This window comes from Lingula anatina, chromosome 7 (genome assembly GCF_051362555.1).
Source record: "Lingula anatina isolate TDL-2025a chromosome 7, LinAna3.0, whole genome shotgun sequence".
Classification (NCBI taxonomy): Eukaryota; Metazoa; Brachiopoda; class Lingulata; order Lingulida; family Lingulidae; genus Lingula; species Lingula anatina.
The window spans coordinates 3,169,484-3,451,398 of NC_141773.1; the positions used below are offsets into that span (position 1 = coordinate 3,169,484).

At 36.7% G+C, this 281,915-nt stretch overlaps 23 protein-coding genes and 2 non-coding genes across 32 annotated transcripts in view; 8 read left to right on the forward strand and 17 right to left on the reverse strand.

The window, feature by feature from the left end:
* LOC106160461 (uncharacterized) overlaps positions 1-757 on the reverse strand; it is a 1,389-nt gene extending 632 nt beyond the window's left edge. Inside the window, exons 1-2 of the mRNA XM_087018233.1 lie at positions 538-757; positions 111-254 (exon numbers count right to left, since the gene is read on the reverse strand). Coding sequence (XP_086874359.1) covers positions 111-254; positions 538-694 — 301 coding nt within the window. The 5' untranslated portion in view covers positions 695-757. The remainder of the gene's footprint in view (positions 1-110; positions 255-537) is intronic.
* Positions 758-13,916: 13,159 nt separating this feature from the next.
* Positions 13,917-21,832, reverse strand: LOC106160463 (monocarboxylate transporter 13-like). Its single transcript, XM_013537084.3, has 7 exons — positions 20,684-21,832; positions 16,623-16,934; positions 16,335-16,512; positions 15,973-16,090; positions 15,212-15,437; positions 14,797-14,940; positions 13,917-14,432 (listed from the first exon to the last, which is right to left on the reverse strand). Exons 1-7 carry the CDS (start codon positions 20,835-20,837, stop codon positions 14,272-14,274), a joined length of 1,293 nt encoding a protein of 430 aa, XP_013392538.3. The 5' UTR covers positions 20,838-21,832; the 3' UTR covers positions 13,917-14,271.
* Positions 21,833-22,392: 560 nt separating this feature from the next.
* LOC106160464 (monocarboxylate transporter 13-like) lies at positions 22,393-28,535 on the reverse strand. The gene is made up of 7 exons (XM_087016849.1): positions 28,089-28,535; positions 27,367-27,678; positions 25,723-25,900; positions 25,232-25,349; positions 24,359-24,584; positions 23,718-23,861; positions 22,393-23,305 (listed from the first exon to the last, which is right to left on the reverse strand). Exons 1-7 carry the CDS (start codon positions 28,240-28,242, stop codon positions 23,145-23,147), a joined length of 1,293 nt encoding a protein of 430 aa, XP_086872975.1. The 5' UTR covers positions 28,243-28,535; the 3' UTR covers positions 22,393-23,144.
* A 508-nt stretch (positions 28,536-29,043) lies between these two features.
* On the reverse strand, positions 29,044-34,553 carry LOC106160467 (monocarboxylate transporter 13). Of its 2 annotated transcripts, XM_087016850.1 has the most exons (7): positions 33,203-34,553; positions 32,432-32,743; positions 32,072-32,249; positions 31,484-31,601; positions 30,989-31,214; positions 30,613-30,750; positions 29,044-30,217 (listed from the first exon to the last, which is right to left on the reverse strand). In XM_087016850.1, the coding sequence occupies exons 1-7, from the start codon at positions 33,354-33,356 to the stop codon at positions 30,054-30,056; spliced, it is 1,290 nt and encodes a 429-aa protein (XP_086872976.1). In that variant the 5' UTR covers positions 33,357-34,553; the 3' UTR covers positions 29,044-30,053. The 2 variants fall into 2 exon arrangements, with proteins under 2 accessions (XP_086872976.1, XP_086872977.1); XM_087016851.1 differs by lacking the exon at positions 32,432-32,743 and having other exon boundaries at positions 33,203-34,552.
* A 1,328-nt stretch (positions 34,554-35,881) lies between these two features.
* Positions 35,882-41,120, reverse strand: LOC106177454 (monocarboxylate transporter 13). 3 transcript variants are annotated; one of them, XM_087016852.1, is made up of 7 exons: positions 40,166-41,120; positions 39,053-39,364; positions 38,675-38,852; positions 38,100-38,217; positions 37,631-37,856; positions 36,974-37,111; positions 35,882-36,628 (listed from the first exon to the last, which is right to left on the reverse strand). In XM_087016852.1, exons 1-7 carry the CDS (start codon positions 40,317-40,319, stop codon positions 36,477-36,479), a joined length of 1,278 nt encoding a protein of 425 aa, XP_086872978.1. In that variant the 5' UTR covers positions 40,320-41,120; the 3' UTR covers positions 35,882-36,476. The 3 variants fall into 3 exon arrangements, with proteins under 3 accessions (XP_086872978.1, XP_013415672.2, XP_086872980.1); XM_013560218.2 differs by having other exon boundaries at positions 40,328-41,118; XM_087016854.1 differs by having other exon boundaries at positions 39,053-39,124; positions 40,166-41,118.
* Positions 41,121-41,647: 527 nt separating this feature from the next.
* Positions 41,648-49,284, reverse strand: LOC147760619 (monocarboxylate transporter 13-like). Its single transcript, XM_087018534.1, has 7 exons — positions 48,585-49,284; positions 47,495-47,806; positions 47,115-47,292; positions 46,524-46,641; positions 46,020-46,245; positions 45,583-45,720; positions 41,648-45,201 (listed from the first exon to the last, which is right to left on the reverse strand). The coding sequence occupies exons 1-7, from the start codon at positions 48,736-48,738 to the stop codon at positions 45,038-45,040; spliced, it is 1,290 nt and encodes a 429-aa protein (XP_086874660.1). The 5' UTR covers positions 48,739-49,284; the 3' UTR covers positions 41,648-45,037.
* An 11,032-nt stretch (positions 49,285-60,316) lies between these two features.
* LOC106177455 (omega-amidase NIT2) lies at positions 60,317-65,579 on the forward strand. Of its 2 annotated transcripts, XM_013560219.3 has the most exons (9): positions 60,317-60,398; positions 60,686-60,804; positions 61,290-61,410; positions 61,960-62,048; positions 62,678-62,771; positions 62,992-63,066; positions 63,443-63,620; positions 64,314-64,369; positions 64,837-65,579. In XM_013560219.3, exons 1-9 carry the CDS (start codon positions 60,389-60,391, stop codon positions 64,920-64,922), a joined length of 828 nt encoding a protein of 275 aa, XP_013415673.2. In that variant the 5' UTR covers positions 60,317-60,388; the 3' UTR covers positions 64,923-65,579. The 2 variants fall into 2 exon arrangements, with proteins under 2 accessions (XP_013415673.2, XP_086872981.1); XM_087016855.1 differs by lacking the exon at positions 60,686-60,804 and having other exon boundaries at positions 60,330-60,398.
* A 410-nt stretch (positions 65,580-65,989) lies between these two features.
* LOC106177433 (uncharacterized) lies at positions 65,990-70,372 on the reverse strand. Of its 2 annotated transcripts, none has more exons than XM_087016848.1 (7): positions 70,212-70,372; positions 69,655-69,854; positions 68,474-69,100; positions 68,115-68,200; positions 67,402-67,553; positions 67,073-67,266; positions 65,990-66,766 (listed from the first exon to the last, which is right to left on the reverse strand). In XM_087016848.1, exons 1-7 carry the CDS (start codon positions 70,325-70,327, stop codon positions 66,591-66,593), a joined length of 1,551 nt encoding a protein of 516 aa, XP_086872974.1. In that variant the 5' UTR covers positions 70,328-70,372; the 3' UTR covers positions 65,990-66,590. The 2 variants fall into 2 exon arrangements, with proteins under 2 accessions (XP_086872974.1, XP_013415652.2); XM_013560198.3 differs by having other exon boundaries at positions 68,474-69,103.
* A 181-nt stretch (positions 70,373-70,553) lies between these two features.
* Positions 70,554-80,854, forward strand: LOC106177439 (activating signal cointegrator 1 complex subunit 2). The gene is made up of 18 exons (XM_013560204.2): positions 70,554-70,723; positions 71,166-71,324; positions 71,586-71,644; positions 72,129-72,237; positions 72,649-72,846; positions 73,171-73,385; positions 73,646-73,720; positions 74,105-74,212; positions 74,598-74,669; positions 75,081-75,155; positions 75,563-75,630; positions 75,917-76,020; positions 77,937-78,050; positions 78,528-78,631; positions 78,762-78,878; positions 79,036-79,254; positions 79,600-79,669; positions 79,896-80,854. The coding sequence occupies exons 1-18, from the start codon at positions 70,646-70,648 to the stop codon at positions 80,160-80,162; spliced, it is 2,211 nt and encodes a 736-aa protein (XP_013415658.2). The 5' UTR covers positions 70,554-70,645; the 3' UTR covers positions 80,163-80,854.
* Positions 80,855-81,574: 720 nt separating this feature from the next.
* LOC106177430 (uncharacterized) lies at positions 81,575-88,703 on the forward strand. The gene is made up of 4 exons (XM_013560194.2): positions 81,575-81,685; positions 82,602-82,925; positions 85,921-86,076; positions 86,254-88,703. Exons 1-4 carry the CDS (start codon positions 81,670-81,672, stop codon positions 88,254-88,256), a joined length of 2,499 nt encoding a protein of 832 aa, XP_013415648.2. The 5' UTR covers positions 81,575-81,669; the 3' UTR covers positions 88,257-88,703.
* A 2,552-nt stretch (positions 88,704-91,255) lies between these two features.
* On the forward strand, positions 91,256-118,743 carry LOC106177438 (amyloid-beta precursor-like protein). 2 transcript variants are annotated; one of them, XM_087016640.1, is made up of 10 exons: positions 91,256-91,447; positions 95,913-96,080; positions 105,881-106,013; positions 111,241-111,462; positions 113,151-113,473; positions 113,770-113,928; positions 114,263-114,491; positions 114,959-115,072; positions 115,481-115,698; positions 115,988-118,743. In XM_087016640.1, exons 1-10 carry the CDS (start codon positions 91,373-91,375, stop codon positions 116,243-116,245), a joined length of 1,899 nt encoding a protein of 632 aa, XP_086872766.1. In that variant the 5' UTR covers positions 91,256-91,372; the 3' UTR covers positions 116,246-118,743. The 2 variants fall into 2 exon arrangements, with proteins under 2 accessions (XP_086872766.1, XP_086872768.1); XM_087016642.1 differs by lacking the exon at positions 111,241-111,462.
* A 596-nt stretch (positions 118,744-119,339) lies between these two features.
* On the reverse strand, positions 119,340-142,453 carry LOC147760620 (uncharacterized). Its single transcript, XM_087016639.1, has 55 exons — positions 142,387-142,453; positions 142,095-142,177; positions 141,827-141,848; positions 141,121-141,171; positions 140,838-140,876; positions 140,538-140,603; positions 140,212-140,250; positions 139,973-140,014; positions 139,723-139,773; positions 139,528-139,566; positions 139,368-139,409; positions 139,134-139,205; positions 138,819-138,869; positions 138,669-138,701; positions 138,449-138,499; positions 138,267-138,305; positions 137,895-137,936; positions 137,654-137,704; positions 137,321-137,374; positions 136,899-136,922; positions 136,377-136,418; positions 136,186-136,227; positions 136,019-136,060; positions 135,832-135,873; positions 135,455-135,613; positions 131,458-131,526; positions 131,139-131,222; positions 130,793-130,867; positions 130,366-130,440; positions 129,998-130,072; positions 129,745-129,813; positions 129,354-129,428; positions 129,102-129,176; positions 128,763-128,837; positions 128,455-128,526; positions 128,207-128,275; positions 127,902-127,979; positions 127,611-127,682; positions 127,303-127,377; positions 127,024-127,098; positions 126,747-126,821; positions 126,461-126,535; positions 126,237-126,311; positions 125,928-125,996; positions 125,626-125,700; positions 125,326-125,400; positions 125,017-125,091; positions 124,538-124,591; positions 124,191-124,289; positions 123,782-123,886; positions 123,518-123,613; positions 122,966-123,049; positions 122,612-122,707; positions 122,166-122,194; positions 119,340-121,922 (listed from the first exon to the last, which is right to left on the reverse strand). The coding sequence occupies exons 4-55, from the start codon at positions 141,160-141,162 to the stop codon at positions 121,865-121,867; spliced, it is 3,357 nt and encodes a 1,118-aa protein (XP_086872765.1). The 5' UTR covers positions 141,163-141,171; positions 141,827-141,848; positions 142,095-142,177; positions 142,387-142,453; the 3' UTR covers positions 119,340-121,864.
* Positions 142,454-149,710: 7,257 nt separating this feature from the next.
* LOC106177446 (WSCD family member AAEL009094) lies at positions 149,711-153,066 on the forward strand. Its single transcript, XM_013560210.2, has 4 exons — positions 149,711-150,037; positions 151,044-151,189; positions 151,714-151,938; positions 152,297-153,066. Exons 1-4 carry the CDS (start codon positions 149,769-149,771, stop codon positions 152,683-152,685), a joined length of 1,029 nt encoding a protein of 342 aa, XP_013415664.2. The 5' UTR covers positions 149,711-149,768; the 3' UTR covers positions 152,686-153,066.
* Positions 153,067-156,168: 3,102 nt separating this feature from the next.
* On the forward strand, positions 156,169-158,268 carry LOC106177442 (myohemerythrin). Its single transcript, XM_013560208.2, has 4 exons — positions 156,169-156,327; positions 156,701-156,829; positions 157,526-157,653; positions 157,877-158,268. The coding sequence occupies exons 1-4, from the start codon at positions 156,274-156,276 to the stop codon at positions 157,926-157,928; spliced, it is 363 nt and encodes a 120-aa protein (XP_013415662.1). The 5' UTR covers positions 156,169-156,273; the 3' UTR covers positions 157,929-158,268.
* A 150-nt stretch (positions 158,269-158,418) lies between these two features.
* Positions 158,419-161,480, reverse strand: LOC106177435 (uncharacterized). The gene is made up of 4 exons (XM_013560200.2): positions 161,219-161,480; positions 160,523-160,704; positions 159,844-160,001; positions 158,419-158,859 (listed from the first exon to the last, which is right to left on the reverse strand). The coding sequence occupies exons 1-4, from the start codon at positions 161,293-161,295 to the stop codon at positions 158,647-158,649; spliced, it is 630 nt and encodes a 209-aa protein (XP_013415654.2). The 5' UTR covers positions 161,296-161,480; the 3' UTR covers positions 158,419-158,646.
* Positions 161,481-164,959: 3,479 nt separating this feature from the next.
* On the forward strand, positions 164,960-165,031 carry Trnam-cau (transfer RNA methionine (anticodon CAU)). The gene has a single exon. It is a non-coding gene; the product is annotated as a tRNA-Met (tRNA).
* Positions 165,032-165,091: 60 nt separating this feature from the next.
* Positions 165,092-168,987, reverse strand: LOC106177445 (uncharacterized). Its single transcript, XM_087018484.1, has 5 exons — positions 168,813-168,987; positions 167,623-167,880; positions 166,904-167,085; positions 166,249-166,406; positions 165,092-165,304 (listed from the first exon to the last, which is right to left on the reverse strand). Exons 1-5 carry the CDS (start codon positions 168,818-168,820, stop codon positions 165,092-165,094), a joined length of 819 nt encoding a protein of 272 aa, XP_086874610.1. The 5' UTR covers positions 168,821-168,987.
* An 8,735-nt stretch (positions 168,988-177,722) lies between these two features.
* Positions 177,723-181,793, reverse strand: LOC106177432 (uncharacterized). Of its 2 annotated transcripts, none has more exons than XM_087018198.1 (4): positions 181,063-181,793; positions 179,738-179,849; positions 179,264-179,324; positions 177,723-178,753 (listed from the first exon to the last, which is right to left on the reverse strand). In XM_087018198.1, the coding sequence occupies exons 1-4, from the start codon at positions 181,541-181,543 to the stop codon at positions 178,298-178,300; spliced, it is 1,110 nt and encodes a 369-aa protein (XP_086874324.1). In that variant the 5' UTR covers positions 181,544-181,793; the 3' UTR covers positions 177,723-178,297. The 2 variants fall into 2 exon arrangements, with proteins under 2 accessions (XP_086874324.1, XP_086874325.1); XM_087018199.1 differs by having other exon boundaries at positions 177,724-178,719; positions 179,263-179,324.
* Positions 181,794-183,345: 1,552 nt separating this feature from the next.
* Positions 183,346-183,417, forward strand: Trnam-cau (transfer RNA methionine (anticodon CAU)). The gene has a single exon. It is a non-coding gene; the product is annotated as a tRNA-Met (tRNA).
* A 1,620-nt stretch (positions 183,418-185,037) lies between these two features.
* LOC147760621 (uncharacterized) lies at positions 185,038-190,858 on the reverse strand. The gene has a single exon (XM_087017077.1). It carries the CDS (start codon positions 190,856-190,858, stop codon positions 185,684-185,686), a length of 5,175 nt encoding a protein of 1,724 aa, XP_086873203.1. The 3' UTR covers positions 185,038-185,683.
* Positions 190,859-192,159: 1,301 nt separating this feature from the next.
* On the reverse strand, positions 192,160-200,347 carry LOC147760622 (uncharacterized). The gene is made up of 4 exons (XM_087018415.1): positions 199,446-200,347; positions 194,585-194,693; positions 194,173-194,215; positions 192,160-193,834 (listed from the first exon to the last, which is right to left on the reverse strand). The coding sequence occupies exons 1-4, from the start codon at positions 199,957-199,959 to the stop codon at positions 193,490-193,492; spliced, it is 1,011 nt and encodes a 336-aa protein (XP_086874541.1). The 5' UTR covers positions 199,960-200,347; the 3' UTR covers positions 192,160-193,489.
* A 2,082-nt stretch (positions 200,348-202,429) lies between these two features.
* LOC147760623 (uncharacterized) lies at positions 202,430-204,645 on the reverse strand. Its single transcript, XM_087018020.1, has 2 exons — positions 204,572-204,645; positions 202,430-204,259 (listed from the first exon to the last, which is right to left on the reverse strand). Exon 2 carries the CDS (start codon positions 204,254-204,256, stop codon positions 203,678-203,680), a length of 579 nt encoding a protein of 192 aa, XP_086874146.1. The 5' UTR covers positions 204,257-204,259; positions 204,572-204,645; the 3' UTR covers positions 202,430-203,677.
* A 9,462-nt stretch (positions 204,646-214,107) lies between these two features.
* On the reverse strand, positions 214,108-218,580 carry LOC147760624 (uncharacterized). Its single transcript, XM_087016551.1, has 4 exons — positions 217,826-218,580; positions 216,349-216,457; positions 215,660-215,720; positions 214,108-215,315 (listed from the first exon to the last, which is right to left on the reverse strand). Exons 1-4 carry the CDS (start codon positions 218,085-218,087, stop codon positions 214,719-214,721), a joined length of 1,029 nt encoding a protein of 342 aa, XP_086872677.1. The 5' UTR covers positions 218,088-218,580; the 3' UTR covers positions 214,108-214,718.
* Positions 218,581-221,820: 3,240 nt separating this feature from the next.
* LOC147760625 (uncharacterized) lies at positions 221,821-235,130 on the reverse strand. The gene is made up of 4 exons (XM_087018542.1): positions 234,654-235,130; positions 225,703-225,793; positions 222,806-222,848; positions 221,821-222,462 (listed from the first exon to the last, which is right to left on the reverse strand). The coding sequence occupies exons 1-4, from the start codon at positions 235,096-235,098 to the stop codon at positions 222,313-222,315; spliced, it is 729 nt and encodes a 242-aa protein (XP_086874668.1). The 5' UTR covers positions 235,099-235,130; the 3' UTR covers positions 221,821-222,312.
* On the reverse strand, positions 226,307-231,088 carry LOC147760626 (uncharacterized). Its single transcript, XM_087018149.1, has one exon. It carries the CDS (start codon positions 231,061-231,063, stop codon positions 227,068-227,070), a length of 3,996 nt encoding a protein of 1,331 aa, XP_086874275.1. The 5' UTR covers positions 231,064-231,088; the 3' UTR covers positions 226,307-227,067.
* Positions 235,131-281,915: the final 46,785 nt, after the last annotated feature.

The following is a 281,915-nucleotide window of genomic DNA, read 5'->3' on the forward strand; positions in this document are numbered from 1 at the left end:
ATGCACCTGTAGCCATTTTTTAAAAATACAGGGTGTCAAAATGCCAAGATGTTTTCAATAATAATTGAGCTAAGAGTCCATGAGGATTATTTTGTAAGACCTTAATCTACCTGCTATATATGGCCCTGCAGTTCCTCCGACACCTCCGCTGAAACGCATTGTCATGAATAATGTGTTAACATTTTCTCCGTCCATGATTTCATTGTTGGCGGCATAGTGGCCGGCATTGTATAGGCCAAGAAAAAATCCCGAGGCTAAAAAGGTATTTCAAGCCTTGGTTAGAATAATTGCCACTTAAATTTAACCAAAAATCATGCATAGCAACGGCAGCCATATAATGTACATTAGCAACTGGATTCTGACTACAGTATTGTTAAATCACATGCATGTCAACATTTTTTTTTTTTGCTGGATCCATGTAACATTAAGCCGACAATTACGTTAAAAAATTTAGTACCTTAAAGATACATATGCTGTTGTATTACATAGAGGAAAAACAATCAAAAGGCCGTAATTCAAATTTGAAACCGCACTCACCAGCGCAATATACATATATAGCAGTCAAAGATGTAGAATACGCAGCAATAATATTATTCACAGTGAGCAACGAAGCTTCCGCCAGGTTCGCCACCATAATATTTCCCTTCACATAGTCACCAACCAGAGATGCAAACGTCTGTCCAGTCATACCCATGATTCCGAACACTGCTATCACGTGCACTGCATCGTCTTCGTTATAACCGACGTCGGTCAGATATCTTGGCTAAAACAGGAAACTATGCAGTACATAGAAAAGGAGAGGTATTTTAAGATAAAGCTAAATTAAATAAATGCAATTCAAACACTGGGTGGACAAATGTTTTTGAATTCACATTTCAAAATAACGTGATGTATTAAGTGTACAAACCAATTGTGTATATTTCAAATAAACATTCTGTTTTATTTTAGACGCTCTGTTTTAAGAGGCGTGCTCGTTAGAAACCCACTGTTTTTGTGCACCTCATAATCAACAGTTATACTGGAACTAAAACTAAATTTACAAGCTTCAAACAGCTTGATAAGTATTACTTGGGAAGCATTGTATTATATCCTACCCTCTTAAAGACGAAATAAATTCTTCGGACCTTCTAACAATAGGAATGTGGTTTTATTATTTGCCTTTGGTCACCACTTTACAAACATTTCATCTCAGCTGATGTTTTAACATTTAACCGTTTTTGAGTGTTAATTTTTCAGAATTTGTGACACTTGTGTTATAGTGCTGGAAACATTAAATAGTTGGCGGTAACTTTTTCATTAAAAATCAGTTTTTGTGCATCGCTGTTCCCCTTTAACATTGCATGGACACACTATCAAATCTACTTAGATATGACAAATATATCAAGTTATATTGTTCACTTTGAATACTTACTAATATAACCATTGGTAAGAAGAAAGCAAACCCTTCACTGCACATTGCCACTGCCCATATCCCATGGACAAAAACTGTAGAACGCAAAGACCATGGCGATTTCTGAATGAGTATTGACCTGAAAGCCGTAATATGCATGCATATATTCTATATATTTTTGAGGCAGCAGCATATTAAATCCTCAAGCCTATATATACCTGTACATTGTGTGTTTGTGGGTGTGTGCTCTTTTTCAAAATATGGAAAAGGGTGTATTAAAAGTGGTAGTTTAAAACTGAATAGCTGAAGATAGCCTTGGAAAGAAAATAAAAATTATACTTCAGGCATACTGAATACTTTGAAAACTGCATTTTTCCGGATGCATTTTCTTTTCCAGTACCTATAAGAGAACAACGTTCTGCTTTGGTTACAGGAAACAAAATGGACATACTTTTCATCAGGTCCATCTTCATGCTGTTCTAACGGATCATTGCAGTACAAACCAAGAAGAAGAAAACCAAAGGATCCATAAGAAGCAGCAAAAAGTCTGAATACCCAGCGCCATCCCAGTGAAGGGGCGGCGCACATTTTAGCATCAACAGCATTAAAAATTGACACACCTGAAGTGAGAGTGAGGACCTTATGACTAACTTCACGTATTTTATTTAAAATCCGAAACGTATGTATATAGGTTGAGATAGGTGCAGCAATTTACTTTTGTTGGAGAGCCATGTACTTACCAAGGAATGTCAGTACGGTCACCAGACTAGTTGAGAAAACATGAAACCGGTGAGTCCATGGAAACCAAAGTGCTATCACTAAATAATTGCATACTGTACATAACCCAATGCCAGTTCCGGATAAAACACCAAAAGATATAACTACAAATCGTGGACTATCGCTAAAAGACGCAAGTACCAGCCCCAGCACTGCAAGAGATAATCCGGTAGCTTTAATTTGCCGAAGACTCAACTGCCCGACGTTAGACAGTGCCATGTATATTGGGTTACTTAGGGATTGTTTGAATACAAAGAAAACTGATAGCGGTGCCCCTGTAAAATGAGAGAAATACATGTTAAGTCTTGTATCTGTGTTTTACTCTGATTAACATTTCTGATTAACACCACTCTTTATAAAAAATCAAATCTGCTTTCAGGTGCAATAACCCACCCACCCCTTATTTTTAAAACCATTGCAATTATACACCATTATCTTATTTTTATCTTATAATACTGACCTCCTTGTGTTAAGATGTAATTTACTTGAAGACCTGAACACATAAGAAAACAGAGATGGAATAAAGATGAACAAAAAAGAAGCAAAGACCACGTGTAATGAAATTGCCAGAAAACAAAACAGAAATGTAATATCAATCGATGTGAAGCAACCGAAGGAAGTAGAGTAATACATATATTTAGAAAGACTATTGACGACAGGGAATGAGATGACCAGAGAAATCGACAAATGGATAACTGCAGGATGGAGACGGAATGGGCAGTACAGCTCCTCACCGAAAGATCAAAAGGTACCCATGTGCTTGTCGAAGAAGATCATGTCTCCAGTAATCTTACTGGCAATGACGAATGGATCAGAGATATGGTCCCTCACTAAAATTCACATAAGAAAAGCTGGTCTTGGTGCAGAGGAGTATTGAAAAAATCATGCTCAATCAGACGAAGAAATACATGATCCCGAATGAAGTGATGACTTCACAAACAAAGGCATACAGTGTACGTAGAAGACATAGCAGAAACTGTAAAAAGTCTATGGGCAGGACACCTTGCCAGAACGAACAGTAGGAAGTGGGTCATAATAATACCCCAAGGCATGAAAAATGAGTCAAAGGAAGATTAAGAGAAGAGATGACGTTGAGCAGAAGGTCGGCAGTACATGGACACAAGTGGCACAAAACCTTCAAACATGGAGATCTCTGTGGAGACCATCCGCCAATATTGGCGTGACCAGCTGAGATGAAATGAAAACAGATGTAATTATGATTTGATGAAAGTAAGATAAACCTTACCTAGCAGTGCTAAAGATGATTCTGGAAACTCTTCGTCCTGTTGAAAACACAATATTGTTGTCCCCCACGAACCTTCAATCCCCATTACAGTCATACCTAAAATAATAGTAATCCCCAGTACAAGCCATCCTCTGTAAATATCAGGAGTTTTCATTACTGTACGTATTTGTTATTGTTACAATACCGTAGGGAGATCGGGGTTGCCGTCTATTTTGAAAATCCATGAAACGAACGTCAACCCGTCTAGACAGTTGAACCTTCACACCTAACGCTATATTCGCCTTTACATGTGCAACTGGTTGTATGAATATCAGTGTCTTTCTGCTACAAATGTTGATTATGTTTGAAACACATTGCAATATATCTCCTTGTATTGTTATGTGTATATAATTTCTTTTATATCAGGCTACCTGTTTAAACATCTAGTTGCTGGTCCCTTGTCAATAACAAACACTAAGGGAACGGTTCACACATTATTGACAAAAACGGAGCAGGAAATGTATGGTGGTATGGTGTTCCATACTGTAATATGATGAACGCATAGAAGAAGCGTTCCCAGCGGGCAGATTATGTTGTTTTAACGTTGAAACAACGTTGAACCATAACGTTGAGAAGACATTGGATAAACGTTGGATTTGAAAGTTGTGTCAGCCTCAGAAAACAACGTTGTATCAACGTCAGAAAACAATGTTATATCAACCCCATCCAGCGGTAAATTAGCCTGGATTTGTTTAGCAGTAGGACATGCTTGATGGTTTAATATATGTAGGGTATAAATGTATGTCCTTTAAGTTAAATTGTCCAAGGTTTAGATTAATATATATAGTTCTTTTCTCATATATATATATAACAAAGTCACAGTCACCTCAACCTGTCTATCTATAACAGGTTACCAAGAACTGTTAACTCCATCACATTTACAGCAACTAATCTATCCTAGTGTTAGCTGACCTTGCAAGGAATTCAGTTTATTGGAATGTATTTCTGAATAACAAGTTAAGAAAATTCACTAGTTAACTAAAGACACAAAACAACTGTCACTTTTACTTTAAAACCCTTTTGTTATTATTTTGATAAATTTAGTTACAGTATTGATAAACAAAGTATCACGTTTCAATAATTAATATTTTAAATTACAATCCATAACTGCAAGGTTGTGTCATTGACCAAAATACAACATTGAGTCAACGTCACATTATGACGGTGTTTCGACGTGGCTGGATCAACGTTGATTTTACGTTGGATTTAGGTAGATCAACGGCAATTCAACGTATCAACCTGTTTTCAACGTTGATCCAACGCAACTATGCCTGCTGGGCTTACTTATCAAGGCGAGAGCCGAACTCTTATAATATGTGTGTGTGTGTGTGTGTGTGTGTGTGTGTGCGTGTGTGTAAGAGAGAGAGAGAGAGAATAAGGCATATACAGATATAAAAGGATGTCATGTAGAAGGTACTAAAAATTCTGAAAAAAATAATAACCTGCTTCCAGAAAACATGCTATACCAAAATGATTATTTTAACAAATAGATCACAAACTTGACGGAACTAGGAATAATAATCTCCTGTGAGCGAAGATACAAGAAGCTTCACTTCTGTTACAATACCTGTATATACATACCTAGGGATGGTATATGATCATGGCGATATGCTGATTACTGAAGCCTGTCCATTTAGCCAAGCTTCAGTGAAGATCCAGGGCAACCTCGAGCCGCTATCCAAAAATATATCTCTTCACTCGACATTTCTGCGTAGCGTCTTTAGGAAAACTCGGATTTAACCTCGATGTAGTCTAGAATTTCACGACTACATCTTGGTTAAATCAGTCGTGTTCAGATAGTACACGTTTACCAATCAGAACCAATTATAAAGTGAACAGTTTTACCTTTAAATTACCAATCAAAGGAAAGATTCAAACGTGCGCACCGGACTGTACTTTACTTATAGACACATCTACCGGTAGCAATATAAAACAATCTCAACTAACACACTACATCGTCACAACTGACTTTACTTGCGTTATATACCTACCAGTTGACAAATTAAAAATCTCTCACACTCTTAAAAATTAACATAAACTTTTCACGTTTAACAATTATTCTTTATGATTTTATTACACTAAGTCATATCATATGGGTATGTTTTGAAAACGAGAATTAGTTTACATTTAAACCACGCGTGCATACAAATTATTTGCAAATCTATAACTTTTTAACGAGGGTTGTGTGATTTACCAGACATACCGCTAAAAATCAAATTTATTCCCCCTTTGAACTTGTAATTACATGCAGCACATTAATGCTCTGAAAACCAGCACACGTATATTCCGAAACCGCCTCGTAGTAAAAGATGTCACGAAAACGTATAATTTTTACTCCTGTGGACTTGAAATAAACCTCCGTTTCATTTTGACTATATTCCGTAACTGCCTCGTCGTCAGAAATAACAATAAAACTGGAATTATTACTCCCCTGAACTTGTAATAAACATCCGTCTGACTTTGACTATATTCCGAAAGTGCCTACTTGTCAGAAATATCACCAAAGAGTAAATTTCTTTCTCCTTCCCACCTGTTAAAAATCAGTTTGACTATATTCTGGTCCGACGCTCCTTGTTTATCCGAAATGTCACTAAAAAGTAGAGGTTTTGCCTTGGGACCTTTTTTCCACAGCAGTCCCAGCTAGGTGTGGCTCAGCTGAGACGCGCATGGTCAGCGTCGACGGTTGATTGAATATTTTTCAAGCCAGCTGAACGTCCACGATAAGTATTTAGCAAAAATTGATCAAATTGGTCAGATATTACATAAGAATTTGGCGGGAGGTGACCAGCGCAAGTGGACGAGTTTATTCTACAGACTTGACATTTAATATGGAATATTTCAGTTTCGAAGGTATGCTTAGGTAAAAATGCATTCTTTTTTCAAAAAACTCCTATCTCATATAAGATATGTGAAAGGAGAAGTGTGTAGTCAGGTGTGTCGCTTCCAATTAAGTGAATACCAGGTTTGTTGCGTTGCTGCATTATGTAATATGCAGTGATTTAATTGGGTAGTGCTCCTTTGGGCAGGTCAAAGCTTGGCTTTGGCAAAGCATGGTTCTGTCAAAAAAGTATCCATATGTTGGCAACTACTGCATAGAAGAATTTGAAATTTTGCATGCAAGTGGTCGGTTTTGCAAGGTGTAAAATGAGCTATGCAGTGCTCTGCATATTTGTTAATCTGTGGCAGAATGGCGCGAAAAAGTCAGACATTGCCAGACAGATAATTGCGCCAAACGAAACGGTCCGCACAGTTTTATAGAGTAATGCCCAGACTGATGCACCTACACAGAGGTCACAACCAATGTATTGAAATCTTACCACCAGGGTACAGGACCCACTGTCTGTCGGGATATACTATTGCAACTAAACAAAAAACACCCAGTCCGTTCAGAATGAGGGGTATATTGCCACCAAAACGCATTTTTCAAGGCCCTTAGCGAACACCAAACTGGTTTTAGCTGGTTAAAATACAGACGACCTCAGGGGAACCCACTGTAAACAGCAAAACATCGTTGTATGTTTCTCTCATGAATTGGGGACCCTGATCGTTTCTGAGTTGAACACTGAAACCTCGTGACTTTCTTTATTGAGGTCAGCTTTCACCTGTACCGCTCAACCAGTCAAAACAGAGTTTACAGATATCCAGAAGAGGCCAACGACTAAGCGTGTGCCGCGTCTTAAGTGACTAAGGTCATTAACAGCGTCAGTAATTGAAGTGGCTACCACATTGGTGCCAAAACAGCAATGATGATCATCCACAAAAACCTAAACCAGATCAAATAAAGGAATAATCTGAGAAGCACCTGACTATCATTTGCTAGGGGGCACTTTAGGAACAATTTTAGGTTGCACGGTGAAATTCCCGGTACACACATAGCACTTTTAATAGCAGATTACTTACAGAACCAAGGGAATGAGCAGCTACCTTGGTAATCAAAATCGCCATATTTCAACCACATAGACAATATGTGGGTAGGCCATTACTCGCCGAATCAATGGCCTACATGTCCTACAACAAAACTGGACCAAATCTGACAGATTTTGACCGATGCCTGGAATGTTATTCCAGATTGAACTCTAAAAAACTAACCCCAGGAATGCCTTGCCACTTGAGAGCACTGGTAGCAAACAGAAGAGGTCAAGCGTAACAGCGACCGTTACTGTGACTAGACACTGACATGGGGGTTCTTTTTGAGGCTTGTTACTCTTTTACAGAAAATAATTTGGAAAATATGGAGATCCAAAATATCTCTTTTAATTGTTGTCGTATGACATAGAATAGGCAATGTGTTTTTGTTTGCTTCTCTGGTGAATTCCATTAACGAACTGATGTCACAATGACATCAAAGAGAGAATTAAAAGTTGTTAAAACACAATTTTAATCCTTATTTTCATTTATCAGTCAGCAAAATAGGAAAAAACTGATGAAAAATGATTTGGAAAAAAATATTCCATATTAAATGTCAAGTCTGTATATAACATCTCTAGAGAGTGATATAGGGCCACTTTATTCGGTTTTAGGGGTGTTTTAGGGTGAAATGACTATATTTGTTCTCGGTATGTATGTCGAATAATACACTGTCACCCTCTCGCGGTATATGCCATGGACACCTCTCGCTGACGCTCGAGGCGTTATGGCATATATCGCTCGGGTGACAGTGAATTATGTCACACTTAAGAGCTCCAGAACAAAATCTCTCTGAACCCCCTTGAATGTGCCTAAAAACGTCCACGTCGTTTTGAATATCACAGCTTGTGCATATGGAGAAATGCGAAATGTTTGTAGACACGCATTGTATGGCCCTACATATGTTAATATCAAGGTAATAATAGTGGAAGCAACTTAGTTTTTCATTAAAAAAACGTAATTAATGTCAGACGACATGGAAAAGTTAACTTCCAAATATTCAATCGAATGGTTCCATAATACCTATTATTACAAAATGATATTGTGATCTTCAATGGAATTGTAATCTCCAGTGAGTGAAGATACAAGCACCTTCATTTCTATTCCAGTTCCAGAACAAAATCTGTCTCAATCCTAATTAATGTGACTTAAGACTTCCACGTCATTCTGAATATCACAGCTTGTGTACATGGTGAAATGCGAGATGTTTGTAGACACAATAGAGGTAAATATCAAGGTGATAATATTGGAAGTAACTTAGCTTTTGTATTTGAAAATAACATGTACTTAATGTTAGACGATATGTAAAAATTAACTCCAAATATTTAATCGAAAAAAATGCTGTTCTTCATCCCTTCAAGACTTTTCAAATCCCTCCATTTCTTGATGAATATGAGCAAAGACATTGCAAAAACAAACACGCCAAAGCATGATGCAATGGACAGAAACGCTGCGTAGTAGCTTCCTGTGACGTCACGGATATATCCTGAGGAACAAAAATGGGTATAATTGACAAATGTTATAATGATAGCAATGAAGTAGCAGATGGACAGTTGTGTGAACTGAAGTTGAAAGGTATTTGTTGAACTACGCCCTCAATGTGTAAGATTTCATTGGGACGAAAATAGGGTAAACCAAAATTATAGCCACCGTTCTGGAATAAACCTTGACGTCTCATCACTTGTGTGAACAAAGCTAGTTTATAAAGTTTTGCTAATGAATGATGCATTATGGAACCGTTTATACAAAAACTGCACGATTTCAGAGTACCAAGATCATTTTAAAGATAATTGACCTAGTCCATGGAAAATTGCCACTTGTAAGAACTAAACCTACCCGCTATGTATGGCCCTACAGTTCCTCCGACACCTTTGCTGAAACGACTTGTCAGAAATAACGTATAAATATTTTCTCCGTCCATGATTTCGTTGTTGACAGCATAAAACCCGGCAATGTATACGCCAAGACAAAAACCTGAGGCTTAAAGATTATTTCAAGCTTTGGTTATAATAATTGCCATCTTCATTTGAACATAAATTATACTTATCTATCCCTAGCAACAGTAGTCATAAAATATGAATTAGCAACTGGATTCTTAAAGAACATGCATGTCAATATTTGTGTTCTTTCCATGTAACAAGTTACAGCTGCAATTGCGTTAAAAACGTAACTAACAGTACCTTAAGGGTACATAAAATGTTGTTCTACCTATAGGAATAACAATCAGAGGCCAGAATTCAATATCGAAAACACACTCACCAGCGCAATATACATATATAGCAGTCAAAGATGTCGAATATGCAGCAATAATATTATTCACAGTGAGCACCAAAGCCGCCGCCAGGTTCGCCACCATAATATTTCCCTTCACATAGTCTCCTACCAGTGAGGCAAACGTCTGACCAGTCATACCCATGATTCCGAGCACTGCTATCACGTGCACTGCATCGTCTTCTCTATAACCAAGGTCTGTCAGATGTTTTGGCTGAAGAAAAAAATAGGAAACCGGTACATACAAGAGGGGTGGTATTTCCAAAAATTAGATTTAATAAATGCAATTCCAGCACTGGATGAAGTAATGCTGGTGAATTCACACGTCAACAAACGAATTCTACGTGATGTATTAAATGTACACTATGCAAAGTTTCACATGACAGTTGTACATATTTTATATAAATGTACTGTTTTCTTTATGGCGTTTCAACAATAGTGTGCACGTTTGAAACCAACTGTTTTTTTGAATATTAAAGGGAAACTGACTAATTAGATATAACAAATTCACTACAGTCATAACGTTCATTTTGAATACTTACTAATATAACCATTGGTAAGAAGAAAGCAAATCCATTACAGCACATTGCCACTGCCCATATCCCATGGACAAAGACTTTAGAACGCAAAGACCATGGAGGCTTCTGAATGAATATTGACCTGAAAGACCACATAATGCATGAATTTATTCTACTATAGATATTCTAAAGGTATATTACATCCTCAAGTCTATACACAGTGTGTGTGTGTGTGTGTGTGTGTGTGTGTGTGTGTGTGTGCTCTTTTTCAAAAGTTTATTTAAAAAAAAATAACTAGATAGACTTGGAAACAAATAAACATGTACTTCCAGCATACTGAATACCTTTAAAATGCATTTTACCGAATGCAATTCCATTCCCAGTGCTATTAAGAGAACAAAGTTTGCTTTGCTACAGAAAACTAAATGGACATACTTTTCATCTGGTCCACCTCCATGCTGCTCTAACGGAGGATTGCTGTACACCGCAAGAAGAAGAAATCCAAAGGAACCATAAGAAGCAGCAAAAAGTCTGAATACCCAGCGCCATCCCAGTGACGGGTCGGCGCACATTTTCTTATTGACAGCATTTAGAACTGGTGGACCTGAAGTTATAGTTAAGAACATTTGGATAAGCTGTACAATATCTTCAACTAGTCTAACGAGGTTCAGGTAGCCGTGCTGGACTTTTAAATAGTAGTATAGGCGAGGGGAGGGAAATGCTACTGGAGGACTGCCGAACACCACAAGAAGGAGAAAACCAATGGATCCCAAAACGGCAGAATTAAGTCTAAATGCCCAGCGCCATCCCAGGGACGGGTTGGCCCACACTTTAAAATTGATGCACCTGGAGTGTAAAGACCTTGTGACTAAATATCTGCTTATGATTTAAAATCCGAAACGCATGTATATATATTGGGATTGTAAAGAGGAGGATATGTGTATATGCTTTAAGTGCTGCATTTTAGGGACCATTCCCACAGATATTTGGGTCGATCTATCTCCCTAGAGAGTCTCACTAAATTGCTATCAAACTAAACGGCCTAAACGTCTGTCATGCCTAGTTAAACTGTTAGGGGGTAACTTTCTTTACCCCTAGCTGATTCAGTAGGCGTGACAGACATTTAAGCTTCTTGAGCTGATAGAAATTTAGCGTGAACCCTCAGGGAGTTAGGTCGATCCAGATGGATGAATCTTATTATGGCAACCCAGTCTTACTTTGTTGGAAAGCCACATACTTACCAAGGAATCCCAGTATGGTCACCACACTGGTTGAGAAAACATGAAACCGGTGAGTCCATGGAAACCAAAGTGCTATCACTATATAGTTGCATACTATACATAATCCGATGCCAGTCCCGGATAAAACACCAAAAGACACAACTACAAATCGTGTACTATTGCTAAAAGACGCCAGTGCCAGCCCCAGCACAGCAAGAGATACACCAAGGGCTGTGATTTGCCGAAGACTCAATTGTCCAATTTTAGATAGTGCCATGTATGTTAGGTTACTTAGGGATAGTATGAACGCAAAGTAAACTGATAGCGGTGCCCCTGTAAAATGAGAGAAATAAATGTTGTCTTGTATCTGTGATTTACTCCGATTTATCAATGTGATAAACACCACTTTTAATTGAGAATTAAATCTGCTTTGAGATAGAAAAAACTTTTCGCCCTTATTTATAAAACAATTGCGTTATCACATTATTCTTTTTTTTCTTATAATTACGACCTCTCTATATGAAAATATAATTGACGTAAGGAACTGAACACAAAAGGAAAGAGAGATGGAATGAAGAGATGGAACTAAATTGAAAGAAGACAACAGAGAAATGGAATGTCAATCGATGGATAACAATTAGGGGAATACAAGTATTTGGGAAGACTAATGACGCCAGGAAACTAGGTGAGCAGGGAAATCGACTAACGGATAACTGCAGCCTGGAGACGGATTGGGATTCGAAGTATACTCAAAGAAAAAAGAAACGCAACACTCAGTTTTGGGAGTTTTTTGGGGCAGAATAATTTTATTTTTGAGATCCGCCCGTTTTATATGAACTCTACTTCCATTTCTAATCCTCAGGCAAACTTTTTCGGTGTTTACACATTTTTGAGTCCAATAACACATCAAAACAATAGACCCCCCCCTCCCCCCAATTAAAAATGGCAGTTATTGCAACATAATGTCAATAGTTCGCGTTACCCCTCGTTGGCATTTTGGAGAGCAGTTATTCGTCGCCTCATGGATCAGACCAGGCCTATCTGGTGATTTGCCGATATGGCTGCCAAAACCACGACACTGGGACCGCCCAACCGGTTCACTTGGCGCGCACAATGTTCGGCATTCCTCTCCTGACGTCTCCTGTACACCCGATCTCGGCCATCTGCTCTGAAACACTGGAACCTTTTCTCGTCACTAAACACGACTTGGGACCACCTCTGCAAAGTCCAACGATGATGTGCAGTGCATCGTTCGACCCGAGCTCGGGGACGTTGGAGGGTAAGGTGTCCGTGTGCTTGAAGAAGAAGATCGTGGTTCCAGTAATCATACCAGCAATGGCGAATGGTTCAGAGGTGTGGTGCATCACAAAACACCAGACAGAAGAGCTGGCCGTGGTGCAGAGGAACAAGGAGATTTCAATGCTCAATAAAACACAGAAAGACAAGATCCAGAATAAAGTGATTAGATCAGAAACAAAGTAGAAGACGCTGTAGGCATAGCAGAGACTGCAAAAAGGCCAATGGACAGCGCACTTTGCCAGAATTAACAATAGAAAGTGCCAGGATAACAACAGTGAATGCCAAGTAATATTGACAAAGAGTCAAAGGAAGAACAAAGATAGGGAGATGATATTTAGCAGAAGGCCTGTGTAACAGGAATGGAATCCCTAGAATGGAGATCCGGGCCCCCATATGATAAGTGCACGTTAGGATTGGTTGGAGTATTTGGGTTAGCATGTGGGACGAATGTCACCTGAACAAAGTTATGGGAAGCGGACTACGGATCCTAGCGGACAACCATCCCTGTTACACTGCACAAAATCGTCAACTGTGAGTTCTGCTCGGCCATACGCCAGTAGTGGCGTGACTGGCTGAGATGAAATTAAATGATATGAAATTGTTATTTGATGAATGTAAAGAAAAGTCTTACCTAGCAATGCGAGAGACGATTCTGGAAAATCTTCATCCTGTTGAAAACACAATATGGTTGTCCCCCACGAACCTTCAATTCCCCTTTGAGTCATAAATAGAAACACAGTGATCCCAAGTACAACCCAACCTCTGTAAATATCGGGAGTTTTCATTTCTGTACGTATTTGTTATTGTGTTATAATTCTTTAGTAAGATCAGGGGTGCCGTCTATTTCGAAAATTCATGAAACGACCGTCAACCCGTCTAGACAGTTGAACATTGACACCCAACGCCTTTGCATGTGCAACTGGTCCTGTTAATATCAGTGTCTTTCTGCTACAAATGTTGATTATGTTTGAAACACATTGCAATATATATCTTTGTATTGTAATGTGTATATAATTTCTTTTATTTCAGGTTACCTGTGACAACATGTAGTTGCGGGTCCCTTGTCAATAACGAATACCAAGGGAACGGTTCACACATTATTGACAAAAACGGAGAAGGAAATGTATGGTGGTATGGTGTTCCATATTGTATTGAACGCTTGAACGCAAAGATAAGCCTTACTTATCAAGGTGAGAGTCGACCCCTTATAATATATATATATATATATATATGTGTGTCTGTGTGTGCGTTTGTGTGTGTGTGTGTGTGTGTGTGTGTGTGTGAGAGAGAGAGAGAGAGAGAGAGAGAGAGAGAGAATCAGGCATACACAGATATAAAAGAATGCCCTGTAGAAGGTGCTAAGAAATACACAAATACAATATAACCTGCATCTAAAAACATACCAAAACACAATGGTAATTAAAACATATAGATCACAGTCCTGACGGGACTAGGAAGAATAATCTCCTGTGAGAGAAGATACAAGTACATTCGCTTCTATTGCTACTTTTAAGAGTTCCAGAACAAATCTGTCTGAACCCTAATTTTATTTGGAAATAATATGTAATTAATGTCGGACGAAATGTAAAGTTAACCTCCAAATATTCAATCGAAAAAATTGTTGTTCTTCATCCCTTCAAGACTTTTCAACTCCCTCCACTTCTTGGTGAATATGAGCAAAGACATTGCAAAAACGAACACGCCAAAGCATGACGCAATGGACAGAAACGCTGCGTAGTAGCTTCCTGTGACGTCACGGATATATCCTGAGAAACAAATATGGGTATAATTGACAAATATTATAATAAGAGAAGTGAAGTAGCAGATGGAAGATTGTGTAAACTGAATTTAAAAGGTATTTGTTGTACTACGCCCCTTGATATGTAAGACTTAACTAGGATGAATGAGAAAAAAATTAAACAATGATTAAATTCACCGCTCTAAAATGAACATTGCTTAACATAGACCAATCTCGTCAGTGCAGTACACAAAGTTCATAAAGGGTTGACAATGAATGACGGAATATGAATCTATTTACACAAAAGCTGATATAAATTTATCGAGATCATTTTAATGATAATTGACCTAGGAGTACATGGGTAATTGCTAGTTTGTACAAACTGAGCGTACCTGCTATATATGGCCCTACAGTTCCTCCGACACCTTTGCTGAAACGCATTGTCAGGAATAACGTATAGACATTGTCTCCGTCCATGATTTCGTTGTTGACGGCATAGAACCCGGCAATGTATGGGCCAAGAAAAAAACCCGAGACTAAAAAATTATTTAAAGATTTGGTTAGAACAGTCGCCATCTTAATTTGACCTAATAACTGATAACCATAGCAACGGCAGTCATACAATGGATTCTGAATTCAATATTATAAAAGAACATCCTTGTCAACAATGCGATCCACATACTACGGTAATGCCTCAGATTGCGTTAAAAATTAAACTCACAATATCTTAAAAATGATTTTGTATAAAATAAACATCATCATGAAGGTCAGAATACATGCTAAAATGAATGGTAAAAACACACTCACCAGCGCTATATATATATGCAGCAGTCAAAGAAGTTGAATATGCTACGATACTATTATTCACGGTGAGCATCGCAGCTGCCACAGTATTCGCCACCATAATATTTCCCTTCACAGAGTCCCCAACCAGAGAGGCAACTGTCTGTCCAGTCATAGCCATGATTCCAAATACTGCTATCACGTGAACTGCGTCATCTTCTTTATAACCAAGGTCTGTCAGATGTTTTGGCTAAACATAGGAAACCAGTACATACAACAAAAATGGAATCAAACTCAGGATCAACCTCGATTAAACAAATATAATTAAAACAATGGATTGAATATTGGTTTGACTTCACATGTGACAATAACAATTTTCTGCATTTTTTCGTGAAATATTAAACGTTCACTTTAGATAGCTTAATATGCCAACTATATATATTATATATATTTTTGTTTTATATATGTTGGCAGCTGAACAATTACATGTTCCTGTAGCATTCACTTCCCTTTTACATCATAATCAACTAAAAAAAATGCACCACAAACTAACAGGACAAACTTAAATTACACGCTTTAAGCACTTTAAAAGAAAGTTTAAGACACTCACGTGATAGTAATGGAATCATTGCCTTGTTGACATGATGTTAACTGAATAAAGCCATTGACATTGTCTGCATCGCATATTTTCTTAATCACAAATTTAACACAATAGTTACACTTATACTGTACTATCAAAACCACTTGAAGATGGCATACATGGAAACGCCATTACGTATACTCACTAATATAACCATAGGTAAGAAATAAGCAAATCCTTTACAGCACATTGCCACAGACCAGATTCCATGAATGAGAACTTTAGAAGCCAGAGACCACGGTGGTTTCTGAATTAATGGTGACCTGAAATATCATTATCTGCAGTTTCGAGGCAAAAAAGGATTACAATGTCGTGTCTTGATATTATATGTATTACCCATATATAATGACATATATTACATATTCCCAATACAATGTTTTGGCACTTTAAAATGTTGATTACAAAAACAGATATTTTTCGTTGCATTTTTCGTGGTGACACCTAATATACTGGGCTATTAAAAGAAAAAAGCTCTATTTCAACTTATACATATTAAAATAAACATACTCATCATTTGGGTTATATTCCTGTTCTTCTATCGATGCCATTGGAGGACTGCCGAACACAGCAAGAAGGAGAAAACCAAAGAATCCAAAAACAGCAGCATAAAATCGAAATGCCCAGCGCCATCCCAGGGACGGGTCGGCGCACATTTTAACATTGACTGCACTGAAAATTGATGGACCTGAAGTGAGAGTTAAGAGAATATGAATAACTATGCGTGTTTGAATGGTGATGAGAGAGAGAAAGATGCATGTGAATGTTTTTTCCTTGTGTGAATATCACCGTACTTACCAAGGAGTTCTGGTACAGTCAACACACTGGTTGAGAAAACATGAAACCGGTGAGTCCATGGAAACCAAAGTGCTATCGTCATATACGTGCACACTATGAAAAATCCAGTGCCGGTTCCGGACAAAATTCCAAAAGATATAGCCACAAATTGTGGACTATTGGCAAACGACGCCAGAACCAGCCCCAGCACCATTAGGGATACTCCAACAGTAATGACTTGTCGAAGGCTCACTTCTCCACATTTAGATAGTGCCATGTAGATTGGATTACTTAAAGATGCTTTAAACGCAAAGAACACAGAAAGTGGGGCCCCTGTAAAACAATAAATAAAAATATTTTTATATTTTTATTTTCATTTGTATTTATCCCTGATTTAGTGCAGAGCTGTACTAATACACACGATGCGTTGTATCATAGGTAGAGGAACGTGAGTAAATACTGTTAACCAACAAAGGCAGTCCCTTCCAGCACGCCAAGGTCAAATAAGCCTTATTACATGCAGGATAAGCCGTCTTATTGGTTAAGGGTATAAAGTGTTCCAAAGGGACAATGAATCATGCTTTTTACTGACGACTTATGAAAAACTGGCATATTTAGTGTGGTTAACGCACTTCAATATTTATTAATTTATACTTTTTCTAGCAAAGTTTATAAACAGAAATTATACATGCAAAAATGGAAATGGTTTGAAAATCGAAGAACACCGTAGACTAAAAAAGTAATGGAGAACATTTCCGTTCAATCTCAATGATAACACCATCCTCCATGTCTTTTCTATGTCTTTTCTAGGGTAATTGGTGACTTTTATGGTCTTGCTCTAATAACGTTAACTCTTGTTATGAAGCCACTGAGGTTATAAAATATAGTGTAAGTAGTTTAAAGGTTGGGTAACGCGTATATTCGACAACAAAGGACAGAGCAAGGCGGGGCCCAGCTTAATCGAATCTGTAGCTGCCATAAAGGAAGACTGCACTTTTCTTCGGTGTAGTTAGTAACATCATCTCTGTTATGAACTGTGCACAAATTATATGGTGACGTAGCCATCATGTAGCTTGGAAAGGGTCTACGGAGACTCTTCAGTACTTTGCTACTTATAGCCAGTAACTTATAATATATATTTATCATATAATTCATTCATTAAATAAGATAAGATATAAATAAAAGTACCATATATGAACATTAAGATACTGGGAGCTACCTCGAAAACAATGTACAATTAAAAGGAACAAAAAATGATTTTCTAAAAAATAAAAAGAAGAGATGGTAAATGGAACTCTTGTCAAGGTATTTTCTGATACATGTCTAAAAATACCAAAACACTTGTATATATCTGCAGGGTACGTGACTTTACAACGATAACCTCTGCTCCGTCAGTTTCAGCAAAAGAAAAATAAATGATGAAATAGATTAAAACCACGTTTTATTAAGCATCACTTACCAAGTTCCCAGGCATACCGTACGAAAAAACACAATCTTTTAAGGCTGGGTCACACTGCGCTTGCAACCTTTTGGCAACCTCTTTGCAACCTCAGTCGCAAGGAGGTTGCCCTAGGTTTTAAAGTGGTCGCATTAGGTTGCAAACAGGTCGCCTGCGATCGTTGACACACGAAGGCCATTTTTTTTTGCACCGACAACCAGTGCGACTGATAATGAAAACGATTGGTAACTGAGAGGTTGCCGATAGGTCTCCTCTTGGTTGCCAGTAGGTCGCTGTAACCAGACTAAAACCAGTCGCATACCACCTGTAACTGCACGGTCGATTGACGGTCTTTAGTCGCTTAGTTGCAAACAGGGTACTAACCGGTTGCAAGCGGTGGGCAGCAGGTCGCAAGGAGGTTGCAGTTGAAACTTCATGGTCGATTAACGGTCTTTAGTCGCTTGGTCTCTAACAGGTTTCTTACAGCTCGCATGCACTCGAAAACATGTCGCGAGAAGGTCGCAAGCAACCGTGATAAAATAAGCGTAGGATGGTGGCCACTAAATATATAAATATATTTTTCATTTATATCATGCCATTAAGGCTTTCTAAATACCTTGACAAAAATCGTTATTTCTCAATTAAAACGTAGATTGTATTTGTTGTCATCCTTTTAAATTTATTTACAAGGTTTTCATAAGTATTTTTTTTCAATAAAATAAATAAATGTATGAGTCCCTATCAGCCACCATACTTGACTAAAAGTGTTGTAAATAGAAGCCGCTGAGCCCGTGTCTTCAGTCCCCAGTATGTCATCCAACAGCGTGGGAAGGGTGGCCAGAATGTATTTTGAGAAAGCAAATGCCCGTGAAGAAAGTTCTTCACAAAGTTCCAACACAGACTCTGCTTCCCACGAAGAGGATCAACCGAAAGATGATGAACGCGGAGGAGACAGGGAGGCTAAATTTACTATTAAAGAGGAAGAAGAATTAGTTGATTTTTTAAAAGGAAAACGAGTTTTTCTATAACCAACAATTGAAAGACTTTAAAAACAAATCAAATAAAGTGCCAAAACAATCAATAATGATTATCACAATGTAAACGATAAACTGTTATCTTTTTATCCATTCCTATATCATGGCTAATTTTTGACAACTATTGTTGTCAAATTCACTGGAAACATTTTTAATGACTAAAGCAGCCGGAAATATCTTACTCTTTAATTTGCCAAGTCATAATTTGCCAAGTCACAATGGAAGAAAAATTAAGCAAATAGGCGGGCGCAGAGAAAAAAGTAAATAGCAAAGTTTGATTCATACTTTTTACAATAAATTTAATTGTCAGGCATTTTTATAACAGTAAAACAGTGTCACCAATATAAAGAAGGTCAAATAAATACAAATTAACTTCCTCCCAGTACTTAGAATTCGTACCACAAGGACATAAACAAATTGATGACGCGCAGGATCCTTCACTATTTAAAGATGTTGTATTGTAAGTGTAACGCTTGGGGCTACAAAGACAAAGGGAAAACCACACAATCGGTCGCAAATCAGTTGCTAAGCAGTCGGCGACCTTTTAGCAACCGGTTGGATACCACAAATAGGCTTTTCGGTCGCCAGGAGGTTTTCGGTGCTGCACCGATAACCGGCGCGACCGGATAGTAACCCAGCGTTCATTTGGAGACCACTTTGCGAGTTGTTGCAATTTGTCGCCCACCTTTCTGCAACCGGTGACAGTTGCAAGTCGCAAGGAGGTTTTTTGTTCAGTGTGACCGTAACTGCACAGGCCTTGCGACCTCAAAGATACCAAGTATTGAAAAAAGAAACTATGCATGCCTATTATTACATTAATAAGGCTGAAAAAACATCCAAATATGTGTTTTATTACACCACTGGTTTGATATAAATGCCAATATATAGTACAAATATATTTCTTATTTATTATTGTAAGTTTGACAATATTGGTAGTACAGAAATCGACTGTGACGTTATAACAGAATCTCATAGCAGAATCATACTTTAATATTCAAAATATTTAATCATTTGAAGCTGCTACGGAACGGATCCAATCGTTGTATAATAATGTTTAAAATATTCCCTCTGTTGTCATCCGAGAGGGAAATTTAAGAGAAGGTAGCTATCGTCACAACTTATAAAATATATATAGTCTGTGCAACCTTGCTGCTACCAGTTGGCAAGCGATCGCTACAGTCCTGCAACCGGTTTTCAGTCTCCAAGTGGTTGCTGACAGGTTGTTTATCGCTCGCCTAACGGTGTGCGACTAGTAACCTCTGACTTGAAGATTGTCTGTAAGAGGTTGCAGATACCATACTGTAACCTTGTTGCAACCGGTTAGCAACTGCTTGCCGATCAAAATATGCAAATTAGGTCGCAAAGTGATCGCATGCGACCACCAGATTTTGTGGTTGCAAAGAGGTTGCCAAAAGGTTGCAAGCGCAGTGTGACCCAGCCTTTAGCCTGCCACTTTTTTCTTCTTTTTTTTTTTTTTGGGGGGGGGGGGGGGGAGGGGGTCGTATACTTTACGTCCTTGAATAAAGATACTATATTATATTATATAGTATCTTTATTCAAGATACTATATACTATATTATATTTTGATGAACGCAAAGAGGAACCCTTACCTAGCAATGCGAGAGTCGACTCTCGGAAAGCTTCATCCTGTTGAAAACACAAAATTGTTGTCCCCCACGCACCTTCAATACCCTTTTGAGTCATAAATAGAAGAATAGCAATCCCCAGTATAACCCAGCCTCTGTAGATACCAGGAGATATCATCGCCGTGCGTCTTGATAATGAAAATCAAAAGACAGGTGTAGTGGTCTCTGTTAATGCGTTATAATCCCGAACTTATTGGGTGATTGAAAGAAACCCATACGTCCATGCACTGAGCATCATCCCTCCTAGACAGCCCGCGCCTTGACAGAATCAAACTATGCATTTTCACCTGTGCATGTGCGTCTGATCACTTGAATATCAACGTTTTTGAGTCAGCTACAAAATACTTAGTGTACTAAACATATAATAAATGCTGCCTTATCTGAATAAATGCTTCTGGCTATAAATATAAATACATCTCACAAATTAACCTCTCAAAACCATTTTAAGTGTGAAGTAGAAGCATCAAAACCAGTTTTAGTGTAAAGTGTAACTATCGCGGTCATAAAGGTTATCTGACACTGCTTTGATGGATCCACTCATGTGTTCCCCGGTTTCTATAGGTGGGTCATTAAGTAGAATAACCTGACACAAAAAACATCTAAAGTGTGACCAAGATGTGGCATGCCATACAGGTACTAAAATATGTGTGTATAAACAGACGCCGAGGTTAGTGTAAGCCATTTAAAGCTGGGAAACAAGTACATTTGATAACAAAGAAAGAGCAAAACAACTGAACTCACCTTAAACATGTAGTGTCATCTACAAAGTTCACGCATTCCTCCGGTATATTCAGCAACACTATTCACGCTATTGGCACTGTACATGTACACTTTATACACGATAACACCATCAGAGAATCATGAGGGTGGCACAGGGTCTTCAGTACCATAGCTCTTTACTACTGATCACTTGCAGGGGCGGATCCAGGATTACTTGAAGGAGGGAGGGTCCACTGATTCGGAGCCAACACGCCCCCCTTGGCGTGGGGTTCGGGGCCCGCTGAAGGGTATTGATATTTAAAAAAGTGAACGGTGTCATTTGGTACGGTTTACAGCTATGATTCAGCTAGTACAAATTCAAGAGGGGATCCCATTGGTGTTATTTTTTTCAGAAATCGAAGAGGGGGTTAGGACCCTCCTGACCCCCCCCCCCCCCCAAAAAAAAAAAAACCGCCACTGATTTGAATCTAGTAACGTTCAATAAATTAAGCTTAGATGCATTGGCGCCCATGACTCACTTATTCAAGATAATTCTATAATTTACAGGTACATGCGCTAGAACAAGAACAAATACAGGTTAAAAACAATATATACCCTGAAAATAGTTGAATCAAAAATATCTTGTGAATGAATGAAGGATCGTGCCCTGATTCCGAAACATTTGCTCTCTTAATTAAAACAGAAATTACGATACTGAGTTGGTATATTGACCGACTTCTAGCAAAGTGTTTTATTTAAAGACATTGAAGCACGTGTTTAAACAAATCTGAAGAGAACATGATTTTACAATCCCTCAGTCCCCAGCTGGTCTTGGCCAGATGTGTTTTGGGTTTTGATATCAAATAGGCATTCCCCCACTTCATCTTGCTCTGGGTATACAAATCTGCAGTGAACGTGATTTTGTTCTGAAAATTTCTCTATCTTGTGTCATCAAAGAAAATGAAGTGACAAAATATAATTTAACCGCTTTTTATTTCAATTTATTTTTATTTCAATTTTTATTTCAAAATTTAAAAGTATCAATTCTGCATACTAGTGCAAACGACCACCAGACTATTGATCTCGTCAACATCACTGGGTAAAAGTACTGCTTTTCTGGTTTTACACAGATAATCAAACGTTTCAAATACGTTGTTGTTCATCAGTTATCTAAAAAATATTTCTGATTTCAGCAAAATTTGTTCGGAAGCTGTACATATCCGTTGCTAGCTGTCGCGGTTTGCCCCTACTATTCAATAGAATATGCACATTGGGTACAAATTTAGAAAAAAAACGGTAGAAGAGCCAGAGGAAGTTTACTTATTCAGAGAAAATGGCTTCTTGAGAAAATTATTTATTTTCTCAAATAATGGCAGAGAGAAAACCTGAAGATGGCACCACATGATAAACCAGAGGAGGTCATAATACACTGTCAATGAGGCACATTGCAAGGCAGTAAACTATAGCAACAAGGCCAGTATTTAGTTTGACTTCAAAATAACCTATAGTGCAAAACCTTAAACAGCTTCACACTAAAATCTTTCTTTACTCTAGTTTGACGGTGAACTACCACGTTGTTTGGGATTTCTCAGTTAATTAATACGAGATCTTGTGTGTGGACACATTGCATGGAGGGAACATCAAAGTCATATAATAATGGTCGATCCGAGTTGCCATTTGAAACTAAAGTTGTAATGCATGGTAAACGAAGGTTATTTCCAAATATTCAGTTGGATGAATTGTTGTTCTTCATCATTTCAAGACTTTTCAGATTTCTCCACTTATTGGTGAATATGAGCAAAGATGTTGCAAAAGCGAACACGCCAAAACATGACGCAATGGTCAGGAACACTGCGAAGTAGCTGCCCGTGACGTCACGGATATATCCTGAAGAATCAAAAGTATGAGTGTCAGAGGTCAATATAACAATGATAGGTTACAACGGGGTTTTGCTATTATGGGTGAGTAAAAAATTGCGTATTTGATACCATAAACATAAACAGGATTATTGTTTAAATTATTACAAAGGTGAAATATTTTACGGTGGCAGAAGTAAATCTAATCATTTTATCTCCGAAGTAGAATTTATTTTCATCGGCGTGGAAAACCCGCAAAATTAAAATGGATATTAAAATGTTTTAATATATGTCAACTGGTGGCCGTAGTTCACCTAGAAATTAAAACGAATATTAGGATAGTAAAAGGCTATCTTAGCCTACCTTACGATTCCAAGACTTATTTTTCATAGTTGAGCATGCAGTCATTTGAGAAACGGTCAGTCTGCACGACCTAAACCTACCTGCCAAAAAAGGCCCTGCAGTTCCTCCGACACCTTTGCTGAAACGCGCTGTCATGAACAGGGTATAGATGTTCTCTCCGTCCATGATTTCATAGTTAACAGCATAATACCCGGCAAGGTATGAACCAATACAAAAACCCGAGACTAAAAAACAATTTAATTTTGGTTTAAAAAATTGCCATAAGAAATTCTATAATTTGGTTTTAACCAACACTGGCCTTCCCGTACCAATGGTAGGCATGACCAGTCGTACTAGATGGATGTATCTCTCTGCGGGGCTTCTCACTAAAGTCCTTTCAGTGTAATCACCTCAACTATCTGGCAGGTCCCCTTGAGTAACTAGAGGGTAATATTGGCTTTCGTTAAATACCCCGTAGCAGCTTGTGCAGGCGTGCAAGACATTTAAGCTGCTTACACTGAATTCATTTATACAAAATCTCCGCAGAGTTAGATTGATCCAGCTAATATAATGGATTTTATGAGAACACTCCCTAAAAAAGAATACATGTTAAATTTTTGTTCTATGCAATAATAGAGTTTTGCCTAAAATTGAGTTAGAAAATTAATCTAGTAGTATCTCTAACAGTTCAAAAACCGTATTTACTATGAAGGCTTTATTCAAGTATTTAAAACATACCCACCAGCACAAAATACATATGCAGCAGTCAAAGATGTCGAATATGCAGCAATGATATTAATGACACCCAGTACTGTAGCCAATACCAGGTTGGCCACCATAATATTCCCCTTCACATGGTCTCCAACCAGTGAGGCAAACGTCTGTCCAATCACACCCATGATTCCAAATACTGCTATAACATACACGGTGTCCCTTTTTTTGTAACCAAGATCTGCCAAATGTGTCGGCTAAAGAAAAGAAACCAATATAAACAAAAGTGGTACATAAAATTCAAGATCCATCTGATTTAAGCGAATACAATTAAAACACTGGGTGAATTAAAAATAGTATGTTGTATTTCTTCCTTATATATTAAACCTACACTTTCCGTAGCTCACATGCCATATTAACGTTCTTTTTTAGTTTCTTAGGCTCTTTAACAGTTGCGTACTCGTTTGACAGTAACTGAATTGTTTCAATTATAATCAACTGAAAACAGCGCCGAAAACTAACGTTTTAAACAGCTTAATAAATATCAAGAAGCATTCTCAACCAATCAATACTAAGGCTATTACCAGACACTTAACTCCACTACTATGTTTTAATTTTACATTCTGTTCTCTTAAAGACAAACAGTATAAACCTTCATATGACGAGGTATAGTTTTCTTAAAATACCCGTAGTCACCACTGTACACATTATTCAAACCCTTGACTTTATTAGGTTCAGTATAAACCTGTGTTTTATAATAGTCATAACTTAATGTGTGGGACACCAACTTTTCTGTGTCGCATTGGCTTTTCTTATCGAAATAAAAGGACAATTACATAAGCATGTATACTGAGGAAACTACTCAAAGATGTCATACTTACTATATTCAGTATTGTTTACTTACTAATATAACCATTGGTAAGAAATAAGCAAATCCATTACAGCACATGGCAACGGCCCAGATTGCATGAATAACAACTGTACAGCGCACAGACCATGGTGGTTTCTGAAAAAATGGTAACCTGAAAGACCAATATCGGTCGTCTAGAGGCAAAAACAGATAACATTCATTCTTACATTTTAACAGCGGCCAAAAGTATTTGGTTTCAGGCATAATACAATGCAATAGTATAAGGAAATGCAGTATAAAATTGATACTTCTATGAGAAATGTAAATTGCTCTACTGGACTACTTAAATCTCAATTAACATTATACACATGTAAATTGGTGTTTAGCAGCTAATTTGGATATTTCATATTTCCTATGCAATGGTTATTTATACATATTTGAGACTTTGTTGATTATTAGACCTTGAGAATGAAATACGCTTTATTACTTGGTTTATTAAAAGAAAAGGGCTTTCCTTCTGCTTAAACATATAAAGATAAACATACTTTTCATTAGACCTATCTTCCATTTGTTCTGGTGGCGATAGTGGGGGTTTGCCGAACACCACAATAAAAAGAAAGCCAATGGAACCAAAAACAGTAGCATAAAGTCGAAATATCCAGCGCCATCCTAGTGACCGGTCGGCGCATATTTTAACATCAACAGCAGTTAAAATTGTTGCACCTGAAGATAGAGTTGATAAAACATGAATAGTTTTACGTGTTTGATTGGAATTCCGAATTGAAAAGACGTAAAGCCTGTGAGTCCATTGAAACCAAAGTGCTCACTAAATACGTGCATAGTAAAATACCTGATGCCATTTCCCGAAATAATTCCAAAACATATAGCCACAAACTGTGGACAATTGGCAAAGGACGTCGGAACCAGCCCCAGCACTGTTGAAAACACAATATTTTTGCCTCTCCCCCAACCTTCAATTCAATTTTGAGTCATAAACAGAAGAATAGCAATCCCCGATACATGTACAGCCCGCTCCTGTAAATACATATGTACCAGGAGATATCATTGTGGTACGCTTTTGTTATAATTTGTTATTATCCAGTAGTTAGAGCACTGGTGTTGTCAGATTTGTCTTGGTGAATTTAATGGAAAATAAATGTCCATGAAATGAGAACCAACCAACCTAGGCTACTTGGGCCTTGACAACTCTTTTGCATGTGCGACTGAACCCTTAAATTTCAACTGTTTATTTCCGTTACGAAACACTTAGTTGACCACATTTAAAAACGTTGCACCGTCGTGTTTGAATAAATGCCACTGACCTCAGCAGGGCGCTGTTTATTTGCATTAAAAGAAAATTATTTTAAAAAAACAGTTTTGGTTTGGAGTGGAAATGTAAGGCTAACAAAGGTCATGGAAAGGTTATTGCTTACACGCGATGGATTCACCAATGTGTACCTTCTTTTCTATTTGTGTGTCCTTAAGTAGATACATAAAAATATCAATTGTGGTCGAGGTGAAAATTCTTGTCATACAGGCACACAAGTCTTCGTGTATAGACAGAGGACAAGGTTAGTCCATCTAAGTCGTTTGCCGAAGCGTAACAAAGCTGTCACGAGATTTTTGTGCGTGTTAAATCTTGTTTTAAAAGGAAAAATAGGATGAAAGAAAGAAAAAGAAAGACAACTCAGATTGCGGCTGCAGCTGTCATTTACAAACGTCTTAAATATGTCTCCCATAATATCAGGGTTATTGATGTGCAGAGTTTATACATGACTGCGTGTTCATAAACTGTCCCATAAGAGTAGCAGTGTCCCTTCCTTATCTATAACCAGTTACTTAAATCTAAGACACATCATTATAACTTGCAGGTGATACAGAGGTGCCAATGGAGCATCACAGTTACAATTATTCGCTATATACATAAATTACGAAAAGTGCCATCCCCAGTTCCATGATATTTAAACATACCCTTATTGCAAAATACTATTAATTCGAACTACAGGTGTAAAAGAAAGTGACCTGTACATGTAAGTAAAGGTGCTGTGAAAAATCTTGTAAAGGAAGTGCCCTGATATCGGAAAAGTTACATGTATAAAAGTGGTGACTCAAAAAATAATTATCAAAAGTTCAGATGTGGTATATTGGCCAAATTCATGCAGTCAAATTGTTTTATTTAAATTACTTACCAAGGAGTTCCATTACAGTCAACACACTGGTTGAGAAAACATGAAACCGGTGAGTCCACGGGAACCAATGTGCTATCACTATATATGTGGCTAATATAAGCAACCCGATGCCAGTTCCCGAAATAATTCCGAAAGCTATAGCCACAAATTGTGAACTATTGGCAAAGGACGTCAGTGCTAGTCCCAGTACCATAAGGGATACTCCAAGAGCTGTGAATTGCCGAAGACTCAGCTGTCCATATTTAAACAGTGCCATGTAGATAAGGTTACTGAGAGAGACTTTGAACGCTAGGAACACTGATAGCGGGGCCTCTGTAAATTAAAGAAATTTTGAATTTTGTACTTGTGTTTATCTCCGATTCAATGTTATAGTACATGCTCTGTGGAAAAGTTTACAACTATATTAAAATTTTTCTGTTTAAATTTTGGATTTGAAAGAGAAAAAAGAATATTGGTAGTTGTCATCGTAGATTGGTATTTGGATAGAGAATCTAATGTCTACTATATATATACAGATTTCGTATTTCAAATATATGTAAACATACTGCGCGAGGTTCTGTCCTTATTCTACGATCTGATAAACACCTAGCTTTTTCGTCCCTCCTTGCTTTGAAACCATCAACGTCAATCAAAGCTTCAATTTAAAATGATGTTTTAATGTAACAGTTTCATGTAGCACAATCGCAATAAAATATATGTTTAAATAAAAGAAAAAGCCTTACCTAGCAGGGCGATAGATGACTCTGGAAACCTTTCATCCTGTTTAAAACACAAGATAGTTGTCCCCCACGAACCTTCAATTCCTTTTTGAGTCATGAATAGAAGAATAGCAATCCCTAGTATAACCCAACCTCTGTAGATACCAGGAGATATCATTACTGGGTATCTCTGTTATTGTGTTATGTAATCCTGAACGATATACTACTGGTGTATTTTCAGCATAAATTCTGGGCAAACTATTTTCGGAATAAACGTCGGACAACGTACACCTTAACAACATAGGGATTATAAACTTATGTATATGTGTGAGACACCACCCTGACTGCTTAGTCATAGGCTGTCAAAGGTTTAGTCCGCAGTTTAAGACCAGTTCAACACCTAGAACGATCTAGCAGGATCGACCCATCTCCGAGGGATTTCTCCCTAAACTGCTTTCAGTTTAAGCAGCTCTGATGTCTGGCACGCCTACTGAAGCTGTTAGGGGGTAATTAAGTATCGTTTAGCAGCTTCAGTAGGCGTGCCAGACATCTAAGTCTTAGAGAGAATCCCCTCGGAGATGGGTTGATCCTGCCAGATCAATCTTGGTAAGGGAACGGGGTCTAACGCAGTGGACTGCATGTGAAATGCACTGGACATTCCAAAATATGATATTCCAGGGTGGACAATAGGTACCTTTTTACGCATATTAGTCACATATTATTGTGTTGCTTGAATCTGGTTATAGACCTGGAATAGCTTTTGTCAACAACTCGACGACAGGATGAACGAAGGTAGAACGGTAGAACGAAGGTTTTGGTGCTAATCATCTGACCATAGTATAAAATGGATCAAGTTAAGAGGGACGTTGCATAGCCGGATGAACACAAATGAAGGTGATATGTATGAATGCATTCTCTATCGATTCTGTAGCGAGTAAGGCGTATATCACACTGCCAATATACAATCAAACAACCGATATGGACCTTCACCAAAAAGGTTTTTATTTGCAATTCACAGCCTAAAAAGTCTGAAAGAGGGAATTTTGCTTAGACAAACGCTAATTAAACATACCCCTATAAAAATACTGTTGAATTGAACTACTTGCTATATTTTTTGCACTTTAAAACGTTTGAGTAAAGAAGAAGAGTAAAAAATGTTATATTGAGCAAAATTCTATCAGATTAAATTATTGTTTAAATGGTTAATGTTTACACTATTTATAAACCTGGTCCTTAATATTTCTTACACCCATATCTTTAAAATTTAACAAAACAAATGATTTATATATAGTTGGTATAGCAAATTGTTTCTCAAAGTTGTTCCATACTTATCATTAAATTTTAAAAAATCCGCGTCTGTAAGTGATGCTTGTTTCTGAGTTACGACATTACTACACTGTACTGCTTAATTCAATAACGGCTGAAAAGAGCAGAAGAAGCAAGGCGTGACGCACTGAAAAAGAAAATACACAAAACGAGCTCACAACCACTTCGTCGGTTATTATCACGACGAACCTCATACGTCGATTAGATGTGGGTAAACCGTCATATAGGTAGGATCGGACGACCATGAAGTGCTATTCAGCGGTGCTCATATCACTCCACGCTTTCCACGTCTGAATAACATTTTCTTAACGTTTGTTGTGGTCGAACCAAATATATAGCCCTGTGGAAAGGTGAATGGCGTTTACACCAAACCCCAAGCTTTGAGTGGTGCTCACATGAGCCAATGGGTTATGGGTATTTAGTGACCAGTTCTTCTGAATATTGAATATTCTGTTGTTATCTTTACCCGACGCATAACAGAATCGTTTTACTAGATAGCTCTGATATTTCTCTGGTTAACTCACTAGCTGTCCAGAAAGTATCTGTGCACAAGAACAACGTCATCTCTCTGTCGTCCGCTCGTAAAAAGAAAGTACTTTGCTGGTAGAAATTCAATTACAAAAAGTATTATCCACATCATCAGTGCTATATAGTTTAACTTAACTACTCTAACATCGTATGGCCGCTCTTTAGCAGTTCTAGACCATGAAGGTTTCTCCGCTTATTTATAAATATAAGAACACCTGTTCCTAGGGCAAACACGCCGAAACATGAAGCAATTGCCAGAAACACTGTGAAGTAGCTTCCCGAAACATCACGAACATGACCTGAAGAAATAATGATATTAATATTTAAGCGAGCTACAGTAAAAAAACTTAAAATTTTAAATTATACTTGAATTATAGTATCAAAACACTCAACACCCCAGCAGCGCTTTAACTTCCAATATTAGCTGATTTAGAAAAAAATGTATTGGTCGAAGCAAGAAAATATTGAAGATTGATATTTTTCAACAACAAAAAGGAAAAACAAAAGCCGCGTGTCCATTGAAGTCTTTAAATAAAAAGCGGCGAAATAGTCGAGATTTGTCAACAATGATTAAATATTTTACATATCTTGGATCAAAGATATTTTAAAAAACTGAAATTTGTTTTTTTAAAGAAATGGACATTTGCACCTAGCGTACGTTGATCATGTTGTCACTCTGAAAACCTATTCCTACCCGCCAAATATGGTCCTACAGCAGCCCCGATACCTTTACTGAAGCGCATTGTCATGAATAAAGTATCAACATTCCCTCCGTCCATGATCTCATAGTTGACGGAAAAGTACACCATACAGCCTACGCTAAAACCTGATACTGAAAAACATTTAAAAATGATTCAAACCATAAAAATATTTTCGGATTTTTTGCTGGGTTTTGAACTGATTACGAGTAATACAACATTGTTTTATTGCTGGAGTACAATTGACATCGATTTCATTTATCAACACTAAAATAAATTTTAAAGACAATTCCAGCTAACCTTTAAAAGTGCCTGATGATCAAAGTAAATAGTGAAATAAAAGTGAAATAAAAATGAAATAAAAACACCTACCGGCACCATATACAAATATGGCCGTCAAAAAAGTCGAATACGCAGCAACAATATTATTGACAATGAGTACCGTAGCTGCTACCAGGTTCACCACCATCAAGTTCCCCTTTAGATAGTCCCCGGCGCAAGAGGTTAACGCCTCACTAACCATGCCCATGATTCCGAAAATGGCCATCACATACCCTGCTTCGTCTTCCGTATAGCCAAGGTCAGTCGTATGTTTTGGCTGAAGAAAACTAGTGCTAAATAAATGCTGTTTTTTTTATAAGTAATTTTGACACGTTTTAGCCCGTGTTAAAATAAATATAATCAATCGCTTCATGCAGTTTTTATTTGACCATGCTGTGTTCCGTTTAGCAATACGATTACCCTAGTACAATTACACAAGGAGTTAAAGAACAGAAAAAAGTCAAATTATTAAGACCAAGCTTATGAACTGTTGAAGTAACTAAACTTTAAAATTAGTAAGGTTTTTTAGCCACCCGATATACTTACCAGTATTATAAAAGGCAGAATATAACCGAATCCTTTACAGAAGACTGCCATGGCCCATAAGCCATGAATGCCCACTTTAGAACACGTAGACCAGGGTGGTTTCTGTAACAAACCTGATCTGAAAACAGGATCATTTGAAACAAATTATTTTTGAATTTTGAAACCGACTTCCCTTCAATATATGTTTAAATTCCATTATTGCTGCGAATGTATATCTTATGGTCACCAGCACCTGGTCGTTGTAAATAATATCCATGGCTGAAGACTTGTTTTTATCATATCGAAGCAGAATTCGTCCTTTGCCAATTTCTATTCAGTAATGAGTAACTTAAACAGTAAAATCAGAGTTTAGGAAATAATTTAAAATATCTTTATAAATTTATTCGGTCACAACAGAATAGTGCATTGTAGACATGGTATTGTGCTTATTTCTAGTACGGAAGAGCGTATTGCGCTTATATTAAGCAAATTGTCTACTGCTTGTGTGCAAAATTGTAATTATAAATGTGTATAAAAATCTGCTGAAAAAAATCTAGCGAATCAAGTGTTTTAAGTGGCCGTGCCCCTGTATATCAAACTTCAACGCACTCTTCAACGGCGCCCTTGTCTGGTTCATCTGATGACGTCATTGGAGGATTCCCGAATACCAAAAGTAGAAGAAGACCAAGGCATCCAAAGGTAGCTGCATAAACTCTAAACGCCCATCGCCACCCCAGAAACGTGGTTTCACACATCTTTGCGTTAACGTTATTAAAGATGGACCCTCCTGAAGAAAATTATAAAGTTATCTATATCATAGCAAAATTCAGGAGGGAGAGAGGCGAAAAGAGATTTAGAGAGAGGTTAGATTTTACAAGTTTTATTATATGCTTGGATATTAAAATATGATAATATAATTTCCATATAAATTAATATATTAGACGATGCTTCACTGTTGTGGGTACTTACCAAGAGGTTCCAGAACATTCAGCGCAGTGGCTGAAAACACGTGAAATCTATGTGTCCAAGGGAACCAAATTACTATTAATAAATACAAACTTATACAACACAATCCATTTCCAGTTCCAAACATGATGCCAAAGGCTATGGCCACAGAATGGGGACCATTAGCAAATGATGCCAGAAACAGTCCTAGCACTCTTAAAGATACCCCGACAGCTATAAACTGGCGAAGGCTAAGTTTTCCAGCCCCAGACAAAGTCATGAACACAAAGTTACTCAATGAGATCTTAAATACACTGTACACTGTGAAAGGAATCCCTGAAAAACAGAAGTGAATGAAAGTCGAATAGATTTTATACTTTTTACAGAACGAGACCAATGTGAATTGATAAAGGCTCCCCTTTAAATGGCTGCATGTAAATGTCTAATATGAAATATCTTTCCTTACTAACTTATTGTATTAAATTTGTAAATTTTCTACACACTTCCCAAAATATATGAAAACGAATATGCATTTGCATAAATTATTACCGATGTCTAATATTCATGTATGTGGCAGGCAAATAAACCTCAGCAAAAGCAGGGTCAACAGAGCATCCTTAGGCTAAAGTTCTTAAGTTAGATTTTTCTATAATATTACGATAATAGAAAGGTCTTATGTTAAATGTGATTTAATATCTTATCTATCGGCCTTTCCCACCGCCCCAGCACCCCACACCCCTACTTGAAAAATAAATAATAATACAAAAAATAATACAAATTCATACAGGTTCTTACCAAGCTGCGCAAGGGACGATTCCGGAAAATATTTATCCTTTTGAAAACATAAGATCATCGTCCCCCAGGATGCCTCAATGCCCGCTGAGGACATAAATGTTAGAATTGAAATCCCAAGTACCACCCAGCCTCTGTAAATAGCAGGAGATATCATCGCTGCACGTAAGCAGTCTACCGGCCACTTGACATGTCCTTTTTAAGAATGCGACAAGTCTTCATTTTAGAGCTGATCCGAGTGCTGTCGTTCACGTTTGGATGAATTCAGGACAAAGGCTGTAATTGATTCCCAAGTGAACATTATTTGTCCAATTAAGATTGTTGTTCCTCGAGAACTCTAAGGGCGCATTCCCATAGATTTTATATCGATCTATCCCCTTGGGGAGTCTCACTAGATTACTGTCAGATAATCCGGCTTAAATGTCCGTCCGGCCTACTTCAAGCTGTAAGGGGGTAATTAACTTCCGTGCGCAGTAGGCTGACTGCAACTTAGCGTGAACCCCCAGGGAGTTAGGTCGATCTAGTAAGATCGATCTAAATTTCTGGAAATACCCTCTAAATTTCCATTTGAGTCATAAATAGAAGAATTGCAATCCAGTACAACATATTCTGTGTAAATACCCTGTGCTGTCGTTATCGTGTTTTTCCCTCTAGTTTGATAATCCTGAATTTACAGAGTGGATGCTCAGCTTTTCATGGATGAATCCAGATGGAAATAATACACCACTGGAGTGAACATCAGTTCATCTTTACCTCAACAAGCGATATTTTATTCACCTGTTCTTGTAGGAGGCACCGGCGACCTAATCCGTGTAGTATCCTTGAGTGAGTGTCAAAAGATTATCAAACAGCATTTCAAGACTCGGCAAACTCTTTTCAACAATTTTCTCGCTCTATTAATCTGTTGTACTTTCAGGTCTAAAATGACATTAAAAAGTTCATGTCCCCAAATATTAACGGTTCGCTGCGTATATTCAGTGCATTGAATCTTGCGGTTTTCTGTCTTTCAATAGCGTATATCAGACCGTCAGTGTAGTCTGGGTGTGTTCGGAGACGTGGGCGGTATCACAAAGACATTAACATAGAGGTATCTGCCTTACCAAGAAATACATCGCACTGCATAATAAGCGTTCTTTTTGTGGGCAAACATCATGCAACCCGCAGAGTGTCTGTGTCTGTATTCCAATGTTACTGATTCATGTTCATATTTATATGTATATTGGATATAATTAATATGCATTGGACTGCATGCAAACTTATCAACAACAGCTCTGTGTCGTTTACAATGATTTATTATGAACAAAGCAAACTGTAGTCCACAGCAATGCTGACAACTGTAAAGAAAAACAAATGATGTAAAAAATAAATCACAAAATTATCTCATATCATGAACGTCTGTGTTCTTTATAAATCATATAGCTTTGCGGATTTTCTTTATACAACTCTTATAGAATAGTTCTTCAACTCTATAATTCGTAAGAAGCATTTTTACTTAAAAGTTACACATAATCTCAATTATAAACCCCTTGCCGACTTTGGGTCTCTCTACGCAAGAATGCAAGCAAATGGATTCTAAATGTGCTAGCTACTGACTAGCACAACTACCACAATAAAAAAAATGCACTGTAATGACTTGTAACTTTAAACCTAAATTTGAGAAAACGCTAAAAATGCACAAGTAGTATAGTAAGGCTTAATCGTCAAGTTTTAACAATACATCAGATCATGCCATGACAATCCCGCATGCTGACTTGATTGGTTTGCTTTTTCTTATTTGTGTTATTTAAGAGTTTAATTTTATTTAGTTGTAAAGATGAGTATATTTTAGTTTGTTTAGTTCATGCTATTTCATCCGAATGTTCTTTAATTGTTTCTTTTAAATCTTAGTTCATGCAATTTGTTCTGTTAGTTCTTTATATTATATTGAGGCATTCGCTCTCTCATGTGTGTCGCATATACGTTTGAATTTATGTTATTTAAGAGTTAAGTTTAGTTAAATTTTGTTATAAAGATAAATACATTTTAGTTTGCTTGTTCTTTATTTCTTTTTAGTCTTAGTTCTTGTAATTTGTTCTGTTAGTTATTTTATATCATACTGATGCACTCGCCATTTACAAGTCTAGTGAATAAGCAAATGTATTTCAAACTAACGTTCTCGAATAATCCACAAGTCGCATTTACTACTATTAAATACACAAGAACAGCAATGTCATCTCTCTGTTGTCCAAACGTATTAAGTATTTGGTGGGGCGGGTCAATCGCAAAAAAAGTATTATCCACATCATCAGTGCTATTAAGACATATGATTTAACTACTGTAACATATCGTTTGACTGTCCTTCATTAGTTCAAGACCACGAAGGTTTCGGAACATCGTAATTTTGAATTATTATCTAATGACCATATGAACTAAGGTTGATAAGTTTGAGCAAATATTGATGGATAATGCACCCATCATTCGTTACTTCAAAAAAAAATTATTTTTCAAGTTTCAAGGAATGGAATTGTGATGGAATAAGAGCGACATTCTCAGTAAAGGGTCAAATTTCAACGGTACGTATATCACTCCACGCTTCTCACAGATGGACTTATTCACTCCTGTAATAGCTGACCTTGCCAGCAAGTTGCATATGCAATTTAAACAATGCCTTTTTTTATCATAAACACTGAACAACCATCAAGATTACTTTAAAATTCCTTTTTAATTTTAAAGTTCGTTACAAAATTGATATCTGCTGTGGTACTTCATCTTTCCCGGAATAAATGAGAAAATAGTTGATATTTCCGGTATGTACGGCGTGGGGGGGGGGGGGGGGGCACAGTCTGAAGGTTCTAAAATCCACAAAACTGCAACTATAGACTAACCTACCAGTACACCCCAATTTGAAATTAGGCAAAGTTTTTCGGAACAGTGACGGTGAAGAACGTTAGAATAACGATTTCTTAACGTTTGCTGATGGTCTAACCATATACATGTATATAAGCCTGTGAAAACCTTTGAGTGGTGCTCACATGAGCCAATTATCGGTATTTAGTGGATAACCACGTGTCCAGTCCTGAATCTTGATCATTCTGTTGTTAACCTTTATCCGACGAAAAACAGATTCGTTTTACTAGATATCACAGATATTTCTCTGACTTACTCACAAGTTGCCCAGCACGGATCAATACACAAGAACAGCAACGTCACAACTCTGTTGTCCACTCGTTAAAAGAAAGTATTTGGCTGGTCGAACTTGAATGGCTAAAAGTATTATACATCATCAATGCTATATGGTCTAACTACCGTTCTTCATTAGTTCGAGACCACGAAAGTTTCTCCACTTATTTATAAATATAAGAACACCTGTTCCTAGGGCAAACACGCCGAAACATGAAGCAATTGCCAGGAACACTGTGAAGTAGCTACCCGAAACATCTCGAACGTGACCTGAAGAAATAATATCAATATTAAAGCAAGCTATACTAAAGAAACTTTAAAATTTAATTTATACTAAATTGTTGTGTTAAAACACTCAACACCCCAGCAGCGTTTTAACTTCTAATAAGACTATACTTCAATCATAAAACAGACAAAAAATAGGTCGAAGGAGGAAAACATTGAAGATTAATATTTTTCAACAAGAAAAGGGAAAACAAATGCCGCATGTCCAGTCAAGATTTGTCAACCATTATTTTATATTTTTTACAAAGAGCTTTGATATATCTTTAAAGCAATGAGCATTTGCATCTAGCGTACGTGGATCATGTTGACATTTTAAAAACCTCATTCTACCTGCAAAATATGGTCCTACAGCATTCCCGATACCTTCACTGATGCGCATTGTCATGAATAACGTAGCGACATTCTCTCCGTCCATAATCTCATAGTTGACGGAAAAGTACACCAAACAGCCAAAGCTAAAACCGCATACTAAAAACATTTTGAAAATTAGTTCAATCATAAAAGATATTTTACCTTAAAGCACGCTAATATTTAATTTGGTCATGATTTATATTCAAAAAGGAATTATAAGAGCAATTTTAGGATTTTTTTGCTGGGTTTGAACATTAAAATTACAGCAAAACCTGATTACGAGTAATACACCATTGTTTTATTTAAATTTGATTTAAACCATAAAAGATATTTTACATTAAAGCACGCTCAAATTTAATTTGGTCATGATTTATATTCAAAAGAGGAATTTCAAGAATCTTCGGATTTTTTGCTGGATTTGAACATTTAAAAATTTTTTGCTGGATTTGTACATTTAAAAATACAGCAAAACCTGATTACGAGTAATACAACATTGTTTATTTCTTGGAGTACAACTGACATTGATTTAATCAATCAACACTAAAATTTACTATTAAAACAATTACAACTAACCTCTAACTGACTAAACTAAAAGTGAACAGTGAAATAAAAGAAAAAGAAAATAAAAACACTTACCGGCACCATATACAAATATGGCCGTCAAAGATGTAGAATATGCAGCAGCAATGTTAGTAATAATGAGTACCGTTGCTGCTACCAAGTTCACCACCAGCAAGTTTCCCTTGAGATAGTCCCCGACACAAGAGGATAACGCCTCACTAACCATGCCCATGATTCCGAAAATGGCCATTACATACCCTGCTTCGTCTTCCGTATAGCCAAGGTCAATGGTATGTTTTGGCTGAAAGAAAACTAGTGTTAAGTAAATGCTGTTTTTTATTAATAACTTTGACACATTTTAGCCCGTGTTAAAATAAAAATAAACAATCGCTTCATCCAGTTTTTAACTGGCCATCACTGTGTTGCGCTTGCGTTTACACAAAGAGTTTAAGAATATAAAAGAAGTTAAAATATTAAGACAAAGCTCGTGAACTGTTGAAGTTACTAAACTTGGTAAGGTTTTTTAACAACCCGAAATACTTACCAGTATTACAAAAGGCAAGCCATAAGCAAATCCTTTACAGCAGATTGCCACGGCCCATATGCCATAAATTCCCACTTTAGAACACGTAGACCAGGCTGGTTTCTGTAACAAACCTGATCTGAAAACAGGATCATTTGAAACAAATTATTTTTTTAATTTTGAAACCGACTTCTCTACCATATACGTTTAATTGCTTTAATTGTATACTTCAGGGTCACCAGCACCCTGGCCAGTCCTAACGAATAATGTCCATAGCTGAATATTTATCTTTTTTTATCGTATCAAAGCGGTATTTCTCTTTTGCAGGTTTCTATTTAATATTGAGTCAAATAGACTGCAAAACCAGAGTGTATTAAATCATTTTAAATATTTCATTTTATTCGGTTACGGCAGACTATGTATTGTAGACATGTCATTGTGTTTATTTCTAGGGAGGAAGAGAATATTGCACCTAGGCAAATTGCCTCCTGTTTGGGTGCAAAAGCGTAATTATAAATGTGTAAAAAATCTGCTGAAAAATCCTGATGCATCACGTTTTATGTGGCTACATCCAAGCGTGTCAAACTTCAACGCACTCTTTAATGGCACCCTTGTCCCGTACGTCTGATGACGTCACTGGAGGATTCCCGAATACCAGAAGTAGGAGAAGACCAAAACATGTTAAGATAGCTGCATAAACTCTAAACACTCCTCGCCACCCAAGTAATGTGGTTTCACACATCTTCGCGTTAACGTTATTAAAGATGGACCCTCCTGAAGAAAATTATAAAAGTTATCTCTATCATAGCAAAATTCAGGAGAGAGAGAGAGAGAGAGAGAGAGAGAGAGAAAAGAGATTTAGAGAGAGGTTAGATTTTACAAATTTTCTTATATGCTTGGATATCATAATATGGTAAAATCATTTTAATGTAAATGAATGTATTAGACGATGCTTCACTGTTGTGAGTACTCACCCAGATGTTCCATAACATTCAACGAAGTGACTGAAAACACGTGGAATCTATGTGTCCAAGGGAACCAAAGTGCTATAAATGAATAAGTACTTAGAGAACACAATCCATCTCCAGTTCCATATAAAATGCCAAAGGCTATGGCCACAGAATGGGGACCATTAGCAAAAGATGCCAGAACCAGTCCCAGCATTGTTAAAGATACCCCAACAGCTATAAACTGGCGAAGGCTAAGTTTTCCAGCCTCAGACAAAGCCATGAATACAAAGTTACTCAGTGAGATCTTAAATACACAATACACTGTAAAAGGTGCCCCTGAAAAACAGAGTGAATACAACTCAAATATATTTGATATTTATAAAGAACGAGACCAATGTTAATTGATAAAGGCTACTCTTTAAATGGCTGCGTGTCAATGTCTAATATTTTTAGCCCATAACCTGCCTCACCACAAAATACGAAAAGGTCATGTGATACAATGTTTTAGGTATGTTTATCAATGATTTGTATTTTTTAAGAAATGAAAAAAAAAAAAAAAAAAAAAAAAAAAAAAAAAGAAAAAAAGAAAAAGAAAAAAACAGGCGGCCATCTTGGATTTTGTCTGTTTCCATATAGGCAATTGCCATTTTCACATCATGGCTATTTTTGACCAGCAGACTGAGTTTCAAAATTATATATATATAATTCAGGTCTGTGTAAAACGGGGACACTAAACTCCTTAAAAAAAGCTTTTTTGGGGGATTTGCCGCTCACATACATAAATTATCTTTCCTTACTAACTTATTGTATTAAATTTGTAGTCTTTCCACACACTGTCTAGAATATATGAATACGAATATGCATTTGCATAAATATTTACACTTGGAAATGTAGATCTTAATATGTGTGGCGAGCAAAACTCATCAAAAGCAGTGTCATCCTCAAAAGCAGGGCGTCCTTAGGCATAAGTTTTTTCCATAGATTTTTTTTTTTATAATACGACAATGATAGAAATGCAGCATGTTTCATCTATGTAATTTAATATCATATCTGTCAACCCCCCCCCCCAAAAAAAAAAAAAAAAAAAAAAAAAAAAAAAAAAAAAACATATATATATATGTGTGTGTGTGTTCTCACCAAGCTGCGCAAGGGACGATTCCGGAAAATATTTATCCTGTTGAAAACATAAGATCATCGTCCCCCAGGATGCCTCAATGCCCGCTGAGGACGTAAATGACAGCACTGAAATCCCAAGTACCACCCAGCCTCTGTATATATCAGGAGATATCATCGCTATACCTAAGCAGGCTACAGATCACTTAACATCTCCTTTGTAAGCATTGACAGGTCTTCATTTTAGAGTTGATCTAAGTGTTGTCGTTTAAGTTTGGATGAATTCAGGACAAATGCTGTAATTGATTCCCAAGTGAACATTATTTGTCCAATTCAGATTGTTGTTCTTCGAGAACTCTAAATTTCCATTTGAGTCATAAACAGAAGAATTGCAGTCCAGTACAACATATTCTATGTAAATAGCCTGTGCTGTCGTTATCGTGCTTCTTTCCTCTAGTTTGATAATCCTGAATTACCAACAGTGGGTGCTCAGCTTTTTATGGATGAATCCAGATGGAAATAATACACCACTGGAGTGAACATCAGTTCATCTATACCTCAACAAGCGATATTTTATTCACGTTCTTGTAGGAGGCACCGGCGACCTAATCCGTGTAGTATCCTTGAGTGAGTGTCAAAAGATTATTCAAACAGCATTTCAAGACTACCGGTAGGCGAACTCTTTTCAAAATTTTTCTCGGTCTTTTAATCTGTTTTACTTTTCAGGTTTAAAATGAAATTAAAAAGTTTTTCATCCTTTTGTCTTGAAACATTAGCCCCATATATCCATAAAAGTATGAGTAAATGTCCACATCCTCACATTTTAACGGTTCGCTGCGTATATACAGTGCATTAAACCACGGCTAGCGCGTAGAACAAAAGACTCGGCCGTGCTGTATTCGACATACAAGCACGTCATGTACGAGTGCGTTCCACGGTCTGTAGCACTACTAGTGTAGTAGCCAATCAGAGGCCGTGGTTTAAGCCAGATACAACACTCGTCGCCAAGCTGTACGTGAAAATTACCCGTGTATTGTCTCGCCTGCGGCTCGCCAATACACTCGTAATATTTCACGTACAGCTCGGCGACTCGTATTGTATCTATCACTTCAATCTTGCGGTTTTCTTTTTTCAATAGCGTATGTGTATCAGACCGTCAGTGTAGACTGGCTGTGTGCGGGGTCATGTCGGCGGTATCACAAAGACATTAACATAGAGGTATCTGTCTTACTTAGAAATACATATCGCATTGCACGACATGAGTTCTTTTTGTGATATGGCCAACTATCATGCAACCCACATGAGTGTCTGTGTCTGTATTCCAAACTTACTGATTTATTTTCATATAACACTGACATGAGGATCCTTTTTGAGGAACGTAACCCTTTTAAAACGATAATTTGGAAAATATGGAGATCCAAAATAGGAAAAAAGCTGATAAATTATGATTTGGCAAAAACTATTCCAAATTAAATGTTAAGTCTGTATATTTACATTTGAATTTGTTATTTAAGAGTTAAGTTTTAATTTGTTAAAAAGGTAAGCATATTTTAGTTTGCTTAGCTTATGTTATTTCAGTTTGAATGCATTTTATTTCCTTTTTGTCTTAGTTCATGTAATTTGTTCTGTTGGTTCTTTTATGTAATATTGAAACATTCGCCTTCTCACGTGTGTCGCATATACATTTTCAGTACATAAATGTATTTAAAACTAACGTTCTTGAGTAATCCACAAGTCACATTTACTACTGTTAAATACACAAGAACGTCACCTCTCTGTCGTCCACAGTATTTGGTTGGGCGAGTCAATCGTAAAAGGTATTATCCACATCATCAATGCTATTAAGCCATGTGATTTAACTACTGTAACATATCGCACGACCGTTCTTCATAAGTTCTAGACCACGAAGGTTTCTCCACTTATTTATAAATATAAGAACACCTGTTCCTAGGGCAAACACGACGAAACATGAAGCAATTGCCAGGAACACCGTGAAGTAGCTACCCGAAACATCATGAATATAACCTGAAGAAATAACGATATAATTATTTTAGGGAACTATACCAAATAAAAGTTGCAATTTACTTCATTCTTGAAATGTAGTGTTAAAACACCCAATTAACACCCAAGAAGCCAAATTTCAACGGGTCAAATTCCAACGGTGCGCACATCACTATATCACTCCACGCTTCTCACAGCTGGACTTATTCACTCCTGTAATAGCTGACCTTGCCAGCAAGTTGCATATGCAATTTAAACAATTCACTTGTTTATCATAAACACTAAACATCTTTCAAGATTACTTTAAAATTCCTTTTTAATCATTTTGATTAAAACGACAATGCTCGTTACAGAATCGATATCCGAGAAAATGGTTGTTATTCCCGGTATGTACGGCGTGGGGGGGGGGGGGGGCACAGTCTGAAGGTTCTAAAATCCACACAACTGCAACTGTAGACTAACATACCAGTAGACCCCAATTTGAAAATAGGCTACGTTTCTCTTAACGTTTGCTGATGGTCTAACCATATACATGTATATAAGCCTATGAAAATCTTTGAGTGGTGCTCACATGAGCCAATTATGGGTATTTAGTGGATAACCGCGTCTCCTGTCCTGAATCTTGATCGCTCAGTGGGTAACCTTTACCCGACGAATAACAGATTCGTTTTTACTAGATATCACAGATATTTCTCCGACTTACTCACAAGTTGCCCAGCACGGATCAATAAACAAGAACTGCAACGTCACCACTCTGTTGTCCACTCGTATTTGGCTGGTCGAACTTGAATCGCCAAAAGTATTATCCACATCTTCAATGCTATAAGGCTGTTTCACAATCAGGTTGAACAATTAAATGTGGTTAATGTTGCAAGTGTCTGATAAATTAGCAATTTATGATTAGAGATTGCTGATAGACTGATATCAAAGACACTGTTCATAGGAGCAAAATAAAAAAGAATTATAATAATCGGACTACAATTTACAAAAAAAAGCCAATTACGTCTTCAAAAAGTACCTATTTTTAGCTGTTACGATGGGTCATTTGCAATTAAGGTCATAAATATGATGCACTAGCTTTTTATGTCAATGATTTATGGTGAATATGATATAGGTATGTAATTCCCACAACATATGTCTTCTCTTCTAGCAGGTTCTTCCAAAGAAATGTTCTGAGAAAAAATTATTTAACCATTTTGCTGAAACAGACTTTTGTACACATTTTACTTATTTTTGTTAATGCAATGAAAAACATGTCTGATAAGGCCACATATTACTTTGAAATCACCTACGTGATAATAATGATGAATTTACCATGTTATGACTTAAACATAATAAAGGAGTTGTGCATATGTAACCATTGTTAATAATGCCATGGTATTTATAATCATGAGCCCCTTGGTGTCTCCTAATTTTTGTAGTGTCCGTACCCCCCCCCCCCCCTCCCCATCTGTTTTATTTAGGAATCACAGCATATTCTGTCTGATTTTATTATTTTATGTATGTCCACACTGACATTTATTTTTCAGGGAGAAAATAGCACATTACCCCTTATTATGAAAAGATATGCAAGAATTTGGTGTCAAATGTAGTGTCCGTACCCCTACTGTAGTGTCCGTACCCCCAAGTTATACATTAACCATTGGATAACTGGCTACTTATTAATGATGATAAAACTTCAAAATATGGTACAAAATGTTGTTCTAAATTGTATAAAATACATTCATGTCCTATGATGTTTAGAAAAAACATTGTATATAAATGTATATTCGATAAAGTGATACTAATTAATAGGAGTCAGGCAAGACATTTTGCAAAAATATAATATTAGTAAAGATGCTCTTTGCATTCTAAATGAACAATATTGCTTCCAATATATTGCCTAATATAGCTAATTGCAAAATAATAAATTGTATATGGATTAATATTCTATGGATTAATGTATATGATATATGTTGAGGGGGTATGGACACTACAATACATGCATAATTAACAGAGGCATATTTATAATACGCTCAGTGGATGAAGTGTCAAACATGGATGACAATGAACAAAAGCCAAATAGGAAAAGAACATTTTTACTGTCAGCAAAAATAATTTGGAAAAAAACCCGTCAAAGAGCTTATAGTCATGCTGAAGCACGTAAGGAAGATGTTGAATGCACGTAACATAGCAGAGAAGCAAAAATAATGAAGAATCATCCAAGGCTGGCCCAGCAAGAAAGACTAAAGATGAGAGAAGAAATTAGGGCATACTGACAGAGAGTAAAGGAGAAGCAGAAACCCAACAATGCTGAAAACAGCAGAGCAAGAGGTGCAAATTAACGAGAGATGAAAAAGAAGAAAAGACTCGAAAAACAAGAATCAAGACTGAAACAAAAATAAATAAATAAATAAATAAATAAATAAGACCAAGCAACAGGAAGAAAACGTTTAAATTAGTCTGGTGAATGAAAGTAAAACTGAATGACACACAACCAAGCACCAGCATCCACTGAAAAACGTGCTGTGGTGTTTCTCCAAAAAACATTTTGATTAATACATGTACTTGTATCCTTTTGGTTAAAGTACTGTTGTTATATATTTACATTGATATTTTTAGAATGTTGGCAAACATAACTGGTAAACAATATGATATTTCAGTTACAAAAGCATCAGTTACTTGAATGTGTAGTGTCCGTACCACCCAATCATAGCCTAAGAGGCGTTCTGTTAATTTGAACGTAACACAAAAAAAAAATAATTAATATTGTGTTCTTAAAATGTTGGATGTCATAGTTAAGATGTTATCCTTTTTATCTGTTACAAAATTAAACAAATGCATCAGAGTTCATTTTTCTCTCAATGTGACCCCTATTTTGTACCCCTGATTGTGAAACAGCCGTATATGCTCTAACTACTGTAACATCGCACTACCGTTCTTCATCAGTTCTAGACCACGAAGGTTTCTCCACTTATTTATAAATATAAGAATACCTGATCCTAGAGCAAACACGCCGAAACATGAAGCAGTTGTCAAAAACACTGTGAAGTAGCTACCAGAAACATCACGCACGTGACCTGAAGAAATAATATTAATATTTAAGCGAGCTATACTAAAGAAACTTTAAAATTTAATTTATACTTAAATTGTAGTACTGAGACATCCAACAGCCCAGCAGCGTTTTAACTTCTAATAAGACTATACTTAAATCATAACTAATTTGGAAAAAATAGGTAGGAAAACATTGAAGGTTACTATCGTTCAACAAGAAAAGGAAAAACAAATGCCGCATGTCCATTGAAGTCTTTAATTGAAGCAACGAAACATTCAAGATTTGTCAATCATTATTTCATATCTTACATAACTTAGATCAAAGAGATTTAATTTATTTTTAAAGCAATGAACCTTTGCATCTAGCGTACGTGGATCATGTTGTCATTTTGAATACCTAATCCTACCTGCAAAATATGGTCCTACAGCAGCCCCGATACCTTCACTGATGCGCATTGTCATGAATAATGTAGCGACATTCTCTCCGTCCATGATCTCATAGTTGACGGAAAAGTACACGAAACAGCCAAAGCTAAAACCGGATACTAAAAGACATTTTGAAATTTGTTTTAAACCAAAAGATATTTTTACTTTAAAGCACGCTGTTGGTCATTATTTATATTCATAAAGGAATTCTAAGAGCAATGCTTGGATTTTTCACAGCAAAACCTGATTACGAGTGTCACAACATTGTTTTATTTCTTGGAGTACAACTGACATATATTTAATCAATCAACACTAAAAATTACTATCAAAAACAATTATAACTAACTTCTAAAGAGGCCAGATGATTAAAGTGAACAGTGAAATAAAAGAAAAAGAAAAGTAAAATAAAAACACTTACCGGCACCATATACAAATATGGCCGTCAAAGATGTAGAATATGCTGAAGCAATATTGTTGATAATGAGTACCGTAGCTGCTACCAGGTTCACCACCAGCAAGTTCCCCTTGAGATAGTCCCCGACACAAGAGGATAACGCCTCACTAACCATGCCCATGGTCCCGAAAATGGCCATCACATACCCTGCTTCGTCTTCCGTATAGCCAAGGTCAATAGTATGTTTTGGCTGAAAGAAAACTAGTTCTAAGTAAATGCTGATTTTTATTAATAACTTTGACATATTTTAGCCCGTGTTAAAATAAAAATTAATAATTCCTTCATGCAGTTTTTATCTGGCCATCGCTGTGTTGCGTTTAACAGCACAGCGATACTATTATCCTAGTCCAATTAAACAATGAGTTAAAGAACAGATAAGAAGTCAAAATATTAAGACCAAGTTTGTTAACTGCTGAAGTTACTAAACTTTAAAATTGGTAACGTTTTTAAGCCACCCGAAATACTTACCAGTGTTACAAAAGGCAAGCCATAACCGAATCCTTTACAGCACACTGCCATGGCCCATATGCCATAAATGCCCACTTTAGAACACGTAGACCAGGGTGGTTTCTGTAACAAACCTGATCTGAAAACAGGAAAATGTGAAACAATTATTTTTTTTATTTCGAAACTGACTTCTTTTCAATATACGTTTAATTGCTTTAATTGCTGCAAATGTACACCTAAGGGTCACCGGCACCCTAGCCAGTCCTTACGAATAATCTCCATGGCTGAAGCCTTTATTTATCTTATTTTTATCACATCAAAGCGCTATTCCTATTTCTCAGGTTTCTATTTAATATTGAGTGAAATAGACTGCAAAACCAGAGAGTATTAAATTATTTAAAATATTTTATTTTATTCGGTTACGGCAGACTAATGTATTGTAGACTTGGTATTGTGTTTATTTCTAGGGAGGAAGAGCATATTGCTCCTAGGCAAATTGCCTCCTGCTTGAGTGCAAAAGCGTAATTATAAATGTGTAAAAAAATCTGCAGAAAAATTCTTATGTATCACGTTTTATGTGGCTACACCCAAGCGTGTCAAACTTCAACGCACTCTTTACTGGCACCCTTGTCCCGTACGTCTGATGACGTCATTGGAGGATTCCCGAATACCAGAAGTAGGAGAAGACCTAAACATGTTAAGGTAGCTGCATAAACTCTAAACACTCCTCGCCACCCCAGTAATGTGGTTTCACACATCTTCGCGTTAACGTTATTAAAGATTGACCCTCCTGAAAAAAATTATAAAAGTTATCTCTATCATAGCAAAATTCAAGAGAAAGAAAGAAAGAAAGAGAGAGAGGGTGAGAAAAGAGATTTAGAGAGAGGTTAGATTTAATAGGTTTTATTATATGCTTAGATATCATAATATGGTAATATTATTTCAATGTAAATAAATGTATTAGACGATGCTTCACTGCTGTGACTACTTACCCAGATGTTCCATTACATTCAACGCACTGGTTGAAAACACGTGGAATCTATGTGTCCAAGGGAACCAAAGTGCTATAAGTGAATACATACTTATACAACACAACCCATCTCCAGTTCCATATATAATGCCAAAGGCTATGGCCACAGAATGGGGACCATTAGCAAAAGATGCCAGAATCAGTCCCAGCACTGTTAAAGATACCCCGACGGCTATAAACTGGCGAAGGCTAAGTTTTCCAGCCCCAGACAAAGCCATGAATACTAGGTTACTCAGTGACATCTTAAATACACAGTACACTGTAAAAGGTATCCCTGAAAAACAGAAGTGAATGCAACTCGAATATATCTGATACTTAATAAAGAACGAGACCAATGTTAATTGATAAAGGCTACTCTTTAAATGGCTGCGTGTCAATGTCCAATATTTTTTAGCCCATAACCTGCCTCACCAGAAAATACGAAAGGGTCACGTGATACACAATGTTAAAAGTATTTTTATCAATGATTTGTATTCTTAGAAAAAAAAATGACAAAAAAAAAAAAAAAAAAAACAGGCGGCCATCTTCGATTATGTCCGTTTCCATGGTTACGTAGGCAATTGCCATTTCCACATCATGGCTTACCTACACCAGCAGACCTTGAGTTTTAAATTGATATATAATTCAGGTCTGTTTAAAACGAAGACATTTAACTCCTTAAATAAAGCACTTTTTGGGGATTTGCCACCCCCCTATATGAATTATCTTTCCTTGCTAAGTTATTGTATTATATTTGTTATCTTTCCACACACTGTCAAGAACATTTGAATAGAAATATGCATTTGCATAAATTATTTACTATGACGTACACTTGGAGATGTAGATCTTAATATGTGTCGCAGGCAAAACTAAGCAAATGCAGGGTCAACGTCAAAAGCAGAGCATCCTTGGGCTAAAGTTTTTAAATTAGATATTTCTTTAATATGACAATGATAGAAATGCGTCATATTTTATCATTGTTTTTAATATCATATCTATCGACCTCCCCCCCCCCCCCAAAAAAAAAAAAATAATAATAATAATAAAAAATACAAATTCAGAAATGTTCTCACCAAGCTGCGCAAGGGACGATTCCGGAAAATATTTATCCTGTCGAAAACATAAGATCATCGTCCCCCAGGATGCCTCAATGCCCGCTGAGGACGTAAATGATAGAATTGAAATCCCAAGTACCACCCAGCCTATGTATATATCAGGAGATACCATCGTTATAACTAATCAGGCTACATATCACTTGATACGTCCTTTGTAAGAATGTGACAGTTCTTTGCTTTAGAGCTAGTCCGTGTGCTGCCGTTTACTTTTGGATGAATTCAGGAATAATTGATCCCCAAATGAACATTATTTGTACCAATCAGATTGCTGTTTCTCACGAACTCTAAATTTCCATTTGAGTCACAAATAGAAGAATTTCAATCCGGTACAACATAATGTCTGTAAATACCCGGAGCTATCGTTGTCTTGCTTCTTTGTTCTAGTTTGATAATCGTGAATTTCCAAGAGTGGGTGCTCAACATTTTATAGATGAATCCATGGAAATAATACACCACTGGAGTGAACATCAGTTCATCTATGCCGCGACGAGAGACATTTTATTTACCCATTCTTGTAGGAGGCACAGTTGACCTGATCCATGTAGTATCCTTTAGTGAGTGTCAAAGGTTTCAAACCGTAATTCAAGACTCGGTGAACTCTTTTCAACATTTTTTGCGCTCTATTAATCCATTTAACTTTTCAGGTTAAAAATGAAATAAAAAAGTTTCCCGTCCTTACGTCTTGAATCATTAGCCCCATAAATCCACAAAAGTATGACTAAATGTTCACATCCTCAAACGTAAACGGTTCACCGCATATATTCAGTACATTCAATATTGCGGTTTTCTTTTTTCAATTGCGTATGTGTAACAGACCGTCAGTGTAGACTGGCTGTGTGCGGGGTCATGTGGGCGGTATCACAAAGACATTAACATAGAGGTATCTGCCTTACCAAGAAATACATATCGCATTGCATAATAAGCGTTCTTTTTGTGGGCAAACATCATGCAACCCGCATGAGTGTCTATGTCTGTATTCCAATGTTACTGATTCATGTTCATACCGTATTTGTATGTATATTGGATATAATTAATATGCATTGGACTGCATGCAAACTTATCAACAACAGCTCTGTGTTGTTTACAATGATTTATTATGAACAAAACAAACTGTACTCCAGAGCAATGCTGACAACTGTAAAGAAAAACAAATGATGTAAAAATGAATTATAAAATGATCTCATATCATGAACGTCTGTGTTCTTTACATAAATATCTCATAGATTTTGCGGATATTCTTTATACAAGTCTTAAAGAATAGTCCTTCAACTCTATAATTCTTAAGTAGCATCTTTACTTAAAAGTTACACATAATCTCAATTATAAACATCTTGCCGACTTTGGGATTTTGTAGGCAAGAATGCAAGCAACTGGATTCTAAATGTGCCAGCTATTGACTAGCGCAACTACCACAATGAAAAATGCACTGTAATAACTTGTAACTTTAAACCTAAATTTGAGAAAACGCTCAAAATGCACAAGTAGTATTGTTAGGCTTTATCAACAAGTTTTAACAATATATCACATCATGCCATGACAATCCCATATACTGCCTTGATTGGTTTGCCTTTTCTCATTTGTGTTATTTAAGAGTTTTGTTTAATTAAGTTGTAAAGCTAAGTATATTTTAGTTTCTTTAGTTCATGTCATTTCATCACAATGTTCTTTAATTATTTCTTTTAAATCTTAGTCCATGTAATTTTTTCTGTTAGTTCATTTACATTATTTTGATTCGCTCTCTCACGTGTATGGCATATATATTTACAATTGAATTTGTTATTTAAGAGTTAAGTTTTATTTGTTATTTAAGAGTTTAGTTTTACTTTGTTAAAAGGATTAAGTATATTTTAGTTTGCTTAGTTTAGGTTATTCTATTACATATAGTTTAACTACTGTAACATATCGCACGACCGCTCTTCATCAGTTCTAGACCACGAAGGTTTCTCCATTTATTTATAGATATAAGAACACCTGTTCCTAGGGCAAACACGCCGAAACATGAAGCAATTGCCAGGAACACCGTGAAGTAGCTACCCGAAACATCACAGACGTAACCTGGAGAAATAACGGTAATAATATTTAAGCGAGCTATACCAAAGAAACTTTACAATTTACTTGATACTTGAATTGTAGTGTTTAAACACTCAATTAACACCCCAGGAGCGTTTTAACTTCCAATAAGACTATACTTCAACCACAGCTGATAAAGACAAAAAATGGGTCGAAGTTAATGTTTTTCAAAGAGAAAAAGAAAAACAAATGTCGTGCGTCCACTGAGGTCTTTAAACAAAAACAGCAAAACATATTATATCTGTCAACAATGATTTAATTTTTACATAACTTGGGGCAAATATATTTGTTTTTGAAAGAAGGTTAGGTTGGCCATGTTGCCATTCTAAAAAAACAAATTCTACCTGCCAAATATGGTCCAACAGCAGCTCCGATACCTTTACTAAACCGCATTGTCATGAATAATGTAGCGACATTCTCTCCGTCCATGATCTCATAGTTGACGGAAAAGTACACCATAAAGCCAACGCTAAAACCTGATACTAAAAAACATTTTGAAAATTGTTTCAATCATAAAAGATATTTTACCTTAAAGCACGCTCAAATTTAATTTGTTCATGATTTATATTCAAAAAGGAATTCTAAGAGCAATGTTAGAATTTATTGCTGGGTTTGAACATTTAAAATTACAGCAAAAACCTGATTACGAGTAATACGCCATTGTTTTATTTCTGGGAGTACAATTGACATCGATGCAATCAATCAACGCTAAAAGTACTTGCACAGACAATTACAGCTACCCTGGGGCCGGTTTCACAAAGCAGTAGTTAGTTAGAACAACTAACTACTGAACTACCTCGCTAACGAGCAAACTTAGCGATTTTCGAGGGGTGTTTCACGAAGCAGTCGTTAACTCATCGCTAAGTTCAGTCGTAAAGTTCGGTCGTTAGTTCTCTCGTTACTCTCCGTAGTCTCGAAACCGTCTGCCGGAAGTGGAACTCTTGCGTAAAAGTGTCACGAAAGCACTAACTCTCCAATTTTTGGTGGCTGAAAATGCATAAGAACGTCTGCTTTGAGGTCGTCGTAAAGGATCTCCACCACCTTTTTGCCGCTCTTTTTGTCACAGCTAGGCGCAACCTCTTGTAAATTGCATCATCGTGTGTATATTCTAATAGATTCTGCCTTTCATGAAAACGTCGTAGTCTACGTTGCCGTCTGGCGGTACGGATAGCAAGAAAAGTAGCCGCCATATTGGATACAAAGACAAACGACAGACAACGGTAACTAAGCAACCTTTTTATTTCACTCATTACGCATGCGTACGATGAAACTCTAGAGTTAGCGACTGGTCTGACCAGTCGTTAAATATCCAAGGCAACAACGAGACAATAACGAGCGAGAGAACTAGCGACTGCTTCGTGAAACGGCACTATAACTAGCGAGAGGCTAACTACCGATCGCTAACTAACTACTGCTTTGTGAAACCGGCCCCTGTATAGACGCCTGATAATAAAAGTGAACAGTGAAATATAAGGCTCTGTTCTCACAACTTTTAGATCGATCTATCACCGCGGGGAGTCTCACTAGATTACTGTCAGATAATCCCCCTCAAGTGTCCGTCCCCGCCTACTACAAGCTTTAAGGGGTAATTAACTTTCGTGTCCGCCCGGCTGACAGCTATTTAGCGTGAACCCCCAGGGAGTTAGGTCGATCCAATGTAGGTCGATCTAATCTATGAGAATGGGGTGTAAGACAAAGAAAAGAAAAATAAAAACACTTACCGGCACCATATACAAATATGGCCGTCAAAGATGTAGAATATGCTGCAGCAATATTATTAATAATGAGTACCGTAGCTGCTACCAAGTTCACCGCCATCAAGTTCCCTTTGAGGAAATCCCCGACAAAAGAGGATAACGCCTCACCAACCATACCCATGATCCCGAAAATGGCCATTACATACCCTGCTTCGTCTTTTGTATAGCCTAGGTCAGTCGTATGCTTTGGCTGCAGAAAATGAGCGACAATTAAATGCTGGTCTTTCGAATAATAAAGCTGACATTTTAGCCCGCAGTAAATTAAAGAAATTATTATACTGATGCACCTATGAAGAACTTCTATAATAATGTATATTGGATTAGATATTGCATCTTAATGGTAGATCTCCATAGATGCATCGGTATTATAACTTATTTTCTTCTTTAATATCTATACGGTGATTTGATATGGCTATCGCTGAGGCGTGTTTAGCGTTTAGCAGCACAGTGATACTGTTAACTTTTAGACCAATTACACAAAAGGGCTAAAGAAACAAAAAGTAGTCAAAACATAAGGACCAAGCTTGTGAACTGTTGAAGCTACTAAACTTTGAAATTATTAAGGTCTTTTAGCCACCCGATATACTTACCAGTATTACAGAAGGCAAAATATAACCGAATCCTTTACAGCAGGCTGCCATGGCCCATAAGCCATGAATGCCCACTTTAGAACACGTAGACCAGGGTGGTTTCTGTAACAAACCTGATCTGAAAAAAAAAGGATCATTTGAAATAGATAGTTTTGAATTTTGAAACAGACTTCTCTTCAATATAATTGCTATAATTGCTGGTCGTAATGAATGGTCTCCATGGATGAAGACTTTATTTATCTTGTTTCTATCATATCAAAGCGGGATTCATCTTTCGCAGGTTTCTATTCAGCATTGAGCGACATAAACAGTAAATTCAGTCAGTGAATTATTTAAAATATTTTGTCATTTTATTCGGTCACGGCAGAATAGTGAATTGTACACATGGCATTGTTTTTTTTTTTTTTTTTTTTTTTTTTTTTGATTTTTTTTTTTCTAGTACGGAAGAGCATATTGCACCTAAGAAAATTGCTTCCTGTTTTTGTGCATAATTGTAACTATTCATGTGTAATAAAAAAAACTTCCGTTTAAAAAAATCTAGTGTATCAAGTGTTTTAAGTGGTCGTGTCTCTGTACATCAAACATCAACCCACTCTTTATTGGTGCCTTTGCCCCGTTCATCTGATGACATCATTGGAGGATTCCCAAATACCAGAACTTGAAGAAGACCAAGACATGCAAAGGTAGCTGCATAAACTCTAAACGCCCATCGCCACCCCAGCAACGTGCTTTCACACATCTTCGCGTTAATGATATTAAAGATGGACCCTCCTAAAGAAAACGGTTATAGTTATCTATATCATGGCAAGATTCGGATAAAAAGAGAGGGGCCGCATAGAGATTTAGAGAGATTTTACAAGTTTTATAATCTACTTGGATATTATCAGGCCTACCCAACTACCAGACTCAGCATCGAATGATCCTGTATTCACCAGTAGATCGGACCACACTACCCGTTTTCAAGGTGTGTATCAGGACGCGCTTCGAAGTATCAGACGCGACACCGCTCTTGCCTAGTACGCGATATGATAGTGATGATTCTCAGCGGGGTTGGAAAGTAGTGCCTCTCATCTCAAAATTTGTTCCTGGTATGATACTGTGAAATGCGTACTGACGCACACCTTGAAAACGGGTAGTGTGGTCCGATCTACCGGTAATTTCGGGATAATTCGGTACCGAGTCTGGTAGCTGGGTAGGCCTGATTATGTAATGATGTGATGTTGTGATATTATCCATTACCATGTTAATGATTATATAACTTAATTGGGCAATATTTAACTGTTGTGGGTACTTACCCAGCGGTTCCATAACATTCAACGCAGTGGCTGAAAACACATGGAATCTATGTGTCCAAGGGAACCAAAGTGCTATGAAGGAATACGTACTTATACAACACAACCCATCTCCAGTTCCATATAAAATGCCAAAGGCTACGGCCACAGAATTGGGACCATTAGCAAAAGATGCCAGAACCAATCCCAGCACTGTTAAGGATCCCGCAATAGCTATAAATTGGCGAAGGCTAAGTTTTCCAGCCCGAAACAAAGCCATGAATACAAAGTTACTCAATGAGATCTTAAACACACAGTACACTGTATAAGGAATCCCTGAAAAACAGAAATGCAAAAAAAAAACTCGAATATATATTTTATACAAAACGAGATAAAAAGGTTACCCCCTTTAGAATTTAGGAAGAAGAATATATGCATTTGCATTAATAATTCACTACAGCGTACACTTTGGGAAATATATTGTCGTATGGGTGGCAGGCATAACTCAGGAAAAACAGGGTCAACAGAGTGTCTTTAAGTTTTTACAGGATGGTCCATAAAAATGACCTATTTTACTCCCCATCTCAATTTTGGTGTAATTAATATATTTCCAACTTTCTTTCACCAAATTATTCCATAAGGATGACAAATTTATCCTTGCAAATTCTGCAGAATTTGGAAACCTTTAAGCTAGTCATAATTTAATCATCATCATTTCATGCCGCACAGACTTTCCTTGGCCACAATACTCGCCAGATGTCAATCCCCCAGATTTCTTCTTTTGGGGGTGCCTTAAGGAAAGAATCTTTGCTAACAACTCTACACACTTTCAAGACCAACATTCAAAGAAAAGTAAGGTACAGTCCGGCTGACATAATCGCAAGAGTCATTGTCTGTTTCAATGCCGTTATTCAGCAGCGAAGAGCGTGGATAAAGCATATTTTCAATTATTGAAATTTGACTGGCTTAGATGTTTCCAATTTTTGCAGAATTTGCAAAGATAAAATGGTCATCCTGAAATGATTTGTTGAAAGAAAGTTTGAATATCTTAATTAAATGTATATCAAAATTGAGATGGAAAATAAAATAGGTCTTTTTTATGTACCACCCTGTGGGTTAGAATTTTCAATAATATGACAAAAATTGGAATGCATTATATCTTTTATATAATTATTTATCGTAAGTAGCAACCCCCCTCTCCCCTGAAATTACATATACTGAAAGGTTCTCACCAAGCTGCGCAAGGGACGAGTCCGGAAAATATTTATCCTGTCGAAAACATAAGATCATCGTCCCCGAGGATGCTTCAATTCCCGCTGAAGACATAAATGATAGAATCGAAATCCCAAGTACCACCCAGCCTCTGTATATATCAGGAAATATCATCGCTATACCTGAGCAGGCTACAGATCATTTGACATGTCCATTATAAGAATGTGACAGTTCTTCGTTTTAGAGCTGGTCCGTGTGCTGTCGTTTACTTTTGGATTAATTCTCCAATTGATCCCCAAATGAACATTATTTGCCCCAATAAATTTGCTGTTCCTCGCGAAACCTAAATACCTACTTGAGTCATCAATAAAAGCATATTTGCAGTCCAGTGCAACATTTTCTCTGTACATACTAGGAGCTACCGTTGCCGTTCGAGTTTGATAGTCCTGAACTTCAAAGAGTGATATTCAGGTTTTTATGGATGAATCTAGATGGATATAATACACCACTGGAGTGAACATCGTTTTATTCACCTGTTCTTGTAGGAGGCACAGTGTCCTTAATTTAGTGTCAAAGGTTTAAAACCGCTGTTCAAGACTCGGTGAAATCTTTCCAATATTTGTCGCGCTTCATCTATTTTACTTGTCAGGTTTATAATGAAATTCACAAGTTTTCCGTCCTCTCTTCTGGGAATATTAACTCAATAAACCCATGAAAATATTAGTAAATGTTCATGTCCTCAAATGTTATGGGGTCGCTGCGTATATACCGTGGATTCAGTCTAGCGAATTTTTAATTGAGTCCGTTCATCAGACCGTCAATGAAGACTCGCTGTGTGGGGATCGTGTGGGCGGTGTCATATTACTCCTCTTTTGGCCACAGAAGGAGATATAGGGTGGATGAGTACAAAGTATAAAAGACGGTTGCACATTTTAAGATTGTGAAATAGGTTGGCTAGCATGGGTAACGACAGGATCGCGAACCAATTTTTCCTGAAAGCTTAGGCTTTGGCAAAAGATGGAAGCAATAATTTTTTGTACCCATGCCTGTCTTTCACGTTTAAGCTGTTTGCAAAATGGAGCATTTGTTTAATGTATTAGTGATTTGTGTAGAGCAATTTCATTAGCTTTGTTATTGTAATAGACTTGTGAAGATTCTTATGTCTATAGCTACTTATATTTGTCTGGTCTTACCAGCCAATATTTCGTCTGCTTGCAGTCAGACTTCATCAGGGAATGAATTTGGGATGGATGTGACCATCTATCACCCCCTCTGGAGTGCTGTTAAGAAACGTAATAAAAAAACCGGCCCTCAGCCAACACCAGGAACAGCCGGGGAATTGTATAACACCAACAACCCTAGAAGATATTAAATCTTGGAGACAGACCCACGTGACCTACAGCCTAAACTTCTTGAAGCGATTAATATCCCCTTACAGTACTGCCAAGGTTCAATCTTTCCTATTTATATGATCGCACGGAAATGATGTTGACACTGTTTGGTGACACGTTTTATTTATGTTAAACGATGCAATGAAACCGAAGCCGTGTGACGGCAATGGTTATCCATTAGAAACCGCGGTCCGTTCCCGATTGCGACTGATTTCCGATACAGGTGAGCAGACAAGCGAAAGAAAAGAAAGAAAGACGAACACGAGACGAACGGAATCAACACCCCAACTTCAGGTCAATAATTTAGTTATGATTTCGTCTGTCACATATTGCTTGATAATCCCCTAGCCTGTCGGTGAATAGCTACCCCGGTACTAAGGTAATTTTCCCTTCAATTTCTACCTGTCGTAAATAAAACGTATTGTATTGTATTTTATAGTAAATCTTAAATGCACCTTCTACCTAGATGGTTGAATAATCTTTAATCGACGAATACGCAATTTGACTTTTCTTAACAACCGACCCCTTGCTTTGTGTGTGTGATACAGGTGTACACTCTCACCTGAGCGATATACAGGTATGCCAGAATTCTCTGAGTATGCGCGAATGGTGTTTAGGACATATATCCTGAAAGGCTGGCGATGTATTATCTGACATATGCACCGGGAGAAAATAAGTCGCATTTCCCTGAAAAACGCCCCTATATCGCCACGGTCACATTACATCTCTATATATGTAAAGTTTTACATTTTAGATAAGAATATATCACTATACAATTGACCAAAAATGTCCATTATATACGATTACTATAGGGGAGACCGGGGCACGTTCGGCCCCTTTTCCTTTGATCGGTTGTAGTTCAGCTGTTTGACGACGAATCTCAATGATGTGTTTTGAGTAGATAGACTGCTAAATTTCCTTTTTTATACATTGGTCAAATGTAAAGAAGACCTTGCGTTTTTAAGAAATTTAACATGAAATAAATTTCCAACACGTGGCCGAACGTGCCCCGGCCTGGGGCACGTTCGGCCACTCGATGGAGCACGTTCGGCCTGCAAATTCAAATACTTTCCTACCGATTTCTTTTATTTCCATTTCACATGAATACCTTAAAAATAGGTGTTTTGGTGCTAAACAGTGACGATATACTTGAAATAAGTAATATAGTTAGGTTTTAGAAAGATATGTAGGCCTAATTGAAATTGTTTGTTTGGTACATGTTTGTCCTGGAACTACATATATTGAACTTCTATTTTTTAATGCATAGGTCTTTATACTTCTCATGTATATCAATTACAGAACATGAAGGAACCGACCTACGTCAGTTTTGAAACCCCACATTTAATCCAACGGGAAAACTTTCTAATATTTGAAACCCAACAAAGCATTCAAACGCAAAACATCAACTTTAATCACAAAGAACATATTAACATACACAATTTGTTTGAAATAATGTCACGTTAAGGAAATATTTAAAAAAAAAAACTAGATAACAACTCCAGTGATCTTTAAACAATGTTAATATTTCCGGCCAGATGCCATAGTGTTTCTCTGGAAAATATAAGTTAATGATATGTACATGTATTAAATATTTGAATTAAAGGCTTCATGCGTGGTTGAAAAAACGCGACAATTAAAATGTGAAGATACAAGCTTAAGTTTTAACCCCATTAATGGCGCTGAAATGTCAGCATATAACAAACTTTTTGGGCTTAAAAATAATAATTTTTAGGTCAAGTCTTTCGCCAAAGCCACGGGGCACGTTCGGCCCCAGGCCGAACGTACACAACCCAGGGGCCGAATGTGCCCCACCTTGAGGGGCCGAACTTGCCCCAAGTCTGCATTCCGAATGTATGTTACCATAGCAACATAATTAAGAAGACGACATTGTGGTGCCATACCTCATTTAAATTGGCTTTCTATATGCTCTTATATTATAATGCATTGGTGACAGTAAGTCAACTAATTAATGCTAAAGTAGACCCAAATTAAAAAAACCCGTAAAAAATTTAACCCGTGAAAAATAAGTCTTTCAATCATATCTTCCGAACGGAGTGCACCACAGAAGCCTTATTTTTGTAGGACCCGCTAAATAGATCAAGTGACACGTAAAGGGGTCGCTGCTGGACCAAAAGTGTTAATTGTGGAAAATACGAGTGAAAGCCGAACGTGCCCCGGGGCCGAACGTGCCCCGGTCTCCCCTACAATTATTAGGCAATAGCCTTTTTGTCAAATAAGTGCTAGAAACATTAAAGGTTATGCAAATATTGGTTTCAGTTACTAAGTAAATTCGAACTAAATTAATTAATAGTTTCCCCCACAAAATGCTTTGTAAGTAATACTAGTACTCTGACATGTTTGAAAGTTTTGAAACGTAAGTTGACTTCGTGTAATAAAGTTCAAATGTGTGAGTGCTTAAAAAGGATAAACTTAAAAAAAAAAGTATAATCCTAGAAAACGTAGGACGTATTAAGATACTTCATATAGTAGCCTATATTACCACTTCATAGGATAAGAATACTACTTCATGATAGAAGGCACTTCATTGGTTAAAAAATAAGGACTTCATAGTATATTACCAGTATATTACCAAACAACACGAATAATATCACAGCAATTCCCAGTACAATCCAGACTCTGTAAATACCAGGCGCAGTCATTATTGTGCGTAATTTCTTAATAATACCCAACCTTAAAGTAAAGTTTTTATCAAAACTTAGGATGCTAATAATAATAATAATAATAATAATTTTTTAATTTCTTATATAGCATATTCTATTTTCATACATTCCAGTGCGCCTTGCAATTAAAAAATATTTTTTTCAATTACAGAACTAAAATAGCCTATAGGCTTAATATAAAAGTTTAAGAAACATTAAGGCAATTTGTTCCACAGTTTTGGGGGGATAAACAACAATAAAAATCCTGTTTCCATAAATGTGTTACGCTGTCACAGTGGTTGAGTGTAAAATTGCTATGATAATAGGCCTATATAGTTTGCCTTTGTGGTTCAAACTGACGCGTAGGGTTGGCAATGTAACTTGGTGTATTTTCTTAAATATAATTCTTAAATACAAGCATCGAATACAGACTTTAAATAAAACTCTTTGTCTACTTGGTAACTGTCATGAAGCTCTTTTAAGACTGGATTAATATATTATGTTCCAAACTTTGCATGAATTTTATCTTTGAATTAATTTACTTGCACTCATTCCAAAGAGTCATACATGCATTAAAGAATACAAAAGTTCTGGTCTGGTCTTGTTCTTTGGAAAGTGCGTATCCATTTTGGGCCTATAGCTAATTTCTGGAATCGGCCTTAGCACTGATCATTGAAAAACCTTTAGAGCGGAAGATCCGCAGCGAAATGTCAATGCTCTATTTTTAACTTCTCTGTCTGGTCTAAATCTAGGTCATGGGTTTAAGGTCAATTTGGCGTCATCATGGGATTTCCTCTTGTTCACAACAATCATGGCGACGTGTAAGTGCTCTTCTAAAACATTTCGTTTTGTATGCTAGCTGGCCCGGGAATGACTATTTTATCAGCTCATGCAATGAACTAAATGTTAAACCAAGGTTGTACTAGAGCATTAATAACAGGAAACAAACAACTGAGCTGTCGCAGCTAGATAGAGTATCCTACATGTACATGTAACTCTCTCAGAATTAAACTCCCTTGAATTAAAAGTTGAACCAAGCACTGGTACCAGTAGTATGGTATTACTAGTATCAGTAAAAATAAATGCTGAAGTTCTCATGGCCGTCTAGCTTTCAGATTAGGCCTCATTCAGCTTGCAGTTGGAGCATCGAAGGCTGACAACATTGCCAGAGCTGTGAGGTCCATCAAAGAGGCCGCCAGTGGAGGGGCCAAGATTGTCGCTTTGCCTGTATGTGCATGACGCTGCTGCAGGGGTAGTCAGGGGGTGGGTGGGGGTTTGCTGGGAGAAGGGTGAATCAGGAGGAGTGGTGCCTGAATAAAGATAGTGGAGAGTTGTGGGTAGGCAGGTAGGGGTGGGGTTGTCTAGCACATTGGGTGGTGGCCGGGGTACAACAAAATACTAGTATATCTTTTATACGTAGTTATATAACTAGTGGTGCAAATAGTGAAGTGGGGGAGAGTGTTGTTGCTGTTTGAGCATATCTAGAAGATATGTGCACACTTGAGCGAGTATATATACTAGTACAGTGTGTATATTATAAAAGGAGGTTTAGATGAGGGAATCCTTGTATTACGTACTTGTACTGTGCATTGATGTTTTTCGCCTAAACATGCCTACATAACTTTTGAAAATTGTACAAAAATGTATATATATTTCAACATGTTTCTAAACTCAAGAATTTTTTTTATGATTCATTGATTTGCATATTCCAGGAATGTTTTAACTCTCCATATGGTACCAGTTATTTCCCAGAATATGCAGAGAAGATACCCGGAGAGTCGACCAATGCCTTGGCAGCTGCTGCCAAGGAGAGCAAAGTATTCTTAGTCGGAGGTAAGTTTAATGATGGCTCTTAATCAGGTCCAACAGGACAGTCTCTGATCAAGAGAGAGATAGCTAGAAAAACAAGGGAAAGTTAATTCTGAAGTTGCAGGCTTTTGTATGAATTTATCATTATTCTTTTTACAAAATTTCGAGAGCATGTGCTTGCATCACATCATGTATGAATTCAAAAATCAAATAAGTATACAGTGTTACAGTAATTATGGAAAAATGCATTATTTTTTTCTTTATGTTATCTTGGCAACGCCAATTTTCATTTCAGATGCTAATATACCAGCACCAGTGCCTAGCTTAAATTTAAAAAGGACATACCTTATTGAATGCTATAAAGTGTATCTTTCACGTTGATATGGAACTGTGTATTCCAGCAACATTCTTTAACTTTCTGCATATTTGTGTCCATACATGTGCAGCAGCAACATCTTTACGGCTGTTTGAAAGACTGTGTGAAATTCTGCATACTACATGATTTGTCTAAATGCTTTTTGCCATTGCTTGGTTTTCTGCAGCAGAATATTCTTGTTGTATTATTTGTGTCAGGATCTATCCCTGAAGAAGATGGGGGAAAGTTTTACAACACTTGCACTGTGTTCAACCCAGCTGGTGAAATGGTGGCCAAACACAGAAAGGTGGAGCCATGTTTTTTTTTTCTTTTTTTTTTTTTTAGTTGTAGTCTCTATGTTCTTTATTTAACTCTTTTGATTTTGGATTTGTAGAGTGATAGAGTAGCATGAGCTTTATATCAGTTTTTTGTATTTGAATTTGGATTTGTTGGTTCACTGTGTACAAAGTTCATTACAAATTTGTTGAAAATTGAGGCAGGACAAAATGTGGGAAATATTTATAATATATGTAAGCTTTGTTGTGCATTTGAAAATTGGTGCCTGACAAAAGCCTGATATGTTCATAATTAAAAATAAAACAAAAAAGCTAATCTGTGCTGTTGGCATGGAATTAATAATGATTTGCTGCAGTTACATTAGCAGCATTGAGGTTGAGGCTTTAATGCATAAATTATTAATATACTATGTATACAAATTAATCAATACACATTAAGTCATAAATATAATGTTATGAGAACTTATGAGATTTGAAAAAATCAGTCACCATTATCTTTTTTTGTTTTCAACTTAAAGGTGTCATTCAGATAAGCTTTAATTTGTAAGTTTTGTTGTGCAATTTGATTTTGCTGAATGTTGCCTGTACATTTTACAAAATTTTGTGTTCAAGTTAGAAAGTTGTAATAATTTCATTCTAGATCCATCTGTTTGACATAGATGTTCCTGGGAAGATAAGATTCCAGGAATCTGAAATTTTGTCACCTGGAAATAGTTTTACAACTTTTGAAACACGTAAGTGGGATATAATTACTTAATATCAGTGTTTTCTTTCTTTTGCTAATTTGCTTTTATTTAAGTGAGTTTATCCTACTGCAGAAATGGTGAAAAGTCTACAACTTTTTCAGAATTTTTCTTGTTTACCAAAAGTAAAGGTGGCATATGAATTAACAGAAATAGAGTGATAATATACAAACAGCATTTTGCTAAATTTGTTCATCATTTCTCTTTTCAGCATTTTGCAAGATCGGCATTGGTATATGCTATGACATAAGGTTTGCAGAACTGGCACAGATTTATGCCAAAAGGGGTTTGTATTTTCAGTTTACATAAAGAAGTTGAAAGAATAAGAGATTTTAATATAGGTTTGGTTTTATTTGTGATTGGAAACAAATTCTTTATTTAGATTATAAGGAAGTTTTTGACATTGAATGTGAAAACCAAGCTTTTAATGCAGGTTAAAAAAGGTTCTCTACTGTTCGAATTCAAAGGACATAAATGAATAGATTTATTAATTTGCATTAGGAACGCTAGTTTTTGTGAAGTGTGGAAAATGAACTGTCGATGAAGTGATGTTATGCATCTTATTTAACGGAAGACATTTTTACTGAAGAAAAGTAAATACATGTTAATTACAATGGTGAATGTCAGATTATGTTTCTTTTTAATTTTTTTTTTCTATTAAGGTTGTAAACTGATAATTTACCCTGGTGCATTTAATATGACCACTGGTCCCGCACACTGGGAGATCCTGCAACGAGCACGTGCTCTGGACAACCAGCTCTTTGTTGCGACAGTGTCCCCAGCACGAGACGAAAAAGCCACGTATGTTGCTTGGGGACACAGCACAGTGGTTGATCCTTGGTAAGACGCAATTGCCACAGTATCACATCTAACGCAATGTGGTCAGAAATGTTGAATGTTGAAAGTTAAATACGAAGTGATTCTATAATAACTACTATTTCTTTAAACTTGATAACACATCGAACACACTGTGCATCAGAATGCCTGTGACAACAGAGTTGCTGAGTTTTTATACAAGGTAACACTATAACAACCTGCACCCTCCCTTTTAACTGGAAGTCACATCTCATGCCTGTAGCCAGCAATTTCCAAAGGAGGGTTCTTTTTCTGAAAAAGTGGATCTTTTCCCATAAAAATTTCATGTACCTAGATCAAATTTTACCCAAAGTGGACCTTTTCCCAGCAAAAGGGGTGGTTATTTCAAACCCCCCGAACCCCCCTGGCTATGGGCCTGCATATAACACTGTAGATTTGTCAATTTTATACATTGACATGATCAGAATTTTTTTACAATGGCATGGTTAATCTAACAGGATGCAGTGGACAGAGATATGCTCACAATAAAATAATCCTGTTGCTTCTTATGTTGTTGTACAGTAATCACCTATTGACAATATTGGTCCATACATAGATCAGGTTTTTTTTAAGAAAGTGTTCAATATTCCTTATCTAACTATGCATATGTTATCAAGTTGATCTATCTGTATAACAAAAAGGAATTTGTTTTCTAATGATGCATTTCTTTTTTTCAAGGGGGAGTGTTGTGGAGACAACTGAACATGAAGAAAAGATTTTATTAGTGGATATAGGTAAATGACTCATCTTGTTAAAATATATGATTATTATAGTTAAGTATAACTTTCACATAGTATTATGCATTTAAATTGATTTTAGTTGTTTCTTCTGTATATCAGTTGGGATTCCAGGCCAACTGCAACATTCCATCTACAATTTCTTCATAAAAAAAAAAGTTACCAATAAAAGCTGAATCACCAATACTGGCCAGAACCATTACGTAATAAAATCATCTATAGCTACATTTTGTACTCCAATCTCTTAGTTTAACAAATAATATATATTTATTAAAATAATAATAAAAGTTATAATGAAGAAGAAGAAATTAGAAAAAAAGTTCAGTTGTATAATAATTATTTATATTTGTACTGACCATGTCAGCCATAAGATTCTTCACACACACACACACACACACACACACACACACACACACACCTGTGGTATTAATCAGTTTCATGTTAATACCACCTCATATTTTCAGACCTGAATAAAATGGAAGAGGTCCGTACCTCCATACCTCTCACAGTGCAGAGAAGAAAGGACATGTATGACGTGAAGGAAGTTTGAGTGGTTTGGTGGATGAACAGAGGACCAAGATGGACAGAACTAGGGATGTGAATAAAGAATGGAAAAAAGTGAACTTCAAAGCATTTAAAATGATGTTCACAGTGCAATACTGTAATATTTTTTATCGAGAATTTCCACCATTACCCCCAACCTTAATCACTAATACCAGTGTGCTCTTCTGCTGTTTTGCAGTATTTACATGGTAACCATTGGTGTGGTCAACAAATTACGATGTAGAAAGTGAAAAATGTTTTACAGATCATATGAACTGACTTTGCCATGATTGTGCATGAAGTATCTGTTATGTGGTATTGTAAAACATGATTTTATTGATTATGCAAAAATTTGACCATTCCAATACAATATTAGTGGGAGTGAAAAGGGGGTGTACAAGATTTATATCTGTATTTTTTGATAGAAAAAAAAGGTACAGACAGAAAAAATGGTACACTTGAGAAATATTTTCCCTTCACTTCATATTTCCCAATTATTCTTAAAGGGCATTCATTCAGATGAGGCCAAATTGTCACTGTCCTCCCCAGCTCTTGCCACTTTTATAATTATAATCTAATTTTCAATTAAAAAAATTGATAAGAAATATACTGCTCTCTTTTTTTTCACAACTGAGACATGAATGGATGATGTTATAAATAATTACTCATTAGCAAGTGTCATATAACATTCTATCACCTTTAACATTATGATATTACTACTGGTAATTTTAATCATTGTGGTGCTCTTTGTTTAAATTGGTTAAACAGTAATTTTTTTCTTTGGTTGAAGAATAGAGGATATTGTTTTATTGAATAAAATGTAATGGCATGGATAATATGTAAATGAACAAAGGGCTCTACAATCTTTACAAAAAATGTGCCATGTGCAGACTTTTACAGAAGGAAATCTTTATACTCCAGATCATTTGTGCAATTCTGTAACATCCAAACAGATTTCCCATAATGTGATATAGCTATCAGAAATATCATATATGTATAATAAATATATTTTTGTGACCTTAATAAATGTAATAAAACATGTATTATACAAATGGATAAAATGAATTAAATAAATGATTTTAAAGTAATTTATTACAACTATTTTTTGAAAAAAATAAGGAATCTAGATTCCATTGGTTTCAGTCTTAAACTACTAAACTAGTTCAAGTGATTTACAGATGCAAGTATCCAGAAGATTCCGAACATCTCTATCCAATAATTCAATAGATGGGTTTTATCAAGTATTTATTATAACATCTAAGAAGGTAATCCTGACAATTTCGTCACATGTAAAAGAACAATATAAATTGTTCCCATTTCCTGTAAAATGCACTTGAACACACGCAACGTTTTTTCTATCCATTATCCAGGTGCTTCAATCCTTTCTTCACAAGTACTTTGAAGCCGTCAACCATTTCAGCTATTTTTATGATCATGGTCATTGGTGTGGGCCATTTTGCCTGCGTAAGACTCTCAAGACTGTTGACAGGTTGAGTGAGTTGGGCACTTACTTCACCTATAATTTCCCCTGCATTTACTATACTCGTCAAGCCCCAGTGCGAAGGATGGTTCGTCCCATCTTTTCTCTCCCTTAGATTAAGAGCCTGACCTTCTAAATATCACTCCTACATTTAGCCTATAAACATATCCGAGACTCGGTGGAACAAAACAGTGTTCACATATCTTCCACACTCCATTTATATGCCATATCTGCTACAGCTTTCTTGTTGGCCATCTTGGCGAAGAATTCCTTCTCAAATCCGTTGGATCTGTCGACCCCATCCCACCTGTACCCGGGCCAAATGTTAAAGCGGTTAGGGGGAGGCTCTGGGCCACGGTACCTTGGTTTGGCTGAAAAGTAATCATAAATGTGTTAGGTGAGACATGGAAGCAATGGCGCTTGGTTGGGCTAAAAGCAGAGAAAACAAAGATGATTGTGCAATTTTTATTCCAGCTTCCTTTTCTGAATGACTTTTAATCAAAAGCTGACTGAAGTTGTCTTGAAAACCCAAAATGTGTTTGTGTGTGCGTGCAGTCACACTTAAGTGCGTGCAATCCCATTTCTATTGGATCAGACACAGCAGAATAATACCTTCAGCCCTGAGATAAAACTGACATATTATTAGATTTATTGTATCATTAATAATGACCCTTCACCTTTGGCCTTTGACCCTCCTTTGTTTTCCTTAGCTTTCTTCTTCTGCATATATGCCAGCATGGGGTCCTCTGCCCGCTCTCGCTCCTTCAACATGGCGTCCAAATCCTCGTCATCTTTGAATCTTGCGAGGGGCTTGTCCATTTCATGTAGTGTTTCCTGCAGCGTCTGTTCCTGTTGTGCTTTTTGTGCCATTCTGCAACAGAATTAGGACAGATGACACAAGAGTTATTTCCAAGCAAACAAATACTTATACACCCTACCCACAGCTTTAATTTAGTAGAAAAGAAGCTCAAGTGTGGATACCCATATTTCAAAATCTTTTACCTACCCTTTCCCCCAAACCATATACTTTTCATTCATCTCTTCCTTTTTGGCATCTTCTGCCCTCTGCTTCAGTTTTTCTTCTTTTAAGTTTCTTCTCTTCCCTCCTTTGTCTCTGAACACAGTTTCTGCATTCTTCCCAAGAGCTTCAGCATCTATCTGCAATAAACTAACTTAAATTAACATGTGTTTTTATTACAAAAAAAAACAAAACAATTAAATAATTTAATTAATAAATTTGTTAATTATCACCCTATTTCTAAGACAGTACTGAACTCTTTATGTATCTCATGAACATGAGCCTTGATCCATTTACTCCACTGGTCCAGCCCTTAAAAGCTTGTTGTCACAGAGACCAAGATAAAATTCATGGCTATTCTGACAAAAGAACTTTTAATCCAAAAAAATTGGTCTACTTCAGATCAAAATCCATTATATAGTAACCTACTTAAATAAAGAATTGCTCTTAAAGATGGGCCAAGTTCAATAGTTCATGTAACTAGATTTCTCATCTCAAGTCAAAGTAGACTGGAATTTTGCAATCAAATTTCAGGCTTAAGCTTTTGTGTGTAACAAGCACCAGTACTATAATGATCAAATTTGCCATTTCAGTTTGCTCTTACCTCAATTCACTTTGAATCAAACAAATAATATAAGTATAAAACTACAACAAATGATTTCCCTCTTGTTGTATTATAGTATATATGCATTCCCATTTACCTGTTGAAACATCTTATTTTCCTTTCTTTTCAGTTTTTCTGCTTCTTCTCTCATTTCTCTGGCAGATGATAGACCTGCTTTAGCACCTGACATAAATAAATAAAACAAACAAATAAATACTTAACCCCAGACAATTATTTGAAGAATGAGACATAGAATGACAGACATCTATATATTCTTGGTTTGTACAAGCACATCAAATCAATTATATCAATTTTGCAAGAAAAGAGTCTGGAAAGGTGGCTACAAATATCTTACAGCCCATTTCATAAATATAAGAATTTTATTTGTTTTAGCTCTGCAATTAGGCTATACGCTGATTATAAAATGATCAATGTTACAATTTGTGAATTTATTACCTGCCAGGGTTTTACTCATCTTCCCTTCTTTACTTCTCAGTGAGTCTTGTTTATTTTTTCTGGGAGGGGATTCATCAGAATCTACCGGTTTCTTTTGTCTTCTAGGAGGGGACTGATCAGAATCGGAGTTCTGTTTCTTGGATTTTCTGGGAGGGGACTGGTCTGAATCATAAGTATTTCTCTGTTTCCTTGGAGGAGATTGGTCAGAACCAGAGTCGTGTCTTTGTTTCCTTGGAGGAGATTGGTCAGAACCAGAGTCATGTCTTTGTTTCCTTGGAGGAGATTGGTCAGAACCAGAGTCATGTCTTTGTTTTCTTGGGGGAGATTGGTCAGAATCATGCCTTTGTCTCCTAGGTAATAACTGGTCAGAATCAGAATCAGAATCATGCCTTTGTCTCCTAGGTATTGATTGGTCAGAATCAGAATCATGTCTCTGTCTTCTAGACACTGTAGTTTTATCAGTTTTTCCATTTATTACGTCTGTCTTTTTTGTTCTAGGTGGAGATTCATCAGAATCATGCCTGGTTTTCCTTCTTGGTGGAGACGTATCAGAGTCAGAATCATGACCCTGTTTGTTGCCTTGTGGAGAGGTGTCAAGTTCACCATACTCTACATTTGCCCTATCTGCTGCTGAAAAATAAATAAATAAATATATATTGGGTCACCAAAATATTCAAATATTCAATGATGAACAAAAAAAAAAAAAAAAGGAACTGAAGACCACACTTGACTTTGACTACATCTGGCTCTTGCCAATATTGGCAAGGCATAGATTTTAGATCATTTCAAGGGTTTTCCCAGCCAATGGTCCAGTCGTCATTTGGACGGCTGCTGGCATCACTGGACAGCCATATTTGCAAAGAATGCTGGATGGCACATGTGGACTCCCTGAAATTTTGCAGGAAATTACAGGTGGTAATTTTGGACAGCCGGTACCCCCAATCTTTGGAAAAGAAGTAAGTGATTATTATTACTAACTAAAGATGCTACTAAATAAAAAACTATGAACAATCTAATAGAGAAGTATGGAAGAAAGGTTATTATATAATGTATCCTAGTATTTGTAAAAAAAGGCATGATATCTAATAACTGGTTCATACCTGTACAAATATTTATTGTAATTATTCAGAATTCAGTTTGAATTGTTTACAAATCTGCACCTTGCAGCCCCTCCAATTCACCTTGCTTATCAGAAGCGAGTAACTTCCACTTGCTGTCCTTCCTGTATTGTTCTATCCTCTGGACATGGACTGGTCTTTCATCCACAATTTCAGCAACAGTTGGTGCTTCTTCTTCTTCTTCCTCCTCCTCTTCAACATGACCAGTGTCAGCAGATGGGATGCCAGTCTTAAAGTCCAAGTCCTCATCTATTATTTTCAGCCTGGAAAGATTTGAGAGCACCCGTGCTGTAATAACTACAGAATTTATTTTGTATTTTTATTTATTTACTAACAATAATTTATTTAATATTTATAGTTCATTGTTTGTCTTTGTACAGATGTTAAACGGTTTACTACTAGTATATAATATATACTGCTACACTGTCTCTAAATGTTTAAATGCCGTTTACCCTCATTTTGGTCGATCGATTGTTAAAATTCTACAAGCTTATGTACTGACCAAAGTGTTCTTGTTATTAACTGCATACATGGCTCATAATCTTGTAAATATTTCTCTAATCTGAATTTGAATATCTAGATCTGCATCCCCCATATCTGAGAAATAATTAAAAGGTTACCCAGAATGAGGCTTCACTGCTTTAGGTTTCTTCCTCTTCTTCTTAGTCTTTTCAGTACCCGCTGAATCGGACATGTACCTCTTTAAATAATCAGCTTTGCTCAACGTCGCGCTCATGTTGACTAGTTTCGAGAGGAAGTGACTTTCCTGGTCTCCTCTTTAAGAAGAGTGCATCTTTAGGGAGCAGTCCTCAGTATAAATTAAGTAGTGATTTATTTACCTCAAAAATGACCTGTAGTGGAGGTAATAAGCGGGAAAGCAAAGACACATAATACTATATATGTTATGTTTACTATTTTTAAGTATTTTTACAAAAGTTTATTTGCGATAATTGCAAGATAGCTTAATAGAATAGCTTCTCCCTGTTTCACACACATTGCACCACATCCACCGTGCAGTAAAAGACTTGACTGAACATCTGGTTTCTGCCCTAAAATGACGCTTCCTATCGATAAGCAAGAGCAGACGGTAGACGATGAAGCTTCTGGAAGACAACAAAAAGTCCCTGTACTGGTAAGTCATGAAATAATTTTAATTGCAGACAAATCAATGTCCAATAAAATGTTGATGGTGCTGTGTTTGTAAACGTAAACAGTAAAACACATGTAGTTTTTAATTTGAGTGTATATTCAACACATATGGCTGCTTCAAGTAATTAAAACATTTGAGCCAGTTTGGATTTTAATGCACATGAATGTCGCCTCAAGATGTAAATATTCTTATACGACGTACTTCACTTTAATTTTTAAGGAAGTGAAGCCCCCCTACACACACACACACACACACACACATACACACACACACACACACTAACACACACACACATAAGGATGATCAGACCAGAATGTGCACACTCACAGGTGCTTAACTGTCCCACAAGCTTTAATTGTAATATGTCCTGCATTCCACAAGCTTTAATGTCTCTCTCTGTAATGTCTCTTCATCACATCTTCAGCACCCCAGGTTTAAGACAGACCACCCATTTGTGGTCTACAGACAGCTGCCCATGAATTACGACACAGCTACATTGGAGGAGTGGATGGAGAGAGTGGCCTACATCAAGGAAGATCTTCACTGGCTTCTCAGGCTGCCACATGATAGATTCTGGTGTCAGGTATATTTGATGTATCAAATGATCGATAGGCTTTGCAATATAACTTGTTGCAGCATTACTCAAATATTATTGTCTATCTCTTGAACAAATCTTATGGATCGAGTGGACTCCGATTTATTTATTTATTGGTTTAAATTCATTTTCTAGTTCTTTTAAAGCACTAAAGGCTACATATATAACATTTTATGGGTAGAACTAAATCAACCATATAAATAGAACTTTATTGATTTCTAAAACTTTTATTTGTTTCAACTTCTTCAGGTAGTGTTTGACCCTGAGATGCACAAATGCATAGACAGTTACCTGAAAAATGCTCCAAGGTAGGCATACTTCTTTGACATATATACCTGTCATATTTGCCAGGGTTTGGATTGTTATTCTCCACTTTGTGATAAAGTTCATGAAAACTATTTTGGATATTTTATGAAATGCCTGAAAGACTAGTAATTTCATGTTGGGGTAAAAGGCATCATAAATTAATCTGTAACCAGTAGCAATCCAGGTTGAAGGTCCTTCAAAATCAGTTAATATATTTATATAGCCAGGAACATTCTGACAATCTTCCAGACAGGTCTGATGGTGTATTTGCATTGAAAATATTACCACCCTTCTTGATACAACCATTCTGGCTGTCAGATAAAGCTAAGCTCACCACAGACACCAAAATTTTGATGTAATATCCCCGTTCTCGTGCCCACCGTTATCTCCACTGTACTGTAATGTGCTTATCTGGCAGTATGATTGTAAGTAAGAAGGGTCGATCCATCTTCAGTAAACACCTTGAATCTGTCCCTGTCTTTCCAGGTCCTATGATGTGAAGCCCCTTCCCCCAGAGGCTGAGGCTCTCCATACTGCTGTACACCGTATGGTCTTCATGGTCTGCCTGAGGATGGCCACTTATAAGGAATCTGCTGTGAGTCTGTGGGTTCATTCACAATGAATAAATCATTCTATATAGATCGATCCAAGTCTGCAGGGGCTCCAGCTGAATGCAATTAGATAAGCAGATAGACATGCCTCCTTTTGTTACTAACATACCTGTATAATCTTCAACTTTTCCGTATTCTACACAAGGCTAAGAGGAGGTGTGATAATCTGATTATATTTAGCAAGTGTCCCCAGGGAATTGGACCAATCTATGAGAGTAGCTTCATAGAGAATGAGCCCTATGTAGAAAATATATGATTGTTTATAGTAGTTGTATTTGGTAGTGAAAAACATGTAGATATTTCTTCTGATTTAGCCTTGAAATAGTGTTGAATAATGTAACTGTTTGATTAACATTATATTATGTGTAAACCTTCATGATTTGATTTCTTTTCAGTCCCATCATTTGACCCCTTCTGTGTTTGGTGAAATTCTGTACGAACATTTCATCTTTGACATCCCCAAGATAATGGACCTGTGTTCACTGTATGGAGCTGGGAACTCTGCTTTACTGACCAAGATGATCTCCAATATCTTCACACAGCAGCCTAAATATGAGGATGACCTCAGGATCACAGTGCCTACAGTGTTACAGGTAAAGATAGAGGAGCAGGGAGGTTAATGTATGAGAGGTACTTGACAGGAAAGCTGAGAGAGAGAAAGTGTGTGTGTGTGTGTGTGTTTGAGAGAGAGAAAGATTGAGAATTTGTGTGTGTGCATGGGTGTGTGTTATGTGAGTGAGAGAAAGTTTTATTAGATTAATGCTGATCAATTTTAGTATCAGTCCCATGTCACATACCTGTTTAATGTGAAAATTTTAAAGATGTTTTACTGAAAAGTGTACATCAACATCTGTACATCAAAAACCAGTCCTCACCCCTCACACAGCACTTGTCTAACCCCATTACATTATTATCAGGTGTTTGAAAACATAGTAGAGCAGTGTGAGCTCTCTCAGAGCACAGTGCCCCAGAGGCTGTCCACAGACCGCTGTAGAGGACTAGCTGACATGGCAGAGCCCAAGTTCCTAGATATTGTGCTGTATTTGTATGACATTTGCTCCACACTGCTGGCTTTCCTGGAGGTGTATCCAAAAGGGACACATGCATTTCATGAGGAGGGATTCTTGGTCAGGTGAGGGGATGATTGTGGTAGTTGGGATGAGGATTGTGTTAGGTGTGATGTGGATTGTGTTAGATGTGTTGTAATTGTATTGTAATATCCCACTGTTGAGATAATTATAATTTTCTTGAATATTAATGGAGACAGAACAAATCTTAACATCTTTTTAGACAATCATTTTTTTGATAAAATAGAAGAATTTAAAGAATAAGAAGATGATTTTATTAAAATTTTTAGAATGTCCCTTCTACATTTGAAGTTTTCTTCTGCAGACTGTCCAATCTATATGAAACTACATTCCATGAGTTAATGGCAGCAGTTAAGGAGAGAAAGTGGTCAGAACCAAGGTGAGGCACATGGACAGTATTTTACACAGAAAAGGGATTCTTCCGAATAGATAATTTCAGTGTTTAATAATATATATGATACTAGTGATTTTCAACAAATTAATGAGATTTGATGTGCAATTCAAGACATATTTTATGGATGACTGTAGTATTTAGTTGTTTTCAAGTGCATTTTATTCTGATAATTTGATGATAAATCAGGGTCTGATTTGCCAAATTGCTGTTAGCTAACAATGTGGTTTTAACTGTTTAGAACAGAAACTTAACAGAGGATGATGTACATGACATGTACACATTGCAGTTTATTGTGAAAAAGACAGGCGACAAACAGAATTAATAGGAATTTGATGCACTTTCTCTAATTGTGCTGATTTTTAATTCCAGCTTGATCAGAACAGTGAAGACAAAGCTAAGAGTGATAGAGAAGAATTGTGTGGAGATTTTTAGGAATATTCTAAACACTTGTGCAATTCAGCCAATCATTGAAAAGAGGTATTTAGAATTTTTCATTCTTGAAAAATTTCATGTGCTTTACATTTAGGGACAATTAACATGTAAAAACAGATTGTATCTACTTTTGTCTTTTGAAAGTATTCACTTTCTTAAACTTTAAATTTCTTTGGGTTACTTTGTTATAGCCAAAATAATAAGAAATAAATGATAATATTATGGGGCTTCCTTTGAAAAAGAATAAAATTGAACTCAACCCAATAATGACTTAAAATCGATTATGTTTAACAATATTTTTTCTTAATTAAAATAAACCTTGTCTAGTTTTAATAGTTGGCCAATATATGAAATGGTAGTTTCACATAAATTTCCTTTGTGGAAAATTTTACAGGATTCTCTTTATTTTATTTCACTGTTATATTTCCAGTGGCAGCCCAGAGGTAGAATCCTGTGTGGAGGACTACATGAGTGTGATGACTGATGTCCTCTCAGATAAAAGGTATATTTTCATACCATATATTTATGCAGTTTTGAATGGTTAACAGCCCCTCCCCAGTCATCCTTTTTTCTGCCATGTGCAAGTGCATTTTAAGAAAATTAGATATCTTCTGTTGCTGTTCATATTTCTTTTTCTTGTACCTGCTCTCTGCTCATCCTGCTAAATACTTCATTAATTTTTTGTATCTGTTCATATATTTATTTCAAAAGCTATATCAGAAACGGAAGCACTCTTTGGCAAAAAAATTGTTCATTATCTAAATTTCTCCTGTCTATTTAAATAGCTAAATCAGAAATTTGAAAGGACTCTTTGACAAAAACACAAAATATTTGAACATTTAAGAATAGTTGATTGCATTGATTTGTGATAAAGATATATGTAATGACACGACACTGACATTTTCTAATCCAGATTCCTGGCAGCTTATGAGGAAGTATTCCCATTCAGTGAAGATCTTGACATTTTACAGCAGTGTGTATATGCCATGTATCCTTTGTTGTGGATATGTACTGATGTAGCATGTTATGTTTGCAAAGTTATGTGAAAATATTTGAATTTCAACTTAAAATTTCACAACAGATCATGTGGCTTAAAAAGTGAAGGCAAAAATTTACCAAATTCTCATCCTTTGAATGTTCTCTTATGACATAGTCCAATCCTACTATTTGTTTCACAAAGACACTGAAGTATTAGAGGAGACACAGACACAGTAGATTAGGATGTTTGGCACTTCTGCATCCCCCTTTTATCTTTCCCACGAATATTAATGCCATATGAACTTTAAGATTAAATTGATAATGTTATTAATATATAATATTCAGTTGACATAAAAAATATGTTGACTTGCATGTTTTGAATTAGCAGTCTAGAATATTTCCCTGACTGTTACACAGAGATGATACCAGGATACAGTTTCTTCAAGATGGCATTGCAAGTGCATTACAAGGGGTTGTAAGAAAAGGTAGGGATAAGACTTTGGGCTTAAAGATTTCTGTGGTCAGATTTGAAATGAAGATGTTTATGTTTATTTGGAAATAGAATTAATATGGGCTGATGCAAATAAGAATTTGTTAAAAAATAAACCTCATTTAACCCTCTTTTATCGCTGCTTATCGAAAGTCATTTTCATGGATGAAATGTCCCCTGAAGAAACATGAAAGTTCAAATACGTGTGGCAGATGTTGAGTCATTTTTATTTCATCTCAGTAAATTATATATACAGTTTTCACAAGTTGCCTACTTTTTAGTAAAAACGAAGAAATCACCCAAATTACCAAAAGAAAATGCTCAAAGACAGCCACCAGAGGGTGCTGAGAATGATGCACCTCAAGACAAGCTACAAGTAGAAGAGGTATGCATTTTGTCTGCAAAGGATGAGTGCGAATAACCATTGGCAAAGTGCCCATCGTCAAAATTTTTTTAAAATTTGCTATTATAAAGTTTATACATATATTGGTTGTGTGATAAAATATTATTTGGTTTGAGGCATCGTAACTTAGTATTTTTAATGAGTTGTATGTGGGGGGGGGGGGGGGAGCTGGATTTACCTGTTGTATGCAGTCTAATGAATCAGAGCAACTTGTTTCAGCATATATATTACATAAATTATTTTTTTGTCAAATGAAACTTGTCTTGTGATGTAAAAGAGTTATATGTTAAATAATTGTGGTGTGACACAAGAAAATGGGAAAGTAATTACGTTTTTTTTAATCCTAGAGAAGAGAGGGAGGGGTGGCATATTACTTTATTTTCTCACAGAAGCCATCACTGATTTCACTTAACTGTATAAAAGTCTTGTAACTAGAAAAACTTGTTTCAGTGTATTTATTAATTTTACATAACTTTTCTAATAAAATTATTCATAGCATTTTGGTGAAAATAAAAGAAAAAACTCTGCAAAGCTATTATGAATAGTGCTGGTGTGGAAGATTAGGTCATAAGTAACAAAACTAGGGTGTGTGGGATGGAGCATTTTATTTTACTTTTTATGCAAAATAGACATAAAAGGGGACATTTACACAACAATTTTGGTTGTACAAAATGTACTTTCATGCCCATTAGAGGGGGTTGAGTCAAGCCACCCTTATGTGTAGAGGTCTATTACAGCATGGGTCTCTATATAAAGTAGGAGCCACCACAATGTACATCTGCTATTTAGATAATTAATATAACTTTGAATATCATTTTACATTTAATCTTTCTTAATCCTAAGAAATAAGAATCAAAGTATGATATACTTACTGTATTTGGACTCTATTTCCTATCCATATCCGCCCCCCCTTTTTTTTTTTTTGGATAGCATGCATTATATGAAAATGACTTTTCTTTTTTTTGGGTTGTAATTGAAAATATTTTACTGACTCTAACCCCTATTTTTCTTTCAAAGACCTACATTTTATTTTGGGTTGTTCTTTTTGTACAAAAGTTTCACTGTATCTGCCTAGCCATCCTATCTAAGCATGTAGCAACTACCTCATGGCAGGAATAAACATGGCCGCCTGCTAGCATATGGACTGAAAATGTCCCTATTTAGTTTGAGTACATATCGAGCCCAACCCTCAGACAAGCTGATTTTCACATATATCTCACCTTATATTCATATCTTTTCAACCGTGAATAATTAGCTTGTCTGAGGCAGGGGCTCATATAAAAAATGAACATCTTTTATCCTCAAGTCACTGTAAGATTCTTCTTTCAATCAGCATTACATTTAAGAATAAAGCAATCAATATATTGATCACAAGCAGTGATTGGCCACTTATTGCCTTTCTTTTTTACACAGGCACCTTCTGTACCCAATTACAAAATTTCACAGTTGTCACCTTACTATAACTAAAGATATGTAGCGTTACAATTCAGACCCCCCCTAAAACACACATTTTCATGAATATTTGACAAGGTCATTTTGCCATTAATTTTTTATATTTCAAATTCAATAAAAAATATTTTTTTATGTGGATCATAAAAGTGTAAGACCCCAACTTTAATTAGGCATCAATTTTTTTTCATTCATTCACAATTTATCTTTCATGTACAAAAGTGGGCACTTTTACCCCCTTATTCGCACTCATCCTTTTCTGAAGAATACTTTTTCTACAATATTTTTCTTCATCTTTTGCAAAAGAACCCTGAGTACAATGGGTTTGAATAGATCTTTTAATTTTTTATCATTATTTTAATTTTTATATTTAATTTTTGTAATTGAAGATCTTTTTCATCTCTAATTTGCACATTTTACACTCTTTTTTTCTATCATGAAATTTTCAGTCTGAGCTTGGTGCTTCTGCTGCTACAGTGTCTCCCCCTAGTGACGTGGAAATGGACAGTCTGATCTCCTCTGTGCGTGATCTTCTGCCTGATCTGGGGTCAGGGTTCATACAGGTAAAACTCCGCCCTGGACCTTGTTTCTCAAAACCAGTTTTTGGGCTAAGCTATGGCAGATAAACTTGGAAAGACAACTTTGTACAGCCAACTTGAAAATTATTTGCCCATTTCACAAGCCTTACACGTACTGAGTTCTAAGATGTAGTTGACTTATCAAAGGCAGCTTGATTATGAAGTTATACACCACATTTTGACACAAGGTCTAAGTTTTAAGACCTGAAACTAGATATTTTTCTCTTAAAATCCTTCTGGTGAGTGTTTGGAGAGGGGGGGGGGGGGGGGGGCATGTCACTTGGCTTAGGTCTTGAGTAGACTGAGGCAAGGGTGATTTTCTACTTACATTGCAACACAGGGTTCTGTTTTTCATTTTCCACTTCAAAATAGTTACAGGATTTTTTTTTTCTTCTGACATGTCATTGAAACGATTTTAGCTTATAATAATCCCTGTAACTACTTTCTATTTATTTTTTACAGATGTGTCTTGAAGAGTTCAGTTTTGATGTCGAGAAAGTAGTGAATGTTTTACTAGAGGATAAACTGCCGCCTCATCTCCAAGATCTAAACAGGGCTATGGACAGGTATTGTACAGATATGATGTCACTTGTCATACTACAGTATAAATTGCCGTCTGGTCTGTGAGATATTATTGTTATTATTATTAAATATTCATGTCATGATATGTAAATTATATTCATTCTTCACTTTCAGAGACATGTTGCCAAAGAAATCAATTTTATCAGAAAGGAAGAACATATATGACGATGATGAATTTGATGTCTTCCATAAAAAGGATATTGATGTATCTAAAGTCTTCAAGGGCAAGAGGTAATGTAATTCAACAGTAAATATTTAATTTTAATATTCTAAATTATTCATTGGTTTCTGATCCCATGTATTTCTGTTTTGTGTCCATGACATACAATAGAATCTTGAAATAATTTTTTCAGTGTTTGAAATTTATGAGTATTTACATTTTTAACAGGCAGCAGATCACCAGCAAAAAATACACCCCATTGAGTGGAGCAGACCGAGAAAAACTGCAACCAGTCTATGATTTATTTGGAAATGTGGACACGGAAGGCTCTGTGTACGCTATTAAAGATGATCCTGATGGGATGTATGAAGACGAGTATGATGACACTTATGATTCACACAATGAAGCTGAGGATGAAGATTCTGCTGATGAACTCCTACAGAGGAGGTGTGTTCTGCTGTGACTTATTTTTCAATGAAAAAGTTTCAGTCAGAAAAAATTGTAGCTGTAGAATTTTACAGAAATAATTTATTGTACATGATATTTTTGTACATTATATTTTTGGTAACTTTGTTAGAAAATTACCAATACATGGCAGTGACTCATTAAATGAAAAGAAGTTGCATTTCCTAATGTAGTTTTGTGAGTAATATCAAGAAAAGATGTTAAAGTATTACTATTTTTTAAAAATGACTGAAAGCATGAATTCAAACTTATTTACTCAAAGCCTCACTGTCAAACTGGGAATATTTAATGTTTGCTTAAATTTATTTATTTATTCATTTATTTCAGATATAACCTTAGTATAGCAGCCAATAAAAATGTTCAAGATGAGGAGGAGGAGGAAGAAGAAGAGGAGGAGGTGAATGAGATATTTTTGGTTAAAATTGAAATAGTGAAATGATGAACCAACAAAATGAACTACTGTCACTCTGCAAATTTGGCATATGTTTACTTTTTTCATGATGGTGATACTTTTTATCAGAAACAATTCTAGAAGTCACTTTATTAAAAAAATTGTTTGTTTTAACAAAGTTTAATTTAAAAATTTCAAAGCATGCAGCAAGTAATGCCTCCTCTTTTTACAGGAATCAGAGAGAAGAAGAGACCAATTTATTGAAGATCCAGCTAAAATTCGGGAAAGGCAAGAACAGAGGAGATTGTCTAAGATGCAGCGGACAGCCAAGAAAAATGTGGGTCAAGGCCAGAAAAGGTCATATGATGTGCAGGGCAAGCCTAAAGGTCAAGGGCAAAGCAAGGAGGTTTTGCATAACAGAGATTACAAAGAGAAAAACAAGGGAAGAAGAGCTAATCACAACAGGAGGGTTCTGGCTGATAAAAAGAGGGCAGCTTGAAATTTCTAGGAAATTACTCTGATATTGGGCAACATCCTATGTGCAAATTAATATTAACATACAGTGTCCTCGGGGTCACCCAGAGGACTCAGATTTTTGTTTTAGTATGGCTAGATTCATCAGTGGTTGTGCATATTTCTATGGGTTATGATGATAACTCGTTATCCAACTCATTTTATCTGCTTTTATTTCCTTATTGCCAAAATTTTGTTTGCTTACATAAATCAAACTCTTAATTATCAGATCTGTCATCACTGTTAAAATATTTCTTATAGGACATTTGTTTTGGGGTTTTGCTTTGATATGCTGCTGCTTTGTTTAATTTATCCCCATACTGCAATATAAAAAAGAAATTCAAAAACAGTCAACATTTTATAGACATTGATGCATAAAAACTGCCCACTGTCATTTATAACTTTTGACATAGGAGTGCATCTTTGGTGTAATTAATGCTAGCACGGTAAAAAGGATCATATTGAAGGACTGTCATACAGGTGATAAATTCTGGGCGTTTTGGAACTGTCATGCAACTGCTGTACGTAGCACCAGTAACAGCATCTTTTCTTAATCATAAAAGATGTCATTTCAGAGTTGTTGCCATATTCCTTAGATGATATATTTTTGTCAGAAATGAAAAAAGAAAAAAAAATAAATGTGTGAGTTAACTTTTTGAGACTGGGACATTACTTGATTTTTGATTAACATGAAGCATCAGGCCCTGTCCTCTAGGTATGTTATACCATTTTTCTGCATCTTTCAATATCACAATTGCAAAAAATAAAAATAAAAACATTTATAAAACCTTTCGTCATTACTAATTCAAAAATCCTAATTGCCCTAATCATAATTTCACACATATACATAATTGGTTGAATTATGTATGAAATAACTTAATGATTAATAATCAAATTCACTTGGTTTCTGCTAAATCTTTTGTAGTTTATCGTAATTACTGAAGTAATCTGTGAGCTTAAAGTTGAGATTTATCTATTCAAGATGAAGGGAAACCACCCATCTATCCGAAACCCCACTGATAATAATAGTTTTAATCATTAATTGGCTAAAGAAAATTAATGATACCATTTTATTGTTGTGTAATGTAAACGAACAACCTCGTCTAGACGCTATGTTAAAAAAAGTCCACAAAATTAATGTTTTGTTAACTAAGTAAACTTTTTGTTAAAACATTTCAATATTATTATTTTAATTAATATCATTTTGTTACCATTACACTGCATGCTTCAAATTACATTATTTCAAAATTAAAATGTTTCATGGCTTTAAGAATATTACAAAAATAATGCGGAAAGCTAATTTTGTAATGAAAATAGGGTTAAAGAAGCCGCATGCCTACATTTTGTGAAATAGAATAAGAAATAAAACGGAATAATTACCCCTCATTACTACCACAAAAATAACAAAGTGACGATGGGCCCATTCATTGAATTTCCCTTTGATCATGTGACGCAAAGCGACCAATCGGTGAAGGCGGAAGCTGAGTGTCAACATGGCGGATAAAGCGGGTGAGTAAAGTTAACCCTTTGCAAAATGTAGGGAATTTCGAAAGTTGCCGGCAGCAGCCTTGAAACGAGTAACGTCCATGAAATGCAGGATGAAGTTATGTTTAATCATACCCAAAGAAGGGTTTGTGAGACGTCTGGAAAAGTATGAAAAAGGAGCAGATGTTGGGGCGATGCAGTGTGCACTGGTTAACCCTTCAAACACCCGTGCCTTTCCAAGGTCGGAATCGAAAGTGGCAAGTCCGGGTACCACTACCAGATGTGGCAGGGTTTGATTCTGAAATTTATGACTCGCATTTTTAATGACCTTGTGCCTTGATCCATTTGTCAGACATTGTACTTGTTAAAAGCTTAACTGGAATGTTATTGTGTCAAATGATGCAAATTAATTAAAACCTCACTCAAAGTGTAAATCTAAAGATATTATTTCAGTTCGAAGACAATGTTTATAATTCATAGTTTACACAGACTGAATATAGTTTCAACAGAAAAACCAAAACTTGTGTCACAAGGTATACCCCAGTAGTACTTATATTCTGTTTTCATTAAATTATTTTATTTATTTATTTATTTATTTATTTAATCAAATATATACATTCTTATTGATTAACAGAAAATTAAAGTACTTTTGCTTTTCACTTTCAGAAGACTCCAAATTTTTTCTAGTTATGATATACTTTGGGTGCATCTCAATAATATCAGTTAAGGTTATTGGTCTGAAGTTTCATTGGTCTGAAAAATCAAAACATTTTCATCAGGGTTTAATAACAGGGTTAGTTAGTCTGAAGGTTCTAAAGTGAACATTTATTGGACTTATCAACCTTTGAATTATTGTCATGCACCATATAATTTTAAAATTATTTATATGTTGTATAGTAAAATTATAATATCAACAACAAGCTTCATCTTCATTTTCCAGGCCCTGCCCACAGTCTTGGCCCCCCACCACCCCCTCCATCCATCCCAGCCAATGTGGGTCTCCCGCCATATGTCCAGAGCTTCACACATCATGGTCAGACACTGCTGGAGCAGCTGCAGCGCCAGCTACAGTACGGTGCCTTCTGCGATGTCATAGTGAGAGTGGAAGATTACGATTTTAGGCTACACAAGTGTATCTTGGCTGCCTTCAGTCAGAAGTTACAGAGCATGCTGTATGGCATGCGTCAGGAGTGTTCTAATGTCCTCACCCTGCGGGATGTCACGTTTAATGCATTTCGTACCATCATTGATTATGTGTACACAGGTAGGTATAGAAGAGCAATGTAAGTGTTATGACTATGGGAACATGTTGAAATGATTTTAATTGTACCACCAGCGTTAGCGCTGGCGGTACACATGGTTTCGGTCTCGTCCGGATCGTTCCGCCGGCTCCGCCGGACGGCTACCGTTACCGCTTCTCCTCCTAGACGGTAAGGCCCCCCATACCCATCTCATGGATTTAGGTCACCTATAATCTCAACTCGTTCCACGTAAAATTTGGGCTTTGTCGGTATTGGGGTCTGGGTGTGGCACTCATTGCAATGCACCCTTGTCTAAAAATGGCAAAATTAAATGCTAATTATCTACCCTACGGAAGGAGTTATGGGAAAAATTTCTATAGACGGCTTTCCAAAAGTCATATGTGTAGATTTCAAATATACCCTTGGATTTGACCTTTGACCTTTACTTCAAGGTCAAATGGGCCAAAATTTTCAAAAAAATGAAATTTTTTACGAAAAAAAAAATTTTTGCCCTGTTATTCAGACACCACACAGACTTAACCAATAATATTATTGGAAAGTGTTACCCTTCAGGTCATCTTTCATCTCCATGAATTTGGGGTCAATCGGTGCATTTTCACGGGAGTAGCGGCCATAAGATACCGAAACTGAAAACTGTCTCTAATTCGGGAACCGTTAATGCTAGAGACCCATTCTTTTTTGCATTTTGTAGAGCATGTAAAGCCCAACACTGGAGGTGGTCTCGGTTTTTTTGTATTCCATACGGTTTTCGAGTTACGCTGTATCAAAAAGTACATATTGGTGGTAAAAGCAAAATGTGCAGTACGGTAATGGATAATAAATTTTGAACTCTGGAAAAATAAAACATTAGGCTTGGCAAAGCAGACAACTTGTGTTCAAAAATGACATTATTTCATCAAATTTGAACTTCTGAAACTTCAGAGCACCTCTTATTTCAAGAATTTTGACCAAAATGACATTTTCTTTATTTTAATTAATTTTTCTGTACGAAATTTAAGGCACATTATGGTAACTCCAAAATTATAACATTTAGTCCCTTATATCTCCAAAACTGGCAGAGATAGGTCTATAGTTACTATTGAAGTTGAATAGGAAGTCATATACTGGCAATCTATATGTGACCTTAAAATTGACCTTTGACCTACTTTTCACCATGAATTGAACTTTGCAAATTTTGCTTCCCTTTTATCTCCAAAACTGGCAGAGATAGGTCCATAGTTACTATTGAACTTGAATAGGAAGTCATATACTGGCAATATAAATGTGACCTTAAAATTGACCTTTGACCTACTTTTCACCATGAACTGAACTTTGCATGTAAAGCCCAATACTGGAGGTGGTCTCGGTTTTTTTGTATTCCATACGGTTTTCGAGTTACGCTGTATCAAAAAGTACATATTGGTGGTAAAAGCAAAATGTGCAGTACGGTAATGGATAATAAATTTTGAACTCTGGAAAAATAAAACATAAGGCTTGGCAAAGCAGACAACTTGTGTTCAAAAATGACATTATTTCATCAAACTTGAACTTCTGAAACTTCAGAGCACCTCCTATTTCAAGAATTTTGACCAAAATGACATTTTCTTTATTTTAATTAATTTTTTCTGTACGAAATTTAAGGCACATTATGGTAACTCCAAAATTATAACATTTAGTCCCTTATATCTCCAAAACTGGCAGAGATAGGTCCATAGTTACTATTGAACTTGAATAGGAAGTCATATACTGGCAATATAAATGTGACCTTAAAATTGACCTTTGACCTACTTTTCACCATGAACTGAACTTTGCAAATTTTGCTTTCCTTTTATCTCCAAAACTGGCAGAGATAGGTCCATAGTTACTATTGAACTTGAATAGGAAGTCATATACTGGCAATATAAATGTGACCTTAAAATTGACCTTTGACCTACTTTTCACCATGAACTGAACTTTGCAAATTTTGCTTCCCTTTTGTCTCCAAAACTGGCAGAGATAGGTCCATAGTTACTATTGAACTTGAATAGGAAGTCATATACTGGCAATCTAAATGTGACCTTAAAATTGACCTTTGACCTACTTTTCACCATGAACTGAACATTGCAAATTTTGCTTCCCTTTTATCTCCAAAACTGGCAGAGATAGGTCCGTAGTTTCTATTGGACTTGAATAGGAAGTCATATACTGGCAATCTTACTGTGACCTTGAAATTGACCTTTGACCTACTTTTCACCATGAACTGAACTTTGCAAATTTTGGTTTCCTTTTATCTCCAAAACTGGCTGAGATAGGTCCGTAGTTACTATTGGACTTGAATAGGAAGTCATATACTGGCAATCTATATGTGACCTTCAAATTGACCTTTGACCTACTTATAATCATGAACTGAACTTTGCTAATTTCTTTCTCTTTTAACTCCAAACCTGGCAGAGATAGGTCCATAGTTACTATTGAAGTTGAATAGGAAGTCATACACTGGCAATTTACTGCGACCTTGAAATTGACCTTTGACCTACCTTACGATGAACTTAACTTTGATTGTACCATTTTAAGTTATATATTTTTTGCGTATTTTGAAAATTCTTGTTGATTGCATTTTTATAGCTTGTCAAGCATAAGACTGGTGGCTGTGTCCCTTATTTTGTGTATGTGGGGGTCTATACGAATGCGCTTGCTCCAGCTGGTGGTACAATATTCGGAGGCGGTATCGCCTCTCTGATCCTCTAGTTCAATATGTTTCCTGTAAATTCGATGTTTGTGAAGAATTTTTAAACCACTTTTTTATTTTAAATTTATTATATATTGGTAATAAAAACTGACATCACATTAATGACAAATGATTGCTAATATGAAGAAAAAATAATCTGTATGATGTATTAGTATATTACCAATTTTTACCCTTTAAAAATTATGGGTGTTTATAGTAGACATTTGAAATGACACTGATACTGGTAAGCGTATTGATACTGTTATATAAATGACATATGTTATCATAGTATACAAAATTATACATTACAGGTAAACTGAAGGTAGAACCAGCTTATGCATATGATGTGCTGACTGCTGCCCAGTATCTAGATATGGCCAATGTAGAGAAAGCCTGTGTAGAACATCTGAGATCTCTCACTGACCGAGGGATGGCTGGTAATCCCGCATGGAATTTACCACCTGCAGGTATTGGTCAAATTTTAGACCTCTAAGTAGAGATCTTTGGGTCCATGATTATACTCTGGTATGGTAAAATAATCTTTATGTAAGTTGTGCAATAACTTAAATCACTCAAGTTGGAATATTGGCACACATATGTTAAGTTCATCTAATTAAATTAGGTTCTTTTTGTGATTTCTACAGGATTTTCTGGTTATTCTGGACGTCCAGCAGGAATGTTTGCCCCATCTGCTGCATTTCCACCTGTAACCATGGTTACGGGTAACAGCCATGTTGCCATGGTGAACCCAAGTCAAGGGCCTTCCGTTGATACCAACTTGATTGAGGACTATTTGAAGGTGATTGAATCTTTTCAAAACAACCAGTCAGAGATGATGAACACCTTAGGTGATGGGACTCCAACTGCTGCCATGGCAACTGGATATAACCAAGGTCATGGCCCAGGTCAGGGTCAAGGTTCTAGGCCACCAGCAGGTTCAAGAGCAGTGGCTTCAAAAGTGCAACCATTTTCCAGTGCATTAGATGCATACACATACAATCTTCTGACAACTGCACTACAGAAAATGAGTGAGCAGAAGGCAGTTGATCAGCATGCTGCTGTCCTAGGTGGCGCCGCCTCTGGTATAGAGACTGCAGGGGGTCTCAGGATGATCCCATCTACAGCCAGGCAACCGCCACCAGGAATAATCCAAGACAGAACACTGGCATCACAGACAGAATTTCATCCCAATCCTGAAGTACGAGATAAAGAGACCAGTCGTCTTATCGAGGCAATACGGGCTGAAAACATGGTGCCAAAACCTGTGTCTTCACAAGAGATTCACCAGCAGCAGTTAGTTGAGCAGCCTTCAGAGCCAAGAGAAATATGTCAGCTGCAGGAAGAGGTTTGTCAGGCAGATGGCCAGGTCCGGCAGAGGACTCTTGTTTTTGATAGGGAAACTGCGACAAGGGGACCAGAAATCCTCAGCTCTGATGATGATCATGAAGATGGTTTCCATGGAAACACTCAACAGTTTCATGCTTCCCCTGAAAATGACCAAGCTGCAGCTGTAACTCATGCAATTCCTGAACCTGTTGTAGAAATAGACCAATCAGCTCCAACTTCTCATATTGTTTCTAAGCAACCAGAAAGAAAAGACCAGTCAACCTCCACCTCTTATGCAGACCATGAGCCTCAGTCAGGCATGGACCAATCAAATGTAATTTCTCATGAAGTGGTCATGTCTGTTGATCAGGTAGACCAATCAACAGCCAAGTCTAATGTAGTGATAGAATCAGTGGCAGGTGGAGATTCACAGGGTAAGAGGAAGAAATCAAAACCACACAAGATAAAAATTCAAGCTAATAACTCTGCAGAAAAAGAGCAAGCGCTTCAGAAAGATAGCACACCAAGGACGGGTAAAGATAAAACTTCTCCAACTGGTGCTGTGGGTGAGAGACAGAGGAAAAACGATGTTAAAGGACCACCCAAGAAGAGGAAAAAGAGAAAAGAGACAGCTTCAACCATACGTTGTGATCTATGCAACCGGACATTTTCGCGCCCTGGACTCTACCGGCGGCACGTGCGTGCCCACGAGAGGCAAGGCGGCGAAATCTACACGTGTCACGTCTGCCATCAGAAATACCCGCGACCGGGCGAACTGACGCGACACTTGCGGACTCACACGGGAGAACTCTACCACTGTAATACATGCGACAAAAATTACGAGTCACAGAAGGAGTTCAAGATGCACATGAAACAGGCACACGACGAGACGAAAGCGTTCCAGTGCGTCTTTCCCGGCTGCAGTTTCAAGTCGGACAAACCGTCTAATGTTGAACGCCATGCGGTGATCCATGCAGATTTAAAGCCTTACGAATGTGAACGGTGCGGGCGCACGTTTTCCCAGCCAAATGGCTTGAGAAGCCACATGCAGAGTTGTTTTGAGACGCGCAGTTATATGTGTGACATGTGCGGCGTTTCCTTTAACCATCTGGGAAGCATGAAGTCGCATCGTCGAATGCACACGGGGGAGAAACCATTTATATGTCAGGATTGTGGGGCCGGGTTTTCTGACCACAGGAATTTCAAAAGACATCGGCGCATTCATGACAACGTTTTCCCATACGGATGTGACATTTGTAACAAGAAATTCCGTCATTCTAATTCACTCAAATCACATATTAAAACACATAATGCTTCCTAAAGTCAAATTCTAATTTTTCTTATTTTAGCATTTTGATAGATAACTTAATGTGAATATCGCCGAAGCTATAAATGTATGCTTTTTCTGTTCAACAGCAGGCAGCCATAGATTTTGTAAGATTTCTATTATGAAACATTTATTGACTCGTACATTCGATATGCATTTAAGAAAACTGGTGACCCACTAAATCAGTAAGGCTCAAATGTATTTATTTGATGTGCATATCAGACGTAATTAGACTCCTTTAACAAGGGGTCACGTATTAAGACCGTCGCACAGTCGTAGAACATTAGAGAAAATTGGATTGTATTTAAAATCATCTTTTACGGTCAAATATCGCTAATTTGTAATCTTGCACATAAGATATGGTGATAAGTTATCATTAATTTCCTTAAATATGATTGTAACCTTGGGGATTTTTAAAATAACACAATACTTGTCAAGATCCGACATGATTTATTTTATTTTATCGTCAATTATTTATTTATTTTTATTTATTATTATTATTATTATTATTTTGAGCGAACTCCACTACGACTGACCACAAAGGAGTTTAAGCCGAGTCCAATATCATTTATGATTTATTAGAGATAAGGCTCATATTTTTATTTTGGGTCTGTCAAAAAGATATATTTATCTGCTAAAACTATCTTCGAGAATCTACCGATTATCTGAACACAAAAACGCCCCAGACGTTATAGAATTCTGAGTGCTTTTTTTCCAATATAAACATGCGATGTTGCGTGTTATTACACATAAAGGCGCTTCAAAACAACGTTTGAAATGATTATCTCGGATAATGGATCCTTTTATCTTTACATTTTTTATAATCCTTAAAACTTGGGATGACAGTTGTGGTCGCACTGCATTCATCTCCAAAAGATCGATTTCTTACATAACGGCGAAAGCTGTATCGAATCTTCGCAGCACGTTTTAGGTCTCCGCTGAGGCTCATTGTGACTGGTTCTCCGCCAAAACTCCTCTACAGCAATTTTAAAATATCCAGTCGTCGTATTTCGCGTCGATAGGCCTATATAACGGATATGCGACGTCCCCTGTTCGTTCTACTCTCGTGTGGATCGTATGATTAAATGGGCATTAAGGTAATTCGAGGAAAGAATATATCACAAAATGAGTTGGACAACCGTACTGCAACTTAATGGAATCGCTAGAAATGTTATCACTGCAATAACAAGCTTTAGTGAAGTGTTCGCGAAAAGTGGAAATGACATGACGACGTAGCTTACAAAAATGATATTTATAAAAAGAATTTTGACAAACTATGGCTTAAAGTGGTTTGAAATGGTAGTAAATTTTTATAAGTCAAAATATCGTCAATCCTTGTTGTTTACTATGTTAACAGTTAGGTGTTTTACTCTCTTTCTCTCTCTCTCTCTCTCTCTCTCTCTCTCCAAGGGCGAGCATGTCTGTCCTAGTTTTTTTTTTTATTCCATTACGGTTATTTCTTAATGCATTCATATTATTCAAATACATGTATGTTGTTAAATTAAACTTATAATTAGCTTAACAACCTCAAAATTAGCTGCTTATCATTCCTGGTCTCCGGACGTGGAGACTCAACGATGAGAGCACCTCAAAACAGTCGCAAGAATTATTTTCGTGTTTTAAAGAAATAAAAACAGTCTGTTGTTTGCGAAATGAAACCTAGGGCGTAATCTAATTAGCAAAGACTACACAGATTACGCCAAGTCACGACAACCAAAGTGAAAAAATAACCCACAGAGAGTAAAGATTGAAAGGAAAGAAGATATTGTCATGGAAAACACCATGCGCTCTAACATTTCGACTTTCCTTCCTTTATTTTTTTCTTGGTAATTTAATATGGGATGACAGTACGCTAGTTTTTTTTCTAGGGGTGGGGGAGGGAGGCACAAGGACGTAAAATAAAAAAAAAATGCAGTAGACGAATAAGAACAACTTTAGCATAATTTGTACTGGTAGTAGGACACAGAGATGTTTTTGTCTGGTAAAGCTGTTCTGTTTTCATTAATTTTTTAATCACTTTTATTATATACTTTTTTTTGGAGGGGGGGAGGATAGGATATCATATTCAGTTGGCCCCAAGACTGTATATTTGGGATGGACACGTGCTCGTCGCCCCCCCCCCCCACCCCCCCCCCACCCCACTCCGAGCTCCCATGCTGCTTGCATTTAGCGAGCCAGCATGTGATTAAGTGTTAAATTGGCATTGATGCCTACATGTATAACGAGCCTTCTATATTTCAAAGACATATAAGTACTGTGAGTGACTGATGTGAAGTATTAACTGTCTTCGGCACGGATTAATATTAGGCCTACAGAAGGTAAGGGCACACGGTAGCCTAGTGAAAGAACAGTCTTTGAAATTCGACAGCACAATTTGATTATTTAAGGTACTGAAAGCAGGGCTACTTTAAACGCGCTCTGCAGACTTATTTTTGTATTCTTAAATTGTCAAATTTCTAAAACGAAAAAATCAAAATGCAAAAAGTCTTAGAAATACGTGTTTAAGTTTTTCTCACAAACCTGACCGCGAACTGCCCCTGGCTTCACTTCCCTTTTGCATTAGAACGAGTTATTGATCAAGTGAGTAATTGTGATTATGTTAATTATCAACATATGATGTCATGTTGGAGTTTTTGACATGACAAAGAGGAACAATTATTTTAGACATAATAAAAAATTGGCGTTTCACACAAGTCGTACCGATATAAAATTCAAAATCTGAAGATTAAAATTACTTTCTAATCGGACCCATAACTTTTGCTGAAAGTGGGGGGATCTTGGTGGAAAAAAAGACGAAGTTTAGAAGTTAGAGCGACAGTTAGTCATTTCCTGTCCGAAAGGTAAGTAAGTATTGCCTTTGTACATCACATTAGGAGACACAGGTGGGGTGTCATCACACCTGTAAATTTTAACCAATTATAATGCGCAATACAAAATTTTCTAGTTCAGTGGCCCAATCAGAGACGGTTTGACAAAGCCCTGAGCAACTACATGACGTCATGCTCCCTATTTGCATATCTTGATTTGGAGGCTCGAACAACAGCTAGATATCGAACAGGAAGACCGACTTAGGAGGCATATTCGTGTTTAAAGGAGCTACATTCCTAAAAATGGGGCCTAAAATTGGTCCAGTGGTGCTACTTGTTGCCGTTTGGGCGTTCACTGTTTGCCAGGCTTACGTTGAGGTAGGTTAAATCTTCATTTTCTTAGGCCAGAGAGGCATTGATTATTTTCAAGATGGCGGGGCATAGTTCTAGTGCATTGGGTTGGTGACCTCGCAGAAATCTGTGCCGAAAGTCGTGAATTTTGACCTGAGTCGGTTCTTTGTACTTCAGTCGTAGCTTTCATTCACATTTGTTGGGTGTGGAATTGTTGATTGCCGAAAAAATCTTCGCCTGGAAACTTCTTGAACTTTAAATATAAAAGAGAGACGATGAAGAACGAAGATGTCCTGACCCAATGTTACACGGCGAAGTTGGAATTTGGACTGTGACCAACTTTTCTTTTATCATGTTCGGGTCTCATTTTCATGTTGATTTTGCATTGTACCTGTTTGTCACATGCTTCTATGTCATCTTCATAATACAATGCTTCAAAGTTTCAAAAGTTCACGTTGTTTCTGTGTTAATAGTCCATAAAGGAGATGTCTGTAATAGAAAGAAAAAGAAAAATTGCCCCTTTTCGGTTGTCAACAAGAAATATCACAAAATCAGAAGGTCCGTATGTCTCAAATTGATTTCAAACTATATGTTTTACTTATAAGCCACCCTTTTATCAAAATAGAGCCAGTAGATCAGTCAATCCAACACAGGGAGAACCTTGGGGTCCCTGTCCCTTGAGGAAGTAAAGAGTTGATTGAATATTGCCTTTATTTCTTACATCCTAAAATGTTTGATGGAACTAGCAATAATGCAGTGAATTCTTTATTCCTGACCATAAATTCATGAATAACCTATTGATGTTATTGAATTTTGTAATACACTTATGAGCAGTAAGACTTGGACAGGAAAGAGATGGATTATGAAATGTACATAGTGGCTGTTGCCGTTAAGGCTACCATGTTCACACTGGGAAAGAGGTTTCACATCTTAGATTTATGTTGTGATTCATTTCTGTCTATTGCCACTCGAGAGATCAACCTACTCTTTGCAAGAACTTAGTCACTGTTTCGATGAAATGATGCATGCATTCGGCTTTTTTCCCAGACTTGATTTCTTAAATAATTCTGCACATAATTTAGATTGTTTTCTTGGCAACATGAATTTTCTAGACACAGGAAGACCATTTCCAATATTGCTTTGTGACTTGGGTGATTTCCTTGCCTTAAACACACATAATTATGAGGCATGGTATTATTAACAGAGCCCAATGAACCAACAGAACAACATTATTACAAGGCAATCCATTATGTTATGACCTTGGATGTTTTAATTAAGGAAACACAGTCCATGATTTAGAGCTTAGCCAAAATATGTAAATATGCCTTGTTATTGCATTTATAAGAAGGAAATGAGTTTGCTGTGCACAAAATCTGGCCAGTGTCTTAAAACTGCCATATTGTTTCATGTACAATCTTATAACCATAAAATTCACTGGCCGTAAAGATACTTTTCTGTGAACTAATTTATAGTTTATTACTCTTGGTCCATGATTGAGGATGTGTTGTCATGAGCATAGGGGCATTCATTATAAAACAGTTTAGGAATAGAATATTTATAGAATAAAATGAGCATAAATATTCTTTGTTAGCAGTGATAATAATAGAGTATAAATATTCACTGTTCATCAGCAAAGTTATATATCAATATTCTTTGTTAGACACAGTATTATTGTATATAGTGCCAGACACAGTGAAAGCATATGGTCCTGTATTGTCATAAATGCCTGTATTTGCTGTATGCAAAGTCCCAGACACAAAGGAGACAAATAAGACCCCAGGGCCCAGTTGACAGATGTCCAGTATGCCCCTCAAGCCATCACAGACTGACCGGTACTTACAAGAAATAGCTGCCTTGGAGCTAAATCTTCACTGACCTAAATAAAGACCTGTTTTCCAAGCTCACACGGAGTCTGTAGATATTTTGTGGCATACTTACTATACAGGTTTGTTGCCTCTGGAAAATTACAGGATTTGTCTGGTGTATTATATACAGGTTATTAAGGACATTCATCTAAAGGTTGATGAGATAGTCTCAAATATGCTGAAGCTGTTGTTTCTGATGTTCATGACAGAAAATATTTTCTTGTTCCGACAGAAAATTGTGGTTAGTGACTGACCAATGTCCAGCAACAATTTGAAGACCAGTCATCTTCAATAAAAAGCCAGTCAAAAAAAAAAAAAAGCACAGAAAACGTTTGGATTTTTTTTTTACATTTACCTGATGATCAAAACTGTTAACTGTTCGTTGATCATTGTGAAGGATGGATACCGAACACCCCCTCTGCCCTCTTGAAACGTGCCATTTTCATACTGAAATGCCTGCTTTAAGTCAACTTTAAGGCAAATCAAAATTTTCAGTCAAAAAGCAGTGTTAATTTTGCTACACTATTTCATTAATTAATTTTTTGTTTTGATTTTTTTATTGCCAATTCTACATATCCCAGGCATCTGGTAAACATGTGTTTTGCAAGCCTGATCCTAGTTAGTGCTGCAGAGACATTTCCTGTGAAGCATTGGTTGTTTAATTGATCTCAGAAATGGAGACACAAGGCCTGTCATGATCAATCAAAAGGTATTACTCATCAGGTTGGTGCCTTGGAGGTTTTTCAAAGTGATGGAACTTGTATAGAACTGATATAGATTCACCGAACAAAAGGGTTTTCAGTTTGTGGGACAGACAGCTCTGATGTCTCTTTGTGCAGAATTAGATTTTAAAACATTTATACACAATGCCCTTTATGGCTCATCGGAGAAATCGATGTTCATGGCATGTTGGGGCTGACTTTTCTTTGATTCAGTGAATATTGGAGAGAACGAATGAGGATGTGATTCAAGGCATTGTTTTCTTCTGTTGTTTCAATATTTTGATGTGGTACAATGCTGGGATTAACAAGAGAAACCCAGCGAGATAGATTTTTATCAGTATAGAAAAGAAACGTGAGAAGCCATGAAAGCAAGTTTGTGTGGTTACTGTATGGCTTTATAACTACATGACAAGATGTTATATCAGATATATTTGGTTTTGTCTGTCATGCAGAATTTGTTTCTTACATTGATATAAGAGTTACAATTTATATGCAAATTACCTAAGAAATTGTTTAAAAGAATCAGAAGTTTGTATGATTTGTTTTATGGAAATTGAAAAATTAAATGGAGGCAATAAAAAATAATAAGCATTAGTCTCAGAACCCTTCAAATGGGGCAAAATAAGTAGAGATATGTACAGATCAGTCCTTAATTTTTTTGCTAGAATTGTGAAGTAACGAAGAAAATAAGACCTCCCCCAACCCCCAATACTTTAACCCTTTAGGTCCAATTAATGTCATATCTGAATATTTATGATGAAATCTGTGCCCCTGTGCTATTATTAGGCACAGGGTACTAAAACATGGTTGTTGTCTATATAATGAATCTGGGCTGTGTAAATATTGCCAGATACTGAGTCAACTGGAGAGGGGCAAAGGTGGAGAGGTATTTACAGGTATATAGAAACCTGTTATGTCATTTATACCCTTGCTTTGCCAGTTAAGAGTCTGAAGCTTTTGCATGTTTTGTTGAGAAATAATTGGAATTTAGGTGAAGTGATTAAGGGATCTTGTTTCTTTTACATTCTGTCAAGTTATATTTGTGTTGGGACCTTTGGTTCCTGTGGTATTCAAGTGAAATATTAGAGGAGAGCGATGCCAGGAAATGTCTTTGTGGTATTAAGATATAACTGATAACACATTTACATTTTCTTTGGGTTTTTATCATTAAATAAAGATAATGTTTAGGATACTTAAACGATAAAAAATATTAAGGGAAAACCCGCCTGCTGTCAAAGCCTCATCGTAGTCTTCAAGATAACACCATAAGCATTGAAAATAAAAAATACTGCTGATGGTTTCAATAACTTTGGCAAATATGTCTAGAACCTCTTTGTTTAACTAATTGTCAATCTTACCCAAAACACTGAGTCAGTAAGTATGTGGAGTTCTTTGTTTTCACATGAGTACACACTGTACTTAGATCTCTCACATTCCTCACATTGCTGTGGGAGGGAGGCAGATGTGGGGCCACTTAGAAATCGTTTAATCTGTGTTTGGACACTGCGGCTCTCACAGAGGTAGTGCTGATTTGTAAATTTATGTATAGAGGGAGAAGCTGATTTGGTCATCGGCTTGGATTGTCAGTTGGGTCGTACAACAATTTCTACTCAATTCAGTGATTTTGTTCAAACCTGTCGCACTACAGGGGTTTAAGAAAGAATTAAAAGATTAGAAGTTTGTATGTTCTATTTTATGCAGATGTTTCATACCCAATTAGCACTTACGGAACTCTGGTCTTATGGTTCTCTTGAATGCTGAAGAACACAAAATAAGAAAACATTTTTGAAGCATACACCATTGATTGATATATTTCAAATTTGATCTTAATTTGAAATATTTAAGGGAATCTTTGTTGCAAGCAACATTATTATTATTTTATTTCTTTAATTCTTCATTCTCCAGGCCTTAGTGAACATCAATGTGGTTGACAAGCAGAGTGGAAAACATGAGCCTATGGTGGCTTTTCTGTGTAACAAAGCGGCCATGTACAAGACAAAGAAGGGATGGGTCGCTGACAGGGATACCGACTGCCTCAAGGACGGCAGCCAAATCGTAGAATTTTGTAAAAAGGTGAGAAGTTGTACCTACGGGTGGTTAATTTGAAAATTCTTAATTTATTTATTGAATAGTTTATACACACTGTAAGACAATTAATTTTGAAATTTGAACTATTTTGATTACTTGACTGCAGTGTAAATAAAAATGGTGGCTGGGTGATTGTATAAAATAAAATCCTACTTTTGTAATGATAATGGCTAAAACGACGTTGTTGCAAAAGTTTTGCTTGCAGGTATTCTGTTCTACATGAATATCAACTTTTAAGATTTAATACTTCTGTTTACCTCAGGACAAATCGTACAGATAAAGAATCTAAAGTCTTATATTTTGTCATTATACTACAAGATCTGTTTCATTATATTTTGTGAGCAAAAACACTCATTTCCCCATTTTAAGAATGATTGAAGGATGTTTGTATTAAACCTGAATCACTGGATGTATGTTGTTTATGTCATACAAAACCTGTTTTCTTGTCTAGGCTTCCAAGCTTTTTTTTTTTTCCAGTGTTAATTGGATTACATTAGAGCCCCACCTTGTAATGAAGTTGGTTACTCTCCGGGGACATAGAAATGACATTCTGCTACCTCTTTATACAAACCCACAGAGAATTGCTGACATTTCATTTGTGTGTCTGAAAGTCCAGATGATGCATCTTATCTGTCCTTGGCCGTGTCACTATAAAAACCTTGGGAATTTTATCAGACGCTGTCATTAACACTTGTTTTCTGTTTTGATCGTAAAGATACGGCTCACTCGAATCTTCAAGTTTCTGCCGCTGGTCTTCTTTGTTTCTCAAGGTCCTGTGGGGATCTGGGGAATCTTATTATGAGCCAGGGGGGTTCTAATTTTACTGTAGATATTTGTCCATCAGAGCTTTGGCCTCGATATTTATACTAATGGTGGCCCAAATGTCCCGTCCTCTGCCATTTTGTGTACATATATTTGTATTGAGATTAGTTGAATAAAACAGAAGTGATTTTGTAAGCCTTAGGCTTCGTTCACATGCAATGTTTATTTTCTAAATTCTATTTTCTATTCGCGGTATGTCTTATGATCACGTTCTGTGCCCTTAATATCCCGCGGCGTAATTCTGGCAGCGCAGCCCAGTTACTATAAGTTACTATAAGTAACTGGCTCGCGCTGCCAGTAATTACGCGGCGGGATATTCAGGGCACAGACAGTGATCATAAGATAGCGCGAATAGAAAATAGAATTTAGAAAATAGATATTGCATGTGAACGAAGCCTTAGTATGTTTATCAGAAGTCCAGTTGTTGTAAGAGCATTTGAGCTTTTTTGCACTGATATATTTTTACTATTGAGGTGGCTTAATCAGACTTGTGTATACACCTGATGCTTCTCTTGTCAAGCTTGTTTTTACCTTCTCTTGAAAACTGCCATTCTGGGATTAACTTGATTTATGGAGCGTTCAACTCATTACTTCCTAATCGTACTTATAAAAGAAGATCCTTTGGGAAATAGAAAATCAGTTTTGTTTAAATGAAGTGAGGGATTACCAAGCAGTGTATCTTCAAACAAGAATGTAATATTTTCTTTCAACTATGCACCAATGAAGTCTTGGCCACATGTTAAGTCTGTGGATTCCCTTCTCCTTGGTGCAATGGCTTTGTTTTAAGGTGATGTCTCAAAAGCCCCATTCACACGTACATGGTTAATCAAGATTAAGGGAATCGCGATTCTAACGCGCTTAGCTAAATTCACTTTTTTGCGTTCACACATGTAAAAACGAAATCGCGATTTACCTTGCTAGATCTGGTAATTGCAACTGCGCTCGCTAGGGGAGTCATGGTATATCCTGTTGATCATGCGCAGTAGCTGCCTTCAAGACCATGCTTTCGGTGTGTACGGTGTTATTTTCTGTTTAATATTCTCATCGGCCCAAATATTTGTTTATGCTGCCACTGAGTTTTCAGACCATACTTCCTCTTGGCCATTTTGCTGACTGCGAAGAAACTTGAAAATGGGTGGACAGTTTGTTTTCTTTCACTTTCCAGTCGGCGAATAGCTGTATTTAGCTACTCTGAAGTGCCGAATAAGAGTGCCTACCGGAATAACAGTACCCCCGGAAAACTTTCCAAAATTAATAACAGTGCCTAGCGGAATAACTGTGCCCCCTGGAAAAATTCCCGATATTTAATAACAGTGCCTAGCGGAATAACTGTGCCCCCTGGAAAATTTTATCAGTTTTAATAATTTCAATGAATAATTGTAATGGCAATTTTAAATTATATTCCAATCTGGAAAAATTTTGTTTTGACTATTAAACATAAAAAACACAATATCTAGACAAATTTACCTTTGATTTTATACACATAGTTAAACATATTTTAACTATTTAGAGTAATCTCTATCACCAAGCTCCCCCGGAAAATTTTTTCAATCGAGGTGCAATTTGGTGCATTTTAGGGTATTTATGTAATTTTTTTTACATCTAATGTGTCACTGAATTGTCTTGTTTTAGATGTTTTGAGGAATTAATTTAGTAATGACATAACAAAGGTTTAGACAAAATTTATTTTCCTGTCTATGCATTCACTCAGTTTAGTCAATCTTGAAGTTTAAGATTCAGCAGCAGCAGTTCCTATAATGCTAATTTAAACTTTCAAAAATTATAGAACATACTATTAAAAAAAAAAATTAACTACTTTAATACAGGAATCAAGAAAAAGGGCTTCCTATATTGAATTATTTTTTGATTGACCAAAAAGTTGATATAATATGTTGTTCTTACCATATTTCACCTTTCTGAAAATAAATAAAACTGCTGCAAAAAACGTTCTCTCTCCTGTCGTTCAGCGCAAAAACTCCCGCTACTCATTATACGTAGTTTGAGATGTACTTTATAATCAACAACTTCAAACACCGTGAAATGAATTTTTCAGAATTAAAGAGATTAAAATCACACTTATTACCAATTTGAGTTCTTCGTTTGTTCATTTATATGATTCTATTCAGTCATGGAAATTCATATTCAACGCACGCGAAATACTGACGTGACCCAGTTTTACAACGCTACTGCTTTCACAAAACTAACCCGTAAATCAGTAGAAAATCTTCTCCAAATTTATAAAATCAACAAAGTGCACTTAATTTTCTCCATTTTTATCAGTGAATAAACGTAAACTATAAAAACACACAACAGGCGGTCTTAATTTCGGAACATGACGAAGTGACAGAGAAAGTGTATTTGTGACATGTGACTAAATGTTGTCGAGAGCAGTTGCCTCGTTTCGCTCTGCCTCGTATACTTCAAATAAAGCACAGAACTGCGAAAACGAGGCACTCACAGGGAGATAACATACGCGCATGCGTATTTTCGTTACTACTAAATCAAGTGCTCAGAAGCATGGGATTACGCACAGTATGTAAATAGAATGCCATATTTGCCTAGAAATAAATATAAATTTCAGTTAGCATTAGTGAAAATAAACTTTTTTGTTCCATTCAGCCCAGCGAGGCGGTGCTTTTGACAAATTTCAGCGCGGCGCCTCGCTCTTTATATGCTGGAGAAACACTGGCTTATTTACGCTAAAAACAAGTTCGAGTGTAGTGCTTGCGACAGGTCATTAATAATTATTAACTTGTCCAATGAAACGATCATCAACATTTCCGAAACGATCAAAAATATTTCCAACCGGCACAGTGAGTGCCAAATAACCGTGCCGTGTGGAAAATTATTAATCGTGCCGGGGAGAATAAGATCGTGCCGGGTGGAAAATTTCCGGAAAAAAAATAAACGTGCCGGCACGTTTATTTGGCACTTCAGAGTAATGTTTCGTTTCAATTTATACCTGACATGAAATAAAATTTATTGTATTGTATTGTATTGTACTTTCGATAGAAACTATGCACGCGCCTTTAGTCCTCAACTTCCGGTGTTAACATCGATCCCGTTCTCACTAGGAAATTTTATATCGCGATTTAAAATTACATCGATAGAATCCACCTCTCGAGTAGGATTAATTTGAATCGCGATTTGGCGTCTCTACTGCGTTCACATTAGAAGCTTAACATTGATAGAATCGCGATTTGGCACTAATCGCGAATGAAAGTGTCTTGTGTGAATGGGGTTAAGGAGTAAAAAAAAAATTAGCCACTTTTTGGGTCACACCTGTATATACATGCTCTCCCCCCCCCCTTCCCATTTTCAAAGAAATGGCTTTTATTCTTGATTTCTTGGAATTCTAAGGCTGTGACTGTAAAATTGAATTCATCAAGCCAGTTTGGCCTTTAAATGCATGTTTTGCAGACTGTTCTTATTCTGAGGAAGAAAAGCAATTTTTCTGAGAAAGTCGTACAACTGATTGTTATTGGTAGGGACAGAAGTCCGTATGACAAAGTCTTGGCAGACATGAAAGTCTACCTCTGTGAAGAATCTGAGCTAGCCACTTTGTTTTGTTGTCCCGTCCCCCTCCCTCCTTACATCTTAGAACCAGTCAGAACATTGCCATACAAATAAGTGCACCACACAATGTGAGAAGGGTCAAAGCTAACTGTTTTGCTGTTTTTAAAATATATTTTAGCATGTCCTAAGTGAACTCCAAAATTACTTTCAGTCTTGTTTCAGAGAAAGTCGCCAGCAGTGAGACGTACAAAGAAATACATGTTTTTTCTGAAGTGCTTGAATATTTGATAACACCCCCCTAGAGACAGTGACCTGAAGAATGAGCTATCCATGTTTAGTGGTCCACACATAAAATGATGTCTTAGGTCAAATATTATTCTCTAGCCTGATGGCAGTCACTTTGCCTATACTGCCATTGCTGGCAGAAGTCTGATTCTAGAATTTCAAGTTCAGTACCCCTTCCACTTTCACTTGAGAAAACGCTGCTCCTTTACTGTAGCTTTTTGCTAACTGTCTAGACTGTGCCTCTATTAAATCTGTTCTCATTTCTCTCCTTTTTCTTTCAGTTGAAATGATTAAAACCAAGTCTAAATAATTAAACAAAGTAGGATTTTATAACATATTTTTCTTTTTATGGACAGACATAAATGTGTCATCATAACGATAAATCATTAATTCAATTTTTTTAGCAGTATACACCACTTTTATAACGTTTATCAGCCAACCGTATATATATGATGTAAGTGTGCAAAACTGAATATTGATCCGAAATGGAGTGATCAATATCTGGACAGCAACACCTCCCTGTGCTTGTTGAATGTAAACATGCAGGAAAACCCTCCATAATGGTAGTCTCTGTTGTCATTTGAGTGTACTAGTTTCCCAACAGGAGATTTAAAGATTGGATTACAACTGGTGTGTGTGAGTTCTGTGTGGCGAGTGAAAGCTAGTGTTTCCGTTTTGAAATCTGGCTGTGAAAAAAAGGTTACGATTGGTGACTAAAAAATAAAGGGGTGTTTTTAAGAGATTGAAAAAAGGTTCAGTTTTAAAGATTTAACTTGCTTGAAATTTGATTTTTTGTAAACTATTTGCAGTCCCGAAGAAGAGATGTGCTTGGAAGATTAGTGAGCAGTATGCTTGCAAAGAAATGCATGCTACTTGACGTTAAAACTAATATTTTATATTTTTGTTTGAACTCGATCATTGTCAAAAAAGTGGATAAACCCAGGGTCATGAAGCAGCTGCTACAATGTTTCTGACATATCTACTACCTTTCTACTAATTCCAAAAGCTTTCTTCAGAAATCATCACTATGAATTAAAGAAACCTGGCTGTTTCCTTCATTTTGCTCATCCACGCCCAGTATAATCTCTCAGCTTTAGAATAAATCTAGGATCTTGGTAAATAAGCCAGCTGCTTAAAAAAAAAACAGCCATTTTTATGTTGAATATCACTTGGAAAAGTCTTTTACTGTAAAATAAAAAGAATTATTTGAAGTTGACGCTGAAAGGACAAGGGTTAATGTTGTTTGTCGTCCATGTTTTCAACATTTCGAACAAATCTGGTCCTGAATGATATGTAGTGAACTGTAGAAAACATGCAAAGATGAATTTTGAAAAGAAGATTGGTTTGCTGTTAAACATTGGGCCATAATAAGCCTCCCTGTGGACTTCCTCTGGTGCAATGCTCTCGTTTCGTTTCACTAGCTGTTTATTGCCGGAGGACCTTCACACGTTATGTGAGATCCCATTTTATCTGGAGTCAATTCAGCATGCTGCTTGGAGCTCTGGCAGAAATCGATTAATTCATGTGATACTGTGTGTTTTAACACGTTGTCTTTCAATTTTGTGGCTGTGTTTTATAGGGAAATGCATCATTCTGTGAAAAGTGCTTTTTAATGCTGTTTGCAAACTTTAGTTCTCTCTCTCTAAAAAATATTTTGTTCATATTCTTAATCAAAATCTTGGTTTTTTATCCCTAACTGAAAACATCTCAATTTGATGCTTAGAAAGATATTATAGTGATTGAGGTAGTTTTCGTGATACAGAGGCACTTCTTGCAATGGCTGACTAAGATATTTGCATGGATCGCAGAGTTCAAGCAGTGCAGAATGACAGCTAATAATGAAAGCTAATGAGAACAGACAGAACAATTGGTCAATTTGCTGTGCACAGTTAGCAAAGCTTGTTACTGAAATTTTGTGACATTCAGTGCAATTTAAGGAGGAGGTTTTTATTATTATTATTAAGAGCTCATTAAAAGGATCGCAGAGTTTCTGATGTCTGTTTTATTTTCTGATAATCCGTAAAAATGACAGCATTAAAAAGATAAACAAGAACCATTTTCTTGTTATAAAATCTCTTGTGCATTTGCAAGCCTTGTTCATCCTAAAAGTGTGGAATATATTTTCCATGAAGGATACATTTTGGTCAATATGATTAGAATTTGAACAAAGAAGCTGCTCAGCTGGACAGAAAAAGTCTTCATCATATCTTTTAATGATAATCAATAGACTCCGCTTTCCTTCTCTGCACATATTCAGCTACTATTTGATCAGGGGCTTGTATCTACTGTAAATCCTTAAAGCAAATTTTGGCAATTTTCCAAAGAGATTTACAAAATAGTTTTGATACTTTTTGGTTGTTTTTTGGTGCCATAATGTCCCTTTGGCATCTCACTGTAACATTGTGTGAGTGTTCATAGGTTTGATTATGATAATTTTGGGCCGACATTTACAAAATTTGAAATTGAATCACAAAGGTTGTCAATTGAATTTACTTTTCCACACTTTACGGTCTGGTAATATCTGAGTGGAAATGCACAAGAGGCGGAAATAGAATCCGAACGATGCAGTAAATTGGTCTGGAAATCAATAACCAATTTGCTGGCCTTTATTGTTCAAGTTGATTAGAAGTGTCTTTTAGCCTGACTGGCATGGTGTGTGGCGTTCTGAATACACAGTGAAATAATCCATTGTGGTGTGCTAGTACTACAGTTTTAATTAAGAGTTTTAAAGTGGAGGCTTTTGCTTAAGAATTGGTATTTTACGTCATTTCTGTATGCTGTTCTAAATGTGTCTTCATTGTGTTATAGGGTGAGGTAGTAGAGAGATGCTCTATTTAAAGGATTGTGTTTTGTTGCCTATGGATAATAGAGACAGAAAAAGAAGTGTGCTAAGTAGCCACTACATTTGAACTATCATATTACTTCCTTCCCATTCACTTAAAGCCATTATGATCATTACAAACAATCCACTAATATTCAGCACAGTCATGCCGATGTATTTTTGTGTGCAAACAGCAGTAAAATCATGCAGAAAAGGCAGTTAGTCTGGTCAGTACCCTTAAAATGATACGCATAAGGCTGGGGTAGCACTTTATCCACCAGTTTAGCCAAATATTAAATTTGACTTGGCTAAATCAAATTTGGTTGACTCAAATTGTCTTATATATAAAATTACATTATTGCCAGACTTTCTTGGACCCAATCAAAATGATTGTTTGAGTGCATATGCCCTATCATTTCTAGTAATTAGTAGAAATGAAACGTTTTCCACAAGAGAGAGATTAATGTGGTACAGTTAAGGGCCAGAAGCAAGTGAAAGTTGTTATCTGGGACGCCAGATGTCTCATAATGATAGACTCCGTAAGGTCATTAAGGCATGACATAGATTATTCAGAAAGTTATGAGATGGTCTCAGTTTTGTGTTGCTGAAATATTATCTCGACAGAAAAATGCTGCAGATGTCACTTGGCTGTTCAGGCTTGCCCTCTGTATTTAACAATACCTAATCGTGGAAACTGGTTTTACCCTTTTAATGCCTATCATTATATTTTGCCTGCCTTTGTAGGGATCTTTGTGCTCTGAACCTGAATATTACAGTGGATGACAGGTTTAAAGTGGGCTTATTTTCTTGCACACCTGTGGTTTGTGGATAGAGTCCCATGTACTTAAAGTCTTACGGAAGTGTGGGGGGTGCCCAAAAACAAAATTTATGTGTGCCCCTGCCTCTAATTACAAAGTAGGTATTTACTTTGATCCAATGCATGTCACTCTTGACATGGAAGCCCAGAAAATTTTTTTTGTTAGTTTGGTTCAGTGCTTTTAAAATCTGATACAATAATTATTTAGCTAGAATACCGTTTCTGGAAGGTTGGCTACATTCTTACTTCACTGCACATCAAACTTTGTTTCTTCAGACAATTTTATATGAAAAAAATGTCATATTGAAGACAGACTTAAGAAGCCATGAACCTGTTCAGGTGTGGTTTGGGCATAGGTTATAAATCACTCCTGTCCTTAAGGTAGACGTGCCACAGATGACGTGATCTGCTGCCATTACTGAGGCCTGTTGGAGAAAATTCCAAAAGTTTAGTTTCATACTTTGAAATAAAATATGTTATGCGTTTGATTAAATTGGTTTCAGTAATAAGCGATGTGTTGATATGATAGGACACAACTTTTCTTTCGTTATTGTTATACAATAAAGGTATGTGGTCACTCAGGAAATAAGGATTGGTTGTGAATGTCTGGAACTTTGCCTTAAAGGACTTTCTAATCTAAGTTACGTCAGTGTGTCTTTGGCAAGTGAAGTGGATTCCTTCCTGTCTTGTGTTGAAAACAGGAATGCAGTTGATGTTTGTTTGTCACATCATTGTTAAGTACATTGTTAGTTGTCATCATAGTTAAGTACTTCTCTGCCTTCCTATATTGGAACAGATATAAGGGTTATTTAAAACCGTTAGTTGGTTTTTTGCCTGCACTGACGAACAAGATGAGAGGGATTCTACAATTATTTTTCTCGTACTGGCTGTCCTATTATTCCAGTCATACCAATTTTTGTCCAAAATTGACTTGACTAGTTTTAGAGAGGAAATGGCTAAGGACTAGATAAAGATAAACCTTTGTAATGACCATCTCTGTCTAAAGCTAAAAAATGGATTTTCAGAGTTACCTTCACCTTTCTGTCCTCTTTCTCCAGCCTGTCATCATTTTATAACCATCTGATGATGTATTATCCCAGACTTATTCTGATAAATGTCAAATTACAGTTGATATTACTTTATTCCCAGAATACCTGGTATGGCACTTAGCTGAAATAATCGATGAAAAAAAGTGAGAAAAACATTTACCTGAAATCCATCAATAGAAGAAGTCTTCATTTAGCTTCAGACATGATGAAAACTTTGTAAAACAGACAAACCTTCATTTAAAAAAAAATTTGGAGACCTGATTGGATATTCTGATATTTTTACTGATCCCTTGGCCTGACGTCTGGACAGATCTTTAGGGAAAGCCTTGACTTGATGTAAACCCCCCCCCCCCCCCCACACACACACACACACACACACACACCCTTTCAAAAAAAAAAAAGAAATGAAAGAAATTTTTTTTTAAATTGTCAATTTTGCATGTATATCTAAACATTTCATCCTCTCCTGTACCAGGTATACCCTAAACTCGACATCACCAACGTAGTGGAGGCCAGCGACGAGGTGACCATTGACGGCTGGTGTAAGAAGGGACATAAGACATGCAAGCACCACAGCTCTCACAAAGTGCGGCCATTCAAGTGTCTGGGTAAGTTTCCTGTCAAAATTTTGCATTTCAGTTTTTGCGTGTGGATGCAGGCCTATTTCAGGTATGTTACCCGTAAACCTCACCCCCACCCCTCTGTGCAAATCCAGGCGTAATAAACAAAACTACTGTTTGTGACTCCGAATAGAGCATTAGTGACTTTGATTTCTGATTTAATGACTTTGCACTGTGATTTCTCATACTTCTGTGTGAGACATTTACATGCAGATGTGATCAGATGCGACATTGGCCGTGAACTCTGTTTGTGAACCGCAAAACTCTACCATACTGCTCTACTACATCAAAAACCACTTACGGCCAATAAACTAGAAATTTACCCATTAAAACTGGCTGTCAGATTAACGAGGGGGTAATGGCTGATGTACTGTGGGCTTCTCTGGGGATGGCTCTGCTGTGTATGTTAAAATCAAATCATATGCTGAAATGAAAAGTGGCTCGATGGGTAGAATAATTGCCTATGAAGTAGGAAGTTGGCCCATAGGGAATGAAGCTCATAGCTACAACAAATTAAGAAATTGTTCACATGTAAGATGATGTCACATGTGGGTTTTCGTATCACACCACTGCATTAAGTATTGAGCGAAATTAATTAAATTATTGATGAAATAAAAAGATTTCTGGCTGTTTTAGTGCGTAATGGTACTAAATGTTCCAGTAATGTGTGATAATCCTCTGGCAAATTAAATCATTGTTATCATAATAATATATACTTGGAATGGCACATGGGATGAAAGCCATGGTCTGGTATTCCGCACATTCTACATATACAGGATCTGCTAATAACCAGCTCCTCAGCATTGGTGAGATATTGACTCAGTGGCCGTGGAATAAACATGTTTTCATTGGAAGATAAAGGCACGGCGTGATGTCATATGGCAGCTAAAATAGAACGACACAGTAATGAGGAGATAATCGATGTAGCAAGATGGCATTTAAGAATTTTCCTGTGGTTTTTGAACATTTTTGCCCCAAGGTTATGATATTATGGCATAAACAGCCTTCTGTGTCTTATAAATAATGTTAATTTGTAAGTACAATATTGACTATATTTCATATGGTTTCCAAAGGAATAAAGGGAAATAACAACCATCCCACTACTGAAAATTGACAGCATCTTCCTACGTGTGTTGGAACAGTATTTTTATAAACAAATAAATTTTCTGAGTTGTCTAATGACAATTTCATTCCAAACTAGAAAATCACTCGAAGTGCAGACCTCTGCCAAGACAAATAATTAACACATAATTAACCATTAATTAATTAATTAAACAGAGGCAAAATCTTCGGTGGAAGTGGTAATTATTGGTTAGATCAGTAAAAATACCACTTACACCTTATCCAAAATAGTTTAGACAACACTTTTCTTTAAAGAATTAGGACTTGTAACTGGATGCTTAGGACCTCTCTGATCTGACCCCCCTCCCCCATATCTCGGATTCCTGTAAACTCTTCAGATTTGATGTTTTTACAATCAATACTTCTTAGAAAATCAATCACCTGCTTCTGAAGTTCAGGAAAGGTATCTCCCCAGCAATCGTAGATCGGACAATACTTTCCTTGCTGGAAGTCGAGTGGTAAGTGGAAACAAAGGACCCCTCTGATCTGACCCCAATATCTCCAAATCTTGTAAACTCTTCAGATTTGATGCTTTTCCAATAAATATTCCTTGGAAAATTGATCACCTGGCCGGGAAGTACAGGAAAGTTACCCCCCAAGAAATAGTTTCCTAGAAGATAAGATAACTTGTTTGGAGCGGTGGACATATTCCATGAATATTAGTCCCAGATTTGTCACAAAAGAATCAGCAATTCAATATTTTTGAGATTGATAAGATGTGGAGAGATGCTTTTCCAAGAAACGGTGGAAATGGGAGAGTTTTCCCTTGTTAGTTCTTTTGAAATAGTTCTGGTGCTTCCTGACATGAATGTGAAGTAGCGCTTCAGGAGTTGAGTAGAATGTCAGTGAATTTTAACAAACACTGTAACAAAGTAAAAATCAGAGGTTGCTAGTGTATTATTCCAGAAGGTGGAATACATGGTTTTCAAGTGTTGGCACTGCTGAAAAAAAAAAAAAAAAAAAAAAAACCTGCGCAGTTTAAATTGATATTTAGCATCTTTCATTTGAAATATGCCATGATGAAGGTAATCTAATAAACGGGTGTCTTCATATACAAAGAAAAAGAAAAAAGTGAAATAACAAATACTAAAAATGTTTTATTTATGTAAAGTCAAATTGTTGTTGATATAAGTTTGAATAATATTTCACAAAATCTTCATCAGCAAAGGAACGAAGAGCCCATGATGAGTGTAAAGGTAAAAGACAGTAACCATTTACGATATAAACAGTAAATTACCTGACAGAACGAGAAAGTTCTTCAGGAAGGTCCACAAGTTCTTGCCTTGTGGACTTGTCCACTTAAAATCTACACCTGACGTGGACTGGTAATTGGGCTGTCCTGTCATTATCATGTGATCACTAAGTGTGAACTCCCATGACGTACCTGGAGGGGGGGACTCTCACTGAGTGCTGTCAGATTAACTGAATGACACGCCTCCTAAAGCAGGTAGGGGTGATACACTTTGTTGTGTGCTCAGCTTCTGGAAGCTCACACACACAAAAGTTGCTTGAGGAGACATCATTCAGTTAATCGGATTGCATTCAGCGCGAGTCCAAGCAGAGTTGGATCGGTCTACCTAGTGTGATAATTTCATTGTGACTGCGCCCTAATTATCCCAACCCTGTCACCCGCCCGCTGGCATACATTGTCTATTCATTATACATTCAGCAGAACCATCAGCCTGATAGTTAAGCTGTAACATGATGACAGTGTAACTGGTCTGGTATTGTAATGGTAATGGTAGATGGATGGGTTGATGAGGCAGCGGGGAGCCGTTTGCATGACAATGATCTTGTGCTGCTCTGAAACGGTCATGACTTGGTGGTGATGCCCATTTGGTAAAGGGAAAAAAAATCACAACCGTGATCTTGTGCCACTCTGTGTACCAGTTATGAGTACCAGGGTGTCATGTTCCGCTTGGAAAAAATGAAAAAAAATGTTGTTATAACGGGCAGTTCTCAGCAGACTGTTCACTGTACACTATATAATCAGTCAGTCTGGGATCCAGAAGGGGGAGCTGTCTAATGACAAGCCTTTAGTTGGATGACTAAGTTGCCTCTATGGACATATTATAGGGTCTTTTGTGTGATAGCCTGCAGCTGAGTACTGGGGATTAGTTATACACAGATGGGGCCCTCTCCCTCCCCCCCCCCCCCCAGCTGCCCCTCCTGTTCCCATTCCTCCCACGGTTAAAATATCAGGTGGTTGCCAAATGCTACATATAAGAAATGAAATGAGTCTAAGAAAATGAGATCAAGAAGCCTGCATTGTGATTTTGACCATTTCTCTATGATTTCGCTGAAAATAAGGAGAAAAAGTAAATAGAATTTTCAAATTGGCTGAATCGGCTTAGATCAAAGTAATTCACACATCCTGTATTGCCGTGTGGGGATGACATACTCGGCTTACTAAGACTCTAGCTAAATCGATAAAAAGCAGAGAATTGCACATTAAAATGTCAGAACTTGATGCGGTTAATAGACCATGGTTTCAGTAGGAAGCCTACTTTGTATTAACCCTCACCATATAAAATAGAGACAGATCAAGATATAATGGAATACAATACTGCATGAATCACTCCCAGACTAGTACAATGAATAATTTACAGAGCAGACTAATAATATAAAAGCTTTTTTTTTTTTTGTCCTGTTAAGCTCTGATGGTTTGTGTTCCAACCACACTACTTTGGTGTAAAATAGATCAGAAATGCATCTCTCTCGTTGTATTGGAAAGTAAGGAGTTTGTCACACTAAGCTGTTTTAAGCAATAGGCCCCCTTAGATGGTGTAGTACATTGGGAACAAAGACCTAAAAAAAAAATTTAATTCCATAAAATGAAGCCATTTCGTAAACATGGCTTTGTAAAACAGGTCGTGACTCTTAATAAGATGAGCTCTTTTGTGATGTTGTTGTTGATTGGTGATTCAGACTCAATATTTGGATCTGTTTAGAATGGTCTCGACCAGGATGCAGGTACAAGTCTGCCCTTTGTCTCTTTTGAATCGATCTTGCATTAATGGGACTTGGATCCGTTTTCGATCTCTAAAAAGCCTTGTCTAAATGCGTCTCCAGGGTGCTCTGTTCTGCAACAGTATTGGCTGTTGACAGGTGCTACATAAGTCTTCTGTATAATATCAGTCTGTGTTTTATAATGATGAAATTGTTTCTGTGGCAGGGATATGTGTCTTTTTTTCCTGTGGCAGTCCATCAATTGATAGTTACTGGTTTTAACAATGATTAACAAACTGCACTTTTGAGTCTTATTGTCTGCTTATTTGCCAGCGTTTCTGATGTATGAAAGTTTTCCATGTCCAATTTGGAAAATTGATGAAAGAGTGTTCCACATTCTGCATAGGAAATAATATTACATTACATATTATCAAATAGAATGTGTAATTGATATCTAAAAAAATACTAATATATAATGATTTATGACATGTTTAGAACATTTTGCTTTATGCATCTTGTCAATATTTAATCCTTAAATATGATATGAAGTCATAAATATGTATTGCACATTGGCAGAAACTCGATGCATATTACATTTTATGTTGTTTCCAATGCATGAATACATAAGTAATGCATATATTGCTAATAGTACATTACCCCCCCCTCTCCCCCTCCAATTGTTCAAGCTTTCCTGACTTCAGCCTGTCATAATTAGGGATAAAACCAACTTACAAAAGCACATTTGCTGACATCAGAATTCTTTTTGTTAAAAAGGAGGAAAGAAACCGGACTGAGTCATCATTTAATCGACGAAATCAGTATTTGTGAATTCTGAATTGGCAATAAATTTGCTTGTAAGTTTTGCCCTAATTATACCACAGTATTTACCTATACACACAAAGGTCGCATTCCCATTCGAGCTGTGACCACCATCTTCAGTCTGTGCTGTTGAGGCAGGTAGTGTGATTAGGATGTCTAACCATATGAAGCTACTGTTGTGGTAAAGAAGATGGTTAGTAACCTCAATCCCACTGTCTTTTCTGATAGCATGGACTAAGTTGAGCTGTCACATCTTGACTGGAAATCCGACTGAACTGCCTGCCACCTTCATATAAACCAGCATGTTCATATCATTTCCTTGTAGTCGGCAAGTTCGTGAGCGACGCCCTGCTTGTTCCCGAGCACTGCGTGTTTCAGCACATTCGCGTGAAGGAAAAGTGTCTGACCTTCAACGACTGGACCTATGAGGCAAACAGCTGGTGCGAGGAGAAGGGCATGCAGCGCCAGAGTTCCGCCATGTTGTTGCCGTGTGGCATCGATGTGTTTACTGGAGTGGAGTTTGTGTGCTGTCCTAAAGATAATAAAGGTATGCTCCCTACTAAAAAGAAATTAAGGAAAAATGAATGCTCCCTTGCATTATTCTAACGTGATGAATTGTATGCTACCTTGCCATCAAGAATGAAAGCTTAACACCTCTTGTACAATAAAAAGCATGTTCTTTCCATTGCAATATATCTGTCTGTGTAAAAACTGCTTCCAACATTCTAGAATAGATCTTATAAAATTCATGTACTGCTTTGTATGGATTTGTTTACTGTGAGTTGCCTCTGACCATTGTTAAGATAGCACTGTTAGATTGATGAGTATCATAAGTGGTATTCAGACGTGTTGAAAAGGAGGGTTGTTCGGGCCAATACTGGTGCAATTTAAAAAAAATATATATATATACATTTATTTGTTAACCTCTGTATGGTGAATGTATAAGTGCCATCAAAGAAGATAAGTACTTTTGATTTTCTCTCCAAACTGCTATGTTATATGTATGTATGTACCACCCTGTCTAAAAATTACAGGCAACTGATATATGCTTTGCACTATCATTTAGATAGCTAGCCACATGTGCTTATGAAAAATTGTACAAAACCATATGGCTTCATCTAATTTAAAAGCAGATCCAAGGTTAGTTTTCCCACAAAATTGATCTAGTGTATTTCCCAAAGGTGTCTTGATAGGCATCCACCAGGGAGGATTTTGGTTCATCTGACAAAGTATGTTGAGTGATTAACAAAAATTGATAAATCTTTGGAGGAGAAAATGATAAACTGAAATAAGTGAGATGTATAAAATTTTATAAGCAATTTTTCTCGGTAGTTGGCCCCAGGTGTGACAGAAGCAGCAGTCTGTGCAGACAGTCATTGACAGGGTTCTTTTTAAAGTGCAAAATGATCTATAGCTTCCATCTCTAAGTACATGCAAAGACAGTTGATGTATGTTATTTTCAGACCGTTAGCAGCCTCTAGTGTACTTTGATATGTGCTGAATGGTTACATTGCATGTTTAGGTATAATCAGGGTGGGGTGTGTGGTCTAGTGAGAATGCCGAGCTCTGTTGAGTGTGTTAGGTGTGACAGGTTGAGAAGGGATTGTGCCAGTGGTGTGGCTGGATAAAAGGAAACGTAACAGGAACCTGGAAGGAGGAAGAGGGTAATAGGGCGTGTATAAGTGTAAACAAAGCAAAATTATGTTGTTTTTAAGTTACTAACTAGTTTGATTGTGACAGAACAATTTATTCTTTTAGATTGCTGTTGAGGTTGAAGCATTGATTCTGTTCGAAAGTGAAAACGGAATTGCATTTCGTGATTATTTAGCAGAAGCTTAAAGCTTAAGTTCAGTTTAATGAGTTTTTGGTTTCATATTGTCAGTATTACAGTGGGTAGCAAAAGACCTGTGCCAGGGTAAGTATGATGAAAATGAAGAAAAGAAATTAAATCGGGTAAATAAAATGGCAACCTACATATAAAATAAAGGGGAAAAATCGAATATCTTCTTGCTTAGCAACATATTTTCTTAAAGCTTAAGTTCAGTTTAATGAGTTTTTGGTTTCATATTGTCAGTATTACAGTGGGTAGCAAAAGACCTGTGCCAGGGTAAGTATGATGAAAATGAAGAAAAGAAATTAAATCGGGTAAATAAAATGGCAACCTACATATAAAATAAAGGGGAAAAATCGAATATCTTCTTGCTTAGCAACATATTTTGAATTGTTTCTTTACAGAGGTGGTAACACACAAGGCAGCAGTGCCCGCAGAGAAAGAGATCCCAATCACCGCCGAGCCAACAAAACCTCCTCAGAAAGAAAAAGTCAAGGACAAAAAACCCAAGGACGACTATTTAGCCAAGTACCTCCACCAGGGACGTCTGGGCGAGTACTTTGATGAGCATGAACACTTCAAACTGGCACAGAAGAAGATGAGGACTGTCCATCAAGACAAGATCACCGTGTTGATGAAAGAGTGGAACGCGGCGCGGGCGCGTGTTGTGGAACTTAGCGCCAAGGATCCCAAGGGAGCCGAGAAGATGAAGAAGGAAATAACAGAGGTTAGTGAAAGATTTAGTAGTAAAAATAATAATGATTGTGATGATTATAATACAGTTCTAATTCTACACACTGATCTATAGTTGGAAGACAAACTGACTTGGGATAAAAGCATTAATCAGTGGCCCATCGATTTCTACAGGGACCAATTATTTAAGTTACTATAATATAAGATTTGTTATATTTGGAAATCTCACAATATAGCACGAGAGAATGAATTAGTAGAACTGGTCATAAGGTATTAAAATTTTACAAATGGAAAAAGTTCCGACTTACGTTTTCTTTCTCCACATTTTAGCGTTTTGAAAAGACATACCAGGCCCTTGAAAATGAGAACTTGGGAGAGAAACGTGAGCTAGAGGCTGTCCACGAGCAACATGTGCAGACAAACTTCAACACCAAGAAGCGCATGACAATTGACAAATACCTGAAGGCCCTGCAGAGGGATATCCCAGATGTAAGTCCAAGGCTTGAGAAGTTTATACAGTTCTCATATCTGCTAATTATAACACTATTATTTTGAAATATATGATGCATGCACTCTTTTGAAAGTGCTAAGTTTATCCTAATTCTTATGCAGTCCTATGAATGTGACTTAGTTTTGTAAATGTGTAGAAAAAATCATGATGTTGACCTTCACCATTTTGTATAAATTTCTTATTTCATTATTAGTTGTCATGTCATGTATATTATATTATATTATATTATATTATATTATATTATATTATATTATATTATATTATATTATATTATATTATATTATATTATATTATATTATATTATATTATTAGGGAGCAGAGATCTTGGAGGCTTTGGAACATTTCATCCGTGCGGAGGAGAAAGACCGCATGCACACAATGAGACACTACAAACACCTGCGCGAACGCGACCCAGAGGAGGCTAATCGTGTGCGTGACCACCTCAAGCAGCACCTGAGCCAGACAAACCTCCGTGTTAACCAGAGCATTGCCATGCTGGATCGTGTGCCTGCCCTCGCCAGCAAGATAAAGGCCAGAATTGGTAAGATAACAGGCTTATAGCAGTGTATCATTCTTCAGTGCAAATATAATTCACTGTGATTTTTCGGTCGGCGCAATTTTTTTCTAGTTTATGGGATATGCATTCTTTTTATTTTCAATTGGCCATTTTTTTATACAACCTGATGTAGTGTTTGTATCATATAACTCATTTCACATCCACAATTATTTTCATGTTTCTGAGCTTTAACGTTTGTCATGTGTATCCAGATGATGGTTTGGGAAATTTTTTTTCGTCCGTATACTTTACCTTTTTGATCTGCATAAACTTTATACTTGTTTTCGTTACTGTTTCAATCCAAAAAGAGCAATGCCCTTGAAATTGTCAGCTATGAGACTGTAACAAATTTCATACTTCAGTTTACTCCTTGTTATAGTTAGAGTAATAAGATGTTGATAAATAATTTGCCAATGGGTTTATTTATTTATTTCCTTGAATTTTGGTTTCAGCTGACTTCATGAAAACATATGCCAGAATGGACAAGGCTTTGGACAAAATAATGGAGGAGCCAGTCCCGGCCAAGGTGGACCTGGTGGAAAAATACAAGGAGAAGTTTGCCAAAGGTAGGTGCAGCTAGGAATCTGGAAGGAGTTGGAGGGGGGGGGCTCTGATCAACAAAATTCCATATGAAATGGAAGTTTAACAGTGGGCTTTCATGAAAAGTCAGCTATGATGTCAGCGTATAAATAGATCAAGAGTTTTTAATTTTGTCATGTGTCAATCAATGGAAGGCCCATTCTGGCCAAGGGTTTCAATTTTAGGATGATGTTGAATGAGAGATTTGAATATTTCAGAATATGGATTGTCCTATTTTTACATTATATTAACACCTGCAAAATGTCTAAGAGGATGCTATGCGATACATTGAGATGCTGCTGCTCGCCTCCTGCGGGCACATGTAACACACTCAGAGCCTTATTCCTTACTCTGGATGTTGTATTTCTAATGAAATTTTAATTTTCTCTTGGTAGACCATTCTGTGCAGACAGACCAGCCTAAACTGACTGTGAAGACTGAGGTGGAAGAGCCAGCCCAGAAAAAGACGGCCAAGAAAACGAAGCCAGTGCACATTGAGGAGCACGTGGTGAAGTTTGACGACGAAGTGATGGAGAATGAGCACGCATATGGGAAGCAGAGCGCCCAGGTCATAGGACTGATGCAGGCTAACAAGGGGGTTGCTGCTGAAGTGGTAAGTTTGAACGGGAAAGAAATATTGTCCTGCAAATGTTTTGGAGGTCAGATCATGGAGGAGAGGGACCTGATACTGAAACTATATTTTGTAGATATGTTATCTATGGATGTAGTTTTCAAAATGTTTTTGAGATTTAGCTTAGAAAGAGATACTCGAGAACGGATAAAGAGGTTAAGATATTCTTGAGATTAAGATAGAGAAATGCTCAAGAATGGATGTAGCACAAAAGTGTTCTAGTCTGTTGTATGTATACCATTCTAATAAGTTCTCTTCCGTTACTTTCCAGAATCAGCCTGTTGTGAGCAAAATGAAAAGCACCAGCACATTCTCCTCTGTCGGTATTGCCATGGGCTGCATCGCCGTCTTGGTCATCATTTTGGTCGCCATTGCAGTAGGAAAGAAGAGAGCACAGCGCACCCCAGTGAATCACGGCTTCGTAGAAATCGATCAGCAGACGCCAGAAGAGAGACATGTTGCTGCCATGCAGATGAATGGCTATGAGAACCCCACTTACAGATATTTCGAACAGCCACAAAATTGCTAAGTTCCTGGACTTAGATTAGGATTTTATTTACCAAAATTCACCTATTAGTGAAAATTGTGCTTGCAATTTAATGGGATTTTTTGTACTTTTTTCATTGGAGTAAAAGTTGATTGTTACATGACAAATTGCATTTAAGATGGCCACAGTGAAAGAAGATCATTCACTTGAATTGAAAGCACAATTTGAAACGAACAGACCTCACTTCATTTTGGTACTAAGCCTTTAAGCCACTTACGATCAAAACATAAGACTTGGCTCTCAGCAACATCTTTAGAAATAAGTTAAGAATTAATATGTCAGTAAAGCATTACAGTTTACAGACAGTTTTTATTTTCTATCTATGTCACTGGGCCTGATGTAGTGATATGATTATACGAAGGGTCAATTTAAAAGTGACTAGAATTATGATTAATTTTTTATCAAAAATGTGGCATTAAGGGAGTTGTTAAATGAGAAAAAAAAATAGAGAAGTTGAAGGAAAAAAAAAAGATCATTCCAAAATGACATGGTTCAACTTATGCCATAGAGAAGAAGCGGCAGACAGTGGGTTTTGCTGATGGCAACTATTAAAAGCAGATATTTGTGAAAAGATATTGAATGAACCTGGGAGTTGCTTTAATATTATCAAAACTATATCAGGAGGATAATTTGAGCACTAGCATCGCAGTATTTCCCAGGTTAACATGGGCTCCAGGGTGTAGCAGCAACCTTGGCTGTTTTACTGTACATATATATATTTAATGGTATCTGTGCACACCACTTATAAGTAAACTGTATATGTTATCTCCCAGTAGATATCATCGGACCAATCCTAACATGTAAGTGTAGTAACCTGTTAATCTGCAAGCTTCATATGACAACCATTATACATTAGCCCGTTGCACAAGCTTACTTGGCATCTATGCATTAGTCCTAACACCAGTGTATATATTTCTATAGATCGTGCATTTGTGGCCACATTGCCCTGTCGCTGCAATGACATACTGACCCAGTTTGGCGGTCATGACCTTGTGACCCAGTTTGAAAGTCATGACCCTGACAGGTTATGACTTGACCTTGTTATGAAGTCGTGTCCTGAGCAAGTGTCATGCTACTTTTAAAAGGTAATAAGAACTGTGGAGGAAAATGTGCAAAATGTTTTAAATGAAACCAGAATGTTGTTTTAAGCCCATCAGGGCAACGTGGACATGTTGTGCTGTAGGTTTTATATATTTTATTAGTATATTCATATAGATGTAGGTTTACACATTATTTTATGTCTAGTGCGCCAAGTTAATTGCACATAAACGAATAATGAAAACGAAAGCCTACTGATATTTCTATTTATTATCATCAACTGTTTGATCCATTGTGAAACTAAGAATGAAATTATGCTACACTTGTCTGAAAGAAGTTGAGGCATGGTTTACAGTAAGGAAAAAAAGATTAATCATGTAAAGCCATGTAAAGCAGTTAAGATTCGTATACGGCTCTGTCAGTTGTATATCATTACATTTGCTATATTAGTGTCATGTAGGTGTGCAAGATATCAATGGATTGTGATTTTATACCTTTTATTTAGTTTCTTTAATGACACGTTTGCCGTTTTATGTGTTCAGGCACAGGCATAGAAGGCACATTCTGTTTGCTTTAAAGCCCTAAAAGTAAAAAAGATAACCACTGATGTTATGGGTTTATCAGGTCAGACAGCAATTTAAATAACTACTTTAAAATGATATTATTTTTGATTTGTACTAATTTCTCATGATGGTTATGTTGTGCTCATTCCGACTGAGTGATGTGTAATTTGATAAAATTATATGTACAAAATCAGGTCACAAATTAGACTATAAACAATCCCGCCAGAATTCTTTTCAGTGGTAACAATTGCATTTATGGAGATCAGAAATTAGTATTACACAAAAAACTTGTCTTCATTAACAGATCCACCCCTGTCACACCGAATATGTTTGGAAAAGTGTTGTGCAAAAAGTCCAGTATTTGCTTTAAGCTGTAGTGCAAAAAATTATCAGTGTAATTTGATGTAAATGTATGTTTTGTCTTTTAGTGAATAATTTAATCTGCCGAGTAAATTACTTGGTTACTCTGATAGTTTCTTCAATCGCCAGTTTATATAAGAGCTATAGTTCTTCAGCGTTCAATGTTTGTTCAGTCACCTGAGAAAGAGGAGAAAGCTGTTGACATGGCCTCTTCCAAAGTATTGGAGAACCATTACTCTGATATGAGCTGCTGAGTGGAGAAACTACATCCGTAATTAGATGCTTTGTCTTTAGATTCAATGCTTCATATTTCCTTTTCAATTTATCTCCCACTTGCAGGCAGCAGTTGAGATTAGAATCATTTCCTCATTTTGTAAAAATTTTGTGAGGAAAGTAAGTGAGATGCTGTTAGGTGTTCAGGTGTGAATATTGGTAAGATTCTTTTCTCAAAGCTGACCTTGTGAGAACTCTGTACTTTTTACATGCAAAATTTTATGACTAATAAACCTTTTGGATCTACGTGTTGGTTGTTTTTTTTTTAATGGTTTAAATGTTGGGATCTTGATTTGTGTACTCATTTGGTTTTGTTTGCTTGTTATGCTTCATTTGGCATCCAGGCCAAGTGATCAACCCTCCCATCTTGCCCTTGATTCCTTGAAGTTTAGATGTATTTCTTGGAATGCGCTGTAGGCCTTAAAGGTACTAAACCAGGTATGGTTGCATTTGAATTGTTTTTAACAATATCTTGAATAATTATTTTAAAATCATATTTATTATGATTATTTTTAAATAATTATTTAAATTTAATTATGACCACTTCAAAGAAAATGAAAAAAAAAAAGATGTCAAGGCTTCTACTAAAATGTTTAGACTGATGTATTACTCGTTTTCTGTCAAGTTTTGAAATGGGGGTGAGGGATGCAGATTCTTAAGTATCCACAGAAATTGAAAAAGGATATTAAATCCCTGAAACAGTGAATTGGATCTTTACACTTTATAGAACTATTCCTATGTAAAGGCCAACTGAAAAGGACACCTACATAAAAAAAACTCTGAAGAAGTTTGTTACTTGGTATTCCATCCAATGAAACGACCCAATCAGACAAACGCACAGATAAAGTACTTCAAGGTACACATTTGTTATTTATTCTTTATGAGTAGTGGCAGCTTTATACAGAATTCCAGGTATTTACAAGGTAAGTTAAAGAGAACTGCATTGAATATAATACTGTTTTAAAGAATATAGCACCAAATATAATCCTGTATTTCATAGAACATAGCACCAAATATAATCCTGTATTTTATAGAACATAGCACCAATAATATAATCCTGTATTTTATAAATATAGCACCAATAACATAATCCTGTATTTCATAGAATATAGCACCAATAATATAATCCTGTATTTTATAGAACATAGCACCAATAATATAATCCTGTATTTTATAAAATATAGCACCAATAATATAATCCTGTATTTCATAGAACAAAGCACCAAATATAATCCTGTATTTCATAGAATATAGCACCAAATATAATCCTGTATTTCATAGAATATAGCACCAATAATTAATCCTGTATTTCATAGAACATAACACCAATATAATCCTGTATTTCATAGAATATAGCATCAATTATAATCCTGTATTTCATAGAACATAGCACCAATAATATAATCCTGTATTTCATAGAATATAGCACCAATTATAATCCTGTATTTCATAGAATATAGCACCAATTATTTAATCCTGTATTTTATAGAATATAGCACCAATAATATAATTCTGTATTTAATAGAATATTGCACCAATAATATAATCCTGTATTTCATAGAATATAGCACCAAATATAATCCTGTATTTCATTGAATATATAGCACCATTTATAACTGTATTTCATAGAATATAGCACCAATAATATAATCCTGTATTTCATAGAATATTGCACCAATTTTAATCCTGTATTTCATAGAATATAGCACCAATAATATAGTCCTGTATTTCATAGAATATAGCACCAAATATAATCCTGTATTTCATAGAACCAATAATATAAACCTGTATTTCATAGAATATAGCACCAATTATTTAATCCTGTATTTTCATAGAATATAGCACCAATAATGTCATTCTGTATTTCATAGAATATAGCACCAAATATAATCCTGTATTTCATAGAACATAGCACCAGTAATATAATCCTGTATTTCATAGAATATAGCACCAATTTTAATCCTGTATTTCATAGAATATAGCACCAATTATTTAATCCTGTATTTTCATAGAATATAGCACCAACACCATTCTGTATTTCATAGAATATTGCACCAATATATTATTTCATCCTGTATTTCATAGAATATAGCACCATTTATAATCCTGTATTTCATAGAATATAGCACCAATAATATAATCCTGTATTTTATAGAACATAGCACCAATAATATAATCCTGTATTTCATAGAATAAAGCACCAATAATGTAATCCTGTATTTCATAGAATATAGCACCATTTATAATCCTGTATTTCATAGAATATAGCACCAATAATATAATCCTGTATTTTATAGAATATAGCACCAATAATATAATCCTGTATTTCATAGAATATAGCACCATTTATAATCCTGTATTTTATAGCACCAATAATATAATCCTGTATTTCATAGAATATAGCACCATTTATAATCCTGTATTTTATAGAATATAGCACCAATTTTAATCCTGTATTTCATAGAATATAGCACCAATATAGTCCTGTATTTCATAGAATATAGCACCAAATATAATCCTGTATTTCATAGAATATACTATTATAGCACCAATTATATTATCCTGTATTTCATAAAATATAGCACCAAATGTAATCCTGTATTTAATAGAATATAGCACCAAATATAATCCTGTATTTCATAGAATATAGCACCAAATTTAATCCTGTATTTCACAGAGTATTGCACAGGTGTTTGAGGTAGTTTAAGTTTGAGGTAATTGTTGTTTGAGGTAGTTAAAGTTTGAGGTAGTTTTTGTTTGAGGTAGTTGCACAAGAAACCCAAGACAGAAAGAAACAGCTTTGATGGCACGTGTCCCTCCTCTATACAATTGCACACAGACTCCAGAGATTAGCCAATACTTGAGACCCATATCCAAAGCAAGGGCATCGAGTCACCTCATGAAAACCTCGCAGAAACCACTTCAACTTCAAACATCGAATGAATCTAATCCTTTGGTCCAAATCTTCACCTTGTACCACGGAAGCATCCAGTAACCGCAACAACAAGGCTAGCAGAGAGGGTATTAGCTTCATGTGACATAATGACGATTATACCAACTAGTAGTTAACCCTTCTCTCTGAAGCCCCAGCGCCGGCCGCAGCCGAACAGTCTGGTTCCATCGCTCAACGTTGTCAGATTGTATATCCTTAAGACTTCCATGGTCAGATAGACGACACTGCCGCCATCAAGAATAGAGCCCAGGCCGCTTGAGGAAGTTAAAGAACACAACATGGCGATACGCGGATCCAATTCTTTCCTCCGCACTTCGACCCACCGACATCGTCCGTATCCACGGTCTCCTTGAGGGTTCAATCAGCAACCCAACACCGATAACTCCAGACAGAGTCTACTTGACTGGACTTCATCTACTGGAATCTACTATCTTCAATCATATAGCCCATCCACGTGCCAAAGGGGCTGGACCTGTAATTTCAATAACTTGTTTTAAAATTTGAATTAAAAATACATTTTTTCATTATATGTCACATGAAAAAAGGACATACATTTGTAAGAAACATTCTGACGTACTATAAGTTAAATGGAAATAATTTCACTTCTGCTTAATCTCTTACTTCTGTTCTTTAATAGTTTTTCGTGATTTGTCTGAGCGTTTTCAATCACAAATCCAAGTGTGAAACATATATATATAAGAGGTGTTTTTCTTACCCTTCGGCTGCTGGTTTCATTCTTCTTATCTGTAAAATATAAATTCACAAGTTGATTTCATCTAAGAGTTAAATCTATGAATTGTGCTGATGAAAATATATGTTATAGAAAGTAACAATCCCTTAGTGTCTCTTCCTAAGGAAGAAAGGGAAATATTGGCTCAATAGCTGACAGTGGTAATTGATAAAAAGATTTGTAAATTTATTGAATCTTTGTAACAAAAAGAACAGCAGTAAGAAACATCATTTAGTCTTTTACTTGACAATGTGTTCTATAGAAAATAAACAACACCAAAAAATAACAAAAGATGGCTTGAATTACAAAGTACCAAGAACCAAAAATTAATATATCAATCTGACAAAATTCTTTTTTAATTGTTTCAAAACTTGGATTCCTCTGAAGAGCTATAAAATAAAGCTAGGATTTTCTCTGTCTCAGGCTATTACCTGTCTTTTGATCTCGTCTGACTTCTCTTCCATCTTGTATTCAAGTCTATCAAAGTCTCTTGCACTTCTATCCCTGTTTCTTTGAATGATGTTCAGCTGAAAATTATCAACATATGATAAAATTAATGTCAGGCTTTTTTAAATAATTGAACAATTCTTTTTTTTTTTTCTTTGTAAAGTCATCGCTGCTTTAAAAAAATCAACAATCCTATAAAAAAAAAAAATAAATAAATAAAACATTTATTTATATTAAATGTCTAGCTAAAATTATTCAGAAATGGCCAATTTGAAAATTCATAATTCCCAAGATTTGTTGGACGGACATGTTACAAATACCATGATTACAATTATTACCTGTTTCATAACATCATCCATTTTGTCCTGTATTTTTTCAAATTCTATTGCACTTTTGTCCTTGCGTTTCTTGGAGATTTTCAGCTAAAAAAAAAATAGTGTCATATTACAAATCAAGGCAGCTCAATATAGTACTGATTATCAATTCATCATTATAATTTATCATTGTGAACAATTAATCACCACAAAAAAACTTTACTGATTTTAACTCACTCCTTTCAAGTGTATATTGAAAATCCTACTTTATTCCCTCCATAATCTATTCAGCTAGACTGTCAACTAACAAAACAAACTTGAAGCAAAAACATCAACTCCATTGCGGAGTCATTATGAATAAAACCTCATAAAATCTTATAATTAAATCATTAACCTTTTACTGTTTCAAAGCAATTTCATTTGTATTTTTCTTTCAAAAATCTAGACTAAAAATGTTGACCTTTCAAATATTTTGTCAGTAGTTTTTTCTCTTCTTTTTCTCTTAAAATAAAACTTTCGTATCTAAGAAGCAAATGTGAAAAGAAAACAAAGAGAAGGGTTTATCAATACACCTACCTGTTTTTTAATCTCCTCCATCTTCTCATCATATTCCTCCAATTTTTCCCTGAGTTGTTCTAAATCTTTTGCAGTTTTGTCCTTATTCTTTTTCATCTAAAAAAACAAAAGAAAATTATCTGAAAATCTAAATTACTTTGTAAGTATCTTAGAGAATGGGTCATAAAAATGAACATGAATATTTTTATTTTCAATCAGCTTACTGTTAAAGTTGTGAAAAATTAGTATCATCCATGGTTATCAGAACTGAATACTCGTACTCACCTGTTTTCTGATGTAATCCACTTTTTCATTGGTCTCATCAATTTTCTCCGAAAGATCTTCAATTTCTATTGCACTTTTGTCATAGCACCTTTTGGATTTTTTCACCTGAAAATTTACATCGAATCATTTAATGACCACAGGATCATCTGACAGAAAAATCATTATTCACAGCATTTTCATTCATGTTTTTTTGAGTCAACTTGGCACAGAAATTGTGCAATAAAACATTTCCATTCATAAACCGTCACAAGAAAATACAAAGCAACCATTCAAAAATCTTATCTTCTAAGATATTGTACTTTGTTATCCCTATTTGTATTCATATATTTGACATATTGGCAAATGTACAGAATAAAACCAATTTTTTTATCGCCCAAATAATAATATTCTAATAAAATTTCATGCTTACTATCACAGGTCTCTGCAGATCGTCTATTTTTTCATCCATATCATCCACCTTGTCCCTGAGTTTTTGTAATTCTACTGTATTTCTGTCCCTGAGTTTTACCTGAGAATTTAATTTACAGAACTAAAAATTCAGTAGACAAATGATCTCATGATATCTCTCACTGACAACAATTTTATCAAAAAAAATTCTCCTTACCAAAATATTAATTTGTTGGCATGCCTAAAACAAAAATAGAAGGCTAGCCAGGCTAAAAACATTTCTTTGATAATAACCAAGTGATATCTAAATTTGAAAAAAAAAAAAATAGTGATAAATATTGGGTTGCAATTTGAGATTGAATAACATACCTGAGATTTCAACCCGTAATCTTCCACGTCTGAGTCTTCCTTAATGCCAGAGTTCTGTAAACAAGAACATACCATGTCCTGATTCTGTTCTAATTTTACAAAATTAACAGAAAAGCTACAACAACTTAAAACAACTGTATGAAATATTTACATTTTAATCATAATTGCTTTTGATATGTCTATAATTATTGTTTTTGCTGATTGTCTCTTCTTGTAGGGGGTGTTCACAATTAACTTTAATGAACTAAATCTTACTAAGCAGAGCAATCTGGAACCTTTATACTTTCCTTTGAGGGCGACTGAATCCACACTTTAATCACCCCTATAGCTGCTCATAAAAATATATCATTAAGTTAAACTGATTGCATTCAGCGAATCCCAACAGAAATGATCTATCAATTACAATAGTTTCAATGTGAATGCAGCCTAAGATGAACATTGGTTTTTGATGACTTGAGAATGTTCAGAGTTCCTGTTACCTGTGTCTTGATGTCATCCATTCTTCCCTTGAGCTGATCCATCTCTCTGTCTCTGGCCTTTTTAAGAGTCTTCATCTGAATCCACAAACATATCACATTACAAAAAGACATCTGCAGTTTTACATCTGGGCCTATTTCTCATAAATAAGTTCACAATGAAAAAGTCTCAAAATCTCACACATATATATATTTCTTACTGTTCTATCATATAATTTTTACTGTCTTCCTGGTCAATCAATCAATCAATAAATTAATCAATTTCCCTATTACCCACTTTTACACCAGTCAGTAGTAAAATAATCCTCTCACCTGACTCTTGATCAGCTCCATTTCTCTGTCGACCACTTCGTTCAGTTCTTCTTTTGCTTCTTTCAAGTTAGTGATCTAAAAACATTTTAAAACAGATTTTGTAGGAACTACATCACCATTTAAAATTATCTAGTCAGCATGTGATAGCTGAAGTTCAATAAGTTATAAAATACATGAGGATAGTATCTTTACGGGTTATGTTTTAATTAGCAAGAAGCTACTGTGGGAATTGAAATTCAATTGATTCAATTGATTCCTAATTACTTAATAATCAATTCATAATGCTACTAGTACATGTACCTGTTTTTTGTTCTCCTCCACTTTGATCTTCAGCTGTTCAAACTCTTCATCGTTGTTCCTTCCAACATTCATCATCTAAAGACAAATTGGATACAACAAATTAAAATAGGGTAATGAGTGACACATACTATAATTTCATTTTATTTGCTATCCCATCATCCTGATTTTTCTACAAATACAAACCCGTTTTACAAAAATGTGAAAAATTCTGAAGTCTAAATGAAACAAAATTAAATAAAAAAGTATGAAAATGACATGAAGCAAATAAGAATAAAATGAAAAGAAAAAAAAATGTCACTTACCTGATTTTTCAGCTGATCCTTTCCCAGTTTGGGATATTCTGATTTCTTCTCTTCTTGCAAGTCAGTGACCTGTGAATGAAAATATATTGTTATCAAAAACTTCAGTTTTTCAGAATTTATAAACCTGACATGCAATGGCTTAAATGATTCTTCTAAAAATGAAGATTTTCAAACCACATATGTTCCTAACTGATTAAAGCTATGACCTACACTTAACTTCAGTATCATGCAGTAGTGTCTGGGAAAATTGTGGCCTTTTAGAATTAATTAATTTATAAAAATGTTAAAAAAATCAAAAGTAATCACTACCTGAACATTTATCTCATCCAACTTGACCTTCAGTTGTTCAAATTCAGTGTACTTGATCTTCTGCACACTCTTGAGCTGTAAATACAAATTCAACTTCTTCTTAATAAAATAATCATAAACACCCAACACAAAAAGCACACTGAAAAGTGAAAAAGTAGTCTAAAACATTAAATTTCATCTCTTTTATTCTACAACCAAATGGATATCAAAAAGATGTACTTTACCTGACTTTTGATTTGATGTATTTCTTGCTCCACCATTTCGTTGGATTCCTCTCTTACCTCTTTCAAATCATTGATCTGTAAATAAGCATAAATTTTAAAAAGAAATGACTTTTTAATTACCAATCAAGCGATCAAAGATCCTGGTTAAAATAAAAATACTTGACACCAATTCCTTTTAAATGTGTCCGTCATTTGCCTTTAAATTGTTTTCATAACTCAAATCAAAACCTTGCTAAACATCTTTAAAATTATGGAGTTTTTGCCCAAACCTCCCAGAAATATTTACCTCTCTTTTTATGTCCTCAATTTTATTCTTGAGCTGATCTAAATCACCATCCTTGTTCTTGTGAGTGTTTTTCATCTAAAATTATAATAAAACACAATAAAATGATAGCTATCATGTGCAACCTTATTCCACACTTAAACTATGCCATAAATTGTTTCACTGTGCAAAGGCCTTTTTTTTTTTGTCTTTTTTTTATTGTTTTTAACAAAACAATTACATTTTCTATTCCCCTTTTCTTCTTACAATTCCCCATATACAGCCATCAAAACACCATTACCTGACTTTTAATCAGCTCAATTTCCTTCTCCAAGATGTGCTCAGATTCTTCCTTTGCCTCTTTGATCTCATTCATCTGGAAATTAAAACATATTGTCTTATTTACATAACATTATTTTTTTCTATTTTTTTTTTTTTAGTTCTGAAAAAAATATGCAACGCCCCCAGAAAATTTGAGTGAACTACAAAAGAGAACTGGGCTCATTCATTATTATCAGTTTGAAATCAAATAGCTCCTGCCTAGAAGTAATTAACATAATTTCTGTGACTAAGAAATTACCTGAGCTTTAATTTCATCCACTTTAGCCTTCAGTTGATCCAAGGCTTTGTTGCTATGTTTCTGGAGGCTTTTCATCTGAAAATTCATTGTTACATCTGAATAATAGCAACTAAGAGTTGTGAAATAACTTCAAAATCCTAACAAATCTAATCTGTACAATGATGACATTTTTTTTTTCTGACTACCAAATTCTCTTATAACTAACAATAAAAAATGACCTGAGAGAGAGAGGGAAAGGGGGGAGAGAGAGAGAGAGAGAGAGAGAGAGAGTAAGAAGGGAGAGAAATCAATGCAAGAAGTGAACTTACCTGACTTTTCATCTGACCTTTCTGTTTGGTGTCAGCAGATTCCAGCCAGGCTTCTTTAACGTCAGTGTCCATCTGTAAATATCAACAATATCTCGGTATAAGAACCATTTTTTAAATCAAAACATGACTTTAGAATAGTATCATATTTAGCACATTCAGCAAAAAACAAAACTTTTACGCCAATTTGCTCTTTATGTGTAGAATTTTACATCTGCCTCATCATTTTGCTAATATGATGCACTGAAAATATTATTCTTGCACAATTAAACAAATGATATGTAAACTAGGTACCTGTCTTTTGAGTTCTTCCACTTGTGCCTTCAGCTGTTCTATCTCTTTGTTGTTGTTGGTCTTTTTAGCACCCTTTTTCTGAAATTAATGAAAGCATTTCATTACAAAATCATAGCTTGAGTGTATCATATCACAATAACCTAAAAATATAACAAAAGTGCCTCTTATTTAATCATTTTGTCTTTTTAACTCTACCATTTTGTTAACTTATGTCAGCCCAAATGAATTCTTACTATGTCCCATCCAATGGAACATGAAAACACATATCCCACCCAATAACATTATTAGTCCATACATTCTCTTACCTGATTTTTCATCTGGTACAATTCTCTTTCTACCTCCAATTCATCTCTTTCATCCTTCAAGTCTGTGACCTAAAACATAAGAGCAAAATTTTGGAAATTTGTCTGATTGATATTCACATGCTACAATCATTTGGAAATTAGGCATTTAAATAAGTTTTGGTTAACACAAATGTGTTCGATTTTTTCTTTTGAAGTGAAAATTTTTTTTGGCCTCGATATTTAAGAAAGTGGCATGCTAATGCAGTTACCTCTGCTTTGATTTCATCCACAGTGGTCATCAGTTGTGCCAGATCAGTCTTAGTCTGCTGAACAGTTTTCATCTAAAAAATTCCAAGAATTTATTATCTTACATATCACGTAATCCCCCAAAATGTTCTTATTAATATCAACAGCATTTTTATCTGACAGATATCTACAAATGCACACTTTCATGAGTCAAGGGCATTTCTTTTACGCCACCCTCCTTACTCTTATATAAACAGTAAAAGTAAGCAACCAAATCCTTATCTGTTTTTATGCACATTTATATAAAATAGTAAACGGTGATTGCCTCTACCTGACTTTTGAATTGGTACAGTTCTCTTTCAAGCATGAGGTCTATTTCAAATTTGGCTTCTTTCAAGTCAGCAATCTTCAAAAAAAAAAACAATTAATAATAATAATAATAATAATAATAATAATAATAATCTTAACCACTGTAGTAAAGTTCAACATGTCAGAAAATCAAAACAATTAAAAACTGGCAAAAAAAGAACATCTATACTTATTTATTCATTCATTTCTTTAAATCTGAAAAACTGATTTCTTGACTTGTGTCAAAATTTTAAGACTGAAAAGGGTTTCTTTTTCGGGGACTCTGTACCATAGAAAGCAAAAAACACTGAAGGGATTTTACCTGGCTTTTGATTTCATCCACTTCTTTCTCTACCTTTTGGGAGGAGCCTTTCTTTGAATCTTTGACTTCTTTGATCTGGAATTCAAAATTGATACTAGTATAGCCATTTTTAAAATGTAAAATAAAATAAACCAAAGTAGTAGCGATACAAATTAAAGAAATACAATTGGTAAAAGCACTTAATCTCAAGAACAAAGCCATTCCTTGTTTATTTTATGATATGTAAACTTCTAGTTACTTCAGTCTAGTTACCTGTTTTTTGAAGTCATCCAATTGATCCTTCAGCTGTTCTAGTTCTTTGTCCTTGCCCTTTTCAAAGCCCTTCATCTAAAGATTAATTAAGTCATAAAATATTGCAAAATAAGAAGCCATAGCTATCTTACTTGAACATAAAGAAACAATTGAAAATTATATTGAGTTCTCTCCCATTTTTTCATTTCAATTTAATGCAATTAGAGAATAAAACATCCAATCTCAGGAGTTGCCCTTGTTTCTTTTTCGAATGTGAAGAATTGAAAAAGTTACAGAGGAAAAAAAATTATGACCAAAAGCAAATGAGCAAACAACAACAATAACAACAACAAATGGAATGGTTCTTAACTGTCAGAGATTTTTCATTGATATGAAGGAGAAATGGCCTTACCTGACTTTTTGTCAGGGAATCTTTGGGTTTATCAGAAGAATCATCTTTGGCTTCTTTTAACTCATTGACCTGTTAACAAAATTCATGTCTCATTTATTAAAAAATATCTTAAATTTTGGATGCAAAAAAAAAAAACACTATTTCCTAATCAACATTAATGTCATGTTATTGCAAAGATTTACTTAGTTTTCAAAAACTTACTGGTATTTTTATTTGTTACAATACTAAGAAATCTATTTCTGAGTCAAATTACCTGTTTGCCAATGTCATCCACTTTTTCATTAAGATCTTGTATTTCTCTGCTCTTATTTTTGTCCAATGTTATCACCTGAAACATAAAGAAGACAAAGAAATATAACACGAGTCATGAAAGTGATAACTGACATGTACAATCATCTGATAATTTCACATTTTTGCAATCTTACATGTATGTATTTTCTGACAGTGAAAGTCATTAAGAAAGTCATTTTTGTCTAATGAAGTATCTTGAATCAGCAACATTTATTGCTTATCTTTCAAATGTAAAAAAATATACAATCAAAAGAGCCCCCCCCCCCCCCCCTCCCATCCTCTTTTAAAGAAATCCTGCCACACCCCATGTGGACCAGCTAGCTTCTTTACCTGACTGCGGATGTGAAGCAAGTCCTTCTGTACCATGTCATCAAACAGCCTCTTTTCATCTCTCAGGCTGGTGAGCTGGAGGGACAAAAACATTATCTCATCTAATTTTCATCAATATACTGCCTATGCTTATCTAACACAGCTAAAAATCTCATCAATTATCTCAGAAATAGTGAAAACTAATACAGTTCTCCCCCACTCCAAAACTGTTTTGACTATGTGCACCAGTGTGGTAATGATGAATAGTTTACAAGGTTTATAATGTTCTCTGCAAAGACAGAGACTGGAAATGCAGATCCAAATTACAAAGTTCTAAAACTTTTGTGTAAATGTACTTAGTATGTGTAATCTCTATCATAATATATTATTATATATAAGCTATTATATAAATGTCTTAAGGAACAGAACCCTAAGCTATAGCCATTACCTCTGCCTTGAACTTTTCCATTGCTGCATTTGAGATGTTATCTGATTCCCTCTTTTCATCTTTCAAGTCTTTGACCTGGGTTTAATAAAGATAAAAACTATCAGCATGATAAACTCATGACTACACATTTCAGAATTTTTTGTTTCTGAACAAATTAGGAAAACTAAAGTTGAAAAATAAGTCTATCTCGTACACACTCTTTTACACAGGTCTCCAGTAACACAAGTTCTACACAGCTGATGGATATTTTCCATTCTTTCTTTCTGTTAAATATTAGATCTCATGCAAATTCCCTGCAAAAACCTTAGACCTATCTGTCTACATAATGCATTACCTTCTGACTTACCGTTGTTTTCAGCTGTCCAATTTCTTTGCCCTGTACCTGAATTTGATCTTTTGCTTTTGCCAATTCTTTCGCCATTTGTTGTATCTGAAAAAGTAACCAGGGCCATGCTGTAAATTGCTACATACACTTGGCAGTGCAAATATATTTTTATTTTAATGAATTACATTAAACTGCTGACTGAAGTATGAAAATACTAAAAAGTATGACAAAATATATGAACCACTGTGAAACGAATATTTGAAGTTTGATCTGATAAGTTTTTTTTAATCAACCAGTCCATTTTATGTTCCAAAGAAGTTGTGGAGCAAATGAGGCCTACCAGAGCCTTGATCTCATCCAAGTCATCTCCTATCATTATGCCTGCATCTGTAGTTGTTGCTTTAAAGATCTGTAATATACCAGTAATTGCAGGTTGATATTTTGAATGGATTAATTCAATATGAGTTGAAATCAAGAAAATAAAATGAAAAAAAAAAAATTTATCATACAGACAATCTTTTCTGTCATTTTCAGCTTTTTTCCTATAATGATGTGGCCAGTACAGGTATATACCCTTCATGTCCAAATCCAGGTATTTCAAAATCACCACAAAAATTAATCCACCAAAATGAACTAGAGGATCAGAGAGGCGATACCGCCTCCGAATATTGTACCACCAGCTGGAGCAAGCGCATTCGTATAGACCCCCACATACACAAAATAAGGGGTGCAGCCACCAGTCTTGTGCTTGACAAGCTGTAAAAATGCAATCAACAAGAATTTTCAAAATATGCAAAAAATATATATAACTAAAAATGGTGCAATCAAAGTACAGTTCATTGTAAGGTAGGTCAAAGGTCAATTTCAAGGTCACAGTAAATTGCCAGTATATGACTTCCTATCCAACTTCAATAGTAACTATGGACCTATCTCTGCCAGTTTTGGAGATAAAAGGGAAGCAAAATTTGCAAAGTTCAGTTCATGGTGAAAAGTAGGTCAAAGGTCAATTTCAAGGTCACAGTAAGATTGCCAGTATATGACTTCCTATTCAACTTCAATAGTAACTATGGACCTATCTCTGCCAGTTTTGGAGATAAAAGGGAAGCAAAATTTGCAAAGTTCAGTTCATGGTGAAAAGTAGGTCAAAGGTCAATTTCAAGGTCACATTTAGATTGCCAGTATATGACTTCCTATTCAACTTCAATAGTAACTATGGACCTATCTCTGCCAGTTTTGGAGATAAAAGGGAAGCAAAATTTGCAAAGTTCAGTTCATGGTGAAAAGAAGGTCAAAGGTCAATTTCAAGGTCACATTTAGATTGCCAGTATATGACTTCCTATTCAACTTCAATAGTAACTATGGACCTATCTCTGCCAGTTTTGGAGATAAAAGGGAAGCAAAATTTGCAAAGTTCAGTTCATGGTGAAAAGAAGGTCAAAGGTCAATTTCAAGGTCACAGTAAAATTGCCAGTATATGACTTCCTATGCAAGTTCAATAGTAACTATGGACCTATCTCTGCCAGTTTTGGAGATAAAAGGGAAGCAAAATTTGCAAAGTTCAGTTCATGGTGAAAAGTAGGTCAAAGGTCAATTTCAAGGTCACAGTAAGATTGCCAGTATATGACTTCCTATTCAACTTCAATAGTAACTATGGACCTATCTCTGCCAGTTTTGGAGATAAAAGGGAAGCAAAATTTGCAAAGTTCAGTTCATGGTGAAAAGTAGGTCAAAGGTCAATTTCAAGGTCACATTTAGATTGCCAGTATATGACTTCCTATTCAACTTCAATAGTAACTATGGACCTATCTCTGCCAGTTTTGGAGATAAAAGGGAAGCAAAATTTGCAAAGTTCAGTTCATGGTGAAAAGAAGGTCAAAGGTCAATTTCAAGGTCACAGTAAAATTGCCAGTATATGACTTCCTATGCAAGTTCAATAGTAACTATGGACCTATCTCTGCCAGTTTTGGAGATAAAAGGGAAGCAAAATTTGCAAAGTTCAGTTCATGGTGAAAAGTAGGTCAAAGGTCAATGTCAAGGTCACAGTAAGATTGCCAGTATATGACTTCCTATTCAACTTCAATAGTAACTATGGACCTATCTCTGCCAGTTTTGGAGATATAAGGGACTAAATGTTATAATTTTGGAGTTACCATAATGTGCCATAAATTTCCTACAGAAAAAATTAATTAAAATAAAGAAAAGGTCATTTTGGTCAAAGTTCTTGAAATGGGAGGTTCTCTGAAGTTGCAGAAGTTTAAATTTGATAAAATAATGTCATTTTTGACCACAAGTTGTCTGCTTTGCCAAGCATTATGTTTTATTTTTCCGGAGTTCAAAATTTATTATCCATTACCGTACTGCACATTTTTACGGAAGCCGACTGGTGCCATATGTTGAAAAAAAAAATTATCTCGAAATTTCGAGATAGCATTTTTTTTGTTCAAATTTCAAAATACTATCTCGAAATTTCGAGATAAATTTTTTTGCTCAAATATCAAAATGCTATCTCGAAATTTCGAGATAATTTTTTTTTTGTTCAAATTTCAAAATGCTATCTCGAAATTTCGAGATAAAAATTTTTTTTGTTCAAATTTCAAAATAGTATCTCGAAATTTCGAGATAATTTTTTTTTCTACATATGGCACCAGTCGGCTTCCGTACATTTTCCTTTCACCACCAATATGTACTTTCTGATACAGCGTAACTCGAAAACCGTATGGAATACAAAAAAACCGAGACCACCTCCAGTGTTGGGCTTTACATGCTCTACAAAATGCAAAAAAGAATGGGTCTCTAGCATTAACGGTTCCCGAATTAGAGACAGTTTTCAGTTTCGGTATCTTATGGCCGCTACTCCTGTGAAAATGCACCGATTGACCCCAAATTCACGGAGATGAAAGATGACCTGAAGGGTAACACTTTCCAATAATATTATTGGTTAAGTCTGTGTGGCGTCTGAATAACAGGGCAAAAAAATTTTTTTTCGTAAAAAATTTCATTTTTTTGAAAATTTTGACCCATTTGACCTTGAAGTAAAGGTCAAAGGTCAAATCCGAGGGTATATTTGAAATCTACACATATGACTTTTGGAAAGCCGTCTATAGAAATTTTTCCCGTAACTCCTTCTGTAGGGTAGATAATTAGCATTTAATTTTGCCATTTTTAGACAAGGGTGCATTGCAATGAGTGCCACACCCAGACCCCAATACCGACAAAGCCCAAATTTTACGTGGAACGAGTTGAGATTATAGGTGACCTAAATCCATGAGATGGGTACGGGGGCCCTTACCGTCTAGGAGGAGAAGCGGTAACGGTAACATGGCGGCGGAGCCGGCGGAACGGACCGGACGGGACCGAAACCATGAGTACCGCCAGCGCTAACGCTGGTGGTAAATTTTTTTGTTCAAATTTCAAAATAGTATCTCGAAATTTCGAGATAATTTTTTTTTCTACATATGGCACCAGTGGGCTTCCGTACATTTTCCTTTCACCACCAATATGTACTTTTTGATACAGCGTAACTCGAAAACCGTATGGAATACAAAAAAACCGAGACCACCTCCAGTGTTGGGCTTTACATGCTCTACAAAATGCAAAAAAGAATGGGTCTCTAGCATTAACGGTTCCCGAATTAGAGACAGTTTTCAGTTTCGGTATCTTATGGCCGCTACTCCTGTGAAAATGCACCGATTGACCCCAAATTCATGGAGATGAAAGATGACCTGAAGGGTAACACTTTCCAATAATATTATTGGTTAAGTCTGTGTGGTGTCTGAATAACAGGGCAAAAAATTTTTTTTTCGTAAAAAATTTCATTTTTTTGAAAATTTTGGCCCATTTGACCTTGAAGTAAAGGTCAAAGGTCAAATCCGAGGGTATATTTGAAATCTACACATATGACTTTTGGAAAGCCGTCTGTAGAAAATTTTCCCGTAACTCCTTCCGTAGGGTAGATAATTAGCATTTAATTTTGCCATTTTTGGACAAGGGTGCATTGCAATGAGTGCCACACCCAGACCCCAATACCGACAAAGCCCAAATTTTACGTGGAACGAGTTGAGATTATAGGTGACCTAAATCCATGAGATGGGTATGGGGGGCCTTACCGTCTAGGAGGAGAAGCGGTAACGGTAGCCGTCCGGCGGAGCCGGCGGAGCCGGCGGAACGATCCGGACGAGACCGAAACCATGTGTACCGCCAGCGCTAACGCTGGTGGTACAATTAGCTTATAAAACAAATTTCTAGAAAATACTTGATTGACCCAGCAGACCATCTTAATCTGCTCCTGCGGTTCTTTCATCACAACTGGAAAAAAAATTCTGAAATATGTCTCCTACCTGAGATGCAATCTGCTCCACATACTCTGCCTCCTCATCATGGTCAATCTCTGCCTCGTCTACCTCATGGTCGATCTTCATCTCAACTTCCTCATCGTCGGTTGTCATCTCATCTGCCTCATAGGTAGTCTCAACCATGATTTCCTCAGGAATACTGGGCTGTTATTTTGAGTACACAATGGCATTTAAATTATATTCACAACTAGTAAATATTTCAACATATAATTAAACAATCAAACAGTATGTTATTTCTTCTTTCTTGACATTCTAGTTCACTTGACCAGTATTTCACCAGTACCGTATTTTCAGAATAACTTCTACAAGATGTTGCATATGTCATATAATTATATTATAATATTGAAAACATCAATACTCACTTTAATGGCTGGCAAAGGTGCAGATTTTTGAATTCCAGCAGGCTAAAATAAAAAAAAATGAGGATAAATAAACAGTGGGAAAAATGAATGCAAAAGTTTTTCCATTGTTTTCCATTCATTTCATACTTATCTATACTAAATTAAATGCAGAGAAAAGTAATTTTTAAATAAATTATAAAATACTCACTGGAATGGCTGGCAAGGGTGCAGACTTTTGGATTCCAGCAGGCTAAAAAAGAATATTGTTTGCAAATAAACAGTAGGAAAGAAAAAAACAACAACCTCAGTTTGAAGTATTTCCATTATTTTGCACTTATTTCACACTTCATTTATTTGTGATAGATGACTACTCACTGGAATGGCTGGCAAGGGAGCAGACTTTTGGAAACCAGCAGGCTAAAAAAGAATAATGATAAAAAAATTAACAGTAAGAAAGAAAAAACAAACATAAATTTGAAGTATTTCCATTATTTTGCATCATTCTGTACTTCATTTGTATAAAATCAAATACAGAGAGCATTAATTTGTGTTAGATGAATACTCACTTGAATGGCTGGTAAGGGTGCAGACTTTTGGAGACCAGCAGGCTAAAAAAATAATTAAAACAAATGTATAATGTATCAAAGTAACAGCCATGAAGTCAAACACAAAAATAACTCCATGTATCCTACAGGAATATTCAGTTTGATATCAAGTACGCTGGCTGAAAGAAAACAGCAGCCTGAAGTAAGCATAATAAAAAAATGAATTAAAAAAAAATTAATAAGGAAAAAAATCCATAGGTATATCAAAAAATCAAATTAGCACAATACCTGACTAAAAATGTAGTGTTATCAATTTGCATTCACTTTCTAAAACTCAGACAATATATAACAAATATATTTTGCAGAACTGATGTAGTGAAAAAGAATAACTACACCTTTTCTAATGGCCTCTAATAATTGGACATAAGGAAGTCTCCTACTAAAACCTCTCAAATAAACACAACATTATACTTTCAATGCAATATTATCATTTTACATTCATTTCTTAAAACTCAGACACATGGGATAACAAAAGTCACGTACCTCCTGTCGGACGATGTCCTCATCCTGAAATAGCAGGCATGCACATTGTTAATGTACAACAAACATAAACAAACAAATAAATAACAAATGAAATATTTTGGCAACTGCAAATAACTATAAGAAACTTAAAAGAATAAACTGTTGAAAAATTATTGCATTATTTTTGTCATCATAAGCATATCAATCAGTTCATAAACATGCATTCTTAATATCTTCAACCTAAAAAGATGACTAAATTGTAGAAAAAATAAATTTTCAAGCCAACATACCAAACTATGACACTTTGATTGATGGCAAAACAACAGACTTTTGAAAGTCGAAATGATAAATAATGATGAAAAATAAAACATATGCTCATTATTGAATCTCCATATAAAAGATTAAATGCACATGTTATTTCCAATACTTGCATAAAAGCTTACCTTGGCAGAGGGCATTGTGAGAGAAGGCTGTGTAAGCTGTAGGATTTCTGCAGCCTGAAGTGTAAAAATTACCAAATAAATCTTAGAACACATATAATTACAAGACGTTACAAACAAAAAGCTTGTTCCTGGTACTGATATATACATACAGTCATATAAAAATCAATAATATATTAATCCTCACATATGAATATAGCTCATTTAATTAACAACACTTTTTAACAGAAACTTGCAACTTTGTCTGTAATCTGCTTTCAATTTGCCTGATTAACAGACACTGATGATGATGATGATGACAATGATGATAAGGAATACCAAAATCAAGCCCCTTACCTCTCTTCTGACTTTATCCTCTTCAGCCTTTGGCTTCTTTGAGAGGAGACTCTGTAATTAATAGAATGTCATTTAAGAACATGTTTCATAACTTTAATCTACAGTATGTAAAGATAATGTCTGTATGTTTCTTTATAAAAAGCATCCTTGAAAAGATAATTACATTATAGCGGAATGATCTGGATCCCTTAAAATAAATAACCATCTTAACTAATAATAATAATAATAATAATAAACTCACTTTATAGGATGGCATAGGAGGAGGCATATCGAGATCAAGAACCTGAAATAATAAGGAAACACGATTACTTAAAAAAACACCATATTATATTCTAAACATAAATCTTACACCCCATTCTCATAGATTAGATCGACCTACATTGGATCGACCTAACTCCCTGGGGGTTCACGCTAAATAGCTGTCAGCGAAAGTTAATTACCCCTTAAAGCTTGTAGTAGGCGGGGACGGACACTTAAGGGAGATTATCTGACAGTAATCTAGTGAGACTCCCCGCGGTGATAGATCGATCTAAAAGTTGTGAGAACAGAGCCTTAGTGTTAAATATTAATCTCATTTAATATTTTCCTTTTTTTTTTTTTGTACAAGGCTCACCTTGTCTCTTTGCTGAGTAAGCTGTAGGATTTCAGCAGCCTGGAGCAAAGAAAAAAAAAACAAATTAAGAGATTAATTCTCTAATAGTAACACAAACACATGAGTAAGATCTAAAGATTAGCAGGCATCATTATATTGATGACAATGAAAATGATAAGAAATCTCTGTAACAAGTGCCTTACCTCTTTTCTAACTCTCTCCTCTTCAGCTTTTGGATCCTTTGCACTGAGAGACTGTAATTAAGGAAATGTCATTTAAGAATATGCTTCACGGTATTAATCTACAATATGTGAATATTTAACAAATAAGAAACATTTTTGAAAAGATTATTCTATTGATGATAAATGATCTGAACGGAGCAATGATAATAAATACCCATATTACATGAATATGTATACTCACTGACATTGGGGGAGGCAGATTTAGCTCAAGGATCTGAAATAATAAAGAAACACCATTTCTTAACAAAACACTTTTTTAAATTCCAGAAGCAAAATTTAAATAAAAGATTAACTGCATCTATTATTTTCCTGTTTCAGTATAATAGCTTACCTTGTCTTTGGGCGGCTCTTTAGGCTTGGTAAGCTGAAGGATTTCTGCAGCCTGAAGTAAAAGTAATGAAAAAATTTTAAAAAATGAAAGTGAAAAAGAAATTATCGTCACATTACTGGATCTGCTAATATACAAGTAAGCTTACCAAACTCACAAGAAGCATCAGACAGAACAGAAACACGTGCAGAATAAAAAGTAGAAAGGAAAAAAAACCAGACCTGAGCCAAGGACAATGAAACATGTCAAAAAATTGGCAATGATTATATTGATGACGATGATGATGAAGATAAGGAATCTAAGAAACAAGTCCCTCACCTCCTTTCTGATTCTTTCCTCCTCCCCTCTTATTTCCTTGTACTGTTCTTTTGGATCTCTTGAGCTACAAGACTGGAATTGAGAGAATAGCACACAATGACTTGCTTCCCAATAATGTTTACAGACACTGGGAGCATTTTTTCAATATCACTCACATCTATGTTTAAAAGTTTGAAATTGTAGTAAAATTAACAAGTAAATGTGGACTGCATTAGGCTTTGAAAATGTACTCACTCTGAAGGAGGGCATCATAACTGGCTTTTTGAGTTCAGGGACCTGAAAAGGTGTATAAGATACAATTAGAAAAACAGAAACCATACCAAACCAGTGTTTGAATTCAAGTGTGACAGGGCTGTTACAAAAATAGCTTTTTCAGTTGTGTATAAAAGCTCACCTCTTCTTTAGGCTGAGTAAGCTGTAGTATCTCTGCAGCCTGAAATATAATTGAGAACTTAATTACAAATGTTGTTTAACATAAAGTACACAAACAAACACGTGTGGATATGACCTTTTAAATAATAACAAACTTAAAAAAAATTACCACACTGTAATAATACTTATGTAGGTCTCCTTGATCATAGAAACTCACCTCTTTTCTGACTCTCTCCAAATCTGCCGCTTGTCCTCTGGCACCACTTGGCTATAAATAAAACAACATTCAAATAAATATAATAAAAAATTTAATTTTCAACATTTCTCAATGAATTTACATTTAAGACTGCACAAAAAAAATCTCAACTTTTAAACATATGTTAATGTCAATTATATTTTTGGGGGTCCTACTGCAAACCTGATAGTACTAGTTTTTTTTTTTTTTTTCAAATAAAATCAATCCCCACCTTGATGACTCCTATAGGTGCTGGCTGTTGAGGAGCAGGAGTCTGAAATAACAGATAATAAATAACTGTAATATTTGAAAGTATCAAATATGAGAAATCATGCAGTAGTGTCAGTAACATGTCATACTAAAGAAACTGGAGATGTAATCACCATGGTGTCTGAACTAAAGTATTGTCATCATTGATAAACATAAAAAGTTGATTACAGACAATAATCTTTGAAAATAACTGACCCTTACCTTCATGGCTCGGAGAGCATGTTGTTTGATGTCTCCACCCTGAAAATGTCAATAACCAGGCATTAACAGAGGCCAGAATGATCAATGTCCATGCGCTCTCTTCACATTCATAATCCGATTACAATTTTTCCCTTACCTTTTAACATGGTAGGCACTGCAACTACATTACCAGCAAGATACACAAAAGAAACTGAATTTGTGAGACACAAAAATGAAAAGGGGGAAAAAGTTCTCGAAGAACTAACATCTGAAGTTGAACAGAAGTTGTAAGGGGCTGTCATATGTGCTGTATGTTACTGTTGAAACTGGCATGTATAATACAATACCTCCTGCATGCACTTTCTGAAAGCAGCCCTTTCTTCTGCCATTCTCTGGTCTGCGGCAAGGAAATCCTATTGAAGAAAGAGAGAAAAGATTATCCATTATCATCCATCTTGCACGTTTTCATAGGCAAATATATGACATTCCAACCCAAATCCTGAGAATGAAGCTAACTGATGGATCTTAAGATATGGAGCTGCTTGTTAAAGAGAAACAAAGTGAATGTACAACAATATCACAAGAAATCAAAACAGAATTTTAAGTCACAAAATTTAGTAAAATAGATGAGAAAATTGAATGCTTACCCTAGCAGATTGCATTGGGCTAGGGCTGGGATCAGTCTCCTAGGGAAATATTAAGAATATCAATATACATGTTGCTGTTCAGGTTTTATTATAAAAAATTATCAAAGAAACATAAATAATGATATATGTAATTCAACTCCCCCCCCCCCCCCCCCCCAGCAAGATTTTAAGTAAAAGAGAGAAAAAAGCACAGTATTTCAAAGTTCAAAAGACAGTATGAAAAATCAATTTATGTCAGAGACGTTGAGTATGTTACAAATCTGTAAGTAATCACAGTACTTACTCCAGTTGGTGTACCCTGGTAATAGGACTGATCAGACTCCATATCAGCCTCCTAATATTATAACATAATATATTAAGTCTTTATCTAACATCCATGCATTTTATCATATAAAATCTATTAAAGCCGTGGGAAACTACAAAGGCTTATAAGCAGTAAATTTGACATTGGCTATGAGTTACTGGAACAGCCTTCCTGATGTGCTTGGATGTGACACATACATAACAACAAGCACAATTATCAAGTAAATAACAACCCTTAATGCCCATACCATCTAACACATTTGCCATTTCGTATCTCAATCAATCACATTATCATATATATTCAGTATCATTAGACACTCTTTACTTTAAAATAGCATGATAATGAACCCCAACAAGCAAAGTTACCTAAGCATTTCACTTTAAAACTGCTTGTGCATTTAAACATTTAAAAGAAAAATCAAATCAAAAATGACCAAACAAACAAAGACATAAAAAGTGCAGACAGCCAAGCTAAAACTCCAAGCTTAAACTAGATTGCATGCACAGATATTATTGATAGAAAAAAAAGATATAGAAAAGAATATAAGATTGACAAACAGAATTACCAAAGGGGAAACTGAAAGTAAAACAAAGAGCTCAAAATCAGAAGATGAATTTCAAACAAGCTGAAAGTACAGAAAAGTACAGAAAAGATAAAAGAAAACTGTTACTGCATACAGTCTTACCTTCAGTTAGAATACAAAGGAGCTGGAACATCAAATTGATGGGGGATTTTTAATAGCAGATTGTCGCAAAATTCAAGTCTTTCAGAAACAGAAATCTTCCTATTTGGTTGGATATAAATAAGTGCTTATTGAACTGTACGACCTGACTAGGTAATTTTCTATTATAAGCTGCCTGCTGAAATAAAAGACAATCCAAAAACCTATCTAAATATTTTGAGAGAATCTGTTTTGGCTAGTTATTTTTTCAAAATATAAATAACTCCCTTACCTGAAGCTCAGCTTTCTTCTTTTTCTTCCCCTTTTTCTTTTTCATCAACTTTTCTTGAGCTGCCTTTTCTTTTGCTGCCTTCTCTATTGTTAATAAAAAATTAACAGTATAATTTTAATCAAATGTAACAACACAGTTCAAAGAGTTCAAAACAGGAATCTGTCACTGTAGATCCATGAATAGCAACACTCACAGGGAAGCATATCCAAGAAACATATCCAAAAATAGAAGTTACGTGATGATCTGAAATGTGGAATCGGCAGACACTTTTCTAGAGATAGGAAAGTTTTACCTTCTTCCAATGCTTTTTTCCTGCGCTCATTCTCCTGAATCCATTTTCTTTGTGCAGGGATCTCGCTCCTGAAATAGCTGTCTTTGGGATGATCCCAGGAGCACTCGCCAGTCAGGCGGTTAAAGTAATAGATGTCACCACTGAGGTCCTGGCTGAAATAGTGAACCACACAATAAACTAAATATGAAAGTATGAGTATACAAAAAACTGTAAATGAGGGGGGGGGTTATGGATGCCACTTAGGTCCTGGCTGAAATGATGAATGACATACAGAACTAAATTAAATATAAAAGAGAGTATAAAAGAAATTGGAACTGAAGGAGGAGAGGGGAAAGGAGGTTTACATTAATTCCACTTAGGTATTGGTTGAAACTCCATGACACATAACTAAAAGGTCATATCTTACCAAGGTGTCCATTCCACAGGTAAATCCGCTCTGACCCCATCTTTAGCAATGGTGGTCAACCCGGGCTCTTCCTCCAGGTCAATGCCAAGGCAGGCAGCTGCATACTCTTCAAGTTCTGGGGAAAGAAAATATCAACATTTAAAAATAACACAATTAGCTAGAGCATGATATATTATTAGCAGTATTTATTATGATTTTAAAGGCAGTTTAAGGGGAACTTTAAAGTGAAAGAAATAAAAAAAATGCAATATCTAAATATTTACTTAACTACTAAGCAACAGCAAAATTGTTTCTGAAAAGTTGCTACATGTACATGCATAATTAAACAAGCCTGTTTAGCTTATGTATAAGTATAGTGACCTTATGTAACAATAAAACAGGAGTAGCCTATGCACCACACAAAATACACATGAATAGACTTGGCATATCAACTTGAAACATCCAAATACAAAGCACATCATAACTAGAACAATCCAAGCCTACCTTCCTGTGGTGGTTCCCACATTGGTGGGTGCCAGTCTTCATAGAGCACCAACTGGTCACAGACCAACATCTTTCCAATAGGCTTTCCCCTATTCCTGTCATCCACGCAAGCTGGAAACACACAGGCATGCATAATACTATATAAGAAGACTAAATATATACAGACTTGACATTTAATATGGAATATTTTTTCCAAATCATTTTTCATCAGTTTTTTTCCTATTTTGCTGACTGATAAATAACAATAAGGATTAAAATCGTGTTTTGATAACTTTTAATTATCTCTTTGATGTCATCGTGACATCAGTTCATTAATGGAATTCGCCACAGAAGCAAACAAAAACACATTGCCTATTCTATGTCATACGACAACAATTAAAAGAGATATTTTGGATCTCCATATTCTCCAAATTATTTTCTGTAAAAGAGTTGCACTCTCCACAAAGGACCCTCATGTCAGTGTCTAGTCGTAGTAACGGTCGCTGTTACGCCTGACCTCTTCTGGCTGCTACCAGCGCTCTCAAGTGGCAAGGCATTCCTTGGGAAAGGTTTTTAGAGTTCCATCTGGAATAACATTCCAGGCATCGGTCAAAATCTGTCCAATTTGGTCCAGTTTTGTTGTAGGACATGTAGGTCTTTGATTCAGCAAGTAATGACCTACCCACATATTGTCTATGTGGTTCAAATATGGCGATTTTGATGACCAAGGTAGCTGCTCATTCACTTGGTTTTATAAGTAATCTGCTAATAAAAGTGCTCTGTGTGAACCGGCTATCTCATTTTGCAACCTAAAATTCTTCCTAAGGTGCCCCCTATCAAATGATAGTCAAGTGGTTCCCAGATTATTCCTTGATTTGCTCTGGTTCAGATTTTCGTCAATGAGTAGCATTGGTCTTTTGGCACCAATGTGGTATCAACTCCAAATATTGACGCTGTTAATGACCTTAGTCACTTTAGATGCGGCACACGCTTAGTCGTTGGCCTCTTTTGGATGTCTGTAAACTCTGTTTTGACTAGTTGAGCGGTACAGGTGAAATCTGACCTCAATAAATAAAGCCACGAAGTTTCAGTGTTCAACCCAGAAACGGTCAAGGTCCCCAATTCATTAGAGAAACATACAACCATGTTTTGTTGTTTACAGTGGGTTCCTCGGAGGTCGTCTGGTAATCTAACCTGCTAAAACCAGGTTGGTGTTCGCTAAGGGCCTTGAAAATTGCGTTTTGGTGGCAATTTACCCCTCATTCTGAACGGACTGGGTGGTTTTTGTTTAGTTGCAACAGCATATCCCGAAAGACAGTGGGTCCTGTACCCTGGTGGTAAGATTTCAATACATCGGGTGTGGCCTCTGTGTAGGTACATCAGTCTGGGCATTACTCTATAAAACTGTGCGGACCGTTTCGTTTGGCGCGATTATCTGACTGGCAATGTCTGTCTTTTTCAAGCCATTCTGCCACAGATTAAAAAGTTTGTAAAGCAATGCATAGCTCATTTTACACACTGCAAAACCGACCACTTGCATGCAAAATTTCAGATTTTTCTATGCAGTAGTTGCCGACAAATGGATACTTTTTTGACAGAACCATGCTTTGCCAAAGCCAAGCTTTCACCTGCCCAAATGAGCACTACCCAATTAAATCACTGCATATTACATAATTCAGCAGCGCAACAAACCTGGTATTCAGTTAATTGGAAGCGATACACCTGACTACACACTTCTCCATTCACATATTTTATATGAGATTTGAGTTTTTTGAAAAAAGAACGCATTTTTACCTAGGTATACCTTCGAAACTTAAATATTCCATATTAAATGTCAAGTCTGTAGTATGATTTACATTATAACCTCTATTGTATGTTAATACAATTTCACCATCATATCAATTAAATAATTTATGACTAAATTATACAGATTATATGGTATAATTGGTAATATACATACCAACATATATTTATATATTAAGTACTGCAATCAAACCAAAGGATATATAAAGAGAGAGAGAGAGTGTTTTTGAGAAAGTCCACATACCTGCCAGTCCCATTGGACGCTCAGTGTTGATGAAGCGCATACGTGCTTTCGGCGGCACACACACTTGGCCTTCTTCGGCAGGACGCGGGCCCCGGATATCGCTAGGTCTAGGGAGCACGTTTAGGTTGGCAAACAGATAGATCTGTGGGAACTCGGGGTCCTTGACGTGGAACTCCGGAGAACGAGGGTCTTTCCGACAGTTGGGCTGTGGCTCAAAGACGAGTCGTCCAAAGAGCATCTTGTTGACAAAATCCGGCAATTGCGGACTGTACTCCATGGTAGGGGGTTTGGAGCCTCTTCTTGCACAGCGCTGAGGAAGGCTTAGATACTCCCCCTTTGGGAGCCCCAAGAGGCTGTTCTTGTGGGCCCCTGGACGGCAGCCAAAGGGGTAGTCTGGAGCGACTACCTCAGGGTCAGTGCGGAGTTCCCCAGTGTAGAAAAAGGGGTCATGGACATCCATCTCCATCTCCATCTCAGGCATCTGACGTGGTGGTGGCGGGGCTCTGCCACTGGGAGAATGAGCTGAAAGGGAGGCAGGAAGTGAGATCACAACCAGACTGATTCAATTGAACAATATTAGGCACTTACCAACTCCTACCTTAATAATAATAATTTTTATTATTTTTATAATAATACAAATGAAACACTAAAGTACCCTTACCATAGAAAGAATCTAATGGATGCCATTTTTACTTCACTTAACAGAATAATGATTTTAGCCTTAAAAACTTGCAGGCCAAGGAGGTCAAAAGGAGGAGGGGGGGGGGGTAAAATTTTATTGGTGAACCACCACTAAATATTACTATGAAACACTGCACTTCATGTTTAAAGCTTGGCCAAAATCAAGCCAACAGAAGCAGTGTTTATTTTTTTTCTAACTGTCATGTAGAAAATGATAGTAATAAGTACCTAACTAGAAACAAATGATTACTTTTCTACCATCTTTTTCACTACTTTCAACTATCAGCTCGACATACAGATGTGGTCATGTGTTGACAACACACAACAGTAAAATAGGATTCTATGGATTTAGGCAGTTTGCAAACTTAAATTACAAAATTACAAATTAGAAGTTAGAACATCTGTGTTAAACTAAATAATTGATATAGCTACATATGCTGTTGCCTATGCTATGCAAAAATGTGCAAATGGTACAGTGATGGTAATCCTTCCACAATGATAACTACTTGGTTGTGAAACATTTAGTATCTATCTTCTTCTACTTTTATGTTCTTTTACTCATTCTGACTACTTTTAAAATTACTATAATTGTCACTAACTACTTATTTACTATAACTGCTATTAACTTCCTTATTACTATCAATGTCATTATAAATCTACCATATGTCTGCATGTTAAAAAAGTGTCATGCATGAAATGAAAAAGAACACTTCTCTTGACCAAAAAAATACTGCAAATGCTCTTTGCACTTACAAAGAAAACAGCCACCATGGATATATCTAAATGCCAGAAGTTTCCTAGCTGACAATTCTATCTGTATAAGAATGACAACCCAGTATGTTGGGATTGGGGGGGGGGGGGGGGGGGGGGGGGGGGGAGAGAGAGACTAATGAGAACTGCCCTTTTGGCCAGAAGGCGTTGACTCTGAATCAAAAATTTCATCAGGTTCTGAGCCATTTCTTAAAGGGATAATAACTCTTCGTATGAGATCTATATTTCACAATAAAAACCTTGTGAATAACTCATAGAAATATAATATATTCTGTTTTACCACTTAAACAGCAGTTATAGCTTTTATTCTGATATTTGAACTTGTCTTTAGACCACGTGACCTCCATTGATGTCTATACTCTGTGAAAATCTCTTAAGAGATTTTAACAAAAAACCAAACTTTTTAGAAAAAAACCAGGGACTAACTTTGAATGTAAAAATGGATTCATTAACCATTGGTAAGCATGGGAAAATTGTTGTTTACTCCAGGAAAATTCATTTTTTGGTCAAAACGAAGAGTTATTATTGCTTTAAGCAGGGCCAACGACTAGTACAGGTTAAAAATTAGGTTCACATCTTCAGAAAAAAAAGTCCCACCTCTCTTTGAGATAGCTGGCCACAGGCCTGAATGATTCACATGATACACTAAACAGGTAATATCATAAAATAGATAACTAAACTAGTAATTTCATAAAATTACTTTCACCCTTTTTTATCATACAATAGATATCAATTTTAAAAACTCATTAACAATTAACAACATTGGTATAAATGTCTACCTTCTTTCAGCTCTTGTCCTGTCAGACACTGGGTCTGACGCACAAGGGATCCTTTCCCTATTGGAGGCGGGGGCAGGTCTCCCAGCATGCCTCCCCTCCTCCCTGGGGGGGCCAGACCAGGGGGGAGCATCCCTGGGTGCAGGGGCATACCCCGCCCTACTCCAGGTGGTGGTGGACCCCCCCTCGGTTCTGGAAGCCGCCCGGGGTGCTGCTGCTTCCGACGATTCAACCTATAAATTACAAATTTCTTAAATGAAAAGCTGAAGATCAGATGCATTGAACATGTGACAATAGTGTTATTATATCTAAAAAACACAACATCATGAATGGAAGTGCATCATAAGAATTATCCAAACAAATGTATGTGAGAATTTGTTGATGGGGGTTTGTAAGTATCACTGAAAAATGAAACCAAAACCAAATTGCAACATTGCGAATGTTACTTACATTTGTACTATACGAAAATGTCGCTTTCTTCTCTCTGTTAAGTTAAAACTTGGCTCGAAATACTGTGTTCTGAAGATAAGAGAAAATCAAATTAGATCCGAGCATTTCAAAAGGTTTAAAAATGGAATGTGTCAGAATTAATCAAATCTGTAATGACTATTGGTCATCCACGTGAGGCCATGCGCCCGTCTGAAAAATTCTTGGAGAAATCATTCTTCTATAAGTGCCACAAATGAAATACGTCCCAATGCCCATCCACCTCTTCATTAAGACAAATCTATTTCAACTTTTTGCAAAATGTCGCCAAAACCACGAGGGACAGAAAAACGCGTCTTACCCTGACAAGTCAAAAACATGTACTAGTGCGGTCGCTATGTACACAAACTCCCGTAGCATGTGACCCAAGTTGTCCAATCACATCATAGATTTTCACGTTCCATGCACGTGAATGCCCATATATGGAAGTATCTCTAGCAGACATCTTTTTTCGCCATCTTGAAATTGAGGTGATCGCTGCGCGCAAGAGGGCGCTGAAACAATAGCAAGACATGACTACCGAAAATCTGGAATCCCGAAAATAGCTTGTACCTTTCTAAAAATAAACAATTTGATTTGAATTCCATTTTGTCTAAGACCCAGCATCTTTTAAATTCAAGAATTTGAATTTTTAGCCGTTGAAACTAAATATTTGTTGAAGAACAAGCATGAGCTGTCTCGTACACTGTTGTTATGTATCCGTGGATTTCATTTGTATTTTAACGCTTACAAATAAATATGTTTGAATTCAAATAGTCATATTGTAATCCAGACTAAGTTTCATCTTTAATCTATGGGCCTTTAGGCTGAAAATTCACGAAAATTTTGTGAATATGCTATTTTTCCACGATTTCCTTTGGGCCCCATGACAGTAGCCTAAGGCTTCGTTCACATGCAATGTCTATTTTCTAATTTCTATTTTCTATTTCCGCTATCTTATGATCACGGTCTGTGCCCTGAATATCCCGCCGCGTAAATACTGGCAGCGCGAGCCAGTTACTTATAGTAACTTATAGTAACTGGCTCGCGCTGCCAGTAATTACGCCGCGGGATATTCAGGACACAGACCGTGATCATAAGACATACCGCAAATAGAAAATAGAATTTAGAAAATAGACATTGCATGTGAACGAAGCCTAAATATCCGGCCTACTATGCAGTGCATTTAGGGCTTGTAGGGCTTGTGTACATCTCTTTTCAAATTGTTCACCAAAGTTTTATTTCGAAATACAAATAGGCCTCTGACTAATTGGCTGATGGTCCGACTAATTCTCTGATGATCTCCCCGCCTTCACGCGCTATTAAACGGATTAAATCATGGATCCGGACCCTGCAAGGAAGGCGCGTGCGGAAGCTTGGAGACCAACAGGGGATTAGTCGGCTCTTCTTTCATTTAGGGTCCGCCATATTTGATCCGTGGACCAGAAGATCCTCGGATCGTCTATTCCGATCCGCTTGAATGTTTATTGCGTGATCCTCACGGAGAATCTATTTAGTGTTTATAGGGTATTAGACGGCAAGCTTTTAGTTGATTCGTCATCTTTGATCCGCGGACTAGTTAGTCAGCTGAACATTGTGAGTGCGACCCACAGTCATCAACACAAAGCACAGAGTTAAATCCATTGCCCTGTTTATAAACAAATGCATTGTATCATGTACCACGTTAAATATGTATAAATAGGGGTTTAGCAATGATCATCTAAAAGCATTTGTGTGGTTCCGAATTGCATTCAGAATTTTCTAACGTGTCACGATGTACACGTTTTTGGTCGACAATAAGCGCTGGCTGTTCATATTTTTGCTTGTTTTAGCGGTTTTGAATTTTTTAATTGTCTACATTAATAGAAACAGTGCTATATTCACCTTGAAACAGACGGCCAATGAAGAAATGGGAGAGGAATTTCCTACAGACGCCAACAGAAATCAGAAGGCTTGGCCTGACGCCGAATATGAACAAAAATACCAGAAGCAAAACAGGAATAACAAGATTGCGGTGATGTCACCACGCAACCAAAGATTAGGGTAAGAGCTAAACTACTTATTTCAGGTCATTTTTTTTCTGTTTTACTTTCAATCATAAAATCATTATATTTTTTATTGGTTATAGCATTGCTCCTCTAGATCTTGATGTTTTTGTTGTCTTGATATTTTTTCTTTCTGCTTTTCTTTCCTTCTCATAATAGAAAATATTTAGCTAAGTATTACTCTCGTTGGTATTCATTTCATCTTGTTACAAATCTGACACGATGTGAATGAAGATCACAAGGTTTTTAAATGTCCGATTATCCAAAACGAATGTATCTTAGGTTTTTGTAGAAAATCAAACTTTTTTGTCACACAATATTAGATGTCATGTAGAATTCAATTGACATCTCGTCCAGCCTACTGGATATAGTTAAAGCCCCCTTTACACTGGACGGCGTCCTTTCTGCGTCCAGCAGTACGGCCCCATTTGAGAGTTAAAAATTATAGTACTTAACGTGCCGACAACTGGCCGATCATTGAGCATTCATTCTGATACAAAATCAATGCTCGTGCCTCCTTATTAAGACCACAGCAATGCCAAATTTCATGGTCGCAGAAAGGACGCCGTCCGGTGTAAAGGGGGTATAAGAAAATCATGGATGCTGAAGCTTGTCTGCAGGTTAAATTTAATAGCTGTGCCGTTCAAATAACATTTACATAATTACTACCTGCATAATTATTACCTGCAGGAAGCCTGCAGTATGTACAGGCAGGCAGATTGCATTGCATTGGTTTTACTCCTTTACAATGAAAGTACACTTTGTATCATGATTGACGAACAAAGTTATTTTACGTGGTTTTTGAATGTCATGTACTGATCATAAAAAAAGATATTATCCACGTGCCCAGGTTTTTACACTTGACGATAGCATTTGGTGGACATTTGGTGTATTAAATAATTTTAAATGGTTTTGTGGGAGTGTTAAAATACAGATGCCTCTTTATGCGTTTTGGTAGATTTTGCTCATTAGAGTATGAACGATTGTAAAACTGTTCTTTCCAGGAAAGCAACTAACACTACCAAGACTACTTTTGCATCACGAAGCGAACATCCATGCAAGCGGTTGCTATCGAACACATTTCTTATTTGTTTTATGGGCTCCGGTTCCACGTGGACGCAACACTTGGTGAATTCAGCTGTATGTCCAGGTCAGTCTCTCACTCTCTCTCTCTCTCTCTCCACCCCCTTTCTCTCTCTCTCTCTCCCTCTGTGTGTGTGTGTGTGTGTGTGTTAATTAACTCTTTTTACCTGCACCATGGGCTAGTATCTAAACTTAGCATTCAATAATCGACATTGTATAAGAGCATGAAAAACTAATACCCAAACGCCTTCGTTAATCACTATACTGGATCCAGGCGGAGGATCTTCTGGCTGGCGTATCCCGTTGTAAATTACACCTAATTACAGCGGCTCGTCGCGCACGAGATGGACCACAGATACCGGCGTCATGGGGTTCACTCGTCTAAGCTGTTGTGTTAGTCGACTAAACTTTTGTGTTATTCCCTTTAAGATTTGACGGAATTGTTATGCTTGTCCTTTGTTTGCCCACCCCCTTCTAATCACAAAATAGGTACTAAAATATTTTTAACGTTATAAAACGGAATACAACGGAAACTTACTCATGAACCCTACTGCAGAAACGTAACAAAATCATTTCACATCATATTTCCAGGTTACCAATGCAACTCCAAAGTACAACCAGAAGGGTTTAATAAAAGATACATGGATCTTCTGGCTTTAAGAAAATGCCACCACATGATCGAACTGTGTGACCATCCTGGGATTGAGAAGATCATCCTGCTCGTGCGAAATCCGCTTGATGCGCTTGTTGCTAACTTTAACCACAAACGAGTTGGTCGACGCAGTGAAGTCACCGACTGGTCCACTGATTCTAGATGTAATGCATATATATCAATATTAGCAATAATATCAGTGATTTCAATATTTAAGCAGCAATGTCAGACGTGCTGGCTTAACTGTAATGCCATATTTTCAAATAGCGTTCACGGAATGATATTAAAGATATAAAGAGAGGGTGTTAAATGATAGTAGATGATCTGACTGGATAAATAATGAAGTAGCCCTCCCAGGAGATATGTTTATAGAAAAAATGGTTTAGTAACCCCAATATATTGAAGTTCTGAATTGCCAAATTCCACTTTGCACAGACATCCCATGATCCCTCCCTCTCCCCGGGGTGGGAGATTTACAATTGTTAGTAGAACTCATAACGGTGTCTTTAATTTCTGTTTCAGTATGGCAAAAATTTCTGGACGGCGATAAATTGGACCAATGGAAAAACATCTATGCGTCTCACCTGACTCAGAATACAACCTGCACTCCAAAACCTCACACGAAAACTTACCTTCTTCGCTACGAGAATCTGAAAAATGACCTTTCGGGGGAACTACGGCGTCTCTACGAGTTCCTGGATGTAAACATTTCCGACAACAGATTCCAGGAAATTATGAACGACAGTGAAGGTTGCTTCCACAGAAAGACGTCATCCAAATCCGTTGAAAAGAAATCACAGAACTATAGTATGAACCGATTTTCCCCGGACAAGATTAAAAAGCTCCAAAGAGACGAGAAGCTGGTAAACGATCTTCTAAAAAAGTATAAAGTAGAGAATTATGACGGCTGAGCACCGAAGGGGATTTTGATAATTGGATGTGCATATAAGGACCCATTTTCAGCGAAGCGACATGTACGTAGGTCGATCCAACTCCGCAATGACTCTCGCTGAATTCAATCAGATTAACACGCCCCATCTTGTTTTTAGCGTACGTACTCGTAAAATCACCAATTTACTCATCCCAAGAAAATTATGTACCAGGCCAAATATAATTAAGGTATATGAATTATTTTCAACAAATAACAAGACGAAACCCAATAATCTGTACAAATTTATTAAAATAGCGAACAAGGTCTTCAGAATGACAAGCCTGTGTATGTTGCGTCATATGTTCTCCAAACTTTAAGAATCACAGTAAATGACAATAAATTTAGCTGTAAACCAGCTTTTCTTTATTCTACTCAACGCCTGTGCTCACGATTTCCCACTTCAGTTATCCCTGAACAGTGGCGGATCCAGGATTAATTGAAGGGGGGGGGGGGGGGGGCGGATGCGAAGCCGACCCCCACCCCCACCCTCCCCACCACACTCACACACTCACACACACACACACACACTTGGCGTGGGTTCGGGGCCCGCTGAAGGGCCCCGAAAAATATTGGTATTTTATTGGGCGAACGGTGCCATTTGGTTCGGTTTAGAACTATGATTCAGCTAGTCAAAATTCTAATTTCAAGAGGGCACCAGAAATCGAATGGGGGTCAGGACCCCCCTGACCCCCCCCCCCTTCTAAATCTGCCACTGCTTGAAGAGCAAAGCAACGAAGCATGGCAATTTCGTTTCCATATATAAAATCCTTTCTTCTCGTATCTTCGCCTGGTACATGAATCATACTTCATGTTGCGTGATAGATGATAGATATTTTAGCAAGATAGAAGATGAAATTTAAAGAAAGATAAAGGTAATTTAAGCGGGCGATTACATTAAAATGACTTGCAATTTTTTCGATCCGTTCAAATTGTGTGTGTGCAAATTCTTAAACAGATGGAAAAAATGTGACTGAAGATAAAGCCCTAATGAGCTTATTGAAGGTGACACGTTCAACTACTAGTATTTGTAAACACGCTACCCTATCATTAGGTGTAAATTATTAATTGAACTCGTTGAATAAACTAAATTAATGTGATTGTCTGCAAACACCACTTTGGTGTTAATTAATTTTGCACAAACCACAGTCGGCAAACATTTTTGAGTGGCATAATTAGATTAAAAACGTCCGTTCCTTAAGCACATTTGAAGTACCGGGATACCCAAGCATGGCAACCTACGACGACATACCATTTTGGAATGCGCTTTTTTTTTTTTAAATAAGGACGTAACGCTGAACTCGTACCTGCGTATGAAGTCCTCGGTCTCTTTCACAGACTTCGAATGATTTTTCCCTAGTCTTGCAACCGTTCACATCAATTTCCTATCTGACGCAAAGAAAATTGCAAAAAAAAAAAAATATATATATATATATAGGCTATATATATATATATATATATATATATATGCACTTGTGTTTGATATCGCTTAAGAGAGCAGAAAAGAATAATAAGTGGCTTTGGCTAAATTCTACTTTGCATTAGGTGCTTATTCCCGATTTCAGTAGCTCAATTGACTGGGTTTTGCATAATCACGCGTTTTAACATTTCTTTTTTTCTGTCATATTTGCCTATCTTTCTTTTTTAGACCTATTTTTGCCAACCAGATCAATCCCAAAAATTTATGATAGGTAAACGAGGAATCCAAAGTCTAAGCTTTCCAGAACCGAATCATCATTTTCCCTGATTGACAGCCCAAGTTCCCTCATTCAGTTCTTTAAAAAAATATCGAAAATGTTCAAATGTTTCGATGTAGCCACCTGACCGGTGTGGCAAAATGCTGTTGTCATCGCGCTACTCATATTAACAGATGATGACAAGATTTCTTTTCTCAATTTATAACGTCTTTTTATGAATAATAGATACGCAGTGAAATTGAACAGAATACATGGGCAGTTAACTACAGTGCAGGTGCACCAGATTAGAAAATTGTCAGGTGATTTTGTCCGTCCCTGGTTTACTGTCTGATTCATCTGTCAGTAACTAGAAACACTACAATTTACCAGATATCATAACTTAATGGGGCGGGAGAGACTTGAACCTTGACACCAAAGACGTCATTTCGGTGGAGTGGGCGGGCCGGGGATCACGTGACAAAATTCAGAAAGAGCTCAAAGTTTGGAGTTTAATCTATCATCGTAAAAATAAAATCAGGAACGGTTTTGGGTCTATTTTAAAGAAGATAATTCGTCTACTCATTTCTCAATACAATTTGCTCAAAGTGTACCTGGGTCCATTTGATCCAATTGGACCAAATGTAGCATTCAGAAATTGAATTTTTTCGTGTATTCTTTGAACCTGTAGTATCACTAAAAAGCTTTTTTGCTTTTCCCTCTGTCACGGACCATATATTTTACTTTTTCTCTCAAAGACAAATCTTTATAGCTCTTTAAGTCATCACAACTATATATCTAATAGTATAAAGAGTGCAAACAAGTAGGCCGAGGCATTTTATCTGCCTTGAGCGCCTTTGCATACCTTTAAACTGGGTAACAACGGCATTATAATGGGAATTGCAAGCAATGTTAAGAGCAACGGGGAATGTAAGAGAAACGTATCGTAAAATCCAATTAAGAAAACTTATTTTCAAAACAACTCATTAATACAGTTAAAGCTTGTGATAAATTAGCAGAGATTTTTTATCAGCAGATCCCTTGGTCATACACTGTACACACTAATGGCATAAAGTACATTATTATATATATTAGTAAGTTGGATATAAAGTGTTACTTTTTCACCGGTCTTTCAAAAGACAGGTTCTTAGAATACTTAATGGTAAAGAAATAATGAGCCTTTAGTACGCTTGTCCAAGGTATGTACAGTCACTTTTTTCGTCATAGGAAGGGGTTGTAACGTATATACGTATGTAGTCAACTACTCCCATTTTACAAGAATTAATTTTTTTCAAATAAACGTGACTCTCGGGAACCAGGACCGTAAGCCGTGTGGTGGGGTGGGGCAACTGTCCCCCCCATCCATCCCATCCCCGAAATTTTTAAAAAAAGTTTTTTTTTTAATCTTTATTCAGTGTTACTATTCTCTTTTCTCTCTATCCATCAGAAGCCTCTAAATTTTCCTTCAATCAGCGACTAAATGAATGCCACAAGAGATACAAATCACCCGTTTGTCCGCATATTGCAGCTCTTCAACAGGTGCCTCCCCCCCCCCCCCCCCCCCCCCCACCTCATGCATACAGATTTTGCGCTTTGGTCCCTGGAAATGAGTCCTACCCTCTCCCTAGCAGCCCGAGACGCAGGTATTCAACCGCGCAGGCATGCCCATAAAGTGTGATTGCTTCTAATTAATGAGCAGCACGCTTTAATGATTCAACAATCCACTCAAACTCTACATCGTTTTGTTGTCACGTCTCGATTTTGATCGAGAAGTCATTTGGAGTACTTTTTTCTGAAACGGTCGGGCGGCTATATAAAGAAAGGAGGCTTACTTGTCGGCTTCATTTCGTTTCGCCGGTTTCTAAGCGTTCAGATCGCCAGTAAATTTCCTGTTCGTCATGGGGTTTGAAATTCCAGAACCTTTTTGCTGGGACGAGAGTTTTCGAGTTTTTGTGAGTATAAGGGTCTGGTATTGTTAGAATGTCCGACTTGAACATTCCCTTTGAATCTCAACAGTTTATAATTAAGCACGTTATAGTATATAAGCAAGTTAGAGTATAGTATAAGTATAGTGACAGAATATACTGTATGAGATTTAAACTTCGTTGGTGCGGAAAAAAAGAGTAATGAAAATAAATAAAAATATCAAAACGGTTTAAAATTGCATGTGTCGAAAATGATAAATTCACATTTGTTGCTTGCAGAAGTAACATTGATAAAAAATTGTTCCCAATTAAATGGGCCCCACAATGCCAGGTTATTAAAAAGGGTTTTTCTTCTCCTGCCCGTCTCGACTATTGCACTGCACTTTCTGGATGTTTTCAGTATGAAAACTTGGACGAGGAACACAAGGGGATATTCAAGGGAATATTTGACTGCGCCGGAGACAGAGGAAACAGCGACAAGCTGAACGCCCTGGTGAAAGTTACAGCAAATCATTTCGACGATGAAGAGGTGCGTTTGTCAGACACATACTTCGTAATGAACTTATTGCCTCTATCGTTTCTTTTTCTTCTTTTTCTTCTATTTCTTCTGTCTACTTTTCATTTTTCCTTGTCTTGTCTTGTTGCTGTTGTTTCTTTTGTTTCTCATCTATCCGTCTGTTTGCCTAATTGATAAAGTCATGTTTTCAGTCAAGTTGGGTTCAACTGGACCTTGTCCTGCTTCAGAAAAGTTCTTGGGCTAAGCTTAGGGAGCATACGGATAAACCCATCTCAGAAGCTGGATCGGTCTAATTCAACGGGAGATTCTCTCTTGGTGCAATCAGCTTAAATGTATGACGCGCCTTCTCAGGCAACTAGTGGGCTATTAACTATTGTGTGCTGATTGCACTTTAGCGAGTTGGACAGACCCAGCTAGTGCGATATATGAATCTGAATGCGCCCTTAGACTGCTAAAATTGTATAGCCGTCTAAGCAAAGCCAACTTTGCGATATTGGTCTGTAGTATTAGACATACGTAAAAAGACTGCTTTTGCCGTTAAAATTAAAAAAAAAACTTCACCAAAACGATACAATTAGTCAAAAACGAGCTAAACCACTCTTGGAAGACGAGAGGCGTTCTATTGGCCCGACTGAAAACACGAGGCTAAACAAACAACTTGAAATGTTTTGTATATGTTACCGAGTAACCAGCTTTCTATTTCCGCAGGGAATGATGTCTAAGGCCAACTGGGAGGACTTTCCCCAACACAAAAAGTGTCACGACGAATTCCTGGCCAAACTGAAGTCTCTTTCCTGTCCCTTGGACGATGCAACCATCAACTTTGCCAAAGATTGGTAAGTGTTGTGAAATGATGATCAAAGAGGTTAACAACACATTATAATATCTATGGATAACTGTCTTGACCTATCTTTAAGTTTAGATCTTATTTCTTTGTTAATTTTTGGAACAGCTTGCCTCATTTATCGCCTTGTTTATTTATCGCATCGTTTATTTTTTGCACACATCTGAAAGCATGTATAAAATTAATTTTCAAAGCATATTTTTGTTTTGTTTCAGGCTTGTTAACCACATAAAGGGGGTTGACTTCAAGTATAAAGGCAAGCTGTAGGAATCCAATATGGAAGACTCCAGAGCATCTTGTGCTACGCGACTGCTTCGATTGCTTACGTAAACTGGCGAAAGACGCTTAGAACATTCCCAAAGTCTGTTGATTAAATTTGTAATTTAGACATGTGCATGAACGCCTGTTAGTGTATGGTCTGTAACAATCAGTGCCAACTTTGATTTTGTGCCCACTTTATTGAGGCAATATATTGATAGATTTGCATGAGCAAAACAATAAGTTACATGTAATAATCTGAACTTTATATTCAAGCAATAGCGATTTATGGCAGTGATCAATGATTATAAAAATTATAACCTGATTCAATAAAATTGTAACATTATAACTGATCGCCTTCATTAATTTACCTATCTGTGACATCCCAGACCGCATTCACATAAAAGACTCATTATTTTTTTACCTTAAAATACTGTCTTTTAAAAAGCCATCGGTCTACGTGAATCGACCCAGCTCTGATTGCACTTAGTGAGAATCTCCGCAAAGTTGGGTCGGTGTCTTTAGGCCGAGAGCGTCTATGGAATAGGGTCTAAAACCACAGAGATAATTGATAGAATGCATTCAGAACAGATCAAATATGGCGACCCACTTAAAAGTGATCCAAAGAACTGTTAGTCCCCTGTTCTGAATGGAGCCACAGACAGGTTAATAAAATCTTCCCAGTATGGTAATTTTAGCCATATGCGTGTTCTCTAATCATTAAAAATCAGGCTCTGCCGGGAAAAGTGAGTGTCTCTCTGCCATTCATCGCGCCTGTTGTCGTGTCTATGTTTATAATGCCGTGTGATTGTCCTTGGCCGAACTTGGTATGCACTAACATATTGTTAAACAAGTACACGCGCCCGTCGACAAATACGGACGGCATCACGTGTCTGTACGGGAATAATAGTGTTGCACCCCGTGGGTTCTCTAGGTGTGTCTGAAATGATAATATCAACAACCAATTGTTTCTATGAAACAATGTTATTAGCATACAGAGGTTTATCTTCAAATCAACATTTCATGATTTCCTCTTGTAATATATAGGTTTTACGAATAATCGGAGCAAAATATTCGTTTTTATTTCTTTCTTTTCTAAAATGCTATGTTTACTGTCTTTTATTTTTATATTTGAATACGATACCAATGAATGCTGTTTGTGCAGGAGCATGAAAGACGAAATCTAGAATGTGCAGTGGTTGAGACGGTGACTTCCCAACTACCACACTGCAGTATTTTGTAATAGTAATGTAATGTGGGACACATTGCCCCTCACAACACAATGATTCAGTCCAAACAATATTCCATGTAAACAAAATCTGTTAAAATTATTACAAATAAAGATTTGATATACATGTATTTACAATATGTTAAAATTTTAATGAATCACATTTTCTCCTTTAAATTAAGAGTTGACATTTTAAATTGAATATTTTTCCAAAATGTTAAGCCGCTTTTTGCCCAATTTTTGGAAGCATTAGATGATGTTTAGGGGAAAATATTCTTTTCACAGTCATACTAAGACCATTCCAGAGAGTCCTGTCTAAGATATCCCCACAAATAACATTATGTTACGGGCGAGGTAATCAATAGATCACGACTGACTCACCTGAGTCATTCCTCTAGTCACATCCCTTATGCACCATATTTATTGAGATCGAAAAACATATATTACCTTGACATACATTTTAAATATAAATATTTCTTAAAAACCTCAATGCTGTAGGCCTATTCCAGATTTGAAATTTAAACATTTACAGGGTGGCCATAAAAATCGAGCTATTTTAAATTTGAGACGGAAAGTAAAATAGGTCGATTTTTATGAACCATCCTGCACAAGTACAACTTCGTCCATAATGCACACAGTCACAATGTCAACATTAAAAATAAATAACAATAATTTTACTGTAAAGATCTTACCCACCTGGACCATGTATTCCCCATAGAAAAGTGTTTTAGTTCGGTCAAGCGTTCCAGAAAACCCAGTCCCGGCAACATGGACGGTGTCAGTCACCTCTATCACCCAGCCGGCGTCCGAGACGGGCACGTTGCGGTACGAAAAAGAACCACGTGGTCCCGACTCTAAAAAATGGAACAAAGGACCCAATGTTAATAGTTTGGGAAATTTAGGTGTTTGTACTGATAATTCGTTTTAAATGAAAAGATGTGAAGTGCCTCGACTATTGTTGTTCGGAATCTAGGCCTACAGTGTTGTGACTGCCGAGCCGTGTCCGTAATACACACAGCCTAAAAAAACTAGCTTAGAATTTTGAATTTATAATTCAGAACAAGTAGTCATCAAATACAGCCTAAGAAAACGTAGGTCTTCCATACACACACACACACGCACACACATCAAAAAAGAAATAATATTGATTTTACAATTTGTTACGATTACCCTTATTGTCAGGGCGCTGACGCCGATTATCCTCCAGTCACCTTGTGCCTTACGGCGCGCAGAGTTTTAGGGTGCTTGCTGAGTTTCCTTTCTTCCAGGAAACGGTCTCAACCAGCTTTTTCTAATGACACGGCATGCTGGTGATGGAATTCATACATTTCAACAGACTCTGACAATGACAAGAAATTCAAAAGATTCTGCCTACCTAAAATGAGCCTGTACTTCGTTATGGGGTTGATGTGGAAGGGGTGAAAGAACATCTTTCCGCCCGCTATTGAAACATTTCCATCGATTATATCAGAGTCCGTTACGCTGGACACATCTATTCCAAAGTAGTCACTGAAATACTGTACTGCGCCTCGGCCAAAGTCTATCACACTCTGATTGCTGAAAAACAATGTGAAAACAGAATACAGAGTTACCTGTGCAGTTGTCTTTCGAAACTCTGAGGGTTCATTGGTCCGAAGGGTAATTGATCTGAATCCAATTTATGTATTATATATTGTGTATATACAGCAAGATGCCACTAGACCACAGTACAACAATAATCGCTGCGGGGAATCTGTTCCGTGTCTATTAGGGGATCACGCGGCAAACTTTCAAATTCACGGACTAGTAACACGTAGTCCGTGGATCAGCTGGTTGTGAATGCTTTCGTGTTTCGAGTGACTTTGCCAACATGCAGCTCTCTAGGGCCCCATTCATAATAGGGGACTAACTAGTCCGAGGCTCAAATATGGCGACCAACTACAAAGTTTGCCGTCTAAACCGCTAATAAACACTGAATAGAGATCCCATGGGGAAGTGTTCAAGTGAGTCGGCCATATTTTACCCTCGGACTAGTTAGTCCCCTATTCTAAATGGGGCCTATCAGAAATAAAGTTAGACAAGAAATACTCACTCTTTTCTCCCTGCACAACGATGATGCTGGAGAAACCTGCTGGCGTTCCTTTCTATCGATGTCCATATTCCGTCCATAGCGAATAAGAAGATGCGTCGGTACACCCCGGGGTCAGGGAGCCGGACATTACACTGACCACTGCGTCTGGCACCGCTAAGATGGCGTGTGAGGAACCAGGGCGCTTGGTGAGTGGAATATCCCCTGTGGCCGTCCACGTGTAACGGGCACGTGAGGGTGCAGAGAAATATTACAACGAAAGTATTCAAAAAGTTTTTGTCCTTAAATCTCATCGTGGTTACGTTATAATATATGATCGTGATTGACTGCAAAATATAGGGATGGTGTTTCTGGTTTCTGGAAGAGATGAAATCAGTGAAATGCAGGTATCTTCATGGAAATGTTTACTGTATTGGGATGACCTGAATTTGAAATATGCATGAGATTGAACTTATTAAATAAATGTTTGAACTCTCAAAATATTACTTACGTAGGCCATGCATGTTAACTTATATATTTTAAATCAAAATAAAAAGATCAGTGTGCCGAATTCTGGAGCCACAATTGAACATTGGCCTGTTACTATACATGGACTAAAATAATGTCCTGTAAGCTAACGTTTTAAAGACCACTTTTTGTCTTCGCCTGAGTCCAAGTACATAAGTGTGTGCATCCTTGCATCTAAACTGTGCCAGCCTATATGTGGTGACGGGGAGGGTGAGACGTCAAATCGCATTGATAGGGTCAGACACGAAATTTTTCACAGTAAAATGAGGGCCTTAAGTATATACTGCAAGAAGGTATTTGAAAAGCAAAAAAAAAAAAAAAAAAAAAAAAAAAAAAAAAAAAAAAAAAAATTGAAGTTCGTTTTGGCCAAAAAAAAAAAAAAAAAAAAAAAAAAAAAGGATTTTCCTGGAGTAAACAACAATTCTCCCATACTTACCAATGGTTAATGAATCCATTTTTACATTCCAAGTTAATCCCTGGTTTTTTTTTCTACAAAGTTTTTTTTTTTTTTTTTTTTGTTAAAATCTATTAAGAGATTATAACAGACTAAAGCCATCTATGAAGGTCACGTGGTCTGAAGCTCAGAAATCAGAATAATAAAAATGTTTTTGTCGTAAAACAGAATATATTACATTTTTTATGAGTTATTCACAATGTTTTTATTGTGAAATATAGACCTCATAGAAAGAGTTATTATCCCATTAAATTGCAATACTTTTCAGTGCGTGGTTTCAAATATCGATTTTTAAAAGACTAATGAATTAAATTTTTAATTAGGTAAATCTAAATTGTGCAACTAAATTGTAGATGCTAAATGATAAAAAATAATTTATTCGAACTCAAATAAATCGCCTCCTTCTTCTTTAATACCAATCTATTTTTCTGTCCTGTGCAAGGAACTTCTGTTTGTAGTTTACTGATAAAGTTGATTCCATTTAGCTTAATTAAGTCTATCACTCTTCAATGAACGCGTGGATAAAAAGGACAAAATTGATTTGAAAATGAACCACCTACCTGAACATCACATACACTGTACACTCTCGGAAACCTGAAGAATATATGGACTGCCAAAGACTGTGTTACTAGATGTTATAACGTTAAATATGCCAAACATGGTCACAGATGAATTTTTTAACGGACATCTGTTACATCTTGGTGTCTCTGTTAGAGGGTGTGTTCCCCTTTCGTTGTTTATCCAGCCTTTGGGCCTCCCCAGAAGAAGAGGAACAAAGGAACAGTATTAGGTATGCGACCGTCTATATCCACAATCTGACAAATGTGAATAAAAGAAACATGCCGGTACACGGGTACATTTAAATTTTGCATCTCGGCTTGGGTTTTTTCCTGCTAAGGCAACTTTCACGGCGGTGGCTGTAACGTAGGATAATAATAATAATACCCTCTACCAGGGTCACAGACTGATTTTTTACTTAAAATTCACAGATATGTATCTGGCTAATTCTTTACATCTTTCTCAACTGTGTAGCGGGAATTTTTTTCATAAAATTAATGTCACCACTCAGCTGGCTGGGAAAAGAGTACGATGATACATATTACATAATTTACATAACATATGGCGCTGCTTATGTGGCAAGCTTACCAAGGATTTGAGGTCATTTCAAGATTGTGTAGATCCACATAGACCAGGAATAAGGGCACCTTTACCTTTAAGTAAAATTGTGAATTGATTTGACTTTTGTTATATACGGATCGACACAGAAACATTGCTATCACAGTGGTTTATAGAGGCCATCATTGGTTTTATGTTTTTTTTTCAATGAGACGATCAATATTTGTGTGGAGAATGAAAAGTGGAAGTGGGTGACATCATATTAAGTTGCATTTGAAAATATACAACATTTTTCAGATACCAGTACATAGTGACAATAACTATTTGTAGCAGAGAGATCTAATTGTTATTTCATTCATTTAGAAAACATAGCTAGTTGCAATCCCCTAATGTTGTAGCTAACATATGATGTTTTCTCATATATAACGACATTAGTGGAGCTTGCATTGATACCCAAGTATAATTTTAAAGTAATAAGTCCAAATTAAGGAATATATACCATTGGCAAAGTCTTGACAAACACATCTTTTGTGCTGCGCATCAGTTATACCAAGGAGTTATAACAGACAGCAATAACGTTGTTAACAGGAGCAGAGTGGCGCAGTGGAATCGTGCGGGGCCCATGACCCCGAGGTCCTAGGATCGAAACCTAGCTCTGCTACTAAGAAGGTTTCCTCGTTTAAAACTTATTGTTAAAAACTTTTGAAAATAATGTCACACCGATTTTCTTTTATTTCAAATCAAACGTAGGAAAGCTATAGCGTTAAATAGTGTAAGGCTGCGTTCACATGAAAAATCTATTTTCTAAAAATCTAAAATTCTATTTGTGGTATCTTGTGATCACGGTCTATGCCCTGAATACCCCACGGCATAATTACGGGCAGCGCGAGCCAGTTACATCCAAAGCTGTAATTAATTCTCGGCGCTGCCAGTAATTACGCCGCGGGGTATTCAGGGTACAGACCGTGATCACAAGATACCGCAAATAGATTTTTAGATTTTAGAAAATAGATTTTTCATGTGAACGGAGCCTTATACTTACTGCTGACAAAGTGAGCTACGATGTAGTTTAACGTCTTCAAACCAGACCAAATCAGGATTATAAAGATTCAGAAAGACCAGGAATAGGGACATCAGGACATAAGTTAGTAAAACTTTACCTTTACCTTTACATCAGATTGTGAATCGACTTGATTTTTGTCATATACGGGTTGACATCGATATTTTGGTTTCACAGGGTTTTACAGAGGTCGTCATTGATATTTATTTAATTAATCAATCAGAAGATTGATATTAATGTGAAGAAATGAGTCGTGGAAGTGGGACAAATCAAATCATGTTAAGTCCCATGTAGATCCTGGAATATAAACATCATTTCTCGGATATAGGAGTACATTTCAACAATAACTATTGTCAGAAAGATTTGAATCTTATTTTAATAATTTATAATTCTTAGCTAATTTCAAACCCCTTACGTTGTGTCTAGCATATAATGTTTCCTTATATACTACGGCATTAAAGAAGTTTGTGCTGTTAACCAAGTATAATTCTAAAGTAAGAAGTCCAATTTATGGAATGAATACATGTGTATCTTTGGCAAAGTCGTCACAAACACATCTTTTGTGCTGCGCGACCCTTTTGCCAATAGCGATATAGCTTTCACAGGCAGCAGAGTGGCGCAGTGGAAGCGTGCGGGGCCCATAACCCCGAGGTCCTAGGATCGAAACCTAGCTCTGCTAATAGTCCCTTTTAAATCACACACACACACACACAAAAAAAAAAAAAAAAAAAAAAAAAAATCAGGCTCTGGCGGGAAAAGTTAGTGTCTCTCTGCCGTTCATCGCGCCTGTTGTCGTGTCTATGTTGATAATGCCGTGAGACTGTCCTTGGCCGAACTTGGTATGCACTAACATATTGTTAAACAAATACACGCGCCCGTCGACAAATACAGACGGCATCACGTTTCTGTATGTGAATAATAGTCTTGTACCCCGTGGGTTCTCCAGCTGTGTCTGAAATAACAACAAGTTTTTTCTATGAAACAATGTTTTTAACATACAGAGGTTCATCTTCAAATCAACATTGCATGATTTCCTCGTGTAATTTATAGGTATTACGAATAATCGGGAAAAATCCGTTTTTATTTCTTTCCTTTCTAAAATGCTATGTTAACTGTCTCTTATTCTCATATTTGAATACGATACCAATGAATGCTGTTTCTGGTTGAGACGAAGTCCCTACAACCACATTGTAAGTATTTTGTAATAGTAACTTAATGCGTGACACATTGCCCCTCACAACACAATGATTCAGTCCAAACAACTTTCCATGTAAACAAAATCTGTTAAAATTATTAAAAATAAAGATTTGATATACATGTATTTAAAATACGTTAAAATTTTAATGAATCACATTTTCCCCTGTAAATTAAGAGTTGATATTTTAAATTGAATATTTTCCCAAAATGTTACCCCGCTTTTTGTCCTATTTTTGCAAGCATTAGATGATATTTAGGGAGGGGGGGGAATATTCTTTTCACAGTCATACTAAGACCATTCCAAAGAGTACTGCTCTAAGATATCCCCACATATAACATTATGTTACGGGCGAGGTAATCAATTGATCACGACTGACTCACCTGACTACACATTCCTCTAGTCCTCTATTCCTTATGCACCATATTTATTGAGATCAAAATACATATATTACCGTGACATACATTTGAAATAGAAATATTCCATAAAAACTTCAATGCTGTATTCCAAATTTGAAATTTGAACATTTACAGGGTGGTCCATAAAAATCGACCTATTTTAAGTTGAGATGGAAAGTAAAATTGGTCGTTTTTTATGGACCATCCAGTACCGGTAAGACTTTGTCCATGAGGCACACAGTCACAATGTCAACATTAAAAAAAAATAAATTACAATTATTTTAATGTAAAGATCTTACCCACCTGGGCCATGTATTCCCCATAGAAAAGTGTTTTGGTTTGGTCAAGCGTTCCAGAAAACCCAGTCCCGGTAATCTGAAAGGTGTCAGTCACCTCTATCACCCAGCCGGCGTCCGAGACGGGCACGTTGCGGTACGAAAAAGAACCACGTGGCCCTGATTCTAAAATGGAACAAAGGACCCAATGTTAATATTTTGGGTGATTTACGTTTTTATGCTGATAATTTGTTCTAAATGAAAAGTTTTAAGGCGGATACTGTACGATGTGAGGTGCCTCGACTTTTGTTGTTCGGAATTTATGCCTACAGTGTTGTGACTGCCGAGCCGTGTCTCGTTAGCCGTAATACACACGTCTTAAAAACAAGCTTAGAATTTTAAATTTATAATTCAGAACAGGTAGTCATCAAAAACAGCCTAAGAAAACGTAGGTGCTCCATACACACACACACACATCAAAAAAGAAATAATATTGACGCTGATTCTTCTCCGCTCACCATGTACTTTACGACGCGCAGAGTTTCAGGGTGCTTACTGAGTTTCCTTTCTTCCAAGAAAACGGTCTGAACCAGCTTTTTCTGATGACACCGCATGCCGGTTATGGCATAAATGATTTTTCAACAGACGCTGAAAATGACAAGAAAGAAAAAGATTCTGCCTACCTAAAATGAGCCTGTACTTCGTTATAGGGTTGATGTGGAAGGGGTGAAAGAACATCCTCCCGCCCGCTAGTGGAACGTTTCCATCGATTATATCAGCGTCCGTCACGGCGGACATATCTATTCCAAAGTAGTCACTGAAATACTGTACTGCTTCTCGTCCAAAGTCTATCACACTTTGATTGCTGAAAAAAATGTGAAAACAGAATACAGAGTTACCTTAGCAGTTGTCTTTCGAAACTCAGTGAATCAGTTGGTCCGAAGGGTGTTTGTTCCGAATCCAATTTATGTATATTGTGTATATACAGCAAGATGACACTATACCACAACACAACAATACTAGACGTAATTGCTGCGGGGGATCTGTTCAGTGTCTATAGGGGATCACGCGGCAAACTTTCAAATTGGTCGGCCATATTTGATTCGCGGACTAGAAACACGTAGTCCGCGGATCAATTGGTTGTGAACGCGCTCATGTTTTAGTGATTTAAATATTGCTTTGTAAGACAATATTCTTGGCGCATAGAGTTTTACCCTAATCGCCGCAAAGTTAGACCCACCTCACGCGAATTCTCGCACTTTTTCTGCCGACATGCAGTATTACACCTCACAAATGTGGGAAAGATGGTACAGTACTGTACAATAGGGACATCTTCGTCACTATGTACCCATTCTTTCCACAAAGTCACTCTATCGAATATATAGTTAGACAAAATACTCACTCTTTTCTCCCTGCACAACGATGATGCTGAAGAAACCTGGTGGTGTTTCTTTCTAATCCCGTCCATATTCCGTCCAGAGCGAATAAGAAGATGTGTCGGTACACCCCGGGGTCAGACAGCCGGACATTACACTGACCATTGCGTCTGGCACCGCTAAGCTGGCGTGTGAGGAACCAGGGCGCTCGGTGAGTGGAATATCCCCTGCGGCCGTCCACGTGTAACGGGCACGCGAGGGCGCAGAGGAATATTACAACGATGCTGAAAGTATTCAGAAGGTTTTTGTCCTTCAGTGTCATCGTGGTTACGTTAAAATATATGATGGTGGTTTCTGGAAGAGATGAAATCAGTCAAATGCAGGTTTCTTCATGGAAATGTTTACTGTATTGGGATGACCTGAATTTGAAATATGCATGAGGGTGCACGTATTAAATAAATGTTTGTGCGATGTTCATTTTAAAAATCTCAGAATGTTAAGTTATGAAATGATTTTTAATCAAAACAAATGAATACGTGTGCCGGTTTCTAGAGCCAAATAATACTAATGGCCTATTTTTTTCCTCATATACACTTATGTACATTAAAGTTAACTAGTACCTACAGACCGTCGCTACTTTACGTACAGTTTAAAACTAAAAAATGTTCTGTATAAGCCGACGATGAAAAACCACTCTCTGTCTTCTCTTGAATTCGTCCGAGTGGGTAGATATGCATGTGTATTCTTACATTTTAACTGGTGACTGGTTACTGATGTATATGTGGTAACTGGGTCGGTGAGAAGTCAAATTAGCTTGATAGGGACAGGCACGAAATTCTTGACAGTTAAATTAGGGCGTCAAGTAGGCTAACTTTAATATACTGCTTCTTACTAAAATGTCTAAATTGCAATACGTTTCAGAGCGTGGTCTCAAATTTCGGATTTTTTTACGATTTATTCCTGTAAAAGTTCTTAATTAGACAAATTTTAGGTGCTAAATGATAAAATGCTCAAGTAAATCGCCTCCTTTTCCTTTAAACCAAATCCATTTTTCTGTACAGAGCAAAGAACTTCTCTGTGTAGCCCACCAGTAGAGTTGATTCCATTCAGCTTTAAATCCGTCACTCTTTCATGGACATGTGGATCAGGAAATTATATCTGATATAGTTCCCTGTGTGGATGAAGGACAAAATTTTGATAAAAACGACCCACCTACCTGATCATCTCGTACACTGTTCACCCTCGGAAAGCTAAAGAATATATGGATTGGTGCGTCTCTCCACTGCCAAAGACTGTATGAATGTGTTACTTGATGTTATAACCCACGCAACGTTAAATATGCCAAATAAGGTCACAGATGAATTTTTAACAGACATCTGTTACATCTTGGTATCTCTCTGTTACAGGGTGTGTTCCCCTTTCCAGCGCATCGTTGTTTGTGCAGCCTTTGGGCCTCCCCAAAAGAAGAGGAAAAAAGGCACAGTATTATGTATAAGCTCGTCTATATCCACAATCTGATGTATGTGAAAAAAACGGCACATTTAAACTTTGCACATTGGCTTGGGGGGTTTCCCTGCTGGGGCACCCTATAGTCCCACATGTGTAATATACCGCTTATGTTGCACACGTATCAAGAATGTGAGATCGTTTCAGGATCCACAAAGACCAGGAATAAAGACATCTGTCCATAAGTTACTAAACCTTTAGCTTTAAATCGGATTGTGAATTGCCTTGACTTTTGTTATATACGGGTCGACACAGAAATTTTGCTATCAAAGGGTTTTATAGAGGACATCATTGTTTTTTTTCTTTTTTTTTTTTTTTTTCATTGAGGCGATCAATATTTGTGTGAAGAATGGATCGTGGAAGTGAGTCAAAGTAAATCATATTAAGTTGCATGTATATATATATTTGAAAATATACAACGCTTTTCAGATACCAGTACATAGTGACAATAACTACACGTATTAATTTGTAACAGAGAGATTTAAATGTTATTTTATTAATTTAGAAAAAATAGCTAGTTGCACTCTCCTAATGTTGTCGCTATCATAAAATATTATGATGTTTTCTCATATGTGACGACATTAGAGGGGTCTGTATTGAAACCCAAGTATAATTTTAAAGTAATAAGTTCAAATTATGGAATATATATATATATATATCATTGGCAAAGTCGTGACAAACACATCTTTTGTGCTGGTCATCCGTTATACAGGCAGCATAACTTTCGTTAACGGGAGCTAAGTGGCGCAGTGGAAGCGTGCGGGGCCCATAACCCCGAGGTCCTACGATCGAAAACCAGCTCTGCATCGAAAGCTAGCTCTGCTAGTAGTCATTTCTTTATAAAACCTACGCCAGCTTAACATTACACGTGAAGATGATATCACACCGTTCTTTGTACTTCAATCAATCGTTGAAAAGCTAGAGATCGTTAAATGTATTGTTATTCTGTCTGCTTACAAGATGAGCAACAAAAGTAATATTTACGTCTTCAAAGCCTTTTACGTCAAACGAAATGATTATTTGTCCACGAAGTTCACTAAAGAGACTTCCGAACTGAAAAAACATGAGCATATTTTTCACATAAATTTCTCTTCCTTGAGGCAGAGGCAACTTTTGCTCTATACAGGCATCTCGGGGCAAATTATCTTCTAGAAAATCACAGAAACCACTGCAGTGTCAGAGGATTTCGGATCGGCTACATCCTAGTGATATATCATGATCAGTATTAAAAAAAACAATTAAAATAAAAAACACGTACATATTGTGGTGAAGGCACGGTCAGCATCAAAACCGGTCAATTCACTTCCTCATTTCTCATTGCAAACTTTTGTCGCTAGACTCTGAAAGGGAGTCTGCATTACCATTTAAATCATAACGCCATTTGAGGGCATTCTTACCCAATAAATAAGTATAAAACCCTACAAATATATAAAAAATTTATTTTTTTTAAAATTATCCCTTTACAATGAAAACCCCACAGGGTCAGGGGGTGCCTGTGGATCAACAGTGTGTGAGGTACCCCCCCGTGTCAAAATATATTTTTGTGCTCTGGTTAGAAATTGCACTATTATTATTATTATTATCATTATAATTATTATTATTAATATTATTATTATTATTGTTGTTGTTGTCACTATCTGATAGTTTTGCATTTCATAGCTGCTTCATGAGGGTCTAATAGTATCATCACATATATTGTGCTCTGGTTAGAAATTGCACTATTATTATTATTATTATTATTATTATTATTATTATTGTTGTTGTTGTTGTTGTTGTCACTATCTGATAGTTTTGCATTTCATAGCTGCTTCATGAAGGTCATTGTAAATCACAATTTCGTTTTTTCTTAAATAATATCTGCGCCGTCAGAGGATAGGCTACATGTAGGACATCATAAACGGATTATCATTGAACTGTCCTCTATTCGTTTCATTCGACTTATGAAGTTCTCGAATGGACATCAAACCCATCTCACATTTCTGCCAACATTTTTAGTAAAAATATGATCACAACACTATAGATTTGATGGGTCTCTGGCTATAATGAATCACAGGAACGTGCACGAGTATTAGCCAGTCTTAGCATTAGTCAGTATTAACATAAACCATTCTTACTCTTAGCCAGTCTTTGCAATGGTCATTCTTGGCACTTGTTTTTGCTGGGAACAGCTGTGGTGTCGAGTTCTCTGTATACAAAACACACATCCAGAAGACTGGGACAACATCTCTTAGAAAAGAGAACAGTGAACCCTCCAACTTCGCACAGAATTCTCGCCGCTTGCATCCTTCACACCATTCTCTTGCTCCTCCCTCTCTTCGGCCGTCTCTTCGCCCATGGCTTCGCAATCCCTGTCTTCACGGTTTAGGCCCTGAAAAACTTCCGACTGTGGTTTTGGCATAGGTGAGACGGGGCTGTACCTGGCTGCAGGGGGAGAGGAAGAACCGCGGTGTTCAGGAGCGTCTGCAAATCCGGAGTCACGGATGTGACTTGTGTCAACAAGCGCTAGTGGTGGTGGTGGTGGTGGTGGTCGTGGTGATGGTAGTAGTGGAAAGCCATTGTCACCGAGAGAACTAGGACCTGGTTGAGGTTGCCCTTCCACAGTTTCGTGGTCCATCTGGGCCTTCGTCTCCAGTCTGACATGTTCCATCCTGTGTCGCCACCCCCTTGTTTTGAAAGGAATAATAAATTATTCAATATATTTTGTTACATTGCAAATAGTATGTTTTTAGAATAGCCTCTTCTCGCAAAGCAACTCTTCAGCAGTCCCAGATTTTCGCGATCACGACTCTTACATGTAGCAGTGATCTGAGTAATAGATCTATTTTGTATATAACCTTATTTATTTATTTATTTATTTATTCATCCAGTTGTGAAGAGAGAGAGAGAGAGAGAGAGAGAGTAATAAGAGTAGGCCTATATTTCTCTACTTCTGCTACAGTGTGACACCGACCTTGTTCCGGCTGTGAAATAGTGATTAGTGATTCAGCGCTCTCCGCAGCTTATCCAGTGCTTCTGGGTTGTCTTTAGGAAGGACGGCATCTCCGAAGGGAAGACCTGTAGTTACGTTAAATTTTTTAAACTCCTGTATGTTGTTAATATCTTGTTTGCTAACATCAAGGACATAAAGAGGTATAAACCTATCAGTTTTCAGCCGATCTAGAAAGGCGTTTTGAGCAGTATAATTGTTCCAGCAGTCTTCGATGAAAGCTCGGCACATGACTGGTACAATAAACTTGGAGTTTTCGAAAGCATCAATAACTGAGAAAACACTTTGCCCAGGCAAAACGTCATCGAGGTTGAGGAATACTTTTAGGTTACATTCTGTTTTCAAATAGTCAGCAAGCGCATACGCAAAGTTTTTATTTGTACTTCTACCATCATGACCCAACAGGCAAACGTCATACTTGTATGGCTCTACTCTGGAACTTGCCGCCATTTCTCAAAAATTGTAATACTAAATAAAACGCACTTTCGGTTTGGGAGTTCAATCTATCTTCTTGTGTAAGGTGTCCTACATTACGAGCTTTTCGACCTCTGTCAGTGAGTATATATCTCTGTCAAGTGTAGGCTACAGAACACGGAAGTGCCGTCTCGTCCGAATACTGCTTGGGTTGTAGGCCTACTAGTCAGAAATACCGACAGGAATATTGTCTCTACATCTTGTTCCTTTTTCAACCAACGGCGTTGTTGTAAAATATACGAAAATAGGCTTTGACAATAGTTAAATCGACAATTTTTTTGTAAGATAGCGTTTATAAATAATTAAATTGTAAAGTCCCGACGTAGACAGGTACTTGCAGATCGATAAATAGGCCCTGCCTATTACATGTAGTTTTGGTATTTTGCGACATCCCAAAAATTCAGCCTAGGGTTTAATACAAAACATAAGCTACAAGAGTTCCTTCATCTGACATGTGGTGACCAAAAAAAAAAAAAAAAAAAAAAAAAAAAATTGTTACTATGTTACTTGCGCTAATGTGATTATAATTAGCCCTTTCAATTTCCGCCAGCTCTCCTAACACAACCCGAATGGCGTTCTAACTGGGGCCGTAGCAACAATCCGAAGGTTCATTCAGAATTATAGTGAACTGATAAACGGTGGCCAACTCTACTGGATAACCGTTTGTTTCGCTAGGTGTATTGCATTTTAAACATAGTAGCTTGTTATATTTGAGAATATTGAAATGACACGCGCGCGCTCGCACACACATACACACACACACACACGCGTACAGCATAGCAAGCGATAAAAGACAAAACCAACACATTTACCATCCTGTGTCCTACATATAGTAAACTGGCCTTATTATCCACTAGACCTATATTATAGGCCTATCTACCTAGCGAAGTGAGGTAATTTCTTTCAGTTTTGTCACCTTTGTACCCTGAGTGTCAGAGCAACGTAAAAGCTAGCTTGTTAAATATATACCTTGTGATGGAGTCGCTTTTACTAGTATTGTTGATATGGGTTATATATGAAATCAAGATCGAGCTGGCAATACCGGAATCTAGAACCTAGGGTACACCTTTGCCAAATATTGTAAAGATATCCTTTGCCAAAGGGTCATTCCCAGAGATTTAGATCGATCCATCAGGATCGATTAACTCCCTGGGGGTTCACCCTAAATTGCAGTCAACCGAGCGCGCACGACAGTTAATTACCCAATTACAGCTTTCAGTAGGCGGGACAGACGCTTAAGCCGCTAATCTGACAGTAATCTAGTGAGACTCCCCACAGGGATAGATCGATCTAAAATCTGTGGGAATGGTGTCTTAGGCTCTATTCCCATAGATTTTAGATCGATCTATCCCCGCGGGGAACCTCACTAGATTACTTTCAGATAATCCGACTTAAATGTGCGTCCCGCCTACTACAAGCTGTAAGGGGATAATTAACTTTCGTGTCCGCCCGGCTGACAGCTATTTAGCGTGAACCCCCAGGGAGTTAGGTCGATCTAAAGTAGGCCGATCTAATCTATGGAAATGGTGTCTTAAAGATTGTACTATTTGACCAAAAACACAATCAATGCATTAATCTGTTTTATGAAAATAGTATAAAACATATTACATACTGCTGACTTACAAGTGCCGGGTCAGGGGTGATAAAGTGGGGGGTGGGGGTGGGGGAGGGGAGGGGGTAAGAGGCACAGGATTTAAAAGTGGGGCAGGTGCTCTCTCTGCCCCCCCCCCCCTTGCGCCCCATGGACACAGCATTGATTACAGCACTCGCATGCACTTTGTAGAGTGTGTTTGATAAGTGTAATCTAAGAAATTATACGCTAAGTACTCAATTTTCCAACTGTCAAAATACACAACAGACAGCACTGCATGGTTTGCCATCCTAGGCCTGTCAAACTGAAGATCTTTCCCTTTCAACATTATCCCTTGTACAAAATTATGATACTTTTTAAAGTCCCTTTGGACCATCCCCCCCTTTCTCTCTCTTGCTCTCTCTAACACACACACACATACACGCAAACGTGCATACACACACGCACAGAGAAAGAAAGAAGGAGAAAGAGAGATTCAGAAGAGACAGAAGACTATACTTATTTGTCCACAAAGTTCACTTCCTCAATGAAGGAACTTCAACATATTTTCCCCATAAATTTCTCTTTCTTGAGGCGAAGCACTTTTTGCTCTATAAATAAAGGCATCTCGGGCAAATTATTCCCTAGAAAATCACAAAAACCACTGCATTGTCGAAGAAATTTGGATCGGCTAGGCTACATCCAAGTGATCTATCATGGTACGTATAAAAAAAAGACAATTAAAGAAAACGATATTGTGGTGAAGGCAAGGTCAGAACCAAAACCGATTCACTTCCTTGTTCTTTTGTAGCTAGACCATGAAAAGGAATTTACATTTAAATCTAAACGCCCGTTGAGGGCATTCTCACTTTATCAATTATTAAATACACCCACAAAATATAAAGTTTATATTTCTTAATAACATATTTACAATTAAAACCCCACAGGATCAGGGGGCGCCTGTGAGTAAAAGCTCTTATTAAAACAGGAAGCCGATTATCAATAATATACAAATTGTACCCTGGTTAAATATATGCTATTATTATTATTATTATTATTATTATTATTATTATTATTATTATTATTTCTACTATTGTTACAATCTGCATTCCATTGTGGCTTCAACAAGGTCTAAAATCTAGTTTTTACTGACCGGCGTTACTATACATGGACTAAAATAATGTCCTGTAAGCCAACGTTTTAAAGACCACTTTTTGCCTTCGCCTGAGTCCAAGTACATAAGTGTGTGCATCCCTGGATCTTAACTGTGCTATATGTGGTGACGGGGAGGGTGAGAAGTCAAACCACATTGATAGGGTCAGACACCAAAATTTTGACAGTAAAATGAGGGCGTTCAGTATATACTGCAGGAAGGTTTTTGAAAAACAAAATTTTTAAAATTGCAATATCTTTCTGTGCGTGGTCTCAAATTTCGATTTTTAAAAGACTTATTCATTTTTTTTTTTAATTTGGCAAATCTAAATTGTAGACTAAATTGTACATGCTAAACAATAAAAAATAACTTATTCGAACTCAAATAAATCGCCCCCTTCTTCTTTAATACCAATCTATTTTTCTGTTATGTGCAATGAACTTCTGTTTGAAGTCCACTGATAAAGTTGATTCAATTTAGCTTAAGTCTATCACTCTTCAATGAACGCGTGGATAAAAAGGACAGAACTGATTTGAAAATGAACCACCTACCTGAACATCTCATACACTGTACACCCTCGGAAATCTGAAGAATATATGGACTGGCGTCTCTCCACTGCAAAGACCATAGAAATGTGTTAGTTGTAAGTTATAACCCACGCGACGTTCAATATGCCAAATAAGGTCACAGATGAATTTTTAACAGACATCTGTTACATCTTGGCGTCTCTGTTACAGGGCGTGTTCCCCTTTCCAGCGCATCATTGTTTATCCAGCCTTCGGGCCTCCCCAAAAGAAGAGGAAAAAAGCACAGTATCATGTATAAGATCGTCTATATCCACAATCTGATGTATGTGAAAAAACGGATTTGAACTTTGCACATTGGCTTGGAGTTTTCCCTGCTACGGCACCCTATAATGCCACATGCGTAACACACTGCTTATGTTGCACACTTATCAAGGATGTGAGATCGTTTCAAGACCCACAAAGACCAGGAATAAAGACATCTGTCCATAAGTTACTAAACCTTTAGCTTTAAATAAGATTGTGAATTGACTTGACTTTTGTTATATACGGGTTGACACAGAAATTTTGCTATCAAAGGGTTTTATAGAGGCCATCATTGCTTTTATGTTTTTTTTTCAATGAGGCGATCAATATTTGTGTGAAGAATGGATCGTGGAAGTGAGTCAAAGTAAATCATATGAAGTTGCATGTATATATATATTTGAAAATATACAACGCTTTTCAGATACCAGTACATAGTGACAATAACTACATGTATTTATTTGTAACAGAGAGATTTAATGTTATTTTATTAATTTAGAAAAAATAGCTAGTTGCACTCTCCTAATGTTGTCGCTATCATAAAATATTATGATGTTTTCTCATATGTGACGACATTAGAGGGGTCTGTATTGAAACCTAAGTATAATTTTAAAGTAATAAGTTCAAATTATGGAATATATATATATCATTGGCAAAGTCGTGACAAACACATCTTTTGTGCTGGTCATCCGTTATACAGGCAGCATAACTTTTGTTAACGGGAGCTAGGTGGCGCAGTGGAAGCGAGGTCCTACGATCGAAAACCAGCTCTGCATCGAAAGCTAGCTCTGCTAGTAGTCATTTCTTTATAAAACCTACGCCAGCTTAACATTACACGTGAAGATGATATCACACCGTTCTTTGTACTTCAATTAAACGTTGAAAAGCTAGAGATCGTTAAATGTATTGTTATTCTGTCTGCTTACAAGATGAGCAACAAAAGTAATATTTACGTCTTCAAAGCCTTTTACGTCAAACGAAATGATTATTTGTCCACGAAGTTCACTAAACAGACTTCCGAACTGAAAAAACATGAGCATATTTTTCACATAAATTTCTCTTCCTTGAGGCAGAGGCAACTTTTGCTCTATAAAGGCATCTCGGGGCAAATTATCTTCTAGAAAATGACAGAAATCACTGCAATGTCAAAGGATTTCGGATCGGCTACATCCTAGTGATATATCATGATCAGTATTTAAAAAAAAACAATTAAAATAAAAAACACGTACATATTGTGGTGAAGGCACGGTCAGCATCAAAACCGGTCAATTCACTTCCTCATTTCTCATTGCAAACTTTTGTCGCTAGACTCTGAAAGGGAGTCTGCATTACCATTTAAATCATAACGCCATTTGAGGGCATTCTTACCCAATAAATAAGTATAAAACCCTACAAATATATAAAAAATTTATTTTTTTTAAAATTATCCCTTTACAATGAAAACCCCACAGGGTCAGGGGGTGCCTGTGGATCAACAGTGTGTGAGGTACCCCCCCGTGTCAAAATATATTTTTGTGCTCTGGTTAGAAATTGCACTATTATTATTATTATTATCATTATAATTATTATTATTGTTGTTGTTGTTGTCACTATCTGATAGTTTTGCATTTCATAGCTGCTTCATGAGGGTCTAATAGTATCATCACATATATTGTGCTCTGGTTAGAAATTGCACTATTATTATTATTATTATTATCATTATTATTATTATTATTATTATTATTATTGTTGTTGTTGTTGTTGTCACTATCTGATAGTTTTGCATTTCATAGCTGCTTCATGAAGGTCATTGTAAATCACAATTTCGTTTTTTCTTAAATAATATCTGCGCCGTCAGAGGATAGGCTACATGTAGGACATCATAAACGGATTATCATTGAACTGTCCTCATTCGACTTATGAAGTTCTCGAATGGACATCAAACCCATCTCACATTTCTGCCAACATTTTTAGTAAAAATATGATCACAACACTATAGATTTGATGGGTCTCTGGCTATAATGAATCACAGGAACGTGCACGAGTATTAGCCAGTCTTAGCATTAGTCAGTATTAACATAAACCATTCTTACTCTCAGCCAGTCTTTGCAATGGTCATTCTTGACACTTGTTTTTGCTGGGAACAGCTGTGGTGTCGAGTTCTCTGTATACAAAACACACATCCAGAAGACTGGGACAACATCTCTTAGAAAAGAGAACAGTGAACCCTCCAACTTCGCACAGAATTCTCGCCGCTTGCATCCTTCACACAATTCTCTTGCTCCTCCCTCTCTTCGGCCATCTCTTCGCCCATGGCTTCGCAATCCCTGTCTTCACGGTTTAGGCCCTGAAAAACTTCCGACTGTGGTTTTGGCATAGGTGAGACGGGGCTGTACCTGGCTGCAGGAGGAGAGGAAGAACCGCGGTGTTCAGGAGCGTCCGCAAATCCGGAGTCACGGATGTGACTTGTGTCAACGAGCGCTAGTGGTGGTGGTGGTGGTGGTGGTGGTGGTGGTCGTGGTGATGGTAGTAGTGGAGAGCCATTGTCACCGAGAGAACTAGGACCTGGTTGAGGTTGCCCTTCCACAGTTTCGTCGCTAAAGTGTGGTCCATCTGGGCCTTCGTCTCCAGTCTGACATGTTCCATCCTGTGTCGCCACCCCCTTGTTTTGAAAGGAATAATAAATTATTCAATATATTTTGTTACATTGCAAATAGTATGATTTTAGAATGTAAATGCTGAAATGACGACATCTGTTATCCAAGTGTATTTGGGTGATATACATATTTGGGACTCGTATCAGAAGAAGAGCAAAACAAATGAGAACTAGAAAAGCACTCCGAGAGAGCAGACCTCCGCCAAGGTAGAAATTATTGATCCGGATCAACACCAAAAACTAATCACTTCTAAGTTAACCTATTTCTGACCTACCTTGAAAATTTCATCAAAATCGGCCCATAACTTTTTGAGTTATGTTGATGACAAACAATCAAACAGACAGACAGACAAACAGGGGCAAAAACATAACCTCCTTGGCGGAGAAAATGCAATTTAACCAAAACGTAAAAAAATCCCAGCCCACAAATTTGTCGTGCAACTTTAATACATGTATTCAGGGTAGAATGTAATTTAACCTGAATTAACTATTGTTCATAATATTAGATCTTTATACCTCTTGTTGGCATTCCAAGCCGTCAGACTGTCTCTGGAGAAAAGGGGGAGGTAGGCCACCCCTAAAAAAAATATAAAAAATGAAAATCAATGAAACTTGAAATAAGCTGAAATAACAACTATTTTATCAGTTCCTTCCTATCCCCCCTCTCTCTCTCTCTCTCGTTTAATAAATAGGAGGGAGGTCGAAATAAATAAATAAATAAATAAATAAATAAATAAATAAATATTAAGGCCGTGTTCACAACCAGCAGAATAACTAGTCCCGGATTAAATATGGGGCGCACTTGGTAATGGATTTCCGCTTCCCAAACGCGCCGTCCCAGTAGGGGCAGAGCTGTTTTAAAATCTCTACACGCTTTTAAAAGTGGGTCGCACCATAATATTTGGTCCGCGGACTAGTTATACATTAACATACTAGTTATACATTAACATACTAGTTATACATAAACATACTAGTTATATGTTAACATACGTGGTGTCATCGAGTGGAGAATTGACGTCACATGACGAAGCTGTCTCTTCCTGTGGTTCACCTATAGTTTCTTCGTTGCTTACATCGCCTTGTCCTTCGTTATTCCTGGCATCTGTAAATTAACAATAAGTGAGAGGCCAAATTCAGTAAACATTCTGAATTTTTTACAAAAAGAAAGAAAGAAAAATAGAAAAGATTAAAAGAAAACAAGATCGTTTCCTCAACAACGTAGGCCTACTAACAAATAGGTGACAAAACTCCGCCCAAGAGTCATTTGAACCCCCTGTATTGACAGTGAGCGGTGGCTTTATTGCAATAATTCTTGTCACGTTTGTCATCGGACTACGTGACCTCCATTGTTCTTAGAAGACTATTATGGGTCAGAGGTTTTTTGGTAATGATGAGATTGTTAAAAAATTATTATAAAAGGGGAATAATAATAATAATAATAATAATAATAATAATAAAATAATAATAATAATCAATCGACTAATTTTGAATGTTGGTACAGATTCACTATCCATTGATAAAGATGGGAACATCGTCGGTCACTTTTCCGGACAAAATGAAACGTTGGTCTTTAAAAAATATCATGCTCATTTAAATTTATTTAAATTTATCATTTTGACGTTGCAAGGTATTCTGATATCAACACTAGAGGGTTATATTTTTAACGGAAAAACATTATTATAAAAAGGGGGTTAGCACTAGTCTATGACTCAGTGAAACTCCCTTTTTGACATGATAACAAAAAAGTCCATTGCTTGTGCGAGGTCATGTGCAACAGTTCCTACAAACAATGCACCTGTGTCAAGAAAAATCCCCTTGTGTCTCAGATTTTCAAACTGTAACTCAACAATAAATGTGAATAAAACAAACCCAAGTCAACCAATTTTATTAATCTTATTCTCATTCAGTGATTTTTTAAAAGTACATTAACATACTAGCTATACATTAACAATAGTTATATTATTATTATTATTGTTAAAACGATTTACGTTATTGTAAATCCAACCACTGTTTAGAAAATGAACATTATCATTATTATAATAATAGTAGTTGTAGTAGTAGGAGTAATATTATAGCCTCTTCTCGCAAAGCAACTCTTCAGCAGTCCCAGATTTTCGCGATCACGACTCTTACATGTAGCAGTGATCTGAGTAATAGATCTATTTTGTATTTAACCTTATTTATTTATTTATTTATTTATTTATTTATTTATTTATTTATTTATCCAGTTGTGAAGAGAGAGAGAGAGAGAGAGAGAGAGAGAGTAATAAGAGTAGGCCTATATTTCTCTACTTCTGCTACAGTGTGACACCGACCTTGTTCCGGCTGTGAAATACCCGCATTCAGCGCTCTCCGCAGCTTATCCAGTGCTTCTGGGTTGTCTTTAGGAAGGACGGCATCTCCGAAGGGAAGACCTGTAGTAACGTTAAATTTTTTAAACTCCTGTATGTTGTTAATATCTTGTTTGCTAACATCAAGGACATAAAGAGGTATAAACCTATCAGTTTTCAGCCGATCTAGAAAGGCGTTTTGAGCAGTATAATTGTTCCAGCAGTCTTCGATGAAAGCTCGGCACATGACTGGTACAATAAACTTGGAGTTTTCGAAAGCATCAATAACTGAGAAAACACTTTGCCCAGGCAAAACGTCTCTGAGGTCGAAGTATACGTTTAGGTTACATTCGGTTTCCAAAAAGCTAGCGAGCGCATACGCAAAATTTCTACTTGTACTTCTACCATCATGGCCCAACAGGCAAACGTCATACTTGTATGGCTCTACTCTGGAACTTGCCGCCATTTCTCAAAAATTGTAGGGCCTAATACTAAAAAAACGTACTTTCGGTTTGGAAGTTCAGTCTATCTTCTAGTGTAAGGTGTCCTAATTACGAGCTTTTCGACCTTTGTCAGTGAGTATATATCTCTGTCAAGTATAGAGAACACGGAAGTGCCATCGCGTCCGAATACAGCTTGGGTTGTAGGGCCCACTAGTCAGAAAAACCGACAGGAATCGTTGTCTCTTCATCTTGTTACTTTTTCAACCAACGATGTTTTTGTGAAATATACGACCCATTGGCTTTGATGATAGTTAAAATTAGACAGCGTTTAAAAATAATTTAATTGTGAAGTCCCGACGTAAACAGGTACTTGCAGATCAATAAATAGGCTCATTACTCTCTTGATAAGGACATACGTGCTTGGTCGCTTACGTGAATGTTATTACTAATTGCATTCAAAAATGTAGGAAGGTTAAGTTTAGGCACTTCATATCAGAAAACCCACCAGCTCGGCGAAATTAACCGACGTAACGCATTAAACTTTCACTGCCGCGAAATGATCAACAAATTTAATATTTGAAAGCGAGGCAATGGCACTAATCTACAGGAGACGATTTATAGCCTCGTAAAAATTGAATGTTATAATAAAAATCTAAAAAGCGCTAAACCAAAATACGTCTTGGTTGTAATTGGATATCTTCAATAATAATAAATATAATCACACATCATCTAAAAAAACCCTAGGTTTCTTTCTAACCCCGTCCATGTTCCGTCCAGAGCGAATAAGAAGATGTGTCGGTACACCCCGGGGTCAGACAGCCGGACATTACACTGACCACTGCGTCTGGCACCGCTAAGATGGCGTGTGAGGAACCAGGGCGCTTGGTTAGTGGAATATCCCTTATGGCCGTACACGTGTAGCGGACACGCGAGGGCGCAGAGAACTATTACATGTACAACGATGCTGAAAATATTCAAAATGTTTTTGTCCTGAAATGTCATCGTGGTTACGTTAAAATATATGATCTTGATTGACTGGAAAATAAAGATGGGGTTTCTGGTTTTTGGAAGAGATGAAATCAGTCAAATGCAGGTATCTTCATGGAAATGTTTATTGTATTGGAACAACCTGAATTTGAAATTGGGGTTGCACTTATTAAATAAATGTTTGAACTCTCATAAAGGTACTTACGTAAGTCATGCATGTTAACTTATGAAATTCTTTTTAATCAAAATAAAAAGATCCGTGTGCAGAATTCTGGAGCAAAAATTTAACATTGGCCTTTTATTCTCATATACATATTCACTGCAGGTAACTAGTTTTTACTGACCGGCGTTACTATACATGGACTAAAATAATGTCCTGTAAGCCAACGTTTTAAAGACCACTTTTTGCCTTCGCCTGAGTCCAAGTACATAAGTGTGTGCATCCCTGGATCTTAACTGTGCTAGCCTATATGTGGTGACGGGGAGGGTGAGAAGTCAAATCGCATTGATAGGGTCAGACACGAAAATTTTGACAGTAAAATGAGGGCGTTCAGTATATACTGCAGGAAGGTATTTGAAAAGCAAAATTTTTAAAATTGCAATATCTTTCTGTGCGTGGTCTCAAATTTCGATTTTAACTCTCCTAATGTTGTCGCTATCATATGATGTTTTCTCATATGTGACGACATTGGAGGGGTCTGTATTGAAATCCAAGTATAATTTTAAAGTAATAAGTTCAAATTATGGAATATATATATATATCATTGGCAAAGTCGTGACAAACACATCTTTTGTGCTGGTCATCCGTTATACAGGCAGCATGACTTTTGTTAACGGGAGCAGAGTGGCGCAGTGGAAGCGTGCGGGGCCCATAACCCCGAGGTCCTAGGATCGAATCCTATCTCTGCTATTCACACATGTTTGCTTTTTTAACTAGCAGCTTATCTTTAAAATCTTTTGAAAATAATGTCACACCGTTTATTCTTTTACTTCAAATCAAACGTAGAAAAGTTATATATCGTTACATAGTGTTACACTTACTGCAGACAAAGTCAGGTACAGTTTAGTTTAACGTCTTCAAACCTGTCCAGATCAGGATTATAAAGATTCATAATGACCAGAAATAAGTAAATCAGGACTTGATTTTGGTTATATATACGGGTTGTCATCGATATGTTGGTTTCACGGGGTTTTACAAAGGTCGTCATTGTTATCTATTTAATTAATCAATGGGAGATCAATATAAGTGTGAAGAAATGAATGGAACAAATCAAGTCATGTTAAGTTGCATATAGATCCTGGAATATAAACGCAAGCCCGTAGCCTGAGCAAAATGCCAGGGGGGGGGGGGCAGTAAGCGGACACGAGGGGGCCAAGCCCATGAGGGGTGTGTGTGTGGGAGGGGGGTCCCCCCTCCCACGGTGTGGAACATTTTTAAAAACTGTATGTATAATACTGCATTCTGGTGGATTTTAACTGTTATTTATTGCTCAATCAGAAGTCAGAAATTGTGGGTTCATTTTGCCATAAGTACAGTCATTTATTCAACACAACATGCCAATTGGACTTTATTTCGTAGATTGTCTTGTCTTTGTAAACAGATTGTTGAATGATTGTCTAGTGGCCATGAGTGCATTTTCTCACAGAATTGATACCAACTTTGCAATTATATTTTTTCACCTTTGCGATTATTATTTTTTTTGCACCTCAAATCCCGGGGGGGGGGGGGGGGGGGGGGGGCAGCTGCCCCCCCCACCCGAGGCTACGGCCCTGAAACGTCACTTTTTATATATGAGTACATTGTAACAATAACTATTGTCAGAAAGATTTGAATGTTATTTTAATAATTTATAATTCATAGCTAACTTCAAACCCCTAACGTTGTCGCCAACATATAATGTTTCCTCATGTACTGCGGCATTAAAGGAGTCTGTATAATTTTAAAGTAAGGAGTCCAAATTATGGAGTGAATACATGTGTATCTTTAGCAAAGTCGTCACAAACACATTTTTATGTCTCCTCCACCTCAGTGTACCACAAACTTTTGTAGTCTCATTCATAACAAGAAAGAAGGCAACAAGGAATATTGATTGTTCGTGATTTGGCCAAACAAGGCTGCTTTTATTATATAACCCCTCTATCCTAATCGTTTTAACAATAATAACAATGTAGCAAATTGTTGCCTGTATTAAATGTTATGGCCTTAGGGAAAAAATTATATATCAAATATTCAATAAGACTCATCCTAAAAATTATGATGTGACGCGTCAGCAAAAGTTATTATTTACCAACAATTTTGCACAAATTTCATTTGTGGGGTTGCAAACAGGCCCCAAACGTAAGCAGAGTGGCACAGTGGAAACGTGCAGGGCCCATAATCCGAGGTCCTAGGATCGAAACCTAGCTCTGCTAGTAGTCCCTTTAATTTCAAAACTTATGCTACCTTTCCATTAAACCCGAAGATGATGTCACACCGATCTTTGTACTTGTAAGATCCCACGGATCTTAAGTGAGAACAATAAAGTCTTGGTTAAATATTCTGTATGTTTATTTCAGTAACCAGCATCAGATACGCATCAGTACTTGTAGTCCAATGGTTCTGACTAAAACGAAAACAAACCAAAAAAGAACATAAATATGTCTTCTTAAATAAAACAGAGTGTTACAAACAATTTTAAACTGCATTAAGAATGTTAAACTAACTTATACAACAGAGCAATCATAAAACTCACATTGCTGGCTTTCGTGGATGTCAATTATTCCTTTTTATCCTGAAAAGCTGAATTTCCTCTAACAAAATCACTGAACATCTACATGTAACTTGACGATATTATACTATGTGGTGTCTGAAGTGTCATAAAAGCACAAAGGAGTGTCGCAAAAATGTCTATTCCTACAGAATGAAAACTGCAAAACAGCCACGCTGCTGAAGTGTCAATCAATTCTTCTCGCAATCCTATCTCCTCACATAAAAGATCACGCAAATGGGCCGCTTAAGTCTACATTAATCAAAATAAACAAGAAATCGGTTATCCGATTCTTACACCGGCCCCTTATGCACATGTACCCACATTGCATAAATTATATTATAAATTTAACCACAGACCCAGATTACAATATTTTGTCTATGTTGTAATTAAAAGGTCTATGACTTAACCACTTTAACCTCCGTCACATCAGTCTACACCTTCCAGAAGACAAAGTTTTGTCACTGGTCTCTTGAAGATTCCATGTTGTGTTCTAACTTGGACTGAGCGAACACGGCCGTCCATACTTGGACTTGTATTTGTCACCATGCCCATTGGCCATTGCAGACGCGGGGTACTTTCATCTTTCACTAATACCAAATCCCCAACTTTGAGATTTCGCTTAACACTGAACCACTTTTGCCGCTCTTGTAACAAAGGCAGATATTCTTTTAGCCAACGCTGCCAAAATAAGTCAGCAATATACTGAACCTGTTTCCACCGCCTATGGTACATATCTTGTTTCACGAATTCCCCAGGTGGTAACACTGGTCCTGAACGCAACAGTAAAAGATGATTAGGCGTCAGTGGCAACAGGTCTTTGGGATCATCAGAAAGCTTTGTGATAGGCCTTGAATTCACAATATTCTCCACTATGCACATAAGAGTACAAAGAGCCTCATCATCCAACTTGAGCGGTTGTTGAGCCAACAATGAGCTGAGAACTGATCGCACTGTTCTAATTTGCCGTTCCCATATCCCTCCCATATGTGACGCGCAGGGAGGATTAAACACCCACTTAATTTCCCTTTGACGTAAACAGTCCGTTATCTTGTTTTGATTCCACCTACTAATATGTTCCCTCAGTTCACGATGTGCTCCTGTGAAATTGGTTCCATTATCAGAGCGAACTTCCTCAGGCTCTCCTCGTCGGCAAATGAATCTCTGCATAGCATTCAGGAACGAATCGGTGCTTAGTGAATGAGATATCTCAATGTGTATTGCTCTGCATGTTAGGCACGTGAACAGACAACCGTACCTCTTTTCTTCACTACGTGCACGTTTTACAAAGAATGGTCCAAAAAAGTCAACGCCCACTATAGTAAAGGGTGGTAGAAATGCTTCTGTGCGATTCTTCGGCAAATCAGCCATTCGTTGTTCAAGTGTCGGGGCCTTTAACTTTCTGCACAACATACACCTATAGATCTCTCGTTTAACGGCAGCACGGCCATTCATAATCCAATAACGCTGTCTGATGTCTGAAAGGACATGTTCCACTCCTGTATGCCCTGCTTCATTATGATAATGTCTCACTATCAAAGAAACAACTGGATGCTTTTGTGGCAAAATCCACTGGTGTTTGGCTGTCTCCACAAGGCTGGAATATCTCAAACGACCGCCAACCACCCAAATGCCGCTGGGTAAGGTTTCTGGCGATAGTCTTTTGAAACCTTTGCTCTGAAACTGTTCCCTTGTCATGTTTCTTTGAACATACTTAACAATCTCTTCTTCAGCCACATTAAGTTCTTCAACAGAGAGCAAGTCACACGTTTGCTGTACCCTTTTTAAGACTTTACTCCTAAGTACAGACTTTGCTCTTAATATCCACGCTACTGCTTTCTTTAGCTCATTCCAAGTGGAATATCTTGCCATCAGCTTGTCAAGTATGTCCGTTTTCATAATCTCAGCATGATAGACACTAACGTCTTGTTTTACTTCAGTATCATGAGCTTCTACTTCTGCTACGTAAGGTGAACTAGGCCATTCCGCCTCAGGAAACTGCAAAAAACAGGGACCACAAATCCACTGTTCCTTACTGACCAACTCTTGGGGCGTTGCACCACGTGATACGTCATCAGCTGGGTTTAATTTGCTACTTATATGCCTCCACTGAGATGGTGAGGTCACTTCTCTTATCTTAGCAATACTGTTTGCCACGAAAGTCTTAAATCGCTTGTCCTCATTTGCAATATATTGCAGTACTATCATGCTATCAGACCAGAAGACAGAAGGAGAAAAGGAAAAGTCCAATTCCTTCCTTAGCAATTCATCTAAATCTACTGCCATAACAGCTGCAGACAACTCCAATCTGGGTATTGTGGTCGCTGAGCAAGGGGCCAATCTAGCTCTACTCATGACAAATGCACAGTGTACGTGGCCTTCTCCGTTTGTCAAACGTAGGTAAGTAACGACACCGTACCCATTTTCAGATGCATCTGCGAAGTGATGAAGTTGAATATCAATCGGGGTACCAAATGCTGGTGGTACTAAACATCGCTGAACTTTCATCTCATTGATCAAAGGTAAGTCATTTTGCCACTTGTTCCACTGATGAGCTATGTCTTCTGGTAATGGATCATCCCAGCCGATCTTCAACTTGCACAGCATCTGGAACATCATTTTCGCTTTCTGAATAAAGGGGCTGACAAATCCCAAGGGATCATACACAGAGCTTACAACACTTAACAGTCCTCGGCGGGTAATAGGTTTCTGTTTGACTAGTGTATTGAACCCAAGTTTGTCAGATTCCACATCCCACAAAACACCTAATGCTCTCTCCACAGGTAATTCATCTTGTTCAAGATCTAAGGTTGGAATTCCTTTGGCCCACTCTGCTTCTGGAATAGAGTGTTGGAGTTCCCGTGAATTGCTTATCCACTTCGTGAGCTTGAACCCTCCAAGTGCCAATAATTCTCGCAATTCTTTAACTAATTGAATCGCATGTTGTGTATCAGGTACTGATTTGAGACAGTCATCAACATAAAAATTCCGCAATACAGTTTCTATAGCCTGAGAGGTGAAATTCAAGGAATTGTCCAGCGCAGTACGCCGTAGGGCAAATGATGCACAACTTGGACTCCATACCCCTCCAAACAGATGCCTTGTCATTCTATAAACTTGAACTGGTTTGTTCATATCATCATCCTTCCACCACAAGAATCGAAGCACGTCACGATGATTCTCGTTCACCTTAACTTGTAAAAACATTCCTTCAATATCAGCCATGAAAGCAACGGGGTGATGCCTAAAACGCAGTAAAACTCCAATCAGTTTGTTTGTTAAGTCTGGGCCTTGATATATTGCATCATTCAGGGAAATGCCTTTGTGCTTGGCTGCACAGTCGTAAACAATACGTACTTTATCTGGTTTTCTGGCGTGTAATACTGGATGGTGGGGCAGATACCAAACATAACCATCATCTCTACTGACCTCTTTCACCTCTTCTGCATAACCTTTGTCTCGTAGTTCTACCATACTTTCAACATACTTTTCTTGGAGCCACTTGTCTTTCTGTAACCTTCTTTTGAGGCACTGTAAACGGAAATTTGCCACAGGCCAGTTATCTGGGAGATTTAGTGGCTGCTCTTGGAATGGAATGTCCATGCTGTAATGTTTTTCTTCTTCATCATAGTGTAATGAATTTTCCCAGATAGTCATAACCTTCTTGTCATTGACAGACATAGCTGAAAAATCTTCATCATGTCCATCTAGCTTCCACAAGTTCTTGATCTGGTCCTGGAGTTCATTGGAAGTGTTCACAAAATAACTTCCAACATTTTCTCTTAACCTTTCTCCAATTGGACCGTTGATTGTCCATCCCAGTGCTGTTCTCACTGCATATGGCATACCTGTCTTTCCTTCTCGGATCTCTCTTGGTTTGAGTAATTCTGGCATGTCTTGTCCGATAAGAATGTGCACTTGGTCAATGTCTACTTCTGGTAACTTTATGTCCTTCAAATGTTGCCAGTTGTCCAACTCTTCCTGAGTAACAATATTATCAGTGCCTATATTTAGCTTGGGCCTAGTCAATATATCTGTCATGTCATATATCAAAGTTTCATCTGCATTTGTCACCTCCAAGTTTACAGATTTACTGAATACTCTCTTTTGGTGACCAAGTGTGTTTAAAACAATGTTGTGAATTTTCCTGGTAGATTCCAAGTTCAATGACCTCGTTAACTCTTCTGAACAGAAACTTTGAGTTGAGCCACTATCTAAAAGAGCATATGTTTCAACAAATTGGGTTTGACCTTGCCCACGGACCTTCACACTAATGATGGGAAGTGCAATCTTTTGCTTGCCCACCCCGGCCCCTGTGGCATTACAAGCAACTTCTTCAGTACTCGTTTCATCTATATTCTGGTTTGCATTTCTCTGGGGTAGATGTAGAAATTTTGTATGCTTCTGTTCACACCCTTCTACTGAGCATACTCGGTTCACTGGACATCTTAAGGCCACATGTCCTGTTCTCAAACAATTGAAACATAAATTCTTCTGTTTTGCTAAAGTTAGTCTATCTTGTACTCTCAAACCTTTGAATTCTTCACAGTTAAATAAACTGTGATGTGAACCACAGCAGGCACACAGTGGACTGTCGGTACTTGTGCTGTAATTGGCAGTGATCTGTCTGTTCCTTCCTTCTCTGCCAGTAGACAGAAGTTGGCCAAAAACAGGGTCATTCCTTTCGTCTGCTGCTAAAGAGATAAAGTTAACCAAGTCCCCTATGTCAGGATTTCTTCCTTCAGACCGGATACTGTGTACCAACTTCAACCATCTGGGTTTAATATATTGGGGCAGCTTTTGTACAATCTTAAGTAGGTAGTCCCCACTATTTATGTCTTCCTTTCTCCCAACTGCACGCAAGGTTTCAAAGCAGCATCTCAACTCATCAGCAAAGTGACGTAAAGCTACATTATCCGTCACTGGTCCCCTATTCATGATTTTCTGTATCCAGGCCTGGGAAATAGTGTAACTGTCTCCGTACCTTTCTTTCAATAACTCTAAAGCCGTGGCATATCCCTGTTCTGGTTCCATAACACAGCAACACTGTATAAGATTATAAGCTTCGCCGCGACAATATTGCAAGAGCCTGGCCAATTTTGCAGCATGAGGAACATTTTTATGTCCTACCATGTTTTCAAATGATCTCATAAATGGGTGGTACTGCAGAGGATTTCCATTAAAAGGCATCAATTCTACCTTTGGCAACTGCATTGCATCTATCAGTGGGGTCAGTGAGTCACTTGTTGGTGAAACAGACTCAGATATTGGTGTATATACTGCACTGTGTTGTATAGTCTGAGATGGAATACTGTATGCAGGCATGGGTGCGGGTGGCACTGCGACAGACGCTGTTGTTTCAAATCTCGTTGGAATCGGAGTCTGAGATGCGGAGAATGCTACTGCACCATGGGGATGATAAAGATTTGGTTGTGTTATGTGAATAAAGTCGGGTAAGCTTGTACTAAATACAGCTGGAGATGGCACTGTAAGCTGAGAAGTCGCAGGTAATTCACATGATACAGGAATACTTCCCAGTAAACGGTCACCCTGTGATGTCATGGACTGTGTTGCATGCGAAGCAGTGAGAGGGGCAGCCTGCATTGTCCAAACAGGTTTAGGAAAAGGTGTGAGTGGTACCGCAACAGACACTGGTATATTAGATGTTGATATTGCAGACTGAGACTGTGGTACAACTGGTACATTGTGAGATGTGAATGTCGTCTGGCTGAAAGCTGGAATGTTTGAACTTAATGCACTAACCCGCAAGAAAATGCAGTAGTATCGAAGTAGCAAAGAAGCATTAACGCAGTAGTGGTGTGGAGCATATTTGCAGTAGAAATGCAGTATAGCCTACTGCAATTCTACTTCAAAAATTACATAGGGTTGTACAGAGGAGGAGCATTAATGCAGTAGATTAGCAGCATAATAGAAGCATGTTTCAAATATGCTAATAAGCTCCCACATCGAAGCAGATTTGAAGCATGTTTGCAGTATGATTGCAGTAGTCTACTGCCCTGGAGTATCTACTTCGTTTTCGTGCGGGAAGTGATGGCATTGTGACAGGAGATGTCACAGACACTGCATTCATTGTGGAAATACCCTCTGATCTACATGTGTATGGTGTCCCTGGATGAGGTATGGGGCTTATAGAAGCTTCACTGATTGATGTACTAGTAGCTACATTGTGCGGTGTACTGGTAAGAAGTGAATGTTCTCTCTTTATGTCTCTTAAAAGAGAGTGAATAGATTGATCAATGTCTCTCTCTAATTCTTCAATTAAATGACGCTGTCTTTCTATTTCCTCTTGAAGTGACATGGTTGGAAAGCCAATTCAGAACTGTAAGATCCCACGGATCTTAAGTGAGAACAATAAAGTCTTGGTTAAATATTCTGTATGTTTATTTCAGTAACCAGCATCAGATACGCATCAGTACTTGTAGTCCAATGGTTCTGACTAAAACGAAAACAAACCAAAAAAGAACATAAATATGTCTTCTTAAATAAAACAGAGTGTTACAAACAATTTTAAACTGCATTAAGAATGTTAAACTAACTTATACAACAGAGCAATCATAAAACTCACATTGCTGGCTTTCGTGGATGTCAATTATTCCTTTTTATCCTGAAAAGCTGAATTTCCTCTAACAAAATCACTGAACATCTACATGTAACTTGACGATATTATACTATGTGGTGTCTGAAGTGTCATAAAAGCACAAAGGAGTGTCGCAAAAATGTCTATTCCTACAGAATGAAAACTGCAAAACAGCCACGCTGCTGAAGTGTCAATCAATTCTTCTCGCAATCCTATCTCCTCACATAAAAGATCACGCAAATGGGCCGCTTAAGTCTACATTAATCAAAATAAACAAGAAATCGGTTATCCGATTCTTACAGTACTTCAATCAAATTTGGAAAAGGTAGAGATCGTTAATTGCATTGTTATGTTGCCTGCTTACAAGATGAGCAACAGCAGTTATTTTTACGTCTTCAAAGCCTTTTACGTCAAACGAAATGAATATCTGTCCACAAAGCTCACTAAACAGACTTCCTTACTGAAGAAACTTTAGCATATTTTTCACATAAATTTCTCTTCCTTAAGGGGAAGGCAACTTTTGCTCTATACAGGCATCTCGTGGCAAATTATCTTCTAGAAAATCACAGAAACCACTGCAGTGTCAGAGGATTTCGGATCGGCTACATCCTAGCGATACATCATGATCAGTATATAAAAAACACAATTGAAATAAAAAAAAAACACGTGCATATTGTGGTGAAGGCACGGTCAGCATCAAAACCGGTCAATGCACTTCCTCATTTCTCATCGCAAACTTTTGTCGCTTGACCATGAAAGGGAGTCTGCATTACCATTTAAATCAAAGCGCCTTTGAGGGCATTCTCACCTAATCAATAAGCAAATAAACCTGCAAATATGTAAAAATGTATTTCTTAATTATTCCCTTACAACGAAAACCCGACAGGGTCAGGGGACGCCTGAGGGTTAACAGTGTGGGGAACCACCCGTATCACAATATAATATGTACATTTTGTGCTCTGGTTAGAAATTGCAACAATAATAACAATTATTATATTTTATGATAAGCATTTAAAAACTACAATGAAGATAAAAACTACGTACATATTATGGTGAAGGCACTGTCAGCATTAAAACCGGTCAATTCACTTCCTTAATCCTCATCCCAAACTTTTGTCGCTAGACCATGAAAGGGAGTCTGCATTACCATTACTCCCCCCCCCCCCCCCCAATTCAAAACATAATATACATGTTGGCTCTGGTTAGAAAATTTCAATAATTTTATAATATTATAATATTAATCTATCACAAATTTCTGCCAACATTTTTTAAGTAAAAATATGATCACAGTGCAATAGATCTGATCGGCCTCGGGCTATAAAGAATCACTGGAACGTGCACGAGTATTAGCCAATAACTTGTCTTAGCATCAGCCAGTCTTTGCAATGGTCAGTCTAAGGGTGCATTCCCAGAGATTTAGAGGGTATTCCCAGAGATTTGGATCGATCCAGAGATTAAGATTTAGATCGACCTAACTCCCTGGGGGTTCACGCTAAATTGCAGTCAGCCCTTACAGTAGGCGGGTCAGACGCTTAATCCGTCTAAGCTGACAGTAATCTAGTGAGACTCCTCACAGGGATAGATCGATCTAAAATCTATGGAAATGGGGTCTTAGCATCAGTCAGTCTTTGCAATGGTCAGTCATCTGATTTGTCCGGGAACAGCTGTGGTGTCGAGTTCTCTGTATACAATAAACTGGTCCAGATGACTGGGGCAACCTCTCTAAGAAAAGAGGACAGTGAACCCATCCAACTTCGCACAGCATTCTCGCCGCTTGCATCCTCCACAGCGTCTTGACCCTGTCTCTCTTCGGCCGTCTCTTCTCCAATAGCTTCGCAATCCTTGTTAAGGCCCTCAAATACCTTTGATTGTGTTTTAGGCATAGATGAGCCGGGGCTGTTCAAGGCTGCATGGGGCGAGGAGAAAACGTGGTCATCAGGAGCGTCCACAAAGCCGGATTCACTTGGTTGTGTCTCCATTCCCTTGTTTTAAAAGGAATAAAAAATATTCAATATATTTTGTTATATTACAAATAGTATATTTTAAGAATGTTAATGTTGAAATGACGACATCTCTTATTCAAGTGTATTTGGATGCTACACATATTTGGGGCTCCTAGCAGGATATGAGCAAAACAAATACGAAAAACAAATTAATGTGAGAACATGCAATTTAACCAAAACGTTTAAAAATCCCAGCCATCAAATTTGTCGTGAAATTTTCGATTGCGATATATATATTGTCACTGCAGATATTCGGAGTAGAATATCTCGTAATTAAACCGGAATGAACTATTGTTCATAAAGCTACAATTATATACCTCTTGTTGGCATTCCACGCGGTCATACTGTTTCTGGTGACCCCTGAAAAATATAGAAAATGAAAATAATTGAAACCTGACGACGATTTTATCAATTTCTTCCCAGTTCTCTCTCTCTCTCTCTCTCTCTCTCTCTTATTTAATAAATATTAATTTTTGAGTAAAATGAAAGGTCACTTCACTATGCAAACCATTTTCAGAGATAAAGCCAACTTAAATTTAAAAATTGTCGAAACGAAACAGGAGGACGAGGGGCTCTCTGTAGCCCTCTGCATCTGCCTCTCGGTATGCTTCTGATTATCAGATTATTCTATATATAATCATGATCCAATTTACACCTGATTCAGCTCTATATCAAAGTAATTGCCCTGTCCATCGAAGAGGAGTACAGCGCGTAATGGTAAAGACTTACGTGACATCATCTCGTAAATAAATGACTTCACATCGCGGAGCTGACCCTGCCTGTGGTTGACTTATTTTTCCATTGCCTACATCGCCTGGTCCTTCGTTATTCCTGTCATCTGTAAATACGTAAACAATAAAATTGCTCATAGAGCAAAGGCCTTGCAAATGTGAAATTTTTTTGAAAGGCACTTAAAAGTATTGTTAGTATAGACTTATTTTGGTGACAATTATGGCTATTTAGAAATTTAGTCAATACTTCAACCAAGGAGTTACAACTGTTGTAACTCCTTGCTTCAACTTAAGCTAAGACTTGTTTATAAAAAGAATAGAGGCTGTCTTTTTGGATTGATATGTCATTAATATTGGGCATGGAAATATCACCTGTCTATATTTATACGAAATGGTGGCGGCGATCAGCTGTTATTGCTTAGAAAATGTCAGTGACTTTTTGTCCAATCAAGTACATGCTATTTTTTTCTTTTTTTCTTTGTTTTTTTTTTTTTTTTTTTTTTTTTTTTTTTTTTTTTTTTTTTGGGAGGGGGGGGGGTTGTCAAGGGTGTAGAGGTATTTGGTAAGCTGAAGGTTGGACATATCATTCGACAGCTTAACTGCTTTGTGCAAGCTAAAGGAGACAAAACATTTAGTGAGGCGGGCAGTCTCCCACCATACTGAGTTTCAATGTATTCAACAATCTAGACCTTCCTTTTTCAAGTTACATTTTTCACACTTGAAGCTTCTGAAGTCTAAAAAATATAATTTTTTGCCAATATTTCAACAACAGCCTACTATCGTCTTCAAAGGGAAGAAGTTACTAAAAGTACGTTAAGCTGAGAGTGTGCAGTCTAACTTATGCAGGTGTTATGAATCCCCCTAGCATTAGTATTCAGAAAAAAATCCATATAACAGTAAATATATAAAGAAACGTGCCAACAACTACCCCTCTCATTCAGTAACCATCCCGCAACCATATCTTTCCTTGCTCCGCCTTCTAAAACCACACAGAAACCAATTTCACACTCGAACCAAGCATGCACGCGAACTTTCACAAAATGTAAACATTCCGGCTGGTCTAGTTTTCTAGCCTCACTGTAACACTTAGGTCCCCTAATAACTTCAAATTGAACGTCCCACTGGCCAAAACGAAGCAATCGGATGATATATCCGCCGTACATTTACCCCCGGGTATTTTTCATTCTTTTTTCCCGATCGTGTGACTTTTGTTGCACATTCAGATTGATAGTGCTACTTATGCACGCCATGTCGGACGTTTGATACTGACTTATAAATGGTCATGTAAGCGTTATTTTAGAGCACTTTCCGATCAAGTTAATGTGTCTTAATCGTGAGAAGGCAGGAATGAGTTTCAATTTTCATTTTACTGTTTTATTTGTAAATTCATATACATCTTCACACACATAGCCCTACTAGTAAGCGTATTTTCCCCAACGTTTGGTACACTTATAAGTAATACCTCAGCATATAATCTGCCAACTACATACGCCACGATATTTAAGATTAGTTTTTGTACCTTTACAATGTCAGTTATTTTTCTTTCTCATTTTCAGTCTTTTCCACCACCGAAGGATGCAGAGTAACTGCAGGGTGTCACAGATCCACGAAAAAGACTGAACCCCCCATACCAGGCCTACCCAACTACCAGACTCGGCACCTAAGGATCCTGAATTAACCGGTATATCGGACCACACTACCCGTTTTCAAGGTGTGTGTCAGATCGCATTTCGGAGTATCATACCCCAGAACAAATTTTGTAGGACGACCGCGGGCTCATCCTAGTTCCGCTGTCACCTTGATTGGATAGTAAACGATTGTCGTAAAATCGCTATATGATTTTGGTGGTTTTCAAATTTATGCACCCGGTTTTAAAATCATATAGCGATTTTACGACAATCGTTTACTATCCAAACAGCCGAGCGTGGGCTCATCCTGTCGGTGTTCTGACTGATACTCCGAAATGCGATCTGACACACACCTTGAAAACGGGTAGTGTGGTCCGATATACCGGTTAATTCAGGATCCTTATGTGCCGAGTCTGGTAGTTGGGTAGGCCTGAACATGCAGATTTTCTTTTACTGTCTGTAATTCCCGCTATTACTCTTCCCTCTGTCCCCACTAAATATGGTAGCAAGATTAAAGGAAGTGTGATCAGCTACCAGCAAAAACAACATTCTGACTATATTTTGAATTTATATGATACTGAAGATTTTCCTTCCTTGTCCTGCAATGATCACATGGTAATTGTATATGCAGCAGTGATGGACAAAGAAAAATCAGCCAAGTTGGGAACACTAGCAGTGTCTAAGGAGGAAGCTTCTGTCATTGAAGAGGAAACACGGTTACAGTCAACTGACCCTAAATGGCACAGTGTGCGACGTGAACGTAGGCTATTACTGCATCCAAGGCTGGAGAAGTAATTACTAGAAGAAAAGACTTTGAAAAATTTGCAGAGAGGTGGAAGTGACTTAACCAGCGTGCAAATTATGTTGTTTTAACGTTGAAACAACGTTGAACCATAACGTTGAGAAGACATTGGATAAACGTTGGATTTGAAAGTTGTGTCAACCTCAGATAAGAACGTTGTATCAACGTCAGAAAACAATGTTACATCAACCCCACCCAGCGGGATATTTGCCTGGATGTGTTTAGCAGCTGGACATGTTTGATGGCTAAATATATGTAGGGTATAAATGTATGGCCTTTAAGTTAAAATTTCCAAGGTTTAGATTAATATATGTTTCTTTTCTTATATATATATATATATATATATATATATATATATATAAGAAGATAACTAGAAGATAACTACAACCTTCAATATACATATATATAACAAAGTCACAGTCACCTCAGCCTGTCTATCTATAATAGCAGGTTACCAAGAACTGTTAACTTCATCACATTTACAGCAACTTATTCATCCTAGTGTTAGCTGACCTTGCAAGGAATTCAGTTTATTGGAATGTATTTCTGAATAACAAGTTAGGAAAATTCACTAGTTAACTAAAGACACAAAACAACTATCACTTTTACTTTAAAACCGTTTTGTTATTATTTTGATAAATTTAGTTACAGTATTGATAAACAAAGTATCACGTTTTCAATAATTAATATTTTAAATTACAATCTATGTCTGCAAGGCTGTGTCAATGACCAAAATACAACATTTAGTCAACGTCACATTATGAGGGTGTTTTGACGTGGCTGGATCAACGTTGATTTTACGTTTAATTTAGGTAGATCAACGGCAATTCAACGTATCAACCTGTTTTCAACGTTGATCTAACGCAACTATATGCCTACTGGGTTTCGCCTTTGGCCATGCCATTACAATAAATAGTGTGTGGGATCAGATTTGGTCCTACTGCAGCTGAGGTCGATTGTTGGACAGCACAGGCGACCTGTTGCGGTTTAACTAATAAATGTTTTTCTGGTGCTTATGTGACCCATTTCATGCCTTGTGATGCCCCTGGAGGTGTACTTAACTGAGGGACCGTTCACATGAAATATGTTTTCTAAAAATATAAAAATCTATTAGCGGTATCTTGTGATCACGGTCTGGTGTCAGAATCTCCTCCGAACACAGCCGAGAATTAATTACAGCTTTGGAAGAAACTCGCTCGCGCCGCGGGGTATTCAGGGCACAGACCGTGATCACAAGATACCGCCAATAGATTTTTAGATTTTCAGAAAATAGATTTTTCATTGCAGACGTTGCAGACGTTGCTGTGTATGACCTGCTGTTAACAGTGGTTTCCCTACTGGTCTTTGTGCAAAATAACCGGCTTGCAGTAATCTCTTGTTCATGAGGCACCTTGAAACGGGCGTTTGAATGACATTCTGCCACTCTTTTCTGAGGACACGGGTTGTCTTTGTACGACCAGCACGGCGCACTCTACAGAGAAGCCGATTCTGTGTTCTTGGTGTGATACGCGGACACCCTGGTCGAGGTATTGGAGTAGGTGTCCCTGTTGTAGCATTTCTTTTGAGGACTTTACTAACGGTTCCCGATATATGTTGCATTGCCTGGCAATGGCTGTCCGTTTCTGGTCATTTTCTCTGAGAGCAAGAATCCCATAGTAATCCGCGTTGCTTAGCTGTCGAACCATATCTTCTCTAAGGCACCTGTCAAGTTACAGAGCGACCCCTTTGTTGCTTCTCTTAATGCACTCCAAATATTGGCCAAACCCATGCATTTTTATACAAGGGCAGAAATTGCCGAAAAGACCACCCAGCACATTACTGACCACAGAACATGCAACTGCATGCATCAATTGTTTGGAGAGTTGTGTAGTAATAAGGTAACACACCTGGCTACACATGGAGTGACACCTTAGTTTTGGATTTAAAGTAGTTAGAGAGAAAATACATTTTTTGTAGAAAATTTACTCGCCAAAAAATAATATTCCATATTTCAATATGGAATTAATACTTTAAGGTAGTAACCCTGTATGCTTAAATAGATCACTTAGACGTTGCAAGGTATTCTGATACAGTATCTGCAAAATACCCGAAAAATAATAGGCTACTATGTGTCAACGTACTATAGCACAACACGACTCAGCCTATGACTTATTTGAACCCCCCTATATTGACAATAAGCCCTCGCTCGGATGAAGTCTATACAACAGGGTCTACAAACATTTTCGCAATCATGATCAATAGCATTGATCTGAGTAACATATCTATTCTGTATTTAAACTATAAATTCATTCTATATTTACATATTGTCCAATGATCTATTTATTCATTCATCCAGTTGTCTTTCTTTATATTTTCTATCCATCAATTTATAAAATTTATATTACATAGAGAGAGACAGAAGAGTCGAATTTTTTATTTCTGTTACAAACCTTGTACCGGCTGTGAACCACCTGCAGTCAGCGCTCTCCCCAGCTTATACAGTGCTTCTGTGTCGTGTTCTGGTAGGACTGCGTCAGCTTTAAAGTAAAGGCATCTTATAACTCTATATTTCTTCATCTTGTCGTTAATATCTTGAACGGTAACGCCGAGGGCACATACGGGTATAAACCGGTCACTTCCCAACCGATCTAATAAGGCACTATCAGCAATATATTTGCTCCAGCAGTCTTGCATGAAAGCCGGGCATATAACTGGCACAATAAACTTCGACTTTTCTAAAACATCAAAAAGTGCGTCAAAAACTCTTTGTCCAGGGTTCACGTCTGTGCAGTCAAGGAACACTTTCAGCTTACATTTTGTTTCCAAATATTTTGCGAGGTCACGCGCAAAGTTATGATTTTTTCTTATAGCTTCCTCGTCTACTTTTCCTGTCGCCAGTGTACGATCAAAGCCCAACAAGTAAACGTCATACATGTAAGGCTCTACACTCAAACTGGCCGCCATATCTCAGATACTGGTTTGGGAGTTCAATCCTCTTGTGTAGGGTGTCCTGCCAACGAGGTTTTCGACTCCTATTGTCAAGCGAAGAACAAGGAAGTGCCGTCGCGTCCGAATACAGTTTTGGGTTGTACTAGTGGGCAACACTACAGGGGATATCGTCCCTACATCTTGTTGCGTTTCCAACGCCGCCGTTCTGTAATATATAAATATATATATATATACACGAGCAATATGCTTTAATGATATTATAATCAATTGATCGCATCAGCCATCTTTGAAAAAAGCCCCAGTGTAAAACGAGTACTTGTCTAAAACGAGTCTATTGCGACATCCACAAATTTCAGTCCATTCAATATTAAATATGAAAAATAAGTAAGAAAACTCTCCTTTATCTCAGATACAGATACCAATAGTCTAAAACAATTGCGGCACTTGCGTTGGGGTGATTAAATTTAGCCCTCTCAATTTCCGCTAGAACTCTTAACACAGTCTGCTTGCAGTTCAGATTCATGGTGAACTTAGTAAATGGAGGTCTATTTAACATCTGTCTGTTTCGCCTTTTTATTTACACACACACACACACACACACACACACACACATACACACACACACTGCATATCAAACATATGTTTACCCGACATTTACATCCAAAAACGTGTTAGTGCGTTTTTTCTTTGGCCCCCTTATTGAGTCTTTCATGACACGCACTATTTGGCCAAATACACAATCAATGCATTAATCTGGTTTGTATATTGACTCTTTTCATCTTTTCATCGTTGGAAATTGCATTGTGGGAAAGCGAGTCCTTGCTATGTCGAAACACTTACAGCGGTGCTGAAAACCATGCCTGGGTTTACGTACTTTGTGTCCCGCTGCTACAATAACAGTAAGCGAGATCGACACGTGAGTTTTAGTAAGTTCCCAGCAAATCCGTTAGAATGAAAAATATGGCAGAAAGAAAGGAAAATATAGCAGATTTGTATCAAAAGCAGGGCACCGCGTTTGCGCCGAACATTTCGAAGGCGGGAAGAAAACCTATAATATTAGGAGATCAACGGCGCTTAAATAAAAAAAAGAGGAATGCTTAGTTAATCAACGGATCTAACGAAGTATCGGCAAATAGAACTCAGGGGAAAACAATGCGCAAAAAAAACATTATAAAGATCTGAAGAAAAAATTGAAGAATAGGGACCTAAAAAGAAAGAAAAGACTTTAAACATGAAGTTATGGAAAAAGAAACTAAAGGCTGTTTTAACTTAAAAGTTTTACACGGGGTTTTCTAAGAATTCAAGAACTTTCACGACTTCTAATATAACAACAAAGAGAGGGTTTGAAAAGTTTTATATGTAATACCCTTTTTTATGTGTTTTATTGATAACTGATAATTTTAAATGTAGTATCACAGATTTTAGTCTCTCGTAACCCTTTGTAGGGTGGGTTTTATTATTTTTTGAACGTGAGACGTTGTGACGGCCCGATATGCCCGACAGGCCAGATATGTCCTACGACTAGAGAACAGGCCAGATATATGTCTGACAAAAAAGAGCCAGATATGTCCGACAGGCCAGATTTGTCTGACAAAAAAGAGCCAGTTCAAATCCTGCCCCTGTCTGTTGTATATCGCTTTCAGCTGACAAAAAAAAGGTATATTCTTTGCAGAATTATTTGCCAAATATATTTTTCTTAAAATTTGCGTTGTTGCAATTGCTTTTGCACGTTTGAACGTTTTGAAATGATTCCCTCTTCTTATAGGGGCTTGCTTAAACCAAAACCGTTCCCATTGTGCTCTTTAACGTCATACGTGAAACCAAGCTAAATCTCAGCACAAAACGAAGTCACAGAAGAAAAAACTATCTAGGAACGCTTCGTGTCGGCTTCTCAAACAAGGCCTCGTGTACATCGTGAACTTCAACAATGATGATAAGACCATGTTCGGGACTATCGTTGCGCGAGATGAAATACATCTGTATGGCACCCGGGCTATCGATTATAATTGCAGATGTAAACATGTACGATTATAATTGCAGATGTAAACATGTACCACCAAACGTACCCTTTGCGTGACAAGGTACGGTATCAGGACAATCTCGCCACCCCCCACCCCGGACTATTCCCCCCGGACAATCCCCCAGGACAACTCATTTTAATTCTTTCTTTTGTCATCTTTTCTGTCATTTAAGTCAAACTTGCATTTTGTAAATGCTATCCATTAGTTTCTATAGCATGTTCATCTGTAAATAAACGAAAAAATTCACTTTATGATCAAGTTCGAGCATTTTGAAATAGTTGCCATAAATTAAGTGAAATGAAAACCAAGATGCAGGTAAGTCTAATGTTCTAATATGCTACCGATCAGTAAATGAAATGTCAAATGATTTTTATTTTACTTCTTTATAAATAAGGATTAATAGTAAAACATTTATAAAGGAAAATAAGTTGCAGTTACAAAGCTTTTGTTGTTACAACGGGTCTCATTAAATGACCAGTCAAAGGAGAACTATGAAAAATGAACAGTATCTTTAATATGTCTATTTTGCATCCACCGGCGTGTTTAGACAAGCAGCTCTTTAAAATCCCAAAGACAGTAATGTAAATTGACAATTTATAAACGAAAAAGAGTGGACAACTGTATAAGGTTCTTGCTCTACAAACCTCAGGGAAATAGTGAAAAAGGAAGTTTATAGACATCACCGATTGAAGAATCTTTGTAAAAAAAAAAAGAAATTGGAAATTTCAAATTGCACCACACGGGAGTTACTAATTTAAATTTAGTAATTATGATAACCTAAAAATGAAGCAATTAAACCCTTGATAGCACTGGATTATTTTATTTACAAATGTCAAATTCTTGTAGAATGTACATGGACCTACTTTCAACATTGATCTCATTCACTGAATGCAAAACAGTAATGCCACTCCCATAAAGTGACAAAAAGGCTGCAAATGAATCTCTGCAAAGGCCATGAAGGTGATTAAATATAACTGTGAAAGTCCATCACTCCGATTCAAAATGTATAACAATATGTCCCTGATATATAAACAAGATTTGTTAAGTTTTTATGTACACTAAGAGTGCATTCCCATAGATTTTAGATCGATCTATCCCCGTGGGGAGTCTCACTAGATTACTGTCAGATGTCCGTCCCAACTACTGCAACCTGTAAGTTGGTAATTAACTTTCGTGCCCGCTCGGCTGACAGCTATTTAGCGTGAACCCCGAGGGAGTTAGGTCGATCTAGTTGGATTGATCTAATCTCTGGGAATGGGGTCTAAGACATTTGACCTTCAAAATCCATCCCTGCAGCTAGAGGATATAAGTCAATTTAGACTGGTTTACATTTGCCAAGTAATGTGATCCATCTTTAGCCCAGAGTTTGCATGTGAGGCTATCCAGTCCCTTATACCAAGTAAAGAAATCGCTGCTCTACTTCCTCGTGGTCACCACATTTTAACCCCACCTCAAGACGCAAAATCGTAAAATCACGGGGAAATTTGGCCTCCACGACGAGAACTAGGACAGGCCCTATTACCCACTTACAGTTTTTAGTAGGCGGGACAGACGCTTAAGCCGGCTAAGCTGACAGTAATCTAGTCAGCCTCTCCACAGGGATATATCGATCTAAAATCTGTGGGAATGGGGTCTTAAATCACTGGAATGTACACGAGCGTTAGCAAGTTTTACCATTAGTCAGTCTTAGCATCAGTCAGTCTTTGCATTGGTCAGTCATCTGATTTGGCCGGGGTCAGCTGTGGTGTCGAGTTCTCTGTATACAATAGACAGGTCCAGAGGGCTGGGGCAACATCTCTAAGAAAAGAGGACAGTGAACCCATCCAAACTTGCACAGAATTCTCGCCGCTTGCATCCTCCACACCATTCTCTTGCTCCTCTCTCTCTTCGGCCGTCTCTTCGCTTATGGCTTCACAACCCCTGTCTTCACGGTTAAGGCCCTCAAAAACTCCCCACTGTGTTTGAGGCACAGGTGAGACGGGGCTGTACCAGGCCGCAAGGGGCGAGGGCGGACCGCGGTCTTCAGGAGCGTCCGCAAATCCGGATTCACGGATGTGACTTGTGTCAACGAGCGCTAGTGGTGGTGGTGGTGGTGGTGGTGGTGGTGTCGTAAGTGGTGGTGGCGCTAGTGGTGGTGGTGGTGGTAGTGGTGGAGAGTCCTGACTCGGGAGGCCATTGTCACCGAGAGAACTAGGACCCGGTTGAGGTTGTCCTTCTACAGTTTCGTCGCTGAAGTGTGGTCCATGTGGGCCTTCGTCTCCAGTCCGACATGTTCCATCCTGTGCATCCATCCCCTTGTTTTGAAAGGAATAATGAATTATTCAATATATTTATGAATCACAATAGTATATTTTAGAATGTAAATGTTGAAATGACGACATCTCTATTCAAGTGCATTTGGGACTCCTATCAGGACAAGACCAAAACAAATACGAAAAACAAATCAATGTGAGAACATGCAATTTAACCAAAACGTTTAAAAATCCCAGCCCATAGTCGTGCAACTTTCGATTGCGGTATATATATTGTCATTGCAGATATTCGGAGTAGAATATCTCGTAATTAAACCTGAATTAACTATTGTTCATAAAGCTACATCTATATACCTCTTGTCGGGATTCCACGCGGCCAGTCTGTCTCTGGAGAACAGAGAGAGGTTGGTGACCCCTGAAAAAATATAGAAAATGATAATAATTTAAACTTAAAATAAGCTTAAATAACAACGATTTTATCAATTCCTTCCCAGTTATCTCTCTCCCTCTCTTATTTAATAAATGGGAGTCTATGTACAAGCAATAAGGTGAGCGTAGGGTGACCTCTGACCGGAGAGTGTGTGGCAGAAAGACCCCCTTGTGTCTCAGACCTATTCAAACCTCTAAGTCAAGAACAAATGTAAATATGGTGCTTGATTACACAATATCCCCTTCTGCTGAGTAACCCTTTTTTAATCCCAGGTTTTTCGTGATGACAGCTACATGTACTGTATGTGCATCAGGATAAAAAGAAGTTTTGTTTTATAGTATTTTCTTATTAAAGGGATACCAGCTCTTCAAATGAAATTCAAAATTCCTCAATGAATACATTGTAAGCAACACAGAAACATTATAAATTTCATTTTACAACCAAAACGGTGGCTATCGCAGTTATTCTGAAATCTGATTGCCATCGGACATCGTGGACCTTCATAGATGGCTACACTTAAAAAAACTTTGAATGTCGGAACAGATTCATTATCCATTAGTAAAGATATCGATGGGAACACCGTCGGTCACTTTTCCAGAAAAAATTAAACGTTGCATGGTTTGTAAAAACTATGGACCCATGATCATTTACATTTGTTTAATGGATCACTTTTACGTTGCAGGGTATTCTTATATAGCTACTAGAAGGCTATATTTATAACAGAAAAATAATATTATATAAAAAAGTCCCGTTGGTTTCTTTGTCAGCGTACTGTAACACAACTCGACTCAGTCAGTCCATGACTCATTTGAAATCCCCTGTATTGACAATAATAATAATAATAATAATAATAATAATAATAATAATAAAAGGGCCCTCGCTCAGATGAATTCTATACAAAAGGGTTTACAAACAACTTTGCGATCACGGTTATTAGCATTGATCTGTGTTTTCTGTATATATATATTTGTCCAGTGATCTATTTATTCATTCATCAAGTTGTTTTTCTTTATATTTTCATCTATCAATGTAATTTATAATACATATATATAGAGAGAAGAGTCAAATTCTCTTTTTTTTTGCTACCGACCTTGTACCGGCTGTGAAACACCAGCAGTCAGCGCTCTCCGCAGCTTATCCAGCGCTTCTGGGTCATCTTCTGGTAGGACTGCGTCAGCTTTAAAGTAAAGACATCTTATAACTCTATATTTCTTCATCTTGTCTCTAGTATATTTTTGGGTAACGCCGAGGGCACATACGGGTATGAAATGGACACTTCCCAACCGATCTAGAAAGGCACTGTCAGTAATATATTTGCTCCAGCAGTCTTGGATGAAAGCCGGGCACATGACTGGTACAATAAACTTTGACTTTTCTAAAACATCAAAAAGTGCGTCAAAAACACTCTGTCCAGGGTTCACGTCTCTGCAGTCAAAAAATACGTTCAAGTTACATTTTGTTTCCAAATATTCTACGAGCGCACACGCAAAGTCTTCACTTCTCCCTATAGCTTCCTCGTCTGCGTTTCCTGTCGCCATTGTACGATCATAGCCCAACAAGTAAACGTCATACATGTAAGGCTCTACTCTGAAACTGGCCGTCATATTTCAGATAGGCCTACTGGTTTGGGAGTTCAATCTTCTTGTGTAAGGTGTCCTAACACCGCATGTAGGCCTATAAATATTTTGGCTAGAATTGTCAAGCGAATCTAACAAGGAAGTGCCGTCGCTTTCGAATACAGTTAGGGCACGTTCGGCTGTCACCTTGATTGGTTAGTAAACGATTGTCGTAAAATCGCTAAATGATAATAAAACCGGGTGCATAAACTTGAAAACCACCTAGGACAACCTTGGACTGCCACATTAATCCAATAGGCCCCTACAATGCAAAAGTAAACTATAACAAGTGGTTAAAGCCTTCAAACCGAATGTCGTAAAGTCCCCATATACCTCCATAGAGACATAAAATAGATTACTTTAATATCATTTAATATCATTTAGCGATTTTACGACAATCGTTTACTATCCAATCAAGGTGACAGCCGAGCGTGAGTTAGGGTTGTAGGGCCTACTAGTGAACAACGCTACAGGGGATATGGTCTCTACATCTTGTTGTGTTTCCAACCAACACCGCCATTTTGTCGTATATATGCACACGAGCAATATGCTTATATGACCTTATAATCAATCGATTGCCTTTGTCAGTCTTTAAAAATATAATGCACAAAAAGCCCATATGTAAACGGGTACTTGCGGGTCAGTACGGTCTTTTGCGACATTCAAAAATTTCAGTCCATTCAAGTTTTAATGCATACAAATAAGTTAGAAAAATCTCCTTTATCTGAGAAACAGATGCTAACAGTCTAAAACAAGTGCGGCACTTGCGCTGAGGTGATTAAAATTGGCCCTTTCAATTTCCGCTAGAACTCCTAACACAGTCTGCGTGGCGTTCAGATTCATGGTGAACTAAGTAAATGCAGGTCTATTTAACACTTGACTGTTTCGCCTTTATATCCTTTTTGCGCGTGTTACTATTGAATTTTTTAAACGCGAGAACTTCTTATGTTTGAGAATTCTGAAATATAATTAACGTCGCTAAGCTGGTTTAATATTAAAGACTGCCTTAACCGAACAGACTTAACGTGCTCGATAGACAAAACCAACACATTTACCATCCCGTGTCCTATATATAACAGTGAACTGTCCTTATTAACAGTGTACTAGGTTTACATAATATCTGCCAGGGTGAGTGAGGTGATTTCTTCCAGTTTTCTCACCTTTGCCACAGATTACAAAAATTCTCTTTGCCAAAGATTGTAAATTCTTACAGACTATCAACATCCACAGTAGGACTCGACTATAACTATTGCTACATTTCTTCCACTCGTGGACCACGCCATATACATTTTTCACCCACTTTGGTAGGCCTATAATATTTTGAGGCCATTTAGAATTACAAACTACTTTGTGGGTAGGCCTACTGATATATCAGCATTGATTTTGGTCGTTGATTACACATTCATACCCAAGGTCTAGAGTATTGTCAGTTCGATCTTGATTCCATATATAACCTACAAAGCTACGACATCAAAAGGTGTATTGTGATCAAGTTAGCTTTATAGTGCCCTGACACTCACTCATTCATTGCCTCAAATCAAAACTATAATATATACTGGGTATTTGTCGATAAAAAACTACATAAACTTGGTTTTAGTATGATATTTGCTATGCCATAAATACCCAGTAAGCATTAAACAGAATATCCTCACATAAAAATAACGCTGACTTTTTGGTTTAAATAAAAACTTAAAGTAGGCCTACAGGTCACAGGAGGGTAGCAGGGGGGGGGGGGGAGGGGGGGGGGTCGAAAGAACCGCCCTTTTTTGCTGGGGTCCACTCTGAATAAAATTTAATCTAGGTACATGAAGGTTTTACGGTTAAAGGTAAACTTTTTCAGAAAACGAACCCCCATTTAAAATAGTTGGCTACGGGTCTGGGTCATGCATTTCTCGACCTCATACATGTACAATTAATACGGTACGTTCTATTCACATTTGCCAATTCTTTACCTTTCACTAAAGCTGTCCTAACCTGTAGCTATTTCTTGAAAACCAGGTTGTTGGTGCTTGATTACTTCCACCTCCAACTTGGCGCAGGCCCAGTACATAATACATGTATCTGGACTGAATCAGGAATTCACAAAATACACCGAGTTTCACTGATTTCCAGCCAAAGGCTATTAATTCTCTTAGCAGGAAGTGTCCTGAGTGTCTCGGTCCAGTTATAGACATTTTTTTTATTTGCGTTCTGTGCACAATCCCAGCGTATTCCTGTATTTATAAAAGTAATCACAAGACCATTTTAAAATTACTTTTTAAAGACATAAAGACATACAAGGATAAACAAGCATTACGGTGCAGAAGACAATATTTGTTGAGGTCACGTGATTGCCCAGATTTGGGTTTACCTGTTTATATTTACCTGACATTTACATCCAGAAAACGTGTTAGTGCGTTTTTTTTATTTGCCCCCCTTATTGAGTCTCTCATGTCACGTAGGCCCTACTATTTGGCAAAAAACACTATCAATGCATTAATCTGGTTTATGAACACCGTATAAAACCTATCACAGACAGTTGCTTTACAAGTGCTAGGAGTGGGGGGGGGGGGGGGGGGGGAGGGATTGGGGGGGGGGTTGCATCAGGATTTAAAAGAGGGGCAGGTATTCTCTTTGAACCCCCCCCCCCGCCCCATGGACCCATTATAGATTACAACACTCGCTGTCAAACTGAAGATCTTATTTTATCATCAACAACATTATGATACATTTTTAATCTCTTTGGACCCCCCTCCTCTCTCTATCTTTAAGACAGAAGACTATACTTATTTGTCCACAAAGTTCACTAATATTTTTTCCATCTCTTTCTTAAGGCGCAGCAATTTTAGCCCTATACAGGTATCTCGGGGCAAATTATTTTGTAGAAAATCACAAAAACCACTGCATTGTCGAGTAAATCCTAGTGGTCTATCATGACACGTATTAAAAAAAATACAATTAAAGAGAACAACCGCGTACATCTTATCGCAAACTTTATTTCTTATCGCAAACTTTTGTAGCTAGACCATGAAAAGGAGTCTGCGTTTACATTTAAATCTAAGCGCCCGTTGGGGGCATTCTAACTTAATAAATAAGTAAATATGCACCTAAAACACTTGCTATTCTGAAAGTAATCTACTTCTAGTTCTTCAATAAAATGCATTTATTTGAAAGAGAACAAAATTTCTTAAGTCATATAAAACCGACAAATATGCTGATTACACCAAATCAACTAAGTGATTACTAAAAATTCGTTCTGAATAAAAGTAGTAAACGAAGCTCAAAATTCATACATTGATAATTACATGAGCATCAGCTTGACTTGCCTAAAACGTATTACAAACAATCAGGTTATTGAAAGGAAGTGCAAAACTTCTAGGCTAACAATATCCGTAAAAATGCGCATCAACACAAGCAGCACAGGAACTTTTTTATCTGTATAAAGCTTAACGCGCCAAACTTTATGGTGGGTAAATATGTGACCAAGGTGGATCAAACCATGAAACAAGAGTGGTCAGGCAGTCGAAGCAGAGAGACGAGACCCGGCATACAAATTTGGCAGCAAGTTCTTTATTTTGACACTGTAATCTAAAAGATTTCTTTAAGTAAGTATATAAAAAGCTTTAATTTGACACTGGATTTTGACATGTCCAAAACAAGCTATGAGCAGCTTAAAAAACTTACATAAGTGTTTTCTTTGAAGCACGGATACTTCGTTAATGTCGTTTCAATATCAAGTCCCATATCATCCTCACTCAGGAGTGCCACTTGGTGTGGTCGTGTGCTCCTCAGCAACGCCTTTACATGCTACGAATTTTTCCTAGTCCAAGCAGTCTGCAGTTCCTGCACTTGACACTCTACATCCTCAGGATTTTCTACATGTTGCTCAACTACTGGTTAGTTCATGTATGTCTTCATCTTTTTCAATGCTGATGTGGTAGATAGTATTTGCTGAAATGAGTGTAATATTGACTAATAAATCAACAACCGAACCATCTCTTTTTAACAATAGCTTTTCGTTACAATAAGTCATTTAGTATCTTAATCTTTTGAGCACCACGATTGTTGTCCAATTTTCATAAAAAAAAGTTTCACAGTTGGGCACCTCGAGAGACTGTGGTACAAAGAGACTTTTCAGTTATTATGAAGACATTGAAGATTTACATTCAATGAAACTTGCATTCCTGAAGGCCCACCTCCAAAACATTATCAGTTTATTTTGTTCAAAGCGGATAAAAAAACTTACCCATGGTTTTGGTCCTTTCAATGCAACCAGAGGATAGCGTTGGTACATTTTCTCCTCAATCGCAAGATAGTGAGCCTGGTCCCCAATTGTTGACAATATGTTGTAGCAAAAGGAGGCCACTTCTGTGATCATAAAGACTACACCCTTGCAGGGGTCCCATTGACACCGAGGTGGACTTGACCAAATCACTGAATGGAGAAAGTGGTGACATTAGAATTTCTTCAGAGATTTTATCTGAAGCTAATTAAATTTACGAATAAAAAAGTAACTGCATGAAACATTAGTACTGTAGTGGAAAATGACTGAAATAAAATGACTGATATATGTCCAAAGAGATGCATGAACTTTTAATGAAATGTACAGAATTTACCAACAGGAAAACAATGCTTTTGACATTTTTAATAGAAATCAAAATTTTATTCGTCGTTACTTTTAAAAATAATTTCCAGCCAAAATGTAGTATGGCATTCTTGTGTGCAAAAAAGCAGACTTTCGAGAAATGAAGGAAGTTTTACTGTATTATGTAAGCATGTATACCTTTATCCACATTCAGCAAAATAGTCTCATCAGTCTTGAAAGGCTCATGGGATGTAGGGCCAGGCTGAAGGATTACAACAAGTCACATCCTGCTCCAGGACTATGCTTATGCCTTGAGACCTGATGAAGCATTTCATGATGTTTCCTCTTAACAAGCACTTTATAACACTGCCAATTTTTTTGTGGTGTAGGCACATGCACCAATACAACAAACCACTGCAAATTTTTAGTCATGTTGATGGTTGCGAATAAAATGTTTGCTAAAAAGTTGATAACTGTGATTGGCAATTGCACTTAGACCACGGTGGACGTGAAGAACAAAAAACTCAGACGTGGTGTAACTCGCATAACCGCACGTCTCGCATGAATGCGTTATAACCCGTTCATGGACCGTGGTCTAAATAAGATAGAGCCCTCGTCAGCGGGGGTTATGTGACATCCCCATTTCCCACATAACCCTCGCTGACTCGGGATCTATCTATTACATAGATTGCACTTGAAATTACCTGACATGGTGAAAAGGTGTGGAATATGGAGTGCTACACTACTGTAAACCCTAACACTACAAATCCCTGTAATGTCCAGAACAAAATCCACTTCGTTCAGAAAGTTTTACAAAAAGATGAATTACTTTCAGTTTGACTAAACCGCACGCCGTTGCAGCAGACAAGAATCGGAGGTAAAACTGCTCATGTAAGAATAGTGCACATGCTTCACCTTGCGGTGAAACCATGTACTAATGTTCGTGTTCTAGAATGTGTCGGAGATCAGAACGTTGTGTTCTGATTTCGAACACTGACTTGGTGTGTTAAACTTTATCAAGAAGAAACAATTTTCAAACGGGTTAACATAACACCAGATATTTTTGAATCACTTTTATTTTTAATAATTTCCATTGAACAGGGCTATTTTCGGTACATTTCAATAAACATTGATTCAATTATGCCAGAATACCGTATGACGCAGTAAATCGCCGTAGTTGCTAACTACGAGGGGACGGCACTCAATTCCAAAACATTGAATGTCCAAAAACATTTCAGCACACTATAAAAAAAAATTTCCTACATGGAGCCTATAACGCAATTATACCACTGTGGATATGAACATCACACATGTTCTCAAAATAAACACTAAAAAAGCCAAGTATTCTGATGAGAACAGAAATGTATTCTGGCGAGAACACAAGGTTTTCCTTATTAGAACACAGCGACGGATAATAGAATATATGCTACGCGTCGTTGCGTTCATTTACTTTAGAGTGTACTCCGGTTAAATATTGCTATTATTATTATTATTATTATTATTATTATTGTTACAATCTGCATTCCATTGTGGCTTCAACAACGTCTAATATCATCACATAAGTTACATATCACAACTTCGTATTTTTTTAAAATATTTTCTGAGGCCTTCATTAACAGATTATCAATGAACTGCCATCTCTTACTTCATCCTGGTGAAATTTTTGGATGGGCATCAAAGCTCTCTTTTGCCAAACCTTTTTTATGTATAAACTTATCACAACACAATAGATTTGATGGGTATCGGTCTACACTTAAATTATTGGAATGTACAAGAGTATTAACCAGTCTTACATTGTACCATTAGTCAGTCTGTGCATTAGCCGGTCTTTACATAAGCCAGTCTTAGCATTAGCCAGTCTTAGAATTAGTCAGTCTTTGCATTAGTCAGTCTTTGCAGTCTTGCCATTTGATTTGGCCAGTCCCCAGTCAGATTTTCATAATGAAAATGTGACTCCCCCTATGAAATTTTGACTCCCCCCAAAAAAACATTCATAAATCTTATTTTATTTTGAGTATATGACTGTGATCTTGTAGTATGTAAAATGGAGGATACATTGGCACTTTTTTTTTGTAGTTTGCGGGTGAAAATTTCCATAAAAAAATAAGAAAATTAAAAATGTGCACATAATGAAAATCTGACTCCCCCATGAAAATTTGACTCCTCCTAATTGCAATTAACCAAGTACCACAGGTAAGGCATGGAGCACTGAAATGCCTGTGGTCATTGCTTGATTGCAATCAACTTGAGATCACAAGGCTACCACCAAACATGTCACAGTCCTGGCAGCTACCTAATTGCAATAAACCAAGTGCCACAGGTAGGACCTAGAGCACTGAAATTTTCTAATGCTAAAAATGAAATATGTAGCAAATGTAAATCCAGGTAGTAAGATGAATACCTTTTGAAAACATTTTCAATTTTGACAAAAGTTTTCACCACCAAATTTTCAAATGTGATAGGGCTGTGACATGCTTGGTGGTAGCTTATTCATATGCCGTAGCTTAAAAGAAAAAATATTCAAATATTAAATATGAAACAATTGATTTGTAAGTTGGGTCGTCAAAGTCCTATGGGCGCAAGAATGCATGCATGTACTTATTATCCTTTTTGCTTAATTAATCCCCATTTTTCATTAGGCTTTGGGGAAAATAATGGGAAAAACAACAGACAGTGTTTAGTTGGGTATGCTATATAAGAAGAATTAAATAAAAATGCGATGGGGCCAATTTCTTGAGTTAAAAATGTAGCGTTTTGACATGGGAGTGTAAAACCTACAGGAAGTAAGATGGATACTTGTTTTAAAAATATTCACCAAAATTTTCACCATCAAACTTTCAAATAATAACAAAATATACATCTCTATGCAAACTATGTGGAAAACAATGGTATGTTGACAGAATATAAAATAGGTCCTTTTCTTCATGGGAGTCCAAATCTCATGGGTATAAAAATGAAGATTTTCATTTCTTTTTCATTCTTTCACACACTATTTTATCATCAAATTTTTAAATATTTCCAATATATTTTTCATAAAGTATCCTAAAAGGAAAGGTGTTGAAATGATCATCAAATATTAAATAGATAGCTTTTTCATTGGGGAGTCATTGGGTGATAAAATGCACATTTTTAATTTTCTTATTTTTCATGTTTTTTTTTTTTTTTTTTTTTTTTTTTTTTTGCTTTTTCACCCAATATTTTACCATCAAAATTTAAATATTTCCAATATAATCTTCATATAGTAAAAGTTAAGGAAAAGTGTTGAAATGATCATCAAATATTAAATAGATAGCTGGCGGTTAAGTGCATTTTTAGTGCATTTCTAAATTTTTTTTTTTTTCATGAAAATTTTCACCTGCAAACTACAAAAAAGTGCCAATGTATCCTCCATTTTACATACTACAAGATCACAGTCATATACTCAAAATAAAATAAGATTTATTAAGTTTTGTGGAGGGGGAGTCAAATTTTCATGGGGGAACCAGATTTTCATTATGTGCACATTTTAAATTTTCTTATTTTTCATGAAAATGTTCACCTGCAAACTACAAAAAAGTGCCAATGTATCCTCCATTGCGCATACTACAAGATCATAGTCATTTACTCAAATAAAATGAGATTAATGAATGTTTTTTTGGGAGAGTCAAAATTTCATGGGGGAGTCAGATTTTCATTATGTGCACATTTTTAATTTTCTTATTTTTCATGAAAATTTTCACCTGCAAACTACAAAAAAAGTGCCAATGTATCCTCCATTATGCATACTACAAGATCATAGTTATTTACTCAAATAAAATGAGATTAATGAATGTTTTTTGGGGGAGTCAAAATTTCATAGAGGGAGTCAGATTTTCATTATGAAAATCTGACTGGGGGAGTCAGATTTTCATGTTACATCGGGAACAGCTGTGGTGTCGAGTTCTCAGTATACAGTATACAGGTCCAGAATACTGGGGCAACATCTCTAAGAAAAGATGACAGTGAACCCATCCAACTTCGCACAGAATTCTCGCCGCTTGCATCCTCCACAGCGTCCTGCCCCTGTCCCCCTTCGGACGTCTCTTCGCCCGTGGCTACGCAATCACTGTCTTCACGGTTTGGGCCCTGAAAAACTTCCGACTGTGTTTGAGGCACAGGTGATAAGGGGCTGTACCAGGCGGTAGGGGGTGACGAAGAAGGAGCATTCGCAAATCCGGAGTCAAGGCCGGTGCCAACAAGCGCTAATGGTGGTGGTGGCGCTAGTGTTGTTGTTGTTGTTGTTGTTGGTGGTGGTGGTGGTGGTGGTGGTGGCGCTAGTGTTGTTGTTGTTGTTGTTGGTGGTGGTGGTGGTGGCGCTAGTAGTGGTGGGGAGTCCTGACTCGGGAGGGCATTATGACTGAGAGAACTAGGACCCAGTTGAAGTTCTCCTTCCACAGTTTCGTCGCTTAAGTGTGGTCCATCTGGGCCTTCGTCTCCAGTCTGCCATGTTCCATCCTGTGTCTTCATCCCCTTGTTTTGAAAGGAATAATAAATTATTCAATATGTTTTGTCATATTACAAATAGCATGCTTTTTTATAATGGAGAAGCTGAAATGACAGCATCTGTTATTCAATTGTATTTGGGTGATATAATTATTTGGACTCATATCAGAAAAAGAGCAAATCAAATACGAAAAACAAATCAATGTGAGAACATGCAATTTAATCAAAGCTTTTAAAAATCTCAGTCCACAAATTTGTTGTGCAACTTTCGATTGCGATATATAGGCCTATTTTGTCATTGCAGATATTCAGTAGAATATCACGTAATTAAACCTGAATTAACTATTGTTCATAAAGCTACATCTTTATACCTCTTGTTGGCATTCCACGCGGCCAGACTGTCCCTGGAGAAGAGGGGGAGGTTGGTTACCCCTGAAAAAATGAAAAATAAAAAATAAAATAAAAATAACTGAAACTTGACACGAAAAAAAAAGGTTTTAAAAATTCCTTCGTAGTTATCTCATTTTCTCTCTCTTATTAAGAAAATGTGGGAGGGGGATAGACTTAACTGGGTTTATATCACTAAAAATTCGAATACTGAAATAGTTATTTCCTAGTGTACATTACGTAACAAAACCCTGTTATAAAAATGGCTACTTGGCGTTTTAAACGCTTAATATGCGAAATCTGTTATTACTGACACTCCTATTCAGAACATCAAAGGGGAAATTTCACCCTCTCTATGTGCGATTTGTGGTATTTTTCATTAGTTTTTAGTAAGTTAAGATCTCAGTTCACTACACAACCCATTTTGTTAGAAAAGGCATTTCGTTAAAAGAAATAAAAAATTAATAAAAATTTGAAAATTGACAAAATGAAACGGGAGGGAAGGTTTAACTCCCTACATCCCTCTGTATATGCCCTTATCTGTAAGACTCTAATTATCAAATTATTATGTATACTTATGATCCAATTTACACCTCACTCAGCTCTCAATCAAAGAAACTACCCTGTCCATAGGAGAGGAGTTCAGTGCATAATGGTTAATGCATTAACTTACGTGACGTCATCTCGTGAATAAATGACTTCATATGGCGGAGCTGACTCTACCTGTGGTTGACTTATTTCTTCATTGCTTTCATCGCCTTGTCCTTCGTTATTCCTAGCATCTGTAAATACATTAACAATAAGAGGCCAAAATCAGTTAAAATTCTGAATTTTATTACAAAAAGAAAGAAAGAAAGAAAGAAAGAAAAGAAAAGAATGAAAGAAAACAAGACAGTTTTGCTGACTGTTTTCTTAGCAACATACCAACAGCTGACAAAACTCAGTCCAAGAGTCATTTGAAATCTCCTGTATTGACAATAAGGGCTGAAAAAAAACCTCGCAATCATGGCTATAAGCATATGGATAAAATAACTATTTTGTATTTTTATACTATTTTTTAATTAAGGGATAAAAACTCTGCATGTGTAATTCAATTTCCACAACAAATACATTGTTAACAACACATGGAAATATAATAAATTCAATTTTACCACCAAAACGGTGGCTATTGCAATAACATTAAATTCTGTGCTTGCCATCGGACCATGTTACCTCCATAGAATTTCTGTAATAATCTCTTAAGAGATAAATATTTCTTAAGAGATTACTACAAAAAAACACACTAAAAATGCAATCAACTAACTTTGAAAGTTGAAAGATGGGAACGTCGTCGGTCACTTTTCCCGACAAAATGAAACATGGTCATTAAAATAGAATATGCTGATTTACATTTGTTTAAACATTTCATTTTGTAGTTGCAAGATATCGACACCAGAGGGCTATTTTTTATAACATAATAATATTATAATACAAACGGGGTAGACCCGATGTTGGTTACTTTGTTAACGTTCTAACAGACAAATTGACTCAACCTATGACTCATTTGAAATCCCCTGTATATTGACAATAAAAAAGTCCCTTGCTTGTACAAGGTCATGTGCAATAGTTCCTACAAACAATGCACATGTGTGAGGAAGAAAAAATCAGATTTTCAAACCTGCAAGTCAAGGACAAATGTGACTAAGGCAAACCCAACCCTACCAATCTTATTAATCTTATTCTCATTTAGCGATTTTTTTAAAAAGTACATTAACATACTAGTTATATATTTACAATATATAGTTATATTATTATTGTTAAAACAATTTATATTATTGTAAAATCCCACCATTGTTTATAAAATAAATATTATTATTTTCGTAGTAGTAGTAGTAGTAGTAGTAGTAGTAGCAGTAGTAGTAGCAGCAGTAGTAGTAGTAGTAGTAGTAGGAGGAGGAGGAGGAGGAGGAGGAGTGATATTATAGCCCCTTCTCGCTAAGATTTTCGCGATCTCGACTATAAGCAGTGATCTGAGTAATAGGTCAATTTTATATTTAAACTTTTTTTTATTTTTTCAGTATCTATCGATTTAGCTATTGATTTATTTTCCATACTTATAAGAGAGAGAGAGAATAATAACAGTCCAACTACCAGTACAGTGTGACACCGACCTTGCTCCGGCTGTGAAATACCCGCAGTCAGCGCTCTCCGCAGCTTATCCAGTGCTTCTAGGTTGTCTTTAGGAAGTTTAGCATCTCCAAAGTGAAGACTTGAAGTAACGTTATATTTTTTAATCTCCTGAATGTTGTTAATATCTTGTTTTCTTACATCAAGTACACAGAGAGGTATAAACCTATCAGTTTTCAGACGATCTAGAAAGGCACTTTCAGCAGTATAATCGTTCCAGCGGTTTTCGATGAAAGCCCGGCACATCACTGCAACAATAAACTTTGACTTTTCGAAAGCCTTAAGAACATCGAAAACACTTTGGCCGGGCAAAACGTCTTCGAAGTCAAGGAACACATATAGGTTACATTCAGTTTTCAAATAGGCCTAGTCAGCAAGCGCATACGCAAAATTTCTACTTGTACTTCTACCATCATGGCCCAACAGGCAAACGTCATACACGTATGGCTGTCTGGAACTTGCTGTCATCCCTCAAAATCGTAATACTTCTGGTTTTGAAGTTCAATCTTCTTGTTTACGGTGCCCTAACAACGCGACCTCTCTCAACATATAGTCAGGCAGAGAACGCGGAAGTAGGTTGTCGCGTCCGAATACAGCTTGGGTTGAACTAAACGACAGAGAATATTGCTTCTAAACCTTGTTACTTTTCCAACGGTGTCGTTGTTGAATATACGAGCAATATAGGCTTTGGTGACAGTTGAAATCGATCTATCGCAGTAATCGGTGTTAAAAATAAAAGGCCCCGACGTAAACAGGTACTTAGAGATCAGTAAATAATAGTGAATTATTTTGCGACATCCAAAATATCAGCCTAGGGTTGAATACGAAACATAAGCTACAAAACTCTCTTTCATCTGAGATGTGGTGACCAAAAACAGTTACCTTGCAAGTGCCCAATCCGGGGGATGGAAAGGGGGGTGGGTGGACAGGGTGAAATGCCTGCATCAGAATTTAAAAGAGGGGCAGGTTCCCTCTCTGTCCCTTTCCCGACCCATGGACTCATCATTGATTACAGCACTTGCTTGCCCTGTGTAGATTGTGTTTGATAAGTGTAATCTAAGAAATTAGACGCTTCTTTTAAGTATTCAATTTTCCAACTGTCAAAATACAGACAGCACTGGTTTGCCATCCTAGGCCTGTCAAACTGAAGATTTTCTTTTCCCTTCAACATTATCCCTTGTACAACATTATGGTACTGTTTTTAATCTCTTTGGACCCCGTCTCTCTTTTTTGCTCTCTCTAGCACACACACACAGAGAGAGAGAGAGAGAGAGAGAGAGAGAGAGAGAGAGAGTGTAAGAGAGATTCTTTAAGTCAAAACATTATACTTATTTGTCCACAAAGTTCACTAAACAGACTTCCTCAGTTAAGGAACTTCACATAAATTTCTCTTCCTTGAGGCGAAGCAGTTTTTGCTCTATACAGGCATCTCGGGGCAAACTATCTTCTAAAAAATCAGAAAATCCACTGGATTGTGGAAGTAATTCAGATCGGCCAGGGTACATCCATGTGATCTTTCATGGCACGTACTTAAAAAAAGACAATTAAACGAAAACGACGACATACATATTTTTGTGAAGGCAAGATCGGCAACACTAACAGCCAATTCACTCCCTTGTTTCTTATCGCAAACTTTTGTCGCTAGGCTATGAAAAGGAATCTGCGTTTACATTTAAATCTAAACGCCCGTTGAGGGGATTCTAAAGTAATCAATAAGTAAATACACCTTCACAAAATAAACCATATATTTCTTAAAATAACCCCTTTACAATAAAAACCCACAGGGTCAGGGGGCTGTGAGTAAAGGCTTTTCTTCAAACAGGTAAAGGTTTATACAAATTGCACTCTGGATGTATATTGCCATTACTATTATTATTATTCATTGTGTATACTACAGGGTTACCACTTAATATGGAATATTATTTTTTGGTGAGTAAATTTTCTACAAAATATTTAATTTCTCTCTAACTACTTTAAATCCAAAGCTGAGGTGTCACTCCATGTGTAGCCAGGTGTGTTACCTAATTACCACACAACTCTCGAAACAATTGATGCATGCAGTTGCATGTTCTGTGGTCAGAAATGTGAGGGGTGGTCTTTTCGGCAATTTCTGCCCTTGTATAAAAACGCATGGGTTTGGTCAATCTTTGGAGTGTGTTTAGTGAAGCAACAAAGGGATCGCTCTGAAACTTGACAGGTACCTTAGTGAAGATATGGTTCGACAGCTAAGCAACGCAGCTTACTACGGGATTCTTGCTCTCAGAGGAAATGGTCTGAAACGGACAGCCATTGCCAGGTAATTCAACATTTATCAGGAGCCGTTTGTGAAGTCCTCCAAAGAAATGCTGCGACCAGGGTGTCCGCGTATCACACCAAGAAGACAGAATCGCCTTCTCCTTAGAGGACGCCGTGCTGGTCGTACAAAGACAACCAGTGTCCTCAGAAAAGAGAGGCAGAATGTCATTCAAACTCCCGTTTCAAGGTCCCACGTGAACAAGATTTTTCTGCAAGCCGGTTATTTTGCACGAAAGCCAGTAGGGAAACTACTGTTAACAGCAGGTCATGTACAGCGACGTCTGCAATGGGCTGGGGACCACGTGCGTTTGCAGCCAAAACACTGGAATCACGTCGTTTTCAGTGATGAGGCCAGAAATGGATTTTTTAGGGTTGATCGTCGAATCCGTGTCCACCGACGTGTACGAGGGGCATAAAACAATGATTGTGTACTGCCTAGGGTGCAAGCAGGGGATGGTAACATCTCTGTTTTGGGAGCATTTCATGTCGGTGCCAAGAACCAGTTGGTTTTTCTAGGAGGCAACCTCATCCAGGATTCCTACAGATACATTCTTCAGCAAACAATGCTTCGATTGGTAAGAGTCATCTTCAGGAACAACTTTGTGTACCAAGACGACTGCGCAACCCCACATCGCAGAATCACTGTTTTTCCTCAAAACCAATGGGTTCAGCAACTGCCCTGGCCTGCAAACTCTCCAGATATGAACCCAATTGAAAATCTCTGGGCGGAAGTAACTCACAGAATTAATAGCTATGGTCCTCGGCCGGTAAATAGTGATGAACTGCGATAGGCAAATATCACTGCGTGGAATGATATCCCCACCCAAACTCTAAAAAACGTGTCACAGGGTATGCCGTGTAGGATGAGGGCGCTGCAAGCGGCTGCTGGAGGTCATACCCGCAATTACTGACTTTTCATGATTTACTGTAGTGAGTTCTTTGACTGTGTAACATATCACTGTCCGGAGGCTATCATTTTCTTTAATATCTTATCTTAAAGTTTATACTGACATCAAACTGTTGATATGGTTTTCTGGGGGTGTTCCTTTCTTTTGAATGGCATCTTATGTCAGATTTGATATTATTGACCAAAATATCTCACAACAGAAGACTGGATGTTATTATCACTCAGTGACATACTTTTTTAATGACTCAAGCCAAAAAAATTTTAATCAGCACTCAAAAATAACAATGATAAAAATATTCCATATTAAGTAGCAACCCTGTATTGTTACAATCTGCATTCCATTATGGCTTCAACAAGGTCTAATATCATCACATAATTTACATATCACAACTTCGTATTTTTTAAAAATATTTTCTGAGGCCTTCATAAACAGATTATCAATGAACTGCCATCTCTTATTTCATCCTGGTGAAATATCTAAATGGACATCAAAGCTCTCTCAAACTTTTGCCAAACCTTTTTTATGTATAAAGTTATCACAACACAGTGCTGCACTCATCAGCAATTGAGTAGTAGTAGTCCTTTTTTTAAGTAAATAAGTAAATAGGTAAGTAGTCTTACTCATTGTGATTGTTTAATAGAATATTCACAAAAATTGTATTCATATTGTCATTTTCTTCCACACAAGTGGATGCATATGTTACAGTGAAATAAACTAAACTAAACAATAGATTTGATGGGTATCGGTCTACACTTAAATTACTGGAATGTGCCAGTTTTACCATTAGTCAGTCTGTGTATTAGCCGGTCTTAACATTAGCCGATGTCACGTGACACAAGAGTCCCTGTGACGACCCGATATGTCCGACTGGCCAGATATGTCCTACTACCAGAGAAGGCCAGATATATCCGACAAAAAAGAGCCAGTTGTGTCGGACATATCTGGCCTGTCGGACATTTCTGGCTCTTTTTTGTCGGACATATCTGGCCTTCTCTGGTCGTAGGACATATCGGGTCGTCACAGTCCCCCATAACAGAGAGTCTGCTTCCCATTCATTTGTACAGGTGAGACTTGCCCTAGATTTTGACCCACTTAGATCAGACTAACCCTAACCATTATAACTATATGGAGGGCGGAGGTTCTGTTACACGGACCCTCAGTTTCGTTACAAGGTTCTTAACATTAGCCGGTCTCAACATTAGCCAGTCTTAGCATTAGTCAGTCTTTGCATCATTCAATCTTTGCAATGGTCAGTCTTGCCATTTGATTTAGCTGGAAAACAGCTGTGGTGTCGAGTTCTCAGTATGCAACATAGAGGTCCAGATGGTTAGGGCAACACCTCTAATAGACAGTCCTTCTACAGTTTGGTGCATTACATCTTCGCTGAAGTGTGGTTCACCTGGGCCTTCGTCTCCATTCTGACATGTTTTGAAAGGTAAAAAATAAAATATTTTAATTAATTTTGTTATATTACAAATAGTATGTTTTAGAAAGTAAATTTAAAAATGACGAAATTTGTTATTCAAGTGTATTTGGATGATATGCATATTTGGGATTCATATCAGAAGAAGAGCAAAACAAATATGAAAAACAAACCAATGTGAGAACATGCAATCAAGTTAATCAAAAAGTTAAAAATTCCCAGCCCACAAATTTGAACTGCAACTCTCGATTGCGATATATGTATTGTCATTGCAGATATTCAGTAGAATATCACGTAATCAAACCTGAATTAACTTTTGTTAACAAAGCTAGATCTACCTCTTGTTGAAATTCCACGTGGCCAGACTGTCCCTGGGCACCCCTGAAAAAATGAAGAAAAAAAAAATAAATAAATAAAAATAATTGAAACTTGACATGAAAAAAAAAAAAAAACAGTTTAATCAATTCCTTCCTACTTATATCCTTCTCTCTCTCATATAAAGGGGATCAACTGAAGTGGGTTTACATAACTGAAAGATGCACATACTAAAATAGGCATTGGATATGTGTACAGTGCATAACAAAATCCTGTTTTAAAAATGCTTACTCGGCGTTTTAAACGCTTACCTCTTTTTTTTCTTATTCCTAACTTTATTCTTATTGTATTTCCGAATGTTTGATCTACAAAATTTCTGTGTCAGGTCACATCCTCTGGTCATCTGTTCTCACGTTTGAAGTAGTTAGCTTATATGTATTTTGGTATTTGAATGATCTAAAGTAGTTATACTTATTTAGGCTTATGTGCACAATTTATGTAAAACTGTAGTATAGAGAGCTTGTAAAATGTAACTGTACACATTTTAATGATCAATAAATTATCAATATTATTATTATAATAATTATTATTATTATTATTATCAAGAAATCGCGTTAAAATGTTTGCAGCACTAAGTAAATATAAGACTTACAAAAATTTAGGGAGAAAGTTAATGTTTCTAGGATAGGTTCGTTTTATAAAAAAAGCTACACTATACTGCAAAGAGAAAATGCAGTGAAGGTGAAAAATCCACGAAGAGCCGTCTACGAGACGGGTAAGCACTGAGATTATAACAGAATACGTAACAAAACTGATCTTGATCATTCAACATCACATATCGCTCACCAAATTTATGATGCGAAATCTGTTATTACTGTCACTTTCCTATTTAGAATATCAAAAAGGGGAAATTTCATCCTCTCTATGTGCGATTTGTGGTATTTTTCATTAGTTTTTAGTAAATTAAGATCTAAGTTCACTACACAAACCATTTTGGTAGAGAATGAAAACTAGAGGATCAGAGAGGCGATACTGCCTCCGAATGTTGTACCACCAGCTGGAGTAAGCGCATTCGTATAGACCCCCCCCCCCCCCCACACACACACACACACAAAAAGAGGGACACCACCACCAGTCTTATGCTTGACAAGCTGTAAAAAATTCAATCAACAAGAATTCTCAAAATATGCCAAATATATATATATATATATTTCAAGGTCACAATTAGATTGCCAGTATATGACTTCCTATTCGAATTCAATAGTAACTATGGGCGTATCTTTGCCAGTTTTGGAGATAAAAGGGAACTAAAATTTGCAAAGTTACGTCCATGGTTAAAAGTAGGTCAAAGGTCAATTTTAAGGTCACATTTAGATTGCCAGTATACGACTTCCTATTTAAGTTCAATAGTAACTATGGACCTCTCTCTGCTAGTTTTGGAGATAAAAGGGAACAAAATTTGTCAAGTTCAGTTCATGGTTAAAAGTAGGTCAAAGGTCAATTTTAAGGTCACAGTTAATTGCCTCTAATGACTTTCTATTCAAATTCAATAGTAACTATGGGCGTATCTCTGCCAGTTTTGAAAATAAAAGCATTAAAAAGTTGCAAAGTTCAGTTTATGGTTTAAAGTAGGTCAAATGTCAATTTCAAGTTCAGAGTAAGATTACAAGTATATGACTTCCTATTCAACTTCAATAGTAACTATGGACCCATCTCTGTCAGTTTTGGAGATATAAGGGACTAGATGTTATAATTTTGAAGTTACAATAATGTGCCATAAATTTCCTACAGAAAAATAATTAATTAAAATAAAGAAATGGTCATTTTGGTTGAAATTCTTGAAATGGGAGGTGCTCAGAAGTTCCAGATGTTCAAATTTCATGAAATAATGTCATTTTGACCAGAAGTTGTCTGCCTCGCCAAGCCTTATGTTTTATTTTCCCGGGGTTCAAAATTTATTATCCATTACCGTACTGCACATTTTGCTTTCACCACCAATATGTACTTTTTGATACAGCGTCACTCGAAAACCGTAAGGAATACAAAAAAACGGAGACCACTTTCAGTGTTGAGCTTTACATGCTCTACAAAATGCAAAAAAGAATGGTCGTCTAGTATTAACGGTTCCCGAATTAGAGACAGTTTTCAGTTTTTGGTATCTTATGGCCGCTACTCCCGTGAAAATGCACCGATTGACCCCAAATTCACGGAGATGAAAGATGACCCGAAGGGTAACACTTTCCAATAATATTATTGGTTAAGTCTGTGTAGTGTCTGAATAACAGCGCAAAGTATTCTTTTTCGTAAAAAATTTCGTTTTTTTTTTTGAAAAATTTGGCCCGTTTGACCTTGAAATAAAGGTCAAGGGTCAAGTCGAGGGCATATTTGAAATCTACACATATGACTTTTGGAAACCCTTTTGAAGAAATTTTTCCCATACTTCCTTCCGTAGGGTAGATAATTAGCATTTAATTTTGCCATTTTTGGACAAGGGTGCATTGCAATGAGTGCCACACCTAGATCCCAATACCGACAAAGCCCAAATTTTACGTGGAACGAGTTGAGATAATAGGTGACCTAAATCCAAGAGATGGGTACGGAGGCCCTTACCGTCTAGGAGGAGAAGCGGTAACGGTAACATGTCGGCGGAGCCGGCGGAACGATCCGGACGGGACTAAAACCATGTGTACCGCCAGCGCCAACGCTGGTGGTACAATTAATAAACATTTGAAAATTAACAAAATGAAAAGAGAGGAACTCCCTATATCACTCGGTATCTGCCCTTGTCTGTATGACTCGGATTATCAAATTATTCTTTATAACTATGATCCAATTTACAACTCATTCAGCTCTTAATCAAAGTAATAATCCTGTCCATTGGAGAGGAGTACAATGCATAATGGTTAAGACATTAACTTACGTGACATCTTCACCTGACGGAGCTGACCCTGCCTGTGTTTGACTTATTTCTTCATTGCTTTCATCGCCTAGTCCTTCGTTATTCCTGCTATCTGCAAATATGTTAACAAAAAGTAAGAGCCTAAATCCAGTTAACATTCTGGATTTTATTACAAAAAAGAAGCAAAGAAGGAAAGAAAAAAGAAAAGAAAGAAAAAAGAGAAAAAAAAAAAGAAAGAAAACGTGGTAGTCAGCTGGCGACTGGTTTCCTTAACAACATATAAACAAATAGCTGACAACAAATAAATAACCTATCAGTCATTTGAACCTCCCCCCCCTCCTCTGCGTCGTTCAAACCTTAAAGTCAGGAATAAATGTATAAATGGTGCTTGATTACACCCCATCCTTTTACACTAAGTAACCCTTTTTTAATTCCAGATCTTCATCCAAACCCAACATAGAGGTGCAATTCACATGCTGAAGTGTCAAAAAATAAAATTTATTGAATTCAAAGTTGTATTCAATTTTTAAAAACATATATGTATTGTTACGTCCTATATTGAGTTCTTTAATAACAAAAAAAATAAAGCATAAACATAAATACGAATGAAAACAAACACCTCAAATTAAAATGATAATATTTTACTAATTGAACTAAAACCTAACTAAACATATAATAACATTGAACTAAATAACTTAACTAATATGGGCTTTATAATGTTCAAACAAAGTTAGTGTTCACAGGATAAAAGAGTCATTCCACGCACTTCCATTTCATTGTCATTGTTCATTTGTGTAGGCCTACGTACCTTCCTTGCGTTGTTCGTAATAGTCAATGCTTTTTCTCAACGTTACTTATCTTTTGTCAATCATAGTTCCCTCTCTGTTTTCCGTCAACTTGTGTACTGATGCATGTACAATCATTCGCTTTTTCCAGCTTCCATATTTTCCATCAACTTGTGTACTAGTGCACGTACAGTCACTCACTTTCCTTTGCCTTTATGTATAGTACTATACATCCATGATCATTTAAAACATAGTCCATCTATCCTAGCTCCTTGCTCTCCACGCCTACATGTCTCTCTTCTCCTTCCTTTCTCAGTGGGTGTGTCCAAAAACCTCCACATCCGGGCTCCTTTATTTTTGTCCACAGTTGTCACCAAAAGTGACCACGAGTTATACTCGCTATAGTTATAATGCCCATTGATATAGAATACAATTGACAGGAGTACTAGTGCGACGTAACACCCTTCCCCTTTTAAGTCAAGTTTAATTGATAAGATTAAACTTGGAATATTCCTATAAATATTGTATACAAACTACATAATTCTTAATTAACTATAACTACTATATACACAACAACATGATCCTTAATTAACTATAATATTTAATATATTCTGGACAAAGCATCGGCGATGCAATTATCTTTTCCTCTAATATGCAAAATATCCAAATCATATTCTTGCAACAATAAACTCCATTTAAGCAGACGTCTGTTATGATTTTTCATCTTTCGCAAGAATGTTAAAGGGTTGTGATCAGTGTACACAACCACTGGTTGAGGTGTACATTCAACATAGACATCGAAATGTTGCAGAGCTAACACTAGTGCTAACGTTTCTTTTTCGATAGTGGAATAATTTCTTTGATGAGAATTGAATTTCTTCGAAAAATATCCCACAGGATGTTCAATACCAAACCCATCACACTGCAATAACACTCCACCCGCTCCTACGTCACTAGCGTCAATAGCTAATCTAAATGGCCTATCAAAGTCAGGTGCCATTAACACGGGGTTTGAACATAATAACGCTTTCACTTTAGTGAAGGCGTTGTCACACTCTAACGACCAGTTGAAAACATTCCTCTTTTTTAACAAATCGGTCAAAGGTGCAGTAACATCAGAAAAATTTTTGCAAAATTTCCTGTAATAGCTACACATGCCTAGAAATCGCATAAGCTCTTTTTTGTTCTGAGGTTGAGGAAAATCAATGATGTTTTTAACCTTAGCTTCTACAGGTGTTACGCACCCCTGACCCACGACATGTCCCAAATACGTAACTTTTGCCTGACCAAATTCACACTTGGCTAAATTTATGGTCAGACTAGCCTGTTTTAACCTTTGGAAAACTTCTTCCAACTTGATCATGTGTTCCTTCCAAGAATTGCTGAAAATCACAATATCGTCAATATATTTCTCAACGCCTTCCAAGTTATTCAAACAACTATCCATCATTCTTTGGAAGGTAGCACCCGAGTTTTTCATACCAAACGCCATAACTTTGTACTGGTATAAACCGGTTGGTGTAACAAACGCAGAAATTTCTTTCGCTCGTTCTGACAACGGTACACACCAATACCCTTTGAGCAAATCGCACTTTGTTATGAATTTTGCTTTCCCTATCTTGTCGATACAATCGTCCATTCTAGGAATGGGGTAAGCGTCAGTTTTGGTCACTGCATTGAGCTTACGGAAATCAGTGCAAAATCTCATTGATCCATCTGCTTTTGGTACTAAAATACAAGGAGAGGCCCAATTACTCTGGCTCAATTCAATGAAACCGTTTTGGAGCATGTAATCAACCTCTTTCTGCATTAACTCGGCCTTTTTAGGACTTAGTCTGTACGGGTGTTGTTTGATAGGAGTACACTCCTCCAGAACAACGTCATGTACAGCTGCATTAGTCCTATTTGGTACATCAGGAAACAGACACCGGTATTTCAAAATCAATTCAATCAACTCGTGTCTTTCTTTTGGTGATAAATGATGTAATTCACTATCTAATTTCTCTAATACATCTGAGTTGTGAAGTTTTACTTCTTTAACATCACTATCATTCTCATTTTCCTCAACTGACTTCCTCTCCATCCATTCCACATTCATCACTTTTTCACTTCTGTCTCGTTTTTCTTTGCGTTCAAAATGTGCCTTCATCATATTTATGTGACACAACTGAGTCATTTTTTTACGATCTGGAGTTCGTATTTCATAATCTACCTCATTGATCTTTCTAACCACTTTATATGGACCGTGATATTTTGCCTGTAACGAATCTCCTACAATAGGTAACAAGACTAAAACGTCATCACCTATGTTGAATTCGCGGGCACAAGATTTTTGATCGTACCAGTTTTTCATTTCAATTTGCGCGGACTTCAAATTGTTCCTTGCAAATTCACAAGCCCTATTCAATCTGTGCCTAAATTTTGTGACATAATCGAGAAGATTCAGTGAGGGACTACTTTGATTTCTACTCTTTGCCAGCATTGTTTCTTTTAATGCCATCAACGGCCCACGCACAGTATGTCCAAAAACCAACTCAAACGGACTAAAACCGAGAGATTCTTGTTTTGCGTCTCTTACCGCAAACAGTAGGAGATCAACACCTTCGTCCCAGTCTTTTTCATTTTCATAACAATATGTCCGTAACATGTTTTTCAAGGTCCCATGGAATCTTTCCAATGCACCCTGTGACTGCGGGTGATACGCGCTTGAGAAAATTTGCTTTGATCCGATCTCGTATACGACCTGTTGAAACAAAGATGAAGTAAAGTTTGAGCCTTGATCAGACTGGATTTCCTTCGGCAACCCAACAAAAGAAAAGAAATGTATCATGGCCTTTGCCACTGTAGCTGCTTTGATATTTCTTAAAGGTATTGCCTCCGGAAATCGTGTCGAAGAACACATGATTGTAAGTAGAAATTGATTTCCCGTTTTCGTTCTAGGTAAAGGACCAACGCAATCTACAATGACTTTACTAAATGGCTCGTCAACTGCTGGTATTGGATGAAGTGGAGCCAATGGGATTTTTTGGTTTGGTTTTCCCACCACTTGACACGCATGGCAGGTTTTGCAATATTCTGAGACGTCCCGTCTGATCTTTGGCCAATAAAAATATTTCATAATTTTGTCTTGCGTTTTTCTAACCCCAAGGTGACCTCCCATAGGACTATCATGTGCGACGCTTAAAATCACTGGTCGGAATTTTTCAGGTACAACAATTTGGTAAATTGTGGCCCAATCATCCGATGCAGGTATAGCGGGAGATCTCCATTTTCTCATCAATACTCCGTCTCGTATAAAATATCCACGAGGGACTTTTTTTATCTCGACCTCAGACAACACTAATTTGAAAAGTTTAGCTAAATCAGCATCCTTTCTTTGTTCGGTAACTAAGTCATTCTCTGGGTGTTGTAACTCACTACTCTCAACATCCAGTTCATTTTCTCCATCATCATCAACACATTCATCAATTATACCTTCCATTTCATTCTTTTTCTCATCAGTTTTTGACATAGCACGGGTAAGCACATTTACGGAGCAAGACCGTTCACTTTCAACCTCATTTTCAAGGTGAGCATGGGGATCTTTACAAACTATAGGATCTGCAATCACTTTTCCTCCTGCTAAATCATTTCCAAGCAACAATGTCACCCCTTTAATTGGTAAAGATGGACGCACACCAACTATCACAGGACCTGAGACTAAATCTGATTTCAAATGAATCTGATGTAAAGGGACGTTCAAGAAACCGCATTCTATACCCTGCGCAAGAACCTGCTCACCCGTGTCCGAATTTTCATCTAAAGGCAAAACTCCCTGTAACAACAAGGATTGGCTAGCCCCCGTATCCCTTAATATTTTAATTGGTTTCATATCACTCGGATTGTTCTCGAGAGACACGTACCCATCAGAGATGAAAGGCAAAAACCTATCCTCATCCTTCTGAGTAGCATCTCTAAAATCTGTCACAGGGAACGATACCAATGCATTTGATTTCAATGTTTCGTTTTCTTTCTTCCTTTGCAAAGTCCAACATTCACTCAAAACATGCCCTCTTTTCTTACAAAAATTACAAAATGGTCCCAAAAATGCTTTTGACCCAGCGTCCTCCCTTCTTTCAGTACGAGGGAAATTTCGGGGAAACTCATTTAGGTGTGACAATGTTTGACTGGGAGAAACCTTTTCCACAGCCTTTTTACTCTTTGAAAAATTTTTATGCGTTAACGCATAGTTGTCGGCTATAGTAGCTATACCTTCCAAACTATCTACATGAGATTCTTCTATATGAACTTTCAATGAATCTGAGACACATTCCTTAAACTCCTCTACTAAGATCATTTGCTTTAATTTCTCAAAATTTGATCCAACATCTCTCGACCTACACCACCGATCGAATAACATTTCTTTCTCACGCGCAAACTCAATAAACGTTTGGTCGTCCCTTTTGTATAACTCTCTAAATTGCTGCCTATATGCCTCTGGTACTAATTCATAGGCTTTGAGAATGGAGTGCTTAACTTTCTCGTAATTTCCGCTATCCTCTAACGAAATCGCGGCATATGTTTCCTGAGCCTTCCCCGTGAGCACACTTTGGAGCATAATACACCACTTATCTATCGGCCATTCTAAGTTTTTTCGGCCATTCTAAGTTTTTTGCAACCTTTTCAAAATGCATAAAAAACTTGCCTACTTCTCTTTCGTTGAAGGGTGGGACAAACCTCAATTGTTGTGAACAATTTGTGAAACTACTACTATGATTATCCCTAGCCTCTAGTTCTATCTTTCTCAACCTAACTTTTAACTCAAGCGTCTCATTTTCCTTTTCTATTTTTGCAATATCTAATTTCTTCAACTCGATGTCTAATTCTTTAAGCATTATTTCCGATTCTATGTCAGGCTTAGCTTTCTTTGCGTCTTTATCAGAGCTTGAGCTTAACGGTAAATCAATGTCACTGATGTCTATGATTATTTCTTTCAACTGGCTCTTAGACATAGACGTTTGGACATCTGCCTCTAATATTTTACATATTGCGATTAAATCGGCCTTTTTGAATTTTTGCAACTCTTCTATTGTGGGATTTTCTAAAAATTCTTTATACTCCGACATCTTTAGGCTACTACACTATCTACTACTATCTACACTATTGTACTATCATAAATAAGACACAACTTTGAACCTAACTACTCATACAGTCTATTTGTTCAGTAGAAAACGCGTCATTTCCCGGACGAGCCCCCATTTTTGTTACGTCCTATATTGAGTTCTTTAATAACAAAAAAAATAAAGCATAAACATAAATACGAATGAAAACAAACACCTCAAATTAAAATGATAATATTTTACTAATTGAACTAAAACCTAACTAAACATATAATAACATTGAACTAAATAACTTAACTAATATGGGCTTTATAATGTTCAAACAAAGTTAGTGTTCACAGGATAAAAGAGTCATTCCACGCACTTCCATTTCATTGTCATTGTTCATTTGTGTAGGCCTACGTACCTTCCTTGCGTTGTTCGTAATAGTCAATGCTTTTTCTCAACGTTTCTTATCTTTTGTCAATCATAGTTCCCTCTCTGTTTTCCGTCAACTTGTGTACTGATGCATGTACAATCATTCACTTTTTCCAGCTTCCATATTTTCCATCAACTTGTGTACTAGTGCACGTACAGTCACTCACTTTCCTTTGCCTTTATGTATAGTACTATACATCCATGATCACTTAAAACATAGTCCATCTATGCTAGCTCCTTGCTCTCCACGCCTACATGTCGCTCTTCTCCTTCCTTTCTCAGTGGGTGTGTCCAAAAACCTCCACATCCGGGCTCCTTTATTTTTGTCCACAGTTGTCACCAAAAGTGACCACGAGTTATACTCGCTATAGTTATAATGCCCATTGATATAGAATACAATTGACAGGAGTACTAGTGCAACGTAACAGTATATAGAACAAAAATCCACGACTGGCTCAATTTAAATTCAAATTTTAATTTTTACCATGTCTTTTACATTACGCAGAGAGCCCTAAATAGTTACGTATGTTCCAAAAACGTGCGGTACACTGTACCTCAAGGGGCTTTGCGTCATGGCTAATATTTGGTATCGTATGTTCTCTAGAAAAATTATTACAATGTTTCATTGTTGGTGCAAGAGAAAACAGTGTTTTCTTTTGCTGACCGAAAAAACATATTGTGATTCCATGAGAGTTTGGCATTTCTGATATAATACTTGGAGCACGAGGGGAAAAATAATTTATATAATGTTTACTTTACTGTCGGTAGGGTGTATTCCCCTCCCCCCCTTTTTTTTTAATATTCATTGACAAGCAAACTAAAGTTTTTCAAAGACAATTGCTCTATACAGAAGATTATTTTAATTTTTTACAACGTTATACTTGAAGGAGATAAATCAAAGACCAAAACCAGTGATGACTGGATTTTCAAACGTTTCACAGTTGGACGTTTGCACTTGTGACATTAACGTATGTTCCTTTTTGGGGTTAGACGATGAATTATTTTTTATTATTCATGGTTCCAGTAGAGTGAAACTCTGATACAAACTTCTTCATGTGAGGCCCTAACATAGTTTGCAATCTGAGCACTAAATATTTTAAGAGCATGCCTGTGACATCAATTGCACCTCTATATTACAGTAGGTTTGGGTGTTTATGCGAGGACCGCCATATGCATAAGGATAAAAGAACTGTTTTGTTTTGTACTATTTTATTAAAAGGATAACAGTTCTTCATATGAAATTCAAAATTCCACAATGAAAATACATTGTAAGCAACACACAGAAATATTATAAATTCCATTTTACCACCAAAACGGTGTCTATCGCAATTATTCTGAAATATGTCGGACATCGTAGACCTTCATAGATGGCTACTCTCCGACCCGTAAAAACGCACTTAAAAACAATGCAATCAAATAGCTTTGAATGTTGGATCAGATTCATTATCCATTACTAAAGATGGGAACATCGTCTATCACTTTTCCCGACAAAATGAAACGTTGCAAGCCATTCTGATATATTATCTGGAAAATAATATATAAAATGGGGATTGACCCGCCGTTGGTTTCTTTGTCAACGTACAAACACAACTCGACTCAGCCTATGACTCATTTGTACTGACAATAACAAAAAAAGCCCCTCGCTTGGAAAAAATCTATAGCCTACAAAAGGGTCTACAAACATTGGCACTTATGAATAAGGGGACTGCGTAGTGAGCTCTAATCGGAGAATGTTAGGCAGAAAGATCCCCTTGCGTCCCAGGTTTTAATTTTTAATTTCAAACCTGTCAGTCAAGAAGAAATGTGAATAAGGTGGACTCAACCCACTCAACCAATAAACAATTTTATTAATCTTATTCTCAATTAGTGATTTATATTATTGTACATTTGTTTAAATTGACCACTTATACGTTGCAAGGTATCCTGATATAGCTACTAGAGGGCTATATTTATAACGGAAAAATAATATTGTATAAAAAAAGTCCCGTATAGACCCACCGTTGTTTTTTTTTTTTTTTTTTTTTTTTTTTTTTTTTTGTCAACGTGCAAAAACAACTCGACAAAGCCCACGACTCATTTGATACCCCCTGTATTGACAATAACAAAAAAAGCCCCTCTTTCGGATGAAGTCTATACAGTAGGGTCTACAAACAGTTTCGCGATCACGATCATTAGCTGTAACCTGAGTAACATACCTATTTTGTATTTAAACTATATTAATTTATGCTATATTTATATATTTGCCCAATGATCCATTTGTTCATTATTCCAGTTGTCTTTCTTTATATTTTCATATATCAATTTATAATACATTTACATCAAATAATACTAATTGTAAAATATTATATATATAGGAAGAGAATTAAAGAAACTAAGTTAAATTTTAATGAATTGGAAAAAATGATAAGGTGGTATTTTGAAGTAGAAAAATTCAGGTACATTAGTAAAGGTGAGAAAGAAAAGTTAAACAAAAATGGACATCATTAATACACTTGTTTCAGAAAGAAGACGAATGAATGAGGAGTGAGTGAGTGAGCGAGAGAACAATTTATGTAATTTGTAACAACATTTTCTTTCTGGGAGAATAAATATATTAAAAAAAAATTATAACACATCGAGGGAGAGGGAGAGAGAGATAGATAAGATCGAATCATCTATTTCTGCTACTGACCTTGTTCCGGCTGTGAAACACTCGCAGTCAGCGCTCTCTGCAGATCACCCAGCGCTTTTTTGTCTTTAGGAAGGACTTCATTAGCATTAAAGTAAAGGGATCTTATAACCCTATATTTCTTCATTTTGTCGTTAATATCTTGGACGGTAACGCCAAGGGCACATACGGGTATGAACTCGGCACGTCCCAACCGATCTAGAAAGGCACTATCAGCAATATATTTGCTCCAGCAGTCTTGGATGAACGCCGGGCACATGACTGGTACAATAAACTTCGACTTTTCTAAAGCATTAAAAGGTGCCTCAAAAACAAGTTGCCCAGGGTTCACGTCTCTGCGGGCATAGAATACATTAAGTTTACATTCTTTTTCCAAATATTCCAAGAGCGCTTCCGTAAATTTTTCACTTCTCGTTATAGCTTCCTCGTCTGCGTTTCCTGTAAACATTGTTCTATCACAACTCAACAATAAAACGTCATATTTCCTCTGCTCTGCTCTGGAACTTGCCGCCATATCTCAGATAGGACTATTGATTTGTGAGTTCAATCTTCTTGTGTACAGTGTCCTAACAACGAGCTTTCCTACCTCTGCCAGTGTGTAAACCTATATATATTTTGGCCCCTTACTGTCAAGCGGAGAAAACTGAAGTGCCGTCGTATCGACAACAATACAGGGAATATGTTTATATGTTGTTGCGTTTCCAACCAACGCCGCCAATTTGTTATACAGTACATTTATGCTTTATTCCAATAATCAATGATTGCATTTGTCAGTCTTTAAAAATATAGTGCAGAGAAAGCCACATGTAAACGGGTACTTTCGGGTCTTTTGTGACATTCTTTTAAGTTTTAATATGAAAAATAAGTTAGAAAACTCTCCTTTATCTGATATACAGAAACCAATAGTCTAAAACAAGTGGGGCACTTGCGCTGAGGTGATTCATCCCCAGAAATAGACTGCATGACGTCACGCATAGCCCACTGCGCATGCGTGTATTTTTAATACGTTGCTAGATTGCCATAGATAAATGAATGGGTTCGCGATTCGTGGGTAATTCGTGATACTTGACAAACTAACGGCCTGCTGTCGATAGACAGCAACGCTGTGCTATGCTTCAAGCAACTCCTGACCAATAGGGTTTAAAAAAATTATGTTGTACACACGTACTAAGAAGTTTGCCGTGCATTGCCTAGCCTACCCTCAGCAAAACGAAATTATTTTCAGAAATAGTGATTTTAGACTGTAGATTCACTCAGAAACAAAGGCAAACTAATTCGTTGCCGATAGCACCAGCAGATGGCAGCACCATACAGAGTCTGTTTTAAAACTTTCATGGCAATTGAAGAACTTTTACCACTGTACAATGGAGTCCAAAAAAAAAATAATAATAATAATAAAAAAAGCACTTGGCACAAATGTAAAACTGTCCAGTGCAAGGCCAAGAATTCAATCATTTTCAATCATATTATCAGATTCTACATAAATTGACTGACAATATCACTATTTAATTAATCTCTTAATCCAAAATTCCTACCATCATTTAGTAATTATGCAAAATTCTTCTTTCAGATTGCTATTTATTTTAATTTTTTAATGCTGCAACTGTTCCAAAATAATCTTGCAGAAAAGGAAAAATACAAAATAGAAGTGGAAGACCATTTTTACTCAAATTATTCATTTATTTGAATATAAAAAGAATAAGATCACTATTTAACAACTTAAAATAATATTTCATGAACTCTTTCATAAATAACATATTAAACAAAAATAATAGTTATAAATTAGTGGTAATGGCTTATTCTGAAATATATGACCTCTGCACACCATCAGTACTTGGTACAGTATAGTTACTTCTTGGATACAGAGTTATATTTTTTATAATGTAACAATAAGAACAATATATATTACAATAAACTCCTCTGCACGTGTCAGACGCTAGTTACTACGAACTAACACTTGAGCACTTATCACAGAGTCTGTGTACGATGACATTGTTGTGCTGTGATTGGCTAGTTAAGTCACGTGAAGCCCTACTGTAGCGCCCTCGCGTATCGCGTGAAAGCTGCGCATTATTGGCCTTTCAGCCAGAACTTCTAACACAGTCAGCGAGCCTTTCAGATTCATGGTGAACTTACTAAATGTAGGTCTATTTAACACCTGTCTGTCTCGTTTTTTTTTTTCCTTTTTGACACATGCATTGCATTTTTAAACACGAACGCTTCTTATGTTTGAGAATTCTGAAATATATGAAACGTCGCCAAGCTGACTTTAAAAATGTTAAAGACTGTCTTAACCAAACAGACTAAGCGTGCTCGAAAGGTATACTGGAGTATCTGATTTGTTTTGTTAAATGAGCTTTGAAATTTTCATCATATGACTAACAATGTCACATCACTCCAATGCAGAGGTACTCCTTCCATCTTAAAACATAAAAACACACGCATGCATGCATGCATACATGTATGAGCACACACACACACACACACACACACACACACACATTAAGCGATAAAAGGCAAAACCAATACATTTACCGTCCTGTGTCCTATATAACTAGTTAACTGTCCTTATTAACAGTGTACTACATTAGGTTTACATAACATCTACCAGGGTGAGTGAGGTGATTTCTTTCAGTTTTAATTGTCACCTTTGCCAAAGATTGTAAAGATTTCCTTTGCCAAAGATTGTGAATTCTTCCAGACTATCTACATCTACAGTAGGTCTCGACTATAACTATTGCTGCATTTTTCTCCACTTCTAGACGAGGCCATATAAAATGTTTCACTAACTTTGGTAGGCCTATAATATTTTTAGGCCATTTAGAATTACAAACAACTTTGTGGGTACTGGTATCAGCAGTGATTTTGGTCGGTGATTACACATTCATTGCCCCAAATCAAAACAATTATATATACTGGGTATTTGTCGATAAAAAAAACTACGTAAACTTGATTTTAGTATGATAGTGCTATGCCATAAATACCAGTAAGCAATAAACAGAATATCCTCACATAACAATAACGCTGAGTTTTTGGTTTAAATAAAATGCTTTAAGTAATACAGGTCATGCATTTCTCGACTTCATACAATACGGTACGTTCTATTTACCTTTGCAAATTATTTTTATTTTTATTATTATTATAATTATTAGTGTTACAATCTACATTCTATTATGGCTTCAACAAGGTCTAATATCATCACATAATTTACATATCAGAACGTCGTATTTAAAAAAGATATTTTATGCGCCGTTTGAGGCCCATAAACAGTTCATTAATGAACTGCCATCTCTTACTTCATCCTGGTGAAATATTTGGATGGACATCAAAGTTCTCTTAAACTTTTGCCAAAGTTTCTTTATGAAGAAACTTGATCACAACACATTAGATTTGATGGGTCTCAGTCTACACTTAAATTACTGGAATGTACACGAGTATTAACCTTACATTGTGCCATTAGTCAGTCTGTGCATTAGCCAGACCTAGCATTAGTCAGTCTTTGCATTAGCCAGACTTAGCATTAGTCAGTCTTTGCATTAGCCAGTCTCAACATTAGCCGGTCTTTGCATTAGTCAGTCTTATCAATGGCCATTCTTAGCATTGTTTTAAGCTGAGAACAGCTGTGGTGTCGAGTTTTCTGTACACAAAATACACATCCAGAAGACTGGGGCAACATCTCTAAGAAAAGATGACAGTGAACCCATCCAACCTCGCACAGAATTCTCGCTGCTTGCATCCTCCACAGCGTCTTGGCCCTGTCTCTCTTCGGCTGTGTCTTCGCCCATGGCTTCGCAATCCCTGTCTTCACGGTTTGGGCCCTGAAAAACTTTCGACTGTGTTTTGGACATAGGTGAGACGGGGCTGTACCAGTCCACAGGGGGTGAGGAAGAACCACGGTCTTCAGGAGCGGCCGCATTTCCCTCACTGAAATTCTGATTTAATGGCTCCAGTCGCGCTGTAACGGAGTCACGGCCGGTGCCAACATGCACAAGTGGTCGTGGTGGTAAATCCTGACTCAGATTATCCCCGGGAGAACTCGGACCTGGTTGAGGTTGTCCTTCCACAGTTTGGTGCCTTACATCGTCGTTGAAGTGCGGTCCATATGAGCTTTCGACCCTTGTCTGACGTACTCCATCCCGAGGTTCTAGTGTCTTCATTCCCTTGTTTTGAAAGGAATAAAGAAATAATTTAATTTAATTTGTTATATTACAAATAATATGTTTTAGAATGCACATGTTGAAATGACGACATCTGTTATTCAAGTGTATTTGGATGATACACATTTAGGTCTCCTATTAGATCAAGAGCAAAACAAATATGAAAAACAAATCATTTACATGTGAGAACATGCAATTTAACCAAAACGTTGATTTGTCGTGCAACTTTCGATTGTGGTATATATTTTTTGTCATTGCAGATATTCGGAGTAGTATATCACGTAATTAAACCTGAAGTAACTATTGTTCATTAAATTAGATATGTATACCTCTTGCTGGCATTCCAAGCCGTCAGACTGTGTCTGGAGAAGAGGGGGAGGTTGGCCACCCCTGAAAAATTAAGAAAATGAAAATAAATGAAATTTGAAATAAGCTGAAATAACAACAATTTTATCAATTCCTTTTTAGTTCTCTCTCTCCCTCTCTCTCTCTCTCTCTCTCTCTCTCTCTCTTATTTAGAAAATGGGAGGGGTCGAAATAGGTAAAGTTTGGTATTTCTCATTAGGTTTTAAGTTAAATAAAATCTTACTTCAGTATACAACCCATTTTTAAAGAAAACCCATTATAATAAAAGACATAAAACTTAAATTTAGAAATTCACAAAACGAAGCAGGAGGACGAGGGGGCTCCCTGTAGCCCTGTGTATCTGCCTCTCGGTATGCTTCTGACTATCAGATTATTTTATATATAATTTTATATATATATGTGGAATAATCTGATAATCATATTATTCCATATATAATTATGATTAAATTTACACCTCATTCAGCTCTCAATCATGGAAACCACTCGGAGAGGAGTACAATGCATTATGGTTAAGATATTAACATACGTGACGCCGTCGCATGGCGGAACTGACTCTTCCTTTGGTCGACTTAATTCTCCATTGCTTTCATCGCCTGGTCCTTCGTTATTCCCGTCATCTGCAAATATATTAACAATATTTAAGGGACCAAATTCAACTCACATTCTAAATTCTACTTAAAAACTAGACAGCAGAGCTGAGAAATATACAGATACCATAGAGGAAACAAGGGAGCAAAGCTGACAAATGTTCAGTACACAGAAAAGAGTGCGCCAAATAATATTTTGACCAATTTTAGTGCACTGTTTCCGGGTACATAATGCTTTAAAACAGCATACTCTTATCTTCTTACATTATGTACTACAAGTAAATGGACACTGAAATACTAGCAAGTAATTCAGTTTCATGGGATAGAAAAGCCACTGAAAATGTGTAAAATAAAATAAATATAAAAAAAAAGATTAATTACCGTAAACGTAAACCTATCATGCCGATTTTTGAAAGCAAGCTGCCTTTTAATCAAATAAAGCCACGAAGTAAATTTAAAGTAAAACGAAAATATAGTTTGATAACCGATAATGCTGATTTTTGAAAGCAACCTCATTATTTACCAAACAAAGCCACTCAGTAACTTTAAAGCAAAACAAAAATAAGGTTTAGAAGTTGTGGGGCGAACGTCACCAAAATGTGAAAAAAACGAATTATTGCCGTAAATGAAAACAGATCGTGCCGATCTTCGAAAGTGACCTGCCTCTTTACCAATGAAAGCCACTCAGCAAATTTCAAGTAAAAGAAAAATACGGTTTGGAAGTTATGGGGCGAAGGTCATGTGTCGGATAGCGACAGCGACGGCGAGGACACACCAATCAGACACACCAATCAGGATTACATGTGTCTGTATATAGATAGCAAAAAGAAAGAAAACGCGGTATTCCGGCGGCTGGTTTCCTTAACAACGTACCAACAAATAACTGACAACAAATAAACAGCCTATCAGACATCCCCTGCACATGCTATACAAACAAACCGACAACTTGGCCAATTAACTTGGTCATTTAACTTGCCCGTTATGCTGTTAACAATGCAAAGACGACCTAAAGAATGGGCCCAGCCAGGGTGTTATAAACATGGGGCACGTATGAATAAGGGGACTGCGTAGTGAGCTCAAATCGTAGGATGTTAGGCAGAAAGATCCCATTGCGTCCCAGGTTTTAACTTTTAATTTCAAACCTTTAAGTCAAGAAGAAATGTGAATAAGGCAGACCCAACCCACTCCACCAATAAACACTTTTATTAATCTTATTCTCATTTTGTGATTTTAAAATTTTGCGTTATTGTACATTTGTTTAAATTGACCACTTATACGTTGCAAGGTATTCTGATATAGCTACTAGAGGGCTATATTTATAACGGAAAAATAACATTATATAAAAAAGCCCCGTATAGACCCGCCGTCGTTTTCTTTGTCAACGTACAAACACAACTCGACAAACCCCATGACTCATTTGATACCCCCTGTATTGACAATAACAAAAAAAAAAAAGCCCTCGGATGAAGTCTATACAATAGGGTCTACAAACAATTTTGCGATCACGATCATTAGCTGTAACCTGAGTAACATACCTATTTTGTATTTAAACTATATTAATTTATGCTATATTTATATATTTGTCCAATGATCCATTTGTTAATTATTCCAGTTGTCATTCTTTATATTTTCATATATCAATTTATAATACATTTACATCAAATAATACTAATTGTAAAATATTATATATATAGGAAGAGAAATAAAGAAACTAAGTTAAATTTGAATGAATTGAAAAAAATTATAAGGTGGTATATTGAAGTAGAAAAATTCAGGTACATTAGTAAAGGTGAGAAAGAAAAGTTAAACAAAAATGGACATCATTAATACACTTGTTTCAGAAAGAAGGAGTGAGTGAGTGAGCGAGAGAACAATTTATGTAATTTGTAACAACATTTTCTTTCTGGGAGAATAAATACATCTAAAAAAATTATAATACATCGAGGGAGAGGGAGAGAGAGATAGATAAGATCGAATCATCTATTTTGTGCTACCGACCTTGTTCCGGCTGTGAAACACTCGCAGTCAGCGCTCTCCGCAGATCACCCAGTGCTTTTTGATCTTTAGGAAGGACTTCATTAGCATTAAAGTAAAGGCGTCTTATAGCTCTATATTTCTCCATCTTGTTAAAAGTATCTTGTACGGTAACGCCAAGAGCACATACGGGTATGAACTGGGGACGTCCCAACCGATCTAGAAAGGCACTTTCAGCAATATGTTCGCTCCAGCAGTCTTGGATGAAAGCCGGGCACATGACTGGTACAATAAACTTTGACTCTTTTAAAGCATTAAAAAGTGCCTCAAAAACTCTTTGCCCAGGGTTCACGTCTCTGTGGGGATAGAATACTTTAAGTTTACATTCTTTTTCCAAATATTCCAAGAGCGCTTCCGTAAATTTTTCACTTCTCGTTATAGCTTCCTCGTCTGCGTTTCCTGTTAACATTGTTCTGTCACAGCTCAACAATAAAACGTCATATTTCCTCTGCTCCGATTTGCAACTTGCCGCCATATCTCAGATAGGACTATTGATTTGTGAGTTCAATCTTCTTGTGTACAGTGTCCTAACAACGAGCTTTCCGACCTCTGCCAGTGTGTAAACCTATATATATTTTGGCCCCTTACTGTCAAGCGGAGAAAACTGAAGTGCCGTCGTGTGGACAACAATACAGGGAATATGTTTATATGTTGTTGCGTTTCCAACCAACGCCGCCATTTTGTTATACAGTACAATATGCTTTATTCCAATAATCAATGATTGCATTTGTCAGTCTTTAAAAATATAGTGCAGAGAAAGCCACATGTAAACGGGTAAAATTCATTAGAAGAAAAAATGAAAGAAATATATATAGAAATATATCGATTGATATTGCTTTATTTTAACATTTGAGCAACTTGTATAACATTAACATCTAAAGCAAAGTACCAGCAATGAAAATATGTCAATATTGTTACACCCAACATTGATTAAAGCAATGCAAAAATACATGAATGTGGCCAAAATGGTTAGTTTTTATTTTAATGTGGTGATTATTTTATTTCATACTTTAGACAGTTAGCCAGTGAACACTAAATTCTCTTTTAAAACTTGGAGCACTCTTCAATTTCAGCCAAAAATTAAATTTCACAAATTTATCTGCGTTCCAGTATCAGTTCATATTTGCATCTGAATTAATTAATCTTTAATAAATAGCACTTGTCTACAAACCATGTCATGTGTGCAAAAACTTGCATATTAAACTAAAAACAATGTACTTTTTGACTGCATACACCTTTCTTTAGGTGGTTCAAACCTAAGATAATATGACAAATTTAGGTACACTGATTACCAATAAATATTATTATAAACAACAGCCAGCACAGCTCAAAAATATTTTTTTATCCCTTAAAAGTTCGTCAAAAGTTGTGACCAAATTCAACTCACATTCTAAATTCTACTTAAAAACTAGACAGCAGAGCTGAGAAATATACAGATACCATAGAGGAAACAAGGCAGCAAAGCTGACAAATGTTCAGTACACAGAAAAGAGTGCGCCAAATAATATTTTGACCAATTTTAGTGTACTGTTTCCGGGTACATAATGCTTTGTAACAGCATAATCACTCTTATCTTCTTACATTATGTACTACAGGTAACATGGACATTGAAATACCACCAAGTAATTCAGTTTCATGGGATAGAAAAGCCACTGAAAATGTGTAAAAAATAAAATAAATATTAAAAAAAGATTAATTACCGTAAACGTAAACCTATCATGTAAATCAGGATTACATGTGTCTGTATATAAATAGCAAAAAGAAAGAAAACGCGGTATTCCGGCGGCTGGTTTCCTTAACAACGTACCACACCCAAACCCAATATAGAGGTGTAATTGATGTCACAAGCATGTTATTAAAAATATTTACTGCACAGATTGCTAACTGTGTTTGATTATTTTAGGGTCCCACATGAAGAAGCTTGTATAAAAGTTTCACTCTCCTGGAACCATGAATAATTAAAAATAATTCATCGTTTAACCCCAAAAAGGAACATACGTTACTGTTACAAATACAAAACGTCCAACTGTGAAGCCTTCTACTGACTTTGAAAATTCAGTCATCACTGGTTTTGTGCATTGATTTATCTCCTACATGTATAACGTTGCTAAAAATTATAATAATCTTCTGTATAGACCAGTTAATTGTTTTTTTGCGACTTAAGTTTGCTTGTCACAGAATATTAAAAAATGGGGAAAATTCACCCTACCGACAGTAAAATAAGCATTAAATAATCATGTTTCCCTTCATGATCCAAAGATTATATCAGAAATGTCAAACTATCATGGAACCACAATATATTGTTCGGTCAGCAAAAGAAAACATTGTATCTCTTGCACACAAGTACTTGAACAAAATTAAACATTTTGACAATTTTTCTAGGGAACATACGTTACCTAGTATAAGCCATGACGCAAAGCCCCTTGAGATACATTTTAAATATTTTTAAAAACGTCCTTACGTCATGTCTAATTTACCATGACTGAACCACTAAAAAACATATCGGAACGCGGCATAAAAATGAAAATTAAGTGGCAAGAACATACGTTACCGTACGTTTTTTGGAACATACGTTACCATATAGGGCTCTTTGCTTAATGTTAAAGATATGGTAAAAATTAAAAATTGAATTTCAGTTGAGACAGTCGTGGATTTTTGTTCTATACACATATATGTTTTGAAATATTGAATACAATTTTGAATTCATTCATTTTTATTTTTTGACACTTCAACATGTGAAATGCACCTCTATATTGGGTTTGGGTGACCAACAAATAACTGACAACAAATAAACAGCCTATCAGACATTTGAAACCCTCTGTATTGACTAAAACAACAGAAAAGCAACTAAGTGTGTATACAAGCAATATGGGGAGCGAATGGTGACCTCAGATTATTCCAATCTCTAAGTCAAGAACAAATGTAAATATGGCGCTTGATTACACCCCACCCCCGTCCACTAAGTAACCTAGTTTTTTCGCGATGACGGTTATATGCATAAGGATAAGGATGTTTTGTTTTATAATATTTTTTATTAAAGAGATAACAGCTCTTCATATCAAATTAAAAAGCCCACAATGCATACATGTACATTGTAAGCAACACAGAGAAATCTTATAAATTCCATTCTACAACCAAAACGGTGGCTAGCGCAATTATTCTAAAATCTGCTTGCCATCGGACATCGTGGACCTTCATAGTTAGCTACCCTACGACCCTCCCCCCACCCCCCACCCCCCAAAAAAAAACACTTAAAAATCATGCAATCGACTAACTTTGAATGTTGGAGCAGATTCATTATCCACTACTAAAGATGGGAACACCGTCGGTCACTTTTCCAGAAAAAAAATTAAACTTTGGTCTGTAAACACCATGGACCCATGGTCATTTACATTTTTTTTAATTGATCACTTTTACGTTGCAAGGTATTCTGATATAATATCTGGAAAAGGAAAGACCCACTGTTGGCTTCTTTGTCAACGTGCTGAACTCGACTCAGCCCATGACTCATTTGAAATCCCCAGTGTTGACAATAACAAAAAAAGCCCCTCGCTTGGAAAAAATCTATAGCCTACAAAAGGGTCTACAAACATTGGCACTTATGAATAAGGAGACTGCGTAGTGAGCTCTAATCGGAGGATGTGAGGCAGAAAGATCCCCTTGCGTCCCAGGTTTTAATTTTTAATTTCAAACCTGTCAGTCAAGAAGAAATGTGAATAAGGTGGACTCAACCCACTCAACCAATAAACAATTTTATTAATCTTATTCTCAATTAGTGATTTATATTATTGTACATTTGTTTAAATTGACCACTTATACGTTGCAAGGTATCCTGATATAGCTACTAGAGGGCTATATTTATAACGGAAAAATAATATTGTATAAAAAAAGTCCCGTATAGACCCACCGTTGTTTTTTTTTTTGTCAACGTGCAAAAACAACTCGACAAAGCCCATGACTCATTTGATACATGTACCCCCTGTATTGACAATAACAAAAAAAGCCCCTCTCTCGGATGAAGTCTATACAGTAGGGTCTACAAACAGTTTCGCGATCACGATCATTAGCTGTAACCTGAGTAACATACCTATTTTGTATTTAAACTATATTAATTTATGCTATATTTATATATTTGTCCAATGATCCATTTGTTCATTATTCCAGTTGTCTTTCTTTATATTTTCATATATCAATTTATAATACATTTACATCAAATAATAATAATTGTAAAATATTATATATATAGGAAGAGAATTAAAGAAACTAAGTTAAATTTTAATGAATTGGAAAAAAATGATAAGGTGGTATTTTGAAGTAGAAAAATTCAGGTACATTAGTAAAGGTGAGAAAGAAAAGTTAAACAAAAATGGACATCATTAATACACTTGTTTCAGAAAGAAGACGAATGAATGAGGAGTGAGTGAGTGAGCGAGAGAACAATTTATGTAATTTGTAACAACATTTTCTTTCTGGGAGAATAAATATATTTCAAAAAATTATAACACATCGAGGGAGAGGGAGAGAGAGATAGATAAGATCGAATCATCTATTTGTGCTACTGACCTTGTTCCGGCTGTGAAACACTCGCAGTCAGCGCTCTCCGCAGATCACCCAGCGCTTTTTTTGTCTTTAGGAAGGACTTCATTAGCATTAAAGTAAAGGGATCTTATAACTCTATATTTCTTCATTTTGTCGTTAATATCTTGGACGGTAACGCCAAGGGCACATACGGGTATGAACTGGGCACGTCCCAACCGATCTAGAAAGGCACTATCAGCAATATATTTGCTCCAGCAGTCTTGGATGAACGCCGGGCACATGACTGGTACAATAAACTTCGACTTTTCTAAAGCATTAAAAAGTGCCTCAAAAACAGGTTGCCCAGGGTTCACGTCTCTGCGGGCATAGAATACATTAAGTTTACATTCTTTTTCCAAATATTCCAAGAGCGCTTCCGTAAATTTTTCACTTCTCGTTATAGCTTCCTCGTCTGCGTTTCCTGTAAACATTGTTCTGTCACAGCTCAACAATAAAACGTCATATTTCCTCTGCTCCGATCTGCAACTTGCCGCCATATCTCAGATAGGACTATTGATTTGTGAGTTCAATCTTCTTGTGTACAGTGTCCTAACAACGAGCTTTCCGACCTCTGCCAGTGTGTAAACCTATATATATTTTGGCCCCTTACTGTCAAGCGGAGAAAACTGAAGTGCCGTCGTGTGGACAACAATACAGGGAATATGTTTATATGTTGTTGCGTTTCCAACCAACGCCGCCATTTTGTTATACAGTGCATTTATGCTTTATTCCAATAATCAATGATTGCATTTGTCAGTCTTTAAAAATATAGTGCAGAGAAAGCCACATGTAAACGGGTACTTTCGGGTCTTTTGTGACATTCTTTTAAGTTTTAATATGAAAAATAAGTTAGAAAACTCTCCTTTATCTGATATACAGAAACCAATAGTCTAAAACAAGTGGGGCACTTGCGCTGAGGTGATTCATCCCCAGAAATGGACTGCATGACGTCACGCATAGCCCACTGCGCATGCGTGCATTTTTAATACGTTTGCTAGATTGCCATAGATAAATGAATGGGTTCGCGATTCGTGGGTAATTCGTGATACTTGACAAACTAACGGCCTGCTGTCGATAGACAGCAACGCTGTGCTATGCTTCAAGCAACTCCTGACCAATAGGGTTTAAAAAAATTATGTTGTACACACGTACTAAGAAGTTTGCCGTGCATTGCCTAGCCTACCCTCAGCAAAACGAAATTATTTTCAGAAATAGTGATTTTAGACTGTAGATTCACTCAGAAACAAAGGCAAACTTATTCGTTGCCGATAGCACCAGCAGATGGCAGCACCATACAGAGTCTGTTTTAAAACTTTCATGGCAATTGAAGAACTTTTACCACTGTACAATGGAGTCCAAAAAAAAAAAAAAAAAAAAAAAAAAAAAAAAAAAAAAAAAAAAAGCACTTGGCACAAATGTAAAACTGTCCAGTGCAAGGCCAAGAATTCAATCATTTTCAATCATATTATCAGATTCTACATAAATTGACTGACAATATCACTATTTAATTAATCTCTTAATCCAAAATTCCTATCATCATTTAGTAATTATGCAAAATTCTTCTTTCAGATTGCTATTTATTTTAATTTTTTAATGCTGCAACTGTTCCAAAATAATCTTGCAGAAAAGGAAAAATACAAAATAGAAGTGGAAGACCATTTTTACTCAAATTATTCATTTATTTGAATATAAAAAGAATAAGATCACTATTTAACAACTTAAAATAATATTTCATGAACTCTTTCATAAATAACATATTAAACAAAAATAATAGTTATAAATTAGTGGTAATGGCTTATTCTGAAATATATGACCTCTGCACACCATCAGTACTTGGTACAGTATAGTTACTTCTTGGATACAGAGTTATATTTTTTATAATGTAACAATAAGAACAATATATATTACAATAAACTCCTCTGCACATGTCAGACGCTAGTTACTACGAACTAACACTCGAGCACTTATCACAGAGTCTGTGTACGATGACATTGTTGTGCTGTGATTGGCTAGTTAAGTCACGTGAAGCCCTACTGTAGCGCCCTCGCGTATCGCGTGAAAGCTGCGCATTATTGGCCTTTCAGCCAGAACTTCTAACACAGTCAGCGAGCCTTTCAGATTCATGGTGAACTTACTAAATGTAGGTCTATTTAACACCTGTCTGTCTCGTTTTTTTTTTTCCTTTTTGACACATGCATTGCATTTTTAAACACGAACGCTTCTTATGTTTGAGAATTCTGAAATATATGAAACGTCGCCAAGCTGACTTTAAAAATGTTAAAGACTGTCTTAACCAAACAGACTAAGCGTGCTCGAAAGGTATACTGGAGTATCTGATTTGTTTTGTTAAATGAGCTTTGAAATTTTCATCATATGACTAACAATGTCACATCACTCCAATGCAGAGGTACTCCTTCCATCTTAAAACATAAAAACACACGCATGCATGCATGCATACATGTATGAGCACACACACACACACACACACACACACATTAAGCGATAAAAGGCAAAACCAATACATTTACCGTCCTGTGTCCTATATTACTAGTTAACTGTCCTTATTAACAGTGTACTACATTAGGTTTACATAACATCTACCAGGGTGAGTGAGGTGATTTCTTTCAGTTTTAATTGTCACCTTTGCCAAAGATTGTAAAGATTTCCTTTGCCAAAGATTGTGAATTCTTCCAGACTATCTACATCTACAGTAGGTCTCGACTATAACTATTGCTGCATTTTTCTCCACTTCTAGACGAGGCCATATAAAATGTTTCACTAACTTTGGTAGGCCTATAATATTTTTAGGCCATTTAGAATTACAAACAACTTTGTGGGTACTGGTATCAGCAGTGATTTTGGTCGGTGATTACACATTCATTGCCCCAAATCAAAACAATTATATATACTGGGTATTTGTCGATAAAAAAACAACGTAAACTTGATTTTAGTATGATAGTGCTATGCCATAAATACCCAGTAAGCAATAAACAGAATATCCTCACATAACAATAACGCTGAGTTTTTGGTTTAAATAAAATGCTTTAAGTAATACAGGTCATGCATTTCTCGACTTCATACAATACGGTACGTTCTATTTACCTTTGCAAATTATTTTTATTATTATTATAATTATTATTGTTACAATCTACATTCTATTATGGCTTCAACAAGGTCTAATATCATCACATAATTTACATATCAGAACGTCGTATTTAAAAAAGATATTTTATGCGCCGTTTGAGGCCCATAAACAGTTCATTAATGAACTGCCATCTCTTACTTCATCCTGGTGAAATATTTGGATGGACATCAAAGTTCTCTTAAACTTTTGCCAAAGTTTCTTTATGAAGAAACTTGATCACAACACATTAGATTTGATGGGTCTCAGTCTACACTTAAATTACTGGAATGTACACGAGTATTAACCTTACATTGTGCCATTAGTCAGTCTGTGCATTAGCCAGACCTAGCATTAGTCAGTCTTTGCATTAGCCAGACTTAGCATTAGTCAGTCTTTGCATTAGCCAGTCTCAACATTAGCCGGTCTTTGCATTAGTCAGTCTTATCAATGGCCATTCTTAGCATTGTTTTAAGCTGAGAACAGCTGTGGTGTCGAGTTTTCTGTACACAAAATACACATCCAGAAGACTGGGGCAACATCTCTAAGAAAAGATGACAGTGAACCCATCCAACCTCGCACAGAATTCTCGCTGCTTGCATCCTCCACAGCGTCTTGGCCCTGTCTCTCTTCGGCTGTGTCTTCGCCCATGGCTTCGCAATCCCTGTCTTCACGGTTTGGGCCCTGAAAAACTTTCGACTGTGTTTTGGACATAGGTGAGACGGGGCTGTACCAGTCCACAGGGGGTGAGGAAGAACCACGGTCTTCAGGAGCGGCCGCATTTCCCTCACTGAAATTCTGATTTAATGGCTCCAGTCGCGCTGTAACGGAGTCACGGCCGGTGCCAACATGCACAAGTGGTCGTGGTGGTAAATCCTGACTCAGATTATCCCCGGGAGAACTCGGACCTGGTTGAGGTTGTCCTTCCACAGTTTGGTGCCTTACATCGTCGTTGAAGTGCGGTCCATATGAGCTTTCGACCCTTGTCTGACGTACTCCATCCCGAGGTTCTAGTGTCTTCATTCCCTTGTTTTGAAAGGAATAAAGAAATAATTTAATTTAATTTGTTATATTACAAATAATATGTTTTAGAATGCACATGTTGAAATGACGACATCTGTTATTCAAGTGTATTTGGATGATACACATTTAGGTCTCCTATTAGATCAAGAGCAAAACAAATATGAAAAACAAATCATTTACATGTGAGAACATGCAATTTAACCAAAACGTTGATTTGTCGTGCAACTTTCGATTGTGGTATATATTTTTTGTCATTGCAGATATTCGGAGTAGTATATCACGTAATTAAACCTGAAGTAACTATTGTTCATTAAATTAGATATGTATACCTCTTGCTGGCATTCCAAGCCGTCAGACTGTGTCTGGAGAAGAGGGGGAGGTTGGCCACCCCTGAAAAATTAAGAAAATGAAAATAAATGAAATTTGAAATAAGCTAAAATAACAACAATTTTATCAATTCCTTTTTAGTTCTCTCTCTCTCTCTCTCTCTCTCTCTCTCTCTCTCTCTCTTATTTAGAAAATGGGAGGGGTCGAAATAGGTAAAGTTTGGTATTTCTCATTAGGTTTTAAGTTAAATAAAATCTTACTTCAGTATACAACCCATTTTTAAAGAAAACCAATTATAATAAAAGACATAAAACTTAAATTTAAAAATTCACAAAACGAAGCAGGAGGACGAGGGGGCTCCCTGTAGCCCTGTGTATCTGCCTCTCGGTATGCTTCTGACTATCAGATTATTTTATATATAATTATATATATATATATATATGGAATAATCTGATAATCATATTATTCCATATATAATTATGATTAAATTTACACCTCATTCAGCTCTCAATCATGGAAACCACTCGGAGAGGAGTACAATGCATTATGGTTAAGATATTAACATACGTGACGCCGTCGCATGGCGGAACTGACTCTTCCTTTGGTCGACTTAATTCTCCATTGCTTTCATCGCCTGGTCCTTCGTTATTCCCGTCATCTGCAAATATATTAACAATATTTAAGGGACCAAATTCAACTCACATTCTAAATTCTACTTAAAAACTAGACAGCAGAGCTGAGAAATATACAGATACCATAGAGGAAACAAGGGAGCAAAGCTGACAAATGTTCAGTACACAGAAAAGATTGCGCCAAATAATATTTTGACTAATTTTAGTGCACTGTTTCCGGGTACATAATGCTTTAAAACAGCATACTCTTATCTTCTTACATTATGTACTACAGGTAACATGGACACTGAACTACTAGCAAGTAATTCAGTTTCATGGGATAGAAAAGCCACTGAAAATGTGTAAAATAAAATAAATATAAAAAAAAGATTAATTACCGTAAACGTAAACCTATCATGCCGATTTTTGAAAGCAAGCTGCCTTTTAATCAAATAAAGCCACGAAGTAAATTTAAAGTAAAACGAAAATATAGTTTGATAACCGATAATGCTGATTTTTGAAAGCAACCTCATTATTTACCAAACAAAGCCACTCAGTAACTTTAAAGCAAAACAAAAATAAGGTTTAGAAGTTGTGGGGCGAACGTCACCAAAATGTGAAAAAAACGAATTATTGCCGTAAATGAAAACAGATCGTGCCGATCTTCGAAAGTGACCTGCCTCTTTACCAATGAAAGCCACTCAGCAAATTTCAAGTAAAACAAAAATACGGTTTGGAAGTTATGGGGCGAAGGTCATGTGTCGGATAGCGACAGCGACGGCGAGGACACACCAATCAGGATTACATGTGTCTGTATATAGATAGCAAAAAGAAAGAAAACGCGGTATTCCGGCGGCTGGTTTCCTTAACAACGTACCAACAAATAACTGACAACAAATAAACAGCCTATCAGACATCCCCTGCACATGCTATACAAACAAACCGGCAACTTGGCCAATTAACTTGGTCATTTAACTTGCCCGTTATGCTGTTAACAATGCAAAGACGACCTAAAGAATGGGCCCAGCCAGGGTGTTATAAACATGGGGCACGTATGAATAAGGGGACTGCGTAGTGAGCTCAAATCGTAGGATGTTAGGCAGAAAGATCCCATTGCGTCCCAGGTTTTAACTTTTAATTTCAAACCTTTAAGTCAAGAAGAAATGTGAATAAGGCAGACCCAACCCACTCCACCAATAAACACTTTTATTAATCTTATTCTCATTTTGTGATTTTAAAATTTTGCGTTATTGTACATTTGTTTAAATTGACCACTTATACGTTGCAAGGTATTCTGATATAGCTACTAGAGGGCTATATTTATAACGGAAAAATAACATTATATAAAAAAGCCCCGTATAGACCCGCCGTCGTTTTCTTTGTCAACGTACAAACACAACTCGACAAACCCCATGACTCATTTGATACCCCCTGTATTGACAATAACAAAAAAAAAAAAAAAAAAGCCCTCGGATAAAGTCTATACAATAGGGTCTACAAACAATTTTGCGATCACGATCATTAGCTGTAACCTGAGTAACATACCTATTTTGTATTTAAACTATATTAATTTATGCTATATTTATATATTTGTCCAATGATCCATTTGTTAATTATTCCAGTTGTCATTCTTTATATTTTCATATATCAATTTATAATACATTTACATCAAATAATACTAATTGTAAAATATTATATATATAGGAAGAGAAATAAAGAAACTAAGTTAAATTTGAATGAATTAAAAAAAAATTATAAGGTGGTATATTGAAGTAGAAAAATTCAGGTACATTAGTAAAGGTGAGAAAGAAAAGTTAAACAAAAATGGACATCATTAATACACTTGTTTCAGAAAGAAGGAGTGAGTGAGTGAGCGAGAGAACAATTTATGTAATTTGTAACAACATTTTCTTTCTGGGAGAATAAATACATCTAAAAAAATTATAATACATCGAGGGAGAGGGAGAGAGAGATAGATAAGATCGAATCATCTATTTTGTGCTACCGACCTTGTTCCGGCTGTGAAACACTCGCAGTCAGCGCTCTCCGCAGATCACCCAGTGCTTTTTGATCTTTAGGAAGGACTTCATTAGCATTAAAGTAAAGGCGTCTTATAGCTCTATATTTCTCCATCTTGTTAAAAGTATCTTGTACGGTAACGCCAAGAGCACATACGGGTATGAACTGGGGACGTCCCAACCGATCTAGAAAGGCACTTTCAGCAATATGTTCGCTCCAGCAGTCTTGGATGAAAGCCGGGCACATGACTGGTACAATAAACTTTGACTCTTTTAAAGCATTAAAAAGTGCCTCAAAAACTCTTTGCCCAGGGTTCACGTCTCTGTGGGGATAGAATACTTTAAGTTTACATTCTTTTTCCAAATATTCCAAGAGCGCTTCCGTAAATTTTTCACTTCTCGTTATAGCTTCCTCGTCTGCGTTTCCTGTTAACATTGTTCTATCACAGCTCAACAATAAAACGTCATATTTCCTCTGCTCCGATCTGCAACTTGCCGCCATATCTCAGATAGGACTATTGATTTGTGAGTTCAATCTTCTTGTGTACAGTGTCCTAACAACGAGCTTTCCGACCTCTGCCAGTGTGTAAACCTATATATATTTTGGCCCCTTACTGTCAAGCGGAGAAAACTGAAGTGCCGTCGTGTGGACAACAATACAGGGAATATGTTTATATGTTGTTGCGTTTCCAACCAACGCCGCCATTTTGTTATACAGTACAATATGCTTTATTCCAATAATCAATGATTGCATTTGTCAGTCTTTAAAAATATAGTGCAGAGAAAGCCACATGTAAACGGGTAAAATTCATTAGAAGAAAAAATGAAAGAAATATATATAGATATATATCGATTGATATTGCTTTATTTTAACATTTGAGCAACTTGTATAACATTAACATCTAAAGCAAAGTACCAGCAATGAAAATATGTCAATATTGTTACACCCAACATTGATTAAAGCAATGCAAAAATACATGAATGTGGCCAAAATGGTTAGTTTTTATTTTAATGTGGTGATTATTTTATTTCATACTTTAGACAGTTAGCCAGTGAACACTGAATTCTCTTTTAAAACTTGGAGCACTCTTCAATTTCAGCCAAAAATTAAATTTCACAAATTTATCTGCGTTCCAGTATCAGTTCATATTTGCATCTGAATTAATTAATCTTTAATAAATAGCACTTGTCTACAAACCATGTCATGTGTGCAAAAACTTGCATATTAAACTAAAAACAATGTACTTTTTGACTGCATACACCTTTCTTTAGGTGGTTCAAACCTAAGATAATATGACAAATTTAGGTACACTGATTACCAATAAATATTATTATAAACAACAGCCAGCACAGCTCAAAAATATTTTTTTATCCCTTAAAAGTTCGTCAAAAGTTGTGACCAAATTCAACTCACATTCTAAATTCTACTTAAAAACTAGACAGCAGAGCTGAGAAATATACAGATACCATAGAGGAAACAAGGCAGCAAAGCTGACAAATGTTCAGTACACAGAAAAGAGTGCGCCAAATAATATTTTGACCAATTTTAGTGTACTGTTTCCGGGTACATAATGCTTTGTAACAGCATAACCACTCTTATCTTCTTACATTATGTACTACAGGTAACATGGACATTGAAATACCACCAAGTAATTCAGTTTCATGGGATAGAAAAGCCACTGAAAATGTGTAAAAAAAAAGTTTCACTCTCCTGGAACCATGAATAATTAAAAATAATTCATCGTTTAACCCCAAAAAGGAACATACGTTACTGTTACAAATACAAAACGTCCAACTGTGAAGCCTTCTACTGACTTTGAAAATTCAGTCATCACTGGTTTTGTGCATTGATTTATCTCCTACATGTATAACGTTGCTAAAAATTATAATAATCTTCTGTATAGACCAGTTAATTGTTTTTTTGCGACTTAAGTTTGCTTGTCACAGAATATTAAAAAATGGGGAAAATTCACCCTACCGACAGTAAAATAAGCATTAAATAATCATGTTTCCCTTCATGATCCAACGATTATAACAGAAATGTCAAACTATCATGGAACCACAATATATTGTTCGGTCAGCAAAAGAAAACATTGTATCTCTTGCACACAAGTACTTGAACAAAATTAAACATTTTGACAATTTTTCTAGGGAACATACGTTACCTAGTATAAGCCATGACGCAAAGCCCCTTGAGATACATTTTAAATATTTTTAAAAACGTCCTTACGTCATGTCTAATTTACCATGACTGAACCACTAAAAAACATATCGGAACGCGGCATAAAAATGAAAATTAAGTGGCAAGAACATACGTTACCGTACGTTTTTTGGAACATACGTTACCATATAGGGCTCTTTGCTTAATGTTAAAGATATGGTAAAAATTAAAAATTGAATTTCAGTTGAGACAGTCGTGGATTTTTGTTCTATACACATATATGTTTTGAAATATTGAATACAATTTTGAATTCATTCATCTTTATTTTTTGACACTTCAACATGTGAAATGCACCTCTATATTGGGTTTGGGTGACCAACAAATAACTGACAACAAATAAACAGCCTATCAGACATTTGAAACCCTCTGTATTGACTAAAACAACAGAAAAGCAACTAAGTGTGTATACAAGCAATATGGGGAGCGAATGGTGACCTCAGATTATTCCAATCTCTAAGTCAAGAACAAATGTAAATATGGCGCTTGATTACACCCCACCCCCGTCCACTAAGTAACCTAGTTTTTTCGCGATGACGGTTATATGCATATGGATAAGGATGTTTTGTTTTATAATATTTTTTATTAAAGAGATAACAGCTCTTCATATCAAATTAAAAAGCCCACAATGCATACATGTACATTGTAAGCAACACAGAGAAATCTTATAAATTCCATTCTACAACCAAAACGGTGGCTAGCGCAATTATTCTAAAATCTGCTTGCCATCGGACATCGTGGACCTTCATAGTTAGCTACCCTACGACCCTCCCCCCACCCCACCCCCCAAAAAAAAACACTTAAAAATCATGCAATCGACTAACTTTGAATGTTGAAGCAGATTCATTATCCACTACTAAAGATGGGAACACCGTCGGTCACTTTTCCAGAAAAAAAATTAAACTTTGGTCTGTAAACACCATGGACCCATGGTCATTTACATTTTTTTTAATTGATCACTTTTACGTTGCAAGGTATTCTGATATAATATCTGGAAAATAATATTATATATAAAACGGGAAAGACCCACTGTTGGCTTCTTTGTCAACGTGCTGAACTCGACTCAGCCCATGACTCATTTGAAATCCCCAGTATTGACAATAACAAAAAAAGCCCCTCGCTTGGAAAAAATCTATAGCCTACAAAAGGGTCTACAAACATTGGCACTTATGAATAAGGAGACTGCGTAGTGAGCTCTAATCGGAGGATGTGAGGCAGAAAGATCCCCTTGCGTCCCAGGTTTTAATTTTTAATTTCAAACCTGTCAGTCAAGAAGAAATGTGAATAAGGTGGACTCAACCCACTCAACCAATAAACAATTTTATTAATCTTATTCTCAATTAGTGATTTATATTATTGTACATTTGTTTAAATTGACCACTTATACGTTGCAAGGTATCCTGATATAGCTACTAGAGGGCTATATTTATAACGGAAAAATAATATTGTATAAAAAAAGTCCCGTATAGACCCACCGTTGTTTTTTTTTTTTTTTTTTTTTTTTTTTGTCAACGTGCAAAAACAACTCGACAAAGCCCATGACTCATTTGATACCCCCTTTATTGACAATAACAAAAAAAGCCCCTCTCTCGGATGAAGTCTATACAGTAGGGTCTACAAACAGTTTCGCGATCACGATCATTAGCTGTAACCTGAGTAACATACCTATTTTGTATTTAAACTATATTAATTTATGCTATATTTATATATTTGTCCAATGATCCATTTGTTCATTATTCCAGTTGTCTTTCTTTATATTTTCATATATCAATTTATAATACATTTACATCAAATAATACTAATTGTAAAATATTATATATATAGGAAGAGAATTAAAGAAACTAAGTTAAATTTTAATGAATTGGAAAAAATGATAAGGTGGTATTTTGAAGTAGAAAATTTCAGGTACATTAGTAAAGGTGAGAAAGAAAAGTTAAACAAAAATGGACATCATTAATACACTTGTTTCAGAAAGAAGACGAATGAATGAGGAGTGAGTGAGTGAGCGAGAGAACAATTTATGTAATTTGTAACAACATTTTCTTTCTGGGAGAATAAATATATTTAAAAAAATTATAACACATCGAGGGAGAGGGAGAGAGAGATAGATAAGATCGAATCATCTATTTGTGCTACTGACCTTGTTCCGGCTGTGAAACACTCGCAGTCAGCGCTCTCTGCAGATCACCCAGCGCTTTTTTGTCTTTAGGAAGGACTTCATTAGCATTAAAGTAAAGGGATCTTATAACTCTATATTTCTTCATTTTGTCGTTAATATCTTGGACGGTAACGCCAAGGGCACATACGGGTATGAACTGGGCACGTCCCAACCGATCTAGAAAGGCACTATCAGCAACATATTTGCTCCAGCAGTCTTGGATGAACGCCGGGCACATGACTGGTACAATAAACTTCGACTTTTCTAAAGCATTAAAAAGTGCCTCAAAAACAGGTTGCCCAGGGTTCACGTCTCTGCGGGCATAGAATACATTAAGTTTACATTCTTTTTCCAAATATTCCAAGAGCGCTTCCGTAAATTTTTCACTTCTCGTTATAGCTTCCTCGTCTGCGTTTCCTGTAAACATTGTTCTATCACAGCTCAACAATAAAACGTCATATTTCCTCTGCTCCGATCTGCAACTTGCCGCCATATCTCAGATAGGACTATTGATTTGTGAGTTCAATCTTCTTGTGTACAGTGTCCTAACAACGAGCTTTCCGACCTCTGCCAGTGTGTAAACCTATATATATATTGGCCCCTTACTGTCAAGCGGAGAAAACTGAAGTGCCGTCGTGTGGACAACAATACAGGGAATATGTTTATATGTTGTTGCGTTTCCAACCAACGCCGCCATTTTGTTATACAGTGCATTTATGCTTTATTCCAATAATCAATGATAGCATTTGTTAGTCTTTAAAAATATAGTGCAGAGAAAGCCACATGTAAACGGGTACTTTCGGGTCTTTTGTGACATTCTTTTAAGTTTTAATATGAAAAATAAGTTAGAAAACTCTCCTTTATCTGATATACAGAAACCAATAGTCTAAAACAAGTGGGGCACTTGCGCTGAGGTGATTCATCCCCAGAAATGGACTGCATGACGTCACGCATAGCCCACTGCGCATGCGTGCATTTTTAATACGTTGCTAGATTGCCATAGATAAATGAATGGGTTCGCGATTCGTGGGTAATTCGTGATACTTGACAAACTAACGGCCTGCTGTCGATAGACAGCAACGCTGTGCTATGCTTCAAGCAACTCCTGACCAATAGGGTTTAAAAAAATTATGTTGTACACACGTACTAAGAAGTTTGCCGTGCATTGCCTAGCCTACCCTCAGCAAAATGAAATTATTTTCAGAAATAGTGATTTTAGTCGGTAGATTCACTCAGAAACAAAGGCAAACTAATTCGTTGCCGATAGCACCAGCAGATGGCAGCACCATACAGAGTCTGTTTTAAAACTTTCATGGCAATTGAAGAACTTTTACCACTGTACAATGGAGTCAAAAAAAAAAAAAGCACTTGGCACAAATGTAAAACTGTCCAGTGCAAGGCCAAGAATTCAATCATTTTCAATCATATTATCAGATTCTACATAAATTGACTGACAATATCACTATTTAATTAATCTCTTAATCCAAAATTCCTATCATCATTTAGTAATTATGCAAAATTCTTCTTTCAGATTGCTGTTTATTTTAATTTTTTAATGCTGCAACTGTTCCAAAATAATCTTGCAGAAAAGGAAAAATACAAAATAGAAGTGGAAGACCATTTTTACTCAAATTATTCATTTATTTGAATATAAAAAGAATAAGATCACTATTTAACAACTTAAAATAATATTTCATGAACTCTTTCATAAATAACATATTAAACAAAAATAATAGTTATAAATTAGTGGTAATGGCTTATTCTGAAATATATGACCTCTGCACACCATCAGTACTTGGTACAGTATAGTTACTTCTTGGATACAGAGTTATATTTTTTATAATGTAACAATAAGAACAATATATATTACAATAAACTCCTCTGCACATGTCAGACGCTAGTTACTACGAACTAACACTCGAGCACTTATCACAGAGTCTGTGTACGATGACATTGTTGTGCTGTGATTGGCTAGTTAAGTCACGTGAAGCCCTACTGTAGCGCCCTCGCGTATCGCGTGAAAGCTGCGCATTATTGGCCTTTCAGCCAGAACTTCTAACACAGTCAGCGTGCCTTTCAGATTCATGGTGAACTTACTAAATGTAGGTCTATTTAACACCTGTCTGTCTCGTTTTTTTTCCTTTTTGACACATGCATTGCATTTTTAAACACGAACGCTTCTTATGTTTGAGAATTCTGAAATATATGAAACGTCGCCAAGCTGACTTTAAAAATGTTAAAGACTGTCTTAACCAAACAGACTAAGCGTGCTCGAAAGGTATACTGGAGTATCTGATTTGTTTTGTTAAATGAGCTTTGAAATTTTCATCATATGACTAACAATGTCACATCACTCCAATGCAGAGGTACTCCTTCCATCTTAAAACATAAAAACACACGCATGCATGCATGCATACATGTATGAGCACACACACACACACACACACACACACACACACACACACACACACATTAAGCGATAAAAGGCAAAACCAATACATTTACCGTCCTGTGTCCTATATAACTAGTTAACTGTCCTTATTAACAGTGTACTACATTAGGTTTACATAACATCTACCAGGGTGAGTGAGGTGATTTCTTTCAGTTTTAATTGTCACCTTTGCCAAAGATTGTAAAGATTTCCTTTGCCAAAGATTGTGAATTCTTCCAGACTATCTACATCTACAGTAGGTCTCGACTATAACTATTGCTGCATTTTTCTCCACTTCTAGACGAGGCCATATAAAATGTTTCACTAACTTTGGTAGGCCTATAATATTTTTAGGCCATTTAGAATTACAAACAACTTTGTGGGTACTGGTATCAGCAGTGATTTTGGTCGGTGATTACACATTCATTGCCCCAAATCAAAACAATTATATATACTGGGTATTTGTCGATAAAAAAACAACGTAAACTTGATTTTAGTATGATAGTGCTATGCCATAAATACCCAGTAAGCAATAAACAGAATATCCTCACATAACAATAACGCTGAGTTTTAGGTTTAAATAAAATGCTTTAAGTAATACAGGTCATGCATTTCTCGACTTCATACAATACGGTACGTTCTATTTACCTTTGCAAATTATTTTTATTTTTATTATTATTATAATTATTATTGTTACAATCTACATTCTATTATGGCTTCAACAAGGTCTAATATCATCACATAATTTACATATCAGAACGTCGTATTTAAAAAAGATATTTTATGCGCCGTTTGAGGCCCATAAACAGTTCATTAATGAACTGCCATCTCTTACTTCATAAACAGTTCTCTTAAACTTTTGCCAAAGTTTCTTTATGAAGAAACTTGATCACAACACATTAGATTTGATGGGTCTCAGTCTACACTTAAATTACTGGAATGTACACGAGTATTAACCTTACATTGTGCCATTAGTCAGTCTGTGCATTAGCCAGACCTAGCATTAGTCAGTCTTTGCATTAGCCAGACTTAGCATTAGTCAGTCTTTGCATTAGCCAGTCTCAACATTAGCCGGTCTTTGCATTAGTCAGTCTTATCAATGGCCATTCTTAGCATTGTTTTAAGCTGAGAACAGCTGTGGTGTCGAGTCTTCTGTACACAAAATACACATCCAGAAGACTGGGGCAACATCTCTAAGAAAAGATGACAGTGAACCCATCCAACCTCGCACAGAATTCTCGCTGCTTGCATCCTCCACAGCGTCTTGGCCCTGTCTCTCTTCGGCTGTGTCTTCGCCCATGGCTTCGCAATCCCTGTCTTCACAGTTTGGGCCCTGAAAAACTTTCGACTGTGTTTTGGACATAGGTGAGACGGGGCTGTACCAGTCCACAGGGGGTGAGGAAGAACCACGGTCTTCAGGAGCGGCCGCATTTCCCTCACTGAAATTCTGATTTAATGGCTCCAGTCGCGCTGCAACGGAGTCACGGCCGGTGCCAACATGCACAAGTGGTCGTGGTGGTAAATCCTGACTCGGATTATCCCCGGGAGAACTCGGACCTGGTTGAGGTTGTCCTTCCACAGTTTGGTGCCTTACATTGTCGTTGAAGTGCGGTCCATATGAGCTTTCGACCCTTGTCTGACGTACTCCATCCCGAGGTTCTAGTGTCTTCATTCCCTTGTTTTGAAAGGAATAAAGAAATAATTTAATTTAATTTGTTATATTACAAATAATATGTTTTAGAATGCACATGTTGAAATGACGACATCTGTTATTCAAGTGTATTTGGATGATACACATTTAGGTCTCCTATTAGATCAAGAGCAAAACAAATATGAAAAACAAATCATTTACATGTGAGAACATGCAATTTAACCAAAACGTTGATTTGTCGTGCAACTTTCGATTGTGGTATATATTTTTTGTCATTGCAGATATTCGGAGTAGTATATCACGTAATTAAACCTGAAGTAACTATTGTTCATAAAATTAGATATGTATACCTCTTGCTGGCATTCCAAGCCGTCAGACTGTGTCTGGAGAAGAGGGGGAGGTTGGCCACCCCTGAAAAATTAAGAAAATGAAAATAAATGAAATTTGAAATAAGCTGAAATAACAACAATTTTATCAATTCCTTTTTAGTTCTCTCTCTCCCTCTATCTCTCTCTCTCTCTCTCTCTCTCTCTCTCTCTCTCTCTCTCTTATTTAGAAAATGGGAGGGGTCGAAATAGGTAAAGTTTGGTATTTCTCATTAGGTTTTAAGTTAAATAAAATCTTACTTCAGTATACAACCCATTTTTAAAGAAAACCCATTATAATAAAAGACATAAAACTTAAATTTAAAAATTCACAAAACGAAGCAGGAGGACGAGGGGGCTCCCTGTAGCCCTGTGTATCTGCCTCTCGGTATGCTTCTGACTATCAGATTATTTTATATATAATTATATATATATATATGGAATAATCTGATAATCATATTATTCCATATATAATTATGATTAAATTTACACCTCATTCAGCTCTCAATCATGGAAACCACTCGGAGAGGAGTACAATGCATTATGGTTAAGATATTAACATACGTGACGCCGTCGCATGGCGGAACTGACTCTTCCTTTGGTCGACTTAATTCTCCATTGCTTTCATCGCCTGGTCCTTCGTTATTCCCGTCATCTGCAAATATATTAACAATATTTAAGGGACCAAATTCAACTCACATTCTAAATTCTACTTAAAAACTAGACAGCAGAGCTGAGAAATATACAGATACCATAGAGGAAACAAGGGAGCAAAGCTGACAAATGTTCAGTACACAGAAAAGAGTGCGCCAAATAATATTTTGACCAATTTTAGTGCACTGTTTCCGGGTACATAATGCTTTAAAACAGCATACTCTTATCTTCTTACATTATGTACTACAGGTAACATGGACATTGAAATACTAGCAAGTAATTCAGTTTCATGGGATAGAAAAGCCACTGAAAATGTGTAAAATAAAATAAATATAAAAAAAAGATTAATTACCGTAAACGTAAACCTATCATGCCGATTTTTGAAAGCAAGCTGCCTTTTAATCAAATAAAGCCACGAAGTAAATTTAAAGTAAAACGAAAATATAGTTTGATAACCGATAATGCTGATTTTTGAAAGCAACCTCATTATTTACCAAACAAAGCCACTCAGTAACTTTAAAGCAAAACAAAAATAAGGTTTAGAAGTTGTGGGGCGAACGTCACCAAAATGTGAAAAAAACGAATTATTGCCGTAAATGAAAACAGATCGTGCCGATCTTCGAAAGTGACCTGCCTCTTTACCAATGAAAGCCACTCAGCAAATTTCAAGTAAAAGAAAAATACGGTTTGGAAGTTATGGGGCGAAGGTCATGTGTCGGATAGCGACAGCGACGGCGAGGACACACCAATCAGACACACCAATCAGGATTACATGTGTCTGTATATAGATAGCAAAAAGAAAGAAAACGCGGTATTCCGGCGGCTGGTTTCCTTAACAACGTACCAACAAATAACTGACAACAAATAAACAGCCTATCAGACATCCCCTGCACATGCTATACAAACAAACCGGCAACTTGGCCAATTAACTTGGTCATTTAACTTGCCCGTTATGCTGTTAACAATGCAAAGACGACCTAAAGAATGGGCCCAGCCAGGGTGTTATAAACATGGGGCACGTATGAATAAGGGGACTGCGTAGTGAGCTCAAATCGTAGGATGTTAGGCAGAAAGATCCCATTGCGTCCCAGGTTTTAACTTTTAATTTCAAACCTTTAAGTCAAGAAGAAATGTGAATAAGGCAGACCCAACCCACTCCACCAATAAACACTTTTATTAATCTTATTCTCATTTTGTGATTTTAAAATTTTGCGTTATTGTACATTTGTTTAAATTGACCACTTATACGTTGCAAGGTATTCTGATATAGCTACTAGAGGGCTATATTTATAACGGAAAAATAACATTATATAAAAAAGCCCCGTATAGACCCGCCGTCGTTTTCTTTGTCAACGTACAAACACAACTCGACAAACCCCATGACTCATTTGATACCCCCTGTATTGACAATAACAAAAAAAAAAAAAAAAAGCCCTCGGATGAAGTCTATACAATAGGGTCTACAAACAATTTTGCGATCACGATCATTAGCTGTAACCTGAGTAACATACCTATTTTGTATTTAAACTATATTAATTTATGCTATATTTATATATTTGTCCAATGATCCATTTGTTAATTATTCCAGTTGTCATTCTTTATATTTTCATATATCAATTTATAATACATTTACATCAAATAATACTAATTGTAAAATATTATATATATAGGAAGAGAAATAAAGAAACTAAGTTAAATTTGAATGAATTGAAAAAAATTATAAGGTGGTATATTGAAGTAGAAAAATTCAGGTACATTAGTAAAGGTGAGAAAGAAAAGTTAAACAAAAATGGACATCATTAATACACTTGTTTCAGAAAGAAGGAGTGAGTGAGTGAGCGAGAGAACAATTTATGTAATTTGTAACAACATTTTCTTTCTGGGAGAATAAATACATCTAAAAAAATTATAATACATCGAGGGAGAGGGAGAGAGAGATAGATAAGATCGAATCATCTATTTTGTGCTACCGACCTTGTTCCGGCTGTGAAACACTCGCAGTCAGCGCTCTCCGCAGATCACCCAGTGCTTTTTGATCTTTAGGAAGGACTTCATTAGCATTAAAGTAAAGGCGTCTTATAGCTCTATATTTCTCCATCTTGTTAAAAGTATCTTGTACGGTAACGCCAAGAGCACATACGGGTATGAACTGGGGACGTCCCAACCGATCTAGAAAGGCACTTTCAGCAATATGTTCGCTCCAGCAGTCTTGGATGAAAGCCGGGCACATGACTGGTACAATAAACTTTGACTCTTTTAAAGCATTAAAAAGTGCCTCAAAAACTCTTTGCCCAGGGTTCACGTCTCTGCGGGGATAGAATACTTTAAGTTTACATTCTTTTTCCAAATATTCCAAGAGCGCTTCCGTAAATTTTTCACTTCTCGTTATAGCTTCCTCGTCTGCGTTTCCTGTTAACATTGTTCTATCACAGCTCAACAATAAAACGTCATATTTCCTCTGCTCCGATCTGCAACTTGCCGCCATATCTCAGATAGGACTATTGATTTGTGAGTTCAATCTTCTTGAAAGAAATATTTTTATCGATTGATATTGCTTTATTTTAACATTTGAGCAACTTGTATAACATTAACATCTAAAGCAAAGTACCAGCAATGAAAATATGTCAATATTGTTACACCCAACATTGATTAAAGCAATGCAAAAATACATGAATGTGGCCAAAATGGTTAGTTTTTATTTTAATGTGGTGATTATTTTATTTCATACTTTAGACAGTTAGCCAGTGAACACTAAATTCTCTTTTAAAACTTGGAGCACTCTTCAATTTCAGCCAAAAATTAAATTTCACAAATTTATCTGCGTTCCAGTATCAGTTCATATTTGCATCTGAATTAATTAATCTTTAATAAATAGCACTTGTCTACAAACCATGTCATGTGTGCAAAAACTTGCATATTAAACTAAAAACAATGTACTTTTTGACTGCATACACCTTTCTTTAGGTGGTTCAAACCTAAGATAATATGACAAATTTAGGTACACTGATTACCAATAAATATTATTATAAACAACAGCCAGCACAGCTCCAAAATATTTTTTTATCCCTTAAAAGTTCGTCAAAAGTTGTGACCAAATTCAACTCACATTCTAAATTCTATTTAAAAACTAGACAGCAGAGCTGAGAAATATACAGATACCATAGAGGAAACAAGGCAGCAAAGCTGACAAATGTTCAGTACACAGAAAAGAGTGCGCCAAATAATATTTTGACCAATTTTAGTGTACTGTTTCCGGGTACATAATGCTTTGTAACAGCATAATCACTCTTATCTTCTTACATTATGTACTACAGGTAACATGGACATTGAAATACCACCAAGTAATTCAGTTTCATGGGATAGAAAAGCCACTGAAAATGTGTAAAAAATAAAATAAATATTAAAAAAAGATTAATTACCGTAAACGTAAACCTATCATGTAAATCAGGATTACATGTGTCTGTATATAAATAGCAAAAAGAAAGAAAACGCGGTATTCCGGCGGCTGGTTTCCTTAACAACGTACCACACCCAAACCCAATATAGAGGTGTAATTGATGTCACAAGCATGTTATTAAAAATATTTACTGCACAGATTGCTAACTGTGTTTGATTATTTTAGGGTCCCACATGAAGAAGCTTGTATAAAAGTTTCACTCTCCTGGAACCATGAATAATTAAAAATAATTCATCGTTTAACCCCAAAAAGGAACATACGTTACTGTCACAAATACAAAACGTCCAACTGTGAAGCCTTCTACTGACTTTGAAAATTCAGTCATCACTGGTTTTGTGCATTGATTTATCTCCTACATGTATAACGTTGCTAAAAATTATAATAATCTTCTGTATAGACCAGTTAATTGTTTTTTTGCGACTTAAGTTTGCTTGTCACAGAATATTAAAAAATGGGGAAAATTCACCCTACCGACAGTAAAATAAGCATTAAATAATCATGTTTCCCTTCATGATCCAAAGATTATATCAGAAATGTCAAACTATCATGGAACCACAATATATTGTTCGGTCAGCAAAAGAAAACATTGTATCTCTTGCACACAAGTACTTGAACAAAATTAAACATTTTGACAATTTTTCTAGGGAACATACGTTACCTAGTATAAGCCATGACGCAAAGCCCCTTGAGATACATTTTAAATATTTTTAAAAACGTCCTTACGTCATGTCTAATTTACCATGACTGAACCACTAAAAAACATATCGGAACGCGGCATAAAAATGAAAATTAAGTGGCAAGAACATACGTTACCGTACGTTTTTTGGAACATACGTTACCATATAGGGCTCTTTGCTTAATGTTAAAGATATGGTAAAAATTAAAAAATTGAATTTCAGTTGAGACAGTCGTGGATTTTTGTTCTATACACATATATGTTTTGAAATATTGAATACAATTTTGAATTCATTCATTTTTATTTTTTGACACTTCAACATGTGAAATGCACCTCTATATTGGGTTTGGGTGACCAACAAATAACTGACAACAAATAAACAGCCTATCAGACATTTGAAACCCTCTGTATTGACTAAAACAACAGAAAAGCAACTAAGTGTGTATACAAGCAATATGGGGAGCGAATGGTGACCTCAGATTATTCCAATCTCTAAGTCAAGAACAAATGTAAATATGGCGCTTGATTACACCCCACCCCCGTCCACTAAGTAACCTAGTTTTTTCGCGATGACGGTTATATGCATAAGGATAAGGATGTTTTGTTTTATAATATTTTTTATTAAAGAGATAACAGCTCTTCATATCAAATTAAAAAGCCCACAATGCATACATGTACATTGTAAGCAACACAGAGAAATCTTATAAATTCCATTCTACAACCAAAACGGTGGCTAGCGCAATTATTCTAAAATCTGCTTGCCATCGGACATCGTGGACCTTCATAGTTAGCTACCCTACGACCCTCCCCCCCACCCCCACCCCAAAAAAAAAAAAAAACACTTAAAAATCATGCAATCGACTAACTTTGAATGTTGGAGCAGATTCATTATCCACTACTAAAGATGGGAACACCGTCGGTCACTTTTCCAGAAAAAAAATTAAACTTTGGTCTGTAAACACCATGGACCCATGGTCATTTACATTTTTTAATTGATCACTTTTACGTTGCAAGGTATTCTGATATAATATCTGGAAAATAATATTATATATAAAACGGGAAAGACCCACTGTTGGTTTCTTTGTCAACGTGCTGAACTCGACTCAGCCTATGACTAATTTGTATTGACAATAACAAAAAAGCCGCTCGCTTGGAAAAAAATCTATAGCCTACAAAAGGGTCAATATTATATATAAAAAAAGCCCCGTTGGTTTCTTTGTCAACGTACTGTAACACAACTCGACTCAGCCCATGACTCATTTGAAATCCACGGTATTAACAATAATAATAATAATTATAATAATTATAATAAAAGTCGGATGAAGTCCATACAAAAGAGTTTACAAACAACTTTGCGATCACGGCTATTATCAGTGATCTGAGTTTTCTGAATTTACATATTTGTCCAATGATCTATTTATTCATTCAGCAAGTTGTTTTTCTTCATATTTTCTTGTATCAATGTATTACATTACATTAAATTAAATTACCTCCGCCAAGGAGGTTATGTTTTCACCCCTGTTTGTTTGTCCGTCTGTCATCAACATAACTCAAAAAGTTATGGACCGATTTTGATGAAATTTTCAGGAACTGTCAGAAGTGGGCCAAGGTACAGATGATTAGTTTTTGGTGGTGATCGAAATTTTAGGGTTGAAACGGCATTGGATGGAGACTTTGCTGCCTTGGTGAAGGTCTTGTTTATAATATATCAAGAGAGAGAGAGATAGAGAGAGAATCAAACTCTCTTTTTCTACTACCGACCTTGTACCGGCTGTGCAACACCCGCAGTCAGCGCTCTCCGCAACTTATCCAGCGCTTCTGGGTCATCTTCTGGTAGGACTGCGGCAGCTTCAAAGTAAAGGCATTTTATAACTCTATATTTCTTCATTTTGTCGTTAATATCTTGGACGGTAACGCCAAGGGCACATACGGGTATGAACTGGGCACGTCCCAACCGATCTAATAAGGCACTGTCAGCAATATATTTGCTCCAGCAGTCTTGGGTGAACGCCGGGCACATGACTGGTACAATAAACTTCGACTTTTCTAAAGCATTAAAAAGTGCCTCAAAAACAGGTTGCCCAGGGTTCACGTCTCTGCGGGCATAGAATACATTAAGTTTACATTCTTTTTCCAAATATTCCAAGAGCGCTTCCGTAAATTTTTCACTTCTCGTTATAGCTTCCTCGTCTGCGTTTCCTGTTAACATTGTTCTATCACAGCTCAACAATAAAACGTCATATTTCCTCTGCTCCGATCTGCAACTTGCCGCCATATCTCAGATAGGACTATTGATTTGTGAGTTCAATCTTCTTGTGTACAGTGTCCTAACAACGAGCTTTCCGACCTCTGCCAGTGTGTAAACCTATATATATTTTGGCCCCTTACTGTCAAGCGGAGAAAACTGAAGTGCCGTCGTATGGACAACAATACAGGGAATATGTTTATATGTTGTTGCGTTTCCAACCAACGCCGCCATTTTGTTATACAGTACATTTATGCTTTATTCCAATAATCAATGATTGCATTTGTCAGTCTTTAAAAATATAGTGCAGAGAAAGCCACATGTAAACGGGTACTTTCGGGTCTTTTGTGACATTCTTTTAAGTTTTAATATGAAAAATAAGTTAGAAAACTCTCCTTTATCTGATATACAGAAACCAATAGTCTAAAACAAGTGGGGCACTTGCGCTGAGGTGATTCATCCCCAGAAATGGACAGCATGACGTCACGCATAGCCCACTGCGCATGCGTGCATTTTTAATACGTTGCTAGATTGCCATAGATAAATGAATGGGTTCGCGATTCGTGGGTAATTCGTGATACTTGACAAACTAACGGCCTGCTGTCGATAGACAGCAACCCTGTGCTATGCTTCAAGCAACTCCTGACCAATAGGGTTTAAAAAAATTATGTTGTACACACGTACTAAGAAGTTTGCCGTGCATTGCCTAGCCTACCCTCAGCAAAATGAAATTATTTTCAGAAATAGTGATTTTAGTCGGTAGATTCACTCAGAAACAAAGGCAAACTAATTCGTTGCCGATAGCACCAGCAGATGGCAGCACCATACAGAGTCTGTTTTAAAACTTTCATGGCAATTGAAGAACTTTTACCACTGTACAATGGAGTCCAAAAAAAAAAAAAAAAGCACTTGGCACAAATGTAAAACTGTCCAGTGCAAGGCCAAGAATTCAATCATTTTCAATCATATTATCAGATTCTACATAAATTGACTGACAATATCACTATTTAATTAATCTCTTAATCCAAAATTCCTATCATCATTTAGTAATTATGCAAAATTCTTCTTTAGATTGCTGTTTATTTTAATTTTTTAATGCTGCAACTGTTCCAAAATAATCTTGCAGAAAAGGAAAAATACAAAATAGAAGTGGAAGACCATTTTTACTCAAATTATTCATTTATTTGAATATAAAAAGAATAAGATCACTATTTAACAACTTAAAATAATATTTCATGAACTCTTTCATAAATAACATATTAAACAAAAATAATAGTTATAAATTAGTGGTAATGGCTTATTCTGAAATATATGACTTCTGCACACCATCAGTACTTGGTACAGTATAGTTACTTCTTGGATACAGAGTTATATTTTTTATAATGTAACAATAAGAACAATATATATTACAATAAACTCCTCTGCACATGTCAGACGCTAGTTACTACGAACTAACACTCGAGCACTTATCACAGAGTCTGTGTACGATGACATTGTTGTGCTGTGATTGGCTAGTTAAGTCACGTGAAGCCCTACTGTAGCGCCCTCGCGTATCGCGTGAAAGCTGCGCATTATTGGCCTTTCAGCCAGAACTTCTAACACAGTCAGCGTGCCTTTCAGATTCATGGTGAACTTACTAAATGTAGGTCTATTTAACACCTGTCTGTCTCGTTTTTTTTTCCTTTTTGACACATGCATTGCATTTTTAAACACGAACGCTTCTTATGTTTGAGAATTCTGAAATATATGAAACGTCGCCAAGCTGACTTTAAAAATGTTAAAGACTGTCTTAACCAAACAGACTAAGCGTGCTCGAAAGGTATACTGGAGTATCTGATTTGTTTTGTTAAATGAGCTTTGAAATTTTCATCATATGACTAACAATGTCACATCACTCCAATGCAGAGGTACTCCTTCCATCTTAAAACATAAAAACACACGCATGCATGCATGCATACATGTATGAGCACACACACACACACACACACACACACACACACACACACATTAAGCGATAAAAGGCAAAACCAATACATTTACCGTCCTGTGTCCTATATAACTAGTTAACTGTCCTTATTAACAGTGTACTACATTAGGTTTACATAACATCTACCAGGGTGAGTGAGGTGATTTCTTTCAGTTTTAATTGTCACCTTTGCCAAAGATTGTAAAGATTTCCTTTGCCAAAGATTGTGAATTCTTCCAGACTATCTACATCTACAGTAGGTCTCGACTATAACTGTTGCTGCATTTTTCTCCACTTCTAGACGAGGCCATATAAAATGTTTCACTAACTTTGGTAGGCCTATAATATTTTTAGGCCATTTAGAATTACAAACAACTTTGTGGGTACTGGTATCAGCAGTGATTTTGGTCGGTGATTACACATTCATTGCCCCAAATCAAAACAATTATATATACTGGGTATTTGTCGATAAAAAAACTACGTAAACTTGATTTTAGTATGATAGTGCTATGCCATAAATACCCAGTAAGCAATAAACAGAATATCCTCACATAACAATAACGCTGAGTTTTTGATTTAAATAAAATGCTTTAAGTAATACAGGTCATGCATTTCTCGACTTCATACAATACGGTACGTTCTATTTACCTTTGCAAATTATTTTTATTTTTATTATTATTATAATTATTATTGTTACAATCTACATTCTATTATGGCTTCAACAAGGTCTAATATCATCACATAATTTACATATCAGAACGTCGTATTTAAAAAAGATATTTTATGCGCCGTTTGAGGCCCATAAACAGTTCATTAATGAACTGCCATCTCTTACTTCATCCTGGTGAAATATTTGGATGGACATCAAAGTTCTCTTAAACTTTTGCCAAAGTTTCTTTATGAAGAAACTTGATCACAACACATTAGATTTGATGGGTCTCAGTCTACACTTAAATTACTGGAATGTACACGAGTATTAACCTTACATTGTGCCATTAGTCAGTCTGTGCATTAGCCAGACCTAGCATTAGTCAGTCTTTGCATTAGCCAGACTTAGCATTAGTCAGTCTTTGCATTAGCCAGTCTCAACATTAGCCGGTCTTTGCATTAGTCAGTCTTATCAATGGCCATTCTTAGCATTGTTTTAAGCTGAGAACAGCTGTGGTGTCGAGTTTTCTGTACACAAAATACACATCTAGAAGACTGGGGCAACATCTCTAAGAAAAGATGACAGTGAACCCATCCAACCTCGCACAGAATTCTCGCTGCTTGCATCCTCCACAGCGTCTTGGCCCTGTCTCTCTTCGGCTGTGTCTTCGCCCATGGCTTCGCAATCCCTGTCTTCACGGTTTGGGCCCTGAAAAACTTTCGACTGTGTTTTGGACATAGGTGAGACGGGGCTGTACCAGTCCACAGGGGGTGAGGAAGAACCACGGTCTTCAGGAGCGGCCGCATTTCCCTCACTGAAATTCTGATTTAATGGCTCCAGTCGCGCTGTAACGGAGTCACGGCCGGTGCCAACATGCACAAGTGGTGGTGGTGGTAAATCCTGACTCGGATTATCCCCGGGAGAACTCGGACCTGGTTGAGGTTGTCCTTCCACAGTTTGGTGCCTTACATCGTCGTTGAAGTGCGGTCCATATGAGCTTTCGACCCTTGTCTGACGTACTCCATCCCGAGGTTCTAGTGTCTTCATTCCCTTGTTTTGAAAGGAATAAAGAAATAATTTAATTTAATTTGTTATATTACAAATAATATGTTTTAGAATGCACATGTTGAAATGACGACATCTGTTATTCAAGTGTATTTGGATGATACACATTTAGGTCTCCTATTAGATCAAGAGCAAAACAAATATGAAAAACAAATCATTTACATGTGAGAACATGCAATTTAACCAAAACGTTGATTTGTCGTGCAACTTTCGATTGTGGTATATATTTTTTGTCATTGCAGATATTCGGAGTAGTATATCACGTAATTAAACCTGAAGTAACTATTGTTCATAAAATTAGATATGTATACCTCTTGCTGGCATTCCAAGCCGTCAGACTGTGTCTGGAGAAGAGGGGGAGGTTGGCCACCCCTGAAAAATTAAGAAAATGAAAATAAATGAAATTTGAAATAAGCTGAAATAACAATTTTATCAATTCCTTTTTAGTTCTCTCTCTCCCTCTCTCTTTCTCTCTCTCTCTCTCTCTCTCTCTCTTATTTAGAAAATGGGAGGGGTCGAAATAGGTAAAGTTTGGTATTTCTCATTAGGTTTTAAGTTAAATAAAATCTTACTTCAGTATACAACCCATTTTTAAAGAAAACCCATTATAATAAAAGACATAAAACTTAAATTTAAAAATTCACAAAACGAAGCAGGAGGACGAGGGGGCTTCCTGTAGCCCTGTGTATCTGCCTCTCGGTATGCTTCTGACTATCAGATTATTTTATATATAATTATATATATATATGGAATAATCTGATAATCATATTATTCCATATATAATTATGATTAAATTTACACCTCATTCAGCTCTCAATCATGGAAACCACTCGGAGAGGAGTACAATGCATTATGGTTAAGATATTAACATACGTGACGCCGTCGCATGGCGGAACTGACTCTTCCTTTGGTCGACTTAATTCTCCATTGCTTTCATCGCCTGGTCCTTCGTTATTCCCGTCATCTGCAAATATATTAACAATATTTAAGGGACCAAATTCAACTCACATTCTAAATTCTACTTAAAAACTAGACAGCAGAGCTGAGAAATATACAGATACCATAGAGGAAACAAGGGAGCAAAGCTGACAAATGTTCAGTACACAGAAAAGATTGCGCCAAATAATATTTTGACCAATTTTAGTGCACTGTTTCCGGGTACATAATGCTTTAAAACAGCATACTCTTATCTTCTTACATTATGTACTACAGGTAACATGGACATTGAAATACCACCAAGTAATTCAGTTTCATGGGATAGAAAAGCCACTGAAAATGTGTAAAATAAAATAAATATAAAAAAAAGATTAATTACCGTAAACGTAAACCTATCATGCCGATTTTTGAAAGCAAGCTGCCTTTTAATCAAATAAAGCCACGAAGTAAATTTAAAGTAAAACGAAAATATAGTTTGATAACCGATAATGCTGATTTTTGAAAGCAACCTCATTATATACCAAACAAAGCCACTCAGTAACTTTAAAGCAAAACAAAAATAAGGTTTAGAAGTTGTGGGGCGAACGTCACCAAAATGTGAAAAAAACGAATTATTGCCGTAAATGAAAACAGATCGTGCCGATCTTCGAAAGTGACCTGCCTCTTTACCAATGAAAGCCACTCAGCAAATTTCAAGTAAAAGAAAAATACGGTTTGGAAGTTATGGGGCGAAGGTCATGTGTCGGATAGCGACAGCGACGGCGAGGACACACCAATCAGGATTACATGTGTCTGTATATAGATAGCAAAAACAAAGAAAACGCGGTATTCCGGCGGCTGGTTTCCTTAACAACGTACCAACAAATAACTGACAACAAATAAACAGCCTATCAGACATCCCCTGCACATGCCATACAAACAAACCGGCAACTTGGCCAATTAACTTGGTCATTTAACTTGCCCGTTATGCTGTTAACAATGCAAAGACGACCTAAAGAATGGGCCCAGCCAGGGTGTTATAAACATGGGGCACGTATGAATAAGGGGACTGCGTAGTGAGCTCAAATCGTAGGATGTTAGGCAGAAAGATCCCATTGCGTCCCAGGTTTTAACTTTTAATTTCAAACCTTTAAGTCAAGAAGAAATGTGAATAAGGCAGACCCAACCCACTCCACCAATAAACACTTTTATTAATCTTATTCTCATTTTGTGATTTTAAAATTTTGCGTTATTGTACATTTGTTTAAATTGACCACTTATACGTTGCAAGGTATTCTGATATAGCTACTAGAGGGCTATATTTATAACGGAAAAATAACATTATATAAAAAAGCCCCGTATAGACCCGCCGTCGTTTTCTTTGTCAACGTACAAACACAACTCGACAAACCCCATGACTCATTTGATACCCCCTGTATTGACAATAACAAAAAAAAAAAAAAAAAAAAGCCCTCGGATGAAGTCTATACAATAGGGTCTACAAACAATTTTGCGATCACGATCATTAGCTGTAACCTGAGTAACATACGTATTTTGTATTTAAACTATATTAATTTATGCTATATTTATATATTTGTCCAATGATCCATTTGTTAATTATTCCAGTTGTCATTCTTTATATTTTCATATATCAATTTATAATACATTTACATCAAATAATACTAATTGTAAAATATTATATATATAGGAAGAGAATTAAAGAAACTAAGTTAAATTTTAATGAATTGGAAAAAATGATAAGGTGGTATTTTGAAGTAGAAAAATTCAGGTACATTAGTAAAGGTGAGAAAGAAAAGTTAAACAAAAATGGACATCATTAATACACTTGTTTCAGAAAGAAGACGAATGAATGAGGAGTGAGTGAGTGAGCGAGAGAACAATTTATGTAATTTGTAACAACATTTTCTTTCTGGGAGAATAAATCTATTTAAAAAAATTATAACACATCGAGGGAGAGGGAGAGAGAGATAGATAAGATCGAATCATCTATTTGTGCTACTGACCTTGTTCCGGCTGTGAAACACTCGCAGTCAGCGCTCTCTGCAGATCACCCAGCGCTTTTTTGTCTTTAGGAAGGACTTCATTAGCATTAAAGTAAAGGGATCTTATAACTCTATATTTCTTCATTTTGTCGTTAATATCTTGGACGGTAACGCCAAGGGCACATACGGGTATGAACTGGGCACGTCCCAACCGATCTAGAAAGGCACTATCAGCAATATATTTGCTCCAGCAGTCTTGGATGAACGCCGGGCACATGACTGGTACAATAAACTTCGACTTTTCTAAAGCATTAAAAAGTGCCTCAAAAACAGGTTGCCCAGGGTTCACGTCTCTGCGGGCATAGAATACATTAAGTTTACATTCTTTTTCCAAATATTCCAAGAGCGCTTCCGTAAATTTTTCACTTCTCGTTATAGCTTCCTCGTCTGCGTTTCCTGTAAACATTGTTCTATCACAGCTCAACAATAAAACGTCATATTTCCTCTGCTCCGATCTGCAACTTGCCGCCATATCTCAGATAGGACTATTGATTTGTGAGTTCAATCTTCTTGTGTACAGTGTCCTAACAACGAGCTTTCCGACCTCTGCCAGTGTGTAAACCTATATATATTTTGGCCCCTTACTGTCAAGCGGAGAAAACTGAAGTGCCGTCGTGTGGACAACAATACAGGGAATATGTTTATATGTTGTTGCGTTTCCAACCAACGCCGCCATTTTGTTATACAGTGCATTTATGCTTTATTCCAATAATCAATGATTGCATTTGTCAGTCTTTAAAAATATAGTGCAGAGAAAGCCACATGTAAACGGGTACTTTCGGGTCTTTTGTGACATTCTTTTAAGTTTTAATATGAAAAATAAGTTAGAAAACTCTCCTTTATCTGATATACAGAAACCAATAGTCTAAAACAAGTGGGGCACTTGCGCTGAGGTGATTCATCCCCAGAAATGGACTGCATGACGTCACGCATAGCCCACTGCGCATGCGTGCATTTTTAATACGTTGCTAGATTGCCATAGATAAATGAATGGGTTCGCGATTCGTGGGTAATTCGTGATACTTGACAAACTAACGGCCTGCTGTCGATAGACAGCAACGCTGTGCTATGCTTCAAGCAACTCCTGACCAATAGGGTTTAAAAAAATTATGTTGTACACACGTACTAAGAAGTTTGCCGTGCATTGCCTAGCCTACCCTCAGCAAAACGAAATTATTTTCAGAAATAGTGATTTTAGACTGTAGATTCACTCAGAAACAAAGGCAAACTAATTCGTTGCCGATAGCACCAGCAGATGGCAGCACCATACAGAGTCTGTTTTAAAACTTTCATGGCAATTGAAGAACTTTTACCACTGTACAATGGAGTCCAAAAAAAAAAAAAAAAAAAAAAAAAAAGCACTTGGCACAAATGTAAAACTGTCCAGTGCAAGGCCAAGAATTCAATCATTTTCAATCATATTATCAGATTCTACATAAATTGACTGACAATATCACTATTTAATTAATCTCTTAATCCAAAATTCCTATCATCATTTAGTAATTATGCAAAATTCTTCTTTCAGATTGCTGTTTATTTTAATTTTTTTAATGCTGCAACTGTTCCAAAATAATCTTGCAGAAAAGGAAAAATACAAAATAGAAGTGGAAGACCATTTTTACTCAAATTATTCATTTATTTGAATATAAAAAGAATAAGATCACTATTTAACAACTTAAAATAATATTTCATGAACTCTTTCATAAATAACATATTAAACAAAAATAATAGTTATAAATTAGTGGTAATGGCTTATTCTGAAATATATGACCTCTGCACACCATCAGTACTTGGTACAGTATAGTTACTTCTTGGATACAGAGTTATATTTTTTATAATGTAACAATAAGAACAATATATATTACAATAAACTCCTCTGCACATGTCAGACGCTAGTTACTACGAACTAACACTCGAGCACTTATCACAGAGTCTGTGTACGATGACATTGTTGTGCTGTGATTGGCTAGTTAAGTCACGTGAAGCCCTACTGTAGCGCCCTCGCGTATCGCGTGAAAGCTGCGCATTATTGGCCTTTCAGCCAGAACTTCTAACACAGTCAGCGAGCCTTTCAGATTCATGGTGAACTTACTAAATGTAGGTCTATTTAACACCTGTCTGTCTCGTATTTTTTTCCTTTTTGACACATGCATTGCATTTTTAAACACGAACGCTTCTTATGTTTGAGAATTCTGAAATATATGAAACGTCGCCAAGCTGACTTTAAAAATGTTAAAGACTGTCTTAACCAAACAGACTAAGCGTGCTCGAAAGGTATACTGGAGTATCTGATTTGTTTTGTTAAATGAGCTTTGAAATTTTCATCATATGACTAACAATGTCACATCACTCCAATGCAGAGGTACTCCTTCCATCTTAAAACATAAAAACACACGCATGCATGCATGCATACATGTATGAGCACACACACACACACACACACACACACACACATTAAGCGATAAAAGGCAAAACCAATACATTTACCGTCCTGTGTCCTATATAACTAGTTAACTGTCCTTATTAACAGTGTACTACATTAGGTTTACATAACATCTACCAGGGTGAGTGAGGTGATTTCTTTCAGTTTTAATTGTCACCTTTGCCAAAGATTGTAAAGATTTCCTTTGCCAAAGATTGTGAATTCTTCCAGACTATCTACATCTACAGTAGGTCTCGACTATAACTATTGCTGCATTTTTCTCCACTTCTAGACGAGGCCATATAAAATGTTTCACTAACTTTGGTAGGCCTATAATATTTTTAGGCCATTTAGAATTACAAACAACTTTGTGGGTACTGGTATCAGCAGTGATTTTGGTCGGTGATTACACATTCATTGCCCCAAATCAAAACAATTATATATACTGGGTATTTGTCGATAAAAAAACTACGTAAACTTGATTTTAGTATGATAGTGCTATGCCATAAATACCCAGTAAGCAATAAACAGAATATCCTCACATAACAATAACGCTGAGTTTTTGGTTTAAATAAAATGCTTTAAGTAATACAGGTCATGCATTTCTCGACTTCATACAATACGGTACGTTCTATTTACCTTTGCAAATTATTTTTATTTTTATTATTATTATAATTATTATTGTTACAATCTACATTCTATTATGGCTTCAACAAGGTCTAATATCATCACATAATTTACATATCAGAACGTCGTATTTAAAAAAGATATTTTATGCGCCGTTTGAGGCCCATAAACAGTTCATTAATGAACTGCCATCTCTTACTTCATCCTGGTGAAATATTTGGATGGACATCAAAGTTCTCTTAAACTTTTGCCAAAGTTTCTTTATGAAGAAACTTGATCACAACACATTAGATTTGATGGGTCTCAGTCTACACTTAAATTACTGATATGTACACGAGTATTAACCTAACATTGTGCCATTAGTCAGTCTGTGCATTAGCCAGACCTAGCATTAGTCAGTCTTTGCATTAGCCAGACTTAGCATTAGTCAGTCTTTGCATTAGCCAGTCTCAACATTAGCCGGTCTTTGCATTAGTCAGTCTTATCAATGGCCATTCTTAGCATTGTTTTAAGCTGAGAGTCTTCTGTACACAAAATACACATCCAGAAGACTGGGGCAACATCTCTAAGAAAAGATGACAGTGGACCCATCCAACCTCGCACAGAATTCTCGCTGCTTGCATCCTCCACAGCGTCTTGGCCCTGTCTCTCTTCGGCTGTGTCTTCGCCCATGGCTTCGCAATCCCTGTCTTCACGGTTTGGGCCCTGAAAAACTTTCGACTGTGTTTTGGACATAGGTGAGACGGGGCTGTACCAGTCCACAGGGGGTGAGGAAGAACCACGGTCTTCAGGAGCGGCCGCATTTCCCTCACTGAAATTCTGATTTAATGGCTCCAGTCGCGCTGTAACGGAGTCACGGCCGGTGCCAACATGCACAAGTGGTGGTGGTGGTAAATCCTGACTCGGATTATCCCCGGGAGAACTCGGACCTGGTTGAGGTTGTCCTTCCACAGTTTGGTGCCTTACATCGTCGTTGAAGTGCGGTCCATATGAGCTTTCGACCCTTGTCTGACGTACTCCATCCCGAGGTTCTAGTGTCTTCATTCCCTTGTTTTGAAAGGAATAAAGAAATAATTTAATTTAATTTGTTATATTACAAATAATATGTTTTAGAATGCACATGTTGAAATGACGACATCTGTTATTCAAGTGTATTTGGATGATACACATTTAGGTCTCCTATTAGATCAAGAGCAAAACAAATATGAAAAACAAATCATTTACATGTGAGAACATGCAATTTAACCAAAACGTTGATTTATCGTGCAACTTTCGATTGTGGTGTATATTTTTTGTCATTGCAGATATTCGGAGTAGTATATCACGTAATTAAACCTGAATTAACTATTGTTCATAAAATTAGATATTTATACCTCTTGCTGGCATTCCAAGCCGTCAGACTGTGTCTGGAGAAGAGGGGGAGGTTGGCCACCCCTGAAAAATAAAGAAAATGAAAATAAATGAAATTTGAAATAAGCTAAAATTACAACAATTTTATCAGTTCCTTTTTAGTTTTCTCTCTCTCTCTCTCTCTCTCTCTCTCTCTTATTTAGAAAGTGGGAGGGGGTCGAAATAGGTAAAGTTTGGTATTTCTCATTAGGTTCTAAGTTAAATAAAATCTTACTTCAGTTTACAACCCATTTTTAAAGAAAAACCATTTTAATAAAAGACATGAAACTTAAATTTAAAAATTGACAAAGCGAAGCAGGAGGACGAGGGGGCTCCCTGTAGCCCTCTGTATCTGCCTCTCGGTATGCATCTGACTATCAGATTATTTTATATATAATTATATATATATGGAATAATATATAATTATGATTAAATTTACACCTCATTCAGCTCTCAATCATGGAAACCACTCGGAGAGGAGTACAATGCATTATGGTAAAGATATTAACATACGTGACGTCATCTTGTGAATAAAGGACGTCGCATGGCGGAACTGACTCTTCCTGTGGTCGACTTATTTCTCCATTGCTTTTATCGCCTGGTCCTTCGTTATTCCCGTCATCTGCAAATATATTAACAATATTTAAGGGACCAAATTCAACTCACATTCTAAATTCTACTTAAAAACTAGACAGCAGAGCTGTCAAATATACAGATACCATAGAGGAAACAAGGCAGCAAAGCTGACAAATGTTCAGTACACAGAAAAGAGTGCGCCAAATATTTTGACCAATTTTAGTGCACTGTTTCCGGGTACATAATGCTTTATAACAGCATAATCACTCTTACCCTATTACATTATGTACTACAGGTAACATGGACATTGAAATACTAGCAAGTAATTCAGTTTCATGGGATAGAAAAGCCACTGAAAATGTGTAAAAAATAAAATAAATATAAAAAAAAGATTAATTACCGTAAACATAAACCTATCATGCCGATTTTTGAAAGCAACCTGCCTTTTAATCAAAGAAAGCCACGAAGTAAATTTAAAGTAAAACGAAAATATAGTTTGATAACCGATAATGCTGATTTTTGAAAGCAACCTGATTTTTTACCAAACAATGCCACTCAGTAACTTTAAAGCAAAACAAAAATACGTTTTAGAAACTAAAGGATGAACGTCACCAACATTTTGCAAGAAAACAAAAGTGTACGGTTAGGAAGTTATGGGGCAAAAATTATGAAAAAAAAGAAACAAAATAATTACCATAAATGTAAACCGATCATGCTTATTTTCGAAAGCAACCAGCTTCTTTACCAATTGAACAAAGCCACTCAGTAAATTTAAAGTAAACAAAAATAAGGTCTGGAAGATGTGGGGCGAACGTCACCAAAATGTGAAAAAAAAAGAATTATTGCCGTAAATGAAAACAGATCGTGCCGATCTTCGAAAGTGACCTGCCTCTTTACCAATTAAAGCCACTCAGCA

Excerpts from the sequence above, each read along its gene's own strand:
- LOC106177455 (XM_013560219.3), top strand. Across the intron at positions 61,411-61,959 it reads CAAAGTATTCTTAGTCGGAG|GATCTATCCCTGAAGAAGAT; the intron begins GTAAGTTTAATG and ends TATTTGTGTCAG. Across the intron at positions 62,772-62,991 it reads TTTTACAACTTTTGAAACAC|CATTTTGCAAGATCGGCATT; the intron begins GTAAGTGGGATA and ends TTCTCTTTTCAG.
- LOC106160463 (XM_013537084.3), bottom strand. The coding sequence starts at position 20,837 with ATGATATCTCCTGGTATCTACAGAGGCTGGGTTATACTGGGGATTGCT. Across the intron at positions 16,935-20,683 it reads GTCGACTCTCGCATTGCTAG|GGGCCCCACTTTCTGTGTTC; the intron begins GTAAGGGTTCCT and ends ATTGTTTTACAG. Across the intron at positions 15,438-15,972 it reads TCTTACCTATGGTTATATTA|CCAAAACATCTGACAGACCT; the intron begins GTGAGTATACGT and ends TCCTATGTTTAG.
- LOC147760625 (XM_087018542.1), bottom strand. The coding sequence starts at position 235,098 with ATGTTTACAGGAAACGCAGACGAGGAAGCTATAACGAGAAGTGAAAAA. Across the intron at positions 222,849-225,702 it reads CCGTCAGGTGAAGATGTCAC|GGGTGCCCAGGGACAGTCTG; the intron begins GTAAGTTAATGT and ends TCATTTTTTCAG. Across the intron at positions 222,463-222,805 it reads ACGTGGAATTTCAACAAGAG|AATGGAGACGAAGGCCCAGG; the intron begins GTAGATCTAGCT and ends AAAACATGTCAG.
- LOC106177430 (XM_013560194.2), top strand. Across the intron at positions 82,926-85,920 it reads CATTGATTATGTGTACACAG|GTAAACTGAAGGTAGAACCA; the intron begins GTAGGTATAGAA and ends TATACATTACAG. Across the intron at positions 86,077-86,253 it reads ATGGAATTTACCACCTGCAG|GATTTTCTGGTTATTCTGGA; the intron begins GTATTGGTCAAA and ends TGATTTCTACAG.
- LOC147760620 (XM_087016639.1), bottom strand. The coding sequence starts at position 141,162 with ATGGAGTCTGATCAGTCCTATTACCAGGGTACACCAACTGGA. Across the intron at positions 140,877-141,120 it reads ACCAGGGTACACCAACTGGA|GAGACTGATCCCAGCCCTAG; the intron begins GTAAGTACTGTG and ends ATATTTCCCTAG. Across the intron at positions 127,683-127,901 it reads TGGAAGAACTCAAAAGACAG|ATGGACACTGACGTTAAAGA; the intron begins GTACCTAGTTTA and ends TGATATTTACAG.
- LOC147760622 (XM_087018415.1), bottom strand. The coding sequence starts at position 199,959 with ATGGCGGCCAGTTTGAGTGTAGAGCCTTACATGTATGACGTTTACTTG. Across the intron at positions 194,694-199,445 it reads TGGTTCACAGCCGGTACAAG|ATGACAGGAATAACGAAGGA; the intron begins GTTTGTAACAGA and ends ACGTATTTACAG. Across the intron at positions 194,216-194,584 it reads TATTTACGAGATGATGTCAC|GGGTCACCAGAAACAGTATG; the intron begins GTAAGTCTTTAC and ends TATATTTTTCAG.
- LOC106160464 (XM_087016849.1), bottom strand. The coding sequence starts at position 28,242 with ATGATATCTCCTGGTATCTACAGAGGTTGGGTTATACTAGGGATTGCT. Across the intron at positions 27,679-28,088 it reads GTCATCTATCGCCCTGCTAG|AGGCCCCGCTATCAGTGTTC; the intron begins GTAAGGCTTTTT and ends TTTAATTTACAG. Across the intron at positions 24,585-25,231 it reads TCTTACCAATGGTTATATTA|CCGACACATTTGGCAGATCT; the intron begins GTAAGTAAACAA and ends TCTTTTCTTTAG.
- LOC147760626 (XM_087018149.1), bottom strand. The coding sequence starts at position 231,063 with ATGCTCCAAAGTGTGCTCACGGGGAAGGCTCAGGAAACATATGCCGCG.
- LOC106177433 (XM_013560198.3), bottom strand. The coding sequence starts at position 70,327 with ATGAGCGCGACGTTGAGCAAAGCTGATTATTTAAAGAGGTACATGTCC. Across the intron at positions 67,554-68,114 it reads AAAATAAGATGTTTCAACAG|ATAGATGCTGAAGCTCTTGG; the intron begins GTAAATGGGAAT and ends AGTTTATTGCAG. Across the intron at positions 66,767-67,072 it reads AGGAGGGTCAAAGGCCAAAG|CCAAACCAAGGTACCGTGGC; the intron begins GTGAAGGGTCAT and ends ATTACTTTTCAG.
- LOC106177442 (XM_013560208.2), top strand. The coding sequence starts at position 156,274 with ATGGGGTTTGAAATTCCAGAACCTTTTTGCTGGGACGAGAGTTTTCGA. Across the intron at positions 156,830-157,525 it reads ATCATTTCGACGATGAAGAG|GGAATGATGTCTAAGGCCAA; the intron begins GTGCGTTTGTCA and ends CTATTTCCGCAG. Across the intron at positions 157,654-157,876 it reads ATCAACTTTGCCAAAGATTG|GCTTGTTAACCACATAAAGG; the intron begins GTAAGTGTTGTG and ends GTTTTGTTTCAG.
- LOC106177432 (XM_087018198.1), bottom strand. The coding sequence starts at position 181,543 with ATGGCGGCAAGTTCCAGAGTAGAGCCATACAAGTATGACGTTTGCCTG. Across the intron at positions 179,325-179,737 it reads TCTCCACTCGATGACACCAC|GGGTGGCCTACCTCCCCCTT; the intron begins GTATGTTAACAT and ends TATTTTTTTTAG. Across the intron at positions 178,754-179,263 it reads GCTTGGAATGCCAACAAGAG|GGGGTGGCGACACAGGATGG; the intron begins GTATAAAGATCT and ends TTTCAAAACAAG.
- LOC106177438 (XM_087016640.1), top strand. The coding sequence starts at position 91,373 with ATGGGGCCTAAAATTGGTCCAGTGGTGCTACTTGTTGCCGTTTGGGCG. Across the intron at positions 91,448-95,912 it reads TTTGCCAGGCTTACGTTGAG|GCCTTAGTGAACATCAATGT; the intron begins GTAGGTTAAATC and ends TTCATTCTCCAG. Across the intron at positions 113,929-114,262 it reads TGCAGAGGGATATCCCAGAT|GGAGCAGAGATCTTGGAGGC; the intron begins GTAAGTCCAAGG and ends TTATATTATTAG.
- LOC106177446 (XM_013560210.2), top strand. The coding sequence starts at position 149,769 with ATGTACACGTTTTTGGTCGACAATAAGCGCTGGCTGTTCATATTTTTG. Across the intron at positions 150,038-151,043 it reads CCACGCAACCAAAGATTAGG|GAAAGCAACTAACACTACCA; the intron begins GTAAGAGCTAAA and ends TGTTCTTTCCAG. Across the intron at positions 151,190-151,713 it reads GAATTCAGCTGTATGTCCAG|GTTACCAATGCAACTCCAAA; the intron begins GTCAGTCTCTCA and ends TCATATTTCCAG.
- LOC147760621 (XM_087017077.1), bottom strand. The coding sequence starts at position 190,858 with ATGCAGGCTGCCCCTCTCACTGCTTCGCATGCAACACAGTCCATGACA.
- LOC106177454 (XM_087016852.1), bottom strand. The coding sequence starts at position 40,319 with ATGATATCTCCTGATATATACAGAGGCTGGGTGGTACTTGGGATTTCA. Across the intron at positions 39,365-40,165 it reads ATCGTCCCTTGCGCAGCTTG|GGGCACCTTTTACAGTGTAT; the intron begins GTGAGAACACAC and ends TCTGTTTTTCAG. Across the intron at positions 38,853-39,052 it reads GAATGTTATGGAACATCTGG|GAGGGTCCATCTTTAATAAC; the intron begins GTGAGTACTCAC and ends AATTTTCTTCAG.
- LOC106177435 (XM_013560200.2), bottom strand. The coding sequence starts at position 161,295 with ATGGACGGAATATGGACATCGATAGAAAGGAACGCCAGCAGGTTTCTC. Across the intron at positions 160,705-161,218 it reads CGTTGTGCAGGGAGAAAAGA|CAATCAGAGTGTGATAGACT; the intron begins GTGAGTATTTCT and ends ATTGTTTTTCAG. Across the intron at positions 158,860-159,843 it reads ATGGGGAATACATGGTCCAG|ACACACCTAGAGAACCCACG; the intron begins GTGGGTAAGATC and ends TTATCATTTCAG.
- LOC147760623 (XM_087018020.1), bottom strand. The coding sequence starts at position 204,256 with ATGGATGCACAGGATGGAACATGTCGGACTGGAGACGAAGGCCCACAT.
- LOC147760619 (XM_087018534.1), bottom strand. The coding sequence starts at position 48,738 with ATGGTATCTCCTGATATATACATAGGCTGGGTGGTACTTGGGATTTCA. Across the intron at positions 46,642-47,114 it reads GACAAGGGTGCCAGTAAAGA|ATCAGGTTTGTTACAGAAAC; the intron begins GTGCGTTGAAGT and ends TCCTGTTTTCAG. Across the intron at positions 45,202-45,582 it reads TGTAGGACCATATTTTGCAG|GTCACGTGCGTGATGTTTCT; the intron begins GTAGGATTAGGT and ends TTATTTCTTCAG.
- LOC106177445 (XM_087018484.1), bottom strand. Across the intron at positions 167,086-167,622 it reads CGTTGTGCAGGGAGAAAAGA|CAATCAAAGTGTGATAGACT; the intron begins GTGAGTATTTTG and ends CATTTTTTTCAG. Across the intron at positions 166,407-166,903 it reads GAAGTACAGGCTCATTTTAG|AATCAGGGCCACGTGGTTCT; the intron begins GTAGGCAGAATC and ends GTTCCATTTTAG.
- LOC106177439 (XM_013560204.2), top strand. The coding sequence starts at position 70,646 with ATGACGCTTCCTATCGATAAGCAAGAGCAGACGGTAGACGATGAAGCT. Across the intron at positions 73,721-74,104 it reads AGAAAGTGGTCAGAACCAAG|CTTGATCAGAACAGTGAAGA; the intron begins GTGAGGCACATG and ends TTTTAATTCCAG. Across the intron at positions 78,051-78,527 it reads TGGGGTCAGGGTTCATACAG|ATGTGTCTTGAAGAGTTCAG; the intron begins GTAAAACTCCGC and ends TATTTTTTACAG.
- LOC147760624 (XM_087016551.1), bottom strand. The coding sequence starts at position 218,087 with ATGTGCCGGGCTTTCATCGAAAACCGCTGGAACGATTATACTGCTGAA. Across the intron at positions 216,458-217,825 it reads TATTTCACAGCCGGAGCAAG|ATGCTAGGAATAACGAAGGA; the intron begins GTCGGTGTCACA and ends ATGTATTTACAG. Across the intron at positions 215,316-215,659 it reads GCGTGGAATGCCAACAAGAG|GGGATGAAGACACAGGATGG; the intron begins GTATAAAGATGT and ends TTTCAAAACAAG.
- LOC106160467 (XM_087016850.1), bottom strand. The coding sequence starts at position 33,356 with ATGATATCTCCTGCTATTTACAGAGGCTGGGTGGTACTTGGGATTTCA. Across the intron at positions 31,602-32,071 it reads GACAAGGGCGCCGTTGAAGA|ATCAGGTTTGTTACAGAAAC; the intron begins GTGCGTTGAAGT and ends TCCTGTTTTCAG. Across the intron at positions 30,218-30,612 it reads TGTAGGACCATATTTGGCGG|GTCATGTTCGTGATGTTTCG; the intron begins GTAGGAATAGGT and ends TTATTTCTTCAG.